Below are 285768 nucleotides of genomic sequence, written 5' to 3'. Positions count from 1 at the left end.
CATGTGATCCCCCTCGGACAGAGGAGGGCGTGGTGGCGCCGAGGGCTGAGGGACCTCACTCAGGATCCCCCCCACTGGGAAGGGGCGCAGCCGGGCTCAAATCCGGGCAGTCCGATTTCCAAGCCCAAACTCCAAAGCACTTTGCTGGGCCACTTTGTCACACTACTCCGGGTGGTGCTACTTACACAGAAATGATCCCTCTCCGTTCCCCAGCCTACTCGTGAGGACCTTGCTCAAGGTCACACAGCAAGTTAAATAGCAGAAGTGGAGTTTGAACCCAGTTCTGTCTGATTTCCGTCATGTGAGGGGGTTTGAGCCAATGTCCCGCTATCCATTAGCTCCGAACTCCAGGCACAGAGCGCTCGGGAGAGGGGAGAGGCTCAGACGGAAGAGGGAGCCAGTGCTCAAGGGGAGCTCCCAGCATTAAAGCACACTCAGCGGCAGAGGTTGGCCAAAGAACACGGTGTAGACTGCTACAGGAAGATGACCTGTTGTAGACTGGGCGTGCACGCACACACGCATGCCTCTATTTTAGGTTGACTCTACACACCTCTCCTGTACGTCTCGTCTCTGTTGTAGCTCCGTCATGAGTGGACCCTTTGTAAGGGTCCCTGTGCTTTAGAACTCAGAGGTACCACCACCCCATCCTGCAGGACTCACCGTAGGGGACCCCCCAGCTGTCAAGTAGCAATGATGTCAAGCTGCCTGCTGAGTTAGAAGGTGCCTCTCCCAGGCCCAGACAGAGCTGAGGCCCCACCTGGGAGAAGAAAGCCAGGTGGGGACAGAAGAGCAGTCTCTATGGCTTCCCGCATAGGTGCCTGGGAACATGTGCAAGAGGGCAGAGCTGAGGGCTCATTCGCATGATGGCGGACTGACCTGGGGCTCGTTTCTCAACCCTGAGTCTACCTTCCAGGCAGCCAAGTTGGATTGGGCGGGAGGAAGCAAGGGAGTAGGGCAGCTTAGTGCATGGAGTGGTGGCCAGATGGAGGGCCAGGAGGTCAGATGCACGTGATTCGGTGCCTTGGTGGCCAGGAAACGGGAGTCTCCTGTGTTGCTGGGTTGCTGCAAGCCTATAGCAGCCCGACGACACCCCCAGCCTAGCCCTTTCCTTCAGCAGGATTGTTGCGTTGCTTTGGGGGCAAGTTAACAGAGCAGGTTCCCTGAGCTGTCAGCCTGGACATAGCAGAGCCTGCTTCCGTTAATTCTGAGGATTTTTATTGATCACTGCATGTGCCTAGGTCCAAGCCAGGGCCTGCGGATTCCGTGGTGACCAGGCACACCCCATTCTTTGCTTCGTGGATTCAGAGTCTGCATTACTTGTGCTGGTGATTTCATTGCCCCAGAAGAGTGTGGGTGCTGTCGAAACCACGGGGCTCATGGCCAGACTCCCAGGCTTGGGACCCACTTGAATGTTGTGCTTGCTGTGCATTTTTGAAGGAGTCACTTCTCTAAGCTTCAGGTGTCTCCTCCGTCAAGCACAGATAATCTCCCACTCCCCACTGGAGACCCAGGGCTGTTGCACTGAGCACATGATGGTTTTTCTAAACTGGAAGGGAGATTATTACCTGGCTTGGGGGATGGAACTGATACCTTTCAACTCAGCCTCCTTCTGCCATGGAGGGGGAGTCATTTCATAGACTTGGGGTGTCCAAGTTAGAGGGAACCCTAAAGATTGCTTGCTCTGGGGTTTTCATTTTACAGTTGGGGAAGCTGAGGCTCAGGAAGGCAGTGACTTTTCCTCCACTCTCATTCAAATCCCAGCTGGTCCTTGGAGAACCAGAAAGAATGGGTGATAAGTGTGTCCTTGGACACGCCCCCTTTCTCTTGTAACCCTGGTCTCGCTTTGTGTTGGCAGGAACTAAGGGGTAACCCCAAGGTGAGTGTGCAGTGCGATGCAGAGCCAGAGATCGCCAGGTACCAAGGTCGGATTCCTGGCGCTCTCACCATGGTGGGGTCCTGGCCAAGCACCAGGCCAAGAGGTCGCCTCCATCACATTGTCTTTTTCTGTCTCCCGGCCCTCTCTCCAGGCCAAGCAGTCCTTAGCTACGCTGACCAAGGACGTCCCCAAGCGGCATTCACTCGCCATGCCCGGGGAGACGGTGCTCAACGGCAACCAGGAGTGGGTGGTGCAGGCCGACCTCCCGCTGACCGCGGCCATCCGGCAGAGCCAGCAAACTCTGTACCACTCACACCCCCCCCACCCTGCAGACCGGCAAGGTGAGTCCTGCCCCCAGCCTGGCCCCGCCCTGGCTGTGGGGGCTTCTTAGGAGCCGCTGACCTCCCCAGTGGGCGGAAGCAGCCCCCCTCTTCCCACTGTGGCTGCTTAGGGGGGTTGTGGGGCAGAGACCACAGGCTTGTGTAACTGAGAAGTCCCAGAGATGGACTTCAGGCACAGCTGGATCTAGAGGGCCGGACAGTGTCGGCGTGTGTCCACCTCTCTGTCTCAGCCCCGCCTGCCTCCCTTTGGCCTCCTCTTTAGGCCATCTCTTTCCACAAAGCAGCAAAACAGTCTCCAGCGAGTTCAGGCTTTTAAGGTCTTAAAGCGCAAAAGTCGGGAGAAAGAAAAACTATTGCTTTCTCTGTTTAGGGTAAATCCCAAAGAAGGACTCTGATGGGCTAGGCTGGGTCACATGCCCACCCCTGGACCAATGACTGTGTCTAGGGAGTGCTGCACGGATTCTCCAGCCTGGGTCTCGGGATCCTTGGCAGCGGGGACAGCAGAGCGCCTTGATTAACAGCGCCACGCGGTCACGGGATGTGTGGGAGGGCCACCGAACACGGGTTCGCTCCCGGCACTGGCAGGGGGCAGGGTGCAGCCTCCGGGCAGCGTCCGACCCACTGGCCATGCTACACGTGAGTGGCTGCCTTTGTGTGCCACGTACGTGCAGGTGCTGCCCTCACCTAGCTGGGAACCCCAGTCCCTGACTGCAGAGCCCATTCGTTGCCCATCCCTCTCCCGCACCACCCCCACCGCGGCGTTAAACCCTATGGCCGATTACTACAGCCCCGCCTGCTCACATGCTGCCTGCATACAGTAGGTCCTGAGGCAGTCTTGCTGAGCCTTAAGTGCTGCCTCCAGCCAGCACCTGCAGCCAGGAGGGCAATCTGGTGGGGGTCCTGGGGGGCTCTTCAGGACTGTGCCTTCTGAGCTCAGCCGTCCATTCCACCACTACGGATGGAGCACCTGCTCCATGCCAGGCACCGTGAGCTCTAGAGGTCACCATGGATAAGAGACCCAGCGTGCCTGCCCTCATGGAGCAGACACTGTAGGAGAGAAGACAGACAACCTGGTGTAACTGAGCTGACAAACAGAGTGGTGATAGGTGGTAGTTAGCACAGGGAGGGAAATCAACAGAAGACAGTCTTTGGTGGGGAAAAGTGTGGGGAGAGCTGATAACCGGGGGAGGCCTCTCTCAGGACAGGCTGAGAGACCTGGATGATGAGAATGTACCCGATGAGCAGCAGGACCCGCAAAGGCCGGGGCAGAAGGGAGATGGCCCACGTCAGGCACTGTCAGAAAGCCGGTGTGACCGTGAGCCGAGGCTGGTAGGTGGGCAGAGCCATGTCCCTTTGGGCCTTGAGGGTTTTTACCCCCAACATGACCAAATGCCTGGCTTTGCTGCAGTGTGAGGAACGGAGTCAGGGAAGCCTGCTGGGAGGCTGCATGGTCTTCCAGGCAAGAGACAGCAGTGGCTTTGGCTCGGGTAGTGGCAGTGGGGTTGGAGACAAGTGGACAGATTTGGGGGTAGTGTTGGCGTTGGAGAGAAGTGGATGGACTTGGGGTTGTGTTTGGGGTTGGAGAGAAGTGGTTGGATTTGGGGATTGTGTTTGGGGTTAGAAGTGGACATATCTGGGGGGGTAGTGTTGGGGTTGGAGAGAAGTGGCTGGACCTGGGGTTGGAGAGAAGTGGATGGATTTGGAGGGTTGCACTGAGGATGACTGGGTGCGGGGTGTGAGGGAAGGAGGGGAGCTGGCCGGGGCCCCCAGACTTCTCACTAAGGAAGTTGGTGTTGACTGGTGATTAGGATTGTTCCAGATCCAGGGAACATCCAGGTGATAGAAGCCTTGTGAGGACAATCACCAAGGTCCCTGGAAACTCCTGCCTCTTCTCCTTCACTGTGGTTAGGAGAGGGCCTAATTGGATCCAGAGGCCAGGGGCAGCCCTTCCCAGCAGCTGCTCTCTGGAGACGTGTGGGTCTGTGGAACGGAGGAGGGGCAGAGGGCTAGGCAGTCCCTTCCCTGTGTCCCAGCATTCTCTTCTGGATAACGGGGCGTAGGGTGGCCTGGCTGCAGGTCAGCACAGGCAGGGACGTTCTTGCCACCCCTCACTTACCAGCTGTCCCTGCTTTCCAGCGGTCAGGGTGAGCCCCTGCCACTCCCGGCAGCCCTCTGTCATCTCCGATGCGTCTGCCGCCGAAGGAGACCGGTCATCCACGCCCAGCGACATCAACTCCCCTCGACACCGGACACACTCCCTCTGCAACGTAAGGCCAGCAGCAGCAGGGCCGGGGCCAGGGGCCCCGCCTGGAAACCGCAGGGGGGCGGGGCGGAGGGGTGAAGACCTACCCGCTGTTTCCTCTCGTCCACTCAGGGAGCACTCTGGCGAAGGCATTTCCTGGTCTGTTCTTTTTGCAAGAAGAGATGGATGTGGGGCGAGAAAGAAAGGAGGCCTGTTTGCTCCTTGTGTCCGGGAGGGCAAGAAAAACCCAGAGGAAGGCAGGCCTGGGTCGGCCCAGGCTCTGCACAGCTCAGGACTACCTCTGGCGGGGTCCCTGCGTCTGGGACGGTGGGCTTCTCCCAGCTGTGACCTTCCAGAGCCCAGGGCCTTCCCAGTACTTCATTTCCCCGTAGAGCCAGCTCTCAGCCCTTCTTCCAGGAATGAGCCAGATTTTTTTTTTTTTTAATTTTCCAGGAGTTTGGGCAAATATTTCCTCTAGAGAGGCATCCCATGAATTTGTTCTGTTTTTTCACTTTGCTTATTTAATCACACACTTTTTGATGGCATGCTGGGCGCCAGCTACCAAGAGGTGCGGGTCCCTAGCCACCTAACTCTTGGTGACTGGCGGAGCCTCCAGTCGGGCTCCCAAGGAGTGAGGGCATGAAGGTGGGTCGGGCACCTGAGGATGGGAGGATGCCATGCCATGTTGAGGCTCCAACAAGAAACACTGGGGAGCGGGCTATGGAGGCCACTGTATGGTTTTGTTCTGTCCCACAGCTGATAATATGGAGGGTTCCCCTGCCGTGTAGACAGAGACACCATGGAGTTAGGTCTTCGAGTGCATGAGAAAGCTTTCTCAAAAACTCAGCTAATGTTGTATTAACCAGCATGATTGAAAATATAAAAGAAATGAGGTGAATATAGTGGGAAAGAAAGACAAAATAACTCCTACGTGCCGATGATATGATATCTACCTGGAAACTCAAGAGAATAACCTGTAAAACTATTAGAACCAATAATGACCAAGGACGTGAACGGTACTGGTTGAAAATCAGTGTATAATAATCAGTAACTTTTCTACATAGGAATAACCATAAGGGAACCGTTTTTTCCCGCCTACAATAACCATGAAAAGTAGCTAAAGACTACTAATAAAAATAGCAAAGACCGAACTTAAAATTAGTTGCCTTCGCCTGGTGACGTGGGCAACAGGGATCGCTGGCCCAGGGCCTTATCCTGCCCAGTCGGGATGCGGAGAAGGCCGCCCCAGGCCTGAAACCCACTCGAGGCTGGGATTCTTTTTCAACTTCCTTAAAGCAGTTTGTTCTTCACCAGTGCTCAGAACAGAACCCCTGTGACAGAGGCTGTCTTGAATGACAGAACCAGGGCGAGGAAGGGGGCCACTGGAGGGCCTCTGACAGCTGTCCCCCTGGTTCTCAGGGCCCACTGTTGAGCTGAACCTACAGCCGACAATGCCCTCCTTGTTAGAGAGCACGGGCTGGAGACCTAGAGGAGCCACGCACACCCCAAATGAGAAGACCTGCCCAGGGGCCAGATTTTCCCTTCTCATGGTGGGCCCAAGGGGGCTCGGACAGCCGAAATACTGCTGGAAGGTCCGTTCTGCAGAAAGGTTCTCTAAAGGCCTCTTGAATTGCATTTGGCCTAGCCTCTTGCCTGACTTGGCCTTGGCACATTTCAGCAGCTACGGGCAGCAGGTACACATGGTTATTTCCAAGATCACCTTACACAGGGCCCTGCTGCCACGACCTGGGTGCTTTCATAAGCCTGTTGTCTGCAGACAGCCATTCCACTGGGCACTGGCCTCATTCTCTTCTCCATGAATTCGGCAAAGATGGCCCTGCCCAGAGTAGACTAGACCTGTCTTAGCTGCCTGCCGGATGGGTTCTGTTTGCAATCCTTGGGATGGGACTAAAAACTAAACTACCATTCGTTCCATCCTTGCCCTCCCTCAGCCACCTTCATCCCCCATTTCAGCAGGTGGGCACACAGGTAAGCCAAGAAGAGCCTGGAAAAAGCAGAAGGTAACCCTCTGTTCTCAGGCCTTTGACCTGGCGCAGCAGGTCAGAACAGCCCAGGCTGGACTAAGGACCTGTCCATCTTACTCTCTGGCCACTAGTTTAGAGCAGAGGTCAGGACTAAGTGTGGGGAGGCTGGAGAAGATGGAGGGACTTGGGCCCAAGTGACATGCTTTGTTTTTTTCCCCTGGCTTTTTTGCCTGCAATTCTGGAAACAACCATCAGGGGCCTCCCTTGTAATGACTTGTGATCCCAATGATCGGTTTGCCCCGCAGGCAGTGCAGCCAGATTCTGGGATGTAGTGAAGGCTTTTGCACACCCACCTTTGCATGCCCCCCGAAAGGAGCACCGGACCGGGAAGAAAGAGCCCCAAATCGGAGCTGTAGAGCTGTACTATTAGTTCCATCACGGTGGATTGCCTGGAGCCTCTCTGTATCTGTAAATCAGGCCCATGAGGCGTGCCTACCCCTCCACAAAACGAGAGATGCATTGAATTGTTCGTGGAGGAAATTAGAAGCTACGTAGTCTCCCGAGTCTTCCTGTCCTGAAATTCTTTATTTTTGTGCTTTTTTTCTTTAAAATTGTATTTCTTTATGAGCAACACCAAGTATAACCAATCTCCAGTTCCAACTTGATGGACCGCTTGGAACAGGATCTTAGAAGCCTTCAGTGACTGATTTGTTGGTCAGAGGGTGTTGGGGGTGCAGAGGCCTGAGCAGGCAGCAGAGCACCCCAGGACCCCTGGTCCAGGCGGCATCTCAAACCCCAGGGGCCATTGTTGAGCTGTCTGGGCGTGTTTGCTTCAGGGGCGGGGGTGGGTTCCCCAGTACAGAGGTAAGGTGGTCCCTAAGAGATGGCTTCCTTCCGTGGAGGACCCCACTCTCCATGGGCCACCCCTGCTCCCATGTGTTGTGTTGTCCCTGCTGTTTCATTTCCCCCCTCTTTTTTGGCTACAGGGCGACAGTCCCGGCCCAGTACAGAAGAACCTGCACAACCCCATTGTACAGGTAGGTGTCCTTCCCTGGCCACTTGGGCCCTCCCATCACCCCATTGTGACCATGACTCCCCCCTGCCCCTTGCTCCCTTGGGCTCTCAGCATCTCCACTTCCATACTTGGGACACCCAAGGCAGAGAGGAGTTAAGCCACTGCCTCAGTCAGTCATGGTTTGGTGCCTGAGCCAGGCGCAGTACCTGGTTTGCCCTTCCCTGTCCTCTTTCCAACCTGTGGACCCATTAAGTGCATCACACATCTTCCATCCTACTGCCCTGGTATCTTCTGGCAGCCAAAGGCTGATGACCCAGGCCATAGGCTCTTTTGGCCCCTTGCTGCAGGAAACTGTTCTTTATTCATTTTTAACATTTCAGTACCCTGTCATCAAGAGTGAGGAGGGACCACAGGGAGGAAAACAGGAATTGAGAGTCAGAAGGGGGTCTCTGTCTAGTCCTGGGGTGCCCAGAAGCTGGTCTAGGCACTGCTCATCTGCATCAGGGTCCGCCAGGAAAGACTTTTCAAATGCAGATTCCTGGGCCTGTAACCCTGATTCTGATCCACCAGCTATGGGGTGGGGCCTGGAATTCAGATAATTCTGATGTGTTCTGGGAACCATTAGTCTGACCTTCACGTTTTGGTTGGAGAACACTACCCCGTGTCTCTGATTGTAAAGCCCCCCTGTAGACACCACCCTCAGGCCCTCAGTTATCTAGACAGGAGCCTACGCCCATCCCCACTGTTGTCTCCTCAGAGAGGCGGAAGGAGCTCCAAGAGTCCACGGCTAGTGACATAATTAGGACTAGAACCCAGGCCCTAGCCGCCCCCCCTTCCCCGCTCTACCTTCAGTGACCAGTCCTGCCTCTTATCCAGGGCCTTAAGGTCTGGGGTCCTTGCTCTTGGGCGGCACAAAGCTCAGGGTTCTCCTTCCTCATTTTCCGGGCTCCCCTGGGGTCCCCTTTTTCCCACAGGGACCTTTCCACAGGAAATTTGTACCCTTGCTGCAGGGTCCCCGCAGACAAGGGACTGAGCCAGAGCCCCGTGCGCAGAGGCGCTCCTGCAGGCCCTGGGGAAGCACCCCAGGGCTGTGGGCAAGCTGAATTTAAGTGACAGTGGCAAGTGCAGCAGCAGCTGGGGGTTACTGCGGGGCTGTGATGCCCCGGCACTGCTGTGAGCGTGGCTGTCCCCCCTGACACCCTCACGACTGCCTTGCATGGGTCCCACTGTTGTCCCGGAGAGCTTCCACAACGGGCCCAGGTCGGCTCCGCGAACGAGGGGTGGGGGAGGCAGACCCTGGCCTCTTAACGCACCGGCGGCCCCGATCCCTCACCCACCGGCTGTCCCTGTCCCCTCCACCGTCCCGCGTGCCCTGCACCCAGCTCAGGTGGCTTTGTTCTTCTCCCTCCACCCCCGCCGCCCGGCCCGACTCCTCAGTCACTAGAGGATCTTGAAGACCAAAAACGGAAAAAGAAGAAAGAGAAGATGGGATTCGGCTCCATCTCGCGCGTCTTCGCCAGAGGGAAGCAGCGGAAGTCCCTCGACCCCGGCCTCTTTGATGGTACCGCCCCTGATTATTACATAGAGGAGGACGCGGACTGGTGATACCCGCCTCCCTTCGCCTGCCGCGCGCAGGCGTGTCTGTGCGTGTGGACGTGCGTGCGAGCGCGGGGCGGGGGGTGCGGGGGCGCGGCGGGGCGTGCGTGGCGGGGCGTGTGTGTGCGCGCGCGCTCCCGCGCACGTGGGTGCTGGGCGTGGCCGAGCGCGGGCCCCGCCCCCTGCGGCGCCGCCTCTGTAATTGATGTACATACTCCAACCGTGTGTGACTCTGTCAACCCTCTGTTGTCCTCAGAGCGATACAGTTGTGTTGTTAATCTGGGTTTGTTTCTGTTTTTGTTTCTTTTCCGTGTCTTTTTTTTTCTTTTTGTTCGGTTCGTTGGGGTTTTTTTTTCCCACCTCCCCCTTTCCCCTCCCCTCCTTTTTATGAAACTTGAAAACTTGAAGGACTGCTGTGTATTTGTAAATAACAAAACTATTGTGCACTCCGTGCTTGTAAATGTCCCTTGTCCAAACTGCTACTTCTGGAGCCCGTCTGCCCAAGGATGTGGTCTGTTTTTGATTGCCGCCCCCCGCCGCTCCCCCCCTCCCCCCCGGTGTGAACGCACGGGACCAGACCCTGTCCCCCACCCCCACCGGGGCGCCAGAGTCACTTTAAGCGCAAGCCGCCCACGTGGTCAGGGTAAGGTCCGCCCCCCGCCAAGACCCGTGAGCCCGGCCAGGCCGGGCCTTGCCTCGGCTGGGGGGTGCCAGAGGTCAAACGGGCTCTTTCTAACGGCCTGCCAGTTTTTAAATTGCGTTGCCGTTTCTTTCTTTATGGGAAAAAAAAGAAAAAAAAAGAAAATTGTTCCGTTTAATTTATTTGCACAAACGCAGAAGACTTATTCTATCTAAATTATTACATAAATATTGGAATGTATATTTTTCCATGGGGTGGGCGGGAGGCGGGTGTTTCTGTTGACTTGTCTGTTCTATTATCATGCTGCTGCCAAACTGTGCAAGGTAGACTTTAGGGGTGGCCAGAACCCAGGGACCATTGGATTTCAAAGCTTGCTTTTTTTCCGTTCTTTCTTCTCTCTATCTCTTTCCCCCATTTTTCCACCCCTGCATGGAAGTGCACTCCACCTTTCTCTCCCCCCTCCCCATAGCTCCTCTCCAGGCCTTTATATATCTATTTATTTATCTTAAATAAGGAACACTGACCTCAGTGAGCGGAGGGTCACCTTCTCTTGGGTCTGTCTTTTGAGGGAGGTTGAGCACAGAGTGAGACAGCCAATCACATGACCACAGGGTATAGCCACAGGGACCCTCGGCCTGAGTCGGTGCCATGAGGGTCCTCGAGAGGCATAGGTTCTTCCTGCAGCCGTGTCTTTCTCATCCTTGGTTATTCTGCATGTCGGCCAGGCAGGTGTCACTGGGGGAGGTGCCCATCTCAAGGGGAGGGCTGTTGGGGACACAGTGCCCAGCACCAGAGCCTCTCTGCCCTCCCCATTCTGGTTGGTTCCTCCAGTCACACTCAACAGAATCTCTCAGGATCCCTCGGGCCCTGTCCTCCACCCTTGTCACAACAGCCTGAGCCTGCTCACCCTAGGAGTGAAAGGCTGGCAGGAACATCTATCTGCCTATTTGGGGAGCAGTGTCGGCCCCAGGGAGGCTTCACCAGCAAAGGAACCGTGTGCATTGTAACGCCGGGTGATGGAGATCACGTGAGCTTCTAAGCCAGAGCCTCCTAAGGCCTAAAACTAGCTTTCCCTTTTCTTTTGACCTGTGAATTCTGCCCCCCAACTCCACCTTAACTACTAACACAGCTCAATTCACCCACCCTCTGCACAATAGTAGTTGCGCTTTCTGCTAACAGTAACATTTTTCAGCTCTTAGTAAGAAAGGAGATTTGAAAGTGCTGGAGAGTCTCTCTCAGAAGGATAGGGTATTTTGTCCAAAGTCTCTAAAACAAACAAAAAAAACACCAGTAGGCTGTTCCCTTTCCTTCTGACTTGGTGGGGTGGTTGGGCAGGAGAAGGCAGGGTACCTGCCTAATAAGGTTCTTTCTGGCCTCCTTGGGCTAAGCTGTTCAACCGAGCCTGGCGGTGAGGGAGAGCGGCCAGACCTGGCATCTTTCTCTACGGAGAGAGATTTTAGAAAATACTTTTCTCCCCCATGAATTTTTTTTTTCTTTTGGTTTTTATTGTTTGCCCTTTACTTATGAACAAATAAGATTGCAACCACTCCTGGTAATGATTTAGTAGTTCCTTTTCATTTCAGTTTTTGTAAATTAGGAGATAAATCTAAGAGTTACTAAGGATGATTTATTTAAGAGAACTACGTCAAATAGCGAATGAGTAATGGGTAAGTTAGATGAAAATAACTTTTCCCATGGGAAAGGTTTCTCGAAGGCATGGATGCAAATATAAAATATTAAAAAAAATCTAAATAAAGCTTATTTTAAAATATTACTGAATTCTATGTTATTTGATTGCTTCTATCTTGCTCCGGGTGGGAGGCAGAGCCCGTGCATGACCTGCTTCCTGGAATTCCGGGGCTGGGTCCAGAGGCGCTGAGAAAGCTGGCTGAATTTTGGGCCCATGGCGGGGCTGAGGCCAGGGTGGCCTCCCAGAAACCTCTCATCTTGGCCGCCCCGACTGTAATTTGGAGGAGCTGTCCGCATCCAGGGCTGCCTGTGGTCCTAATGCACCACCTCCAAGCCTGGCCCTGCGTTGGCCAGCTCAGCAGCCCCAGTCAGCTTTCATCTGCTTCCCTCTCCCGCCCCCGGCACTCCTTCCAAAGGCCCAGAAAGTGCGCCTGTGGGTTTGGGGCATGTTACTTCCTGCAGACCTCACTGGGCCTCTGCATCGTCCCAACATCCCACCTTCCCTGGGGACAGAGAGGAGCTTAAGAAAGAAATCGAGGGAGCCACAGGGCTTTCCTGATAAAGTTTGTGTGGGCCAGGCTTTTTCGAGTCCCATGAGATCCCCCGGATGCAAAGCCTGGGCCTCCCCCCAGTGAAACTCCACTTGTGACCCAAGAAGAGGTCACCCTGCCTACCCCAATCCCTGATTGTGGCCAGCACCCTCCACCTCTGCCTCCCAACTTAAAGACAAATCGTCTCCGGCAATAAAACTGATGGCAGACTGGCCTTTTAACTCCCCTGTCATTTCTGCTGGAAGAAAGCTCAAAGCTCCGTGATCTATAGACCATGCCAAGGAGTTGTAGAGCTCAGGACTGCGAGGAAACTTAGGGACATCTACCCCTACAGTTCTCAACCCAGCCACATGTTAGAATCACCTGCAGAGCTTTTGAAAACAGTTACCAAGACCAGACCACAGCCCTGAATCAGAGCGTAGTTAAACCTTCTCTGGTGACTCTAAGGTGTAGCGAGCATTGAGAACTACGGGGCTAATCTGAGGCTGGCAAATGGCCCACGCACACATACCCCTGCTCTCCTCTACCTGGCCTCATGCAGACATCACAGTCGATTGAAGAGCCCTTCCTACCCAGCCCAAAGTGGCTCTGATGTCTTCACTTTACAAAGCCTCCGACAGCCACTGCCAATCAGTCAGAGTTGGTATACAAGGAGAAAGCCCATTTGCCAACCTGAAACTAGCCCAACCACCCCACCCCCACTGGACAGATGGGGAACACTTTGGCCCAGAGCCCAGTGACTTGGCCAAGATCCTAACTGTCGTGTAACCTTTGCAAGGACTGGGCCATACCTATTCAAATCCTCATAGCTCTACTCAAAAATCATACTACCTCCTTTATGTTCTTTGAGACCTTGCCCCAGATGGCCCAACTTCAAGTGGTACCTATTAGAAATTGAAGTAGGGATGCCCAGGGGCCGGTGTACAGACCCACAGGTTGTGCACTATACTACTCCACAAGGCGCTCCTGTGTAAATGGTGCCCTGAGTTGTACAGTGCACAACCTGCACGGCTGCACTCAGTGGCCCTTCTGTGTGTTCTCCCACCCATGCTGGCAGGCTCCAACAGATGTAACCTAGTAACATAATAACAATAATAATATCTAACATTTATTAAGCACTTACCATGGGCCACAGTCCGTGCTGAGCACTTTACATGCATTAACTCAGTTAACCCTCCAACAACCTGTATTTTTGGTGAGAAAACTCAGGTTAAGTAAATCATCCAGGGTCAAGAAGCTAGTGAACAGTAGAGCTGAACTTCAAACCTAGGGAGCCCGTAGTGCCCTGACCACCATCTGGGCAGTGAGGGGGTGGCCCCGGGCAGGGGACATCATGGAGGCCTCAGCAGGGCCAGGTTTACGCCTCAGGCACCCTTAGCCTCCGGCACAGCCTAGCACTTCCTTGCTGGTGTGACTGCATCTATTCCATCAGTTCTGTCAGCCTTTTATCTGCCGGCCCAGGAAACCCACCTCCAGGGAGGGACTCGGGAGGGCAGAGTAGAAACGAGCTGCTGGCCTGCACTAGCCGTTTGGGGCAGAGGTTTGCCTCTTCTTGCCCTGCTGTGGGGCCTCTCCCCGCACCAGAGCTGCTGGGTTCTCAGGGTCAGCTCTGCCCCCGACAGGAAGTGAGGGTCCCATCTGGGGACCCGGGAGCCGTCCCACACCAGCGCCTGGTGGGGACTCACAGTGCAGTGGGGCTGTAACCTAGGAGGTCACCAGGCAGCTCACCAACTTTCATTGTAAAATATCTGCAGGGCCTCTCACCCAAAACCTGCCTTTTCACAGAACCGGCCTCACAAACACCCACCCCCCGCCCCCCACCCAGCCCATCTGCTCTGAACAAATGGCTCTTAAGTTTTTCCAGTTCAAACCCCACTCGGTGGGGCCAAAGCTGCCATCGTCCCCCACCTCCCACCTGTTCCCATTTTCGAGTGGAAAAAGAACTAAAAGAACTTGGTGGTCATAAAGAATCAAGAGGGAATACATGTCATTAATAACCTTATCTTATAAAAGGATCCGTAATTTTATATTCTAAAAGAATGCCCTATAAACATAAAAATAACTTAGGAGTTTGGTCTTGGCTGTATGTTAGAATGGTAAGTACATCGCCAGTGAGGGGTCACTCTCCAGTAAGTCTTGCTGGCAGTAAGGGTATGAGAAGTTCATACCTGAACCATAGCCACATGGTCTCTTAAAGCCCAGTTACTGAAAAATACGCAAATGTGCCACGCTGCACTCTGAGGGCTAGGCCCACCATCCCCAACAAACAATCCGTGAGAAAATCATCCCAAGAGGATTGGTCTTTAAGAAGCGGCCACTGAAAGCCTTGCCCTCTTCTTCCCGAAAATGGCAGGACTTCCCAGTCCCCGGCCCATCCCCCGGGGGAGCCCTGCGACACAGTCAGGCTACGCGCAGAAGCCGTGCCTCTCAGTCTGAGACCCCAGGCAACACTAGCTGACTGCTGGACAGTATTAACTGAGTTTCAGGTTTTGTCTGATTGCTGTCTTAATGAATTACCAGGAAATGGCAGTTAATTGCACCCAAACAAGAGACTCTATGAAATTGCATGCCATGCTCCACCTGGAGGACCCTTGCAGCCCACCAGTGGGGCCAGGCCAGGCCTGGATAACCGCTCCAGCTCTGGCCCTGCATCTGATTTCTAGCAATTCGTTTAACCGTGAGCCTCAGCGTCCTCTCATCTATGATGTGGGTGTCATAACACTCGCCTCCACAGGCTCAGAAGTGAGAGCTGACTGTGTTTTGCAGCCTGGAAAGGACTGGCCGCATGGCTTGTGTTCCCATGGTTTGAGTGGATTTAAGTTCAAATCAGAGACAGGAAAAAACATGTGCAAGCAGCTTGAGACACATCCTGAGCCCAAACGTGACCCGATCCAAACAGGTCCCCCAGGGGTAAAATCCGGGCCTCAGGCTGTGTGAACCTGATATCACTCCAGCTGTGTACCCATTCCTCAGAGTCCAGATTCCGTCCCAGTGTGGCTCTGTGAGGGACTCCGGGCTTCTCTGCCTCGGAACTGGGAGGCTTTGACACGTGTGCCCCCGGAATCCACCAGCCGTGACAAAATCAGTTCTAGATTCCAAGTAGAAACATCCTCTGTGCTGTGGCTAACACAGAGAAATTTAGACCCCGGGAAGCAATTAGGCTGCCTAAGCCTGGGTTCTTAAGGTGAAAGCCCCCAGGTCACCCCGGGGAGGTCTATGTATACAGAGACAGGGGTCAGAACCCAGGGCCAGCCTGGCCTCGCAATGAGGCCTGCCTCCAACTCTTTGCAGATATTCACTCATATCATCCTTCCAACAGCCCTCCAAAATAAATACTGTCAGTACCTCCATTTTATAGATGAACAAATGGAGGCACGGAGAGGTGAAGTTGTTGCCCAAAGTCACACAGCTAGGAAGAGGCAGAACTGGGTTTCAACTCCAGCCATCTGGTTCCAGTCTCTGTGTTCTCAGTAATCATGCTCCGCAGTCTCTGACCAAGCTCTCGCCCCGGGGGGGGCAACTGATCAATAGGAAGCTCAGAGAACTTGAGAAAGCCTCACTAGCCAAGCCCTGTGCAGGCTAGCTCTTCGGGCCTCAGTTTTTCTACCCAGTAGAGGAAGAAATTGGACTAAGCAGTAGTTTTCAAACTGTGTTCCATGGAACACTTGGGGGTTCCTCAGAGGCCCCTCAAGAGGTTGCCATAGCTGGTGAAAGAACTAGCAGGCAAGGCTCCAGTCCTACCTTCAGCCAGAAGAAGCTCCGCTCTTATGTGTTGCTCATTGGACCTCTATGTCCATTTGAAGGATCCCATGCCAGACGAAAAAGTGAGCAAGAAGGAAAAAGGGGGGGGGGGACGTTTGAGAACCACACATAGATCAGTAGTGGGCAAACCTGACCATGCCTTGAGTTTTAAGGATACAGATTCCCTGGCTCCATCTCATAGCTACTAAATCGGGTCTGGGGGTGAGATGCTGGGATCTGTGTTTCACACAAGCTCCCCGATGTGGGCTCAGTTGGGGGAGAGGTCGCACAGGGCAGTAGCCAAGGGCAGCATCCTGGCCATGGGTCTTAGCGCAGACTTGCCATGGGGAAACTTCCCCTTAAGGGACGGTGACAAGGGAGGTTGAGGCCACCTCCCTGGGGCAGCTCCAGGGTCCCCCTGTGAGGGAGGAATGGCTGCTGGGGGCCTTTGCTAGGCCCTGCTGAGCAGAGAGCGGAGGGGTCTGGCCTGGCATATCCGCTGCCTCCCGGGCAGCCTCAGAAGCCTGCAGCAGTACCCCTGTGAGAGTCACAGAGAGGTGCCCGACTTTCCGAGAGGCACACAGCCAGGAGGTGGTGGGGACAGAAGTCAAGCCTGGGTGCAGGCCCAGTTCTGAGCGTGCTATCCACCATGTCAGACCTCGCCCGACCTGCTTCTGCCAAGCATCTGGTGGACCTGCTGGCCTTAGCCTGGGGCCAGTGGTGCCCCATGGACACCAGATGATGGGCCCTAAACTAGGAGCACGACTGCCCAAGCTGTGCTCTGGGGAGTAGTCTGGAGTGGAGCTGCTGCTGAGGGAGGGGCCCCGGCAGGGTTCTGCCCAGACCCTGCCCTCAGGCTCCTAAGGAGGCCCAGCCTTCAACCCAGAAGCCTTATCACCCCAGCCCCTCGGAGTCAAGAGCCCCTAGCCTGGCTCTGGACGTCCTGTTCCCAGCTTGGCCAAGGACTCGCTATGTGACCAGGGGCAAGTCGGTCTCTCTCTCTGGGCCTCAGACTCCCTCTAAAACGAACCAGGGCAATGGGGGCCTGTGGAGCCTTACAAGTCCCTGGTGTCCTCCCCCAGGCCACCTGCCCCACCACGCTCACTGCCCTTCACCGCAAAGCTCCAGTTTATTTCTCTTATAGACATGATCTCATTGGCACGAAGGGTTTGCAACGCCAAGGCAGTGTGACCCCCAGGGGTTAGGTCAAATCTCAGCTGCATCCTATGGGCTGCCTCAGGCCCCCTCCTGTACCCCCCCATTGTGGAAAAGCCTCTCCCCAAGGGCACCCCAGACTCCCCTGCTCACCCCTGCTCTGCACCAGAGAGAGCTGACCCAGGTCCCTTCCCTCCTCACCCTGGCAGAACAGGAAAGCCTGCAAATAGAGGGCCAGAGCCCCTCCCCAAGAGGCCAAGCACAGCCCCCGGATGAACCACAGCAAGACTACATAGAACGATGCCCCTCCCCGGGGACAGCCCTTTGCAGCTTGCAACGCTCTTTCCCGGGCAAATTAAGGTCAAGGTTAAGGGGGTAGCTTCTGGGCAAACTGTCTGGGTCCAAACCTTAGTCCTGACCATTTGCTACCTGGCAACCTTAAGCAAGTTACTGAACCTGGCAGGGTCTTGGTTTCCCGATGTGTACGGTGGGGACAGTAAGGCGCTCTCAAGGGGTGGCTGCAAGGAAGAAACGAGTTACCGCATATAAAAGGCTTAGCTTGTCATCACGAGGATGATGACAATGACAATGAGGACAGCGATCTCATCTCAGCCTCTCACCAGCCCTGTGAGAGAGGCAGAGCAGGATCCTTAGTACAGGTGTGAGGGCAGGCCCAGGCAGGTTCAGCAACTCGCCCGGGCTGCCGGGGCCAGCTCAAGGACAAGACCAGAGGATGCAGGACGTGTAGAGCTGACAGGGCTCTTGGCGGCTTCTCGCCCACTTCCCTCGTGTTACAGATGGGAAGGGACATGCCCACAGTCAAGCAGGGCATCAGTGGCTGAGCTGGTTCGGGAACCCAGGGCTCCTGACTCCCAGGCCAGTGTTCTGAGCTGCTGCAGACCACAAGATTCAGCAGGGGGAAAAAAAATCCTTGGGTCAATTGTTTTGGAAACAGTGCTGTGTCTCTAAAACCTTAGAGATCCTGAATGTAACACATTAGTTTATCAAGGCTCTGACAAGTTCTGCAGGGAAGGAAAATATCTCACTTTTTTCCACTCGCTTTCCCAAACGTAACTGACCACAGAACCATGCATCTGTACCTAGTTCCACAGAGTTCCCTCTGGGACATGTTGCAATGGGCGACTCCTCAGCCCCTGTATTCTGTGCTTAGAGGCACTAAGTCAGCAATTCTTTGGAGAGCTCTAAGCACACCACACTTCTGACATTGTTTAGCCCTGAGAAGTCCCTGAGGCTCATATAGGATTCCCAGGAGCCTTAAGAAGTGAGCCAGTAGCAAGGCGAGGTGGAGTCTGGACCTCCCTCTGTCCAAGCATCCCCTTTGCTCAGAAAGAACCCGAGTCAGTGTGTAGCCTCTGCAGAAAAGGAAGGGCCCCCGCAGACTGGCTAAGAAATGCCAGCCCCAGGATATTGATTTTGCTGCTGTCCCAGGTCCCAGGTATACACAGAGCGGCCGAGCCCGTTGCCACAGGGCCCTGGGGCAGGGACAGGAACAGGCACACCATGCTGCCAGGACATCTGGCCCCACCTGCCCTGTCATCACCAGCTCTGAGCTGCCTCATCGCTTTCCCTGGGCGCAGCCAATGGGCTCCATGCCTACATGGCACCAGCCTCCTTCCTTGGTAGGACACCGATGTCTCTGGGGGTGGCACGGAGGCTGTGGTTGGGGGCAGGCAGGCCAGGGAGGAGAGGAGAGAAGACTGCCTCTGACAGTTGTCACTGCAGGGACCAGTGCTGTTGTGACAGGGCAGGAGGCTCTCTGCCCTCCACAGGGAATGTGAGGGCTGTCTAAAAACCAAGGAGCGGAGATAACAGGCCGGGTCACCAATCGCAACTCGGGTGTGTGAACCATTGCCAGGTGCCCTCCATCTCTTCCTGTGGGTGCAGGAAACACAGATGCATTTTAGGGACAGCCTGAACCCAGCATGATCGGTCAAAAGCAAGCAACACAAGGAGGGATGTTGAGGAAAGCCCAGGCTTTGGAGCCAGATCTCTGGGTGAGATCCCAGAGCCAGCACGTAGCCATGCAACCCTAAGCCACTCGCTTAGGACCTTTGAGCCTCAGTTTTCCCCTCTATGAAATGGGAACAAAACGGCCCATCCCCTGGGGCAAAGATGAAATCGCAAGTGGAGAGAAATGTCCAGCCTCTGGCAGCTGCTCGTCTCGGTGTGGCAAGAGACTCCCACGAGAGGAAATGTGGGCCGGTGATGTGAAACACAGGCTCTGGGGCCTGGCTGTGTCCGTGTGTGCAACTGACGGACATTTCTGAGCTCCACTTTCCTCATCTGTGCGATGGGCCTGCTCACGCACAGGCTGTAAAGCACCCGGCAAGCTTAGCCATCGCGGTCACGGTCACAAGGGCTCCCTTGCAGGAAGGCTGGCATGCCTTTCACCATCTCTGTTTTAGATCAGCTCTAGCGACCGCACTGCCCAGAGTGTGGCAGGTGATGAGCGGGCCCACCTCCGTGAGCACTCTCGGGAGGCAGCACCGTGCTGCGCGTATACCCGCCTCGTTCCCACTATTTCTCAACCCCAGAGGCTCCAGGCGGGTCAGGGAAGTGGGTGCCTGGGCGCTGCAGGCTGCCCCCACCGAAGGAAGAGCGCCCTGCGGGGCTCCAGGGCTCCTAGAACTCCCGATCTTTCAAGAGAAGCCAAAAGTGTTATGGAATACACTGGAATTCTTATATTTGCAATTCTTTTTTTTTTTTTAAAGAATATTAGTGTTCTTTAGGGGTAACACATTTCAGGGCCCAAATTTGTCTCCAGGCCGCCTGCTCCGCCACCTCCGGTCTAGATTCTCCCTGTGGGCTCATCCAGCTGTATGGGTCCTTGCCTTTCCCCTCAATCAGAGTGTGGTGTGCCTGCCGGGCCGTAGGTGCCCATCTCAATTTGATACGTGTCCTCCCTCACCAGAGGGCTCTCCCGTCCTGCCCTTGCTGCAGCAGCAGACCATGCTCATTTCTGAACCCAGAGCAGGGCGCCCGGAGCCTGGGACATTTGGGGGAGTAGCAGGAGCACCAACCCTCCAAACTCTGGAGCCAGCACAGGAATCCCAAGCTCACCCGGCCCCCAGAGGCCCACATGGCCAGGGCTGCAGTCGGACGTGGGATCAGCCTGCTGGTGGCCTGAGAGCCCAGCCAGGTGACACTCCCATTTCTCCTGCCTCTCCTCTGTGGGACCCAGAGATGGAGACGGTGGTGGGGAGGTGAAGGTGCTGGTGGGCCTGACAAAGGGCGACTCCACACTCTCCCAGAAATGCCCGGAGGAGGTGTGGTCACCAGCAAGGAGACAGCTACAACCCTGCCAGCCCAGGGACGTGGCGTGGGTGTCAGGCTGAGGACCGAGGACAAGGACTGGCTTCTGCGGTGGGGAAGGGAGTGGTGAAAACTGGCAGAGGAGAGTAGGGCGTGACTTGCTGACATTTACCGAGTGGCAGGCCAGTGCAGGCCCTTGACATACGCTCGGTAAGTCATTCAACAAACACTGGCTGACCACTTCCTGTGTGCCAGGCCTAGGGCTCAGGCTGAGGACCCAGATGTAAACATGAGACCACATAAGTTATCCTGATGTAGTCCTCACCAAAATCACATGAAGTGGGGATTATTGTCCCAACCTTACAGGTGAGGAAACTGAGCTCAGACAGGAATGACAGAAAGACAGAAATAGCCCAAGGAGACACAGTAAGCGAGGGAACAGGGATAGGAATTGGGGTCCAGCAGTGCACTACACCGCTTCCAGGCAGATGCAGGCAAAGCTGCCAGAGCGGCTTGGTTCTCTCATTTCCAGAAAGACAAGACCAGCTCCAGTTTTCTCCTGGACATTTCCAGTAGGTATCTAAGTTGGAAGAATGACCCACCATGAGTCTCACCAAAGCTCTGTCTTCATTTGGAAGGACATTTAAGAAATATTGCTCATAAACATCTTTGCTCTTCCTAAATTGGCCTTGGGGCAAGAAGCAAAGTAGCTCACCGCTGGTGTGGGAAATTTCCAGGCAGCTGGGAGGCATTTTGAAGGAGCTGGGAGGTTGGTCAGTCTGCATTAACTGCTTAGGATGATCCCATAGAAGGCATTGCCTCCAGGTGGCTCGCCCTGAGCCAGAGGTCCGCAGCTCTGACTCGCGGGGGGTCCCCCTGGGCCAGCAAGCAAATGCACAGTGTCTCGAGACCATCACGATGACCACAGTCCACAGGGCTCACGGAAGCAGGCTGAGCCGAGCCAGAAAGAACCGGAAAGGTCCTGAGGCCCATAGGGGAGCCGGGAGGGTTGGTGACAGGAAGAGGCCAGGCCGAAAATCTAGTCAGGGACTCCAGGCACAGCGGGGTGCTCAAAGCCCCCAGCAACCTGGAGCTCCCTCCAAGAGCCATCCAGATGCAACTTCGTACTATCTCCACGGGGGTACCAGGAGAAGAATCATTCTCCAGCCCTCAGCTTCCACTCCAAGATCCCCTCTGCTTCACCTTCCAGACCCAGCTGGCAGTGGAAAAGCCAGCCAGAAAAACGTATGAGCAAAGAGAACTAGAAGTGAGAATACAGGCAGAGGCCGGGCCCCCGCTGGAATACTCCCCCGGCGTAAACAAAAAGAGCGAAGAGATTTCAATTGCAGATCAGACTCTAAGAAGGACTTCCCAAATGTGGGCACTCTTCAGCATGAGGACAGGTTAGCAAGGAGGAAAAAGGAAAGTTTCTGTGTCTATTTTTAAAGCATCCCGTAGTTGTCAAGGGAGAGCAGTCTGCTTGCCTTCCCTGGACCTCGTCTTCGCCTCCCTGCCCCCGAGTCTATAAACTAGTTGGAACTAGTTGCCAAGCATCTACCTGGGACATGAGTGCAGAGAGGTGGAGCCTTGCCAACTCCCGGAAATCAGTCCCCTGACTCCTGGGAAAATCCTCCGAGGGGGATGATGGTCCCTGAGGCTGAGGACAGGGGTCCTGTCGGGTCGGTTGACGCAATGAGCCCAAGCTTAGGCTGGCCCATGCCAGGCAGCAGCACCAACAATGAGGGGAAAGGGAAGCATGTGACATTTTTCTCTGAGCGCATAAAGTAGTGATGGCTGGTAAAATCCGAACTCGGTTGGACTTCTCCATGTGCTTTGCGGTGTCGTGGACTTTAAGGGACACGGGGGCATGGGAGCGCGGTCAGCTTGTTGGCTCAGGGCCTCCAAGGGCCCGCTCGGCGCTGGGGTCAGGGCGTTGTGGGTGGGTGGCGGGCCCACCGGGGTCCTGCCGTCACCCCAGCAGCTACCCCATCAGTGACTTGATGCCGTTTGAACCCTGGTTGTCCGACCCGGTGCTCCAGGGTCTGTCTTTGGCACATACCTCACAGGAGCTGGGACCGGGGCCCCAGCAAAGCATCTCTATCCAACACAGTGCTGTTACCGGGCCGGGAAACGTGACTTCCTCACATTATAATGCAGCAATTTAAAAATGAGAGTTCAGGTTTTGGCTGGAGAAGTGCTGATGGGGGCTTCCTGCCACTGCCCAAGGGCAGGGGGCTTGGACTGGCGCTGGCCGCCTGAGCAGGGCCGATCTGAGAAGAGAGAGGCCCGGGAGGAAGGGTCGGGGTGCTGGGAGCAGTCAAGCTGTGTGCTCACTGGCGTCTAGTGTATGGAGGCCAGGGAGGTCCCCGAAACATCCTAACCCTGCGCAAGACAGCTCCCACGACAAAGTATGAGCCCGTCCCAAATGTCAGTCAATAGTGCTGAGGTCCAGGGGCCCTGCCATCGGCCAAGAAAAGGGAGGGAGACCATGTGGTACGTGTGGGGGCCACAAGCGGCTTGACTAGGCCGAAAAGGAGGTGGGAAAAAAAAGATGAGCCTGAAGGGAGAGGCCTGCTCCCTCCCTCCTTATGTCCTCTCCTGCCTGCCTGCTTTTAACCAAAATCTATAGAGCGCCTTCTGTCCGGGCAGTGGTGGGCAGGATCTGGCTCGTACATGCTCACGCACCGATGCCCCGCTCCACATCCCGTGGCGTCTTGTTGGTCACTGAAATGGGCCATGGTGGGTGAATTAACACCACGGAGATAGGCAGACATGGGGCTCTTGCTAGGCATTAGAGATACCTAGGTAGGAAAAACAGGTCCCACTCCTGTCCTTATGGGGTTTACGCTCTAGTGGGACGCACACTCCCTTAATAATCCCATGACCGTTCCTTGATTTCAGCCGTGAGAACTGCAGGCAAGAACGGGACCTGGCACAATGAGAACGCTGTGAGCGCATGCGTGCGGGTTGGAGGTGTGAACACACAGGTGCTGCAGGGGGGCAGGGACCGGCCTATGCGGGAGGACTGGAGAAGGGGTCCCTGGAAGAGGCAACATTTCAATAGAGCCTGAAGGCTTCATCGGAGGTCGCCAAGCAGAGAAGCCAGCAGCTGGGATACTTCCAGGCAGAGAGCAGCAGGTGCAACAGATTCAGGATGGGGGAGGGGACCAGGAGCGCTGGGAAAGTACAAGAAGCCCAGGGGGCCGGGGAGGGGGGCATGGGACTGAGGAGAAGCCGGCAAGGGGCCGGGTCACACAGAGCCTTGTCGTGTGAGGAGCTTGGGCTTTATCCAGGAAGCCATTGATGGATGTTGAGCAGAAGAGGTCCCTGGGAAGATTCAAATTAAAATAATAACAACAAAAACAAAACTGTATTGACTGTCCCTTTCCCATAACTTGGGCTTTTAATGATGGCATTAAGCATCACCATGAACCAGGCCCAGGTGATAAAGAGAGGGATAGACTTGGCCTCTGACCTTGGAACTCGCTTTGTAACAGGGCAGATGGATGGACCCCCCCCCAGCAGAACGTGGAGAGCACAGGGTGGACAATGCACACAGCAAGAGGGACGTCCTCTCGGGGCCAAGTGGAGGAAGACAGACTCCGAGGGACCATAAATCTAAAAGAAAACACACTCTTTAATTTATCTCTGGCCTCACCAAAAGTAAGGGGAATCCCCAAGTTGCCCCCATCCAAAACTAAAAAGCTGTGAACTAAGACCAGAACAGGAGCAGTGAGTGATAACCAAGTGTGACACCTGGGGTCTGTCCTGGGGACAGACGCTGATGTCAGGACTGTGGAGAGGGAAGTAAACGCTGGGGAGTGGCCAAGTGAAGGAACAGAGCCTGTGGTCTCTCATTCTTCCAGGTCTCTCTAACAGGAATTAAGTGGTCCCTGCTACCAGGTACCATCCCCCCTCCCTCGCCGCTCCCACCCTGGCAGGTCACAGAAATCCTCTCTGGCCTTAAGCCCTAGAGATTCCCATAAGATCAAATCTGAGTTCAGCATGCATGAGAGTCCACAGAGAAATACAGCAAATTTAGACCCTCCAAGGCCTTTTCAGTTACATACTTACCAATATACCAAATATAAGCGAATATGTATGTAATGCTTAAAAAAATTTAAGATGAAGTCATAAACATGAGCAAAGAACAAGAGACTATCTGAAAAGACCAGGTGAACTTGGAAAAGAACAAAATAGAACTTTTAGAAGTATGTAGTTAGTAACATTAAAAAAATAAAACCCAGGGGCGCCTGGGTGGCTTGGTCAGTTAAGTGTCTGACTCTTGATCTCAGCTCAGACCTTGATCTCAGGGTCAAGAGTCCAAGCCCCTCCTTGAGCTCCACACTGGGCATGGAGCCTACTTAAAAAAATAAGTAAATCAAATCAAATCCAAAGATGGGTTAAACAGCAGAGTAAACTACTGAAGAGAGAATTTTAAAAATGGAAAACAGGTCTAAGGAAATTACCCAGAATGCAATGCAGAGAAATAAGTTGATGGAAAGCATGAGGGGAAATCAGAGCTTTCTGGTCTACCACAACAGCCACTAGCCGTGTGTGGCAGTGTAAACCTGTATCTGAATTCATTAAAAGTCAATAAAGCAGGGTGCCTGGGTGGCTCAGTCGGTTAAGTACCTGCCTTTGGCTCAGGTCATGATCCCAGGGTCCTGGGGTCGAGTCCCACTTCAGGCTCTCAGCTCAGTGCAGAGTCTGCTTCTCCCTCTGCCTGCCACTCCCCCTGCTTGTGTTCACTGTCTCTCTCTGACAAATAAATAAATAAAATCTTTAAAAAATAAAAAAGAATGGAGAAGAGGTCATATTTTAAGAGGTAATGTTTGAGAATATTCCAAAAATAAACCCATCGTTACAGGAAGCACAATGTATATCAGTCAGAATAAGAAGAAATCCACCTGTAGCCACATCACAATGAAACTGGAGAACACCAAAGACAAACAGGAAATCTTTTTTTTTTTAAGATTTTTTAAATTTATTTTTTAAGAGAGAGAGACAGCGAGAGAGGGAACACACGCAGGGAGAGTGGGAGAGGGAGAAGCAGGCCTCCCGCCGAGCAGGGAGCCCGATGTGGGACTCGATCCCAGGACCCTGGGATCATGACCTGAGCTGAAGGCAGACACTTAACGACTGAGCCACCCAGGCGCCCAGGCAGGAAATCTTAAAAGGAGCTAACCAAAGAACAGTTGGGCCAGCAGCTGCCTTCTCTTTAGCAAAAACGAAGACAGAAGATAGTGGAACGATGTCCTCGAGGTGCCAGGAGGAAATGCCCATCAGCCTAAAACTGTGTACCCAGCAAAGCTCTTTGAAGGACAAGGGGGAAACAGGCTTTTTTCAGATAAAAGCTGTAGGAGCTTACCACCAAAAAAAATAACCTTAATCAGAGGAACTTTTAAATCATGTTCTTCGGGAATAAGAAAAATTATCCTAGAAGTTAGGTCTGAGGCGCAAGAAGAAGTGATGAACTACGTGCTTGACGTGTGGGGAAATTACTTTAAGCAAATATCATCAAGGTAAAATAATCATGTTGACAATGTCTAAAATTGTGGGGTTTTTAAAGGACAGAATTAAAATAATCGACGCGGTAGGTTGTAAGTCAGAGAGAGTGATCGGGATGTTTCAGTAGCTCCCTATTTAGGACAGAGCATTAAGATATCGCTCAACCCTAGGTTTTGTGAAGTTAAATACATATGGTAAGTTAAAGAATGGTTCTAGAATTCAGCACCCATCAGAATCACCTGGGAGGCTTGTTAAAATACAGATTACTGGACCCACCCCTCAGAGCTTCTGCTGCAGGAACGCTGCGGTGGGCTCCTAGAATCTGCATCCCTAACCAGTTCCCAGGTGTTGCTGCTCATACCGGCCCAGGGGCCCCACTTTGAGAACCACTGAACCAAAAGCAGAGAAACCGGGTGCTTCACTTCCAAACCAACAGAAGTGGGGAAAGGCAATGAGAAAACGAACAAAACCTTCCATCTAATGGAGCTCTGTGCAGGAAAGAGATCATATGAGCCACATATGTAATTTTAGATTTTTTTGTAGACACGTTAAAAAGTAAAAACCGGTGAAATGAATTTTAATAATGTATTTGATTTAACCCAATATACCCCAAATATTGTTTCAAGATGTGATCAATATAAAAATTATTGAGATTACTTTTTCTTCTTTTTTTGGACAAAGTCTTCGAAATTCAGTGTCTATTTTATACTGTAGAGGCTTCTCAGTGTGGACGAGCCACATAACAGGTGGTCGATAGCCACGTGTGGCTTGTAGCTACCCTCCTGGACAGAGCCGGTCTAGACTGCAAGTGATAGGAGACTGCAGAGGACAGAGGCCCCCACTCAGGCCCTGAGCACCCTCTGGATGCTGAGCACTTAGAGAATCATACATCGCCTCATTCAGTCCTCAGTTAGGCCTGTGAGATTAGACATCATTATCATCCCATTTCATAGATGGTAAAAGTAAGGCTGAGAACATTCAAAACACTTCCCCAAGAGAAGCAGAAGAGCTGGCATCGAAACCCAGGTCTCTCATATTCCTATGCCAACCTCAGAACCTCACGGTTTCTGTAAAGCATTTTCTGCCAACAGACCAGAGAGTATATATTTTAGGCTCTTGGGACCAGACAATCCATCTGGTGGGGAGAAGGTAGAACCTCTTCTTCCAGAGTCAACCTCGGTCCCCCCGGTGTTCAGAAGGATCCAGACTGATGGGCCTCTTGGCGACACCTCCTCAGACTCTGCCAAGGGGCTCAGCCAGCCTCTCTAACTCACTGCCTGACTATAAATGTGAGTTATTCTCACTCGTAGGACTGAGACAGAGGGGAAATAAAAGCGAGGATTGATGGAATCCCAGACATAAAATCTGGTACCATAATGCCTGCATTTTAGAAATTGCCTTTAATTAATGGTTTATGACCCCAAAGACGCCCCCCTCTTCAGGCCTTCTGCAGTGTCGACTCAGAGCTCAGTCCTGGGTGGCAAGGGGGGGAAGGGGGCGCTGAAGGAGGTGGGGTGGTGAATGGCTGTCTTTCTTCAGAAACCAAAATGTGTGGTTTGCTCCTAGGACCCCAGCTCGTCCTCTGGCGGTGCTCGAGCCTGGGTGCCCCAAGGAATGTGAATGGAAAGCCAGCTCTCCTCACCGGCCTGAGGCCTGTGAGCTACAGAGTGACCCACACATATTCACACGCTCAGGAAGTTTGCTTTTTCTCTTTGGCCCCTTATCTGTCATTCCCTCCCCACCCTCCACTCATTCTTTCCTTCTTCCTGTTTCTCTTTGTGTCTTGGTTGTTTCTGTGGCACTATTTCCCTCCCGAAGCCCTGCTCTTTGAGTCTCTCTCTCCAACTCTCTCTCTCTCTCTCTCTCTGACTTTTGCTGCCTGTTTCCTTCCTCCTTCCCTTGCCACCTTTATAGTCTTTACTTGGGGAGGCCTAGCCAAGCGCCGCCCCGCCCCCCCCCCCCCCGGGATGGGATAGACAAGCCCACCCCTCACCTCCCAGGGAGCCCCGCCTCTCCCACCTGGACCAGGTAGGAGTCCTGCTGGGACGATGCACTTCTGCCCAGGTGGGGCACCCCTAAGCACCTGAGCTGAACTCAAGCCACGTTTCATCCCAGGAAGGCAGTGGAACTGAGGCAAGTACTGAGTGCCTACTGTATCTTCACATTCAGAATTTATACTAGTCATGAACCTGGGAGGTAGATAGTATTATTATTATACCCATTTTATAGATGGGAAAACTGTGACTTTAAGGGGTCAAGAAATTGGCCCAGAGCCAAGGTCTGTTCAACTCCAAAGCCTGTTTCCACAGGCCCAGTCCAAATGGACAACACGGGCTGTGTCTTGGAATTTCAGGTAACCAGATGTGGTGATATTCGTCTCTCATCTTCCCGGAAGCAGGTGACAGAGACAGGACTCAGCTGCAGGAACAGCACAGAGACTCTCAGCTCTTTCCAAGCCAGGGAGGACACACCCGCGTTGTGTGCCGGAGGTTCACACCTGTAGGACCCAATCAGAAAGGCTTCCCTGCAAGCCAAACCTGTCCTGGGGATTCCCTGCAAGCCAAACCTGTCCTGGGGAGCCAGGGGCCGCAGGGGGGACACTGAGGCCGGGGAGAGGCAGCTGTCTCACTAGGCAGAAACTCGGGGAGCCCCGGGGAGGGCTGCAGAGGAAGCTGCTGGTTCCACATTCCCAGGCGTCACGGCAACACGCGCTCAGACCAGTGATCTGCTCCGGAGCTCTGTACCATCTGCCATTTCTCTGGGGGCAGGGAAGAGGCCTTGCACCTACCCAGCATCCCCAGTCACGGAGTCCCCAGAGCAGCCCTGGGAAGGAGGCAGGTGGCAGGGAGGCATCATGCCAAGCTTAGGGTGTTCGAAATGGAGGCATGAGGTATCGTGGCTGCCCACCCTGAGTTAGGTCGCTCTGCCCGGTGCCCTGCTGGACCAGGGGTGGCATCCTCCTGGCCAGCAGCCGTGGGCTTCCAAGGGCTCTTGTCTGAGCAGCTAGAGGCCCCTGGCGTTGGGGAGAAAGGTTTTGGCAGAGCTGGATGCGTGTATGGTCCCCAAGCGGATACAGCTGTTTCCAAAGAGTTTATATGGCAGGGGCAGGGGAGGGGTGAAGGAACTGGGGAGAGGAGCTCTGTCACTAGGAAAAGATTTCTATGTGTCCGTTTCAAGAATAACGTACCTCAATGCAGGAAACGTGGGACACAGGCAAGTGTGCACACATTCACAAATACCCTTGCACACTCACATGTGCACACTCACGCACAAAACAATCACATACACACTCTCACACACAATTAACCCATCACCCCTTTCCAGACACAGACTTTTAACATTTATCCAACTAGTATATGTATAAATGTATAAATATACATATATACACACAATTAGAGTTCTACATCATGGAATCATGTATCATTTTAAAAAAACAGTTGGGATTACATTGTACCTGCTGTCTTGTACTGTCCTTTTTCGCTTGGCAGTAGATTATGAACACTTTCCCATGTTAAAAGTATTCTCCAATGACCCATTTCTTATTAATCACATATATTCCAATATATGAATGGGAAATCGTTCATTCAGACGAACTCCCATCACTAACTACTTGTACCGCTTCTTACTTAATTTTTCCAATTTCTGTTATAAATGTATGCATGTTTATTGTGGAACTTTGATGATACACAAAAGTATAGCAAGAGGAAATTAAGCTCATTCTTCCTGGCATCCAAGCTCAGTAACTGTAAATATCTGTGTGACTTCACACACATTGTTGTAACCACGTGCCCAATTTGATGGATAAGCGTTTTTTACATCGTTATAATTTACAACGTACAGTATTGGCAGGGTCCTTTCTAACCAGGTTTCTTTTTTAAATACTTGTCATTTCTCGTGGTATTGAGTTTGTGTGGGTGTTGACTTAACCCTGCTTTAGAGAAAGGGACTTTCCATCTCAGTCAAGTTCGCCCTGAACCTGGTCCGTTCATCGGGTGTGCCCGACCACGGATTGAAGAGTAGGGATGGGAAATGCTGGGGGATAGACATTTTCGTCTATGAGAGGCTGCTCCGGAAACAGGTTTCGGTGTGTTAAAGAAGGGAGCGGAGGCTCCGTGTATCCTAAGAAAATAAATCACCCAGCCGCCCAGAGATGACTGCCACTGTATTGATTACAATAGCGAAAAATGGGGAAGAGCCCACGCCCATCAACAGGAGGCAGGCAAGGTAAATGAGAAAGCATCCTCTGATGAATCCCGTGCTGTCAAGAGATAGCACAGATCTCTACGGAGATGGAAGGATGTCCTCCACGGTGTAAATGGGAACGGTGTATTATGAAACGGAGAGCGTTGTGTCTGCACGTGGGTCTGGGTGCGCTCGGAAGCGTGGGTCTGTGTGTGTTTGGAAGCGTGGGCGTTTGTGTATCCCAAGGAATATTTAACTAAAACTAGCAGCTGCTGTCTCTGGGTGGCGTGGGATTTGGGGCGATTTTCACTTTGTTTTATTTTCATTCTTTTCTGGATTAAGTTTTAAAAAGTCTGCTCTTTTGTCGGGGTGGGGGTGGGGGAACAGATTACTCTTGTCATGGGGGAGGGGCAGCAAAACAAAACAAAAGCCATTTTGATTTTGGAAAGAAGAAATGCACGAGGGGGAGACATCCCCGCCCTTCTCCTACCCTGGGAGTGCAGCCTGCCCAGTCCCTGGCTCCCCCCGCCCCGCCCCGCCCCGCGAACCCTCCCCATCTCCCCACCAAGTTTGTAATTGTGTGTTGCAGATTCCGACAGCCAGTGCAGCCCCACGCGGCAGAGCCTCAGCCTGTCGGAGGGCGAGGAGCAGATGGACCGGCTGCAGCAGGTGGAGCTGGTCAGGACCACCCCCATGTCCCACTGGAAGGCCGGCACCGTCCAGGCCTGGCTGGAGGTGGTCATGGCCATGCCCATGTACGTCAAGGCCTGTGCAGAGAACGTGAAGAGCGGGAAGGTAGGGCACCTCCAGGATCCCAGCGGGAATGCCCCCTCTCCCTCCTGTGAACTTTACTAACCCAGAGCTGGCCTGCTCCACCTCAGCCCCGCCCCCCCCAATCCCGGGGTGAGGAGGAGATGTATTCTAGGAGCCAGCTGTACTGGGTTCAGGCTCCAGTGTCCACAGTAAATCATCGTGTCTCCCCGACAAGGCACATAGCCCTCTGAACCTCAGCTTTTGCATCTTTAAATTGGGCCTAATCTGCCCGTACCTGACAGAAGGGGGGCAGGACTGGGCTAGAGGGCTCTACTGGCCAGGATGTGATTCCGCTCACCTCCTGGAGCAGAGCTGCTCTAAGTGCTCTGCCCGGACTGCAGAGAAGGATGGGCAGGGAGACGGGCAGGCGCTGGGGTCCAGCCTCGGGCTAGCAGACCACTGCGGGGCTCAGCCACAGCCAGCAGCAGGTCCTGGCAGCCTCGGGGGCCCACCCCACTCCCCCTTCTGGGCGCTCAGTCCTCACCTTCCTGCGGAGCAGGTGCTGCTGAGCCTGAGTGACGAGGACCTGGAGCTGGGTCTGGGTGTGTGCAGCTCCCTGCACCGACGCAAGCTCCGGCTGGCCATCGAGGACTACCGCGACGCCGAGGCGGGCAGGAGGTGGGTCGGCACACCCGGGCACCCCGCTCGGGCTGCGCCTCTGGGGAGAAGGGAGAAGAGCCCACCCCAAGACCTCCAGATCACACGGTGGGGGCGAACGGACACTGCAGGCTGAGCCAGGGATGGGGGATGGTGGGATGTGCCCAGGAATGCCACTGGCCAAGGGGGGCCAGGCGCATCCCAGTCCCACTCTGGGCCAGCCCTCCCCGTAGAAAGAGCGAGATACAGGGAATCAGTGAGGCCCCAGTGGCCCCATGGTCCCCGCAGCTGGGAGGTGGGGGGGCTCATGCACCCCCAGAACTTCTCTATCTCCGAGGGCCAGCCGAAGCAGGTCTGGGAATTCGGCCAAAATGTCTGCTCTGTCTACTTCCACCTCAACCCCAGCTCTCCCATCCCAGGGGGAGAAAGGATGGCGTAAGACAGGGAGAAGTAGAATGTGACAGAGCAGAAATGGACGTGAGGGGCTTTATTGCCATGTCTCCCCTCGAGGATTAGGGCCGGCTGGGAGGGGGCTGCGTTAGCAAGCACACCTGGGAATGGGCGGAGGCTCCTCCCTTCAGGTGTGTCCTGCTCTCATCGCACACACTTCCCCCACAAACCCCCACCTCTGTCCTACCTCCTGCCTCCCTTCTGACCTTTTGTGAGCCGGATTTGTTGGTGGGGGGAGCTCATTCACCAAGCAGCGCCAGGGAAACCGGAGCCCCCCCCCCCCCCCCGGCTTGGTCCTCAGCGTGCAGACGGGAAGAAAGAACGAGCGTAGTAAATCTGACACTTTCTGTTTCGCATAATTATCTCCTTCACTGGTTTCCCTATCATTTTCGTGCAGTTAATTAATCAAACCTGGTGGTGTGTGCTATTATTTGCAGAAGCCGCTTTATGGATTAAAAAATGAGGGGGCTAAGCCTGGGAACTCAGGTTCGTTTGGAAGCAGAAAACCCAGGGCTTCTGTGTCCTGGAGAGGGGCCCTTGGCGTGAATCCTGGGTGGCAGCAAAGACATGTGAGATCAGATCAGAAACTCGGGTAGCAACCCAAAGCAAGCAAAGCAAGAACGTGCCAGCCTTGTCAGCAAGTCAGGACCCTGAGGGACGGGGTTGGGGGTGAAGGAGTCGGGAGGACAGTGGTGGGGGAGGGGAGCGGTGGGCATGAGCTTGCTTTCTCAGAGGGCTTCCCCTCCTTAGGGTCCCACAGGCACCTCACACTCATCACCTACTCCTAACCAGTGCCTCCCCTCTCCTGAATCCTCTGCCACCCAAGCTGGAGACCCCTCCTGCCCCCTGGTCCCACTCCCAATGTGGTCAGCAAACGCTGACCATTGAACGGGGTGGGGCTGCCTGCTTCACCCCGCAAAAATGCAGGATCCCCGCCCAAGTTCGCCCAAAACATGACTGCCCCCGAGAACCTCTAGGAACCAAGATGCTGCAGCGCCTACAAGGGGATGTGAACGGATGTGAACGGAGTTTGAAAAATCCTGAGAGCTGAGGTCAGGACCGTCTCCATGGATCCTGGGTCTCGCACGTTAGACACCCCCAGGCTTCCTGCAGGAGGGAGGGTCGGATTCCCTGTGGAAATCTGGCTGTCTCTAACTTGCCATGGTCTTGCTCTCTCTGGCACTTGTAGCTTCTCCCGTTGTGAAGTGAAGGGGGTTAAATTAGAACAGCAGTTCTTGTAACTTTTGGAGACCACGGCCACTCTGAGAATCTGATAAACACTGTTGACACTTTCCCCAGAGGAGATATACAAAACATCACAACTTTGCATTCTGGGACCCTTTGACTCACTCTGGGAACTTTTAAGGGCCCATGAACTCTAGGGTAAGAACCCCAGTGAGGTCGTCTTCAAGAACACATCCTGTGTGGCTTTGGGAATGACATTGCCCTCTCTGGGCCTGGTTCCCCTTATCTCTAAAATACCGCAAAATCCACCAGCCCCATCACCAGTCGTTTTATGCACATGATTGATTTTATTTAACCGTCACAACATCAATGTGGGATAGACATTCTTACCCCCATTTTAAAGACGGAGAAAGTGAGGCCCAGAGAAATCATGGGTGCAAAGTCACGCTACAAAACACCTAACTTCAAAGTCAGTCCCCTTTCCGTTATCCTGCAACACCTCAACGTTAAAAACATCGACAACCCCTGCTACTTGTATTTACGGAACACGGAATGCACCCCCACACTCCGTGCTAAGGGTTTCATGTTCTCTTATCCCGTTCAGCCCTCACAGCTTCTGTGAGGCAAGCATGATCAGCCCCATTTTGCAGATGAGGATGCTGGGGTACAGAGACCCAAGGTCCCGGAGCTAGCTGTGACAGAGCCAGAATGGCCTCGTGTTCTCTGTGCTGAATCATGACCCAGATGATATCTAAATCCTGTGCCCAAACTCGGATTTCGGGGTCTAATCCAGCCCCAGTTTGGGACGGGGACAATGTCAACTTTTATAAAACATCTGAATTACTTTTAAAGTCATGCCGTCTTGTTCAACTTGGATGCTTACAATAGCTCAGACCAACAGCTGGGAAAGTGTTGCCAAGCCAAGGCCCCATGGGGACAACTTTAATGAAAAGAGAACCGTTTTGAAGGGCAGAAGCGCATTAATTGTCAGCATGCAGATGGATATTGCTGACTGTAAATGGCTTCCCTCAAGTAGGTTCGGCCGGTGCCCCTCCCCCACCCCATGCCACGTCTTATTGCACCATTGATTTGCCGAACTCCCTCAGAGAGGAGGGCTTCTGGTCCCCATCAGTGACAGCCCTAGCCCCAGGGCATCTGATTGAAGGGAGGGCCGGGAGCTCCCACACCTGCCTGGGGCTAGACAGCCTTGACCAGTGGCTGATGGCCCCGGGAAGGGTGACTCTGAAGTGAGGGCCTCAAGAGAGGCTGGGAGGGGGCCCACCTGGGACCTTTTCTTCTTAAAGGGAGTTTGTCTTGGGTCAGAAGTTTCCAATACAGGAGCTTCATCTTGGGCGGCCTCCTGGTGGACTGGAGTCAATGCCCCGCTAGCCCAGCCTTGATTTATCTTCAGTGCGTTTATAGAACAGAAGCTGGGGAGCCAGGTGGGGTCCTGCCCTCCAGGAGCTGGTGGTCTGGCCAGATGAGCAGCAGGGTTACAAGTGTAGGGATGGGGACTCCCGGGGGGGGTGGGCTCAGGGTGCAGAGAGGGGCTCTGACCCAGCACACGAGGGCCCTGGAAGGCTTTGGGGAGAGCGAAAGCCCAGCAGAGCCCAGTAGCAGTCAAGCAGGTGAGGAGGGAGGTGTGGGGTGGACCACGGCCGGGAGACGAGGAGGGCCTGGCCTTGGGGACAGACCCCAGCGGTCCTGGGTGGCTGAGGGGCAGGAGGAGACCGCATGAAGCTGGGAGCCCCCTCTTCCTTTCCTTGGCCCCTCTTCCGGAAAAGCATCTGCTGTGTGTTGAGCACGAGGCCGGCTCTTCAGCAAAGAACATAGTCTCTGGGCTCAGATCAATTCATTTTTGAAAGTTCCATGTGTGACTGACTAGTGCTTTGAAGGAAATACTTACAGGCAGAGCAGCAGGCTAGGGGGCAACTTTATTTATTTTTAAGATTTTATTTATTTATTTGACAGAGACACAGCGAGAGAGGGAACACAAGCAGGGGGAGTGGGAGAGGGAGAAGCAGGCTTCTCGCGGAGCAGGGAGCCCGATGCGGGGCTCGATCCCAGGACCCTGGGACCATGACCTGAGCCGAAGGCAGACGCTTAACCAATTGAGCCACCCAGGCATCCCTGTTTTCATACGTTTTTTATTTGTATGTATTATACGCTCCATAATACATTATTATATTTGTCTTTTAAACTGCCCATTATCTTTTAAGGAGATTAGCAGATGAGAAAAATATTTAGTCAGATAGTTACCATTTCTAATCATCTTTATTCTTTAAAAAAAAATTCTGATTGTGGTAAAGTATACATATTTATCATCTTAACTAGTTTTTTTGTTTGTTTTTGTTTTGAGAGAGAAAGGGTGGAGAAAGGGAAGGAGAGAGAGAGAATCTTAAGCAGGCTCCACGCCCAGTGTGGAGCCTGACACGGGGCTGGATCTCACAACCCTGAGATCATGACCTGAGCTAAAAGCTAGACTTGGACACTTAACCAACTGAGCCACCCAGGTGACCCCCCATCTTAACCGGTTTTAAGTGTACAATTCAATGGTATAAAGTAACATCCACATTGTTAATGTGGCCATCACCACCATCCACATCCAGGACTCTCTTCATCTTGTAAAACTGAAACCCTATGCTCACGATAACATAATAAAGACTAACTCCCTGTTCTCCCCTCCGTGCCCCCTCCCCAATAATGGCAACCACCCTCTACTTTCTGCCTTTATGGTTTTAACTACTCTCAGTACCTCATTTAAGTGGAATCACACAGTATTTGTCTTTTGGCGTCTGGCTTATGTCACTTAGCATCATGTCCTTAAGATTCATCCATGTTGTAGCATGTGTCAGAATGTCCTTCCTTTTTAAAGCTGGGGTGGGGCATCTTTTCATCTGTTTATTGGCCACCCATATGTCTTCTTTGGAGAAATGTCTATTCAAATCTGCCCATTTCTGAATCCAGTGGTTTTTTTATCGTGACTTCTGGAAGTTCTCCTCTTTATTCTTTCATGTGGGCCAAGTTTCCATATGGTCATTATTTTCTTGCTTCTTGAAAAAAGCCCTTCAACATTTCCTGCAGTTTATTCCTCTGATGATGAATTCTCTCAATTTTGTTTGTTGAAAAAAAGTCTTTCCTCCCTCGTTTTTAGAATAAACTTAAATTTTTTAGAGCAGTTTTAGTTTCACAGCAAAATTGAAAGGAGGGTATAGAGAGTTCCCACATCCCCCCTGCCCCCACTCCTGCACAGCCTCCCCATCATCCACATCTCCCACCGGATGGAGCATTTGTTACAGGTGAGGAACCCGCATCGATGCATCCCAATCACTCGAAGTCCATAGTTTATATGAGGGTTCACTCTTCGTGTTGTACATTCTGTGGGTTCGGACAAACATGTGATGACATGCATCCCTCATGACAGTATCATGCTGAATAATTTCACTGCCCTAAGAAATCCCCTATTCTCCGCCTGTTCATCCCTCCCTCTCCTTAACCCCTGGCAACTACTGATCTTTTGACTGTCTCCATAGCTTTGCCTTTTCCAGAATGTCATGTAACCGGAATCGTACAGTATTATGATTGGCTTCTTTCACTTAGTAAGGTGCATTTAAGTTTCTTCCACTGGAAGGTTTTAAGCAGAGGATGTACATGATCTGATTGAGGTTTTTAAAAGACCATCTGGCTACTGTGGGGAAAGTGGATGAGAAAGGGTGGGGCAGGCAGGGGGGTGCGTGGGGGAAGTAAGGAGGCAATTGCCGAAATCTATGCCGGAGGTGGTAGTAGCTTGAACCCAGAAAAGAAGAAAAAGGGACAGACACACGGACCAGAGTGACTGATAGACCTGGTGGGGGGGAGGGGAGACTGAGGGCAAATGAGGACCGGAGCCGGTGGATGGGGGGGGGTGGGGAAGAGCTGGGAGAGGGGACAGGGCATTTCATTTGGAGCCCATTAAATGTGAGATGCATGACTGGCAGGAGATGCCCAAGGGGGCAGTTAGTAAGCAGCTGGGTCTCAAAAGAGAGAAGGGAGAGATGAGAATTTGGGAGTCCTCATTTACGTTACATTTGTAATCCAGAGCCCTGGAAGTGGGTGCCACCAGGGAACAGAGAGCGTGGGGAAGAAGAAAGAAAAGAAGGGGCCGTGAGGGAACATGTGCCCATCATATGGCAGTATCCGTCCCGAGCACGGCGGTCAGTAGCTGTTCAGTGTATATTGGTGGAATGAAGGAAGGACAGCGAGGAGCCATATAGGGGCACCAGCAGGAGGGTGGTGCAGTCAGCCCTGGCCACTCTCCTGGAAGAGGGACTGGGGAGGGCTCACAGGCAGGGAGACCAGTCGGAGGGCAGAGTCCAGGGAGACACAGAGTCCAGGGAGACACAAAGTCCCGGAGTGAGCAGTGGAGAGTGGAAAGGAGGAAGGTGAGTCCGGTGGAGCTGAAAATCCCACCCAGGCCTCCAGCCTGAGTGGCTGGTGGGCAGCTCTTAGAGATGGGTGCACAGGGAAGGGGCTAGGAAGTAGGTGAAGGGTATACTATCTGGGGGCAAGGGAAGAATGCTGGTCCCGATCCCAGACCTGGGGAGGAGGGTGGTGTCACTCTGTAAGCCCATATTTCCCTATCACATCCTGATCCCTTTGTGGGGTCCCCCTACCTGGCAGCCCCACAGGTCATTTCTCAAGTCCCTCCACGGGTGGGCTACGCTGTTCTCATTCCTTCTGTGCGACTGCCACCGTGTGGCGATCAGGGGAATGACAGCCGAGGGGACCTCTTGCCAGGAGCATCCACCTCTTTATGCATTTGAGAAATATTCCTTGTGCACCTACTCTGTGTGCAGCACTGAGACAGGTGTGGGATACAGACAAATCTGAGATATAGCGGTGAGGAGAAAGGGCTTGGAATAGGCAAAACGGGGGTTTTAATTCTGATTCCGAGACATGCCACAGTGTGACTCTGGGCAAAGTCTGAGCTTCTTGGTTTGTAGAGCGAGGAGAAACGGCCCAGGCCACGGCATCGCGGGCTTCAGGGATTCTGTAGAGGAACATGCCCAGGGGACCACACCCAGGGGCAGGCTGAGGATGCTGAGGGCTCCCGGAGCTGCCGCCTCCCTCTGCACACGTCCCTGCGGTTCTGCTACCGTCTCTTTCCACTCCGTGTGTCTGAATGTGCTTTCTTCGCTTTTCCTGTTCCTTTTGTCTGCCTCTCTCTTAATCCCTCTCTGTTCTTTGGAGCTCACTCCCTGTTTCTCTGTCTGTCTCGGTCTTTCTCCTTCCACTCTGCATCCACCTCTCTCCCCATCTCTGCTTTGTCTCTCTTTTCCTCTCTGTCTCTCCACTGCATCCCTTTTCCCGTCCATCTCTGTGATGTCTTGGTCCCCCACCCTACTCCGCCCTGTTCTTTTCCCTCTGTCTTCATCTCTGCCCAACTCTGCCCCATTTCTACCCGTCTCTCTGTTTCTGCCACCTGTCCCCACCCATCCGTCTCTCTGGCCATGTCTGTCCTCACCAGCCTGTCCAAAGCCGCTGACCTGGACCATCACTGGGTGGCCAAGGCCTGGCTGAATGACATCGGGCTGTCCCAGTACTCTCAGGCCTTCCAAAACCACCTGGTTGACGGGCGAATGCTGCACTCCCTGATGAAGCGGGACCTGGAGAAGCACCTGAATGTGTCCAAGAAGTTCCACCAGGTCAGCATCCTGCTGGGGATCGAGCTGCTGTACCAAGTGAACTTCAGCAGGGAGGTGAGGACCAGGGCAGGAGATGGAGGCATCTTCCACAGCCCTTCTTTCCCCACTGGCACCCGTTGTCTGTCTTTCCAACTATCTGCCCATCCATGCATCTAACCACACACGCATCCATCCACCTGGCCATCCATCCACCTGGCCATCCACACACCCATCCACACACACATCCATCCACCTGGCCATCCATGCATCCACCCACACATGCATCCATCCCTCCCCCTGTCCCTCCCTTCTTCCAATAGCTGCTTACTGGGCATGGGTCAGGCCCTGTGTCCAATTCAGGGGAAGTGGGGAACCCTCATCTTCCAAGAGTTCACTGCTCATCAGGGAGAACCACAAAGAAGCTGGCGCCACCATACCACGGAAAGTTGGCCCAATGAGGAAGGTCCAGGATTTTATGAAAACCCAAAGGCGTAGCTTCCAGAGGGATCAGGGAGGGCTTCCCCGAGGTAGTGACAGCTGTACTGAGAACTGAGAGAGGAATTCCAGGCATCAGTCAGCAGGAGGTATGAGTGAAAAGCAACCTAACAGAGGGAACAGCACGAGCAAAGGCCCAGAGGACAGAATGTGTGGTCCTGGCATTGAATCTGAGGTAGGGGAGTGAAGGGGGAGGCAAGCTAGGTGACCAGGGACCGGGGGGGGGGAGAGTCAGAGTTTGGACTCTGAGTGCCCCCTGATTCTGAGCCCTGCCATGTCAGACAGCATGGGGGGCATCTGCTTCAGCTCCCCCAGGACCCGAAGATTCCCAAGGGCCCTACAGGGCGGCGGCAGTCCAGACGGCTTACTTTTCCTAGAGGGAAGTCAGAGCACAAGCCGCTCACAGTCAGGAGAGGCCCAGAGGAGGGAGCTGTCCAGTTCTTCAGCCCTTCTCACACACCCACTGCAGGACCCTGGGCACCGGAAACCCCAGTCTGGTGAACCCCAGAGACGTGCAGGAAGATCGTGACAGTGAAGTGTGAATGGGCATGGTCAGGGCATGTTGGAGGAACCCATAGGCCAGGGGGTCCCTGTGTCTACCACCAGCCCGGAGCCCTTTGTCTGGGAGCCAGTCCCCCCAAGGAAGGCTGGTGAAAAGGGAACAGGCTGATCCCTCTACAGGTTGCCACGAGTGATGTTTTTTTTGTTGGTTTTTTTTTTTTTTTTAAGATTTTATTTATGTATCTGACAGAGAGAGACAGAGCGAGAGAGGGAACACAAGCAGGGGGAGTGGGAGAGGGAGAAGCAGGCTCCCCGCGGAGCAGGAAGCCCGACGTGGGGCTCGATCCCAGGACCCTGGGATCATGACCTGAGCCGAAGGCAGATGCTCAACCGGCTGAGCCACCCAGGCGCCCCATCCATGAGTGATGTTTTGTAGGTGACACTCGTTGCCCTCAGGGCCTGGGTGGACCCACAGAAGACAGCCCCTCATGGAAGAGCCGCATTGTTGGGCCCCTACTCCATGTCAGGAAAGTGGGGGTCCGGGATATACAAACTAGGCAGCTGCTGGGGGTCTCACCCAGCCCTCCACCCCCAGAAGCAGGCTTCTCCCCATTTCCCAGAATGAAAGACCAAGCCCCAGATGGACAGGGCCAGAGAACCCGGGGCTCACCAGCCAGAACTCCTCCTTGTACCAGCATGCCGGGGTCCCCCCAACACCATGGATGCTCGCTCCTTGGGACCTCTGCGTGCTCCCCCACCCCCAGCTGACCCACTGTCCCCCCCCCCCCCGCCCCTCCACAAGGCCCTCCAGGAGCGCCGCGCCCGCTGCGAGACACAGAACATAGACCCCGTGGTCTGGACCAACCAGCGGGTGCTCAAATGGGTGCGGGACATTGACCTGAAGGTGAGGGGCTGGTGGGCGGGGGGTGGGCTGGGGGTGACTCACAGGCATCTGCAAATCCCATGCACGTTTGTGTGTCCATTTTGCAAGAGTCAGCGTCGTTGCCCAAGCTGGCGAGAAAGCCTGCCTCCTGTTTCTCAGGAAGACGGAGCACCCACCCCACCCTTACAACAGGACCCCCATTCATGATAACTTTCTCCTAGCAGGGGTGGAGAGGCTGGGCTGTCCTCTGAAGCAAGGCTGGGGTTGAATCCAGGCTCATCTCATTGGACAAGTTTTTATGGGCTGCCTGCCAAGATCTGGGAATACGTCAGTGACAAAATAGTCTTGGTCACTGTCCTCATGGCCCTAAAAGAGTGGGGGGATCCCCCTGAGGCTTACACTAACTGGTCTCCAGGGGAACAAGCCCTTGCTGTTGGGGGCGTGTCCCCACTTGGAGCTGAGGGCACCTCAAGCCAGCAGGGCAACTCCTCAGGACACCTCAGGACAACAGGGTGGCCCTTGCAGCCTAACAGGGCAGGACACCAGGGCAGACCTGTCAAGTAACAGGGCAGCCCCCACCACAGGCTAACCAGCCTGTGCCTTGCCTTCAGGAGTACGCGGACAACCTGACCAACAGTGGCATCCATGGTGCTGTGTTGGTGCTGGAACCCACGTTCAACGCCGAGGCCATGGCTACTGCCCTGGGCATCCCCAGCGGGAAGCACATTCTCCGGAGACACCTGGCAGAGGAGATGAGCGCCATCTTCCACCCAGCCAAGTGAGTGTGGGCTGCTGGCTGCAGCTCTGGGGCTTCAGAAGCGGGTGATCCTGACTTATCCCCCTGGCCCCCTCGCTTCCTGGATCCCACTTCTTCCCTACAACACAGTGGCCTCCTTTTATAGATCAGGAAACAGAGGCTCCAAGAAGCAAAGTGCTTTAGGCTGAAGGTCATAGTTGAAAAAGAGGTGGCCAGTCCAGGCAGGAAATGCTGTGGAGACAGAGGTTTGGAGGCAGGGATGAGCATACTAATGGTGCTTATGGTCCAGGTGAGCAGGCCATGTCAGCCTACCTACCCCAGGCTCCTCGTCTGAAAAGTAACCAGAGAAAAAGCACCTGGACAGACAAATTAGGCCCCCTCTCTGGGGATTCTCTCCTTAAATATTTGCAGTTAAGTTAAAGTCACCATTTATTAGACACTTGTTGTGGGCACTAATTTCATCCTCATGACAATACCAAGACATCGGTGTCATTATCCCTCCTTTATAGATGGAAATACTTGTTCGAAGGGGCCAAGGTACTTGCCTAAGGCCACACAGCTAGTAAGGAGCAGAGCCTAGATTTGTCCTTTGCTCTATTAATATGGCATATTACATTGATTTTTCATACGTTGGACCAACCTTGCATTCCTAGGATAAATCCCACTTTGTCCTTTTTATATGTTGCTGGACTAGGTTTGCTAGCATTTTGATGAAGATTTTTTGCATCTATATTTATAAAGGATGTTTGTAGGGGCTTTTTCTTGTGATATTTTTGTGCGGTTTTGGTATCAGAGTAATACTGGCCTCATAGGATGCGTTAGGAAGTATTCTCTCCTCTTCTGTGTTTTTGTTTTGTTTGTTTGGTTTTTTTTTTTGGAAGTTTGTGAAGGATTGGTGTTCATTATTCCTTAAACATTTGGTAGAATTTGGTAGAATTCACTGGTGAAACCACATGATCCTGGGCTTTTCTTTGTGGAAAGGTTTGGTTTTTTGTTTTGCGGGGGGGGGGGCGGTGGTTTTTTTCCTACTTCAATTTTATTTGTTATAGATCTATTCAGATTTTCTATTTCTTCTTGAATCAGTTTGAATAGTTTATATCTTTCTAGATATTTGTCTGTTTCATCTTGGTTAACTAAGTTGTTGGCATACCGTTAGTTGATTTTATAATCATTTCTCTATAATCTCACCTCTTTCTGTAGAGTTGGTAGTACTGTCTCCTCTCTCATTCCTGGTTTCAATAATTTGAGTCACTCTGTAATTCTTTATCAGTCTAGCTAAAGCTTTGTCCATTTTGTTGACAGAGCTCAGATTTGAATCTGAGGCTCTCTGAGTCCCCCAAACCACAGGAAGCCTCAGAAAGCATCTGGGCCACACCCCATGTTATACAGAAACTGAGGCTTGGGGGGTGGGGATTGTACATCTGTGGCAACAATCCAGAAGTCTTGAACTGCCTTTCCCCATTGGCAGGCTAATACCCAAGTGATTCTCAAAGTGAGGTCCACAGAGCCCTGCAGCAAAATCATTGGTGCTCTTGTAACACGCAGATCCCCTGGCCCAAATTCAGATCCACAGGACCAGTATTTACTGGGAGAGCCCAGGAATCTACATTTTTGGCATTTTGAGGTAGTTCTATGGAGACCAGAGTTTGACAAGCATACTGTTTCTTGAGCCATGACTCAACCGGTGCAGGAAAGAGGCTTTTCTCCTAAGAATTATCCACCTTCCCTGACCTCCCTTCTGGAGCCATGTGACCTGTAATGGCCTTAACATATTCTGAGCCCTAGGTAGGCAGCACTAGCTAAACATTAGCAGGCATTCATGTATCTGATTAAACCCTTGACCACCCCAGAGGTCACAGGTGCATTAAGGACTCTCTAGGATTCATGGGTGAGTACTGGGGATGTTTCTCGAAACTTCTTATGCAAAATAATGCATAAAGCAATTGGGAGAGGAACCCAGGCATGGTGAGGCGCCCAACGACGCAACTATTACCAATTATGTTTCCAAACCCACTACCAGCACCTCTGTGGCTGCCTCTCTTTCTTCCTCCACAGGGAGATGGCTGGAATGTGGGTTCAAATCCTGACTGTGCTGCTTTCCACCATATTAGGCACAAGCAGGTGATTTCAGCCCTCTCAACCTCAGTTTCTCATCTGTAATATGGGAATATGAGTCCTCCCTCCCCGGCAGCTTTGTTAACGAGATTCGGGGAGGCAAACTGTATGCAGTGCACCGGACACAGACCCCCCCGCCAACAACTGATAGTTCATGCCCCCCAACATCACACGAGCCCTGGAGTATCTCCATGACGCGCTTTCTTCTGGATTGGTTACATGGGGCCCCTCTTCCTGTCAATGTGCTCCATCTTTCTCCTTAGCATTTCAGTGGGGAAGAGCAATTCCTCTATGAACTCCGAAAGACTTTACTGTCAAGCACACGGAGTAAGAGGCCTTGTCATGTCTCCCACCTCGGTGGCTGGCAGGCTTCCCAAGCTGCAGAGTCAGGGGAGGGGATTCTCCCGGGGTGGGGGGCACGCTGAGATTTTCAGGCACCCATGACAAGGTGATGTGTTATGACATTCTGTCCACCCAACCCCTAGCAGTCTTTGAAATGTGAGCATAGAGACCAGGCACTGGGGCGGTTCAGGGGTGGTCCCATGTAAAAAGGAGCCACAGCAGGGCCTTTGGGGGCTCAATTCTGGCTCCTCCATCATTATCATCTCTGTGATTTTAGGCAAGAAATTTGCCCCCTCTGAGCCTCAGTTCCCTCAACTTGAAATGGGGATAATCACTCCTTCTCAGGGTTTCTGGAAGGGTTCAAGGACCTCAACTCCGTCCTTACAGCAAGAAAGCAGGCTATGACGACGTGTAAACTGATGGGCGTGCCTGGGTTCCAATAAAACTTTATTTGCTAAATCAGTCGGCTGGCCGGCTCCAGCCTGCAGGCTGCAATTTGCCAAATCCTAGTCTAAGAGAAGCCTTTGATGCTTTAACACAAGGAAGGGAGTAATGGGGTCACTTCAGGCAATAAGTCAATGGTGGGGGTGGGGGACACAGATTTAAATGCAGAGTGAGGGAAATTTTCCTGATGCTTCTCAAGTCATGCCAGTGAGCTCAAATGCGGGGATTCTCCCATCCAGTCTTCCTTTCCTGGTAAGGTTTGCATCACGATGGAGGGGGAAGAGCATGACCTTGGAGTCTCACAGACTTGGATTCAGATCTTGGCTCTGCTGCTTGCAGCTGGGTAATCCTGGGCAAATCGCTTAACCTCTCTGAGCTGCCCCCCCTTTGCCCCAGCTGTCATGCAGGGATGTTGGGAGGATTGCTCTCATAAAGTGCTTAGCACGGGGGCGTTACACAGGAGGTCCACAGTAAATCACAGCAGTTTTGTGGTTGTCACCCGTGTGAGTGTGCACGTCTCTGGGGGGCAGTGGCTGACTCAGTATGGATCTCTCTCCAGCTCCTCAGGCATCCGGGAGGCTGAGCGTTTCGGAACACCCCCAGGGAGGGCCTCCAGCATCACCCGGGCGGGGAAGGAGGACAACAGCGGTGGTATCAAGTACAAGGCTGGCCGGGTAAGTCACTGGGTGCCTTCACCTGTGAGTCCTGCAGCCCAGGGAAGGTCTTGTTGTCATCTGGGCCCAGGGTGGCCCCTCCCAGCTCCTCTCCTGGCCTGTGGAGGAGGACCGATGGGCCAGGTCACAGATGCAGCCAGGAGGGAGGAAGCAGCCTCCGGTTGACCTGCACGATGCTTAAGCCCCCACCCCCACCCCCACCCCCCAGTCTTAGAGTAGCATCTCAAAGTGCAGGTCTCACCTGCCCACATCAGAATCACCTGGCCAGTTGCTTAACAGGCAGATTCTGGGACCTACCTGGGTCTCGAAGCCGAGGGCCTCAGGGGTGAGGGGGAACCCTACATGCAAGCCAGCGTGCCTAGGCTCTGAGGACCACTGACTTAGCTTTTGAACTTTGGTGACCTAACCAAGAGCAGCAGATTAGCCTCCGGTCTATGAAAGTGCATGCAGTTTGCTTCTGTTCACACAGACTCAGACTGACCCAGATTCCTAAATGGAAGTGTGCAGGCACAGAGGGGAGAAGTGGATAATCCAAAAATTCTTCCGTTCATTCAGCAAACATGCTTTGGATACTGATTGGGTTTGAGGCACCATCCTGAGCATGAATGGGAATAAGCATGAATAAATTCCCACCCTTACTCTGACGGTGCACTCAGTCTAGAACATGCGGTCTCGAATGGGGTGAAAATTGGTTCTTGGGGGAGGGGCAAACTTGTCACTCTCTCTCTCTGTGAAGAACAGGTATACATATGGGACATGAACAGAAGCACGGTGTATCTGTGGTGTGAAAATTTCATGGTGGGGGTTTCATTAGGGGGAAATATCTTAAAAGGCTCCTTTTTAAGGTGGCAACATTGAACAAAAGGTTGAGGAACACTTGTCTGGAAACAAAAGCAATCAAAGAAATAAAGCAGTACAAAGCGCCATCGGGATTATTCTCATGGAGAGATGTTCAAAATAAGAGATAAATCCTTACTGAGAGCCTAGTGCATATGACCACAAGAGCTGCCCTATGCAAGCACCTCACTGTGTGCTTTACAGATCTGATTGCTACTCTTTACAACTCCTCTGGGAGAAAGGAATTGCTGTTCTCACTTGGAACCTGAGAAAATGGAGTCTCAGAGAGGGCAGGTGACTGGTCCAGGGTCACACAGCTGGGAAGTGGCAGAGCCCGGATCCAAACCCTGGTTTGCGAGTCTCCACGACACCTGCTCTTTCTGCCACACCAGGAGGTGCTAGAATATTTCTTCCTGACCTGGGAACACAGTCAGACTTCACGCCCGTGCTCAAACATCCTCAACTCTCCTCCCGCTAAGGAGGGAGATGTGAGACTTTTGAGGACCATCAGAAAGACTATGTTTTTCCTCCCCCTTAGCAACCAACCAGTTCCTTCAGTTGGGAACACGAAGCTCTCTGCTAAGGTTAGCTCACAAAATCCCCTCAGTGCTCTGGGCAGCAGAGTATGATTACTAATAGGGGCACAGAGAGGTTAGACAAGACGCTTAAGGTCACACAGCAATTAGAACGGGGGACCCCACATTCCCCAGATCCCAAACACTCAATTCCTCTTCTCTTCTCCCTACCCTTCCATCTCATTTCTCTCTTCTCAGCTGCCCCTGGGGAAGATAGGAAGGGGCTTCAGCAGCAAAGACCCCGATTTTCATGACGACTATGGCTCCCTTCAAAATGAAGACTGTGGAGACGATGATCCCCAGGGCAGGCCAGAGCAGTGCCGTCCAGAAGGCTACAATGGTCTCGAGGTCACCAATGTGTAAGGAGTGGACGCCCCACCAGACCCAGCACGGACACACCCGCCGAGGATGAGTAGCCAGATGCTACCAGCACTGTACATAGAGGCCCCGCGGGCCGAGGATGCTCCCCTGCCCCCGGGCAAAACCCCAGCAGACTACTGCAGTTTCAGATGGGGGCTCCAGGGAACAAGGAGGCACGAGCCTGCCTGACTCGAGCTGGTTGTGCACCTTCCTGCTCAGTGGAAGGACCTGTCAGCCCAGCCTCTCTGTCACCTGGGCTCCCCCTCAGAGTGACTGTCAGCCACTGAGCAGTCCAGGCGGTCCCTGGAGCCTTGAACTGAGCTGCCAAGGTGGGAGGAGGCCGGCGGTTCCCCCAAACACCGTCCCAGAAGGAGCAGGCGGGACTCCAACCAGACCACATGGTGCTGGGAGCCAGCAAAGCCTGAGGCTGACCAGTGGGCCCTTCTGGCCAGCCCGGTGGAGCTCTTGGCTCCGGCACCCAAGCTCCCCATGACTGAGAACTCCGGTTCTGACTTGGGTCACTGAATCTCTCTTGGGAGAATGCACATGGGACGGTCATTCCCTGCTACCCTAAAAGCTGTGTGTCGCATGGGGCTGGACATTTAGAAAAGCTATTTGCCTTCTCCTCCCATGAGCGGCTGCACTGGGCCGAGGCAGGTGGATGATCCAGGCAGGGGCGGGGCTTAGCAGTGACATTTCCAGGAAACGCAGATTTCCTGTCATCAGGATAAAGGATATCCTGACGATAGGAGCGGGGATGATGGACTTAGGTCAGCGACAACCAAGAGTGACAGTGGGTTTGGGATTGGAAGCAGGGAAATACTTGTCATTGTTGACCCAACAGACGTTTGTTGTGATGTCTCGGTCACCTGAAACAGGTGTCGATGTGCCCTCACTGCGGTGAATCTTGCAGAGCAAAGCCATCAAGGTGGTGGAGAGAACCCCCAGCCCTTTTCCTGACTCTGCCACTGTTCTGCTGTGTGGTTTCTTCCCAGCGGCCTCACCCCTCTGTGCCTCAACGTCTTCATCTACAAAACTCCTGGTTCCCTCCCAGGGACGCTGTGAGAATTAACACTTGCTAACGTCTATAACACACTTTGTAACCTCTCAGGAGACAGGTGGGAAGGTATGGGGACAGAAGGAAGCATCCGATTTCCCATTTACAACACAGAACTGACATCGAAATAGTCCTCTGCAGCTGTGTTCTGGTTGGGGCCACGTGCAGAAGAAGGACAAGGAGTGCCTAATGTTCAGACTCTCTCGAGCCCCCAGTAAGGCTTGACCAAAGAGAGAGAGAGAAAAGTCCACGTGCACCGTCCTGGAAAATTGTTCCAGTTGATGTGTTCAGGATTGAGTCTGTTGACCCCGGTGCTGAGTGATGATTTGGGCGGGATGAAATGCATTGGGGTTCTACGGACACTTGGGTTATCAGAGAGAATCTTTTGCTGGGACCACAACATTGAAGCCATTCGCCCAAGAGTCAGTGAGAGGTCTGAATTTCCAAGACTTGAACAGGTTTAAGTGTCAGCCTCCGAGAACCGTCAAAGCACATGTTCTTCAACCCAATGAACCGTTTCCCCTCATAGGAAAAGCCTAAACCGAGGCCTGATGAACTTGAGAAGGATTCCTCCCCGACGCTGAAGACCATGGTTTTCTTTCTGACCTTAGGATAAGCACAGATTTTCTTGCCCCTGGAAACCAAGCGCCTGGATGGTGGACAGGTGGATGGCCCCCCTTTCGTCTGACTATTTAGCCTCCTAGGGTCACATCTCCAATTCCAGGGCCTGAGGGAGAAGCTCTGGTATCTAACATGACTTTGCTGAGGTTCCAAACCCCAGGATCTTAATGACATGCAGCCACACATGGGGCCTGAAGATGCAGAGCCCACAGCCTGGAGGAGGGCTCCCCTCTAACCTGATGCCACAGGTCCCTCCCAAGCCAGCATCCAGGCTGGGTGACCTGGGACCCCAGGATCTGCCTCTTGGGAAGCAGCAAACCAGGCGGGAAATTATTCCCACAGGGTGAGGAAGGATGGCCCGGGGGGGGGGGCCACATGCAGCTCTGATTATTTAAAGCCAACATTTGTCAGAAATGAAGCTGGCACTTCCCCCCCTCATTCATTCCCACTGGGGATAAGATGGGCAAGTGGACAATTTGGAGGGTTACTGACAGGGATGGCATTGCCCCCCAAATTCGCAGCATTAGGCCAGCAGGCCTGGGGCAATGTGGACAATGTCGAAAGCACCTTTCAGTCCAAATGATACCCTAAGGCACATTCTCTCCCACCCGATGCTCCTACCCTTGGCAGCCCCCTGAGTGTTTGGAACTGGCTTTTCAACATGAGGATAGGTTGGTTGATAAATTAACAACCTCCACATAAGAGTCAGATCAGGTGAGCTTTGTCTGCTGAAAAAGATCCCAGATGTCAGCCCTGCTTCAAGGGTGGGCAAGAAGAGCAGGGGTGCAGAGGGACTTAGCGGAGAGATTCTGGTAGCGAGCTGACCAAGGCTGGCGGAGTGGCAGCCTACAGAACAGTGACCTGCCATGTCCTGTCCAAAGGGCCCGAGTTGTGGTCTTGGGCCTTAAAGGGTGATAGGACTTCCAGACCTGGGAAAGCATGAACGTGCTTCCTTGGAGAGGTGTCCTCTGCGCCCGTGGGTGCTAGCCCCTTAAGACGAGGTAGTTGGTGCCAGAGGTTGGAGAGAACCCCAGTAGGCAGAGACACCCCGTATTTCTCCAAGAAGCTGGGGGCCAGAGCCCTCAGAAGGCACCTGCCCAGCAGACTCTCGGCTTTCTGACCCCAGACCCCTCTGAAAGGCCCCTTTGTCATTAGCGGCGGCGCAAAACTTCTCTCCTAGAAACCTGTCTGTCTGTCACCAGGGCCCCAGGCTATAGGAGGCAGGAAGAAGCCACATGAAAACCCGGAGCAGATGCGGGAGAAGGGAAGGGGCCTCCGCACAACCCAGCCGGCACGGCAGGGGGGCGGGGGGGGGCCTCAGAACAGTGACCCCACATCTTGAGGTCATCGAGCAGGGCTGCATGTGGCAGAACGGGAAGATCTGGCAGGACGAGACTTCGGTGTCCGCTGTGGGGGCACCTGGAGCCCTCTGTTCCTCCAAGCCTAGCCCGCCCCACTTCCCGTCAAAACCCGTCCGTGCGGGCACCATCTCCTCCAGGCTCTGGCGGGCTCCCGGCAGTGGCCCGGCGAGGAACAGAAAGCCTGGGGACACAGCAACTTCCGAAGCCAGCATGATTACCAACAGCTGGCTGGCAAGAAGAATCTCCCAACACAGAGACAGCTTGTGGTTACAAAGGGAACAAGGTTATCCAGGAGCAGAGGTGATGTCCCTGGCCTTTCGGTTGCTAGTCACAGCCCCGTGTCTTCCCTGGAGTAAATTTTAACACTGTAACAATAAATACTACTGCACAGCGCTCTACTGATCAGGTAGCCTGTTCCTCTTATTTAATCTTGCCAACAGCCGCTTTGAGAGAGATTACTGACCCATTTCCTAGATGGGGAAACTGAGGTTGGGGAGGTGGAGGAGCTTACTCAGCTCCATATAGCTAAGAATTCCCAAGGCAGGGACTCAGACTCAGTCATCTGCCTCCCAACCCCAGGCTCATCCGACCCCGCTGTGAGCTTCCTAACCCCCTGCCATGTCGGTGATCCCACCCCCACCCCCACCTCCCAGTGTAGGATCTACCTCACCAGGTGGCATCACTCAAAGTGGAGCTCAGATGCGCCCTGTCCTGCTGGAAAAGTCTGGGGCCTGCCCTCCCGATCCGGGGACCCCGATGCTGGGAGGGAAGCATCTGACAAGTGACCCCTCCCTTAGCATCAGTTGCTTGCCCGTGTCACTCCTCTCGGGGTACTCATTTTCAGACGGCCAGAACAGATCTCCAGTGATTGTGTCAGGCTGCCGTGATGAAACATCACGGACTGGGGGCTTACACAGCAGACAGTTGTTTTTCCCAGTTCTGAAGGCTGCGCGTCCGAGATCCAGGTACCAGCTGATGCCGTTCTTGGTGAGGGCTCTTCCTGGTTCGCAGAAGCTCACCCGTGGCTGGGGAATTGATTGCAGACAGTGGTAATATGGCGGGGGGGGGGGGGCCCCCAGGGGACTTTTGAACTGAGACCTAAGTTCTGAGGAGCCAGCCCTGCCAAGACCCTGGGGGAAGAACATTCCAGGCCATCAGAACTAAGCTAGATGCTGAGGATATAGTGGGGAATGAAGTCCTGCCCAGCCTCTGCCCTTGCAGACCCTCCAGTCCGGGGGGAGGGAGGGAAGAGACACAAACCAACTACTTGAGCAAGGTGAGAGTGTAACCATGACTAGTCTTGAGAGCAGAGGTAGCTCGTAGTTGGGAGGGCTTATCACATGGGCATTTAATGTAGTCAAGAGGAGGTGAGGCCTGGAAAGAGGGGAGTTCAGCAGGTGAAGAGGAAAGGGGAAAGGATTCTAGATAGCCAGGACACCACGTGCAAAGCTCCTGTGGTAGGAGGGCCAAGAGTAAATTAGGCTGAAAAAGGGCCCACATGGCTGGGAGAAAGAAGTGAAGGGCTCATCTCCTGAGAGTGCTGGAGGGACCCGCTGGGCTCCTGCCCATCTGTGTCACCCTGATTGCAAGCAGTGCTGCCTAACTGGACATGAAGTCTCCACCTTTTGCAGATGGGTCCCTCTTTCCGTTTGCTCTAGCTTGTGGCTAAATTGGGCTCCTCGGGTCACAGAATGACACAATGGGCCCACGAGGTGGCACCAGGGCCTGTCAGGGCAGAGCTGACTTGAGGCCAACAGAGGTGTCAGGTGCCTCTTTCATGACCCCAAGTAGAAATCTGAATGTCTGTTTGAAGCCGTGCTGGCCAAAAGAGGACCTGGTAGTTCTAGCAGAGTCTCGGGGTGGAATCTCGTTGGCTCAGTGGGATGGGGTCTCCAGCCTACCAGGGGTGGGGGCAGCCCACCGGGTCCGATGTCCCGAGGGATGAGTGTCCGTGGCTCTTAGGGGACTCTGGCAGGGGGGTGCTTTAATGTGGCCCAAAGGCTTCCTCCTTCCCTGATAGAGGTCTCCTCTCCCTCGCAGTGGGGCAAGAACGGATCCCAGGGGAGAGGACCCCCTGATATTCACAGAGGGAAAGAAACTTGAGTCCCAGTACCCAGCAGCTCACAGAAGCACCAGTGACAGAGTCAAGGATTCAAGGTCGGACCCAGAGGTCAGACCTAATAACAGACAGCCTTGACCAGACACGAGCCCTGTCCTTTGCCGCAGGGTTTCTCAACCTCGGCACCATTGACGTTCGGGACATACTTTGTCAGGGGGCCTGCCCTGTGCATTGCAAGATGTTCAGCAGCATCCCTGGTCCCTACTCAGTAGATGCTGGTATCACCCCCACCATCCAGTCATGACAACTCCCACACTTTTCCCGACATCACCAAATGTCCCCTGGGGAGACAGAATCACACCCCCCCCCCCCCCCCCCCCCCGTTGAGAATCACAACTGGATGTGTTTTTGCCCTTGAATCCCCCCCAGCAACCCCTTCAAGTAGGCATGGCTTTTCTCATCTGACAGATGGGGAAACTGAGGCATGGGGCGGTTACATAGATTCCCAGGGTCCTGGACAAGTGAGTGGGAGCGGGGAGCAGACTGGCTCTTGGCAGAGTCTGGGCTCAAAACCAAGGGCCTGAGGCTGGCCAGCCACACCCAGCTGTTTTTTTTGTTTTTTTGCTTTTTTGTTTTTAAAGATTTATTTGACAGAGAGAGACCCAGAGAGAGAGGGAACATAAGCAGGAGGAGTGGGAAAGGGAGAAGCAGGCTTCCAGCGGAGCAGGGAGCCCGACACAGGGCTCGATCCCAGGACTCCGGGATCCTGACCTGAGCTGAAGGCAGACGCTTAACGGACTGAGCCACCCAGGCGCCCCCACACCCAGCTGTTTACAATAAAAAATTCCTAACGCCAAATGTTCCCAGGGCAGAAAAGCCTTCGTCTATACTAAGTACGACATTATTGGAAGCTGGATCCGCTCCCTCTGCCTGGCAGAAAATTGCTCTGTAAATTACAGCGTTGAAGGCAGCCCCTCGAGCTCCTGACTTAAAACAAGGTAATAATTTAGGGACTAGAACAGTCTGGTTGAGTGAGTTCCTATAATAGCTAATCTCACACCACACCCCCATCATGCCCATTTTATTAAAACACAAACAAAAAAAAAAAATAGGAAACAAGCATAGGTTTGGGACAGTCGCACAAGAGCTCATAGAAAATTCGTGACGGCAGCTGAGGTGCAGCCCGCCTTCCTCTTCCAACCCCGCTGGGAGTCGCAGAACGGGCCCGGGACTCTGTCCCTGCAGGCTTGGCCACAGACCCAGGCTGTGTGGTCTGAGGCCAATTCCTTTCCAGGTCTGGGCCTCCCTATCTCTACTGAGCATGCTTTCCCCTCCTCAGGCAGCCTTGGAGGATTGCTCCACCTTCTTGGGGGTGGGGCTGCTGGGGGGGGACTCCCCTTGCCCTGCCCGCCTCCACCACCTCCATCCCCACCCCCACTCCCACTCCTGCCTTCAGGGAGGTCACAGGATCCTGGCTGGACCTATTCCAGCCCTGCAGGCCCCAAGGCCGTGCAAATGGCCCCAGGAGTAGGCGCTGAGATCTGAGAGGGGAAAACCAGAATGCTTTGACCCAGCTGGTTCCAAACAGGGACTGCAAGCTTAGCTCTCACTTCCCTTTTGGATCGTGAGCCGTAAGATGTGCCCCAGAATTACAGGCTGCCGTGTCCCTGCCCCAAGAGATCGGGACCAACCCAGGGCCAGAGTACAAGACGGTTGAAGGCAGCAAGGGAGGATCATATATTCTCTGGATCAACCTGTCGCTGCCAGATCCACCCCTGCTTCCTAAGACCCTAACCCCCCGCCCCACTCAGCCCTCTTTGCTTCCCTGTGTCAGTTTGCTAGCGCAGCCGTAGCAAAGTGGCTTAAATATTGAAATTTAATGTCTCACAGATCTAGAGGCTAGAAATCCAAGATCAAGGAGCCAGCAGGGTTGGTTTCTTCTGAGGCCCCTTTCCGTGGCGTGTAGACGGCTGTCTTCCCCCGGGGCCCTCACACGGTCTTCCCTCGGCCCCTGTGTCCCCTCTTCCTCTTCTTATAAAGACACCAGTCATACTGGATTAGGACCCACCCTAATGGCTTCATTTCAACTTAATCACCTCTTTAAAGATTCTGTGTCCAAGCACAGTCCATTCTGAGGGTGAGGCTTGCAACATGTACATTTTGGGGGGACACAGTTCAGCCCATAACACTCTCCCCCATGCGCCCCCCCCCGGCCTCCTTAAGTCAACATGAATTGGGTTTCAGTCTCCTGACCGTTGAGCCTCCGTTAAGCTACACGCTATCCACCGGGCTTGACCCCAAAGTGCCCCGTCCCTTCTCCTAATCTCTATATATGCCACCTACACGTGCACACACACACACGTGTGCGTGCACACGCATGTACACATACACACGTGCGTGCACAGCCTCCCCACACACGTCAAACACTCTATCTGCACTACACAGAACAACATGGAAGGAGGAAATGATTTTTAAATCTTTTTTTTTTTTTTAACTGACCTAATCTTCCTAGCTAGAGCTGCGCCCTCCCTGGAGACTGTGACATTGCGTTTGTGGGGACGACGCTGCCCTATGTCTCCTCACTACCACACCACCGTCTGGACACCCCAAGGGATGTCACCCCTCTTTTGGTTTCCTGATGGCGTTTCAATGCCCCTCTGTTCCACGGCCAGGCAGGACCACTCCGGCTCTAGCTCACCATAGCGGTCCGTCTGGAGCCAAGAGGATGGAGCCAACGTCATCCCGACAACACTGAGCCCAGAGCACCCAGAGCACCCAGAGCAGCGCTCTGTGGGGGGCCCCACGGAGGCAGCCGGCACACAGCACCGTCCGTGGGAGAGCCGGGGACCAGTCTCTGGCCTCAAGTGATGGACAATAAGAAACACATAACATGGAAGCTGGTGTGAGGGGAAAAAGAAACACACAAGGCAAGGGGAGAAGACAGCCGGAGATGCTTGGAGGTGGGCAAGGTGCCAAAAAGGCGGTTCTTTTGCTCCTTCCCTCTCTGGAACCACCCGTGGCTCTGGTTTCGTGGCCTCTAAACTCCGTGAACTCCAGCGTCAGAGTCATCGGCAGCCTTGGACTGGCTTGTTAAAGATGCCAACCCCTCTTACAGAGTCACCCAGAGTGTGGGGGGTGTGGGGTGCAGTCTGCATTCATGGGAAAAAGCAACCTGCAGCATCACCAAGATCGATCTTCAGACCCATGCAGAATGTTCCTCTGAGGCTGGATTCCCCAAGACCACCCTGACTATTTCTGCCAAATCCACAGACCTGCCCCATAAATACAGACCTGGTGTCTCAGTCCAGCTGGCTGTGTAACAAAGTGCCCCAGGCAGGAGGGCTTACAAACAACGGAAATTCACTTCCCACAGTTCTAGAGTCTGGAAGACCAAGATCGGGAGCCAGCAGGATGGGGTCTGGGGAGGACCCTCTTCTGGGCTGCCCCCTTCTCATTGTGTCCATCATCCTGGTTGGCAGGAGGGGCGAAGGAGCTCTCCGGGGTCTCTCTTATAAGGGCACTCATCCCATCCATGACAGCTCACCCTCATGACCTTTTATCTCCACTTTACAGACACGGGAAGAAGTTTAGACATTGGCCTACGGTTACACAGTTGGGAGTAGTAACAGTAGGACTCGAACCCAGATATGAACCACTATTTTATAACCTCCCCTGACCTAGGTATTATGCTTCTAGTAATATGACCAAATATAGCATCAGCTTTTAAAAAAAAAAAAAATCCATATCCCACAGTTCTCATTTAACTTGTGGCCAGCTGAGTCAGTGGTGTTGAAGTCAAGTTGCCCTCGGGAGTTACTAGGGGAGTTGTGTTAAGAATTTGGATTCCCAAATCCTATCCCAAACCTAGTAGTTTAGAGGTAAAGCCTGGAGATCTATATTCTAAAGCTAAACTGCAGATTTTCAAGACTCAGAGTTTCTGATTTAGTAAGTGTGACATAGGGCTTGGACATTCATATTTTTTGAAACCTCCTTGGGTGAATCTATGGCACATCCAGCAGTTGGGATCATGGCCCCAGGAAAACCAAGTCCAGCATAGATGGGTCTGGAGCCATTTTAGCTCCCAGTCCCACCACCCACCACTAGATGGCGCAGACCTACGTCCCCTGCCAGCCCAACCCAGCTCTACCCAGGAAGGAGCAAACCAACCCAGACCACCCCGCGACCCCCGCGCAACAGACACAGCTTCCTGTAGGCAGGTGGCCCCTCCTTGTCTCTGCCCCTCCCTGCAGCCCAAAGAGGGTGGCTCTTGATGGGGGAAATGTCTTTTGTTTTTGTTTCCCCAACATGAGGCAAAAACACATCTTCAGTGGGACAGGCAAAATTTGGAAGCTGGGCTCAGGACAAATCGGAATACCTGTTGACCCACCCAGATTCCCTCCCAGACGGGATACCCAGATCCTGAGCGGGCACAGTGCTGGAGGTGAGCTGAGGACTGGGGCCGATGCTAACCCAGGCTCCAACAGTTTCCCTCCCTCTGAGGGACCCCAGGTGGGTGGACCCGAGAGCAGAACATTTGCTGGGAGGTAGCTGGGAGCAGCATGGTACTTTTTCCCGTTGTTCCCAGGCAGAGAAGGCTATAAACCAGCCCCACGGGACCATATCTGACTCTCCAAGAGAGTCAGATACACAGATCAGGGCATAACTTCACCTTGTCCAGCCACCTGCCTCGTCCTCACGTTCCTAGACAACACATGAGCCTTCCTCCTGGTCCCTGGGCATGCCGAAGAGGGCCTCTCACCTCCAGTGCTAGGTCACCACAGGGACGATCAGGCAGCCAGGTGTGGGGGAGGGGCGACCCTCGGCTCAAATGAAGACAAATGCGTGGAAGGACTCTGTAGTGAGCAGATCAGTGGGCCCCCGGAAACACCCACGCCCCTCATCCCCAGAACCTGGGGCCATGTTAGGTTACGTGATCAAAGGGGGATTAAGATCACTGTTGGGATTAAGGCTGCTACTAGGGTGATTTTAAAATAGGGAGGTGATCCTATTCTAGGATTGCCTGGGTGGGCCCTGTGTAATCCCAAGGAGTCTCAGAAGTGGGCGAGGCGGACAGAAGAGGAGAGTGCAGGGAGATGTAATCGTGAGGCCGGGTCCGAGAGATGCTACTGGGCTAGCTTTGCAGACTCTGGAGGCAGGGGTCGCGAGCCCCAGAGCTCCAGAGCCTCTAGGAGCTGGAAGAGACAAAGCAACGGATACTCCCCTGGAGCCTCGAGGAAGGAATGCAGCTCTGCCCACACCGGGATTTTTAGCCCAGGGAGGCCTGTGTGGGACTTCTGTCTGCAGAACTGAAAAATGGTACATCGTGTTGTGTGGGGCATTACGTTTGTGGGGTTTGTTAAGCAGCCCTGGGAAATGACGGAGCAAGGCCGTATAGCCGGCTCATCCCACTTAACCCTCTGCTCAGCCCCGGGGGAGCGGGGCGAGGGAAGTAGCCTCTGTTTTACAGAAGAGGTTCAGTGAGGTTGATTAATGTGTGGTTTCACGTTGTGGGGTAAGAGGAAAACTTGGCGTCAAACTCCGCTCTGCCAGACCCCAAAGCCGAGATCTTTCTGATGCCCCAGTGGCAGAGCCATGTGCCCCAAGCATGGCTCCCATCAGCCTCACCTCCTGGTGTTTGCGCTCTGGTGAAACCCCCTCCCCTCCAATGTGACTTGCTTCTAAGACTAGAATCCAGCAAAAAGGATGGGATGTCACTCCTAACGTCAGGTTACAACGAGATCCTCAATTCGGCCGAAGTGAGTACGGGACGTACTTCTAGATGCAACGCTCACTCATATCAGGCTTCCCTCCCTGCTAGGTCAGCCTCTGGGGAGATTCAGCACCCAGAGACCTGCCTTCAAGGTTGGCCCCACCACTTCCTACCTGCGTGACCTTGCCTAGACAATACCCCAACCTCAGTCACCTTGTCTAGAAAAGGGGCATGAGATTAGGTGTGACTTTCTCTGGGCTGTTGGGGGGATTGGATGAGACCCAGGCGAAGGAGTATCCTGAGGGGCAGAGTCCTTCCAATACTACTCTTGTCATGTAATAGTCACGGCTGGGCTCGTCATGCCCCCCGTCATGCACCATACCTCGGAAGGGAAAGTGGTTCTAGCTGGGAGGGGGCAGGTAGAGGGGGAGAAATAGTATGGGGATCTGTCTGGAATAGAAGTAAATCATGCTGTGAAGTTCACATATTCACTCATCACCTGCTTATCAAGTGTCAGCAATGAGGAAACGAATGGGACGTGGTCCCTCCCCTTGAGGGGCTTACATTCTACCGAAAGAAGACATGTGAGCAAACAAATTCCCTGAAGAGTAACAGGAGCTCTCGTGGGGAACCCGAGGCACAGAATAGGCCACAAAAGGGGTGCCCCAGCCCCCCCACTCCACCCCCTACCCCCCATCCCACAGTTCTGTGCCTTTGCCCAGAGGTGTCTACTCTTCAGAGGCCCATCCCAACATCTTCGTGGCTCCTCTTAAGAAGTGAGGCCCTGGTCATTAATGTCTATACCACACAGGACATGAGGCTGCTGAGCTGTTCAGCACAGCCCTGAGTGGGCAGCAATGACCTGTGCCCGATCGCCCCCTCAGGGTTCAGCTGAGGGGTACAGTTGGGCCATGGGCTGCAAGCTCAATTATGTACATCAACCACGGGGAATTGTCATTATCGGGACTGCCCCTCCCCCCTGCCACCTGACAGATGTGTTTTATCACACACCACCCATTTGCTGTGCTAATATTATTCTGGTTCAGGAAATAATCAGACCTGGAAGACAGAAATATGCCCCAAACATACAGATTAAGAGGGAGATGTAAATATTAGTTTTCCCATCCATAATCTTAGACAAGTAATATAGGTGAAAAGTTATTCATATAGTTATTCATATAGTTTTACAATTATTCATAGGAGTTGAACAAATACTTGTGGGCTAGCCTGGAAAACCACCTAGGCTTTAATAACATTGTTGCTATAAGAAACCAGATTTGATTCCCGGTTCGGGCACCTATCAAGACACCTTTGGAATGTAAGCAGCTGGCTGGGTACGGACTGGCCAGCTCCCATAAAGCTTTCTTGACTATTTCAATCAGGAGCATTCAGGGTGCAGTTGTCACTGGTAATGCCCTTGGGTAAATAAGGAAAGAATACTCTTTTCTCCCCCAGGCGGCCATCCCGTTAAGTCAATGCGAGGGGCAAGATCTAATTTAAAACCTTCTGGGGGAAGAAAGATACCACGAATTTCACAGGAAAATGAGACTATCAAAAACTTAAACCAGAGTCCTTCTAAAGGCGCTAGGGCAATTTTAAAGATTCATAGATTCATAAAAGAGACTTTGGATCAAGTCCCCGCTACCAAGTGGTGAAAGGGTCCTGGGAGATTTGTCCCCTCAGCCTTCAGGAGACCAGCAGGTGCACCCAGACCAGCCACCTCTAGCTAGGAGCAGCCTTATGTGTTGACCTCAGGGTACCAAGCCGTGATGGAAAGCAGGGCCCTGGTTCAGGGGTCCTCGAGCATAGGAAACACCTGGATGGATGTTTAAGATACAGATGCTCCCTAGACACACTGAGCTAACTAAGGGGTTCTTAATCCTGGAGGTGAGGCACGGTAGAAACACCTGGAGGGTCCTCTCCACCCTAATGTTAGGGTCCTACCCCCGGAGATTACTATTCAATTGGTCTGTGGTGGGGCTCATAGTTATTCTTCAAAAGGTGTTCCTAACAGGCAGCCAAGATTGAACACCACTGATTTTTTCATCCAACTTCCCACCCAATATAAGAGTTTCCCAAGACAACCTGACAGATGTATCTAGCTTAAGTTCCCAGACATCCCCACCCCCCTTCTTGCTGCTGAGACCAGAGCAAGCCCTATGTAAATGTTGGCTGCCATTTTACTACCATCATTTGTATTTGGCCATTGCTGCAAGTTCAGCTTACCTGTCCCCGAATCCCAGGGGCCAGGCCCCCTCTGGTTTGGGTAGAGCATGGGAGCTAGGCTAAGCCAATCAGAGTCATGTTTCATTCCCCTACCTGCCCCCCACCAGGTAACCTACTTCTCGGTTGGGAAATTTAAGGTGTGAGAACTAACAAGGTCATGTGTATAAAGATTTTAGCACAGTACCTGGTAAGCCCTAAATAAAGATGGTAACTGATGCCCCTTAAAAACAATGGTTAACTGTCTGTTTTCCCAATAGCTTCCTCTATGCTAGGCCTTAGCGTAAGTACTTCAATAACACTAACCCATTTAATCTTTATAATGACCTCAGGCGATCGGTAACATTATCCCACTTTTCAGGAGAGAAACCCCCAAAACCTGCTGTGTGAGATTGAATTATTAGCCATTATTCTGGAATGAGCCTCCCCGTCAGGCCTGACTGTTGTCTATTCATTCAACAAACATTTAACGGAGCACTGCTAGATGCCGGGCACTGTTTTAGGCACAGGGGATATTGCACTGAGCCAGACAGTCCCCGGGGTCCTGGAGTTTACATTTTAGTGGACAGGACACCAATAAAGAAGGGAATCAGTAGCAGAAACCAGCTCCTCCGGGCTTTTACAAAAGGGAATTTACTGGAAGTGGCCCTCAGGGCATCACTCAAAGGATGGACTTGCTCAGAGTCAGATCCAGAGGAGAAGCATCTGATTGGCCAGGCCTGGGCCACGTGCCCACCACCGTGGCTGCGGGAGGGCAGAGCTCCCAATTACCTTCCTCTCTACCAGACCTTGTCCAGAGGAGATGAGTAATTCCCCCAAAAGGACGTCAGATGGGTGGGGACAAAGGAGAGATGGATGCTAGGCAGGCAGAAAACAAGCATCTGTGACCCCAGCCCTCGACTATTTAAAGACACAGCCTTCCACCTGGACCCGGTCTCTCCTCTGAGCTGAAACCGTGTTCCCCACTTGGGACTTGGTTTCCATCAACCTAATCCTAGGTCTGTATGACTCTAGCGCTGAAAGCTACAGTAACCCCGCCATACGGGGAACCAAGCCTCTGTCGTGTGTAGGAGAAGCGGGTTGTATACCTCAGGGTCCAACCAGAGAAATAGAACCAACAGGAGACGTATGTGGAAATTTATTGCAAGGAGTTTGGCGGGCTGGCAAGTCAAGCCTGAGCTCAGTAGGGCAGGCCATGGGGAAGGGCGGGCCATGGGGAAGGGCGGGCTAACACTCTGGGGCAGGGGGCAAGGCAGCGTCCCTAAAATCCACAGGTAGGATTTATCCTTCATCATGGAAACCTCAGCTCTGCTCTTAGGGACTTTGAACTGATTAGATCAGCCCTACCCAGATTATCTAGGATAACCTACTTTCCTTAAAGTCAATCATTCCGGACTTTGATCACATCTATACAATACTTTGGCAGCAACACCTAGATTAACATTTGACGGTGTAACTGAGGGCAGAACCTGGCCAGGTTGACGCATAAAAGTGTCCATCACACAGAGGTGACCTCACTAAGCCTCCGAGAACATGGAGCATGTTTAGACAGAATAAAGGAAAATTTAATGCCCAGTTCAGTTCAAATTTCAGACAAACAATAATTTTTTAGTATACATATGGAAGAGAGCACAAGGAAGGAAGGGTGGGAGGGAGGCAAAAAATATCCTTTAAAAGCCCCTCCTGCATATAAAGACTTGAACTCAGAAGCAAGCCCAGGAAGAAATGGGGCACACAAGGACCCTTGGCCCCTCTCATTCACTAAACGGCCATGCACTTGGAGAATATTTATTGAGCACCTATTATGTGCTAGATAAAAAAGCCATAGCTAACATTCCCATAGTGAGTGTGTGTGCCAGGTTCTGCTGCGTTTTTGCTTATTAATTCATTTAATACGCACAAATCAATGGGGTAGGTATAATTCCTATTTTATAATGAGGCAACAAGGCAAAAAGATTAAGAAATGGTCCACAGGGGCGCCTGGGTGGCTCAGTCGGTTAAGCGTCTGCCTTCGGCTCAGGTCATGATCCCAGGGTCCTGGGATCGAGCCCCACATCGGGCTCCCTGCTCAGCGGGGAGCCTGCTTCTCCCTCTGCCTCTGCCTGCCTGCCTGCCTACTTGTGCTCTCTCTCTCTCTCTGTCAAATAAATAAATAAAATCTTAAAAAAAAAAAAAAAAAGAAATGGTCCACAGTCCTAGAGCAGGTAAATGGTAGACCTGGGACTTGAACCCAGGCAGATCGGTTTTAGAGCTCATGATCCTTGATTCCCTGTGTTTAAGTCAGGGTTCAAAGCAGAGGAACCAGTAGGCGATTTTATATGTATCTAAAGGGAGGGAGGGAGGGAGGGAGGGAGGGAGGGAGGGAAGGAAGGAAGGAAGGAAGGAAGGAAGGAAGGAAGGAGGGAGGGAGGAATTACCCTTTAAAAGTCTTCATGTATGATAAATACGTATATATGTACATATGGCACGGAAAGCACTTTCTGTCACCTCCCCGTCACCTCACTATCGGTCACATAAGGCCAGCCCTATTCGGTGTGGGAAGGGATGCCCAAGGTGTGAATACCAGGAGGTGGGGCTCACCCACGCCATCTCAGAGGCTCTGTCCCTCTACGTTTCGAGCTTTGTACTTGGGGAATTGACAGTCAACAAGACCAACTCATTCCCTGCCCTTCTGGTGCCTTACAGCACGAGAGATGAAACAATCAATAAGTAAACAAATAAATAAATCATTACAAACTGCAGTGTTATGAAGAAGGCAGAGAGCAGCCGGGGTGAGTCATTTCCAGCAGGGAGGGCAGGGAAGGCCTCTCCGAGGAGGGTGACATTTGAGCTATGACCTGAAAGACGAGGGAGAGGTGCCAGTCGGAGCAGGTCTGAACAGCAAGTGCAAAGGCCTGGAGGTGGAAAAGGCTCAGGGCCCCAAGGAGAAAGGTCAGCGGGGCTGGAGCGCATTCAAGGAGCGTAGCCTTACATGAGGTTTGATCATGCAGGTGTTTGTAAGTCAGCTGAGTGGTTAGAGCTTTGTCAAACACCTCCCAGAGAAAAGAGACATTCCCTGGCTGACTTTGGGGGAAGGGAACCTAGAGGAGGGATCTAGAAGAAGACCTTGTACCTGAAACTCAATGGTTCTCTTCGCAAAGCACATCTCTGCATTCAGGGCGGTCTTGTATTAGAACCAACATCAACCTGCCAGGGGGTCCGACTGGTGCTGCTTTCAAAATGTTACTGGCACACGTCTCCCCCTCCACTGTCTCCACCTGCCTAGCCAAGCCCCATCATCGGTCACTGGATCATTGTCACAGCCTGTTAGCTGGTCTCCCTGCTTCTGTCTTTATCCCCATCTATTCTCCACGTAGCAGCCAGCTCCCCCTAGAAACGTTAAGTCAGACCTTGTCACTCCTCTGGGGAAACTCTGAAGGCTCTGCATCCCACTGAGTAAAAGCCAAAGTCCTCGCCACCTGTATGGCCTCTCTGCCCCTCACCTCTCTGACCTCATCCCCCACACCCCTCCCACTTGCTCCACTCGTGTCTGCCAAACGGTTCCCCGGATACCCCAGGATCCTACCTCAGGGCCTTTGCAGCTGCCGTTCCCCGTGCCCAGAACACTCTCCCTATTCCACAGACCCCACCTCCCCGCCCAGGCATCCCTCACCTCCTTCAGGGCTCCTGAAAGTCACCTTCCCTGACCACTTTGTTCAAAACGCCAACCCTCCCCGTCCCCAAGCCTCTAGCACTTCCCATCGTCCTTCCTGCTTTGTTTCACTTACAGCACCGATCTTTATCCGACTTACTCCACTTTATGTATTTACTTATGAGTTTATTTGTCTTCTCCCCTGTGACAATGCCAAGTTATATGAGGGCTGGAGTGCTAATCTCTCCCCTCCCCTGCTGTATGCCCAGAGACTAAAACCATGCCTGGCACAGAGTAGGTGATCCATAGAGTAAATCTAGAATCAGACATCCACTAATCATGGAAGGATGATTGCTAGGAGACTAAACTTTGGGGACGACCGTTCCAGTTTGGCCAGATAGCACTGGGAAAGACCAACGAATATGGCCCCTTCCTCCTAACTTACAGAGGAGGCCACTAGAGGCCAGGATTCTTTGTGTCCCTGGTCCTGTCATTTACCACCTGTGAGGCTTTAGGCAGGTCGCTTCTCTGGGTACCAGTTTTCCTATCTGTAAAATGGGGGAAATGTACTCGGTCATCTCTGAGTTCCTATACGACATTCGAGACTTCAGCAGGCATCATCACGAGAAAAAGAGCAGAATTTTCTTCCAAGTTTCAGAAAATCTCTACGTACATTGCCAGCATGAGGTCAGATGACATTTATGAAAGGGGAAATGCTGTTGGCGAGGAGCCAACGTATTTTTACATCTTCTTCTGAACGTGGCTGCTGTGGGTATGGGACCCTCTGTCTCCTTTCTGCTTCTCAGACTCTCACGCCTGCAACCCCGACACGGCTGTGCAGGGGGAGGGGAGTGGAGGGGCAGGAAACACGCTAGTTCCCTATTCCCTGATCTTGGAGAATTTTCAAATAGAATGTCTAAAAGGCCTGAAAGCACTCCAGGGTGGATGTCTCACAGAAACGGGAACTTCTGTGCCCCCAAAAACCAGGTGCAAAAGTGTTCCTAGCTGCTTTATTCATAACAGTCCCAAGCTGGAGAGGAACTGAACACAAACATAAATTATGGGATATTCCCACGATGGAGTATTATACGGCCGTGAAGAAAAATGAAGTGCAGATGTACAAAAACCCAGACACAATATCAAATGAAAGAAGCCAGTCACAAGAGAATACATACTGTATGATTCTATTTATTTGACGTTCAAAAATATGCAACAGTAGTTGAAGGTGACAGAGGTTAGAATTGAGGACCCTGGGGAGTCTTGAGCTGGGAAAGGGTAGGAGGCAGCCTTCCTGGGTCCTGGAAATGCTCTAGATTTTGACCTGGGTGGTGACCGCACAGGTATGTACACCGAGCTGTCCACGTAAGAGTTCTGCACTTCACTAAATGTAAATTATGACTCAATAAAAATAAATAAATAAAAATCAGTAAAAGGCTGGAGCCAGAGGAGAGTTCCAGCACAGGAAGACCCCCCGCCCCCGCCACCCATCCACAGGGGATTTCCACGGGATTGGGTGGCAGTGACCACCTCCCCTGGCAGCCCGCAAAGTCATTAACTCAGAACTCAGCACGTCTGGCCACGACTTCCTCCTTCTGAGCAGCCGGGTCCCCAGAAGCTGAGAGGACACAGGGCACAGCTGCTTCTGGCCCCAGGCTGCTTACCTCCTCCACTGCCCTCCTACCTCCTTCCGGAGAGCCCTCTGAGTGCATCCCATTTCTCCATCCCTTGCCCTCCTCCCCAAACAGTGTTCCACAATCCAGGATGAGCTGGAGAGGAAATCGCAGTGGGGCACCTCCCTCCTCGCCTCAATGGCTCGATGGGTCAGTCCCGAGGCTGGTTCTCCAGTGCCAGCCGAGACACTGGAGAGTCCAGTTCAAATGGCAGCACTATGTCCTTGACACTTCAGTAAGAGGTCTGCTGAGTAACCCCCGCCTCAAGCGCAGCGACCCTGTCACCCCACCCCTCCCTGACCTGACCTAGAACAGTTTCATTTGTGTTGCGAGTTTTTCTTCAATAATAAGATCTTCCTTTTACAGAGCAACTTTGTTTGCTGCCCTTCACAGACACTGACTTGGTCAGGACTCCCACTAACCCCATTTTGCAGATGAAGAAGCTGAGGCTCCATAAGGTTAAAAGCCTCCCCCAAGGAGCTGTAGTCAGTAACTGCGGAGCCAGGATTTGAACCCAGGCAGCCCAGCTGCAGGGCCATGTGCCCCTAAGTCCTGAGCTAGGCTCCCTCCTATAGGAACAATGCTAAATACAAGTGCCAGTATTTCGAATGGTGCCCAGTGTTAGCTAAAGAGCAATGTAGGTGAAAGAAAGCGTTACGTTTCTAGCAGGAATTTATCTCAACCTCACTTAATACCCCTTTTTAAACGTTGAATTACATTGAACAAAAACCAAAACAAAACACTTCCCTCTTTCTGGCCAAACAGAGGGCCAGTTAGCTCGATGGTGCTATCCAAACCTGGTCCAGATGCTGTGCGGGTGGATGCCGCCTCGGAGAAAACCCAAGGACCTGGGGTGGGTCTGTCTTTTCTGCGGGGAGGGGGGGGCGGGGGGGGAGCAAGTTCTGCAGGGAGCTGAGCAGAAAACCCAGGACGGCTCTCTAGGCTCTGTCTTATAATTAGATTTTGGAGAAAAAAGCTTTATCCTGCTTGCAAGGCGGGCTGCTGATTTACAAATTGATAGCAGCCAGCATCTATCCTTTCCCTTAACGAGGTTTGCCAACTTTCTGACTCAACCTCTTGTTTTGTCCTTCCATTTTTATCCCTGTTCTTCTCCAGGGAGTCGATCTGTCCTGGCCGTCCCGACTCTCCTGCTGCGGTTAGAGTGGCTTGCGGTGGGGGGGGTCAATATAGTTCACTGTGCCAAGGATCGCCAACCTGTCAGTCACGGCCACCCTGCCAATCAACTGGGGGTGGGCGGGGCTTAGTAAAAGTTCGACCAGTGGCCTTTCACTTTCACCCAGGTAAGGATTCCGACTGGCCTCTGCCACGGTGGTCAGGTACCGGGGAGCTCAGGAAGCCGAAAGGGTGTAGGTGAAATAAAGCCATAGCTTTGGAGGAACCAGATGGCTAGGATGATCTACTCTGGGTTCAAGTCTCAGGTCTGCCCCTCGCTAGCTGTTGACTTTGGACAAACACTTCATCTCGGCCTTCATTTCCAATTTAGGTTGAAATGAGATAACACACGTAAAGAGCTTAGCACAGCACCTGGCGTGTAGAAAGATGATGAAGGGTGACATCTTAAATTATCTGATGCGTTTTTCATTCCCAGTTTTTGTTACTGCTTCAAGATCCTCTCCACCCCCAAAATTCAGGCAGCTGTTATCATATGCCTCCAGAAAGGGATGACACAGCAAAAAAAAAAAAAAAGAAAAGAAAAGAGAACCAAAGAGTCCTGGCTTTGGATTTTGAAAGCCTAGGAAATCAGGGGAAATAGAAAGGACTGGTGTGTTTAGACAATAGAATTGGGAGTGGGGCAGGGCGGGGAGGGAGACACAGATGCTGGACTAGCAAGGCTTCCTGCCTCTTAGGGCGGACAAAGGTTCCCAGATCAGGAGGAGGGAGTGTCTGAAAGGAAGGGAAACTGAGAATGAGGGCCCTGGGCTGTGTCCCATTGTGTTCCTTTCCCGTGTGGAGCCAGGGAGGGCAGCAAGACCCCGGACTGAATGGCCATTTGATAAATCAAGGCAGATGGGTCTGAGACAGCTCCACAGCACTTTTCTGCACCCCAACAAGGAGCAGGAGAAAAATGGGCCCCAGGGACCCAAAAGTGACACCGAAATAGGAAAGAGTGAGGTTGCCAACTCAAGCGACTATGTGGGCTAGGCAGATTTTGCAAATGAGTGAGCCAGGCCCCCTAATGGGGAATGGTGGGGACTGTGGCAAGCTGACAGTGAGCATGCTTGGTGTACTGGGCAGCCACCAGGCAGTGGGATTGCTGCCCCATCGGGATGTGTCCCCAGAATGATCTGCTCCAATTTCTAGATTTTTTTTACAAAACATGAAAATCTTTATTATTTTTTACAAAACATGAAAATATTATTTTTTACCAGACATGAAAATATTATTTTTTACAAAACATGAACATATTTTTTACAAGACACCAATATCTTGTTTTTCTTTCAAATATCTAGATGCTTATGTGAAAATTCCCATTTCAGATATTGGCAAGTGATCTTTTAAAATACGCTATGGATCAAATGAAATGTATCTGTGGAACTATATGTGAGTCAGAAGATACCAGGTAGTGACTTGTCCTGTGAGAGTTCCCTCAGGCTCAGCATGGACTTGCCGGGACCAACAGCCCAGCAACCAGTGTGGGGACAGGGATGGATGGCATCCACACCAGATGTGCCCCTAGGAGGCTTTGGCATGACACAAGGCTTCAGAATTTAGATGCAACCCCAGCAGGGGGTGAGGGGAGGGAGAAGGAAAGCATTTCTGCCACCTGGCAGAATAGGGGCTCCTAAGATAAATCTGGCTGAGTCATGGAAAAATAGTTCCATTTCCTGCCAGCTTGAGTTTGTGGTCTGAGTCTCTCACCTCCTCTAGTGATCTGGGGAATTTAACTATTTTTATGCTGCACATGTTTTAGGGAATTCTTTCTTCCCTTTTGTCCCTGGGTATTTGTTTTCCTCGGATTCAAATCTTTATTTTGAAATAATAACAGATTCGTAGGAAATTGCAAAAAAAAAAAAAATTCCTGGGGAGGTCTTGTGTGTCCCTCACCCAGTCCTTGGAGCAGTAGTGCAGCCAGGAGATTGACGTTGAAATTGACATTGGTACAACCCACAGAATTTATTTGGATTTCCGGGTCCACCTCTATTCATTTGTGTGTGAGTCTATCTGTGTGTAGGGCTGTGCAGTTCTATCATGTGTACAGGTTCATGTAACCAGCCCCTCCCCCTCAGTATCCAGAACTGTCCCGTTCCCACAAGCTCCATCATGCTGCGCAGTGGAAGCCGCACCCATGCTGGCACAACCACAACCCCTGGCAATGTTTCTTCATCTCCAAAATTTGGTGATTTCAAGAATATTCTATGAATGGAATCATACAGTATGGGACCTTTCGAGATTGGCTTTTTTAACTCAGCATGCTTCCCTTGAGAGCCATCCAGATTGCTGCATGCCTCGAGGAGCTGTTCCTTTTTATTGCTACATAGTATTCCACCACGGTGTGGATCTACCACAGTTTAACCACTCATCTATCCAAGGACATGTAGGTTGTTTCCGGTATTTGGCTATTATGAATCCTTATGTGTTTATAAAATTAGTTCAGAAAATGCCAGCCAGTGGCATCTGTGTTCTGAGTTTGGACAGGGTGCAATATTTTCCATGATCCCTCAATGATGGAAGTTTGCACAGACTTTTTCATCTGAACCCTGCAGAAGCCCTGGGAGGGAGGCAGGGCAGAAATTCAGTCAGTCAACACATTTTTATTGAGCACTTACTATGTAGTATGTACTATTCTAGATTAATTGGGGATACAGGAGTGAACAAAACAGACTCAAATCCCTTTCCTTGTTGATTATCCCCAATACTCATCGGGGAAACCTGAAGCTCAGAGAGGCTATATAATTTGCTTAAGGGCACACAGGTGGGAAGTGAGACTTGACCCCGGGACTTCTGACTTCCAGGCCACTAATTCTCTGGTTAGATTTTGCCATCTATCTTCACTGACAACAACTTCAGAGCAAAAAGCACATGCTGGGGATCCTGTATGCAGTATTCTAAGCAGTGGTTCTTAATGGGGGTGGGTGGTGAATCCCCCTTCCCCCCAGAGACGTTTGACAATGTCTGGAGTCATTTTTGGTTGTCAGAATTTGAGAGGGGTGTTGCTACTGGCATCTAGTAGGTAGAGGTTCAGGGAAGCTGCTAACCATCCTACAGTGCTCAGGGCAGCCCCCACGACAAAGACTTATCCCACCCAGATGTCTATAGTGGCAAGGTTGCAAAACTCTGGTGTAAAGCGCCCTAAATGTCACAGACAAAGACAGCAACTACCTAGACAGCACAGTGTAATATTGAACACACAATTATTTGCATGACAGGTCTGGTGAAGGCAGCACACTGTTGGTCGGGGGCTGATAGAGGGTCACTATGAAGCCGGGAGGGCTGCCTGAAAGAGGATGCAGAACATGCAGGGGTACCGTTCCTCTGTTCCATGCTCTCTTCTTCCGTTTCTCTTGAAGAACCTTATTAACCTCCTTCGTGCCGAAATGTACCAGAGAGCCGAGCTGAACATGCAAAGCCTTTTTAGGAACAGCCGGGAAGCAGGCAGGATGCTCAGTCTGCATTGTGGAGTGTACAAGAGACATAACCTCAGTTTTCAGAACTAGGCTTAATTTCAATTTCAAGTCCCCACTTTGCTGGGTAGGAGAAGATCACAATTAATCAGAGTCTCCCTACTGCTTGTTCTAAGTTGTATCTATATTTCTTTTTTTGGTGAAGGGAGCTCACAATGTGCCAAGACCTGGGCAGGGGCCAGCGGCAATCTGCTCTTCTCTGGCACCTGCTGACATGGCCTCATTTCTGTCTTCCGGATGGCAGACATGCCTTCCTCGCCTCCTGGACGCCCTCTCTTCACCCAGCTTCTCCCTCTTTCTTCTCTCAGCTTCTTCTGCCCTCCTCTTAGGCACATGGGGTACATTGGCAGGGCCAGGGAAATTGCTGCAGGGCTGTCGCCACTCCATGTGACCATCCCCTCTGGTACCACCCTGGGTGAAGGACAAACATCCTCTGAGGCTCCCCCCAGCCCACACCCACTCTCAGAGCTGCCACAGGACCATTGCCTTGGCCACGACTCACCTCTCCGGAGCCCACATCATCATAGCTGTTTCCCTCTCATCTGCCCCTCTACGTGGACCCACAGCCCAGAGACACCTGATCCTATCTGGGCCTGGGCAAGTGGTTGTTGGATCTTGCTTAGTCCCAAAACCTTTTGTTAATGACATAAACATTACGCCCAGGGCTCCCACTTTTGAAACTCAGAGCTCAGGTTCTTACAACCCCAAAGACCTGATTCTTAAAACTCAAAACATTATCTCTGCTTTTCTGGTGAATCTGGTTCACCCCGAAATAAGAAGAGCCACTGGCTGAAAGAGCAAAAAGGAAAGGGGAAGAAACCCCTTTCATCACTATCACGAAGTATTAGCTCACTCCAGCAGTGTGTGAGGAATGAATGGAAGACACTGTCGTGTTCTTCTGTGGGCCCTTCCCAGCCAGGGACAGCTGAATCTCGGTCCCCAGGCTCATCTCCCATCCTCCAAACCTGGATCGGAAGTCCCTAAGAGCATCGCAAGCCACACTAGCAGGAGAGCCAGGGTAGAGAAGGGTATGGGTGCCCGGACTACAGGCAGCCTGGGTTCCCAGCCACACGCCACCACCTACCAGCTGAGTGAGCTTGATCAAGTCACTTAACGTCTCTGGGTCTCAGTTTCCTAGGCTGTAAAAGGGGGGAATATAATACCTCCTTCCTGTGGTTATGAGGGTGATTACTGAGACAGAAATTGTAAACTATGTAGAACAGTGCCCAGCACTGAGTCAGCACTGTACGGGGGCTGGCTTGCTATGGCTGTCACTCACTTACCCTAGAAGTGAATGGGTTTCCTGGAATCCGGGTCACACAGGGCCCCAGTGCTTGCTGCTGGGGGTTTCAATGCAATCGCTTCACCGAGAGAGGGTCAGGGCATCTGTGCCTGGCCTCCGGCACTGCTGTCCGCTCAAGAGCATCAGAGGGATTCTCTTTGGATCCTTGCGTTGCCAGAAACATAAACTCATTAGACTAGTTTAAGTAAAAAAGGAAACTCACTGGAAAAACAGGAATGCTGCTCAGCACTAAAAAGGAAGGAAGGTGGACAGCAAACTGGCAGCCTCCCTGTACCTGGGGTGGTGGGGGGGGCTGCTGCAGGTGCCTACTGGGTGCACCGGCCTCTTCTTCCTATTGGCAGAGGCTCCGTCTGATTCAGGGGTCTGTGCCAACCCCAGTGACTCCTGAAAGTCTGCACCAGTCTCGAGGGCCCTTGCCAGTCATGGGTTTCGGAATGAGCATGTGACCCAGTTCTGGCAAGGGAGCTATCAAGGAAGTTTACGGGGAGCTTCTGGGAAAGGTCTCATCCTTGATGGAAAAGAGACCACGGAAGCATGACAGGGCCTGGAGCCTGAGAGAGCCATGAGTAACAAGGCTGAGCACATCAGAGGGACCCCCCCCCACCCGCTCATGAAGTCCTGTTTCCTGGGCAAGAAGTCCAGACTCGATGCTGAGGGCCCTGGGGAACCACGGCTCAGGTCTGTGTGTCACACCGCTGACCGTGCGACATGGAGAACGCATTCAAGGGGGACAGCCTGGAAGCAGGACACCAGTTAGGAAGCAGCTGGATGACCTGCAGATGGGACATAGAGGAAGGTTCTAGAGGATGGGGCACCAAAGAATCAGGGTGATAAGGAGCGAGACTTGCTGGCTCTCTGTGCTCAGGGGCCTCAAGATCAGGCACCCTAAAGTCAGGAGGTCCTCACGAGCTCCGTTCTGGACTGTCTGACTCGTCTACACAGGCCCACTTACAGTGGTAACTGAGGTAGAGACATCATTTCTGAAGCATTTTTTTGGAAATTGAATCCAAATGGTTTCATTTAAACCAATAGTCCACCTACCCAATTTCACTTTGCACTATATGAGCGCAATATCTCTGCCACCCAGACCTGATGCAACCTTCCGAAAAGCTGGGCCAGTATGTCACGGGTGAAACCTGCCTGTGAGCACATCCCTTCCCAGTGACTAATGGGATCCGCTCCAGATGAGGCACATGTTACAAGTACACGTACGTATGTAATTACTGCTGACTTTGGCAAGAGTCACACAGTGGAGACATTGCTCAGCTTCTCAAGGGTTTAGAAATGAGCCCTCCTCCGGAGTGAATGGGAGCAAGGGGTCACTGGCTCAGAATGGAGCAAAAGAGTGGCTGATGGGAGAAGACACAGGGGCAAGGGAGCGTGTGCTCCTGGGGGACAATACACAAGGCTCCTGGACTCCTTTTTTTTTTTTTTTCTTAGCACATACACACACTGCTTTTCGATTTCTAAGGGCAACCACAGTTTGGTTTCATTCCTCTCATAACATGTTCTTTTTTTAGAGAGAGAGAGAGAGAGAGAGAGAGAGAAAGTGAGTGACCACGAACAGGGGAGGGGCCGGGGATAGGGAGAGAGAGAGAACTCCAAGCAGACTCCCTGCTGAGAGCGGAGATGAACATGGGACTCAATCCTACAACTCCAAGATCACGACCTGAGCTGAAATCAAGAGTCGGACTTTCAAGTGACTGAGCCACCCAGTGCCCCCTCACATACACTTTCTATGCATAAGCAAATATATGTGTGTCTATAGCTTTAAAAAAAAATTGTGTGGCATCATAATGCCCAGTCTTTTGCCTCTCTTAATTCATGATACATCTTGGCTAGTCTTCCCTGTGTCAGCTCTATCTCCTTTTCCGTGACCACGTAGCATCCCGGCACAAGCCTACACCATGACTTAACTATCTTCTACCAGGGACATATTCAGGTTGGTAACCATTTTCCCCATTCTAAATAATCAGCAGTGAAAATCCTTGAACACACGGTCTTGAGCACCTATGTGAGTTCCACATGATGATCTGTTCCTCTAAGTAGGTTTTCAGCTTCACTTCCTTACAGATTGAGGTCTAGTCACCAAGCAGAGACAGTCTGATACTTTAAACTGTTACTTGCCCACTCAGCTGGAACAGATACAAACGTTTGCTAGGAGAAGGCTCAGAGCAGCATTCTCTCCTCTTAGAATCCAGACTTCCAGAAACGGTCAAGCTAATGTGCCAAGCGACTTGTGTTCAGATGCCCCTGGGCCATTGACAAGGCACTCGGCCACATCCTGTCTCACCTGACTCTCATGTCAGTCCGCAGAGTAGGAGTTTTTACAGAGGATTTGGAAACTGAGGATCAGACAGGACGAGACATCCACCCAGGGTCACACAGCTCGTAAGCGGCAGAGGACTCAGAAACGAGAGACAGATCTGATGAAATCCTGCCTTCTTTCTAAATCCATGGCGCAGGCTGTATCACGGAGCCTCTTAGAGAAGAGACATATGGTGGACGCTTAGCTGAAAAGGTAGGTGACGTAAACATCTGCCTACATGGCTGAGTTGGCCAGCCCCGTGGGTTTCCTAGGGCTCCTGTGACAAACTACCATAAACTTCAGGGCTTAGAACAACACAGATTCCTTAGCTTACAGTTCTAGACGTCAGAAGTCCAACCAAACGGTCTCAGGGGGCTAAGATTAAGGTGTCAGCAAAGCTGTGCTCCCTCTGGAGGGCCTAGGGGAGAATTCGCCACTGACCTGTTCCAGCTTCTAGGGGCTGCCCCCGCTGCTCGCCCTGTGGCCCCTTCCAGGAATCACATCACCCTGCCCTCTGCTTCCACCACTACAACTCTGTCTGACCCTCCTGCCTCCCTCTTAGAAGAACCCCTGTGACTATGATTCAGGATAATTGCCCCATCTCAAGGGCCTTCACTGAATCGCATCTGCCAAGTCCCTTTTACCGTGCCAGGTAACACCTTCATGGATTCTGAGGATTAGAATATGAACATCTTTTGGCAGCCATTATTTTGCCTATCCCGTGGGGTTCTTAGCATAGTGGTTACGAGCAAGCATATACGTCAGTTCAAATTCCTGGCTCTACCCCTTGTTAAAAGACGGAGGTGTGTAATTTCTCTGAGTCTCAGTTAGCCTGACCTGAAACACTGAAATAATAGAATTTTCCTTCCAAGGCCGTTGAGAAGATTAAACAATACGACGGTTGCCGAGCTCTTGAAATACAGGGCTCAGTAAATGGGAACCCTCATCCTCCCCACCGCCTGTTATGGTAATGGGTAACAGAAATTCCACCATTCGAGATTTACTTCTTTGGCTCTTTCCCCAAGGACACAGTCACATCTCAGGCCCTTGTGAGCTGACAGAGAAGTTGGCAGTTAAATGAAGTCAGGCTCCTCGATGGGACCTAGAGAACCAGGGAAGAATCAAAGAAATTTACCATGTAGAGGGAGAGGGCCGTGAAGAGTAGTATGACAAGGAGAAACACGCTTCCTCTGCCACTTTCTAGTTTTGCCTGTGGCTCCACTTTGGATGGGAGTTTCTCCAGCCTCTTCCCGGATTAGCCAGGGTGAGCCAGCCTAAAAGGAACGCTCTGAAGATGATTTGCTGAGATAGACGAGACCTGCCCAGTTAGGTTTGTGGCAGAGCAGGGTGGATCTGGAGTTGGATCCTGGCATGGAAAAGTACTGAGGTTCTTTGCCTCCAGATGGGAGCTAGAGCCGCTGTCTGAAATGATTATCCCCAGTCTGGGCCTCTCCAAAGTTGGTCTTGCAGAGTGAAATGAAAGCCAGACTCTGGGTCTTATCTGAGAGCTACGTCACTGTTTCTCATCAACCATTTGGAGACTGGAAGGTTCCCAAATTCATTGTCTAAACTTTGTGATGGAATACACACCGCTCTCCAATGTGAGCTTGTGATCACAGGTACCCGTCTACACAAACAGTTCACCCCATTCAATAAAATAATGTTACTATTTGGGGCTTTCATTTAGCCAACAGATATTTATTAAGCACCTGCAGGGGGCCAGGAGAAGTGGGCAGGACACAGAGGTCCCTATCCTCAAGGAGAGCAGGAGGCAGACTTGTAAAGAATTATGTCATTGTGCAGAATGAGACAAAAGTAACTTCTCTTCCTGAAAGACAGGAGAAGCAGGGAAACTTGCCTCAGGGGAGAGAGTATACGCAGAGTGACAAGGAATTCTTCCAAAGATGGGAGAACACAGGCTCTGGAGCCAAACAACTGGGGTCTAATTGCTGATACTTCCCAGCTGTGTGACCTTGGGCAATGATGACCTCATCTTCTGAAGCCTCAGCTTTCTCTTCTATAAAGTGGGTGTAACCAAAAAGCATCCCTGGGGTTGTTACAAGGATTAAATGGGCTAGGAAGTGAGTAGCAACCTGGTGATGGGTCCACAGTAAGGATGTGAGGAATAAGCTGTTATTGTTATATTTGCGGAGACTCATCACTGTTTCCCTAAATGTTTCCTCATCCCCAAATCACAAGTCAGCCCCAAATTTGCCTATTTGGGGACACCAGGGACCTGTTGAACTGTTACTGTTCAAGTTGAAAAGCAACAATGGGAGAAAATACCCACGTGGGACAACATAGGTATACATACCTTTGGATGATGTATACCCATGAACTTGGGAGTTTGATTACAATTCCACCAAGGTGGACTTGATTACAATTCCACCAGGGTGTCTAATTTCTGTCCCTAGGAGGCGCCTTCTGTCCTCAGCTGGATCCTCTGACACCCAGCCAGCTGCCTATTGGCCTTTCTCAGGGTTCAAAGAACTGGACAGTTGCAGGAGAAGGGGACCCCCGAACTGGCCTCTCTTGGAATTCAAAACAATCTAAGATTGGGAGAGGCGGCGGGCTATCTTCTCCCCCTAGGTTTAGAATCCTTTTTTTTTTTTTTTTTTTTTTTTTTTTTGTGTGGTCTGGCTGAGATCAGTTTGGGCGCCGGAGAGGCACGGTTCCAGGGCAAACCTCCAGGTGTGGGGGGGAGGGGGTGGGCAGAGGCAGAGCCGCCGCGGATGAGAGGCACCCTCACCAGTTCCGGTTTACCCTCCCCAGAGCCCGGCCTCAGGCAGCAGTTCTGGGGCTCTAAGCAGTTGTGGGCCATCGCCTGCAACCTGGTGGTCAGGACGACGACAGCCGGTGTTTCATTGGGAAAGTTCTCCGGAAAGCTGGGAATGAAAGCCCCCAGTAGGCGAGATTCTCTGGAGGGGGCGCCCGCATCCCGTATGCATGCAGGCGCGGGCCCCCAGAAATGGGCTCCACCCGGACCGTGCGACCGGGAACCCGCAGGGGGCGCGCAGGGGACCGGAGAGAGGGTGGGGGGTCGGGCCGAGGGCAGGAACAGACTCGCTTTTTTTTAAAAACCTGCTTCCTCCTTTCCTACCTCCACCCATCAGTCACCTCGCAAACCACCAACCCTGGGCGGTGCAGACGGGTCCCAGCGCCCCGAACACGCCCAAGGGTGAAGAGGGAGGCGGTGGCCTCCCCAGGAAGTGGGGGGGAGAGGCCGGCGCACCGGGCGACCAGGTGAGCGCCGGGCCAGGTAAAGGCGCGGCAGGTGGGTCCGCAGTGCTGTACCTGCCTACTCGCGCCTGAGTTGGGAGTGGGGTATGGGGTGGGGTGGGGTGGGGGGGGTCTCCCAGCTCTACTTAACATTTAAATAACCTGGACTCCGGTCCCGAGTCACCGTCCCCCATTCCACCCCCACATCCACCTCCGCGGCCCGGGGGTAGGGATGTCTGGGCTCTGTTCCCTTCCCCCACCCCTGTTTAGCCAACTCGGAGGGGCGGGGTCGGGGGAGGATTTGGCCCAGCGTCCCCCCACCCGCTGGCACCCCCCCCCCCCGCAATCCGACGCGAGAGAGTGGGTGCTTTCCCTCCGCGGCTCGGGCCCGCGCCCCAGTCCTGGGGGTGGCGCGGAGGGCCGGGAGGGAGGGTCGGCTGGTGGGCGGCGCCTCTCGGGGCTGGAGGCCGCTCCGGGCCGGCGCCGCCCTCTGTGTCTCGCCGTCCCTCCCTCCTGCACAACGGCGCTCCGAGGCAGAGCTTCCTGCGTCCCCATCCCGGTCCCGGAGCGGGCTCTGCGCCCTCTCCGCCACCGCCTCCCTCGATCTTAAACCCCCCGCCCCGAACCTCCGGCCCCGGGATCATATCGCCCCGAAGGAGGCAGCCCGGGGGGGACCGGGTCGTGGAGCCCCCGGTCCCCGGCCGCCCGACCGTGACCGTGCTGGACCCGCAGCCGCCCGGGTGAGTCTGCGCCGCCGCGCCTTCCGCCCCGCGGCGCCCCGCGGAGTGACTCTTGGCAGGGCCGGGGAGGGAGTCAGGGCTGGCGGGGTCTGTTTGTCCGTCTGTCCGGGAGTTTCCTGTCCCGGGTCTGCAGCCTGGAGGACTCCGAACCCGCGCTCACTGGAGCCGCGCCCCCCCCAGTGCGGGACACCCCGCCTCCACGGCATCGCGCTGACCTCGGCCCAGAGAAGGCAACCAGCCTCCGGGGCCCCCTGTTGGCGAGGACAGGTGCCATCCGCCAGGCGGGTTTCGAACTCTCGGCCTCGACCAAGAGGCACCTCCACCCATGCTTAGAGCAGAACTTCCCAGGAAGTCCCCGGAAACCATCCTGGCGCTGCCCAATTGATTCCCCCTTCCCCCATCCCTAAGTCTTTTCTGGAAACCGAGGCTTTGGGGGAATTTAGATTCGTATGTGTGCTTTACGTACCAGAGGCAAAAAACGGTGAGAAATCGGGCGTGAGCGAAGTAGGGTGAAACTCAGTTTCTTCACTGTGAAATGGGTATGATAACCTCCTGGGATGAGGTGGGGTCACTCGTGCCTGGCACATAGCAAGTACTTAAAATCCAAATCAGATCTCTTGTCTGCTTCCCAACGGGAGGCGTGTGGCCTGGGACTGCCAAGTCTAATTGAAAGGGATGGTCACTTATAGGAAGTAAGCTTTCCTAACCAAGGGGTGTGGGAAACAGGAAACCTGGATGTCCTTACGGTTCCCCAGCCCTGCCTGGGCCCTCCCTGGCCGGTAGCAGCCATGGGGCACCTGTGCACTCTCGGATGAGCTTGTGTGGCCCGGGCCAGATCCCTCCTAGCTGTGCGGGTGGTCCAGGCGCCGGGAACCCAGGCGCCGCTGGAGCGGCGCGGGCGGGGCCTGGGTGGGCGGGGCCGGAGCGGCGGGGGCGGAGTCGGAGCCAGCCCAGGCGAGCTGCCGGAGAGGGGTTACCCTCTAGAGCTGGCTTTTGGTTTTCCTTCGACGTGGTGCTCTTGGAGTATGGCTTCTCTAGTGGAGGGTCGGCTCTGGGACCTGTGAGCGGCTTTCACACTTTGGAGACTCGTCACACAAGGATCTTGACCGAAGTTGATAGGAACGAACGGAATTGGGAAGGAGCCCCTTTCCCTCCAAATGCTTCCCTCCGCAGCTTGCCAGAGGTACTGCCCAGACTGGGACAAAAGGCAGAACGGAGGAAGGGGAGGAGGCTGGTGGCGCCTCTGTTCCTCACAGGGTTCTGTCCAGTGGTTGGATGATTAGGGCTTCCTGGGCATCAAGCAGGGCCAGGCCTGCCCCAGAGATGCAGAGCCTAGGGACCTCAAGAGCTCCCAGCCTAGTGAGTAGTAAATGACAAGTGTCGTTCAGAGGTGATATTACAGTCAGGCCCCAGCCCTGGCTGGCTTTGTGACCCGCCTCCCTGAGCCTCGGGTTTCTTCATCTGTTCGATGGGAGGGATAACCTCCCAGGTGGGACCTTCATGCCTAGCAGGAAGTTCCATTACAGGGCTTAAGGGAGAACAGGAGAGAGAAAATAACTCAGGCTGAGGTGTTCCGGGAGGCCCTGCTAAGAAAAGGATGTTGGGGGAAAAAAGAAAAAGAAAAAAAGACAAGAATGTTGGACTATGCAGCAGTGTATTGGAGTCCCTCGCGGAGGGGGAGGAAGGGTGTCCGGGCAGGTGGAACAGCACAAGCAAAGGCACCGAGGTACAAAAGTACACGGGGTGTGGTGGGCCTGGGGGGTGTGCTCAGGCAGTGGCAGATGGGTTTGTGGAAGGTGGGGAAAGTAAAGGGAATTGGAGGGACTGGAATGGCGGCCGATCGTTGCACGTGGGACTTTATCATGTGGACGTCTGGGAACCATTCAACAGATGTTGACTGAGTGCCTTCCGCTGGCCAGGCACTGTTCTAGGTGCTCAGGATGGATCACTGAACAAGAAAGACAAAGACAGACGCAAGTTGCATTCAAGTTCTTTAAGCAGGGCAGTCATTTGATCTTGTTTGGTCTATGTGAGGAAGACAGTTCTGTGTGGAAGTCGGAGGAGAGTTTGGGGGGGACTGCTGGGAGAGAGGAGGCTGGTCTGCGGGCCGGGGGCAGTGGGGATGAAACGGGGGGGGCTGGAGGGGAGCCCCGCACAGGAGGCAGAGATTAACATGTGGTCTTCACACGTGACCACTGCTCAAGGGTGAGGTTTGTGGACTTGGTGTGATGCCCAAACTGCCAGCCTGTCTTCCACCAGAGGGTACCGGCAAGTGCCTGGGGCCTTGGCAGGGCCCAAGCCTCTCCAGCTGTGGCCTTCCTGCTTCCAGACTCCAAAAGGCACAAAACCTAGGAGTTTCTGTGTGAGGAATGGCAAAGCTGCAGGCAGAGCCAGCAGCCCGTCTCCTGGGCAACCTGCCTCTTTTAGGGCTCCTGTTTTCCTGGGTCACGGTTCTGGTAAATGTTCTCTCCCTCCATGCGGCTGGCAGTAAACCCCTCAGGACCCTCGGGCTAGAAGAGGGGCTTTGGCTCTGGGCTTCTCTTCTCCCCGTTCCAAACTAAGGTGGAATTCAAGGGACTGAGCAGAGTTTTCTCCCTAAGTGCTGAGAAAGTTCCAGAAGCTCAGATGTCTTCTGTCGGGGATGTGGTGAGGGGTCTGCCTCTGGCTCTTGGCTTTTGCTTTCACTTTGTTCTGAAGCTTGGACGGGTCATTCTTGCAACTGAGAGCTCTAAGGGTGTCCTCCGTGATGGAAGTCTCCCTCTGCTTGGAAGGGGACCATACTCTGTCTTTCACCAGGAGGACCCCAGAATGTCTTGGGTGGAGGGGACCACTCTCATTTGACAAAACTCAGAGAGTAGAAGTGCACATAGCAAGTCAGCAGCAGAACTGGGACTGCCGCCCACCCGCTGACCACTCTTCATTCTCCCAGGAGACTGGCCACATTCAGGTCAGAGACTTGTTTTAGACCCCAGTTTAGTACAGGTCTGGTGGTTTCTCAGGATCTCTGTCTTGCTGGCCGCTTCATAGAGTCTTGCCCCTCCCCAGCCTGGATAGGTGGCCCGGCTTGGCCTGGCAACATTTTTGTTCTCCTCCCCTTGGATTGAGCCCTTGGTGCACCGGCGGCCCCTCCTGGGAGTTCTGGCCCCCCAAAGAAACAGGTTTTCCCTGCTTTAGAGCAGACTGCCCCAACACACTGGCCAGAGGCAGCCCTGTGAGACTCTGCTGAGCTCTCCCTGACTAGCTGTGGCCTGGGACTCTTGACTTCTCCCTCGCCTTGGCCCCAACCCTTATCTCCTGAGGCTGGTTGGCCCTGCCTTCTATCCAGCGTTGTTTACTTGGGCTAAGCTGCCAACAGTCTCTTATTCTCTCTTGCCCTAGATTTATCAGACCTAGCAGCCCTTAAACCTGAATGCTGGTCCTTTTAGCTCTTAGAATTTTGGAGCCAGAGGGGACCTTAGCCGTCAGAACATCTAATCTGCTTAGTTTACAAATGGGGAAACTGAGGCCCAGGGAAGGGAAGGCGCTCGCCTGAGTTCAGAGCTAGGACTAGACCCCATTTCCTGATTTCAAGGATGGTTCTTGAAAATGAACCAAAACAATAAAACCAGAGGAGCCCTGCCTCAGAAGCCTCTTTCCCTCTACGCTCCGCACAGGCAGGTGCTTTGGAGACGTCCACAGTGACCTATCCAGGAGGAGTACATGCTGAGGGACCCGGAAGATGAGGGGTGCACATCAAGGAGTATATATCTTGACATTTTCAGGTCCTGTCTGTTCAAACTGGTATTAACGCCAGGGAGTAAGCTAGTGTTTAACGGACCTTATTCGCTGCTCTTTATAATGTACCTCTGAATGGATCGGCATTTAAAGTTGTTTTCTCCCCCAGATCACCAAGGAAGTACATGCTCACTGTAGAAAACCTGGACGGGAAAACATAGTTCAGTGTTTACGCAGATATCTTGTTTGCTTGCTTGCTCTGCTATTTAATATCCTGGTTCATTGTCATAACATGTATTTTCCCCATGTGACAACACACCGGTTCTAACCCGTCAATCTCACGCACTTCTACCCTCTGATGGCTGGAAGGTTCTCAGGAAGCCAGCTTTTTGGGGCTATGTCAGAATACTCCAGCCACCAAAAATCCTAGCACGCCATGCAAATTATTCACTGTGTGGGACTTCAGGGGGCCATGTCTCTGCACCGCCATGGTGTTTGGGAAAGGGCTATGTTTACAAAAATCTGAGGCAAAGATCCGATTCTCAGTGAGCCTCTTAGAAATGGAGGAGGTTAGCCATCTCGGTGGGATGGGTGTGATCCAAAGATTATAGGAGGGAAAGAGAAGTCTTCGTTTCCTCTGATTTTTTTTTTTTTCTGTGTTGGCTTTTAACCCAGCCAAGTGCCCCCACCCCCATGTTACCACCCTTTGCCCTGAATCTCCCCGGGATTAGGCACTGGGGTGGCAAGTGTGGGTCCCTAGGAAAATCAGGACTGTATTCGGCTTGCTTGTCTCTGAGCCCTGTCTCTTGGACAGCAAGGTGGCTGTGTCAATGGCAAGCCAGAATTTGTTGCTTACTCAGGTGATCCAGGTTGGTAACTTCACCTTTGGGACAGGGTCACCTGGTGTCACCTCTCAGACTCTAAGATCACAGCTTCTTTAATGCCATATAAATTGTCCGTGCTAGAAGTGATCTCGGAGGGTCCCTTAGGCCAATGCCTACAGACTGTGGGCAGCAACTTCGTGGGTTTTAAAATCAGTTGAGTAGTTTTCCACTGGCTTTTAAAAAGTGAAATAGAAGAAAGCAGACTAGAAAACAAAATGCATCTCCTGTCATGAGAAGCATTCTTTAGTAAAACTGTATATGGGTAGGCACTGAGTCACCAGATAAATATATTTCCATCTGCATGGTAAGAGCCTTGGGCAGCCCTTGCTCCAGTCCATTGGGTTTCTTTTTAAACTGAGGTACAGTTAACATACGATATTATACGAGTTTCAGGTAGACAACATAGTGATTTTGACATTTGTATCCGCATACAAATGCGGACATTTGTATCCGCAAAATGATCAACACAGTAAGTCTAGGTACCATCTGGCACCTGACAAAGGTATTAGAATGTTATTGACTATATTCCCCATGCTGTACATTACATCCCCATGACTTCTTTGTTTTATAATTGGAAGTTTGTACTTCTTCATCCCCTTCACCCATTTTGCCCCCACCACGCCCTCTCCCCTCTAGCGACCACGAAACTGGTCTCTATTCATGAGTCTAGGGTTTGTTTTGTTTTGTTTGTTTTGTTTTTTTAGATTCCACATATTTGTGAAATCATGTGGTATTTGTCTTTCTCTGTCTGATTTATTTCACTTTTCATAATATCCTCTAGGTCTATGCATGTTGCTGCAAATGGTAAGATTTCATTCTTTCTTATGGTAGGTAGTATTTATTTATATATATAAATATTTATATTGCGTCTTCTCTGTCCACTCATCCATTGAGGTATACTTAGGTTGTTTCCATGTCTTGGCTGTTGTAAATAACACTGCAGTGAACATAAGGGTGCATGTCTGTTTTCAAATTAGTGTTTTTGTTTTCTTTGTATCAATACCCAGTAGTGAAATTACTGGATCATAGGGTAGTTCTATTTTCAGTTTTTCTGAGGAACTTCCACACTCTTTTCCACAGTGGCTGCACCAATTTACAATCCCACCAACAGTGCAGAAGGGTTCCCTTTCTTCTACATCCTTGCCAACGCATGTTATTTCTTATCCTTTTGATGATAGCCATTCTGACAGGTGTGAGGTGATATCTCATTGTGGTTCTGATTTGCATTTCATGATGATGAGTGATGTTGAGCATCTTTTCATGTGTCTGTTGGCCATCTGGATGTCTTCTTTGGAAAAATGTCTATTCAGATCATCTGCTTATTTTTTAATCAGATTCTTTGTGGGTTTCTTTGGTTATTGAGCTGTGTGAGTTCTTTATATATTTTGCATATTTACCCCTTATCAGATATACGATTTACAAATGTCTTCTCACATTCTGTAGGTTTTCTTTGCATTTTGTTGATGGCTTATTTTGCTGTGCAGAAGCTTTTTAGTTTGACATAGTCCCAATTGTTCATTTTTTCTTTTGTTTTCCTTGCCTTTGGAGTCAGATCCAAAAAAACATCGCTAAGACCAATGTTAGGGAGCTTATCGCTTCTGTTTTCTCCTAAGAGTTTTGTGGATTCAAGTCCTACATTTAAGTCTTCAATCCACTGTGAGTTAATTTTTGTGTATGGTGTTAACGGTCCACTGCTTTTTAAACTGTGATTCTGGGAAAGTTGGAATTCTTTGGTCGGGTCCCAGAGGCATTCAAGGGTTCGAGGGGACAGAGCTGAGTAGTGGGAGGCACGGCCAGCTGGAAGGAAACTCTGTTTACAGATGTTCCAGTTGTCAGGTGTGTGAAAGACTCCTTTAAGAAAGTTCTGTGGCTTTAAAAACAATATTAAACAGCAGGCTGGAAACCAGTGCTTATCTATCCACCTCAATTCTTAGAAGAAGAAACAGAGGCCAGAAAACAGAGGGTCTGTACGGGGCACGTGGGGTCTCCAGCCACACACTCAAGGGTCTCTAAATGTAGACCTCTGACACCTCTCCAAATGATGTGCCAAAGTCAGTATCAGACGGAGCTGTTGGCCTGAAACACACATTCACCATGCAGCCTGAGTCCCCCACAGGCTACACGTTCATGTACACCAGGAATTCATGTTTATCATAAAGCCCATAACTGTCATGCTCATGGCCCAGTTTATATTGCCATGGTGCACAAAACATTAATTTGTTCAGTGTCAGCATCTAAAACTCATCACAGGATTGGTAAGTCCATTTTGGCATTTCTTCTTTTCTTAATGTCCCCCGAGCTTCACTAATGGAAGCATCCTAGAGGTGGTGGGCCCAAGGTCACCCAGCAAATCGTGGCAGATCCAGGATGGGAACTCACCATGGTAGGTGAGTTCCTTTTTTTTTTTTTTTTTTTTTTAAGATTGTGTACTCATATGATGTACAGTTCTGGATGTCTCCAGAAGGTTCTGCTATTTCTTTGATTCAGGATATAGAACCAGGTGGCTCTAATTCTTGGTGAATTTTATGTCTTTGTCATTTTTTCCTCTCCACATCTGGTCTGGGAGAGAGAAAAAGAATTTACTTACCTTACCCTTGTTCTACATTTTCCCCACACCTACTGCTGGGCGTATACAAGGATACTTCATTTCATTGTGCTTTGTAGAGACTGTGTATATTACAAAGTGAAGGTTTGTGTCAACCCTGTGTCCAGCAAGTCTCTTGGTGCTATTTTTCCAACAGTATTTGCTCACTTCCTATCTCTGTGTCACATTTTGGTAATTCTCGCAATATTTCAAACTTCTTCATTATATTATATTTTGTGTGGTGCTCTGTGATCAGCGATCACGACTTGCTGAAAGCTCAGATGATGGTTAGCATTTTTTAGCAATTACGTATTTCTCAATTAAGGTATGTACATTGTTTTTTTCAGCCGTAATGCTGTTGCACACTTAATAGACTACGGCCTAGTGTGAACATAACTTTGAATGCACTGGGAAACCAAAAAAGTCATTTGACTCATTTTATTGCAATATTCACTTTATTCCACAGTGCTCTGGAACTGAACCCACAATATCTCCGAAGTATGCCCATGCTGGTTAACGTTATAAGCATGGTTTGTTGATATTCGGTAGAGGAAGATACGATTAAAAAACAAACACTCACACTTTGGGACCCCAAATATTACGTCTTCATCAACTGCAGTTTGGACGGTAGCAATTACATAGCGGAGTTGTCCTTGGGTCATTGTGTTCAAGCAGTGACAGGTGCAGATTCTACTATGGCGGTGGGAGGCGTTATCTTTGGCTCACCACAGGCTGTGGCTTTGAACAAATGCACTGGGATGTTCTGTGGGCCGGTGGGGAACTAGAGGGCCGGCTGGATGTAAAGGCATCATTGAAGTTCAGCTGACAGGGACGGCGAAGCCCAGGAGCGGGAAGAGGAAATTTCTTTCAGACCTGGAGTGTCATGGGCAGGCTTTCAGAAAACTGAGTCTATGCTGAAATCTGAAGGGGGTGCAGAAGGTTGGCAGCAGAAGAAGTGAAGGATGGGGTGGGAAAAAGCTTTTATACAATTTCTTCTTACAAGTCATTTTGGACGTGAGACTCATTCATTCAACCGATATTTATTGAGTTTTCTTTCTACAGGCCAGGTGGTCTGGGTTTGGGGGGGACATGGTCCATAAGAGAGACATGGTCCCTGCTCTCGTAGAGCTGACACCTTATTGGGGCAGAGCGAGGAATCAATAAATTAGGACACAAATAAGTGAAGTAACCAACAATCATATACTCACAGAACTGAAATCTTTACCACTCCCTCAACTGCCTGCTAAAGATCAAGGCCAAGCTAAAACCCTTAGCTTTCAACGTTCTAAAGACTGGACTCTCCTAAATACTGGACTCTTTAGAGTACAGACTCAGTTTACCTTTCCAGACCCATTGCTGCTGCCCCACCTCTCCCCCCAACCAATGGATGAGTTGTAAGGAACCAGAACCACTTCCCACCTCCACCTCCCTCCTACACCCCCGCCCATAGCTATGAACCGTGATGGTTTTTCTCTTTCTATTCCTTCTGCTTTTCTGCCTAGACCATTCTCTGTCCCAGACAAAACTCTTAAAAAAACAAAAACACATCCAAACTCTATTTATTTTGGAATACTTTTAGATTTATAGAAAATTTGCAGAAATAATAGCTTTCCTATATCCTTCACTCAGCTTCCCCTGATGTTAGCATCTTACCTAACATGGCGTTTGCAACAAAGCTGAGAAATTCACATTATTACTCACAAAATGGCGGACTTTATTTGGATGTCACCAGGTTATTTTGTTGTTGTTTCTGCTCTGTGATCCATTCCAAGACACCACAGGGCATTCAGTTGTCCTGTCTTCTTCATCTCTCCTGGTCTATCCCAGTGTCTTAGCGTTTCCTTGAATTTTGTGACCTTGAAAGCTTTGAAGAGTACTAGTCAGTATTCTCTAGAACGCCCCTTACTTTGGGTTAATGTCATCTCATGATTAGACTGGGATTTGGGGTTCGGGGAAAGAATGCAACAGAGGTGAAGTATCCTTATCATTGCATCACATCAGGATTTGCACGATACATAGCAACATGACTCACCGATGATGCTGATCTTGATCATTTGGTTAAAAGTGGTGTCTGCAAGACTTCTCCACTGTAGAATTGCTACAGCCCCTTTTTGGAGGGGGCTTTTATAGGGTGATAGTAAAAGGTAAAATTATAAAAGAAATAACTGAAAATGATTGATAGATTAGGCTCCTAAAATTAAAAAACTTCAATACAGCAAATGATAAACTAGAGCAACATTTGCAACACATGGCAGACAAGGGGCTGTTTTCCAAATACATACCGAGCTTTTCCAGTTAGTAAGGAGAAGTCAAATGCCCTCAAGAAATGGAATAAACAAAAAACAAAACAAAAACAAAAAAGAATTGGAACTAAGAAGAGATGCTGTTGGTCAACAAGCATGTGGGGAGAAAAGAAAAAGAAAAAGAAACAACCAAGAAATGTAACAATGATACACCAATATTATCTAATTTATTGTCCCTAGTCAAGAGTCCCCATAATATCAGGGTCCACATTGGGATCACCCATTGATTTTGTTTTTCTTAAGTTTTTATTTAAATTTCAGGTAGTTAACCTAGAGTGTAACAGTAGTTTCAGGTGTACAATATAGTGATTCAGCGCTTCCATTCAACACCCATTACATTGTTGGGTGTTGTAATGTGCTCATTACAACAAGTGCACCCCTTACTCCCCTGGGCCACCCATTGATTTTAGTCTCCTTTAATCCAAGATAGTCCCCAAACCTTGTTTGGTCTTCCATGCCATTGACATTTTTGAAGAGATGGAGCCAATATCTTAATTGCTACGCTTCTCCGCTCATGACTGGATGAGTTCTAAACTTTTATGGCAAGACATTTTCATATGCACTGTGGGATAGTTGTCCTGTATCCCATCAGAAAGCACAGCAGGTCAGAGCTCAAGAAAGAAGGAGGAAGAAGGGGAGGAGGGGGCAGAGAAGGAGAAGAAATGCCCTTGGCCAATAAGCATATGGAAAAAAAACCCCAACATTCACCCCCCATCATATTAAAGAAAATGCCACTTAAAACAATACCATCTTTCACATATGAAATTTTTAATGTTTTGAACGTTTCAAACTTTTAAGTTAAAAAAAAGAAGGCTAATCTTTCACAAGCTCATGGTGGGGCCGAGGATAGTCCGAAATGCATGTCAAAGCTTTAAAAAAAAAAAAAAACACAGCAGTTTCAATACCAAGAATTTATCTAGAGGAATCACAATTGTGTAAGGAGTTAGTTTCAATACTGTTATTTTTTTTCAATAGCAATAAAATTAGAAACCAACAATGTATCTGGAGTAGGGGATTGGTTAGTTATGTAAATGATGAGTCTTCCACGTACTGGAATATTCCTCAGCCACTAAAAGTAATGGTTTAGAGGAATAATGATGCTGTGCAAAATTGTTATGGATCAACATTTTAAAAGTTAGGGCACCAAGCCACGTTGCAGTAAGATCTCATTTTTGTAAAAAAAAAAAAAAGAAAAGAAAAGAAAAAGTATGTTTGTTTACAAAACACACAAGAAAGTCTGAACACCATCATAGGTATTATCAGTAGTTAGGAATGGTGGGGTAATCGGTCATTTTCATTTCCTTTCTGCTAATCTAGATTCATTAATGTTTGCTTAATTAAGAAGCATTGTTTTTATAATAAGAGAAAAATGTTGTGTTTTTTTTTTAAATCTCCTAGGGTTGTAGTGGATCCTCCAAGGATGACTGCTAGGTAAGGTGCTTGTGAGCTGTTGAGGGCTTGCGTTGGCTCAGCCCCTAGTCCAGGTGGTTCTTTTATGATTTTAACCTTGAGCATATGGTTCTCCCTTCCCAGACTTAAAAAGCTGAGAAGGGGAGCATGGTGAAAATACCGTAGCGTACTCGCCTGCACCTGTGAAAACCTCCTGTTACAGGCTGTGTTTCTGTCCCCCGCCCAGATTCATAGGTTGAAGCCCTACTCCCCATGTGATGGGATTAGAAGGCGAGGCCTTGGGCAGTAATTAGGTTCAGATGAGGTCAGGAGAGTGAGTCTATCCTGATGGGATTCATTCCCTTAAGAGCAGAGGAGGAGAGAGAGATCACCCTGGAGAGGCCCAGGAGAGGCCCCAGGAGGACACAGCCAGAAGGCCACCATCTACAAGCCAGGAGGCAGGCCCTCCCTGGACACCAGATCTACCGGCGCCCTGACCTTGGACTTCCAGCCTCTGGAACTGGGCAGAGTCAAGGTCTGTTGATTAAGCTGCCCAGTTTGTGGCGGTTGTTTCAGCAGCCTGAGCTAAGACACCACCCTCCCAGCGCTCTCTCATTTATGTCATTATGTCACATACGTCCTTCTAAATTTACAAACAGTAAAATTCACCCTTTCTCCTGTATAGTTCTATGGTTTTGATAAACGCAGACTGTTGTGTAACCACCACCACAATCAAGAGATAGAAAAGTTTCATTAGCCCCCCAAAATTCCCATGTGCTGCCCCTTTGTTGTCAACCCCTTCCCTCCCCCTGGTCCTCAGCAACCACTGGTGTTGGCCGTCCTCAGAGTTTTCCCTTTGCCAGGATGTCATACAAATAGAATCAGACAGTATGAAACCTTTTGGAGTCTGGCTGCTTCTACTCAGCATCACACTTTGAGATTCTTCCATACTGTATTGCTCCATTGCACGGGGAAATCCGTTTATCCCTTCACCTGTTGTAGAATATGTGGATTGTTTCTAATTTCTAGTTCCGGGGCGATCATGACTAAGGTCGCTATGAACAGTCACGCGCAGGTTGGAGTATGAACACACACAATTTTCCTTTCTCTTGAGCAAACACCTAGGAGTGGATTTTTTTTTAATTATATTATGTTAATCACCATACATCGCATCATTAGTTTTTGATGTAGTGCTCCATGATTCATTGTTTGTGCATAACACCCAGTGCTCCACGCAGAGCGTGCCCTCTTTAATACCCATCACCAGGCTAACCCATCCCCCCACCCCCCCTCCCCTCTAGAACCCTCAGCTTGTTTTTCAGAGTCCATCGTCTCTCATGGTTCATCTAGGAGTGGATCTTTATATTAAGTGGCCAGACTTGAACGTGTCATGCTGAGGATCCGGGGAGGGGAGTGTGGATGGGAGGAGTATACTCTTGCTGAGCACCTACTGTGTACCACCCACAGCACCAGGAGCTTCATGCGCATGGCCTCACGTGGTCCTCAGCACAGCTGAGGAAATAACAGGCTCCAGCTACCCCTTGACCCACAGAACAGGCAATGACATACACTTCAAACCGATAAACACAGAGCTACTCTCTTTGAACTTGGAGAGGGTTTGCGGTGGCCGACTGTTGAGGCTCCACAGAGCGTCTTCCCTCCACATTCCAACTTTGTTCTAGCATTTACTATCTTCATCACCTCCAGCCAGGCTCAAAGTTGATTAGGTTGAGGGCACTCTCCCTCAACTTCCATAAGAAGGTTCTTCCCAGTTCCGACTGCCAGCACCACTCAGTGGTTCCTCTCTTCCACAGAGAGGAAGAAACATGGCTTACACAAAAAAGCATGGCGGGCGGGTATGAGAGAAGCAACCTTTTACTGACAAAAAGTAGTTACATGTGTAATCGGCTGGGGGTGCAAGTTCCGAATTTATGGATCATTGGTCCCTAGTTCTGTGGTCGGAAACCGATGAAGCCATTGAACAGTTTTGTCCCAGGCTAAGGGGAACTGTGCCTGGCTGAGCCAACAGCCATGAAGTTCACCGAGCTCTTCAGCCCTGGGTATTTCTACTGACTCATTGCCTGTGGGGAAGTGTGTTGGCAGCTTTAGAACACAGGCATGCTCTTGCCCGGGATGGAGTTACCCATTCACTGGGAACTTCTCACAGAGAGGAGGAGACAAACTTGCTTCTGACAAGAGGATTTCTGGCTGAAAAACATTCAAAAAGATTTTAGGGAAATTCCTGAGAGCCAGAGCCATATATGGTTGGTGTTGAAAGTCATGAACGTGTGGGGAAATGTCCTTCATGGGGTCAATATTCTTGATGGGGTGGAGGGTACGGAACAACCAGGCTCCCCATATCCTTGTTTTGGAGTGGCCCTGGGGGAGGAGACAGATCCTGGCTGGATGGATGGAGAGAAGGTCTGACCTTACAAGGTAGTTCCCGTGTTAGTTTAAATGCACATCACATTTTGTGTATATTAACTCATAACTCATCGATCCTCATAACAGTTCAATGACATGGGGAAACTGGGGCAGGAGTTATGCTAGCTACTGTGCAAACAGCCCCACATCTCAAGGGCCCACGACAATTAGGTCACAATGTCACCTGCTGGGTGGGGAAGGTATGGAGTCTTTGCTCCACAAGGTCCTTCAGGGACCCAGGCTTCTTCTGTCTTCAGCACTTGGTTTCCAAGGGCTTGGTGAGCTAATAACACCACCCACTAGTTGTAGAGACGGGTTTTAAGCCCTGGTAGTTTGGTTCCAGAGTCTGTATTCTTAACCACTACATCATAGTAAGAAATGATAGCACTGGCTTTTAGCTAGATTTACCTGGTACGTCACCTCAGAACTGGAGGGAGGGAGAATACGAGGCGTTCTGGAGAACATTGGCGCTTCATTGCCAAGGGCTCAAGCTCTTCTTCCTAAGCACTGAGCTGGGTAAATCTCACGGACATTTTTACCTCATCTTCTGCACATAAACATGAAAGCCTTTCCCCCCAAAAGTATGCACCTGAAATACATGTGCGTCAGCTTTGTTGCTGCCTGGCACGCGGGTCTTTCCGCCACAGACATCATCCATGCTGAGCCCACTGCCCCCCGTTGCTGCTTGTTGTAGGGAGGAGGTTTTGCTGAATTACAGCACCCTCATTAAAACGTCTTTCCCCAGTTGAAGTGTCTTCTTGTGGAAACAACCCAAATGTCCAACATAAAAGCCCGGACAATAGAGTGTGGTACATCCACACAAGGGAATGCCACACGGCCGTTAAACATGGCGGTGATGGAGACCTTGAGAGACCTCGAAAGACGATTCTAATCTCCCATCCAAGTACTAACCAGGCCCAACCCTGCTTAGTTTCCGAGATCAGACGGGATCGGGCACGTTCAGGGTGGTATGGCTGTATATAAGACAATTCTAATCTCTTAATGTAAAAAAGCAGATTATAAAAGCAGTCCGCTTTTTTCATTTTAAAAAGGATACAAAGAATTTAAGATTTTGAATATTTACCATTTCTAAAGTTCCTATAGAGAACCATGTATGACTGTATTAAAGTTACAGATTTCAAAATTTAAGTGCGGGCCCTAAGGGCTGGAGTGACTTGGGCAATTGCTGAATGTCTCCTAATGGGGAAGACAGTTGTAGGACTTTGTGAGGATTAAATGAGCTATGTGTAGAAAGTACACATGGTAGATACTCAGTACATTTTTAGATGCTGTTATTGTCATAACTGCTTTTAAAAAAAACCTTCCCATTCTCACAAGCCCACTCCAAATCCAAACGAACCATTTCCAGTAGTGGGAGGTGGGGGCTTTATTGCAACAGGCCTGGGGTTGTGGACCTGTGAGGAGGCCAGTGTGCCCCCCCGACGTCCCTCTGGCCTCCTCTGCAGGGCAGGGTAGAGCTGAGTGACTGAGCTGCTGCTTTTAAGTGTCGCCCAAGGGGGCACCTGGGTGGCTCAGTTGGTTAAGCAACTGCCTTCAGTTCAGGTCATGATCCCAGTGTCCTGGGATCAAGTTCCGCATTGGGATCCTTGCTCAGCGGGGAACCAGCTTCTCCCTCTGCATGCTGCTCCCCCTGCCTGTGCTCCCTCTCTCTCTCTCTGACAAATAAAATCTTTAAAAGAAAAAAAATGCATCGGCCAAGGGGCGCCCCGGCTGATGTCCGGTTTCTGTCTGCTGCACAGAGAAATAACACAGGTTCTGAGTCAGACTACCTGGATTCCACGTCGATTAAATAGAATTTAGGGGCACCTGGGTGGCTCAGTCGTTAGGCGTCTGCCTTCAGCTCGGGTCACGGTCCCAGGGTCCTGGGATCGAGCCCCGCGTCGGGCTCCCTGCTCCGCGGGAAGCCTGCCTCTGCCTCTCCCACTCCCCCTGCTTGTGTTCCCTCTCTCGCTGTGTCTCTCACCGTCAAATAAATGAAATAAAATCTTTAAAAAAAAATAGAGAATTTAATGCCACCACCGTAGGGTGGGGGTGAGGATGAAGTGATACTAAGCTTGCGGAACCTTAGCACAATGTCTCAGGAAATGCCAGTGCTCACAGACAGAAGGTTAGGCCTCAGAAACCCATATGACATAATTACATTAATAATACAACATATTTTACACTGATGTAGTTCCAGAATCTTTTCATCATCCTAGACAGAAATGGAGGAAGGCTTTTTAAATGCCTGTAGGAGTGGTTCTTAAATTTCGGCACGTGTTAGAAGCTGCCCCAGAATTTCTCATCCGGTAGGTTTGGAGGGTTGGGGCCCAAGAACTTGCCTTTCTAACAGGCTCCCAGTGGTGCTGATGCCTTTGGCCCGGGACCACACTTGGAAAACCACCGCCTAAGATTGCAAGGCCTGCAGGAGAGGGCGGATGATGACCTCATTCAGGCTGACCCCGGGGAGCTGGGCCCCTGCCACCAATGGACTTTGTGATAAGAATCAGATCTTACCCAGTTATGGGGGGGGGGGGGGCAGGAGTGAAGATGAAACAGGAACTGAGGGACCAGAATGTGCAGCCACCAAGGGGAGACCAGGGAGGCTGGTGGAGAGGCCCGTGGGCAGCTGTGGCCTGGTGGGTGCCCAGCCAGGTGTCCGGTGGCAGGCCTGGGGACACTGTGGGTCATCAGGACAGACTCAAACCTGCTGGGCCCTACAGGGCCTGTCCATCACTGCATCTACCTCAAGAGCCTAATGGCTGGCTACTTCTTCACTTCCAGCTTCCAGATTTCCCACAGACTCCTCTTTGGGCCAATTCTAACCTAGAGCCAATAGGAAGGATTCTGGGGAAAGCAATTCCAGCTTCACCAAACTGACACAGCATAAGCTACCGTAACAGATCAGTCAATCCCTGCCATGGAGCTGCCTCCCTGAGCCCATGAGTGCTTTGGGGGCCCCGGCTGGGGGTTCCCCAGCTCTCCCAGCAGGACCTTCTGTCTGGCACAGATGTGGCCCACCCCAGCGAGCCTTTGCTCAGAGCATCAATCAGCTGGATTCGAACCCGTTAGGGAACTTACAAAAAACAGATTCCCAGGCCCTAACCCAGGCCTCCGACAGCGGGACCCAGGAATCTAGGTTTTTCACTTGCTCTGAAGCTGATTCAGACATCCAGCCAAGTTTGGAACTCCTGACGTGTGGAGCAGAAAGGATACTGTGGGGCCAGGCAGACACGAGTTTGAATTCTGGTTCTGTAAGTATTAGCTTTGTGATCTTGGGCAAGCAGCTAACCCTTTCTGATGTGAGACTGTTGACTCATCTGTAAAATGGGCATAATGCCTGCCTTCCTCGTGGAGGGTCGTGGGGACCGAATGACAGAATGTATCACAAACTTCTGGCACGTGAATATTATGGTGCTTAATACAGTTAATAACTGTGCATAGACACATCCAGGGGTGTGTCAGATGGGCCCAGAGTCTTCTCTTTCTTCTTAGGAATCTGGGCCCTCAGCTGGCCATATTTTTACATAGATTATTTTCCTGACATCATGAAAACCAGACTTGCTTTTCCTGTGTCTCCATTCATACTCCAGGCATTGTTTCATATAAGGATCAGTTGCTTCAGTCTTGAAAAAGAAGAACAAAACTGGAGGTTTCACACTCCCAGATATCAAGAAATGCTATGGTACTAGCACAATAAGGGGCACAGAGAGCCCAGAAATACACCCACACTTTTACGTTCAATCTATGACAAAGGTAGCAAGAATGTACAATGGGAAAAAAGACGGTCCCTTCAACGAATGATGTTGGGAAAACTGGACAGCGACATGCAAAAGAATGAAACTCGACCACTTTCTCACATCATATACAAAAATAAACTCAAAAATAGATGAAGGACCGAAATGTGAGACCTGAAACCATACACATCCTAGAAGAAAGTGCAGGTAGAAATGTCTCTGAAATCGGCAGTGGCAATATTTTTCTAGATATGTCCCCTGAGGCAAGGGATAGAAAAGCAAAAATAAACTATTGGGACTACACCAAAATAAAAAGCTTCTGCACAGCAAAGAAAACCATCAACAAAGCAAAAAGACAACCTACCGGATGAGAGAAGATATTTGCCAGTGACATATCTGATAAAGGGTTAATATCTAAAATATCTAAAGAACTGATACAACTCAACACCAAAAAACCAAATAATCCAATTAAAAAATGGGCGGAAGACACAAACAGACGTGTTTCTCCAAAGAAGACCTCCAGATGGCCAACAGACGCATGAAAAAAATGCTCCATGTCACTCATCATCAGGGAAATGCAAATCAAAACCACAATGAGCTATCACCTCACACTTCTCAGAATGGCTACAGTCAAAAACACAAGAAACCACAGATTGTTGGTGAGGATGTGGAGAAAAGGAACCCTCTTGCACTGTTGGTAGGAATGCAAACTGGTGTAGCCACTGTGGAGAACAGTATGGAGTTCCTCAAAAAAATGAAGATAGAATTACCATATGATCCAGTAATTCCACTCCTGGTTATTTACCCAAAGACAATGAAAACACTAATTCAAAAAGAAAGAGCCCACATGTCCATCAATAGGTGGATGGATACAGAAGGTGTGACATAGATGTGTGCGTGCGCACGCACACACACACGCACACACACACACAATGGAATATTACTCAGCCATAAAAAAGAATGAAATCTTGCCATTTGCAACCATATGGATGGAGCTAGAGAGTGGAAGAAGTGAAATTAAGTCAGTCAGAGAAAGCCAAATACCATATGATTTCACTCAAATGTGGAATTTAAGAAACAAAACAAACAAAAAAAGAAACAAAAAACCAGGCTCTTAACCATAAAGGACGAATTGATAATTCCCAGAGGGGAGGTTGGGAGGGGGGATGAGGGAAATACATTACGGAGATTAAGGAGGGCACTTGTGATGAGCACTGAGTAATGTATAGAATTGTCAAATCACTATGTTGGACACCTGAAACTAATATAACACTATGGCTAATTATACTGGAATTTTTAAAAAAGAATAATTTCTTCAAAAAAAATATCAGTTGCTTATTTCTTCTTTAGGCAAATTTCACAAATTCCATCTTTCAACAAAAATGATTCCATCGAGACCACCCCAACCTCCAGCCTGGTTTCATCTCAAAACATTTCCTTGAATCTGGAATCTTTGTTGTTTTCTTGGAACATTTCCATAAATATCTTTCCTTCCGTGTCTGTCACTTTGACACTCAGTCAATTGCTGTGGTCTGTGTGATAGAACGAACTGCCTTTCCAAGAAAGCAAAGCTGGAAGATTTCGCAAGGTCTGCTCCTCGGTGGATGAAAGCAGTACCTCCCGGGCCAGGCTATTTGATAAAAGGAGCTTTGGCTTTGAAGTGAGCTTTTAAAGAAGCTGTTATTCCCAAAGCAAACAAAAGCAGCAATAAAGAAAACAGAAGCTTTTGCATTTCAGCTGCTAGAAGGGTGAAAAAGGAAAGGATGATTTTTAGTGGTCAGAAATCAGGGAAGGGGGGGGCCTTTGGAGAAGAGCTTTCAACATTAGGCCGAGGCTCAAGTGCACGGAGCGAACGCAACGTTCCACACCTTAGACACACCTCTGTGGGCTTCAGTGATGTGATCTCACCATTTCCTGTATCAGTCTCAACTCTGAGACTTTTTGTCTCAGAGACATCTGTAATCATTCATTGTTCGGGGCACTTTCCCCATCTCCGGAAAGGACCTGGATTAGTCAGCTCAGGCTGCTAGAACAAATACCATATACACTGGGTGGCTTAGTAACAGAAACCTATTTTCTTACAGTACTGTAGGCTGGGAGGTCCAGGATCAAGATCTAGCATGGTCAGGTTCTTGTGAGGGCTCTCTTCCTGGCCTGCAGATGGATGCCTTCTTGCTGTCTCTTCACAAGGCCTCTCCTTGGGACATAGGTGTGGAGAGAGAGAGAGAGAGAGAGTTCAAGTTCCCTAGAGTCTCTTCCTATAAGGGCACTAATCCCATCAGACCAGGGCCCCGCCCTCATGACCCCCTCAACCCCGATTACCTCCCAAAAGCCCCATCTCCAAATACCAGGACATTGAGAGTTAGGGCTTCAACACATGGATTTAAATTCAGTTCTTGCCAGTGCCCTAGCATCCTCTCAATTGTTCAGGTTAAAATCATCTGCCCCCTCACCCCACTCTCCCTCCCCAATCAAATCCATGATAAATTCATCTCCATTAGTCAACTTTGCCCTGGGCTAGGAGTGTACCCTTGTAACTGGTTCCCTGCTGCCCTTCTGCCTTGCCCATTTCCAAGGTTATTTCTGCCTCGGGGCCTTTGCACTCACTGCTGTCTCCACCCAGGACTCCTTCCGCCTTCCCATTCTGCTGTGCTGCTACCTTGTTGATCCCAGCTGAAATGTTTCCTTCTCCGAGAGGCCTTCCTCCATCACCTCACCTAAAGAACCACCTTCACCTTTATGCTGATGTTTGGTTTTCTTTTCTGAACAATTCTTAATCCATCCCTTCCAATGTTTAGAAGAGAGCCTTCATAAGAACAGGCCTTTGTCTTGCTCATTTTTGTGTCCATTCCTGTGTCTGGCATCCGGGACTGCTCAGTGAACATTTGTTGAATGAATGAAGTCAGCCGAGATTTATTGAGACTTTGCAATGCATATGGCTCTTTACCCAGTGTTAGGGGAATCCCGGAGAAATGTCAAAATGCCCAGAGGCAGCAATAAGAGGAACACAGGTATTAAGCCCTGCCTGCTTTACTTGAAATGTAGTTAGAGAAAGTAGCGTGAAAATGACACCCTCCAGACCTCTCTAAATGGCCGGGGTCAGGTGGCTTATACAAATGACCAGCACTGACAAAGCTCGAGAAGAGGAGAGCTCCTTCTCGCTGGCCTTGGGAGGAGGCTTCACAGAGACAGGGCGTGCGAGCTGGTTGTAGAAGGAGGTTAGGCCTTCACAGTCAGCTGGGGGAGGGGAGAAAGCCAACGCAGGGAGACCGGACAGCGTGCAGAGGATGGAAGGCAGACCCATGTGACTGGGGTTGTGACATCAGGACTATTTCCCTCTCTTGGACACGTCCCTGACATTGCACTGATCCTTCTCCTGGGAGAAAGCACGTTTTCCTCCACCCTGTATCGCTGGTGTCTGGTACAGGTGCCAAAGCAGGTGCTCCAGGAACACTGGCATAGGAAGTAAGCTTGAATGGGGGGGGGGGGTCCAGTTGCTCCTGTCCTGTAGGCTGTGAGGGACTCCTTTGCAGCTTTGATAGACACAGTGGCTGGAGGGTTAGCATGGCTGGGGGGCTGAGACAGCCTTAGAGAAGTGGGTTATAATAATTGTCACAGTCAGCCAGGCCTGAGAAGTAAGAGGGAGGTGGAGGGGGGCCAAAGAAAGGCTTTGGGAAGGGAGAAGAAACGAATTTGGGACCAACTGAGTCCAGAGGCAGACAGGGGTTGCAAACACATGTGTCTGAAAGGAGACAGCAGGAGGTGTGTTAAGGAGAGAGTCAGGCCAGGCATGAGGCATCAGGGAGTGGTGGGGATCATGGCCAAGTGGAAGGCAGGCCCCTTCCATAGGACACAGCTCTGAGCCAGCACCAGCTGCTTGTTACATGGGAGAATTGGGGCCAGGCTTACCAGATTTTCAAGTTTTATATATGAGATCACACCCATGCTCTCCCTATTGGCTACCACTCCATATTACATAAAATAAAGAACCCTCCACAGTCCAAAGAAGATACTTCTATGGGTCAGATACAGCCCTCAGGCTGCCGGTTTGCGACCCGGAGGTGTGTGTGTTTTGGGGGATAGAGTAAAGAGCAAAGAGAATGCCCAAGGGCATTGAGATTTCAAGACCAGGTCACCAGGGCAATAGTGAGCCATTGCACTTAATTAGGAAGTCGGAAGGAGAGGGGTGTGCGGAGTGGAAGATGTTGCAGTGAGGTGGATGCTCTTATGACCTGGGGAAGTTGTTGACTTGCAAAGGCGGTGGGTTTGAGATGGGGGGGAGGGCCTGTTTGTGCTTACCTGGGGACTAGTAAGGAAGGGGTCTCTCTGGGCCCCCTGTGATTCTTTAAGGGGTTTATTCTGGTGTTGATTTTTGTCTTTGTGTTTTATCTCCCCCCCCCCCCCCGGGGGGGCTCTTAAGATGGCCTGATCTGGCCCCTGGCAGGAGGCACATGTAAGGACACTGGGGTTAGAGACGCAGGGACGGGGTTCGAGTCCTGGTCCAGCCCCTGGCTGTCAGGGACGTTGAGCAGAGTCCCTTCAGGCCCCGCTTTGCTGGGTCTTTGTCACCCGTGTATGAGAACGCCAGCCCTGACGGGTTGCGAGGAGGCATCCACAGCCCCCTCCCCAGTGTTCGTGTCACACCCATGATGGTTGAAACCGTTGTCTTCTGGCCCTCCTCCTTCCTGCATGGCTCCCACCTTCTCTTCTGAAATGAGGCACACAGACATGATGAACCCAGGGCCCTTCCTGTTCCACTCATCCCGCCTGGGCCTCGGGAGTCCCACCGCGGAGGTCCCCTTGAAATCTGAATGCGCTCTGGCTGGAGGTGGAAGGCAGAGGGGAATCTTGCAGCTGATGCCGTCTGTTCTCCCTCCCCCAGCCACCTAACACCGCAGCACACCCTAAACAGTCCAGAAGGACCGCCTTTCACCCCTGAGGGACTCCAGCCATGGGGGGAGGGGTCCTGAAGAACAGTCATTGGCCACCTCCCTGGTCAGAGATGCCGCGGAGCATCCCGAGGCCCTGAATGCCTGTTTGGGTGTAGATTGTCTGACAAGGTGTAGATTGTCTGACAAGCCCCCCTGTGGTCATGGGGCTTACAGTCGCCAGCAGGAGGGAGGGTGACACAGGCTACAGGTTAAGTACTTACTGTGAGCCAGGCACCAGGTTAGTTGGTGTATCTGGCTTCCATGTTTTCCTGAAGCCCCCACAACAGTGCACTAAGGTGGGTTCAGTATCATGTCCACTTTACAGATGAGGAAACTGAGACCCAGTGCAGTGAGGCTGCCTGCTCCCCACCCCACCCCACTCAGGTTGCAGAGCTGGGTCTCCCTGGCTAGCAGGAGACCCCGTTATCTATCTGTACAGAGCTAAGCAAATGGGTACGTTCGGAACATCTTGGAGGACATGCATTACAGCTGAGATGGAAAGGAGGCGAACGCAGCCCGAGGGAAAGAGGCTGTCCAGCCAGACGCATGGGAGAGCCGCGTCCTCTGTCCCCGGGGCCATATGGGTTGAGGACAGCCTCTCAGTTGTCAGGAGTCACCAAATGGCATCCCCAAACCGAAAGAGGAAGCAAGATAAAGTCCTAGCGCTTTCAGTACTGACCGTGTGACGGACGCTGTGTGATGGTGTTAAATGCTCTACCCACTCGAGCTCATGACCGCCTTCCGGCATTTGTATGAGAAAAGGCCCCTACATTTTTATTAGGCCCTTTTTACAGCTGATCTGAAATAACTCGCTCAAGCTTATCCAGCCAAGAACTGGTGTAGCTGGGCGTTAAATCCAGGGCCTCCTAACTCCGGAGCCAGAACATTTAACCCTGGCCCAACAATGCCACGCTCGCTAAGGTGTCAGCACTTTGCTGAGTTGACCCACAGGCCACATGAGGCACATGTGGCCAGAGCTCCTGGGCAGAGCCAGGAGGCAGTCTTGGTGGAGGAATAAATCCATCTCTGGTCCTCCCTGGCCTCCTTCCATTCTGTGGCTCTTCCAAGCATCACCTGCCCTTCCTTCCACTCCACCTGTCTCTGCACCCTCGTGTCCAACGGACTTCCCGGGCTCTGCCTGGGTTCACACTGGGGATGAGAGCTCCAAGGCTTTTGTGAGGATTGGGACCACTTAGGGAGCTTCTGGGCCCCAGAATCTGCTTATTTAGCAAACCCTGCTCTACCTATGCCAGGTTGGGGATGTAGAAGTCCTCAGGTAGCAGTGGGTCTCAAGGTACTGTTCCCTCTGCTTCTTGACCCCCACCTGCTGCTCAGCCTACCACTTCCACCTTCTGCTATACACCTCAGCCTGTTTAATCTTTACTCCGTATTACAGGTAATACTGCTAGCATCCCCATTTTACACATGAGGGGAACGAGGCTCAGAAAGACCTGGATTTAATCATCACTGATTCTAACCACCTTTACTGCCTCTGCTAAACTGGTATGGGGGGGGGGGTCCCTGAGGGCCCCTGGTGGGGTTTAGAGGAAGGGCCATGAATGATGCATTTTCATGAGTGCATTCAATATGTAGACTGTAAGGGAAGGAGCCATGAAATTTGTCAAAGCCTTGGTACCCAGGGGCGCCTGGGTGGCTCAGTTGGTTAAGGGGCCGACCCTTGATTTTGGCTCAGATCATGAGCTCAGGGTTGTGGGATTGAGCCCCCCATGGGGCTCCCTGCTCAGTGGGGAGTCTGCTTCTCTCCTTCTCCCTGCTCATGCGCGCTCTCTCTCTCAAATAAATAAATCTTGGGAAGAAAAAAAAAAAAGCCTTGGTACCCAGAATATTCCTTGCACTATTACTATTTCCGAGGGCTTTTAAGTCCTAATATGAACAGCTGACACCATTAGAACAAACCATCCAGATTCAGTTCAGCTTTCAAAGCTAAATGTGAATCAAAATATAGAATGATCATTGGTTAGGAAAACTGATTCCTCTGTGATCCAGAGCAGGTCCTGTAGTCTCCAGGGGCCTCCCACCTGGACAGAGGGCTGAAGAGAGCATAGCAGGGAATCGTAGCCCCCCCACGGGACTGCTGTAGCTGGAGAGAGGGTTAAAATAAATTCTACCTGTGCCCCAGCCATTCCCCTCCTGGGTATTTACGGAGAGAAGTGTAAACATCTGCCCACGTTCCTGGTGGCTTTCTGCATAACAGCCTGCAGGAGGAATCAGCCCAGTTGCCCATCAGCAGGGGAACCGTGACGCCGTTGCTCAGCCAGATAAAGAATGAACCACAAAGACCAACTCTGCCGATGAAGTCAAGAAGGCAGAGAGAGCGGGTGCTGTAGGAGTCCATTGATAGAAACCTCTAGTACCGGCACAATTAACCCATTGTGGCACAAAGCAGATCAGTGGTTGTCTGGATGAGGAGGGTGAGGGCTCACTGGGTGAAGGTACACACACAAGGAACTTTCAGGGGTGATGGATCTGGGCAATGGTTACATGGGCGTATACAGTTGTCAAAACTCGTCAAATTGTGCACTAAGATCTATGCATTTTACTATATATAAATTATACTTTAAGTAAACAAATAAGTAAAGCAGCAAATGCTTCCGCCCCGGGGGCCGACAACTCTGAGTCAGCAGGTCTTGGGAGGGACTGCAGGGCATCTGCATTTCAACCAGTGGCACAGACAGTGGTGACCCCCAACCTGGGATGTTCACCCTCAGGCTCTAATCATGAAAGTCTCTTCTGGCCAAGACAGTTGAGTCTTTGAAGATGTCAAGCACTTACTACTAGTCTGTTTTTAAGCATAAAACTAACTGGGGTCAAAGTCTGGCCCTGGGGCTCTCTCCCCATAATCGGCAAGACCAGCTCTAAGACATGGACAAAGCACCCTCAGTCATCACACTGATTCTGGTCGTGTGCCAGGCATCACAGGGTCTGCTATGCTAGGAACAGAGGGCAGGACTCCACGCGGGGCTGCAGACGCCTGCCAGGTGCTGGGCATCAGGCAGAATTAGACAGGGCCTCTCTGGGTTCTGTCTCCCTGGCCACTCTCCAGATATTAATGATTTGGGCTGCATATTGAGGAACTATTTTGTTATGAACACTATGCTGGTTGTTTTGTGTTGAATTAGATAACAGGATGCCGTCACCAGGAGCCTGGGCTCAGAGGCAACCTGGGCTCAAGTCCCCACATCTCTACAGTTAGCTGTGTGTCTTTGGGCAAGTAACTTAACCCCTCTGAGCTCCTCGTCTGTAAAATGAAGAGGATGGCAATACTTCTTTCTGCATAGAGTGCCTTGAGCATGGAAAACATGTTGGAAATGTTGGCTATTATTATTATTATTACCTAATTTAACCCTAATAACCCTATGGGTTAGGAGCTATTCTTATCCCTATTTTAGAGAGCAACATCTGAGGCTCAGAGAGGCCAAGCCCCTGGCCCAAGGTCACACAGGGAGGACCTGGAATTACAGCTTGGGGCGCCTCGCCTGCATCTTGGGAATCACAGTGTGGGTTTCTCAAGCTTCTCTGTTTCCCTTCGGTTGCAAGCAAAAATCAAACTGTGACGTCCAGCTGCCTTGGTGAGACATGGTGCAGGCTGGTTTATAAATGATAAACATGTGACTGCAGCAGGCTGAAAGCAGGGTGGTGACACAGCATGGCATGTCGCTTCTGGATTCAAACTCCTACTCTCTACGTGGCTGTGTGACCTTGAGGATCTGTCCGTCTGCCTCTCTGAGCCTCCGTTTCATCATCTGTAACATGGGCACAGTCGTGCGCCCTCCTCATGGGGCTGTTGTGAGATCGGAAGGCTGGAAGAAGGCAGGGAGAGCCAGGGTCTAGATGACAGAATGCCCGGAAGGCAGGTGGGGAGTTTGGATTTTATTCTTAGGGCAGTAGGGAGCCAGGCGGGAGAGTAACGTAACTGAAGGGCACTACTGGAAGCTCGTTTGGGCGGCAACAGGGGCAAGGGCAGCAGCGGGGGAACCAGGCAAGAGGCGGATGTTGTCGTACAGGTGAGGGTGCCCGCAGTGGACATAGGTGTAGGTGTTTTGGGCTCACTGGGTGAAGGCACACACAAGGAACTTTCAGGGGTGATGGATCTTTGGGCAAGGAGAATAGATAACACTTGCCAAGGTGTTGAATAGAGATATCCTTAATAATCTCCATAAAAATGATTGTGCGTGCTTCTTTTAAAAAATCATCTAGGGCAGCGGTTCCCAGCTGAGGGCATCTTCCCCCCCACCCCCCGCCCCCACCACCACCCAGGGAACATTTGGCCATGTCTGGAGACATTTTTGTTGTCCCAGCTGGGACTGAGATGCTACTGGCCTCCAGTGGATAGAGACCAGAGATGCTACTAGATACCCTGCGATGCACCGCGCGGCTCCCGTGACAAAGAACGATCAGCCCGACATGTCAATGGTGCCGAGGTGGAAAAGCGCTGGTGTAGAAATGTCAAAAGTCAAAAGGATGTTGCCCCTTTTTCCCACCCCACCCACACCCCAAAGATGACCACCATGACAGGTTTGCTGCATAACCATCCAGGGGCTGCTCACTGCAGATATGCAGACTCCCATAAACCACCTCACCCCGCAAGGAAGACGAGGCAAGTGCTCAAAACTTGGGAGGAGGGTTTGGAGGAAGGCATCTGTTTTGCTGAATCTCTCACCCCACAATAAAGGTCACGGCCCAGCCAGAGGAGCCGGGAGGTGGGCAAGTGGCCTAAAACCTATTTCCTCTAAAAGTTGTGAAATTCCTCCTTTTCTCCGAAGAACTCTCTACAGACTGCATATCCTGATGATGCATGAAGCCTCTGTAACGGGGCTAACTTAGGAAATCTGAGAATTTCAGTGCTGGAAGGGATAATGTGCAGTCTCGCCCGACTTCCTGTTTCTCAGATGGGAAAACTGAGGCCAGAGACTTTTTTGTAAATGGGAAGATCCTTTTATAATCAATAGTCTCTTCTTATTTTATTGGGATTTTAATCTCTGATTTTTATTGTGATGTGTGGTGACAGCTATGTTTCTGATTTTATTTTCTTGGTGGCTTCCCTGTGTGGGGTTGGTTACGATGGCTGACAGAGGAGACATAATTTAGCCTTGTTGCTCCTCAGTGGCTGCGTGGAGGCTCTGGCCTGGCAGTGAGAAACACTTCATCAGTTCACAGCTGGAAAACAAAGGACAATGTATTAAATTTCCCCCAAATAAAAATTAATGGCATCTAAGGGTGTGCCCTTTACTCAAGATTCCCTCCTACTGTTTTTACTGTGACACAAAGCTTTCTACCACCCAAAGATGGCGGTAGAAGGGAGGATGCTTTTTGTCTGGGTTTTGTTTTGCTTTAATGCCCTTCCATGGTAGAAGAGAAAGGTTGTGACCCAATGTCAGGCTTCTCCAAAGATTGGGAGGGACTTTACTGGTCTGTGAATTCCCGGGTCTGGAAGCCCTGGTTTCATCTTTTTTCAGTGGCTGAACTGAGGGCGAGGCTCGGCGTCACCCTCAAATGCCCGTGGAGCGCCACAACCACGTGGTGGTCACCTTCCAGCACAGCCTCAGACTCAGAGTGCTGTAGCCTGTGGCCCCCCTCCAGCAGGCCAGTGGGGAGAGGTGAAACCTCTAGAGAGGGGCGGGGGGGTGCATTAGGATAGGTAAGGAGCCCTCCCAGGGAGCTATCCTAAAGCACCCCCTGCCCCTCACTGGCTACTGCAGACCAGAGCTTATTAGCTGTGTTCCGGATAGCTCCCCGGGAGGGCTCCTTACCTGTGTCCCAGACCCCTCAGGCTGGGCAGAAGGGCCTAAACACCAAGCTGAGGGCTTTGGTCTTTGATTCTCTGGCACTGGGGAGCCACAGAGGGTTTCTGAGCAGGAGAGTAACAGGATAAAAAAGGCTGTTCCTGGAGGATCAAAAGGGCAACGCATGCTGGATGAGTTGGATAGAAAGGAAAGACCGTGGGGCAGGAAGCTCAGGTAGGGACAGCAGAGTGTAAGGCGCTACCCAAGAGTGGTAGCAGTGGAAGCGGAAAAGGAGGAAGAAATGGACCTTCACATTGACAGGGGCTGATGGGAAGGACTAGGGAGAGCCATCACAGCTGAGCTGGCTTTCGAGCCCAGAGGAGGACAGACACTCTCCCAGCCTCAGTCGTCTGTAGAATGGGGGGAGACCAGGGGCATGGGGAGGATGAAATGAGATTGTTCATGGAGAGAGTGTGGAAATCATCCCAGGCCTGAGGGGAACTGCAGGCAGGTGCTAGGGGCCAGGAGGGTGATGGGGAGCCACGGAGGGATCTTGACTGGGGGTGGTATGATCAGAGTTGCCTTTTGGAAAGACACCCCCCACCACCACCACCACCACCACCAAAAACAGCATAGAGAGGGCAGGCTGGGAGGCAGGGAGTCCCCAGAGGAGGCCTTCGTGGTCCATATCCAGGTGAGGTTGGCCTTTACCGAGCGGGAGGTGGTGGGCCATCCTGGGGTATGGACTCTTCCCAGGGCCCCAGTTGCTTGCTGGGTCCCCTCTGTGCTCGGGCAACTGCTGCGTTGAATGTGGGGAGGCAGATGTTTGCCCAGCATCCCCGCTCCGGGGTTCTCTGTGCCCTAGTTGTGCACACAGTGCAGATGCTGGGCCCGCCCCTGGGACAGCTGCCGGACAACCAACACCTGCCATTTGACCAGAGAGACAGTAGCTGCCCAGAGTGGGAACCCAGCAGCACCGGATTCACCCTCCCTTCGAAAAAATCCAGCCCGCACCCTAGCCCTGTATCTGCACCCTCCCCCGCAATGGTCTCCCCAGCCACCCCCCCCTTGCCTTTTGGGAACCAGGTCCTCATGGCTCCTGCTCTCTACTAGCTATTTCTTCCTCCTACTACCATTTCTTCTCCTTCTTTCACCGGGGCCCCTCCATCTCTGCTCCCTGTCTGCCCTTCTCTGTTCCCTGGTGCCCACCCCCACCCCGCTGTCTGTGTCATCTCTCCTCGTATTTCTTCCTTCTCCTCTTGGGCATGCAGGAGGCTGAGGGCAGAGTGCTGGTGAGGGCTCTCTCGGTGCCCAGCACAGTGCCTGGCCCACGGGGTAGAGCCATGGCGTCCCCTTGGGCGTGTCTGCCTGCCCCCTCCTGCCCTTCCAATGTCTTCCCCTCTTTCTCTCTTTCTTCCTGCGTGTGTCTGTCGGCTGGCTGTGCATTATAACCTTGTCAGTAACGTTTTCAAGGGCAGACCTGGTTCTTCTTTCTGCCCTGTGATTCCTGCTAACAGCCTAGAGGCAATCCCAGCCTTGTGATTTATGACAGTATCTACCGGGTGGCGGGTTCGAGGGCGGTGACCCAGGGAGAGATTTGCCCCCAACTTTCAGCCCGTGGACCGCATCCTTCCTCAGTCACTGCCACGGCCCCGGGGCCTCTCTTAGTCAGCGGCCCTAACAGTCATCCTCAAAACATCCCGACCAAGGAAGGAGATCCAATAACCCTGCAGTTGGGTCTTGATTCCTGGCCCTGCATTCCGGAACGCCTACCTGTGCAGGTGCTCGAGGCCTGACCATGCAATCTGAGAGGACGTGTGAGGAGGTGTCCTAGGGGGAAGATGGTGGCCACTGCTCACTTGGTCAGCACCAGGCTTGCCTCAGAAAGGGGAGGGTTGGGGGCAACTGACCAGTGTGGTTTTGCTTTTGGGTTTTTTTTTTTTAAGTCATTATTTATTTTAATTTTCTTTTTAATTAGGCAAGAGGGTTTATATTGGTTCATGCAACTGGCATATTGGGAAGTCCAGCGGGATTCTTGGGTTCAAGTGGTGTGTTCTGGCGTCGGCTCGCTGTCCACGCTCTCATCTCCTCCGTGCTGGGCAGCCTCTCCCGCCAGATGGCCACCAGCTGCCACCAGCTGCCACCGGCTACCTCCTGTCCCTCCAGCAAACCCAGCGGGGGTTCCCCTCCCGGGCATTTCACCAACGGGGAAGAATTGAGTCTCATTGGTCCCGGCTGGGCCAGGCCCCGCCCTTTGAGAAATAGGAAGATCTGATTGGCCAGGCTTGGTCACGCCCAGACTTAGGGCCGGGAAGAGGGGGCTGGGATGCTGAGTACCAGCCTGGCCACAGGGCACCTGCGCCCTGGTCCAGGTAAGCCCTGGACAGCCTCGCTCCCCCCGCCCAGCATAGCCTGGCCTCCCAGGCCTCCCGGGACCCTCCTTGGGAGTGACTTGTGCCACAGGTTCTGTACAACTTGGCACTGCGGAGAGCACAGCAGTGCCTCATTCCAAGGGTCCCTGCAGAGACTTTTGTGATAATAATAGGTAACCCTCAGATTCCCAGTTGGGGATTTTCCAATTTGATACTGGATCTTTGTAAAGAGAGGGCCTGTGTGTGGGGCTGGCCACCTCAGTCCCCCAGCACCTGAACTTCCGCCCGGCACATGCCGTGGGTGCCCAGTTAATGTTGGGGGTGGGTGGGCAGACTGCCAGGAGACAGCAGGCAAGACAGAGGTCGGCAGGCTTGCTCCTGCCCCCCAGGACCCCCACTCTCACCGGGCAGCCTCCTCCAATGGCGCCCAGCACGTGGCTCCTGCACTGCCTGGGCCCCCTGTAGGGTAGAGACCATCTGACATAGCCCCTGGCCTGAGGGGATGGGGACACATGCTGTGGGGCTTCCAGGGGGATGATCCTGGTTCAAACATGAACAGAGCCTATGGTGTCTGAGTGCTCAAGAGCCTCAGCCCCCTTCCTCCCTCTGCAGTGGGGACGACGGAGCAGCCGGCGAGTGTTTGATGTGCAGAAGTGTCCAGCTCAGTGCCAGGAAGGAATTGCAACCCCCAACGCTGTGCTGTGGCCTGGGACATGTGACTAGCCGCCTGAAGCCCCGAGTCACAGGGGCTGGAGCCTGGGTGGCGGAGAGGCGCAAGGTCAGAACTCAGCCCTGACCCTGGGCTTCCAAGCAGGTTACTGAAGACACTGGTGTTTATCTTGGTCACTGAGCGGCCTGGGACAAACCCGAGTCCTCTCCATCTCTGTGCCATCAGCAAAGCTTGGCTGCCCACGGTGGACAAAGGAGTGCCTTGTTCGTGGAAGCAGTGTAGCCATTCAAAAAACTCATGCTTTTACAGCCTGGCTTGGGGGCAGAGGAGAGGCAGGATGTTAGAGGGACTCTGGACTCAGACCATCTGGTTCACAGCCTCATTCTGCTACTTATTAACCTGAGACTTTGGGCAGGTTACTTAGCCTCTCCAGGCCTCAGCGTCTGCATCTGCAACGTGGGGGTGATGGTAGCGGCCTCTCTGTGAAGATGAAGTGAGATAATCCAGGCGCAGGCTAAGCATCCAAGGCGTGTTAGCTGTTCTTATCATGATTTAAAGACACATGCTTTTGAAAACAAAGGGCCCTTTTGTAAAACGTGTAATCCCCCAATTTGCATCTGATGTGGGTTGTCTGTATCCAGATTCACCTGAAGCATCAAGAGCCACACGGGTAGGTTCCAAACTGGGCTTTCTCATCCTGGAGGACAGTCCCTGGAAGGCCTGTGAACCCGAGATTGGGCAAGATTGTGCCTATGGCCCTTACCGTAGGCTGGATGACAAATGTATTACTGAATAATGGCACCCTCCTCCCCACAACGATGTCCACCTAATTCCAGAGCCTGTGATTATGTTACCTTCCTTGATCAAAGGCCTTTGTGGATTCCCATTATCCAGCTGGGCGTGTCGTAGTCACAAGAGTCCTTGTAAGAGTGGGTAGGGAATGTCAGAAGGAGTTGTACTGATGGCAACAGAGGTGGGAATGAAGTCCTGGGAGACAGAGGAGGGGACCGGGAGCTAGGGAGCGCAGGCAGCCTCTGGGAGCTGAAGAAGCCAAGGAAAGAGTTTCTCTCCTGAATCTTCCAGGGGGAATGCAGTCTGGCTGACACCTTGATTTTAGAACTCCTGCCCTCCCGGACCACAAGAGGATGAACTGGAGTTGCTTTAAGCCACGAAGTTTGCGGTGATTTGTCACCACAGCAACGGGAAGCCATCAAGCCCTTCTCAGGAGAGGGTCTGTGGTCCTTTTCAGATTTCCACCTGCGTTGACAGGCGGATGATCAACAGTCACCGGTGCAGAGTATCCCAGCTGGCCTCCAGAGCACCCTACTGGGTGTTAGCACAGCCACCCTCCCTCCTCGTCGGGCCTCCCAGACCCTGTGGAGCGCATCTGACATGCAGATGTATTCCCACCGGTCATTTCTTCTCTGGAACAGACTGCAAGAAGCCCCACAGAACAACGTGTCCCATGGCTCTGGGGGTTTCTAAATCCCGGCCGGTACAGGTTCCGTGGAGTGTGCCTCCCCTAGCCCTGGGCCTCTCTCTCCAAGCTGCTGGTGCCTCTCCAAGATGTGCCTCTTAGCAGCTGCTGAAGGCCAGAGCCTGGCGCCTGACTTGGGTTTATCATTCGCGCACCCACAACAGCACCAGCTTTGCGGCAGAACCTTCCGGGTTCCCACGCATGACAACAGCCGCTGGCAGAGTCGGCCAGACCTGGCTGCTTGTGAGGGTCCAGACTGGACCCTCAGAAGCAGCATCTTCCTTGTACAGGGAAGGAAACGGACACTCACAGAGGTGCAGTGCATTGCCAGGGGCATACCGAATTAAGCAAAGCCTGGACAGACTCTAAAACCCGTGTATTTTCCACGATACCGCTGTGTCATGCCATTCCTTCATTCAGCAATGATGTGGCTCCTCCTGCATGCGCCAGGCCAGTTCTAGGACGGAGGGAAAGCAGTGAACAAAACAGACCAAAGTCCCCGCCCTGGGGAGCTCACATTCCGAAGCAGCACTGTCCCGTGGAGATAGGATGCAAGCCCCATGTGTCATTTTCAATTTCCTGTAACCAAAGTATTTTTTTTTTAAGTACAAAGAAATAGGCAAAAATCGTGATCTTTATTTAGCTTGGTATACCTGAAATATATCATTTCAACACAAAATTGATTAAAAATGTTAATGAGATGTTCTTGTGGCGTTCCTCTGTCTTTGGAATCCGATGTGTATCTTGCACTTGTACAGATCATCTCCGTGCGGCCCGGCCACATCTCAATGGCTCACTAGCCACGTGTGTCCAGCGACTCTTGGGCAGTGCCGCTGTGGCAGACCGCCAACGCCCATCCAGACAGTGACCTGGGTGCAACCGGTGTCGTGCCACCCCGTGGAGCTCCACGTCGAGGATGGCTCAGCAATGGCCCCACGTGGCTCTGCAGCTTCTTGTGGCTGGGTGGTTGTGGAATTAGGGAACCAGCATTTCTTTGCAGGGTGGTGGGTGGAGGTGCTGGGCCCCAGTTCAGGAGGTTGGATGAATCCAGCCCTTAATTTGCACCACATCATCTTCAGTAGCCATGCAGGGCCTCTCTCTTGTTTGATTATTGCTGCTATTATTTTATTCCCCTTTTCTCCCCTCCCCCCACTCCATTCTCCTTTCCTCTCCCAGCGCCCATTCCCCACGGTGGCGAATGCCCTGATTGGCCCCTGTGATTGGCAGGTGCCGCCCCTGGAGCCAGGGTTAGGGTCACACACTTGGACTGAGAGCCGGGAGGTTCTGGCAAAGGAGAATCCGGGTGCCATTCCACCAGGAATGGGAATGGCCATGGGCCGGTGGAAGAACAGAGTCCTCTGGACACCTCCAGGCTGCCTGAGGCTGACCATTGCCCCTCCCTGCCTGCCCCGCCTCCGGAACCTCTGGACCCTGTGTTCCATCCCGACTCCCAGCCTCTCTGCCCGAAGAGCCCTTCTCAGCTACTTTGTCCAGGCTGTCCTCTTCCCCCAGGTCAGGTTCAGGCTCTCGGAGAGCCCGCACTGAGTCTCTCACGCCCCTCTTTCCTGTGAAGATTCCCGCCCGGCCAGCACTCCACCGACGAGCACTTTCTCTGCACATTCTTTCTTCGGGAAGGTATCATTATTGCCATTTTACAGATGAGGACACTGAGGCTCCACAGGGTATAAGGAACAGCTAGTTGAACAGAGGAGCCACGGCTGGTACAGAGTCCTGCCTCGTACCACCATAAGTCCCCTCTCTTCCTGATCCACATGGAGCTCAGTCGCCAAGGCCTGGCTCTGGAACGTGGCACCTTTGCCTCACAGAGCTGCACCTGCCCACAGCCGGCCTCCAGGCTTCGCTCCCACCGTTGTAAGCCTCTCAGCCTGACTTTCAGACTGCCCCACCCTTTCCCTAGTCCTCCTATGGGGAGAGATGGGGTCCTCACTGACCTCCCCTAATCTCTCCGGGGCCCACTGGGAGCACGCTGTTACCCTCTTCATCAAGTTCCCCTCTTGGTCTGGTGCTTTGTACCCAATTACCACAAATTTAGTGGCACAAAATAACTCATTTATTATTTCAGTTTTTGTGGGTCAGGAGTGCAGGCACAGCTCAGCCCAGTTCTCTGCAAGGCCACAATCAGAGTATAGGCCACGGATGGGTTCTCATCCGGAGGGTCAAGTGGGGAAGGATCCACTTCCGAGCTGTTGTGGCTGATGGCAGAATTGGTGCCTACACTTGTCATTGGGACCCTACCTCAGGTCCCTGCCACATGGGTCTCTCCCCAAAATGTCCGCTCACTTTATTAAAGTCAGCAAGCAAGAGAACATCTCCTTGCAAGGTGGACATTACAGTTGTATGTAATATAGTCTCACATAATAACCGTCATCCCATCACGCCATATTTTATTGGCCAGAAGCAAACCACAGGTTCCTCCCACACTTAAGTGGAGGGGTCACACGAGGACATAAACACCAGGAGGCAGGGACCGTGGGGCCACTTTACGAGTCTGTCTGCCATACTTCCCTCTGGTTATCTTTTCTTAATGGCAGGATGGGAGACTGGAGTCAGAGAGACCTGCTGTTTGGCTTTAGGTGAGACCTCAGTTTCCTCATCTGTAAAATGGGGCAATACCATCTGACTCTCGGCGTTCATGGGATGATTAAATAAACTCTATAGGCAGAGCTTTTAGCAGTATCCTTGATATAGCTGTTAGGCTTATAAATAATAACAAATTCACTGTTACGATTCACCAGGCGTGGGCTGGTTTAGGTGACAAAAAGCCCTACATAACAATAGATTCAATAAAGTAAATATTTGTTTTCTTTCGTGTAAACAGAGTCCAGAGTTCAGCAGTCTAGGGCTGGGAGGATGGCTCAGCAATCACCAGGGTCCCGGACTCCTTCTCTCTTACTGCTCTGCCATCCTTGACCTCATGCTCCAGTATGGCTGCTGAGCTCCAGCCATCACATCTACACCACGGTCAATAGAAAGGAGGAAAGGGGGAAAAAAAAGAGAAATGTACCTTCTAAATGTCCCTTCTACAAACCCTTCCTGAATGTCCCCCTCCCCTGATACACACTTCTGCTTATGTCCCATTGTGGGGAACATAGTCCTGTGGCATGGCACAGCTCACTGCTCAAGAGGCTGGGTAATGCTCTTTACTCTGGGAAGTCTTGGAAAACAGCATCAGGAGTTTCCTTACGATGGAGGAAGGGCAGAGTGGATATTGGGAACCATGAGCTGGCAGAACAAAACCACCCTACTGAGAATACCAGGCTAGTGAGTCAACATTACCTGCTCTTCTTCCCCTCCCTCCAGCACAGGTAAGAGAAGAAAAGATCAGGTGAGCTGGGCTGGGAGGTGAGCTGTGCCCTCCAGGTAACATCTTGCTTCAGCCAGCTGGCTCTGGGGCCTCCCGAGGAGGTCATCGCCTTTTCCAGCCCTTAGCTGGGGCCTGACTGGCAGTTACAGACCAGCATGGCAGAGAGGAATGGCAGCCAAGTCGTGCCCGCTGGTGCCCCTGAGAAATCGTTTCGCACCTCAGGGGTTTCACTGGGGCTCACCTGTTGACGATGAGGCCACTTCCCGTGGTGGCCAGCACAGAATCCAAACGTCATCTGTATCTTAACCCTTCACTCCTTAACCCTATGAGGTTGACACTGCCTGATCTACTGGACAGAGGGGATTGAACCCCAACCCTTGCACGGACTGTGCCCTCCAACTTCTGTGTATTGTTGGGGGTGGTTATAGTAGCACTGTCCTCCCGGGCTACTGGAAGCAACAAGGGACATGGTGTTGGGGAGCGCGAGCGATGCTGTGGACGTCGTGAGCACTCGCAGAGGTTCATTCTCCTTTTATTTCCCTACAGAAGTGCCAGCCCCGCCACGCAAGCCTCCTCCATGGGCTGTTATTCTCCTCCTCAACTCCTGCGCGCTGCCCTGTCTTAACCTCAGTTCCAGTTTTATGATTAAACATCCCAGCGTCAATTATTTACAATATGTCCAGATGACTATCAGGGGTTGCAGGGGGCTGAGTGACTCACACGGGAGAAGTTGGTTTTTATGGAGGGGAAATAGCATGAAGGGAAACAAGGAATTCTACCACCTGACCACAGAGACTGAGGTCAGTCTCAGAAGGGCTGGAAGCATCTAGGGTGCCGCGAGGGGGCTCTCATTGGGGGTGCGGGGCACCGGGAGGCAGGGGTGGGGGGTGGAGCACTAGCTCTGCCCTCAGACATAGCCAGTTCGAAGCTTAGCTGGATGACTTCGAGCAGGCCTCTTAACTTCTCTGAACATCCATTTCCTCATCTGTGAAATGGGGATTACTCCAGAAAGTTTCTCATCAGGGATCGTGGGAATGTTCAATGTGTTAATATATGACACATTTTTTTAAATAAGTATATTAACTAAATCATAGAAATAATAAATCGTTAATATTTGTATCAAATAAGATACACTAAATTGTCTAAATACCATTAATAACAATAATAATAAATGCATGGAAAGCACCCAGCACTTGGTAAACGCTTAGGAGACCATCCACGGATGCCTACTGTGATCCCAGAACGTTAACAGCTGGGAAAAGAATTGGGTGTGACTTTCAGGGAAGCGACTTCCTGAAAACCGGAAGCAGGTGGAGCCCTGGGGGCTTCAAGTGGGAATCACAGGTAGCACGAGAAGAGAGGGCTGGACAAGCTTGAGTGGATTCCAAAAGGGTGCTTGGCAGAAGTTTTAGGAACCCCTTCTGTGGAAGCAGCATCACTGTGGCTAAAAAAGAAAATGTCCAGATATGGGCAGGATAAATGCTCTCCGACTGTGTCCTGGCCTCCACAATCAAGGGCAGCCGTGCTAAAGGCCTGGGAACAGGGAGGGCTTTGCTTCTGCAGGATCCATCTGCCCGCGGAGGTCTGCCTGTCTTCTCTCCACACCTCCAGTTTTGACTTGAAACCCCCATATAAGGACCCCAGAAAATAAACGTCTGCCAAGCTTTGTCCCAAGGACTGAGGAACTGGAGGTATATGAGCCACCGGGAAAGCGGGTGCCTTGCCAATACAGCATGAGAATGCACGCCTTTGTCAGTTTCCACCCCAGCCACGTTAGAACAAGTGCAGGCTTGCCTCCAGAGCAACCTCGGGTTAAAATGTAAACCCGATGCAGGAGGGCCAGGCTGCCCAGCCTCCCTCCAGGCTGGCCACGTGAGGAAGAGGTGCAAAATTCACCAAGGGATCCATTTGATCAGGATCCAGGAACGGGGCCCAATTAAAGGAGCTGTTGGACAAGTGAACGGTCTGAGCGCTGGCAGGTGCCAGAGGAAGGGTATGCTTGTGCAGGCGGCCTGCGTGCATTTTCTGCGGCTGCTGTAACAAATTACCCCACAGGGTGGCTGGAAACAACACCACCTGTACTCTCTTGCAGCTCCTAAGTAAGGCCAGAAGCCCTCAGTCAGTTTCATGGGCTAAAGTCAGCAGGTTTGCAGGGCCGGTTCCTTCTGGAAGCTGAGGGGACAAGTGGCTTCCTCGCCTTCTCCAGTGCCAGAGGTGGCTGCACCCCATGGCTCAGGGCCCCTCCCCTCGTGGCCACAGCCCCTGGCTTCTGACCTCACATCTCCTGCTTCCTCCTTTGAGCTTTTTCGCCTCCCTCTTCTAAGGACAGTTGTAATTAAATTGGACCACCTGGATAATCCCGGCTAATCTCCCCATCTCGGGATCCTTAATTTAATCACACCTGAAAAGTCCCTTTTGCCATATAGAGTTAACAGTCACAAATTCCAGGGATTAGAATCTGGATATTTGGGGCGGGGTGGGGGATCATTATTCGGCCTCCCATTACCTTCTCCCAAATTCTGAGAAACGCGGAGTGGGTGAGTGGCAAATAGCCCCAAGCTAAACCCCAGATTCTTCTCTGCGCTCAACTTCAATGGCCTTGAATTAGCCTCTCACACCCCCCACCCCACCCCGGGCCTCTGTAAAGATGATAGATGCTCACCTGCCTCCACAAGTCCGGAAATAACAGCTAACACGTTGGGAGCCGTTACTCTGTGCTCGTAATGCAGCCACTCATTGATTTTCCAGCCTTACTGTGCCTGGGAACAGCCCGGCAGGCTCCTGCCTCAGCACCTCCGTTCTGTGGTTCCCTCTGCCTGGAAGGTCCTTCGCCCAAATATCCACATGTTTCCCTCCCCCACCTCCTTCAAACCCCTGCTCAAATATCGCTTTCTCAGTGACTGTGTTCCCTGACCACTGCATTTCAAGTCCCCAACCCCGCACTCCCTACTCCCCGCCCCGGGGGGTGTCAGCATCACTGCTCCCAACTTGTCCTCTCCACCCAGCATTCTGCGGAGTTTTCTCCAACAGGTGGTTGTCTGTCTGTCTTGGCCATTCCTCTATCCCCAGCACTTACAGCAGGTCCCAGCACACAGTAGGTGCTCTGTTCATGTTCTGTCGAGTGACTCACTAAATGCCCGAGCCCCCCAAACTTTGAGCCCATCATGCATACCAACCCATGAGGTTGATCCGAGTCCAGCTCCCCTGACCAGTGAGGCTGCTGAAGCGGACAAAGGTGAGAGGGAGCCTCCAGGCGAGCGTGAAAGAGCTGGGCTACGGTGGGAGCACAGCCGCTGGTCCCAAGCCCACCCTGGGAACCCACTGCGTGCTGGGAGGGGTTGATGCTCGCAAATAAACCTGAGCTCCCTGATGTGAGTTCTCGCCTCCGCCCTCCTCTACTTTTTTTTTTTTTGCTGCAAAATGCCTCTTGGAGAGGAGGAACAAATGAATCGGGGCAGTGTCCAAAATGACCTTCTGCACAAGGACACAGGCTTTGTCCACATGGTGCCCAGGTTCACACAAGCCTGGCCAGCAGCCAGCACACTGACCTGAGCCGCAAAGTCGCATGAGCTCCCTGTCCCGGGAAGTTCAGCTACGACATCTCACTGGCCCCAGTCGGGGGGTACCTATAACAGGTGCCACCTGCCCTGCCTTGGTGAGTTTGGCTGAACAGCTGCTTTCCTACTACCTCGTGGATGAGGGAGTTCTGAACAAGGGGACTGCACAGAGCCACCACTTACACGCTGTGTGACCTGGGGCGAGTTTCTCAACCTCTCTGTGCCTCAGTGTATTCAGTGATAACGTGGACAGAAGAGGTGATAAGAGCACCTGCCTCATAGGATGCTTGGGTGGAACAAATGAGCTGACCCATGCCAAGGACTCAGCGTGAGCCCAGCACACTCGTGTCCGGGAAACATAGCCGATGTATCTGTTGCTGGCTGCATGCTGGGCCCGGGTGGGATGGTCAGCACCTGTGCTCAGCCCTGCTTGCCAGAGTGGGAGGCCCATCTGGTCTCATCTGGTGGCCCATCCCCAGAGCCTGGAGAGGGATCAAACTGTCAGACTCCCTTTGAATTGTTGGTGACAGGAGCTCTGGATGCTGCCCTGCATCTCATAGGCACCAGACTCCATCCTGGCAGGGGACACACAGCGATGTCACCTTTCCCAAGAAAGATTGAATGTGGCTGGAGCCTTTGAGACCGGTTCCCAGTGCCAGCCTTGCAAATAGGGTCACACGCCAGCCACTTGCTTAGAGAAAGATACCCTGTCAAGCTCCAGCAGACTTAGATACCCGGTTTGTTTTTGTTTTGTTTTTAAGATTTTATTTATTTATTTGAGAGAGAGAGTGAGCGAGCGAGAGCAGGGGGAGAAGCAGGCTGAGCTGAGCAGGGGGCCCGACACAGGACTCGATCCCAAGACCCTGAGATCATGACCTGAGCTGAAGGCAGATGATTAACCGACTGAGCCAACCAGGCGTCCCAATACCCAGTTGGTTAACTCGCTCCCTCTGTTGATGACTCCTGGAGTCATCAGAACTTGTTTGACTTCCTTAATCTCACCAACATTTAAGTGGATGAGCAAGGAGACTGGAAATGTCAGGTCTTATAAAATCCATGGAGCTCTTCTGTTGGGAGGGGGGAAGCTGCCTCTTTTCTCTGCAACAAGTGGCAGGCGTCTGGAAACTGTCCTCTCTCTCCTCTCTGCAATTTCTTGGGCTGAACCCTTCCCACAGGTCTCCTTCATCTCCTCATACCCCCAAACTCCACCCATGGTAAATGTACATACACTTCAAGGCCTGCAAAGTGGCTGCTTTTTTTTATTAAAGATTTTATTTATTTATTTGAGAGAGAGAGAGAGAGAGAGAGGGTGCAGAAGCAGGGGGGAAGGGCAGAGGGAGACGGAGAAGCAACCGCAAGCCGAAGGCAGATGCTTAACCGACTGAGCCACCCAGGTGCCCCCAGGTGCAGCTCTATCTTCCTTCCCCCACCTGCTCCAAAGCTAATGTGTTGCTCTCTCTGTAGCCTCCTGTTAAGCCCCATTTTAGCAGTACTGGTAGTTAAAAGCATGGGTTTTGGAATCAGACACACCTTATCCCTGCCTTGTACTGACTGTGTAACTTTGGATTAGTTCCTGTACCTCTCTGAACCTCGGTGTCCTTATCTATAAAACAAATATAATACCTCTCGAAGGATTGTGCATGGATGTGTGACCCCAAAGCCCCGGGCACACGATAGGAACCCAGGAATTGTTGGACTCAAATTCTCTAGAAAGCCAGTTTCACAACGGCACACCTGTTACCCCCGGTGCTTTTGTGACGAAATATCTCTGAGGATAAAGTGCAGTGCTCACCGCAGGCCTGCCCGCCCTGCCCAGGGAGGGGTGTGGTGCGAGGGAAGGAGGTGCACTGCAAAGTCAGCGGGGATTCGATTGTGAATCTTGCCTGCTGCCTAGAGCTGTGTGACCTAGGGCAAATTACATAACCTCTCTGAGACTCAGAGATAGTGGGGCTAATCATTCCTTGAAGGGTGGATGCTGCTGGTACTTCTACTACTATTCCTATAGTTACCGCTCTGCCTGGCAGATTCCTGCACATCCCTTCTTTTCTTTTACCCCCGTCAGCTTTCTCGGGCCCAGGCAGCCCTCTCTCCTCCCCTCTACCTTTATGACTCATTTGCACTCATTGCACTTCATTTTTCCTGAATGCTCAAGCTACAAAAACTTGTTCTCAAAGAATGGGAACCTGACACCTTTGACCTTGGTTGGTGGGGAGGTGGCCTGAAATGCCCAGGCAGGACTAGGGCAGCATGGTGGTGGTGGCTCAGCGCCTTTCTCCTCCCGTGCCCCCCTGCCTGGGACCGGAACTTGGTAACCAAAGTGACTAGGGGCTGAAACTTGGCCCAAGAGGCCCCCACTGTGTTCTTCCTTTGTGATGGGAATGTGGCCTGGTTCCCTGGGAATGCAGCTGGGGATCCCGTTTCCAATTATGCAGTTTGGCAGGCAGAGGTTGGGGCACAGGGAGACCTGTCAAGGAGCCTCTTTGTCCTGGGGACTGGTCAAGCTGCCAGGCACCTCGGACCGCTGAGATTCCCCTCCCCGGGAAAGGCAGCTGGGCCGGGCCAGGCGCTCCTGGAACTGCGCCTTCCAGGGCCAGGGGGCAAGCTTGATGGCCACGGAGGGGTCTAGATCAGATCCCTGCTTTCCAAATCCCCATAGAATTTCTGGGATTCAGAAATTCTGGGAACGGGCAAGGGAAGGCTTAGCTATCACTTGGGACCCTTTGCTCTGCCGCAGCGAGGACAACACTGGTTTTTTTTTTCTTTCTTTTGTTCAATTTTATTCAAAGCATTGTCTTCACATTAGATTCATAGAGACTCCAGTCCAGGTGCAGGATGGCTGCACTCGGGTCTCAACCAGGTGGAGTGCTCTAAAGTCCAGAGCTGTGACTATCCACCCCCACCCCGGACATCCCTGCTGGCTCTGGTCCGCCAAGGGTGCCAGTGGGAGGGAAGACAGGCTGCCCAAAAGGAGCAAGGCTCGGGCTCTCACCCCTGCAGACTTCTGCCTAGGAACACGAGGGAACGCTGAAACCGGAAACTCCACCATGGAGGGACCCTTGGGTGGCTCAGTCGGTGAAGCACCTGCCTTCGGCTCAGGCCATGATCCCAAAGTCCTGGGATCGAGACCCACGTTGGGCTCCTTGCTCAGCGGGGAGCCTGCTTCTCCCCCTGCTTGTGCTCTCTCTCTCTCTCTCTCTCTCTCTCATGCTGACAAATAAATAAATAATCTTAAAAAAAAAAAAAACCCTCCACCTGGGAATGTTGGTAGAGTCACCTTCTCGGGTCAGAATGGAAGTCACATTTAGCCTGGGCACCTCTCCCATGTTGCTGGCAAATCATTTGCGTACAGATACTCCGGAAAGTTGCTCAAACTAATCCTCTCCCCCTCGGTGCCAACCGTGGACTAGGAATTTCCCCAAATTGATACGGGACATTGGTTAAACTTTTTAACTTGCCAGATATTCATTCTACCAATAGTTATTAAGCACCTGTTAGGTTCCCTAACAAGAACTTTCATTCGGGGAGTTTATCCTCCACTGGGGGAGACAGGGAGCCAATAAGAAAGCGAAACAATACTATTATAGATTGTGAGGTAATGTCATCCATCCATGGGAAGGAATGTCATCAAGGAACCAAGCACGGGGCTTAAGAGTAGCTGGGTGATGGAGGGACATTTTATATAGAATGGTTAAGGAAATCCTCACTGCGGAGGTGGCATTTGAGCTGAGAGACAGAAGTAGTAAAGAAGTAGCCAGACCAAAGAGACAGATGGAAGAGTGTTTCAGGTATGGGGAACAGCAAGTACAAAGGCCCTGTGGCAGAACGTGCTTGGTGTGGGTAAAAAACAGAACAGAAGCCACTGAGGGTTGGTGAGCCAAGAGAGAAGATATGAGAAAGGCAGGAGCCAGTCCAATCTGCTGGGGCTTGAGGCCACAGCAAAGGAGTTTGGAATTTACGCAAAGAGTGGTGGAAAGGTGTTGATGGGTGTTGGAAATTCCTATTACAAAGTAATTCAGCAAATGAAAAGGGTCTCTATAAGGTATCTGTGAAGTGTAAGGAATAATGTAATAAATAAACACCCATATATTGTTTGGTTTTACCTGGTTTGGAACGTCATAGAAATGGAAACATGCTGCGTTTGCTTTTCTGTTCAACGTCACGTTTGTCACAGTGGGCCACGTTGGTGCACATAGCTGCAGATGACTTATATTCGTGGCTGTGTGGGACTCACAGAATAATGCTGTCATGGCTTATCCTTTCTCCTGGTGCATGGCCTTATTTGATTTTCTAATGTTGAACCAATCCTACATACTTGGGATAAACCCAACTTGATTGTGATGTATTGTGTATTTCTTTTTTTAATTAATTAATTTATTTAAATTTAATTAATTAACATATAGTGTATTATTAGTTTCAGAGGTAGAGTTCAGAGATTCATCAGTTGCATATAACACCCAGTGCTCATTCCATCACATGCCCTCCTTAATGCCCATCCACCCAGTTACCCCATTCCCCCCCCCAACTCCCCTCCAGCAACCCTCAGTGTGTTTCCTATGATTAAGAGTCTCTTATGGTTTGTCTCCCGCTCTGATTTCGTCTTGTTTTATTTTTCCCTCCCTTCCCCTATGCTCATGTTTTGTTTCTTAAATTCCACATATGAGTGAGATCATATGATAATTGTCTGTCTCTGAAAGACTTATTTTGCTCAGTATAAATACCCTCTAGTTCCATCCATGTTGTTGCAAATGGCAAAATTTCATTTTTTTGATGGCTGAATAATATTCCATTGTATATATAGACCACATCTTCTTTATCTATTCATCTGTCAATGGACATCTGGGCTCTTTCCATAGTTTGGCTATTGTGGACATTGCTGCTATAAACATTGGGGTGCAGGTGCCCCTTCGGATCACTACATTTGTATCTTTGGGGTAAATACCCAGTAGTGCAATTGCTGCATCGTAGGGTAGCTTTTTGAGGAACCTCCATACTGTTTTCCAGAGTGATTGCACCAGCTTGCATTCCTGCCAACAGTGTAGGAGGGTTCCCCTTTCTCTGCATCCTCGCCAACATCTGTCATTTCCTGACTTGTTAATTTTAGCCATTCTGACTGGTGTGAGGTGGTATCTCATTGTGGTTTTGATTTGTATTTCCCTGATGCTGAGTGACGTGGAGCATTTTTTCATGTGTGTCTTTCATTGTATGTCTTACTTGGAGAAACGTCTGTTCACGTCTTCTGCCAATTTCTTGATTGGATTATTTGTTCTTTCGGTGTTGAGTTTGATAAGTTCTTTATAGGTTTTGGATACTAGCCCTTTATCTGATAAGGCATCACAAATATCTTCTCCCATTCTGTCGGTTGTCTTTTGGTTTTGCTGATTGTTTCCTTTGTTGTGCAAAAGCTTTTTATCTTGATGAAGTCCCAATAGTTCATTTTTTGCTTTTGTTTCCCTTGCCTTTGGAGACGTGTCTAGCAAGAAGTTGCTTGTCACAGAGGTCACAGAGGTTGCTGTCTGTGTTCTCCTCTAGGACGTTGATGGATTCCTTTCTCACATTGTGGAATTCCATTTGCTGGTATTTTGTTTAGGATTTTTGTTTGTGTGCAGACAGATCAGATTGGCCTGTCATTTTCCTTTCTTGCCTTGTCCTTGTTTGGTTTTGGTATCAAGGTTATACACTGCTCATAAAATCATTTGGGGGAATGTTTCCTCTCCTTTTACCCTCCGGGGCACTTGTGGAAGACAGATAAAACCGCAGAAGGGTCTGGTAAGCGCAGCTACCAGACTGTCATCCTTCTGTGGTCCCACTTTTTGGTACAACTTTTCTTGCTTGTGCCTCCAGCCCGACCTATGCCCCCACCCCGCCAAGAAAAACAAAGGAAACACATTGCTCCCTCATAAGCGTCTCACATGGAAATGCTCACAGCTTACTTAGAAAGCTGTGTTTCTGGTTTTTTACAGGTGGGTCCTTAACTCAAGAGTTTAGCATGAAGAGTTGTTTTCAGGCCTGCCCTGAGCGCCCCCACGTAACAGGTAGTTGCCTCTCTTAACAGATTAACCACTCTTCTTGAAAACCCAGGTATAGGATCACTCACTTATCCTTTAGGGCCTCCCCGAACATGAGCCAGAGTCCAGCCAGAGGTGGGTCTGGCGGACCTGGGACCCCGGTCTGCCCGCCAAGGCTGCTCTGTTTTAGGGATATGTTGGAAACTATGTGGTCCAAATCCTCTAAGCACAAAATTAGCTTCTTTCCATATTTTTGAAAGGGAAAGAACACCTTACTAAATATAACATGGGTCAACAAGCCAGAAACAAGATAAACAGCCAGCAGCTGCAGCTCAGGAGCTGGGTTCCACACCCCTGGTGAACCCACCAGAGTCCTGGTCTCCAGAGGGAGGGCAGAATCGACGGACAATTTTAAGCGACCCCCCTGGACACATAACCCTGCCATGAACCCCAAACACAAGACCTTCATTTCTTTTTTTGATTCTAAAACCAACATATACACATTTGTGTGTTCCCAGTTGTTACTCTCCCAGTAAGAAAAAGAAAATAAAAATCACTCTAATCCCACAGTGCAGAAAACAACTAAAAAGACCATGGGATGCATAATCTGAGTGTTTTGAAATTTAATATAAAACATAAGTGTTTCTCAGCCTTTTTCCCCAGTATTGTTCCCTAAAGTCTTTTTAGACACTGTTTTTGTAATGCCCCCATTTTACCCCCACTCCATGAAATTTTAATACTGCAGATATCTTGTGTGTCTGTTAATGTATGGTGGAGGGCCACACACCATTGTAATATCTAAGACTATATTACACCATCCCCAAGAACCAATTTTTGCCCCCGCCCACCGTGGGTGGTCTCACTCCATTGGAAATGCAAGCTTTAAATAAAATTAAATAACAAACCTTTCTAGAAGAACTTGCTATGCGCCGGTCACATATAATTCTAGGTACTTTATGTATGTTCTCTTGTTCACTTATCATAACTCTCCTATGAGGTGAATACCAGAAAGACTCGGTCTCCTTTTACAGTTGTGGAAAGCTGAGGTACAGAAAGGTGAAGTAACTTGCCAAAGGCGCACAGCTGGGAAAGTTGGGAGAGAGGATCTGAGCCCAGGCAGCCTGGTTCCAAAGTTCACGTTGAACCACCAAACTGCTTTGCCTTGCAACAACACCTTCTGATTGTAACAAATCCAAACTACAGAAACAGGGTAACAGGTATAGTTCCCAAGCCCTCTCTATTCTCTGAAGAAATCATTGCTAAGTTTGGAATGTGTCTTGCCTGAGATTTTTACATATATGTTTGTATATATGAAAATCGTCTGTCTCTTGTTTAACATAAGGAGGATCATCCAGCCTTCCTTCCTATATATTCATGTGTACAGATGTGTATATAGAATTTTTTAAAAATTAGAATCACACTGAACATACTGGGTTGTTGTTTTTTTTAACTTTGACTTTAAAATGTATTAGCTGGCTTAAAACCATAATTTAACAAGCACGTGTACCATATTTTATTTAACCAGATGCAGATGATTGGCTATTGAAACAGTTTCTAGTTTCTCACTGCTACAAAGCTTCGATGAATATCCTTGCCTTGTACATAATTCTCAGAGCCAAAGGGTATAAGCATTTTTGAAACTTTTGATCCATCAGCGCCAAAATTTGCCGTCCGGAAAAATTGTATGAAATCGCTTATCCCAACACCATTACCCACATTGGGCATTATTGCCTGTTTTCCATCACTGACCATTTAACAGGCCCAAATGTGTGAATCCCGACATTTTCATCTCTTCTGGTGACTCTCATCTGGAGCCTGTTTGACTCATGTGACAGGTAAGGCAAAGCTTGAGTCGAGAGATCAGGGAGGGTGGGAGGTTAAAGTAGCCCCAATCACTGGTTTAGAAAACACACTCTCCACCTCCCAAGGACAAGGCCTACCTGCTGGGCACCTAGCAGGTGCTCAGTCATGGGCTTTTTCATCTCCTGCTTCCCACACAAGCCTGTGGCTGCACCTCCGCACCACTGAGCCCTCCTCCTCCTCTGGCCTTGTCTCAGATCCATTTGGCAGAACTGCTAAACCCCTAATCCTTTCCTTTGCTGGCTATGAGTGATATTTGGGAAACAAATACCCTCATGTGTTCGGTAGGCTTTTGAGCGGATCCACAGCAACTGTCTGCAGTGGAATGGGATCCCTGTTCAGTGCCCTGCATGCCTACACATCCATGTTCACACATCAGCACACATGTATTTGTGGGTATGCTCATGTGCATTAGCACAGCACAATTCGGGTGCAGACCCTATTACCTGAAGTGGGACTTGTCTCTCACAGAGACTTTCCATATACCCTCCAGCCTGAGTTAGGACACCCACCTACCGAATTCCACAGTTTCTAGACTTTCTTCCCACTTTGTCGTTATTCCCTGTAGACTTTTTCCTGCTGGCCCGGAAGCCCCACTAACCCTTAACTTGCTCACCGGTGTCCCTCCAGTGCCTAACACTGCTTAGCAGATGCGCAAGAAATATTTGTGGAGTGAAAAAAAAAAAAAGAAGAAGAAGAAGAAACAGACCTCAAGCCGATAAAGGATATTATCCCAAATATTTTTAGATTATTTTCTTAACAAAGTGGCCACTTTCAGATTGAGCCCGTTGTTTGATGAGAAAATATCTCTGCAGCATTAGATTTCAAGTGGCCTGTTTAGCCGTCCTTCTGGAAAGATTGGAAAGAATGCAGAGTTGAAAATAGGACCTTGCCCATCCAAACATCTGTCGGGCTTTACTGTTCTGCGAAGGTCACTGTCCCGGGAATAATGTACTGAGGAGCAGTTAGCCAGGAAGGGTGTCGCTGCTCGCTGGTCCTCCTGGCCCCTGAAAGTGTTCTGAGCTAAACCTTCAGGTGACTTGCTTATCTGGCTCACTCTCCCAGCCAACAAATGGTTGTGGAATCCCAGGACGGTGGGCTTGTTCCCTTGAGCACAAGGTCTCCGAGCTGCTCCGTGGGAGGAGGGTTTCTCGCCCGGCTGGGCACAGCAACTAAGATGGGGAATAGGCCGGCTTCTGCCACTTTAAGAAAAGCAAAACTCCGCGTGGCTGAAGGGAGGCGAGTCTTGCAGGAAGACTTCAGGTGGCCTCTATTCATTTCATTCAGAGATTGAGCAGACATGTTTGGAGCCCCTGCTATGTTCTGGGTACAGAGATGTGTCATGGGAAGAGAGAGACTGGCCACAGTAGTCACTGGTGGAGTCCACGGAAGGGGCAGCTGAGCAGGGGGGACCAGAGAACTGCAGAAATGCTGGAGGGGGGTGTGCAGAGAAGGGTGAGGTGAGAGATGAGGGCGAGAGGCGGTCACACACGTGACTCCAGGAGCCCAGATTTTCCGCTGCAGGAAATGGGGAGCCATGGAGGGTGGGGGGCAGCCCGTAGGCCGTGTGGACTGGGACACAGCCCCGACGGATGCCCGTCGCCCAGGCGATTTGGGTACAGCTACTGACCACGGCTCACGCACACCATCGTTCACACTCCTCGCTGGACCCCGTGCCCGCCGAGATTTCACTGCACTTCATTAAATTCCACAAAATGTTTTCAGGCCCCAGAGTGCTGACCTCTCTGGTCTCCTGCATGGAAAGGTCTGGCTTTTCCTTTTCGGGTGGGGTAGGCGGATCAGCCCTCCTTCTGCAGGCACGTAAGCCATCTGGAATGCATCAGCGGCTAGGCCTGGCCGAGCGCGCGGCGCGGTCCCGCTCCGTGACTCCTTCGAGAGTACCGGCGCTGCGTTCACAAACGTGTCGGGAATCTGAACTGAGCCTCCTCTCTCTTCTTTCTGCTTTCCTTGCAGACCTCTCGGCCGCAGCTGTCCACACAGGATGCCTCGAATTTGCTGGAAGCCATCCCTCGAGAGCGCAGCCGCTGCTTCTTTAGGGCAGCACTAGGGATTTCGTTCCGTGCGTTGAAGGGGTTTTTGTTGTTCTTGCTGCCACTGCTGGTGCGCTCATTTATTTATTTTCTTTCTTTGCACCGGGCCTCGCCCTGCTCGCACTGGCATGATGGCCCAGTCGAAGGCCAACGGCTCCCACTATGCGCTGACCGCCATCGGCCTGGGGATGCTGGTTCTCGGGGTCATCATGGCCATGTGGAACCTGGTGCCCGGGTTCAGCGCCCACGAAAAGCCGACAGCTCAGGGGAACAACAAGACAGAGATAGGCAGCGGCATTCTCAAGAGCAAGACCTTCTCCGTGGCCTACGTGCTGGTCGGGGCTGGGGTGATGCTGCTTCTGCTCTCCATCTGCCTGAGCATCCGGGACAAGAGGAAGCAGCGGCAAGGCGAGGAGATGGCCCACATCCAGCACCAGCCGGGGGTGGAGCCGCACGGCCCGGAGGAAGACAGGTGAGGACGGGCTGACCGCCCTTGGACCGGGGGATGGACACACACACACACACACACGCTCACACTCATAGGGCTCACTGATGAGACTGTTTTAATCTAGGAGGCTCTGCCTTCCCACTCTCCCCCACTAAGGCTCCGTAAAGCAGTTTATAATTTTCCAAATAGCTTTATACTTCTATCCCAGAGTTTCCCAAATCATGCGGTATGAATGGATTACAGGTGTATCAAGATTTTGACGCTGGCAGGAAAGCTGCATGGGGCCCAGGGCAGCCAGAGCCTCCAGACAGGCTGTGTGTACGTGCTTTGCGTTGAAAAGGCTGGGAACCAGTGTTCTATTTGGACACAAATGCCACAAACGCATTTAAGAGATAAGCAATAAATCGGGGAACACATGATGAAAGCTGACGTCCCTGCTAGGAAAAGAGCCCTTGCAAATGAGTGTGACAGGGGAGCATACCAGTAGGAAAAGGGACAAAGGATACAAGCAAGCATCTCGTAGGTGTTCAGATGAGAGATGTTCAACCTCATTCGTCACGAAACGCAAACAAAAAGAAGGTGTCATTATTCTTTGCCTATCTTAATGGCCAAGCCGGGCAGCCCCCCGTGTTGGAGAGTTGTAGGGAAATGGGCCACTGATGGGGGTATCGGCTGACACAGAGGAGTCTTCATGGCGAGAGGAGATGTTGAAGATGCGTGTCCCAATCTATTCTGTTCCTAAGAGTTTACCCTTGGGAGAAAAATCACGCAAGTGCAAAGGAGTCTGTGCCCTTAGGTTTATCAGAGCGTTGCTTAGAAGAGCAAAAACTGAGAAATGACCTAAATATCCACCATTCAAGCTAAATTATGGCACGCCCACTCGGCAGCATTCTGCAGAGCCACAGCTGAGCCATAGTTGCCAACACGGGACCATGTGCACCATGGTGAGAAAGGGAGGTTACAACACGGCATCTGTGGCAAGGTCCTAATTGCATCAAATGTTGCAGCTGTGGGATTAGGGAGGGGTCTGGAAAGGTATGCAACAGAGTGTTAACAGTGGTTGTCTCCAGGTGGAAGGAGATGGGACGGTTTTATTTTCTGCCTTAGGTTTTTCTGTGTTGTTTAGATTTTCTGCAACCTTGTCATCCTTCTAGCGGGAAGGGAGTTGTTTTTGGCTTGGAGAAACGAAACCTATTTTCTGATAATAAAAGATCATGCACGCACATTCTCGAAAACTTAGGAAATACAGAAAAGAACAGAGACGGAGAATCAGTCCACCCCTAATTCCCCACCCTAGCCAGGAGCACACACATACTAAGGGAAATGAGAGGTAGGCCTGGACAAACAGGGAGGGGCTGATGTTGGCCATTATCACCCTATAGGTTCAAGTGTAGAGTCCTGAACTATGGCTTATGGCACTATTCCCTATACGTGTGTAAAAAAAAAAAGAAAAAGAAAAAAAGACACCCTGACTTTCTGGTTTTCTCTTTCAACAGTCAAAAGAGATTAAGCCTGAGGATAAGACCTCTGAGCCTTATAGTGAACTTGGAAGACAAAATTACAGAATACCTTGAAATACATATAAATTTTATAGCAGAAATTCCTTCTCTACCCGGGGACAACCATTCTACTTCACACTGGCCGCTGCTTCGTGCATGTTTGTGTGGCCTTTGGCAAAAGGACCCAGCTTGGCGCCAGAACGGCCCATCCGGCATGTGGTTAAGCATGAGTCTTAAAAGCGAAGGGGGCTTCACACTTCCTTGTGTTAACACTTCCAGATCGTCCAGTGTAGTCATTGAGTGTGGCGTTCAGTTCCTGCTCTCCCACTTCCCAAATATATGACCAAGTCACATAACCTTGACATACCAGTTTCCTCATCCATAAAATGGGTATGAAAGTAGTACCTAGCTCACGGCATTGTTAGGAAGATGAAACTGGTTGATATGTGTTAAAGTACTTAGCACAGTACCTGACGCCTAGCACACAGCTGAAGTGTTAGCTTTTATTACTTTTGGCACCCACGGGTTGTTCACAAGGCTGGTGTACGTGGACCCGGTGCTGACACAGGATCTGGAGTCCATCTACTTGTGATTTTCAATATGGCGGGAGCGCGTGCTAACACTCTCCATGTTGGTGCTTATTGTCTTGCAGCCAGGAGGAGGAGGAAGAGGCCTCCTCCAGGTACTATGTCCCCAGTTACGAGGAAGTGATGAACACAAACTACTCGGAAGCGAGGGAACTGGACCAGAACCCGAGGATGAGCATCTCTCTCCCATCCTATGAGTCCTTGACGGGGCTTGACGAGACGAGCCCCACAGCTGCCAGGGCCAACGCGGAGACCAGCCCGGGGAATCCACCCGACAGGCAGAACTCCAAGTTGGCCAAACGCCTGAAGCCACTCAAAGTTCGAAGGATTAAATCCGAAAAGCTTCACCTCAAAGACTTCAGGATCAGCCTCCCGGACAAAAACATCCCTCCTCCCTCCATCGAGCCTTTGACCCCCCCACCACAGTACGACGAAGTCCAGCAGAAGGCTTCTGACGCCCGGCCACCTGACTGACGGCCCTGCTCAGGTGTGTCCCTCCGGTCGCTCACCCTCCACACCACGGACCCCCAGTGAAGCCACTTCAGCTGCAATTGAGGAGTGGAGGGGGCAGATGCATACAGATTGATGTGGATGGGGGCGAGGGCGGGGGGCGTGGGGAGTCCAGTGACTAGGGACTGACTGACGTCCACAGAACCTCATGTGGCAGTGCATTGGGAAGAGCTGCTGCCTCGGATCTCGGGGTGTGGACCCCGTCACGGTCCTCACAGGGTACGCACCTTCCCCATCATTTTTCCCCAACTCTGAGTTGTTGGCGACAACGCCTCTCTTTCCAATCAGGAGAGGATGCCTAGCAGCTGGTTTAGGTTGTGATTTTTGTTTTGCTTCCACTAGGACTATTTTGTTTCAAAAAGAAAACAAGATATGCCTTTGCTTTCTTCACCGGAGTCCTGAGCCGTGGGTAGGAGATGTGACTCAGCTTTCTAGAAAGGACGCGGGGCCATTTCAGGAACGAAGCAAAACAAGAGGCCGATCGATGATGTGGGGATGAGGCCCAGCTGGGCTCTCTCAGAGCCCCTGAAGCTGTTGGCTCTCGGGGGCCCCAAGGCCCGGTGATGCATAAGATCAGAGTCTTTACTGGTACACTTTCCTAGGGCCTTCAGGATAAGGGCGAAAAAGGAAAGCTGCGTGAGATATTTTATTCCTTCTAAAATGCCATGCAAGTGAGCTTTTTATAATAAAATATTTTATACGTAGTACATTTGGGCGCTGAATCATTGTCGCAGCTCTTCCAACACTGACTTGCTTAGGGAGAAATACCACTGATAATAATAGTTGCCGCTAATCTGCACAAACACTTCACATGTGTTACGGCATTTCATCTGGATCCTGGTATCACTGCCATTTTGCAGGTTAGCTCACAGAGGCTCTGGTTCAAGTGCCTCATGTCACATCGCTAGGAAGTAGCCGTGCTAGAGTCTGAACCCTAGCCGTCTGGCTCCAGGCCCTGAGTTCTTTAAATGCTCTACTGTGCCATTCAGTGTGAAGAGCTTTTTCAGACTTCGAATGAGGAGCTGTGCTTCCCAAGAAGGGGAAGCTACTGCTGCTGCCCCTTCGACTCACATGCCCAAAGGACCATGGTGGCTGTCTAGACAGCAGCTCCTACCGACCTAAACGTCCCCCCAGCACCCCCCTCCTGAGACCCGGCCCAGCGGGAGCCGATGGGCTGTATGCTCAGAAAGGGCGGGTGAGTGTGTCCTCATGCAGGGGCCAAAGTGCCTGCCTGTGGAACCCAGAAAAGCAGTTCAACTAATGAGGATGCCCAGGATTGCTGACTGCTGAGGCTAGGCCAGAAGAGGAACGACTGGGGTCACGGTCTTGACTGTGGAGTGGGAGTCTGGGAAGACACACCTGGGTCCAGGCGTGCCTTCCTGGTACTGGGGAGCATGAAGTGGAGTCTGCATGCCTAGGAGAAGAGTAAATTCTGAGGCCCTGGATGTTTCCGAAAAGCTTCTAAGTAGAGAAGGGTGGGCAGATAGGGAATGAATCCCTCCTGATCTCGGGATTGGCAGCAGGGTCTAAATTCCAACCTTTCTCTTTCCTTATGCAAATCCATCTATTAAAAGGGAGCTGCAAGGACCTGCTTCGTGGCTAAGACACCAGAGGCCTGGTCTGGTCACAGCCCACTACCGAGCCAGCCTGTGGCTCTGCATATATCTGGGGGCTGGATTTGTTCTTCGGTTAGTCTTTTTGCTTCCTCCTGATGGGAAGACAAACAGGAGGAAAAAGAAAAGAAGACAAGCAGCGCACCTGGATGGCTCAGTTGGTTAAGCCTCTGACTCTTGACTTCGGCTCAGGTCATGATCTCACGGTCGTGAGAGTGAGCCCGGAGTAGAGCCCTACGTTGGGCTCCACGCTCAGCAGGGAGTCGGCTGGAGATTCTCTCTCTCCCTCTGTCCCTCTACCGCCCCCTCTCTAAAATAAATAAATCTTTAAAAAAGAAAAGGAGAATAGCAAGGTTCCAAATGATAGAAAGGGCCCTCAGTCTGGGCTCTGGTAGATCATCCTGCGGGGTGTCTGCCCAGCCTAGACCCTCCTGGGGGGAGAAAGTTTTGGGGCTTGTAGTGGGCTGAATGGTAACCCCGAAAGATCTCAGGACCTAAGTTCTAGGACCTGCAGAAGTTACCTTACAAGGTAAAGGTTTTGCAGGTGTGATTAAATTAAGGGTTTTGAGATGAGGTTATCTGGGAATCACCAGGTGAACTCTAGATGCCATCCACAAGTGCACTTGCAAATGAGAGCTGGGGGACACCACACACAAAGAAGAGGAGGCAGCAGTGTGACCACGGCCGCAGAGACTGGCCTGGTACGTCTGCAAGCCAGGGACTGCCAGCAGCCCTGGAGCTGGAGGAAGCAAGGGGATTCCCCTCTAAGCATCCAAGGGCGCTGCAACCTTGACTGTGGCCCAGCTGATGCTGGTTTTGGACTTCTGGCCTCCAGAACCATGAGAAGATACCTTTCTATTATTTTAGGCTACCCAGTCTGTGGGAATTTGTTGCCTAGAACATGTAGCATATAGAGCATGGTTCACCTTTGTCTATAGGAAGGCAGAGAGAACGTCAGCTGGAAATGTTGCCTGGGGGCTGGAGACCTGAACAGTGCCTAGAGAAGCAAAAAGAAAAAAAAAAAAAATCCATCTGCAGTATTAAGTTAAAACCACCTGTCAAAGCAGGGGACCACCTTCACCTCAAAATTTCCCAAGGCACACTCATCCTGTTTGCTCCTTGGTCCAGATCTATCAGGGCCCTCTATCTTTTGACTCAAAAAAAAAAAAAAAAGTGGGGGGACAGAGGGTAAAAGCCAGAATAAAGCCTCTAGCCCTTTCCTCGCCATCATGTTTCTGTTCTTAAAGTAAACATGAAAGGACAGAAATATGGGAGAAAATTTAAGAAGCCACCCACTCGTTCTTGAGCCTAAATAGCACCAGGGCCAAGAGCAGAGAAAAATCCCACCCAGCCCTCCCACTCCACCCAAAAGGAGGAATCTCAGCGGCTATATTGGTGTCACGTGAGCGCTACTCTCTCAGGTCACAGCTGATTGGACGGGAGGTGTGTGGCCACCTGACCCAGGAGAACCAATCAGAAGCTGAGCTGGGCTAAGCCCTGCTCCCTCAGGAATTGGTCCTGTGATGGATGGAGAGGCCGTTGGATGATGGGGTCTCAGGGATTAGGGGGCAGTTTGGGCGCCATCGTGATGGGCCACAGGTGAGCAAAGCAGGGGAAGAGGCAGAAAGAGGCAGACATGAACAATGAGACCTAGGAAATAGCTGTCTCCGGATGGCTTTCTGGTCCTTGGTCCTTGTCCCTTGGGAAGCCCAGTCCAGCCCTTGGGTTCTTATAAGAGATGCTGTGTCCTCCCAGTAAATCCGATCCCTTTTGAGTTCTGATCCTAAATTTAGCCCAAGTCCTTGAAGGGAGGCACCGCCTTTGCATCATAAACAGTGTTGAGCACATAGTGGGCACTCCACCTATCCCCGATTTTTATTCTCACTTTTCTCCGACTGGCTAGAGTCCTGACGAAGGGGAGCCACAAGCAGATCATTGAGGCAAAAGGTTTCTCTCTTCCTCAGTTCCCAAGACGGCAACTCCCATCAGGGAGAGCGGGCAAGTCAGTCCGTTTTGTTTGCTCTCCAGCCTGATACCAGCTCTTCGGTACCTTTAGACCTGAGTGGCTCATACTAAGAAAGTGAATGTCAGGAGGCCACGGCTATCAGGACTTAGACACCCTCTCCCTTGTTGATTCCCAAGCTTGCTTCCCTAGACTTTGATGAGTGGAAGTGAAAAAGTCCCTGATTAAATTCACCTGGAAATCCACAAGTGAAACTCCACATTTTTACTGAGCATCTACTATGTACCACATGCTAGGGATCAGCTGCAAACAAATGGACCAAGTCTCTGCTGACACCAAGGCTATGTTCTGGGTTGAGGGGGACAGATGATGAACAAAGAAATAAATTCATAGGCTATAATGTCAGGAGATGAGAAGCCATGTGAAAAAAGATGAGGCACTAGACCATCACCTGTTTGGGTGATTGGAAAAGACTCTTGGGAAGTAACATTGGAGAAAAGTGGGGAGTGAGCCACATGGAGATCTGGGTGCCGAGAATTCTGGAAAGCCTCTCACACGCTTATGCACATTATGAATCTCCAAGCAGATGTTGCAGGATATATCATTTCCCAAACCAATTTGGTCTCACCACCTGTCTTCCCCACAAAGTCTCTTCCATGGTCAGCTTTCATGGACTACCTCATAGGGAATGGTGATTGAGCCAAACCCAGTAATAATGCAGGGAGAGAATCAGGCCCAGAGCAGACAAGAGACGTGTCCAAAGTCCTGGAGCTCATCGACCAAGCTGTCCGTTAGCTTCCTTGTTGCGTGGCATTCAGGTCAAAGATCACCAGTGAGGGCCCCAGCAAAAGATTACAATGATCACAAGATGGCCCAGAACCCGACACCTCGGGGGAGAGCCCACCTCACATGGGAGGAAGGCAGTCAGATGGATGACATGCTGATACAAACCAAACAGCCCCCAGACACAACGTGTGACAAAACAGTCTCAGCTCCTGGTGACACTGGTAAACGTTCACACAAATGCCAGAACTGGACATCTTCACCTTAGATCAGTGGTTCTCCATCAGGATTGACTTTGCTGCCCAGGGGCCATTGGGAATGTGACAGTGGTGGCGGCGGGAACGGGGGGCTGCTAAGGGCATCTAGTGGGGCCAGGAAGCTATTAAGCATCCTACAGTGCAGAGGACATTACCTACAACAAAGAGTTATTATCCTGCCCTAAATGTCAAGAGTGCCAAGGTTGACAAATCCTGCCCTAGACAAAGGAAGATCTGTTCTCTTGGGCAATGGGGACTCTGGGGCTAGAGCCTGGCCACCCAGTGTCAGCTCTATCAAAAACCCAGAAACACTCATCCTTGGAGATCAGCCTGAGTGTGATATTTATGATTTTCCTTAAAAAAAAAAACTGTCACTTTTACAAAGACCATTTTTCTATCCCTCCCCAATCCAGAACTATAAATCTAATTCTCCACAGCACGTATAAACAGATCTCTCTTCCTTTTCTCCATCCCCAGTCCCTACTCTGTGCATTAAAAACTCTCCATTGGAATTTATTAACTGTCATTTAAAGGATGTGGGAAAGATAATAGTCAGTAGTATTTACAAACGCAAAAAGATTTTAAGAAAGTTTAGATTACTCAAAAGCATACTAATGAAGGCTATATTTCAAAATAAAACAACTACAAGATAATTTGAGAAGCAAAAATTATGACCTGATCTTCTGGGATGTAAGTCTTCTCGGAAAAAATGTCAATAATACAGCAAGCTTCTCGGGGAGAAGCTGGGCTCAGTACTGTATAAAATTTGAAAGTTGCATGGAAACTTTATTTTTTTGGAAGATTTTATTTATTTATTTGTTTATTTATTATTTGATAGAGAGAGAGAGAGCACAAGCAGAGGGAGCAGCAGAGGGAGAGGGAGAAGCAGGCTCCCCGCTGAGCAGGAAGCCCGACACGGGGCTGGATCCTGGGGTCCCAGGATCATGACCTGAGCCAAAGGCAGATGCTCAAATGACTGAGCCACCCAGGTGCCCTGCATGGAGACTTTAAACCCAAGCATGTTCTTACTATTTACCCTCAGGATGTCTTATTTTAGAAAGCATCTTGGTAGTTGTGTCCAGTCAAGAAAAATTATTAGCATCTACTTTAGCGAAACACAAAAGAGGGAAAGATAATGTAACGATGCAGTAGCAATTAGACAAGCCGTAAATATGTGTTTATAAGAGAAAGTGTGTGAGTACTTGATATAAGCAAGCGAATAAATGCATCTGCCTTACCTCAAATTGAAAATTGAACCAATAAAACAAAATAAAAAGCTGCATTTTTTGTTTCTGACAAATTAGTTGTCTTTTTAAAAATCAAATTCAACATACTTGTTCACAAATTGACTTTTCAAATAGTAAAGGACATACCATTCTAGCACTTTCCAATGGTAAATTCACTTCACCACCAAGTGGGTTGTTTTAAATCAATACAAATGCAGCAGAAGAAGGGATACGGGAGAAGCCCTGAGCCATAACTTTAATGACTTTCAAAGGTAATGCTAAGTTTATGGAAAACGTCCATTCAATTGATCAAAATGACAAAGGAATGGGACCCCAAAAAAAGCTGACTGCTGTATGGGATAAAACTTGATTTTGATGTTTATTTCCTAAGTTAAAGAAAAAGAAAATCAAGGCGTAATGTTTTCCCATTGGCCTGAAAGCAATAAAAATTGTCCATTAATCTTCCCTTAAGCCAATAATAGAACAGTCTCAAGGGGCAAAATAGGAGCCAGAAATAGGAAGGGGAAATGTAGGAGAACGCCAAATGGCTAAGTTCTGTGGATATGTTAGGAACAGACTGTCCCATAATTCTATTTCGTGTATAATTGAATTCTCAGATGTGTACATTTTTATACATCCTTTCATTGAATAAACATTAGATTAAAAGGAATATGCAAGTCAGGGTTTCTCAACTCTGGCATTATTAACACTTGGGGCTGGATGACATTGAATGTGGGCTGGGGAGCGTGCTGTCCTACCCACCATAGGATGTTTAGCAGCATCCCCAGCCTCTCCCAACTAGATGACAGTAGCCTCTCCCGCGTGTGACAATCAAAAAGGTCTCCAGACATTTTCACAAGTCCCCTGAGATGCAAAATATCCCTGAGAACCAGAGCTTGAAGTCTAGTGGAAAAAGTGCAGGATGGGAAATTAGAAAAAAATATTATCACTCAGGTGGTACTTTCCATGTTTGTAAAATGCAGCTGTTGACAGTAGCCTTGGGTCACCAGACTGGGAGAGTCAAATGAGTAAACTATATGTGAAAATGCTACAAAAAGTAGAGTCTTGAGCTGGAAGGGTTCTAGAGCTCATCTGGTCCAACTTCCTTGTACAGAGAAGGAAACTAAGACAAAGATGTTTACCTAAAGACCACCCCAAGGTGATACAAACATAGATAGTTATAATTAAATATTGTGTGGATTCCACCTGGGAAAACAAAGCACACAGAGCCCATTTCAGTGGACCCCTGAGATTGCATAGTGTGATCCTCAACCCAAAGAATGGCTTCAATGGGCTGAAGCACATGTACAAATTTTTTTTTTAAGATTTATCCATTCATTTTAGAGAGAGAAGGAGAGAGAGAGCATGGGGGGAGGAGCAGAGGGAGAGAATCTCAAGCAGACTCCCCACTGAGTGCAGAGCCCTGCGCAGGGCTCAATCCCATGACCCTGAGATCATAACCTGAGCTGAAATCAAGAGTCAGATGCCCAACTGACTGAGCCACCCAGGCACCCCTACAGATTTTTGAATCAAAGATTCTTAATGATATTTTTAAAAACTCATTGGTCACTTTGGCAGTTGCTTCTTACTTTGAATACTGATACATAAAAAGAAAGAACCAATCCTTTATTCTGCCTTTCCTGAACAAACCCTATTTTATGATAAACATAAACAAATAGTCGATGAAGGAAAACCCTTCTTTCTCAAAGAATTCTAGCTAATACTTACCAAAGGAAGGAATAGCAATCAGAAAAATCACAACTTAGCAACCCCAAAGGAAATAGTGGATCTAGAGAATGATACTCAAAAAAGGCTAAAACTATTAGTTGAAAAGTTGATAAGCCCAAGTGTCCATCAATGAATGAATGGGTAAACAAAATGTGGTACCTATATACAATGGAATATTATTTAAAAAGAAGGTAATTCTGACACCTGCTACAACCCAGGTGAACCTTTAGGACATGATGCTCAGTGAAATAAGCCAGTCACAAAAACACAGATACTGTATGATTCCACTTATAAGAGGCACCTAGTCAAATTCATAGAAACAGAAAATAGATGGGTGGTTGTCAGGGGTTCAGGGGAATAGGGAGCTGTGGTTTAGTGGGTGTGAAGTTACTGTTTTACAGGCCAAAAAGGTTTTGGAGATTATTTATGCAGCAATGTGAATATACTTAACATTACTGAACTGTACCTTTAAAAATGGTTAAGATGGTACATTATATGTTATGTGCATTTTACCATAATTAAAAATAAAAATAAAAAATCACTGGGAGAAAAAAGCTGATGGGGACTTTGTAGTGGATGGCTCAGTCTATCAGCACAACTCCTATTGATCAATCTCTGGCTCATTAAAAATGGGATGAGCAGGGCACCTGGGTAGCTCAGGTGGTTAAGCATCTGCCCTCTGCTCAGGTCATGATCTCGGGGTCCTGGGATCAAGCCACACATCGGGCTCTCCACTCAGTGGGGAGTCTGCTTCTCCCTCCCACTCTACCTCTGTGCTCTCTCTCTCTCAAATTAAAAAAAAAATCTTTAAAAAAAAATGGAATGAACAGACATTTATGTGCCCACAATGTAGATGAAGGAATCACACAGTACCGCCTACAAAGTGGTCTTGGCAACAAAAGGACTTTGGATGTAATCAGGCTTCTAGATCTAATTGTTAGTTTACTGGAAACATGGGGAAGAGAGGAACAAGTCAACTGAAACCATGAGGAAGCAATCAGACACATCCAGGATGTGAATATTCTACAGGACAAAGGATTTAGTTTCTCCAGTATATCAGTGGCTGAGAAAATGGGAAGAGTGGTTGTCTTTACAGAATAAAAGGGATTTCAGAGACAATAATCAAATGTGATGTGTGGATCTTGTCTGCATCCTGTTCTAACAAACCTACTGTGAAAAGATATCTTTGAGAGAATCAGGGAAATGTGAGCATGGACTGATGTTAGATGATATTCAGGAATTATTATTAAGTATTGCTCAGTGTGATAATATGTGGGGGTGGGGGATGGCAGGTAATGTAAAGGGGGGTGGAAATCTTCCTCCCAGTTGGGAAGTATTCATGGCTGAAAAGACACAATCTGTTTTAAATTAATCCAGAAAAAAAAAATCAACAAGGAAGAAAAAAAGAAATGAGAGAAGACTGGGAAAATATTGAAGCTGGATGATGGGTACCTGAAGTTCATTGACTTGTACCCTTTCTCTACTCTTGTGTATATTTCAAAAATCCCGTAATAAAAATAGTTTTTTAATGTAAGCAGTCCCAAAGGAACATGTGAGCATACGGCACAGGTAGAGTGAGCTACAAACCACAGTGTAGGCAAATAAGTAAACACCCTCTATACCAATCTGGGATGTTAAGAGGTGCCAGAAATGGGAGGTTAAAACTTGGACCTTTGCCAAATGGGCTAGCCAAGTCTCAGATGCCCAGACTGAGCCAGCACCCTCAAAGGCAAAGGGAGGGCTTTAAATTTTTTTTTTCCGGAACTGCCAGTAAAGGGAGCCTAGGAGGCAATCTGTCTGTTTTCAGTGTGGGTCTGGAGGGAAAAATTTAATTAAGGCCACAACAATAATAAAGATGACTGTCACCCTGAGACCTTGAGGATCTGTAACCACATGCGGCTGGGGTTCAAATTTATACTCCATGTGTTCAGCGGGGAAACTCCAAGCTGAGGAAGTAAATGTAAGTGGTTACAGGTTATTAGCATCCCTGGCATCCAGCTGAAACCAACAAAAAGCCTTCCTAAAGGAAAGCAGCCCGGAATCAGACCCCGAAGGATTCCCACAGGTTAAGTTCAATCCAAAGTGAGATCAAAATCAAATCACTACACATCTGAGAAACAAGCCAGGATGAGGCAGAGTGGGCAGAAGCAAACCATAGAAGGAGACACACACACACACCCCAATCACCTCCAAGGACTTCAGACGCTGGAATTCTCAGATGCAGCTTCTAAAATCATGATGTATTAAATCTTTTTTTCAAAGGGGGATTTACACATGAGCAAGGAATGAGACTAGCAAAAACGGTAGGCATTTGTCCTCGGGAGTTTATGGGAGCACGGGGAGAGCTATCTGACCCATGTACTCTTTGGCACTTCCACTCTGGTAGGAGAAACAGATTTATTTACAGAATCAAATTATGCTAGGGGTGAAAACCCAAGTGCTCCCAGAAGCCAGAGAGGAAGGGTGAGTGGTGCAGTGGGCAGGGGGAACACAGAGAACATCTAAAGAGGGCAGTCCCTCCTCAGCCCTCACAGACTCCTGATCTGTATGCAAGAATACAGCCCAGGTTCCCATTTTCCAGGAAAAGGTATTAGTTTAATATAAATTAAAATGGTCTATACACATTGGCCACCGTGATAGATAATCTGCAGTTTTTGTCACTCAGGACCTCTCTTCTAAAACAGTATGGTGGGGGCGCCTGGGTGGCTCAGTCAGTTAAGCGTCTGCCCTCAGCTCAGGTCATGACCTTGGAGTCCCAGGATCGAGCCCCGCGTTGGGATCCCTGCTCAGCGGGGAATCTGCTTCTCCTCCTCCCTCTCACCCTGCTCGTGTTCTCTCTCTGTCTCTCTCTCTCATAAATAAATAAAATCTTAAAAAAAAAAATAAAACAGGATAGTGTTATGATTCCCCTTTGGAGGAGCTTACCTCTCCCCCTGTCTCAGCCTACTCTCACAGAAACGGTGTGGATACCATCTCTAGAGGCAGGGAGAGGCACGCAACTCAAGCCTCAGCATGTCAGAGCAGAGCAGTCTCTTGGCCTCAATAATTGGTTCAGGAATGGGCCTGTTCCCCAATCAGAGGAAATGAGAAGCAGTAAGGCCCTTTGGGCAAACCTTCAGGAAAAGACTCTCCCTCATCCCCCATGGGATTCCTGAGAAGATGCAACAGCTGGAGCTATGGCAGCCCTTTTGTGACCACGATACAGGGATTCTCTCTGAGCTTGGATCCACATGGTTAAAAGCATTGCTGAGAGCTGAAGCGAGGCCAGGGCTTGATGACATCACCTGGGCCTGAACCCAGCTATTCCCTCTAGAGTTTTCTTTTATGGTAACTAGTGACTTTGCTTCATGCTGAAACCAGTTGGAATTGGTTTCTCTTTCACTCCACAAAAGGAGGCCAAACCCTTCAGCTACTACTTAAAAGTCTTTAAGACACTATGAAAGCCAAACAAACATCTCTCAGGGCTGACGCGGGTCTCCGTTTCCAGGCTCAGCGCATGGCCTCCCCTCCTACTCTATAGGATCATACATAGCCTCTCCTACTCCCGGGCTTCTAGCCTCTGTTCCCACTGCCCCTTCCTTCCATAGAATCTTCTCTCCCTGCTCTACCACCTAGAATCCTACCCATCCCTCAAGACTCGGGTAAAACGCTTTCTTTTTTCTTGAAAGAGCCTCTCCTGAGGGCATCCCCCCAGGTCTCACCCCACAGCAGAATGTACCTCCCTCTCTCCGCCCAGGTCCCTCTGACACCCCCTTGAGCACTCGGCCCTTCTGCCAAGGAGCCTAACTACCCAACAACATTCCTGTCCCCCGTGCTTTTTTTTTTTTTTTAAAGATTTTATTTATTTATTTGAGAGAGAGAGAATGAGAGATAGCACGAGAGGGAAGAGGGTCAGAGGGAGAAGCAGACTCCCTGCTGAGCAGGGAGCCCGATGCGGGCCTCGATCCCGGAACTCCAGGATCCTGACCTGAGCCGAAGGCAGTCGCTTAACCAACTGAGCCACCCAGGCGCCCTCCCCCGTGCTTCTTGACGGTGATCCAAATTCAGACCCAGATTAGAAGGGATGATCTTTGAGACCTGAATTTCAAAAAACAATCCGTTCTCCGGAGAAGTCAGAAAACATGGTGAAAGACGAGGACCTAAGTGAGGGATCGGAAAGAAAGAGCGGTTGTTCTGGGGAAAAGAGAGGGTCTATGTTGAGTGCCGTGAGGAAGGAGGAAAAGCTGGCCATATCTGGACCGAATGAAATGATTCAGAGGAAACCGGAGAAGAAATGTCTTAGAGGGGTACGAGGTTGATCTGTTCGGGAAGAAAGATAAAAGGCATGTGATGGGAATGACCCAAAGCAGAACATAGGAGCACTGTTCAAAGGATAAAAGACTGCAGAGAGCAGCAAGATGCTGGGAAACCTCCAGAAAACAAGACAGAGGCTGACAAACGATGAGATCATCTCAAACTGGATACACCGGGAGGCTTTCTGAAAAGGCGGGGCTCATGTCGGCTTCCGCAGAAGGAAACTGAGGCTTCTAGAAGTTGCGGTTCAACAAACAGACACAGGGAAGTTCCCCACGAAGGCTGGCAGTTGTTAGGCCAGCTGGACCCAAAGTCACCATGGGTCAAACATCCAAATGGGGCAAGGTGTCAGTTTGTGAGCCCTCCGAGCAAGCGCTCTCCCTCTTCTATTTTTTTTAGTCTATTTTTATTTTTTTTAAGATTTTCTTTATTTATTTGAGACAGAGAGAGAATGAGAGATAGAGAGCACGAGAGGGAAGAGGGTCAGAGGGAGAAGCAGACTCCCCGCTGAGCAGGGAGCCTGATGTGGGACTCGATCCCGGGACTCCAGGATCATGACCTGAGCCGAAGGCAGTCGCTTAACCAACTGAGCCACCCAGGTGCCCTCTTCTCTTCTTTTTAAAAGATTTTATTTATTTATTTGACAGAGAGAGACACAGCGAGAGGGGGAACACAAGCAGGGGGAGTGGGAGAGGGAGAAGCAGGCTTCCCGCGGAGCAGGGAGCCCGAACGGGGGCTCGATCCCAGGACCCTGGGACCATGACCTGAGCTGAAGGCAGATGCTCAATGACTGAGCCACCCAGGCACCCTCCCTCTTCTCCTGAACTCTGTTCTTCCCTAGGACCAGCTGTTTCCTACTGTAATCAGATAACCAAGCCAGACTGGATCCAATCACAGCGGCTCTTAGCCTTTGCGGAGAAGAATTTGGTTAAGGCTCTGGGCCCTCTTCCCTGAAAAATGCACAGGGCTCCGATACGTCCAAGTTTCCTCCCGGTTTCAGGAGTTCACACCCTCTCTAAGGGCTATTTTGTGAACAACAGTGCCTGAACTCATTCATTTAATTTAAAAAAAAAAAAATGTAGGGGCGCCTGAGTGGCGCAGTTGGTTAAGCTTCTGACTCTTGGTTTCTCAGGGTTGTGAGATCGAGCCCCGTATCAGGCTCCATGCTCAGTATGGAGCCTGCTTGAGATTCTCTCCCTCTCCCTCCCCCCTCCCTCTCTGCCTCTCCCCCTGTGCCAGGCACACACTCCTTCATTCTCTCTCTAAAATAAATAAATTAATTAATTAATAAAATCTTTTTTAAAAAAATGTTACTGAGTGCTAACTACCTGCCAGGTGCTACTCTAGGCATCAAGGATGCTTCAGTGAGGAAGATGAGGAGCCCTGCCTCACAGAGTGTACCTTTCAGTTTATATTCTAGCCCTCAAATGATTAGGAAGTCTGGAGATGTGGCCCCGAGATTTGGTGATTCTGACCCAGGGCCAAGTTTAGGACCTCCTGTCCCGAGGAACAGGTGGAGGTTGGGGGATAGTATTGAAAAGCAGGTGATCTGGCTGGAACGCTCACACACCGCTCAAGGATTGTAGATGGTACCGGCACTTTGGAAGAATGTTTGGCAGAATCTTCTACAGCTGGGCATCTGGGTTCTCCGAGGCCCAGCCAGTCTACTCCTAGGTGCATGTATGCATGCCCCTAAGACAGATACAATGGCCCCCAATTATCGCTGGTGTTCACACCTCTGGGTAATCTCTTCCCCTTGAGCGTAGGTGGGACCTGTACCTTATTTCTGCCTAGCACAATGCTGCAAAGGTAATGGGATGTCATTTCTGTGATTTTGTTACGTAAGATGGTTAACTTCCATCTCACTAGGAGACTCCCTGCATTGACTCTCACTGGCTTTCATGAAGCAGGCCACCTTAGGGAGAAGCCCACCCGGCAAACAGCGAGTGGGGGCCTCTGGCTAACAATCCTCAAGGAACTGAATCTTTCCAACAACCACATGAACTTGAAAGTGGATCCTTCCCCATCTGAGTCTCAGATGAGACCCCTGGCCTTGGCCGACCCCTTGGTGCAGCCCGTGAGAGCCCCTGAGCAGAAATCCACCCACTCCTAACAGAGGCCGGATTCCTGACCCACGGAAACTAGGACATGATAAAGGTGTGTTGTTTTGAGCCACTATGTTTGTCGTAATTTGTTATGCAGGAACAGGTAACTACCTACCCCCGTGGAATGCGGTACAGCAGTGAGAATGAATGAGCCAGTGACATCACACAACAAGGGCAAATCCCATAAACATCACGGTGAGTGAAAGAAGCTGGGCGGAAAATGGAATCTGTACACTTCCGTTTAAACGAAGCTCAAAATCAAGCAGAACTAATCTATGATATTGGAGGTCAGGGTGGTGGGTGGGTAATGACTAGAAGGGAGCACAGGGAGGCTTCTAGGGGCTGGCAATCTGCTTCTGGATCTGGGTTCTGGTTAGGTGAATCCATGCACTTTGCGAAAATTCTTCAAGTGTACACTTATGATTGGTGCACTTTTCAGTATTTCAAAATGTGTTATTTTTTGATAAACAAGTTTGCCAAAAATGCAGCATTTTGGAGTTGAATCCCAGTCTGACCTCTTACAAGATTTGTAACCGGGCAAGTCACCTGACTCTTCCGTGCCCGCTTCTGTAAAATGGGTTAGGCTAAGACTCGAATAAAACTGTGCACGGCATAGTGGCTGGCACCTCACAAGCCTAGATATACATTAGCTGGTTTTGCTAACCACATCCATAAAGGTCCATTGTTACTCGCAAAAAAAACAAAAACAAAAACAAAAACAGCAGAGGTTTGTTTGTCCAGACGCCTGAAAGTAGAATTTATGGAGTTGCCCAAGTAGGTACCATCCCAGAGAGACCACGTGGGTTCTCAGGAAGCCCTCCAGGGGACATCACGGGAGGGAGCTCAGTCTGTCTCCGACATCCACACCCAGAAATGTCCCAGGGCAAAGGGGAAGATGATGTGCCACTGGTCAGAGGTCACATTTGCTCTGAGTTGGGACTGAGTCTTGATGCAAATCAAAGTTCTCCCCAGGGTGTCCGTGACCTGGGGCTGTCCTCCCATATCATCCAGAAACCAAAACAAACAAACCAAACGGCCACTAATAATTGCAAACACAGAGCGAGTCTGTTGTACCGGGCGCAGTTTAATAGTTTACACTTACTGGCCCCTGAGTCCTCACCATCCCGGCCTTGGATCTCCACCGGACAGGCGGCAGAAGTGAGGACAGAAGAAATCAGAAGAACACACCCACGGTGGGATCAGCACACTTAGCAGTTTGCAAACAGAAGGCACACACCCACTCCCGTGGCAAAGCCTGAGGAACCAAGGGGACTTGACTCTGGAGACCGATTTGCAAGAGAAACGAAGGCGTTGAGCCAGCAACAGAAGAATCCATTTGAGAAAAACCTTCAAACCTGCGTGTGTTCTCATGTTCTGTCAAGGGAAGTGGACCATGACAGCGGCAGAAGGCCTCAGTGAACAGTTGGTCTTTCTGCGGTTTGAATTTATTTTTGTGAGTGTGTGTGTGTGCGTGTGTGTGTGTGTGTGTGTACGTAAATAAAACCCATATTTCCTAAGCCCAGGCTTAGGAGTCTCCAGCGGGCCGGGCGGTCTGCTCTCCCCTCTGACATCCTACTCAGCAGCTTGGCTACTTCCTGCCACCGTGCTCTCTCCCTCTTGCTCTCCCTTGCGCCTGTTCCCGTTCTTTCTCTGACTCTCCCTCACCCCACAGAGGCTGGGCAAGCCTCCCTACCTTCATTTCAATTTGGAATGCAAAGGCACGAAGAGGGACAGGCCGGTCTGGGAAGGTTGCGAAGGGGGTGCAGTGGGTGCGGTCTCCCTGATCAAGGACAGCCCAGGGAAGGGGGCTGACACAGAATGAGGTCCTACAGCGGCAGAGCTCCTCACCTTCTCCCCAGGAAGGAAGCCCAGTGTCTGGGCCTCCGAGTTTGGGGGCAGGCCCCAGCTGCCCTCTCTTGGCCCAGCCCCTTCCCCGGCCCTTTTCTCTCCTTGCTTCAGGCAAGCATTCGGTTTTACATTATTCAGTCCCTTGTACGAGGACAGCTGAGAACAACGGAGCCGGACCTCGAACCCCGGGCCCTTCAGATGCCAGCACTTCTGCCGCTGAGTCACGATACAATATGGCCTTGGTAGCCACACACAGCTGAATAACACTGATTGATTATAAGCATCACCAAGGAACCCATATACTCTAGAAACCTCTATTTTTTCCTTCAAGGGCAATATTTTTAACACCCCATCATGGCTTAATTGCAAGTTACAACCCTTTCTCTCAGTCCAAGAAATCATAAAGCCATAAGTTATAGGGGTGTTTTATGTTCTGTTTTTGAAATTAAAATGGATTACATGTTATTGCGTTTCAAGGATTGTACACACCCTTTGAGATAACTGTGGCATTTTGGGGGGAGGGGAGTCCAATCAAGATTTAGCAGTTTCTGCTCGCGTGGGTCTGAATGTCAGCTTTGCTCTCAGTTTAGAATTCTTCAGAGGGATGGGCTACTGGCGACATATGACCTCTCAAAGACTATCTGGGGCCTTGGGCTGCTCCAGCTCACGGCCAGCCTGGCTTCCGCTAGGGTCTGCCTGGCAGTAAGCAAGTTTGCATCCTGCACTCATACTGGGGACAAGAATTGGGCAAAATCAAACATGGAGGTGGAGGTCCAGGTAGGGGTGGTGCTCAGGCCTCCCGTTAGCCCACTGCCTGGGCAGCTGGCAAGAGAAGTCAATGTCCTGGGATCAGGACAGATCAGCTCAGCAGCCCAAGAAGGTAGGAAGTCAGGCTGTGGGTGAGTGTTGGGGGCAGGGTCTGTCCCCCCCACACGCCATTCACTCAGGCACTGTTCTAGGTACTCATGACCCAGCAGTGAACTAAACAGAAAAAAACTCCCCGCCCTCCTGGAGGAGGGTGGGGCAAGGAGACACACGAATGAGATAAATCAAATAGGATGTTAGATGATAAGCGGTCAGATGAGAAGAAGAGGGAGAGAGCGTCGAGGTTTTTGTTTGTTTTGTTGTTCTTGTTGCTCTTCCTTGTTTATTGGGTTTGTTTTTTTTTTTAAAGAATTTGAAGTAGGGCAGTATTTGAGTAAAAATCTAAAAGAGGTGAAGGAGATCCCTGGTGGAAGTGCTTTCTAGGGAGAGGAAACATAAGTGCAAAGGCCCTGCGGCAGAAAGGCCCTGGGGAGTTGAGCCTGACCCTCCCTGTTCCTATGAAGCTATTATTACTTAGGCCCTAGTTTCTGTGGTCACTCTTCCAACTTTAGGCCCAAGGTCTTTCTGGTTGTGGGGAACTGACTGACCCCAGGCACAACCTTCCAGGCTGTGTGAGGCCCTGGAAGAGATTTCCAGGAATAGGCCCTGGGGAAGGTCTCTGCAGTTCAACTTCCCAAGACAGGGTTTTGCCAAGTTTGTAAGAAATGCACATTCCTGAACCATGCTCCTCCGCATTTGCCTGCTCAGAATCTGTGATCGGGTCTGTGCCTGGGAATCTGCATTTCTAAAAGCCTCTAGGCATGTTTGAGCATCTTCACTATGTCCATTTCCACAAGTTCTCTCCTAGATCTTGTTCTAATTGCCTAGCATAGAATCTGCCACATTCCATCTTTCTTAAATGTTTTTTGAGTTTTTCCAGAGGCACCTTGCCGGCCATTTCCTGCCGGGGAAGAGAAGCATTCTCTAGGTAGGCAGATTCGGCTGGGCTGTTCTGCTCCCAGGCAGAAGGTGACATGGGGGTGGTGGGAGATCTTTGGGATTTGCATGTTTGCATTGCCCCTCCCCCAGTCCTGCGCCCATGGTGGGGGTTTCAAGGATAGTGACCGATGCAAGTCAACTCTGGGGACTCAGGAGATGTTTGTAGAGATAAAGAACAAATGGCCGAAAAAACGTCGGTTTTGACAGGGAAGGACAGGAATCGTAGTGGGGTTGGCGGTTTGGAAGTATCCTTTCCCCAGCACATGGAAAAAAAATCCTCATTCTTTCAAAATTGTTCCTTCCACCCCATCCGTCTCCCATCCCCATGCCCACCGCACCCCCAGAAGTGGTGATCCCCCCCCCCCAGCTTACTCTATTTTCTGCAACAGAGAGGAGTAGAGATTCGGGTGGGGCAGGGGGTTCTAACCTCTAAGCTTTATCGCTTCTCGGCCTTTTGGCTAAGATCAAGTCTAACCTCTAAGCTTCTCCTGGTTCAGCTCCATCACCCTGCCACCCCGCCTCCACGCACTCAGCCTAGAGCAGAGAGTAGGAAGAAGGACTCTCGAGTCTGCTCCTTCCTCGCTGGAAATCCGCGGGCTATTTCTGTGACCTCTGAGCCTCCGTTTCCCCATATGTGAAACGGGCCCGGGGATCCCTAGCGGCAGACCCCGGGATACTTCCAGGCGCTGCAGCAGGCTGTGATCCTCTAGGGTTGTCCGGCACACCGCCCCCCGCCCCGCCCGCCCCGCCCCCGGGCGCCGCGCCGCGCAGGCCACGCCCCTCACCAGCCCGGCGGCGTTGCCATGGCAACGCGCGTACACAGGCCGGGCGGGCGCGCGAGGTGCAGGCCGCCGGCTGGAGACTCCGCGGGAGCGCGGCCAGGCGGCCTCGCCCGGGAGCGGGCCGGGCTCCTCCCGAGCCCGCCGGCCTCTCGGGAGGGGACAGAGCGTGGGCTTCTGCCTCCGGCCAGGTGAGTGCGGCACGGGAGGAGGCAGCGGGCGGAGACCTGGGGCCGGACCCGGTCGGCTCTGCGAGCTCAAGAGTTCGGAGGCGAGGTGCAGGACGCAGCCCCACCCCCAGCTGGAACTCCTCTCCGATCCAGGCTCCGGTCCCCAGGAGCACCTAAAGGAGGTGCTCCAACACCAGCCCGTCCTCCCTGAAATGCAGGCCCCCAACCCGCTTCCAGAAGTAGCCTGCGCGGGAGCTTCCGGACCCTCCTTGGCACCAAGCATACTGCTCTTAGATATCCAGTGGGGTACAACTGGGATTAGGGAGGGGTGCTTTCTGGTTCCCCTGATTTAGAGACAACACCCACCCAATGGCCAGAGGTTCCCTTACCTGACCTTCCCTTCTTTGAGGAACTTTTGCAGCTCCCAGGCCCCTGAAGACCTGTAGCCCTGAAAAGACATACTGCTTCTCTAGCCCAATTCTGAGCCATCCCAAGTGGTCAGGGGGTATGCAGGTGATTTGCTCTTTACTATGCTTGGTACTTCACAGCACTAAGAGCGAATTTCCAGAATTTAGCACATTCAAATTACTTTCTACAGTGTTTTCAGGCAGGGGAGTGACTGCACAGGGCAAGATTAAGATGGAGAGATAGTGTCCAACCCAAAAGCTCCAGGTAGAATTTAGGGTTTCCAAAAAGGATATCTAGGGTAGACACCGGGCGGGAAGATTCCTAGCCAGCTGGCTGCACAGATTTGCTTTGACGTGTCATTTACATTTTCATTCATTCAGCAACTGTTTACTGAGCATCTACTATGTGTCACCCGGCTGCAGGTGCTGGAGACGGGGTAATGAACAAAACTGTGAGGAACTGCAAAGGGTCTGAGCTTTTACCTTGCTTGCAACCTAATAAGTTAGCCTGGCCAGCTTATAGATGCTGGCAGAAGACACAGGACAAAATTTGTCAATGCCTTTGCTCCATAATGGGTACAAATACAAGGTACCCATGAAGAATTGTCTCTTAACAGAAACAATACAGTTCTGGCTCTCCGGGAACATATATCTCAGTGAAAGGAAAATAAACGGCAAACACAACTAAATAAAGGAACCAGAAAATGTCAGAGGTTGATAAGCACAAAGAAGGAAGCACAGCAGGTGGTATATGCCAATAGTGACTGAAGGGTGCCTTTAACTAGCGTGGTCAGGTGGTTGCCATACAGGGGGGACACCTGAGCAGAGAGAAGACACCAGCCTTGGGAACATGTAGGGGGAGAGCTAAAAATCAAGCATGCACACGACCCAAGTTCTGGGGTTTAATTTAGTAGCATTTCCTGTGGTTTTCCTACAGAAGAGACTTTTCTCCTGAGTTTGCATTCCAGATTAATTAGGCTTGAATGTGTTGCTTGATAACATGGTCCTCTGCCATTGAAGTGAATAACTGAAGTGATTTGACAGCTAACAGAGCACGGTTCTTTGGAAAGAGGAAATGTCTCTCCCTTTCTGTGAATGACATTGAACTTAAAATGTATTTCTCATTACAGGAAAACATATTTGTGAGGCGTAGCTCTCAGAGTTTACAAATATAAAATAAACTATCTAGCTTATTTTTATTTCTCTTACCCCCAGGTTGGGTCTCTTCTTCCTTTCAGAGGATGGAATCTGGGTGTCAAGGACTTTCTGACATGTCCCAGTTGTCAAGAGACAGTGCAACTTCCCCCACCCCTCTCTGTCCCACCCAGCAGCAGTGGACATATGGGAAATTGAGCTGCCAGCCGATTGTTACATGCAAAGGCTCAGAGCTGTCTCCCTGACACTTGGTGCTGTGTGTCCTTAACCCCTCTGAGTCTCAGTTTCCCCATCTGTAAAGTGGGACAGTACTAATACCTACCTCACAGGGCTGTTCCGAGGAGGAAAAGAGACAGTGTGTATAAAAGAATAGCACAGTGCCTGGCACTTAGGAGGGATTCGGTCATTGATGATGGAGATGTGGATGAAAAGCAGAACCAGGCCCGAGACCCTCAATGATCACAACTAGATGGTCTTTGTCTTTATCCACAGTCCAATAGCATCGCATTTCAGTGACCTTTTAGTTGAAAAGAAAAGAGAGGGACTTCGGCTCTTGGACACGGCACTGAGATGGAGGATGTCCCACTGTGTAACTGGACATACCTCAAATCAGAATTCAAGCGTCATATGAATTATCGACGTTTTGGAACCTACTGAAGTCACTGAGATTTTTATATTTTAAAAAACCAGTATAGAACTTACTTTGGAATGCATCAAACTACAAAATGGATGGATGCATGGCTAGATGGAGGGTTGTGTGATACAGCAAATAAGGCAAAATATCAATTGTAGGATCTAGGTGGTGGCTATAAAGGAATTCACCTGTGTATCTGATATTTTCAAAAAAAATGTTGGAGGAAAATATGTACAGAGTCTTGATCATATGTTCAAGCTAGAGTCTTGATAGTTTGCCTTTCAAAGTTACCCTTTTCCCCCTAATTTATGAAGAAACGGAGTGATTTACAAAGAAAGTGTCTTTTAAAGCCCATTCCCTCAATGACTAACTCTGCAGTTTCAGAAGCTCTATAGAAGGTTAAACTTCCTTGGGTTCAAGTTCGATAAGCCCAAGATTCATAATATTAATAATAATAATAATAATAGGACAAATGTGTGGTTAGTGCATAGCGGTCACCACCCCAAAAGCTTCACACACATGATTGCATTTCATCCTCACAGAACCCTTTGGGGTACAGAGTATTAACCCCATTTTACAGATGAGAAAACTGAGGCATAGAGAAAGAAGTAACTCACCCAAAGTCACAGAGCTAGTGTGCGGTGGGTTAAGAATATGGGACAGAATACCTCCTGTGTCAGATAACTAACATCGTACTGAGCTTCATGGGAGGTGGACAGGGATTATCAGCGGAATTCAGGTTTGTCGTTGGGGTGTTTCTGCTTTTGGTGGTTTGGGTACTGAGTTATGTAAAAAACGTCTTCTGTATGATGATCAGAACCAAGCTCATCTTTGCTAGATGTCACTGCTTAAAAAGATAGTCTTAAAAATCTGCAGAAATTGTGCTCAAACTGTAAAGTCCATTTATCCTCTCCAACCTCTGCTGATTTCTCCTTTAACATGACGGTGCATTTCATCCATTCTAAATGTGATGTTGAATAATCAGAAGATTGCGTGTTCCTAATAATGTTTTTTTTTCTTTCTGAAAACCTTCTATAGGGAAAGCAGAGAGTATGAAAGCTTACCTAAAGAGTGCAGAAGGCTTTTTTGTCCTGAATAAAAGTACTACTGTTGGAAGGCATGAAGACTCAGACCTTGTTTTAGAGGTAAGAACTGTTCCTGCCCACTCCCAGCATCTCACCCCCTCCACACGTCCCTGCTGTTCTGTGGACTCGAGTCTCTTTTAAAAGCACACCCTCTAGCTAACAGCCACATCCTCCCTCCATGTGCAACCCATAACTACCTGCGGAATGTACTGGGTCTCCTCAGCATGTGTAGTGAAAATGAGTATGAGATAGAGTGGGATGTGCCCTCTGCCCTTTGCTGACCATGTGTACGGATGCCCCACCCACCGTCCCCTCCCCCCAGACAAATGGGGCCATTTGGAAGGGGGCATGGAGCTCATGCTTTGCCCTTCACCTGCTCTGAGCCTGACGGCAAGGGCCACCTGAAGTACTCAGCTTGAGAAATGGCCTCTCGCCTTTTCCAGAGCTTTTGGAGACTATTGTGATGTGTATAACGTTTTGAGAATGTTGTATAAATGGAATTATACCACGTGTGACCTTTTGAGATTGTTTTTTTCTCACTCAACATAATGTCCTTGAGATCCATTTAGGTTGTTCGCCTGTTCCTTTTTATTGGGAGTAATATTTCCGTGGTGTAGATGTACCATTGTTTGTTTAACCATTCATATATTAAAGGACATTTTGATTGTTTCTAATCTGGGGTTGTTACAGATAAATCTATTTATGAACATTTGTGCACAGGTTTTTGTGTGAAAGCAAGTTTTTATTTCTCTGGGATAAATGCTCAGGAGTGTGATTGCTGGATCAGATGGGAAGTGTATGGTTTCTAAAGAAACTGCTAGACTGTTGTCCAGGGTGGCTGTACCATTTAACATTCCCACCATCAAATGTATGAGACACGGTTTCTCTGCATCTTCACCAGCAACTGGTGTTATCACTGGTTTTTAATTTTAGCTGTTCTGGTGTGTCGTGATGCCTCCCCGTGGTCTTCGTTTGCATTTCCCTAATAGCTAGTGATGTTGGACATCTTTTCATGGACTTATTGGCCTTGTGCACATCCTCTTTGGTGAAATGTCTCTTCATGTCTTTTGCCCATTTTCTAATCACATTGTTTGGTTTTTAACTATTGAGTTTTGAGAGTTTTTTAAAAAATAATTTTAGAGACATGTCCCTTTTCAGATACAGAGGCTGCAGATCATTCCTCCTTGTCGATAACTTGTCTTTTCATTCTCTTAACAGAATATTTCACAGGGCAGAAGTTTTAGATTTTGATGAAGTTCAGTTGATCATTTTTTCTTTTCATGAATCATGCTTTTCATGTCCTGTCTAAGAATATATCGCCAAGTCCTTGATCCCGAGGATTTCTCATGTTTTTTTATAAAAGTTTTATAGGTTTGTGTTTAAATCTATGCACCATTTTGAGTTCATTTCTGTATATGACATGAGATTTAGGTCAGGGTTCTTCTTTATTGCATGTGGATATGTAGTTGTCCCAGCACCATTTGTTGAAAAGATTGTCCTTTCTCCATTGAAATACTTTTGGAACTTTGTCAAAAACCATCTAGCCATACTTGTGTGGGAGTGATTTCCAAGTTTCCTATATGTTTCGTTGATCTATGTGTCTGTCCCTCTACCTGTACAACACAGTCTTGATTACTGAAGTTATGTAAGTCTTGACTCAAGTAGAGTGATTCCTTCCATTTTATCCTTCTTTAAAAAAATTTTTTTTCTTTTTACCTATTTTAGTTCTTTTGCCTTTCCACACCAATTTTAGTATAAGCCTGTCTATATATACAAAATATCTTGCTGGAATTTTGATAGGAATTGTATTTAAGCCAATATATCAGTGTGAGAAGAATTGATATCTTTAGTATGTTGTCTTCCAATCCATGAACATGGTATGTCTCTCCTTCTATTTGGGGGGTCTTCGATTTCTTTCATAAATGTTCTGTAGTTTTTAGCATACAAGCCCTGTACATGTTTGGTTAGATATGCACTTAAGTATTTAAATTTTTTTAATGATTGTAAATGGTATTATATTTTTAATTTGGTTTCCACATGTTCATTAATAGTATATAGAAATACAATTGATTTTTGTATGCTTGTGTGGTATCTTACAATCGTAACTAAACTTTCTAGAAAGTTTTTTTTGTTTTTTGTTTTGTTTTGTTTTAGAGATTTTATTCATTCATTTGACACAGAGAGAGAGCTCAGAGCACGCAGCAGGGGGAGCAGCAGAGGGGGAGGGAGAGGGAGGGAGAAGCAGCCCCCCCCCAAGGAGGGAGGCCAATGTGGGGTTTGATCCCAGGACCCTAGGATCATGATCTGAGCCACGAGCAAATGCTTAACCGACTGAGCCACCCAGGTCCTCCTTGAAAGTTTTTATAGATTTTTTGGGATTTTACACATAAACAATCATGCCATCTACAAATAAAAAGTTTATTTCTCCTTTCAGAAAAGGAGATCTTAAATACCCTTAATTTCCTTTTTCTTGGTTTAATGCACTGGCTAGAACATCCAGTACTCTGTTGAATAACAGTGATCAAAGCAGTATAAATCTTTATAATTGCTTATTCCTAATTTTCTGAGAGTGTTTATCAGAAGCTCTCAAATTTAAAAGTATCTTAGTGGACCTCCCCTTGAGGTTCTTATCCATGATGTGGTCTCCCTACAAGGAAGGACACAGAAGTCTCTGTTCAGTGCACAAAGTGGGGAAAAAGAAGAAGAATTGCAGATTCTTCTTTATCACAACAAGGGACAGGTTTTAGGTAGTTTTATTTCATGTCTGGCCAAAGTAGAAACAGAGATCTGTGTTTTGAACCCGAGTATGATATTAGAAAACTGTAGGCTTTGGAGAGAGACAGATCTGGGACTGAATCTCATTAGGCCACTGGTTGGCTGTGTGACTCCAAGCAAATTACTTGATTTCTCTGAGCTCATTTTCCCTGTCTATAAGCCACTGATCTCACAGGGTTGTGGTAAGGAATAAGTGAGAAATGCACATAAAATGGCACATGATTCTAAGTAAATGACACCATGATCATTAATATGGGCTCATAAAATGGAGATTGAGAAGAATCCTTCAAGGTGCACAGGATTAAGATGAGGAGCCACTGATATTAACAAGCTATATGGAAAAAGGAACTAATGAGGACAATTTTTATATAGACAGAAATTGAGTTGCATTCACTATATAAAAATAATTGACCACCTGCTGCTCCTCAGACTTAGTTTAAGAAGTCACCCCCGCCAGCCACAGTCACATTGATTTATGAAGCAATCGGCTGTGTTTCCAGAAGCACAAGCTCATCTTGGCTCCCTAGAGAACAGATGACACATGAATTGCCAAATGTTTTGTGAACAGACTTTTGATGGGCGCTTCTATCTTCTCTTAAACAAATCCTCTTCCCCAAGCTTAAATGGATTTGGGAGAGGAGATTTGTTTAAAAGGGGTTGTGGGGACACGGGTCCATTTTGAAAAATTGAAACCTGCGGACGTGTCAACATTTTCTAGTTTTATAAAACAAGACAAGGTGAAAATTGCTTCTCTGCTGACTTCCTTGAGCCTTTCTGATGAGAAGAATCACCCTTGATTAGCTATGGGCCACCCTGAGGAATCATTCACCAGTCAATTTATAGTTTATGTTATTTGTACCACTAGAGGTCATTTCACTAAATAAAGTTCAGAAATACATATTAATAAAAGGTAATCTTCAAAATTACCCAGAGGTTACATCTAGCAAATAAAAAAGATTGTTTTATTTACCTGAGTAAATCCTAAAGAATAGACAGTCTTACTTCTAGAGATGTATACTCATTGGCAAGGCTGACATATTGTTCTGATTGTTGATGGCATCAAATTTTGACACCATTTACTTTTTCCGATAATGGAAGGTCATTACACACTTACTGTTTTTTAAAAAATGGGAGAAAGCACGGGATAAGGAAGAAAATAAAAGTCACTTGTAATCATTTGGCTCAGGGAAACATCAATATTGATCTTTGCAGGGTTTTGCCCAGCAGACTTCTTTCTCTATCCTGTAAGGAGTTTGGTTCTCTCACAGCAAAAGGAAGCCTGTTTTCACCAGGCTAGCTTTTACGGTTGTTATCACTCATTCCTTCCACAAATATTTACCTGGAGCCTCAGCACTGAGGCAAGCCTGGGGATAAAGCAATGGTAGAATAAGTCATGGTCCCTACAGTCAGGAAGCTGCTAGGAGAGAGACACATAAGTAATAGGATCCCACAAAGACATGTATGGTTCTATTCACATTGGGGCTCTACAGGAAAGGAATATGGAGGATAAGGAAGATTTAACTAGACAAGGGGAAAGGGGAATGGCATGTGCAAAGGCACTGGGGTGGAAGAGAATATTATGAGCCCAAGGGACTGAGAGAAAACCTGTGTGTCCAGAAGAGTGGGAACGGAAAGAGCTTAAGGGATGAGTAAGCCTCCTTCAGCCACCATATCTGAAGAGTATGGGAAGACACTGAGGAATTTTAAGCAAGGGGAGAGATGTGCATTTTGAAATGACCATCCTGGCTGCCACGTGCAGACTCGCAATCAGGAGCTCTGTTCAGGGGCGCCTGGGTGGCTCAGTTGGTTAAGCGTCTGCCTTCGGCTCAGGTCGTGGTCCCAGGGGCCTGGGATCGAGCCCCGCATCGGGCTCCCTGCTCAGTGGGGAGCCTGCTTCTCCCTCTGCTCCCCATTTGTGTTCTCTATCGCTATCTCTGTCTCTCTCTCAAATAAATAAATAAATATTTTTTTAAGAGCTCTGTTCAGAATCTCCCCTCTCCCATCTTCCAGAGCTTGAAAGCCTCGGCCTTGCTCATTTAAGACATAAACCTTGTGAATTTTAATTTGTGTGATCGGATGTGGCTTGTGAACTGTAATTTTTCGAGTTAGATGTGGCTGTTATTTAAATCCCACTGAGAAAGGGGTTCAGTTCTTCCAGAATGAAGAAATACTGCAAGCCAGTGATTAGAGAACTTTCCAACCGTGTCAGAGTGCTTGTGAGACTTGAACCCCTAGACATTCTGACCCAATGGGTTCAGGGTAGGGCCCAGGAATCTTCACATTATATATGCTCCCCGGGCTCAGGTGGGGACCGGGGTCCCATGGAGATGGTTCCAGGACCTTGCTTTGAGGACCTTCCTCTTTCTTCTTGACCACACATTTTTTGGGGGGAGATGATGATGTGGGAGCCCCTGTTGGGGGGGAGGGGCACATACTATTTCAATATACTCTGTTTTGAGGGAAAGAGAAGCAAGAGTTCCACAGTGGAGAGCTGAGCCACCCTCGCCCCTCCCTGAGAACTCAACTGGGCCACACGTGAGAGGTTTCCAAATCCCCTCGAAGACGGAGCTGCAGGACAGCCCAAGTCAGCACCGCACCATGGCAGGGAGGGGGGAGATGGAGGAGAAGAAAGGACAAAAATGACAGGGGGTGAAATGCTTACACCTGCACATCTGGCCTGGGCGCTCAGTACCTACCGGCTGGTTCCTTTCCGGCTGGAAGAGCCTGGCACGTGGCAGCCCCTTCTCAGGTGGGATCTGAGAGTCGTGGAGCAAGACTGGCCTCACAGACACACCAGCCCCCATACGGCCAGAGGACTTTTGTCCCTTTGCCTGGCACCGGCCCGTTCTGGGCTGCCTCTTAGAAAAGAGCCATCAGAGTCCACGTCTTCTTGTTTATCACTATTAAACAAGGCTGCTGCCATCGTCCACTATTTACATCACTTCGCAGACGTGTGGGCACACACATCTGTACCTCTGACGGGCATCTCTGGATTGCCCACCAGAGGTTATCAGCACTGGACAGCCCTGCCCCAGCGTGCCTTGTCCACCCCCTGGATCTTCGCTCAAACCCGGCACCCATGTCGTTTTCATTTGTGTTTCTCTTATGAGCGAACCCCTGCATTTTGAGAGATGAGGTAACAGGTGGACCTGGGCTAGATAAGGATTCTTACCCTGCTCAGTCTCTGTGGGGAAAGGCACAGAAGGACACGGGCGGTCGCCGCCCCTTCCATCTGCTCTTCTTGCTCCCTGCTCACCTGGGTTGTGCTCCCATGCTCACCCCTGGCTCCTCCCCGAGCTCCGCTGCTCCGGGATTCACCCACCTGCTCTCCTGAGTCCCAGGGGAACTTTCCTCTCCCCAGTTTGAGAACTGGCAGCTGGAACTTGGGGCTGATCTCACTGGTCACTTCCTACTGCAGCAATTTTTTCATTTTTTTTTTTAAGATTTTATTTATTTGTCAGAGACAGCACACGCAGGGGGAGCATCAGGCAGAGGGAGAAGCAGACTCTCCGCTGAGCGGGGAGCCTGATGGGGGACTCGATCCCAGGATCCTGGGATCATGATGTGGGCCCAAGGCAGATGCTTAGCCCACTGAGCCACCCAGGTGCCCCCCTACTGCAGCAGTTGATGAGTCGACTTTCCCTCCAGCAGGGGGAGGGCTTCCAAGGGGGAAAAAAGTTTATAGAAAGCGGCTGATCCCATGTTGCTCGTTTTTTTTTTTTTTTTTTTTTTTATTGTGGTAAAATAGAACACAAAATGTTCCATCTTAACCGCTCTTTGGTGTACAGGTTAGTGGTGTTCAGTACATTCACCTTGTGCAGCCATTGCCGCCTCCATCCCCAGAGCTTGTCACCCTACAAACCTGCACCCACTCGACAGCCATCCCCGGTTCCCCTCCCCGAGCCCCGGGCCCCTACCCTTCCACTTTCCGTCTCTATGAATTTGACTCCTCTAGGTACCTCCTGTAAGTGGAATCATGCAGTGTTTGTCCTCTTATGACCCTTACTTCACTTAGTGTCATGTCCTCAAGGTTTGCCCGTGTTGGATATTCTGTTGTATGCATTTGGCACGCGTTGCTTACCCGCTCACCTGTCAGTGGACCCTGGGTTCTTTCCACCTTGTGGCTCCTGGAAATAATGCCGTGAACGTGGGTATACAAACATCTCTGCCAGCCCTTGCTTTCCGTTCCTTTGGATGTATACCCAGAAGTGGGCTTGCTGGATCATATGATCATTTTATCCTTAATTTTTCGAGGAACCACCATACCATTCTTCTCATCCATGTCTCCATTTTACATTCCCACCAACAGGGTACAAGGACTCCACTGTCCCCACATCCTCACCAACACTGGTTTTATCCTGGTTTTTTTTATTGTAGCCATTCTAATGGATATGAGGTGGAAGATCATAATCTCTTCAATAGCACAAATAATACAAACAGCTAGAGCGTGCATTTCTAGACTACTTACCACACCTCACGTGGCTTCATATATATTCTGTGTACTGTACGTCTATTTACAAAATTACACCCTCAAAAAAAAAAAACAAAACAAAACCCTATGGGGTAGGAACTGCTATTATCATTATTATCCTCATTTACAGAAAGGTTAAGTAACTTTCCCCAAACCACACAGCTGGTCAGGGGAGGTGGGGCTGATTTAGATTCAGGGCCATCTGACTCAAAGCTTCTAGAGAAAGAAGTTTCATTCCCTGAGTGTGAATTTAGCTTTGGGAGCATCTAAAATCTAAATATCTGAAATTCCTTGTGAGTTCACTGGAATATTAAAATAGTTCACTGAGCTAGGGAAGTTCCAGGGCGTGAAATCCAAAGTGAGGATCGTAGGTCAAACATGCAATGAATTTTCTTGTGGTCCTCATGCCCACCACGAGCTGGCGTGGCGCCATCTAGTGGGGGACTTGTGGGGGGGGGAGGGAATGTTGACCCAGGGTTTTCCACCCAAGAGGACCATTGGGGCTGTAAGTTGAGGCACCACAAGAATCCTGTCTGGGGGTCAGGAAACGCCTCTGAGAAAACCAAACTTGAGCTGACTCTTTAAAAGAGAAGCCTTCAGATTTTCCAGGCAGAGCAAGCAGGAAAGGACACCCCAGGTGTTGAAACAGCATGTGCAAAGGTCCGGAGATGTTTGGTGAATAATTTGGTCCCGGGAGAAAAGGACAAAGTGGCATGTTGGTGGCAATATATAAAACAGAAGCCAGGCTAAGCGTTTGAAGAGGAACCTCTGCGCCCCCACTCCCCCGCCTCCCGCCCTGGAAAGGGCTTTTAAAGCTGGGGAGGAACTGATGGTCTTTGTTATTTGCGTGGGAGAAGAGCAGGCAGAAAGGCCCTAGAACAGAGCAGTCAAGGACATGACCTTGGCACCAGGCAGCTGGTTCAGAGCCCGGCTCCGCCCTGGTGGGCTGTAGGGTCTCAGGCAAGCTGTGTAGCTGCTCCCCACAGCGGTCTCTGTATATGCGCCACGGGGACAGTTGCAGCGACCACATTATAAGATAATTACTGTGAAGGGCTCAGATCAGTGCCTGGTGCTGTCAATTCTGCAGTAAGTGTTGGCTGTTGTATTTGTGTTCCACTTACAACGACACAAAGGGATTATGTCACCGTGCTCTAATTCAGAAGTCAGGGTGAACGCAGCTGGTTTCTCTGCCCCAGGTCACAGGAAGCCAAAATCAAGGTGCTGGCGGGCCTGGGCTCTGACACAGAGTCTCCAAGGAGAATCCGCTGCCAGGCTGGTTCAGGTGGTTGGTGGAACTTAGCTCCTGCAGTTACGGACTGAGGTCTCCTTTGCACGCTGGCTGTCCGTGGAGTGGCTCTCAGCCCAGAGAGGCCACCCACATTCCAGGCTGGTGGTCCCCTTCATCTTCAAAGCCAGCAGCATTGGGTCAAAGCCTTTTCGTGTTTCACATCTTTCTGACCCCCAATTCTGGCTCATCTGTCCCAACTCCAGCCAGAGAAAGTCTCTGCTTGAAGGACTCATGGCATTAGACTAGTCCCACCTGGAAGATCCAGGATACTATCCCTCTTTTAAGGTCATGGATTAGTAACTTCTACATCTGTATAGTCCCTTGTGCCATGTAATGGAGTATCATACCAGGATCCAGGTTTAGGGCATAGATCTCGTTTGGGGACCATTCTACCTACTGTAGTTAATCCTACCTCTTGCCTGCACCATTGCCATGGGGAGGGTGTGGCCTTGTGGGGCTTGTTCGAGAGCATTTTGGAGGAACCAGTAAGGACGATGTCAGGAGCTGTGGAGAGAGTTGGTGGGTGAGCTGGGAAGGGTCATATGGGACGGGAGGAGGCAGGATGCAACGTGAGTTGAGTGCATCAGCATCCAGGGGCAGGCAGGCACTGGGAGGCCCAGAGATGAGCTGGGGGTTGGAAATACACATTGGAGAATTTGGGGGTGGTGGAGTGGCCCCACCTGTGGACTGAGCGAGAAGGAAAGGGAGCTGGCCCTAGACTCCTTGGAGCCATGGAATCCGGGGGCAGGTGAAGGGAGAGGAGCCCAGCATGGAGACCTAGGAGTAATCAGAGAGGTAGCAGAGCCAGCAAGCTGTGGCCAGGCCAGGGAACATATCAGTAACATATACATAACACACTGAGGGTTTACCTGGTGCCAGGCACTGTTCTGGGCACTTCCGAGTATATTAATTCATTTAATCCTCACAATGAACAACCCCATGAGGCGGGCACTATCATTTCCCCCATTTTACAGATGAGGAAGTTGAGGTCACACGGGGTGGGTCGGGGGCTGGGAACCCTGCTCAGGCAGTCTGATTTTAGGAACCAGCCTCTTCTTGAGGCTTTGCCCTTCCTCGGGGCCCTCCCAGGGAGACCAAGGTAGGCAGGTGTCACTGACAGAGGGAAGGAGAGACGCTTCCCCTGCCCTTCTCCTCCCAGACTCCCTGGCTTACCAGAGCCCAGCTATTTCCTCATTTCCTTATTCTTTTGAAAACTCCAGCTTTCACTGTTTCTGCACTCCATCTTTCTTGAGGCAGTAAGGAGGATGGGGCAGGGGAATGGGTAGCCAAGAACCAAAAGGTAAAAAGAAATAGATCACATGCACATGCACACACCCCATTTAATTTTTAAAATGTTGTCCTCCTACCTTGAAACTTCCTCCGAAGAGCACCTCCTGTCAGTCCTGTGAAGCACAGCATATGAAACCCACTTCTGCAGGGGAAGCAACCACAGAGACTTGCCCCAGGCTGCACAGCTGGACGCGGCCGAAGTGGGATTGGACTCCAGGGCTTTCTAACCCTAGAGCCTGTCCCCTTGCTCACGGTAATGAGCATCTTGGCATTTTCTATACGTGCCACAGTTCTAAGTGCTTTTATACGTGTTATCTCATTTATACGTCACCAATAACTACTAAGCTGTTCTATTGTGGTCTGTATTCACCAACGAGGAAACCGAGGCACTAAGAGAATAAGTCACGTGCCCAAGGTCCCCCAACTAGGAAGTAGGAGAGCTGGACTTTGAGCCCAGGTCCCCCACCTAGAAAGCCAGTCCAAGAAGCACCACACCGTCCTGCCTCTTCAGCCCCTTAACCGGGAGGCCACATGCCTCCCCCTGACCACAGTGCTAGCTGCCGCAGCGGGGCCATGGGTGACAGTGACAGTGGGCTGAGAGCTCAGGTGGGGAGGAACGCTCTCGAGACAGTTTGACACCAATGGCAAGGAACGGGGGACAGGGAGGGGAGGCATTCTGAGGATGGTGAACATGGTCACGGGTTAGGGGGTCACGCTGAGACTGAAGATTCAAAGAGGAGACCCTCTGTGAGCTGGGACCAGATGAGGTGGGGTAACGACAAGACCACCCTGAGCCCCTCCATGGCTGGGAGAGAAGGGGACCTGAAAGCCATATCTGACAGCTTCTCCCTGCTGGAACTCCAGGTCCTGGCAGGGGGCAGAGGGCCATCCAGAATGGGTGTGGAGTGACAGAGGTGGGTTTCATAAAAGGACTCCTACAGAGGGTGGCCAGACTTAAACCACTCCGGATGGTGCAGCGCCCAGAGCCACTAAGAGTGAGGGGCTGTTCCCACCCCCTAGACCTGAAGGGTGAGTGGGTTACACCTCCTGGAACCCCCGACAGGAGCTGTGGCTTTTGGTGGAGGGTTGCACCCAGCCCGTGGTGACCCCACAGGGAGGGAGCCAGGAGAATAAATACCGTACCTTCTCTCCTCCCTGCTTGGATCTCTGATCCCCCATTGGCCAGCCCCAACCAGAAACCAGAAGCAAGGAGCCCATTAGCCCGTTGAAGCAGCCATTTGGGCTGGCCCCCAGTCAGGCTCCACGCTGAGCATGGAGTCAGCTTGAGATTCTCTCTCCCTCTGCCTCTCTCCCCCGCCATGCATACACATGTGTGCATGCGATCTCTCTCTCTCTCTCTCTCTCGCAAATAAATAATAAAATGCATGTCCCATATTCAGTTCCACCCCACTCCTCTCTCACTATTAAATCACTGTCTACTGTGAAAACCATAAGGGATAAGTCAAGGATACAGATTTTGGTTCTGACAGTGCCGTGGGCCAGCATCTTGATGTTGGCTGAGGCACTTCATCTTAGCCATTTTTCTTAAAGATTTTATTTATTTATTTGAGAGAATGGGAGAGAGAGCACAAGTAGGGGGAGGGAGAGGGACAAGCAGACTGCACTGAGCACAGAACCCAACACGGGCCTTGATCCCATGACCCTGAGACCAAGACCTGAGCCGAAACCAAGAGTTGGACACTCAACCAACTGAGCCACCCAGGTGCTCCCATCTTAGCCATTTTTAATACTGTGGTAAAATGCACATACGTAACGTTTACCACCTGAACCATTTTTAGGTGTGCAGATTAGCAGTGTTAAGAGTGTTCACGTTGTTGTATAACCAATCAGAACTTTTTCATCTTGCAAAACTGAGACTCTATACCCATTAAACCACCAAACAGTGCCCAACTTTCCCTCCCCCCAGTCCCAGTCCCATCCTACTTTCTGTTTCTCTGAGCTTGACAACTCTAGCTACTTCATATTAGTAGAATCAGACAGTATTTGCCTATGTATGACTGGCTTATTTCACTCAGCGTGATGTCTTCAAGGTTCGTCCCATGTTGTAACATGCATCAGAATTCTCTTCCTTCTTAAGGCTGAATAATATTCCATTGTAGGTACTTGGCACATTTTCCTTATGCACTCATCTGTCAGTGGACCCTGGGTTCTTTCCTCGTTCCAGCTATTGCAAATAAAGCTGTGAACGTGGGCGTACAAATATTTCTTCAAGCGCTTGCTTTCTGTTCCTTTGGTTGTATGCTGGATCATCTGATAATTTTATTCTTAATTTTTTGAGGAACTGTCTTTCACGTCGAGCTGCACGTTTTAACACTCCCACCAGTGAACTGTGGGACAGCTCAGCAGGGTGGAGCTTATACATTCAGCCTATCTGAACAGCAGGGCTTCTGTCCCAATAGTAGCTTTTAGCAATTTTCCAAGGAGTGGAGGGTCTGGTGTGATAAGGCAGTCCCAGGAAGCACTCTCTTGGCCTAACATATGACAGGGCTCACCCCATTTTATGGAGTCATTCAAAACTTCCTGCTTGCTTTGATTTCTTAATAATGGCCTGACAGCTACTGGGGAACTGAAAGTAAATGAGGCCTGAGAAAAGAAAAACAAAATGCAACCCATAGAGTTTCTCTCTTTGATGGGTTATCAAGAGTTCACGGAGCACAGAGATCAATGAGAATGGTTATGACCACGACGTGAGTGGCATTTCCCAAAGAACTGATGTGTTTTAATATTGAAAAATGTTTCTTTTTTAGACCAGATTGAGGTTTATAGGTTATTGAGCAAATAGTACATAGGGTTCCCATATACCCACCCCCCCAAACACACACAGAGCTTCCCCTATTGTTAATATCTTGCTTTAACATGGGACATTAGTTACCACTGAGGAACCCATATTGATATATTATTAACTAAAGTCCATAGTTTACATTAGGGCTCACTCCTCGCATTGCATATTCTGTGGGTTTTGGCAAATATATAATAAGTATACGCCACTGCCGTGTCATACAGAATAGTTTCCCTGCCCCCAAATCCCTGTGCTTCCCCTATTCATGCCATCCCACATCCACCACTTTGGATGGGATGAACCCATCCAACTGGAATTCCATTTGGAATTCCGTTCATTCCAGTTCCATCCAACTGGAAACCACTGATCTTTTTACCGTCTCTATAGTTTTACTTTTCTCAGAATTTCATATAGTTGAAATTGTACACTATGTAGCCTTTTCAGACTGGCTTCTTTCACTAAGCAATGTGCATTTACATGGTTCCGCCATGTCTTTTTGTGGCTTGATAGTTCATTTCTTTTCATCACTATTATTTTATTGTACGGATGTACCACAATTTGCCTATCCATTTACCTTTTAAAGGACACCTTGGTTGCTTCCAGTTTGGGACAGTTATGAATAAGAATACTATAAACATGTATCCAAAATAAATGAGTCTTAAAACTCAACAATTAAGAAACAGACAACCCAGTTTACAAATGGGCAAAAGATATGAATATACACCTCACCAAGGAAGATATACAGATGGCAAATAAGCCCATGAAAAGATGCTAAACATCATGTAGTTTTCTTCATATAGATCTTTACATATTTTGTTAGATTTGTACCTAAGTCTGTCTGTCTGGTCTTTCTTTCTCCCCCCCTCCTTTTTTTTTTTTTTTTTTTTTGGTGCTAACATAAGTGGTGTTGTATTTTTAATTTCCAATTCCAGCTGTTCATTGCTGGTATTCAGGAAAGCAATCAACTTTTGTATATTAATTTTGTATCTTGCAACCTTCCTATAATTGCTTATTAATTCTAAGAGTGTTTTTGTTGATTCTTTGGGATTTTCTGCGTAGGCAATCATGTTATCTGCAACCAGAGACAGTTTTATTTCTTCCTTCCCAATCTATGTACCTTTTATTTCCTTTTCTTGTCTTATTGCATGTCCTGGCTAGGACACTGTACTGTGTTAAAAAGGAGTGTGAAAGGGGACATCCTTGTCTTGTTCCTGATCTTATGGAAAAGTTTCTAGTTTCTCATCATTAAGTGTGATTAGCTTTAGGGATTTTGAAGATGTTCTTTATCAGGTTGAGGAAGTTCCCCTCTATTCCTAATTTGCCAAAAGTTTTGTGTTTTTGCTTTTTAATGATGAATAGGTGTTGAATTTTGTCAAATGCTCTTTCTTCATCCAGTGATATGATCCTGTGACTTTTCTTCTCTAGCCTGTTGACGTGATAGATTACATTAATTGATTTTCAAGTGTCGACCCAGTCTTGCATACCTGCATACTTGCTTGTGGTGTACAATTCTTTGTGTACATTGTTGGATTCGATTTGCTAATACTTTGTTGAGGATTTTGCTTCTATGTTCATGAGAAATATTGGTCTGAAGTTTTCTCTTCTTGTAATATCTTTGTCTGATTTTGGTATTAGAATAATGTTTTGTCCACATAGAATGAGTTAGGGAGTGTTCCTTCTGTTTCTATTTTCTGGAAGAGGTTGTAGAAAACTGGTATCATTTTTTCCTTAAGTGTTTGTTGGAATTCACCAATGAACCCATCTGGGCCTGGTGCTTTCTGTTTTGGAAGGCTATTAATTATTGATTCAAATTCTTTAATATATATGGGCCTATTCAGATCATTTAGTTCTCCTTGTATGAGTTTTGATACATTGTATCTTTCAAGGAGGTGGTCAATTTCATCTAAGTTATCAAATTTGTGGGCATAGAATTATTTATAAGGTTACTTTATTATCCTTTTAATGTTTATGGGATCAGTAGTGATGGTCTCTCTTTCATTTCTGATTTTAGTAATTTGTACCCTCTCTCTTTTTTTCTTGGTTAGCTTCCTAGAGGCTTGCCAATTTGATCAATCTTTTCAAAGAATCGACTTTTGGGCGCCTGGGTGGCTCAGTTGGTTAAGCGACTGCCTTCGGCTCAGGTCACGATCCTGGAGTCCCGGGATCGAGTCCCGCATCGGGCTCCCTGCTCAGCAGGGACTCTGCTTCTCCCTCTGACTCTCTTCCCTCTCGTGCTCTCTATCTCTCATTCTCTCCCTCTCAAATAAATAAATAAAATCTTCAGAGAATCAACTTTTTGTTTCATTGATTTTTCTCTATTATTTTCCTGGTTTTTTTTATTTCATTCATTTCTGTCCTAATTTTTTCTTCTGCTTGTCTTAGGCTTATATTGCTCTTCATTCTCTAATTTCCTAAGGTGGAAGCTTAGATTATTGATTCTAAACTCTTTCTTCTCTAACATTTGTATTCTATGCTATAAATTTCCTTCTCAGCACTGCTTTCCTGCATCCCACAAATTCTGATAAGTTGTATTTTCATTTGCATGTACTTCCATTTCATTTAGATAATTTTTTCTTTGTCTTACAACTTCTTCCTTGACCAACATGCTGTTTAGAAGCATGTTGTTTAATCTCCAAATACTTTGGAATTTTCAACTCTCTTTGGCTATTGATTCCTAGTTTGATTCTATCATAGGCTGAGGGCATGCTTCGTATGATTTCTGTTCTTTTAAATTTGTTGAGTTATGTTTTGTGGCTCAGAGTGTGATCTATCTTGGCGAATGTTCTATGTGAGCTTGAGAACAATGTGCATTTTGTTGTTACTTGGTGAAGCAATCTATACATGTCATTTAGATGCAGTTGACTGATGGTGGTGTTCAGTTCAGCTTTATCCTTACTAATTTTCTGCCTGCTGAATCTGTCCATTACTGATACAGGGATGTTGAAGTCTCCAACTATCATAATGGATTTGTTTATTTCTCCTCAAACTTCTATCACTTTCTGCCTCACCTATTCTGATGCTCTATCTTTAGGCACATACAATTAGGATTGTTATGTCTTCTTGGAGAATTGACCCCTTTATCATCATATGTAATGCCTCTCTTTACCCCGGTAACACTTCTTCCTCTGAAGTCAGTTCCATCTGACATTAATATAGTTCCTCCTGCTTTCTTTTTGTGTTTCAATATTCTGAGTACCCAAGTGTATGATAAAAATTTGCAAAGTGGGTAGGTAAGAACACAGACATTTGAACCAGCCAAATCTGAAAACAATCCAGGCTAGCCAAGCTGGGTGACCTTGGGCAAATTTAATCATTCTGTGCCTCAGTTTCCTTATCTACAAAATAGAGAAACATCCCTTTGGATTATTGTGTAGATGAAATGGGATAATGCAGTGGAGCACTTAGCAAATTTCCTGGCATGTAATGTTGAATTAATATATTCTATTAATACAAGTTAGTATATTACTGTATAACAATATAAGCTATATAATATAAGCTATTATTATATTATCAATATAGGCTATTGGTATCATTGTATTATGGGACTTTACACTTTGTACTGTATTATGGGACTTTATACTTTTCTAAGTGCAAGTACTCTTTGTAAGAACGTCAGATGAGGCACTCCAAGAAGATAAATCTAGAAACTAATTGCAAAGTCTCAGGCCAGGGTAGAGGTCTAATAGGCACAATGTCCTGAAAAGAGAAAGACTTCATGTGTGCCCTACAGCCACAGTCCAGAGCCCCATGACCCAGGGAATGTAGTCTTTCCTCCTGGGTGCTAAACTTTGCTCACTCTTCTAACCAAAGAGAAATTACGGAGGAGACTTCTGCCCCACATTGCCAACTCACAGACACACTCTCTGGGCTGGGGTCACTTTCTTTCTGGAAATGTAGTCACACCTGGCCCCCTATTGAAAAGCAGATCATCACCGATGAGATAAATTCTGAGCAGCTTTTAAAAAGCAACAGAAATAACTAATCACATGGGAAAACCTTCATTGTACACCAAGGTTTTGTAAAACTAGTTATAAAACTGTATGTTATGTGGTGTGATCTCAATTTTGTTTGAACTTTTTAAAAAGATTGTAAGCATAAACAGAAGACTGGAAGGAAGTGAGCCACAGTATTAAAACAGTGCCTGCCTCTGGGGGATGGGAGCCTAAGTGATTATAATGTCTTCTTTGTGCTTTTCTCCAATTCTCATTTTCTGTAACATTTTAAAAATGTTATTTTCAAAATGAATAAAAAAATTAATGAACAACAATCATTAGAAACTCTCTCCTCCCTTAGCTCTAGGTACCTTATTCCACAAACTTGGTATTTTCCTTGCAGGAAAGTGGACAGTTGTCACTTGCCAACTGATCTTTCTAGTTTGTGTTTGGGGTGATTTTTGCTTTCTGTCCTGCCATTCTGGACAACCAAAAGCGTACCTATGTGGGGTCAGGGAGAGAGAGAGGGGCCAACTCCCTGGCCAGAATATGTGCTCATTCAGGGGAGCTCATTCGGGGAACTCCCCCGAGTTCCCTTTGCCTCTGTGCCACCTGATTCCCCACCTCACAACTTGGGCGCCTGCTCTGGGTCTGGAGTCAGAGAGCGCATACCCCAGCTCCACCACACACTAAGCATGTGGCCTTGGCCAGGTCACTTAACTTCTGTGACCCTGAGCATCATCATTTTTTTTTTTTTTTGAGGGAGAGAGTGTTGTGGGGGTGGGGCAGATGGAGAGGCAGAGTATCTTAAGCAGGCTCCATGCCCAGCCCAGAGCCCAAGCGTCATCATTTTTAAATGAGGGTTGTGGTGACCAGCTGGCCAGGCGAGGGACTTAGCACCTTCCGGTACCCAGTGCTCACTAGTAGATGTTGGGGCCCCAGTTACAGCTGTCTTCCTTCTGTATTTCAGTCTGCTGACATTGACAACCATCATGCACTTATTGAATATAATGAGAGCGAGGACAGCTTTGTTCTCCAGGACTTCAATTCCCGAAACGGTACCTTCGTCAACGAGTGCCACATTCAGAATGTGGCCGTGAAGCTGCTACCCGGAGACATCCTGAGATTTGGGTCTGGAGGGCTGACCTACGAACTGGTCATTGAAAATCCACCCTCGGTGAGTCCAGGCCCTTGCAGGGTAGGGGGCCAGAGGCGCCATGTCCTGTCGTCTTCCGTGCATCCAAAGGGTGGTGCTTGTCCAGAGCGTGCCACCCGGATTTCATGCTGTGCACACAAGTGACAATGACCCACCAGACCTTGCAAGGTTCACACCAATCCAGCCGGATCCTGGTGGGGGTGTGCGTCCTAGCGCCCTCTTCTGGGCATTTCCTGGAATGACGTGTAAGAGTTGCACAGGGGCGAACCCCGAACCATAGCGTTTTCCTGGAAATGCAAAGCTTGGTTAGGGCAAGAGGAAAGCAGGCGTGTGTTTTTGAAAACTCAGAAATGGATGCTTCTTTTTAGGCAGATCAGCACTCTGCAGCTTCTTCGCTTTGTGACCTCAGCCAGGGTTCTTTATATGCCCGGGTCTCAGGCTTCCGATGCTGCACGGCATTGAGAAGATATCTCTCTGTAAAGTGTGAAAGTCAGTGTCCGCCTCCGGCGGAGACTCAGCACATGGCACCTGTTATCATACCCCCGATCAGAAACATCCTTGGGATCCTGACCTAAAATATGGCCCCAGTTTAAGCAAAATGCAATACAAAACTTCCCCATTAAAGCTCAGTCCCAGGGAACACACCGTTCTCAGGGGAAGCAGTCTGGGGCCGGGGGGCGGGGGGGGGGGGGGAGCGGGGCTGGTTAGCGGCTCAGGCTTCGGTCAGAATCCCAGCTCTGCCACTCGCATACTCTCATGCGCTCCTGAGCAAGCCTCTGGACCCCCCAGAACCTCCCGTTTCTTCCTCTATAAAATGGGGCCTTGCAGGCTCACCTTGAGGGTGGAAAGAGATGATTATAATTGTAAAACTAGCATGGTGCCCGTTCACGGTGAGCACACAATTAATATCTGTCACGTGTGTCCAAGAGAGATGGCATCTTTATCTTACTCCCCGCCCCCCAAGAACGCTACATGGACTGAGGCCTCCAAAGCTTAAAATCCTTTCTGGGACAAGGCTGGGTATAAATAAATCAAATTTAGAGGATCTAGACAGACTCCTGGGGTTTTGAGCGCACAGGCGGCCCTAACTGTGCACCCCAGGAAGATGGACGGCATCCCTCAGGCTGCATGGGCCATGATGCCACATCCATCACATTTGGCTTTGAAGATGTGGGGCAGGCAGATTTTTCAGCTGCTGCTCAGCTGCCTTATCCTCCTTAGACCATTAAAGTATATTTGCTCATGGAACACACCAGGGTCCTGGGGCAGCACTGAGGGGGGCTCCTGACCCAGAAGATGTTGACCTGATCAAGAGTTCTCAACATGGATAATAAGGAGCCCTCCCCCCCACACACACCCACATCAGAACCCTGTGGGGAGCAGACCAACAATGCAGATCCCTGGGCCTCATCCAGGCCCAAGGCTCGTACTAAAGGTTGCCAGAAAAAACACAGGACACCCAGTTAAATCTGAATTTCAGAGAAACAACAAATAATCTTTTAGTATAAGTATGTCCCAAATATTGCAAGGGATCGCTTATGCTAAAAAAATTATTTAGTATTTGTCTGAAATTCAGAGTTAATTGGATACTCTATATTTCATTTATATATTTTTTTAATCTGCGTATTTATTTATGTTAAATCTGGTGACCCTACACAGCCTCCCTGGGAGTGGGGCCTGCATTGGGGTATATGCATTCTCACAGGCTCCTGGGTGATTCCGATGTACCCCCAACAGAAGGGAAGCCTAAATATGGAATCCCTTGTATAGAGCATTTACAGATTTTTTTTTTTCTGAACCAGAGAAAATGGAGTTTCAAACCCCAAGCCTGTAAATCCAAGTTTGTGAAGTTTGAGTCAATGTTTCTCAAATATGTTTGATTATAAGAATGTTTCTGGAATGTTCAACAAAATTACAGGTTCCCAGGCTCCACTGCCTGGGAAATTCTCATTTTGTGGCTTGCCAGCAGGGGAAAGGGCAACAAACAGTGTTTGCATTTTTTTCATATGAAGATATTTATGGAAATATTATTTATAGGGACACAAAAATTGAAACTTAAATATCCATCAAAAGGGGGCATTGTATGAAAAAACTACAAGGAGTTCGTTCGTATATGGGAAACTGTGCTGCTTTTTTAAGAAATAGCTTTATGGAGGGGCGCCTGGAGGGCTTAGCCAGTTAAGCGTCTGACTCTTGATCTCAGGGTCGTGAGTTCAAGCCTCACATTGGGCTCCAAGCTGGGCATAGAGCCCACTTTAAAAAAAAAAAAAAAAAGGTAAGAAACCAGCTTAATGGAGATATGATTGACGTACAATCAGCTACACATGTTTAAAGGATAAAATCTGATGGGCTTTGATTATGTAAAGTAAAATTTACATAACATAAACTTCATTCATTGTAAGCCTGCGATTCAGCCCATTTTTGTATGTTTTTTTTAAAGATTTTATTTATTTATTTGAGAGAGAGAGAGAGCACAAGCAGGGGAAGAGGGAGAGCTGAACAAGAAGCCCGATGTGGGGCTCGATCCCAGGACCCCGAGATCATGACCTGAGCAGAAGGCAGACGCCTAACCAACTGAGCTACGCAGGCGCCCCCCATTTTTGTATGTTTACGGATTTAGACATCACCACAACCTTTCAGAATATTTCCATCCATTTCTGTTACTCCCCAAAAAACCTTGGAGGGGGGCGCCTGGGTGGCTCAGTCAGTTTAACGTCGCCTTTGGCTCAGGTCATGATCCCAGGGTCCTGGGATCGAGCCCCGCATCGGGCTCCCTGCTCAGCGGGAAGCCTGCTTCTCCCTCTCCCACTCCCCCTGCTTGTGTTCTCTCTCTCGCTGTGTGTCTCTCTCTCTGTCAAATAAATAAATAAAATCTTAAAAAAAAAAAACAACCTAGGAGGTACTTAGGTTTTTTTGTTTGTTTTTAATTTTCAATTTTAAGATTGTGGCCAAATACTGAAAACATTCACCATCGTAACTGTTTTTAAGTATAGAGTTCCATGCCATTCCATTCGCATGGTTCTACGGCAGTCTCCAGAACTCTGTTCATCTTCCCAAACTGAAACTCGGTGCCCATTAAATAAAAACTCCCTCCTCCTTCTGCCCCCAGCCACCATTCTTTCTGTCTCTCTGAATTTGACCGCTCCGGGCACCTCGCGTAAGTGGACTCTAACAGTGTTTGTCCCTTTGTGACTGTCTCGCTCCACTTACGTAGTATCATGTCCTCGAGGTGCGTCCATGTTGTAGCAGGTGTCAGAATCCCCTTCCTTTTTGAGTAAGGGGATGCTTTTGAGCTGAGTAATATTCCGTCGTGGGTCTACACCACATTTCGTTGAGCCGTTGATCCATCGATGGCTGTGCCCACCTTCTGGCTGTCGTGAATAGGGATGTCATGCACACAGGTGTCTAAGTATGGAAGGGGTACTTCATTTTACGAGGTGTTTCTGATATGAGATAAGTATAAGAAACAATGATGACGACCTCAAATCTTGACTACAGAAGGAGAGGACCCTTGGTAAAAAGAGAAACCAGTGGAGTAGCAGGAGTTCCGGATATGAACGACACTGTGCTAAGCAATTTGCCTGCTCTCCCTTATTTAACACTCACAACAACCTACGAGGTGGGTTCTCTCATGATCCCCATCTTACAGACAAAGAATCCAAAACTCAGAGAAGTTAAGTGATTTCCCCAGCATCACATAGCTGGTCAATGCAGAATTCATCTCTGTCCCCACTTGTGGGGAACAGAGGGAAGAAAACCATTTAATCTAATGCTAGCCAGGGTAGTATCCCCGACTGGTTTTCAAAGAGAGCAAAGCACACTTTTGTGGGCACTTGAATATACACACATCTTTTTCATTCTTATTTCTATAAGCATTTGCGTCCCGCTTCATTCCGTCAAGTGACGGCAATCAGCTGCACAAATGTTCTGCAGGCCTGTGCCCAGGGTGCTTGTAGCAGCCTGGGCTTTTCCCAGGGAGCCACCTTTCACCGCGGGCTCTCCCTTCCTCCATCCTCCGCAAAGTGCTCTCTGCTCAGGGCATTCCTAGATTGAGAGACTTTCATGCAAGCATCCTCTGAGCTCTTAGTAATGGAGGGGTCCTCTGCAGGGCCTGAGTGAGGGTAGCCTTATGGACTGGAAGGAGGGAAGGTAGGACGGACGGAAGGCAGGCAGGGTGGTAGGAAGGAAGGAAAGAAGGAATCAAAAGGGATGGGCATGATCAGAGCTATTCTCTTCCTGACAAAGAGTTCCCAAATGAAAACATTTATTTCAGGCTTTGTGGTGACCATGCCAATCAGAAGGGATGTGACCCCCTTTTCTTGGGGATGGGGGGTGGAGGGTGGTGGGAGGTCGGGGAGCCACATGTATTAGCAGATGTCACGGTGGGGGGAGTGTGTGTCCTGGTCAGGCTGCCTCGAGCAGTCCCAGTCCTGCACTTATGCTGTGGGCTCGTGCACAAGTCACCCCACTCTCACAGCTTGGTTCCCACTGCTGTAAACTCGGGGCACTACCGGTCCCTACCGCATGAAGTTACTGTGGCACCAAGTGCGTAATGTATGTAAATCGCTTGGCCTGGCGTCCAGCCCCTCTGACAAGGTCATGGTAACTCTCAGCTTTAGAATCAAGCAAATAAGCATGTTAGCAGCGAGGATGCCTCCTCTGGGAGTTAGACAGGACAGGAAGGACCCCCAAAACCTCCCCACCCAGCAGATGGATACATGTCCATATAAATTACCTGTGGGATAACATCCAAGATGAAAAAATACCCCCAAAACCCCTCTTGGTTGACAAAATACATTGGCACCTGCCCCCAGGGATATGTCCGGGAACATGCTTTGTAAATCATAGCTCTTTTGCCAAAGTCTAATGTAGGGCCGCCATGTTGCACAACTCCAGAGTCACCATTCCCATCAGAGTCCATGTGGAGGGCGCCACCCTCCCACTCCAGCTAGGCAGGACATGAGCTGCAGGGACATTTGCAATGCCCCCCCAAAAGCAGTTAAGTAATAACAGAGGCTCTGCTTCGGCACGAGGCATGGGCAATTGAAGTCACACAGCCGGACGTGCTTGCTATACTGTGGGTTTTGTCTGTGGTTGCCTTTTGGAGTGCTTTCTGATCTCTGGGAAGGGAGGTGTGGAAACAAGCTGTCCTATTCATGGTAGTGGTATTCTGATCAAGCAGAGGGGCAAGGAAACCCACCTTGCCCAAATCTATAAATCGTGTCTTTCTCTGTTCTGAAATATGGCAAGTCTAAGGGAAATGTGCAGAAGGAAGAAAGGAAGCCAGACGCCCCAAGTGATATGTACAGTTGTTTCATGAATGGATTGACAGCCCTTGGCAGCGGTTTTCCTCGCCCCGTGCATGGCCCCATCAGCAACCACCCCAGATCGGGCTCTGGGCTACCCTTGCCCACAGGGGCCAGTGGGGGGCCCCACAATGGTAAACATGACTACCCTTCCCTTTAGCTGCTCGGCCCTGTTCCCAGTCCAGCCACACTGTCCCATGTGACCTGGATACCTCCTTCATCCTTCCTGCAACGTCATGACATCCTACCTGACACAAAGAGCACCTCTATCAGCCCTGCACCCCTTGCTGCTTGCCGCTGTGATGGGGAAGTTCTGCAGATACAGTGAAGAAAGCAAGCACTTTGGAGTTCGATAGACCCAAGTTCAAATTCCAGCTACAACTTATGTCATCTCTCTAAAGCTTTTGTTTCCAGTTTCTTCCAAGGAGATACTCATTAATCACAGGTTCCCCTTCTCCCTTCAGAATTTCTGTAGAGGTCACTGGGACCACCCTATCATTGTGTAAATGGTGCTCAAAGATTTCCTGCGACTTCCTCAAGGTTATGTATTGGTTACAGCCAGCACTGGGATTGAAAGGCTGCTCTCCTGAGTCCCTACGGGTCTAGAGGCCTTTCCTAACAGCGGGGCACCTGGAGCCCCATGGTGCTGCAAAAGCTCAGGCAGGTCCTTCACTGCAGGGCGGTCAAGGTATGTCCTGGGGGCCCCAGGCCAGCCTGTAATTGCACCTGCTGATGGGGAGGATATATCATGGCAGTAAAAACGAAATTCATCAATAGCAGAAGAAAATGCAATTGCACTTATTGGCTCCCTTATTTGCCTCCACTAACTTTTTACCTGGATATTGCTGCAGCTCCTGGGCAAATCCAGCCACGCCCTTTCTTTTTCCTCTTTGCTGCGGATGATAATGTCTGATGACTATATTCAGTGTGCACGTACTATGTACCAGGAAGTACTCTAAGCGTGGTATATGCACTATCTCATTCACTTCTCACCAACTAAGAAGTAGCTGTGACCATCCTGATTTTTCAGATGAGGCACAAAGGGAACACATTCGTCAGGGTCACACATATGGTCAGGGACAAAGAGGGAGCAGCACCTGATTCTGTGTAATGCTGAATCCCACGCTCCTAACCAGAGATTGGCAAACTACAGCCCACAGGCCAAATCCAGGCCATCACTTGTTTCTGTAAATAAAGTTTTATGGGAAACCAGCCATCCTGTTCACGTCGGTGTGGCTAAGTCTGCTGTCCTGCTATGGCGGCAGAATTAGCTGGGCAGAGCATACGGCACACAAAGCTGGAAACATCTACTGTCTGGCTCTACGGGAAACATTGACCAGCCTCTGTTTATAACCCCATGCTCCACCGACTCTCCTCTTTTACTTAATTTTCCGAAAGAAGAGCTGAAAATGGTGGTGAGGACGGGGAGAAGGAGCTAGCCCAGCTCGAGCCCTCCCGAGTTCCAGAAACTGTGCTGCTTAATTGCTTTTACTTGGTTAACTGAGGAATAAGAAAAAAAATAGGCAAGCTGAAAAAATAGATTTGAACAGTCTTTTCACCACATCTTTTTTGAAAAATCTGGAAATATGTGGTTCTAAATATACAGATACATGATATGTATGCATTTGCACATGTCATAATATAATCACATTGAGACATATCTGATAGATATCCTAGACGTTAATATATAATATACACAACAGATGCATATTATACATTTTACTGTTTCTTCAATTGGAAAGTTTTCTTTTAAAACTTGGAATGTTGTTCCTGGTATAACTTTCGAAAAGATATTTGGGATTTGTAGTCTGAAGTCCGCTGTAGCTAGAGAACTGTTTATTTTTCAGAGTTTCTCTATGTGATGTTTCACTACTCGTCTTATGGTTGGTTCCTTGGTCTTAAATCACTTCTTCTCTGGGCCACTGCTTTATTTTCACAAGTTTAAAGATAAATGTGGTGCCTGTTTACAGTCTGGTGGGTTGTATTTGAGTATATCATAACCTGCATAACACCTCTCATTCTGACGACATCCTGATACTTGTGCTGAAGTCTCAATAAGCATATTTTCCAGGAAATTTTATTGTTTGCAAGTGTCAGAAACCCAACTCAAACTAGCCTAAGTTGGGGGGTGGGGGGCGGGAGGAGCTCATGTAACTGAAAAGACCAAAAGTACCAACTTCAGGCTCAGCTGGATCCAGGTGCCCAAACAATGGTCAGGAATCTGTCTTTTTCATCTAGCTTCACAATCTCAGGCAGTCCCTTGCCTCACCTGTAGTGAGGTGGCGGCCAGCATCCCCAGCACCCTCTAAATTTAGCAGTTCCAAGAAAAGTAGAAATGTCTTAATTAGCTTGACTTGGACCACATGCCTATCCCTGAACCAGTCACTGAGGCCAGGGACAAGGAAGGCTCTGATTGCCAGGCCTGGGTCATGGTCTCTTCCCTGGAGCGGAAGGGATCAGCCCCACCAGAATTACATGGACCAAAAGTGTGGGGCGGGGGGTAGGCTGTCTGCTCCACAAAAATTAAGGTACCCATCCAGAAGATGGAGAAATGGATGCAGGGTAGGCAAAACAAACAAACAAACAAACTCCAGATGTCCGTGACATTAGGAAGTATTCCCCCTGCCTCAACTAAACCTTCCTAACAGGATTGAGAGTAGGAATTTGGGGGAAGAGGGAAGAAAATGAGAAACAATCCACTTTTCCATTGGAAAAGCCCCAAGCCGATCCCCAAGGAAGCAGAGTAGCTCGTTCCTCCCCTCTGGTGAATGGGTGTTATGAGAAGCTTATTGGTCCATCCTGGAGAAGGGTGGCATTTCCATTTCATGGCACCTTTGCATAGATTCCATGCTTGGGAAGATGTGGCTTTACCTGTCCCCAGGCTTGAGGGACCAGTGACCAAATGGACCAGAGAGCTCTTCAGAACAAACCTCTTGCAAGGCAAGCTTTGTCATCCCCAACCTGATCTCATAGGTGTGCTTTTATGAATCCTGTGGGGACCTGCTGATGTGATGAGGCGCCCTGAGGCCAAGTGTTTCTTGTCAGAGGAGATTTTCTGAGGCCAGTGGCGTGTAGGGCCTGGGCAGCACACGCCTCAGGAGGTGTCCTCAGCAAAAACTCACACAAAAGGACTCTTGAGGTCTGTGTTGTCATCAGATGTCTACCGGCCACCCAGATGACATCAGAGGGCAGGGTGGGGATGCAGAGGGAAGAGCGCAGGTGAAGCCTTAGCATCCAGGCGAAACAACCCAGCCCAGGAACCAAGAGACCGACCGTGGCTGCTTATGGTGTCCTCTGGAAGCTCACTCTATGATCACACTAGAACCACCTTGCTGCTTCTCTTTTCTTAACTTAGTGTTAAGGAAGTCTCTCAATCTGGCAAGACTGACCTGAAATAGACCTCATGTAGAGGTAGAAGAGGCTATTTGCAAAAATCTGGGTCTTTTCTCATTAGACTCTATTTCCCATTTTGTGGACTGACCAGGAAGCTAGTTAGAAGGTGAAAGGGAAAACTGGAGGCGCCTGGGTGGCTCAGTCAGTTAAGCATCTGCCTTCAGCTCAGGTCATGATCTCAGGGTCCTGGATTGAGCCTCATGTCAGGCTCCCTGCTCAGTGGGGAGTCTGCTTGTCCCTCTGCTTCCCCCCCTCCCCTGCTTTCCTTTTCTCTCTCAAATAAATAAAATCTTTAAAAAAAAAAAAGAAAGAAAGAAAGGAAAGGGAAAACTCTAGGCTAGAAGACTTACAGACAATGGAGAAATTCAATGGGCCAGATCTCCTTTTGAACCCAGCTGGTAAAAATCCAAATGAATGATTCTTATGAACCCCTCAAACAGACCGCCTTTCTGAAGCTCCAAAAATTATATATAATGTGTCAGGTCCCTGTTCCAACTGCATAATCCTGATTTCTCATATTGAAAGTCTTGGACACAAGACTTTTCTCCTTTTCTGGGGAACTTAGAATTATTACCCCACTTGGAATTAGTGCAACACCCCAGGAGCTGCTGAAGTAGGGAAGGCTGTTGGCCCTGGTGCCAAATAGTGCCCCCTGCTGGCTGTTGGCGCTAACGTCTGTGTTTTCTAGTCTATCCAGTTGAGCCTCCTTGCTGTGGTCATGGTCAGTGTGACTGTTTTCCACCTTCACCCCTTCCAGTCATTACAGTTGTGTAGCTACAAGAGTAAAGTTTAGTAAACTTTATTTAGTAAACTTCTGGGCCTGGAAGCAGTCCCAGAGAACTCTCCCATGAGTAAGCTACATTAGTAGTTGCATAAGGGTTTTGTAGGGTTTTCTCCTGGTAACTCAAAGCCTTTCTCCGCCCCCCCGCAGGAAATGACATTTTCATTTTGGAATAATTTATAGATTTACATAAAAGTTGTAATGATAGTACAGAGAGTTCTTGTATACCTCTCCCTCCATTTCCCCCATTTTAAGCATTTTACATTACCATGGTAGAGTTTTCCAAACCAAGACACCAACATTGGTCCATGATTATTAACTGAACTTCAGGCTCTATGACCTAACACAGGGCACCATGCTGCCTTTCATCACTATGTCTTCTTAACCTCCTCTGGTCTGGGACAATTTCTTGGTCTGTCTTCCATGACCTCAGTAGTCTTGAGGAGTACTGACCAGGGGTCATTCTCCAGGATACCTGATTGGATTGCATTGTGTTCATATCTGATTTGCCTGATCCTCTTCTCTTATTAGACTGGGGTTATGGTTTTCAGAAAACATGCCACAAAGGTGAAGTGTCCTTGTCACATATTAGGGGGGACCCAATACCCACATCACATCCCTGGGGATGTTAACTTCTTCACTTGGCTAAGCTGGTCTTTGCCAGGTTTCTCCACTAGAAAGTTACTACTTTTCCCCTCCCGTACTCTAGTCTTTGGAAGCAGGTCATGTGTATAACCCACCCCAAAGGAGAGGGGAGGAAGGAGCAGACAGTGGGAATCAAGCTCTACCTCCTGGAGGGGGGCCTATCTACATATACTAAATTCTTCTCTAAGGAAGATTGTCTCTCCTTCCCTGTTTACGTATTTCCTGAATCATGTATTTATATCAGTATGAACTTGTGTATATTCCATGTATACTTTGGGTTATGATCTAATACTACGTTATCTGTCTTGCTGCTCAAATAACTCCAGCCTCGGCCACTGGGAGCAATTTGAGGTTGGTTGCCATGTCCCTTGACAGGTCTCCACCCTTGGCTTTGGAGGACCTCCTTACTTTCCACTATTATAAGATGAGCCAGGCTTGTGGTGTATTTTCCCCACCCCACCTCCAGAATCAGCCAAAGGCCTCTTTACTTGTGCTCTGTCTGCCAGTTGTCCCATTCAGTTCAGCCAGCCGACACCCGCAGCACGTCCCAGGCACAGTTCAGGGTGCTGGGCACAGCCATGCTCCACTGGAAAATGTTTACCAGCCAGCTCTCTGGAAAAAGTAAAGTATGCACGTAGAGCGTAAGGCTTACTGATGGAGAGAATGTGTAACACATTCTCTACAAATAATAATAAAATATACACTGCTCTTTATCGTAAGTTGCATATAGCCAATCGACCCTCACAGAGCGCTTTCACTGACAGGCTGAATGCTCACACCCACAGCCAACTTACCTTCACGACTGACAAGAGAGTGTGTTCCCAACCTGAACGTGGGTGGATATCTTTGTTTGCATCCACGAGTAAGACAAAAGTGAAACAAGAAAGATGTATGTTGGAACTTCACGTGTTTATCAATGACCTCTTTGCTGTACCAGATAATAGTTTTTTAATACTTCCTCAAGAACTATTTCACCAATTTTACGTGCTACTCATAATTTAATGGCTCTAGACATAACATGCTTTTATATAATTTACATTGTTAACATTTTCACCAGAACCTCCTTAAGTGTAGACGGTCAGCAAAACAAAAAAGATCAAGCTCTGATTTACAGTATGTCCTGATTTCTGTGGTATAAATACTTCCATCAAGGCCAATGTCAAGCGACCAGTGAGACCTCACTGAATACAGAGATGCAGAGAGACGAGTGGTAACGCACACCTATGTAGAGTTAAATAACCTCAAGAGCATGGATAATAATAAAATATAGTAAAATAATGAGGAAGAGTGAGTTTTAACTATCTGTTACCTTTGTTTCTAATATCATTTAATTATATGTTTATGTAATTTGATTTTTATTAATGGCTGTGTCTCTCAACCAGCTCAAGAAATTCCTGGGCATTCAGCAACTGGCTCTCATGAGCTGGTAGCGGCTGGCTCCAGCACATCTCTGGTACAGAGGACATCCCCCGTCCTGCTTGCGTGGAGGCTGGTGTCCTCTGAGTCACATCCAGCGTGTGCCATATGAATAATACTTCCATAAAAGAGTTGTCAGTGTTCCTAGAAAATCCTGTTTCCAAGTACCCCTTGCAACATCATGTGGTTCTTCGCACCGTTTCTTTTTTACCTTCTTTCTTATAACTCAGAAAATCTCCTATTCCTCACTAACCGATCATTTAAGACTTTTTCGTGGGTATAGAAAGCAGGGATAAAATCATGACTTTGAATAACCTCAAAGCTCTGAGAGCATGGTGTTAGAATCAAACTGCATCACTGCTTCCTGGCTGTGGGACCTTGGGCAAGTCACTTAACCTCTCTGAGCTTCAGTTTCTTAATCCACAGCATGGGGCTAAAAATGCCTCCCCACCTCCGAGATTATCCTGGCGATCAGATGAGAACACATATGTTCAGTGCACAGCACAGTCTCCGGCACATGTGTGCCTTCTCGACATGGTGGCTCATGGCCATAGAAGTATCGGCAATTACAAACAACAGAGCTTGTGACGGCCTCTCTAAGGGCAAGGTCTATTTCACTTTCTACCCAGCTTCCAGGGCTTCCTGGCAGAATGTGCGTGTCCTGTAGGCACCCTGTATCCAAACTACCTTGATTACTTTAGAGTGTCCCATTCAGCCTGCACCTTTTACAGGGCTAAAAGCAATATTGGAAAGATAACACAAAGAACAAGTAGATAATCTGAAAAAAAATGGATTATGTTTTCTTGAGTAAATCATTGCCAGGTGTTTGTTCAAGCTGATATAAATTCAGCAGTGGGTGTGTCATGGTTAATCCAGGTGGTTGACAACCTGCTATTTTAGAGAGAGTGTGGAAGAAATCAGGAACATCACATATGCTCCCTCAAAAACAAAACAAAAAAACATGCAACATGCCATATGGTCAGAGAATGGGGGGGGGCAGAACAAGAGAAAGCATTAGCATGTATTTTTAAACTAAAGTTTCTAAAAACAGACTTGTTGATAACTGACCTTGACCCCAAGCTCTGTGTACATTCTAATGTGAGCACAGCCCAGAACCAGCTTTTTAATGTGAGTCTTTTTGTGTTTGCTTTACCCCTGCCTATTTCCTTATAGTTACCGGCAGCCATTTCTGAGAAAACCTTGACCTTGCCTATTATAGAGCAAGCAGGCAAACCAGAAAAAATCAACTTTAACCTTCCAACTAAAGCCATCCACAATCAACAAGCTTGAGAAAGAAAACAAAAAGCTTTATAGTTTTATTTTTGAACCCAGAAAGCCGATTGGAGTCTTTGCAGCAGTCACGAGTCTCTGGTTCCTCCCCGTTTAGACACCCTACGGTTAGGGCTCTGTGCTGCTCTAGCTAGCTTCATGGGGCTGAGCAGCTCAGGGCACCCAAGCCAGGGCTCAAAGCGAGCTTCCCCGCGTGCACGTCCACGTTCACAGCAGCATGGTCACGATAGTCAGAGTGGAAACAACCCAAGTGCCCTCTGACACTGAATGGATAAACAAAATGTGATGTATACAAAAAGGAAGGGGATTCTGACACCTGCTACAAGGATGAACCTTGAGGACCCGCTGCTCAGTGAAATAAGCCAGTCACCAAAAGACAAATGCTGTGTGATTCCACTTACCTGAGGTACCTAGAGAGTCAAATTCATAGAGACAGAAAGTGGAATGGTGGGTGCCAGGGGCTGGGGGGAGGGGAAAAGGGGAGGTGTTATTTCATGGGGACAGCGTTTCAGTTTTGCAAGATGGAAACTTTCTGAAGATCTGTCTTCCCAGCAATGTGAGTGGCCTTAACACTCCTGAACCCTGCACTTAAAAATGTTTAAGATGGCAAATTTTATGTTATGTGTGATTTACCAAATTAATACAGCAACAGCTTCCATCTCTCGGCGCCTGGGCCCCACTCCCTCATGGGGGGGGCTACATTCTCGAGTCTGGGAGGTCCTTCCAGATCCTGGTGTCCAGCCACGGATCCCACGGGTCCTCCGATTGGATCACATGCCCCACTACTGGACCAATCACGATGGCCAGGGGATGTGATTGGCTGCGTGTGTAGCCCCACCCACAACAAGGAGCTCGGCTATTGGGTGGGGGATTCCCCCGGAATCTCCCAAAAGACCCGAGTGGGTTCTGGCCTGAGCGCCCCGGAAGTGGAGCACTGGAGACCCCCGGTGTGTTCACTCCTGCTAGCATCCTTGCGGTTGGTTAGCGGTGAGCAGGTTACCTGAGGACCCCAGCACGAGAGGGAGTTCCCCCGCCCCTGCCAGTAACCTCTAGATTTGCTCTCCAGCAGGCTGGGGGTAAACCACACTAGAATTTACCCTTTGTCACCTTCGGCCCATTCGTTCAATAAATATTTATTAAACTGGCGGGAGAAGTTCTAGGAGTGACTGAGGCAAGAGGAGGGGAAGGGAAGGGACAGGGTGGATGGAGAAGTCAGGGCAGGAGCAGGACACCTCGGCCGCGGAGAGTGAGGACAGGAGGAAGGCACAGATGGAGAGACTAAGGTGTTGACAGTGGAGAGAAATTCGAAACTGCGCAGAAGGTAACAGATTCCCGGCACCCTGCCAAGTCCGTTCCAGAAGTAGATGTAAAGTGGGCCAGTAACATTAGGAATGCTGGGCCAGATGTCTCCAGGCAGTTGGAGCTTGGAGCTTGATTTCCCCCCGAACACTGTTCTCACCGGCTCCAAGAAAGAGTCTTCAGAGGGAACGCACAGGATCCTTGACTTGCTGGGAAAAGACTGGAGCTAAAAGCTTGGTTCAGGGGCCTGAGTGAGCCGGAGAGCCTTCCTGTTGAGTAAAATCCAACTGAAGCTCTGCAAGCTGGTGCTCATATTTTGGAAGAATCTGTTTCTCTCTGTGTGCCTCTGAACTCATATTCTCTCCAGTCTACAGAAGGAGAAATGTGAGCTAAGGGGAATAGATGTGTGGCCCTACATAGGTCCTGACAAACATTTGAACTTAGTGTGTTTTTTCTGCCAAGAGAAGGGAGTGAGGGTTGAGAGACAGCAACAGAGACAGGGGTCATCAGACCTCCATCCCAGTTCCTTCCCCACCACAACCTGAGCCTGAGTAAATTCCTTAACCTCACCAAGCCTCAGTTTGGAAAGTAGGAATCAGGAGACCTGAAGGGCTATTGTGAGGAATGGATAAGGAAAGAGCAATAAATGACAGCCTGCCCCAGTGTCATTGTTTAACCTCTAGACACAGGGAGAAGCCACCACTGAGGCATTAAACCCAGGCACAAGCCAGGTGTCAGCCCCTCTATGTGCTTGTCCGAGGTTAGATGGAGTTGGGCTTGCTTCCCGATAACAGTGGCTGCAGACATCTTCTACGGGTCAGATGCTGAAACATTCCCTTGGTAGATATTTACAGAGCATCTCCCAAGAATCAGGTGTGGTAGACATTGAGGTTCAAAGGTTAATGAGACAGTTGGGATTCCTGTCATCCCCCAGAGCTCTCGGCTTCGGAGGACAGATGGCGTAGAAGTGCCCAAGAGATGGGCAGTGTGGATGGAAAGAAAGCGGGCTGGGGGTCCTAGAAAGCTGGGTGTGAATCTCAGTGATCTGTTCACTCATTCTTTCACCCAGTATTCGAGGGCCTGCTCTGTGTGTGCCAGGCACTTATTCTAGGTGCTGAGGATACAGGGATGAGCAAGATAGATAAAAAGCCCTCTTCTTTTAGAGGTGACATTCTGCCAGCTCAGAGGTTCACCGGCAAATCTGTGATCTTGGAAAGTCAAGAGGTCTTGCTCAGCCTCAGTCTCGTGACAGAAGAGTGTTGGGTGTATTAAATAGGGCAGTGCACGTGAACCTCTTGCCAGGATGCCTGGCATGAAGGCTGCCCCCAATTAATGGTGGTACGGTAGTGTGCAATGTGACCCATGGTAGGGACCGCCATCCCAAACTTGGGGAGAGTCTGGGAGGGCTTCCTGGGGGAAGAGACTTACAAGGTGAGCCCTAGGGCAGCAATTATAGGGCTGGGACAAGAGTGGAGACCACCCCCCGGCAGATCAGAACTGCCTCTGACCCTCTTGTCTGCCCCTGCAGGTCTCCTTCCCATGGATGAGTGGTTCGGTACCTTGGCCAAGACCACAGCCACCTCGAGCCACACAGCAGTCGAAACAGTCACCCTCACCACCACAGATGCCCTTCCGCCCAGGCATCTGGCCACCACCAGTGCAGAGGAGCTGGTCCCAGGGGTTTCCCAGACCCACCATGGTCCCGCCTGCCTCCCACAAGCGGCCTGTGAGTGCTGGTGGGAAGATGTTCTCCTTTGTAGTGGATGGCACTCACAGGCCTCCCATCATCAAGCAAGGTATTCATGCGTGCTTCCCCTGGTGGCTTTGGGGATGGGCTTAGAGCCACAAGAGTGGGTCTTGATTTTTGCTTATTTTCTCCAATTCTAAAAGTAGAATGCATTTAATTGTGAGGAAATCGGGGTTAGGGTTGCCTGGGTGGTTCCGTCGGTTGAGCTCTCAGCTCAGGTCTTGATCTCAGGGTGGTGGGTTCAAGCCCCACGTGGCAAAAGTCCAGGGTGGAGCCTACTTAAAAAAAAAAAATCAGGGATAAAGAGAACGTAAGAAAATAGTTAAAGACCATTTGTCACCCTCATCACCCAATATCCCCTGTTGACTTTTTGGGGCATATCCCTTCAGACTTCGTGCTCTGCACATTGGCACCCATCAGTGTCCCTGTGGCGAGTGTGTGGATGTGGGTGTGTGTCAGTGTGTGTGTGTGCTTATATATGAATGTGTAGCAGGACTGTAAACTTACAGCTTTGACTCACATGTGCAGAAATATTGGCACCTGAAATCCCCCTTGGCCACAACAGCCTTAGGAGGTTTTTAAATATTTTATTATCATTTTACAGGTGAGAGGAGGCTGAGGCTTATGGAGGAAAATTACCTCCCAGATGTGACATAATCAATGTAGTCCAATCTAACATTTTTCGGTCACATTTAAGGCTGGTTATCTCAGTCACTGTCGCTGTCACTCACTCACAGCCCGGTCACCCTGGGGACCAGCCTTCCTGGTTTCCTTCCTTCACCTCCTTCCCCGGAGGGTCTCGTGGCATTTGGGGAGGGGACTTCCTGTCTGTCGCTGTCCTCCTGGCCTCACCAGCAGGTTTGATTTAGTCCCTGGCATGATTCCGGTTTCCTCCATGCCTGTGATGTGAAGATCCCGTTCTCTGTCCTCTGCATCCAGCCCCAGACCCCTTGGAGTTCCCCAGGTGTCTCTGTGGCTTCACATCCTCCACTGGTGTCACTCAGAACTGTTTACCTAATCACCTCCCTCAGCCATTGTTGTGAAATGTACAAACAGAGGAGTAAATGGAATGCAGTTATATCATCTTCATCATCAGAGGAACCCTTAGGTGCCATCAACAGCAAATGAAACTACTCAGCCATTTCCCCCCTGTATTTTATAAATATGAAAATTTTCAGACACAGCAAAGTAAAAAGAATTTGACAGAGAACATCCTACCTAACTGCATCATTAACATTTTGCTGTATTCGGGGCACCTGGGTGGCTCAGTCATTAAGCACCTGCCTTCGGCTCATTTCATGATCCAAGGGTCATGGGATCGAGCCCCACATTGGGCACCCTGCTCGGCGGGAAGCCTGCTTCTCCCTCTCCCGCTCCCCCTGCTTGTGTTCCCTCTTTGGCTGCCTCTATCTCTGTCAAATAAATAAATAAAATAGTTTTAAAAAACCATCTTGCTATACTCTATTGCATATCTGTCTAACCAGCCTTCTACCCATTCATTAACCCATCTTATTTTTTTGATATGTTTCAAAATAAATTGCACACATCTGTAGTCCTCCCCCTTAATATGTTAATATATGTAACAGTAACCACAGTTCAACAGTTTTTGTCTTTTTGATGTAAAATTAACATGCAACATATATAAGTTATCAATTGCTGCATAACAAATTCTCCCAAAATTTAGTGGCCTAAAGCAAACACACACACACACACACACACACACACACAAAAAAAACCCCAAACATGTATTATCTGATACAGTTTCGGTGGGTCAGGAATTTGGGAGCAGCTTAGCAGGGTGGCTCAGGGTCACTTATAAGTTGCAGGTAAGCTGTTGGCCAGGACTGCAGTCTTCTGAAGGCTTGACGGGGGCTGGAGAATCTGCTTCCAAGATGGTGCGCTCACGTGGCTGTTGGCAGGAGGCCCCACGTCCTCACCATAGGGACCTATCCAGAGAGTTGCTGGAGAATCCTCATGGAATAGCAGATGGCTCTTCCTGAGCAAGTGATCCAAGAAAGCAAGATGGAAACTAGAGCATCTCTTAGGACAAGCCTCTGAAGCTACTCTGTCATTACACAAGTCAGCTCTGTCCAGGTTGGGAGAAGACAGCCCATGGACCTGAACACCAGGAGGCAAGTGTTATTGGCAGCCCTATCTTAGAGGCTGGCTACCACAGTCTGCCTTTTGGTCCTCAAGGATTCACCCCCCGCCTCACTTGTACCACTCCCTCACCCTCTCCCAAGTTCCCCCAAAGTCTGACCCCATTCCAGCATCAGCCTAAATTCCAGAATCTAATCATCTAAATCAAGTCCAGGTACAGATGGGGTTCACTAGGTGTAGTTCCTTAAGTTCAGCTTCTCAAGTACCATTTCCAGCAATCTGAAGACCTTTGAACTAAAGAGACGGGTCATCAGTCCCTCACACACCCCACATACCCTGGTGGGACAGACATAGCATACTGCTGTGGACACGCCTTCTGTTCAAAAGGGAAAAACAAACGCACAGGAGTCCTTGGCCCAAAGCAATTCTGAAATCCAGCCAGGAAAATGTTGGAAGTTCCCTGATTAAGACTTAGACCTATTCTTGCCCAGAAATGACCCTCCATGGCTCTCGCCTCTGTCCCCTGGTTCCTTGGACCAGCCCTCTGAGTCCTCCTACCTTTTCCATGAAGGGTATCACATGTTTTCAACTGCATAGTTTTATAGTCAGCTACCTGCCTATAGATGTGTGGGGTTCATTGGCTTCTTTTGCTTTTGTGGGTCTCTGCCTTCCTCATTCCACATCGGTAGTGTTCCTTATTGGGGTTCACCCTACTAGGCAAAAGCCATGCCCACATATTCCTTTGACACAAGCCCTCCTCTGCCCTGGGCTTCTGCCAAGAGTGGGAGGGACGACACTTCTTAGAAGCCCCAGGCTTTGCCCAGATCATTCTCTGAGACACTGGCTCAGATTGTTCTGCATTCTTGACAAAGGATATTACAGTCTTACACTCAGCTTCATCTTTGGAGAATGTTTTCCTGAGAGTGCCCTGGATTTGACCTTTGCCCAGAACCTATGTCTTGCATTTCTTTTGCCATGTGGAGAGGCAGGGGATCTTCAAGGCCAATTGAGTCCCAGCTCCTTGTGGTTCAACAGTCCTTCCGTTAGCTTCTGTCCCCTCCCGCATTCACAGTAAGTGCCAGAAGGGAGTCAGGTGGTACTCTGCTTGGGCTCCATCACCCAGTTCGTTAGGAACATTTTCTACTTTCCACATCACCACAGGCAATGTGTTACAAGACTTCCTGCCACCACATCACAGGGATCCTTATAAGAAGAGAAAGACAGACAGACAGACTGACCAGGGATGCCTACACATGGAGGAAAGGCCATGTGAAGATGCAGAAAGAAAGGAGCCATCTACAAGCCACGAAGAGAGGCCTCAGGAGAAACCAACCCTGGTGGCATCTTGATCTTGGACCCCTAGCCTCCAGGCTGTAAGGAATATCATTCCATTGCTTAAGCTGCTCCAGTCTATGGTATTTCATCATGGCCGCTGAGTTGACCATTGCAAAGTCCATCCACTGTTGGAGAGGACAATCCAAGGGTGTGAATACCAGGAGATATGAACCATTGGTGCCATCTTGGAGGCTGGCCACCACACAGTGAAAGGCACGCAGTCCAAATCCTAAAGACACAATGCAGGTACACACATGCTGTCCCTGGTGAGAACTGATAATTATCTGATAAGTTCCAGGAGAGCCAGACAGTTGTTAAAATAGTGAGGCAACTTCTCTCATTTGGCAAATAGTTGTACCTTGAAACTTCTTTTTTTTTTTATTTTTTTTTTTAAGGATTTTATTTATTTATTTGAGAGAGAGAGAATGAGAGATAGCATGAGAGGGAGGAGAGTCAGAGGGAGAAGCAGACTCCCTGCTGAGCAGGGAGCCCGATGTGGGACTCGATCCCGGGACTCCAGGATCATGACCTGAGCCGAAGGCAGTCGCTTAACCAACTGAGCCACCCAGGCGCCCTGTACCTTGAAACTTCTTAAAGCACCTCTGTCTCCCACCCCTGCCACCCGCTGCCCCAGGCATCCCATCCCTCCCTCGGGGTTCTCCCCACTGGGACCGCCAAATGATCCAGCAGCTAGAGGGTTTATCTTGAACTGAGTTAAGCCAGTTTGGTCACACATGGCCCTTGGGTTCTCTTTGAAATGTAACAGGAGCCAGTAAAGACGTTTGGGGCCGGTGGGGGAAACTGCTCCAGCACCTCCCTGCCTGGGTATAAGGAAAGCGAGTCTCAGATAAATTCTACCCCCATGCAGACTTCCAGTAAACATGCCTTCAATAGCAAAGGGGTCCCAAGCCTCATTCAGCCTGTCCTGTAGGTTTGATCAAGCCCAGGCTCTCTGTCCTTTAAGGGCTCCAGCTGTCACCTGGTAGAAAGGGCTCACTCACGGCAGCCAGGACAAGGTCACGGGGGCATCTGGAGTTACTCCCAGAGATGGCATCAGATGGCAGAGATCCAAACCAAGACTGGACACAGGTCCCTCCTGGGGAGCACAAGGGAGGGGCTCCCCAGTACTTCGGCTGACCCTCAGGCAGTTCCTTCCTCCGTCTGACCACTGGGAGCCTGTTTCTAACAAAGAGCATACAAGGTCATGGGCCACCAATTTTACCAATAAAAACCCATCTCTGGCCTTCAGTTTGCTAATTAGGAAAGCCTCAGGTGTCAGAGCTGTCTCTGGACTGTGGCCTGTCCATGTAATGCCGCCCAGCCACCCCAGGCGTGGGGACTCCTGATTAGGGCAACTGACTGCCCCTAGGTTGAAAGGTAAACAAATTGCACATACAGAGCATCAAATAGACTCTGCCGAATATTGAAAAAATAAGCCACAGGCCTTGGGACAGCCACTAACGTGCCCCAGCGGCCTCCAGAACTCGGCTGGATGTTATAATCAAAGCCCGAGCCATAGAATTATTATTTTTTAAAAATCTCACTTCTCCCATATTCCTTTAAAAAAAAAAATCCAGTTGTAGATGTTGGCAGGAAAGGAGATACCAAGTAAAGAAGGAGAACAAAAGGGGGAGTGTTCCAGGCATGTGCTTTCTGATGGGGTAGCCGCCAGCCACACAGGGGCTGAGCGAAGGCGGCTCACGGGGCAGAGGGACAAAATGTTTAATTTGCATTAAGTTAAATTTCAAAACCGATACCTGATTCAGTTATTGGAAGGTTTAAAGTACGCCCAGAACATCTTGAGTATGCAAATCTGCTTCTTCCCAACAGTAAGTTTTGGTGAAGCCCAAACACAGATCAAGTCTTCCTGTTGAAAATGCAGCTTCCAAATTGAGGGGCGTTAGAAGTATAAAAGGAACCCTGGATTTCAAAGACTTGGTGCCCAAGAGAAAAAGAATGTAAAACACCTCCATCGTTTTTGGTCTTGATTACGTGTGGAAATGGTGATGTTTTAATGTACTGGGTTAAATAAAATACATTTCAGAATCAGTTTCATCTTTTTACCTTTTTAATGTGACTAGTGCTAGAGGAGTTTAAATTCTCTTATGTAGCTCCCATCAGTTTCCTGTAAGACAGCGCTGCTCAGTGACATTCCCCAGGAAGCCCTTCTCTTGCCCCTTACTCTGTTCCGCACTGGCCCTTCCCCCCACACTTAGCGGCAGCCACCTTCCAGAATTCCTGGGGAGGAAGCAGGAAGAGTACTCCACAGAGAGAGGGAGCCGCCATCTTGGTGCTTTGGGCCCCGGGCGTGCTCCCCACATGCAGAATACTGACAGAACATGGGAGGCCCATGCTCAGGGGTGGTGAGAGCACACCTGTGTCCAAGCTTTGAGGCCAGCACACCCAGCAGGACTTCTTCCCTAAGCCTTTTCTGTCCATAGCGCTGTTGGCCTCCAGCATGGACACAGAAAACCAAGTGGGTGTGTAGGTGGGTAAGTAGGGAGCTTTCTTTTCTCGACTATTTCTAGGGAGACCAACTGGTCCTGGTTTGCCTGGGTCTTTGCCAGCTTTGGTACGGAAAGTCCCCCCTCCCAGGAAGCCCCGCAGTGCCTGGCAAACCAGGACAGTTGGTCACTTTACCGGTTTCATCAGGCAGTGGCTGAAACTCCATCGAGTGAATCCCAAATCCAGTCCTTGGCAATCAACAGGAAGGGAGACAGTCCATGGGACACAGTCCATGCAAAACTGGTCCTCGTTGCCGTGTTTGTCACAGTGAACCAGCTCCTAAATTCCTCACTCACAGCCTCACTCACGTGTTCACCACCGGGGAGGACCTCCTACCTGCGGGTGTGTGTGCCGGTTCTGGAGCCAAACCGACTGGGTCAGACCTGACTGCCCCTTACCAGATGCGTGGCCTCCGTCTCTCTGCACCTGGGCTTCTCAACGTGGCTGTAATAGCACCTGCCTCACAGCGGACTTTGTGAGCCCCGGCATTGACTTACAGAAGGCACTGGTGGCCAGCAAGCCTTTCGTGAGTTATTGGTTAAGAGTGGGCCAGGCCCGGAGCTTTTCGTTCTTAGACAATACTCCTGAGCACCTTTCCCTTTCCATGAGCGCATCACAGAAGGGAGACAGGTGAGGGCTTGGCCTCTTTCCAGCTCTGTGAGCTTGGGCAGAGGTTTTCTCTCTCTGTGCCCGTTTACACATCTGTCAGATGGGATTAGCCAATTCATTTTAAGGGGCACAAACTGAGACATGGTCCCCAATCTCACAGAACTTACCCTTCAGTCAGGGAGACCGACATTAACAAAAGGATCACAGAACAACATCTATAAAATGGTAACCATAACACTCGGCAGCAGAGATGCCCAGTACCCATCGGCTCGTGACTATAAGGCCCCGACTTAGTTGGGGGATCAGGAAGGTGTCCCCGAGGGAGTGACACTCAAGCCAAGCACTGAAAGGCAAGTGACCTTCACAAAGTGCAGAGGGGAGGGAACAGGTGGAAGGGACAGTGAGTGGCAAGGGTGGGTGGTGGGTAGGACGGGTGGGAGACGTTGGGCAGCGTGGCTGAAGAGTGCGCTCCCGGAGGAACGTGGCCTGAGACCCTGTAAAAAGACCCTATAAAAAGAGGGAAGTGATGGCAGGTGTTAGCCAGGGAGGGGATGTGACCCAAGGTCCAGCTACACCAGGAGGCCTATTCCAGCCTGTTCTGGTGCAGATGCAGAGAATCTGGTGGTTGGGAGCCCAGGCCCCTTCCCTTCCATGTGCCCAGGAAACACTTTGGCTGAGGCCACTCATCCAACACGCAAGGCCACACATTCGCCAGGCACCACAGGCCTTTGACCATGTCCACTCGTGCTTCTAGGGTCCACAAACACAGTCGAGACCTGGGGGAGAAAATCTCTGGCTCTGAAATGCATAAATAAAAAATGCGGAATCAAGGGGAATAAATGATTGAGTAAATGTCCACAAATGTGACGGTGTGTACTTCATTAATTGTTAATGTTAACATTCATTAATGTTTCATAGCCTTCGAAAACAATTGGTTCAATTTCTCACTTCACAAGAAGACAAGAATGTGCAATGATTGCCCAGAAATCAGTCAGTTGGAAATTTAAAACATGCCGCTTAGAGCCAAATGATCTCAAAAACAGAAATATAGAAATCTTTTCAAAAGTTTGTACACCCCCCCAAAAAAATGTATTCAGTGTTAAATGTGAGTGGATCGTAGTGTGTTTGATGTGATACAGAGTGAGACCTCCAAACATAATGATACCAGGACTCCTGAAAGTCATGAACAACCCTTGTAATACTGTGGGGAAATAAGCAAAAAAAAAAAAAAAAAAAAATCAGGAAATCCTGAATGTCTATCAAGCGGATCCGAGTTAAATATGTTTGGCACATTTGTACGATGGACTGCAACACTACCATTAAAAAAAAATACAGCATAGGGGTGCCTGGCTGGCTCAGTCAGTGGAGCCTGCAATTCTTGATCTCAGGGTCATGGGTTTGAGCCCTAAGCTGTGTGCAGAGATTGCTTAAAAATAAAATCTTGGGGCACCTGGGTGGCTCAGTCGGTTGAGCACCTGCCTTCGGCTCAGGTCATAACCCCGGGGTCCTGGGATCCAGCCTCCCATGGGGCTCCCTGCTCAGCGGGAAGCCTGCTTCTCCCTCTGCCTCTCCCCCTGCCTCCCCCAGTTTGTGCTCGCTCTCTCTTGCTCTCGATCTTTCAAATAAATAACTAAAATCTTTTAAAAAAATAAAAATAAAATCTTAAAAAAAACAGAACACAGTATAAATAATGAAGGGGATTAAAAGGTACAAACTTCTAGTTATAGAAAAAAAAAACACACACACCATAGCATATAGCTACAAATATTGACATAGGAAGATGTTTCTGATATATTGTCAAGTGGAAAGGCAAGCCGGGGAAAAAATCTCTGCAATAGAAATCCACTTTTGTTTTTTTTAAGATATAATTGCAATAAAAATCGCTAACATTTCATGTTTAATGTTAATATAGTGCTCAGGGGTAGGAAACTTCTGTAAAGAGAAGCTTTTTCTGCAAATATTTTAGGCTCTGTGGGCTATATGGTCTCTGTCACAGCTACTCAACCCAGCCTTTGTAGCTGGAAAGCAGCCATAGACAATAGGCAAATGAATGACTGTGGATGTGTTTCAATAAAACTTTATTTACAAAAACAGTTGGGAGGCCAGATTTGTCCCTAGTGCCATAGTTTGCCAACCCCTGCTCTACTACTTCATTTAATCCTCAAAGTGTCCTTTATAACAGAGACTGTAACATGTAAGTCATATAACCAAGGCTTAGAGAGTAAATGACCTGCCCAAGGTCACCAGCTCTTACATGGAATAGCAAAAAGCCTAGAAAGGGGCACACCAAAGCGAATCAGCACGGCTAACCCTGGAGAAGAGGGAGGAGGCAGTTCTTTCCCTTTCTGATACTTCTGTAATGCCTTCTGCATCGCTTTGCCATGAACGTAGACACCGCTTTACCATTTTTAATGACAGCAGGAAAAGAATTAAGAAGGTGGTCTAAAAAGATCCTTCTAGACCTCAGGGTCACTCACAATGTCCTGTGTGCTCTCTGTTGATCTTGGCGTTAGTGTGGACCAATGCTGTGGAGCTGTCGGAACAGTCAGTGGTCGAAGGAATTTCCGGGGCAGGACCTTCCAGGGATATTTATGTGGACCAGGACCCAGCCCAGCAGGATAAGGTGAGGCGTCTACAGCAGCAAGAGAGACTGCAGAGGGATTGTCTCTTGTTCTCTGTGGTCCTTTTTTTTACTACTTCCAAGAAACCACCTTTTACTCCCGGGACATTCAACCAAAGGTTTGGTAACTGCTCATTTTATCCCAAATAACAACATCTACAAGCACAAAGTATTGAGTACCTACTGTGTGCTGGACTGTGTCCTGGGCCCTTGGCATTCAGTTAGCTCAGTAATCTTCACCATCCTCAAAATAAATGTTACCCCCCTCACTTTACAGAGGAGGGAGCCGAAGCTCAGAGAGGTTCAGTAACTGGCCCAAGGTTGCACAGCGTGAGGGGCAAAGCTGGGATTCAAAGCTAAGCCTGGTTAATTTGCAAGCTGGTGCTCCTGGCTCCCACACAGTAACTGCTTGGTCGACCATGAGCGGCAGCACAGTGGTGGGGAAAACACGTTTCCTGGCAGGAAGTAGTGAGCAATGAAGTTGACGACTGAGGGAAGACAGAGGTTTGTTGAAGAACCAGAGAGGTTTAGAATGAAATGGGAATGGGAGCCAGAGCAGGTGAATTCAAGCCATGCTGGGAAGGGTCCAGGTTGATTTCTCCCTACATAGACACAACCTGAAATTATCCTAAAAGAAGCAGTCCTGCGATACCTTACCTTCCTTAAAGACCGGGGCCTGAGCCTGCAGCAATTCCCTGAGTCTGTGAGGAGCAGAACCACGTGGGGTCCAGACTGGGAGTGGGAATCTGCGACTTCAGGTGGCAGGTGTCCCAGGACCAAACCTTGGAGAAGTACTGCAGTGAGGCGAGAAGCCAGGCTCAGACGCTGTTATCAGTTTTCTCTTGCTGTGCACAAGCCACCCCAAAACTTAGTGGCTTAAAATGGCAATTTATTGGGCACCTGGCTGACTCAGTCAGTAGAGCATGTGACTCTTGATCTCAGGGTCATGAGTTCAAGCCCCATGTGGGGTGTGAAGCCTACTCAAAAACAAAAAAACAGCAATTTATTACTTCCCAGAATCTACAGGTTGACCTGGAATGTTCTTCTGCTGGTGTCCCCTGGCTTCGCTCATGCAACTGTATAGTCAACCAGTGGCGTGGCCCAGCCAGTGGTCTCGGATGGCCTCATTCCCATGTCTGGGACCTCAGCTCAGCCAGCATGCCTGGAGTGATAGGCCTCTCTTCACACATGGTTTATCGTCTGGGGCTGCTTCACAGCATAGTGGCCCCAGGCTTCCCAGAGGGCCAGAACAGAAGCCGTATAGCCTTTTAGAAACTTGCCTGGAGATTGCTGCACATCACTTCTGCCTTATTTTATTGGTCAAAGCAAGACACAGGACCGGCCCCGACTTAGGGAATGGGGAAGTCAATTCTGCTTGATGGCAGAAGCTGCAAAGCATTTGTGGTCATTTTTCAATCCACCCCAGTTTTAAACTGGAAATAGGATGCAACCACATTTATAATTTTTTTTTCTATTTATAAGCCATTTATGCCCTGACTTTCCAGGACTCCTTCAAATGCAAGTGCCAATAAACAAATTAGCTTAAGCAAAAAAAAAAGCTTAAGCAAAAAAAAAGCATTTATTGGCTCATCTTCTTGGAAATTTAGAAGCCCACTAGCTTCAGGCATGGCCAGATACAGGAGCTTAAGTGAGATCAAAACACTCCCTACCACCAATCTCTTCCCTCTATTTCCCTCGGATTTTGGCTTTCTATAGCACACAGGCTTCCACGTGTTGGAAAAGACAAACTCAGGTACATAAGCCCATAAATTTAAAGTTTGTGCTCCAAAAGGAGGCATGATCCTCTCCCTCTGTGATAGATGCGCGAAATCTCTGAGAAAACCCTGATTGACCAGCTTGGGTCACGTGCACACGGGGAGGCGGGACAGGAAGGAGCAGGGCACATGATTGACAGTCCTACCAAGACCACATGGAAGGGGGAGAACTCTCTCAAGGAAGCGCTTGGGGTCCTCACAGAAAGGCTTAAACTCCATCTCTACAGCACACCTTACAGCCTTCTTTATACTCCAGAGCCCAGCACAGGGCCTGGCACATAGTAGCTGCTCAATAAATGTTTATTGCGCAACTAGATACTAAGCACCTGGCTGACCCTAACTGGTTGAAACAGGCATGGCTGCCCAGGAGTATGGAATCTGTTTGATGCTATCCCTTTTACTTTGCCACAAGCATTTGCAGGGATTCAAAGAAAGACCCTTGGCAGCAATTGGCAATGCCAGAGAAGCTTCCTCACGACAGGAACCCTGTCCTTCCATGGGTTGGGGAGCTGGAAGGTCTTGAGGCTGATTGGGTAAAGCTCCCCAGGAAACGAGTTGGCCTACAAATTACTCATTTACCGCCTTCCAACCAGTGGGAAATGGTTGGAAGAGCAGGGACTACTTTAAAAGCAGAAATTCTGTAGCTACGTTTGCAAATACATCTGGGGACTTGTTTTTCAGTTTTTTTGGACATTTTATTGATGACTTCTGGTGAAAAGTTTGGGGAATTTTTTTTTTCTTTTTGGTGGGGAAGCCTAACAAATTCTTTGGCTGTAGAGCTCTTTCTTTTGGAGAAATGGAGAACTGGGTTAATTATACCTGTGGGTAAAGTCAGCCAGCAATATTTTTTCCCTGACCCAAAGTTGATGAGCCCACACGAATAAATCACCAGTCTTTTTTTTTAATTTTTTTGTTATGTTAATCACCATACATTACATCATTAGTTCTTGATGTAGTGTTCCATGATTCATTGTTTGTGCATAACACCCAGTGCTCCACGCAGAATGTGCCCTCTTTAATACCCATCACCAGGCTAACCCATCCCCCCACCCCCCCTCCCCTCTAGAACCCTCAGTTTGTTTTTCAGAGTCCATCATCTCTCATGGTTCGTCTCCCCCTCCTACTTACTCCCCTTCATTCTTCCCCTCCTGCTAGCTTCTTCTTTTTCTTTTTTCTTAACATATGTTGCATTATTTGTTTCAGAAGTCCAGATCTGAGATTCAACAGTCTTGCACAATTCACAGCGCTCACCATAGCACATACCATCCCCACTGTCTATCACCCAGCCACCCCATCCCTCCCACCCCCCACCACTCCAGCAACCCTCAGTTTGTTTCCTGAGATTAAGAATTCCTCATATCAGTGAGGTCATATGATACATGTCTTTCTCTGATTGACTTATTTCACTCAGCATAACACCCTCCAGTTCCATCCACGTCGTTGCAAATGGCAAGATCTCATTCCTTTTGATGGCTGCATAATATTCCATTGTGTATATATACCACATCTTCTTTATCCGTTCATCTGTCGATGGACATCTTGGCTCTTTCCACAGTTTGGCTATTGTGGACTTTGCTGCTATAAACATTGGGGTGCACGTACCCCTTCGGATCCCTACATTTGTATCTTTGTGGTAAATACCCAGTAGTGCATAAATCACCACTCTTACCTCATTTACTTACAGACTCAGTTACCTGGAGTAAATTTTTACGTGAATAACACAAAGAGGCAGGAAGTACCAGAAGGGAGGAAAGGGAAAAGAAATATTTCAGAATGTATTGACTTTTTTAAGTTAAAGAATAGTCCTCATTAGACGCAGGATGTGGTCAAATAGAATGTCGTTTTCCTAACTACCTTTCCTGGGTCCCCACTGGGCTAGGCTGAATATTATAAACAAAAATATTATAAATAGGGTGCCTGGGTGGCTCAGTTGGTTAGGCGACTGCCTTCGGCTCAGGTCATGATCCTGGAGTCCCGGGATTGAGTCCCGCATCGGGCTCCCTGCTCGGCAGGGAGTCTGCTTCTCCCTTTGACCCTATCCCCTCTCATGTGCTCTCTCTCTCATTCTCTCTCTCAAATAAATAAATAAAATCTTTAAAAATATATATTATAAATAAACTCCCTAGCAACAAAAGTTCCCACGTGGGGTGGTTGTTCTCAACATGAAAGTATAATTTCACGGGAAAGGAACTTTTCTGTGAAGTATAAACACGTATTACAGGAGTCTATATACAAGTATATCATTTTCGCCAAACTCTTGTCTCTATGAGGTTTTCCAAGTGACGGAGATAACCTTGAAATTACGTTTTTTCCCCTCCCCACCTGTCCTCACCCTCCCCAAAGAATCACACCCCGTTTTCCCTACATTTTTAAAAATGGGCTCAGCCTTGCGCCCCGGACCCACACCTACTAAACTCCCCATCTGGCCTCCACCCAGGATGAAATCATTCTGCTGCTGGGGAAAGAAATCAGCCGTCTCTCGGATTTTGAACTTGAATCCAAATACAAAGACGCCGTGATAGCGAAGCTGCAGGATGAGGTGGCCAGCCTGAGTCAGAGGCTTTCGGAGTCCGCCTCGTCCAGGCAGAGTCGGTTCCAGGATCTGGATGAGGACATCGATGCCAAACGCAGAGAGATCCAGAGCTTGAAAAACCAGGTAGGTAGGACTCGGAGACACATTGATGGAGGCCTTAGAGTCAGGACACAGGGCGACAGCTGTCGGGGAGAGCCAGGGAAGCATGGAGGGGAGTCACCCAGATGGAAAGAAAAGGGATGGTCAGCGCAGTGCTGTGGGTATGAGCACACATCCCAGGAACTGGGGGCGTGGCAGGCTCCTAGCCCAGGAGAACCACGTTCACTTTTGTTAAGCACCTACAGGGAGCAAGCTCTGGTGTAAGTGCTATAGATGCATTGGCTCACTTAAACCACACGGTCCTCTGACATGTACCATTCTACAGAAGAGGAGACTGAGGCAGGCTTGGGGACGCCCAGGAACTTGTTCAGTTCACACAGCAAGTTAGAGGGGGCGGTGCAAGTTGAACGCAGGTCTGCCTCCTTGCAGACCCTATGCTTTCACCCCACCTACCCAGCTCCATCGCTTCAGTGACTGTCTCTCACCCCCACCCCAGGCCCAGCCAGAAAGAGCTGTAGGTAGTCAGCTGGAGAGGGGGAGAAGGGATCCCCTGTTTTCCAAACCCAATCCCGAAGGCAGTTGCTGGCTCACTTGCAGGGAACTTCCTCAAACAAAAATTCTCCATGCAGAATTTCTACATTATCCTTGAGACTAACTAGATCCAAAAAAAATTTTTCCTCAGCTACTTTAAAATTGGCTATTGATCTTGTACATAAATTACATGTCAACAAAGTTGATTTAAAACAACAACAACAACAAATTGGCCACTGATGAATTGTGGCCTCGGTGTATACTGTTGCTTAAACCTGTAGACTCCCTATGCTTGGGGCCTCTATTCTCTGTTTTCCTGTTCACTGCCTTTCCCCTCCTCTAAGCAACTCAAGGTGCGTGGCCTCGATCCGAGAAATGGTGCCCCAGGAAAGGACTCAGGTTGTGCATGGTGAACCTAGGAGATTCTACCAGGAGACCGTGAGAGCAAAGAGTGGGCCCAGCTACTTTCTAAAACACTGATAGGACCGTGTCCATTCATTTGTTCAGTCATTCATTCAAGTAAGGTTATTGGGTGCCCATCTTGGGCCATGCTCTCTTCTGGGCTCTGGGAATTCAGCAGAGAACAAGGCAGGTATGATTTTTGCCTTCTCCCTTTATGTTCCAATGAGGGAGACAGAATTAATAAGTAAACAAATATATGCTCTCATATTCAAATGAAAAAATGACTCTCTGTCGGACGTGTTTTGGGAAAAACAATGGAAGTAGTAGATCCTATAGGAATTACTACTTGACAGCTACCTTGACAGGAAACTGACTCCTTGACGGGCATCTTGTTCTTGATCTGAACCCAATTTTGCCATTGGACAGGGTAGTATCTCTTCCGGCTATTCTCCCATCTCAGAGCTTTCCTGAGTATAAGTGGCGTGTCTTGTCCAGGTCCGCGGACAAGGGTGAATAATTCCCACATAATCTTTTTTAGTCAAATATATTTGACATGAAACGTGTAATCCTCACGTATCTTTGAGCATCTGTAGGTCACAATTCGAGTCTTGTTTAAAGTGGCTAGTGATATCTGGGGGGGAAATGTTCACAAAGAAAGTATCTAGAAATACACTGATTCATCATACTGTCGCCACCCCCCACCCCTGGATCTTCACTTGTAACTGAAAGAGAGTATTTTGTAACAAGGCATATCTGAACTGGAAGCTGCCATTGGTCTGAACCCAAATCTATCCGCTCACATTGTAGTTTTTTAAATATTCTACCGCCTGCAGAACATTCAGCCAGAAGTATAAGCCACGTGGCTGGTTGATTTATTGTTCTGATTACTTTATAATCATCAGGTCCCCCTGAAAGTGTGTGCATCTGGAGGGGCTCTCAAAGGTCTTCCATCCACTACAGTATCACTGGGAAGTGCTTGCCCCTGCCTGTTCTTGAACACCTGTGCTAATTAACAGCCGAATTATTTTCTCGAAGCCATCCTCCTAACACTGTCAGCTTTCTTAAGACTCGGTGCCCATCTTATTACCCAGGATAGCAGACATGCAACTTCTTGGGATACGTGCCCATTAGAGACAGTATGGATATTTATTTGGGTGGGGAAGGAAACAGAGAGGTTTGAAGACTGTTTGGAGTTTCCTTGTAATCTGAAATCCTAAGACCCTGGTGCCTAGATTGAATTATCTTCTATCTGTCAGAAGCAGAAACACTGGCGTCTTTGGGCAGGCGGGCATATGTCTTCCCATCCCTTCTGGAAGCTTGTCTCTTTGCCCTGTGCCTCTGGTGTCATGCAAATAAACCACGAAGCTGAGAAGAGTTAGAAACACTCTTAAAAATTATCCCAAGTACCTTTTATGGGAAAGTTGCATGTCCCCCGCCGAGAACAGTAAGAGGTGAAAGAAACGTTTTCACTCAAAGTTTCAAAAGCACAAACATGCAAAAGTATAGCCTTGGGGAGGGTGGGGGACAGAGTCATCTGTGTCCCCACCCCCTTCTCCCAGATGCCCCCTTCCCAATGTCTCAGATACCCCAGGGAAAAAGTAAGTGTACCTGCCCCAGCTGTCATAGAATCTGAACAATGATGGTGCGTGAAATGAGCCAGGGAACGTGTGAAACCTTGTTCCTTCTGTTAATTCTCCCAGAGTAAGGATGACAAGGGACATTTTCAGGGACAGACACCAAGAACAAGGACCGTGAGCGCCCTCTGCTGGCAAAGGCCTCTGCGCCCGTACCCGCATTACCTGAGCGCGCCCCACCTGCCTTCGTTCTTTAAGCCACACCTCCAGCAGGGTAAGAGGCTTGACAGGCAGCTGCAGGGTTGACTCGGGGAGCTGCCGCTAACACACACCTGGGTAGTGACACCTGGGTAGTGAGGTCAGAGGACAGTCTCAGCTGCCATCTGTATGCCGTGGGCCAGGCACCATCTGGGTGCTTGTACATACACGAACTTATTAAAATACTTCTCACGTTCCTATCCGATTGGGACTGCCATCACCCCACTTAATGAAACAGTGAGACAGAATCCGGTGTCCTCCCGGTGTGTTCATCAGCCTGTAAGTGGCAGCAACAGAATCTGAAGGCCACAGTCGGGCTCCCAAGTCCACGCTGTGCTTTACAGCCTGCAGCCCGTACTCCTGTGCCTAGAGCCACCCCGCAAGGTGGGAAGAGCGGGAACCGGGCACCTGGAGACTAGCCGAATCGGGACCCCACCTCTGCCGGCCGTGTGATTCTCACGGCCGTGAGACTCGGTCGGCTCGCTTGCAACATGAGAGCGTTAATGGGAACCTTAGCCTCCTGCGATGCGGTGAGGAGCTATGGAGGTAGCATCTGGGAAGGGGCTTTGTGAGCTCTGGAGTGTTCTGAGATATAAGCCACTGTTGTTCTCACTCGAGGAAGTTAATTTTATAACATGCTTCCCTCTCACGAGCTCTGCCCTGCATCCGGTCGGTGCTGGATGATCCGGAACCAACAGCTGGTCTCCTTCTGGCCGAGAGTCCAAAGGTGGTAGGAAGGCACGTTAGGGATCAGCTGTCCCCAGGCAGCTGCACCTGAGCCATTTTGTGGACACAGAGCTAAGGCTCACGTTTTCATTCCGTATGACGTGGTGGTCACTGAAGGAACAGGCTCTCTCCTGTCCCTCCCACTAGTTAAAACTAAAAACTCGGTTTCCCCAACTCCCCACCAAAGATCAATCCAAATCTCTTGTCCAGGCGTGGACAAGCACACCTGGGCCGGCCCCCTCTGACCGTGTGCTGCCTCCTCCCACAGATCAGTGCCCTACAGAAAGGCTACAGCCAGGTGCTGTGCCAGAGCCTGTCTGAGAGGAACTCAGAGATCACATCCCTGAAGAACGAGGGCGAGAACTTGAGGAGGGACAATGCCGTCACCTCAGGTGAGCTCTCTCTGACGTGGGCCTGAGAACCGCTCCCCTCCTCCTAGTTCCCAGGCCACAGCAGACATCACCAATCAACCACCGCACCGCTGCTCACTGATCCAGGGTGCGGCCTCAGAGATCTGAGTGACTTGTGTCTGTGAGTTGCGGCCTGCCCTCAAGAGAGGGTTTTTGCCATCCAGTTCCTAGGACAGGGCCTGATAACGATTTGAGTGAAGGTTATCACTTAGCTATGTCTAGTGAGTGCCAGGCTCACCAGGGAGAACACAGGGCACCGTGTGGCTTGGATGGTTCCAGAAGCCAGCTTGCCTTCAGTGCAAGCTAGAATGTGGACAGAGCAGGGTTACCACGTTAGGGCCCTGGTGCACTTCGGCCCCGGTAGAAACATTTCCTAATTGGGCAGCAGAGGAGGTTGCACACTACAGACTTGGGGGGAGGGTGAGCACATCATCCAGAGGCCAGCTGCTTCTTACCCTGGATCCTTTCATCCATCCCACATGTTTACTGAGCACCTACTAGGTGTCCGGCCCTGCTCTAGGTGCTGGGGAGAGACAGCCCTGAGCACAATGTTTCTGTACTCCTAGGGTTCACGTGTGCAAGTGGGTGACAGACACTAAAAGTAAACAGGTAAATAAACAAGCCCGTTTCAGAGACAAGTGGGCAGTGTGGGAGCGAAGTGCTTCCAGGGCAGAAGTGAAGGGAGAATAGCTTAGTGGGCTGGAAGGGACGGGTCTTTGAAGAGGTGAAAGGGAAGGGCAGTGAGGAAGCCAGAGGGAACAGTGTTCCAGGCAGAGGGATCACAAGTGCAAAGGGCCTGAGGCTGGGGCCAGCTGGCCGCGTGGGAAGAGCTGAAGGCGGGTGTGGCTGGAGTGGGGTGAACGTGGGAGCGGGGTGAACGTGGGAGTGGGGGACGGGCAAGGTCAGAGGGGGATGCAGGGGTAGGTCACAGGGAGGAGTCTGGGTTTTATTCTAAGGGTGATGGGGAGCCACTGGGGTTTTTAGAGAGAAATTACATGCCTGAGAAGGATGGGCCATTAACAGAGAAAGAGGGGAGGGAGTGAAGCAGGTGATGAGGAGCGGGCAGTGAGTCTGGAAGGGGCATATTGCTCTCACAGTACCGGCTACACAGCAGGAAACGTGTCCATAGCTGTGAAAGCCGGGCATAGCGCTGAGCCACAGGTGAATCGCCATCTATCTCTTTACGAATCCGGGTGCCATGCACCAGGACAGCCTGACCACTGGCTTTTCATCCACCTCACTCTGCAACTTCCCACCCTTACCCCTACCACCTGCCAGGCCTGTTCATGCTCTTCCCTAATTTACAATGTCCTCAGATATTTGCTGAGCCCGTCCTGCGGGCCGGGTGCAGCTCCAGACACAGACACCCCGGGCCCTTGTCTTCCTTGCCCACACCGGCCCGTCAGATCTCATCCGTGCTCCAGGCCTGTCTCAGATACCACCTTCTTCACTCAGGGATTGGACAGACGTGCGTTAGGGTAACACTTGGGGTGGGCTGGACCCACTCACGGTGTGGTCCCCAGACCAGCGGCATCAGCCTGCCCTGGGTCCTGGTGAGAACCACAGAGTTTCAGGCCCCAGCCCAGAACCTCCTGAACGGGCATCTGACTTTGCTGAAGTCCCTGGGGTTTCGTACGCACATTCAAGCTCGAGAAACACGGGGCTGGGTTACACTGCAGCTACGGACCCTGAGGCTCAGTGGCTTATAACAGACGGGCTCATGTCTTGCCTCCACCTGGTATCCATCATGGGTTAGCAGGGGCTTTGCTCATCGTGGCCACTCAGGGACCAGGCTGACAGAGGCCATCACAGCGCCTGCTTCCACAAGGAGAGAGGTGGGAGAGACGTACAGGGGCAGATGGAAGGACAGGAACTGGGTTTGCTCTCCTGCCCGAAACAACCAAAAAAAGAAAAAATATATCTGCAATAATTATTTTCACATGACCCTGATTTGGGAGAGAGGAAACAAACCAGTGGGCCCCCACGTTGAGGGGATGGCATTGGAAAGGCCAACACAGCTCTGGGGCGCTGGGCAGCGTGCCAGAGAGGAGAGGCACACAGAGAGGTGATCTCGAGAGGGTGCCCCACCAGCCTTCAGCTGAGTGTTGAGCAGCACATGTAGGTGGGCAGGGAAAGAAAACCCAGCAGGAGCAGAGGGGACCATCTCGAAGCTCACACAGGCCAAGAATGGTTGACTTTCCCAGCCTCCAGAACGGAGCGGCATCATAATACACAGGGTATCTGGTAGAGTCAAAAAAGGTGTTGGTTCAGTCATGAGGCCCAAAGGCCACTAGACTAAAGGTTGCTCCAGGGGCACGTGTTGGGATGCCCACTGGGTGTTACACACAACTAATGAATCGTTGAACACTGCAACAAAAACTTACGATGTACTATATGCTGGCTAAATGAACATAATAAAAACAATTAAAAATAAAATAAAAATCCACATGAATATAAATAAATAAATAAATAAATAAATAAATAAATAAATAAATAAATAGTGTGTTGCTCAGTCCCGCCTCACAAAGCTAGAAGGCAAGTCCCAAAGGGATCAACCTGTTTCAAAGTAACTTAACCGTGTCCTGTGACAGAGCTCATTGTTAAAATGAAATTCTGGATCACATTGTCCTGCATCTCACATACTTTCTTTGATTGACGGCTATCAATGAAATTGGGCATAATGTTCTTCCAAGAAAAGAACCACGTGAGATAATCCAGTCCCACAGCATTTCCGTGTCCTTCTTCCCACGTGTCCTCAATCTGAGAATCCAGTAATGTATTAGTGATCTCCTGCTACCTAACCGGTTATCCCAAAAGTTCGTGGGTAAAACAACAACAACTATTTATTATGTCATCCAGCTTCTGGAGCTCAGGAATATGAGCGTGACTTGGTTCTCAGGGTCTCCCATGAGGGACAGTCAGCACATTGACTGGGGCAACTGTCACCTCATCTAAAGCCGCATCAGGAGCTGGAGGATCTGCTTCCAGAATGGCTCGTCCACGCAGCTGTTAGCCGGACGCCTCCATTCTGAACAATCTGGGCCCCTCCCCTGGCAGCTTGAGCATCCTCACAACATGGTTGTTGGCTTCCGCTGCTGAGTGAGTGATCGAACAGAGAGCGAAAGGAAAGCCGCAATATCTTTTATGACCCACCTGGGAAGTCACGGTCCATCTTTTCCACAAAATCACACTGGTTACACACGTCAGCCCTACTCATGGTGGGAAGGGGCTGTGCCAGGGCAGGAATTCCGGGAGGTTGGTATCACTGAGGCCATTTTACAAGCCAGCTACCACAAAAAATAATAGGTACCCTGTAACTAACGCGATGGGTCAGCCACTCTCCTATATTCTTTATATGTCTTTAACCCTTATAATAATTCCACAGGGTACATACAGTGAAAGATACTTAGAGGGAAAATAACTTGTCCAAGAACACCACACTACTAAGTGGTAGAAACGGGTTCCAAACTCAGGTGAGTGTGAATCCAGCCAACCTGCTCACAGCCTCCTTCTGCCATAAGATTTTTTATGGCCCCTGGTGAAAAATTCCTGGTCCTTCCCCACACCGGCCTTTGTTCCCCAGGCCCATGGCGTGGCCTCTCCTGCCAAACCTGAGCCCACAGGGGCCCCCCAAAGGCTTTTCTTCTCCCAGCAACACTCGCTGACTTCTTGTTCTCACTGAGGTCTTAAATAAACACTGTGCCACGCATTTCAGGGTCATCCCTGTCCCAGCTCCGGGAGCCTGGACACAAGCTCCTCAGCTGCAGGCGAGGACCAGGGGCAACCCAGGCTTGGAAGGGGGTCCCCCACAAGTTGGCCAACAGCTGTGGTGACAGTCATCCTTCCTGCCGCTTTGACCTCTGCGAGTCTTTATTTTTTATTTTTTTTTTACAGGGATGGTGTCATCATTGCAAAAAGAAGTGTTAACAAGGGATGAGGAGATTCAACAACTCAAACAGGAGGTGAACCAACTAAAAAGTGAGAACAAGGGAAAGGATCACCAGCTTGAAGCCCTCAGCTCCAGAGTGAGTTTTGGGATGCCATCATGATCCTCGTAGCAGGCCCCAAAAAGCAGAACAGAGTCCCATGACTCATCGCACGTACCCCAGGCCCCAGCTTTAAATGTCACTCCCATCTCTCCCGCCACCGCGAGGTGGACTGGTGCCCAAGGGCCGGTGTCCGCCAGGAGGCCCAAAACACCAAAGCCCCACCTGGAAAGACGAAAGGCAGGGGCCAGGTTCTCTGCAAGGTAAAGAGCTTTTTAAATGTAACTTTGACTCTGCAAAGGATGCCTTGAACCCTGACTTTAGAATCCTGATCCTGTAGAGGAAGGTTTCTCAGGATGCACGTGCTTTGTGTGTTTCAGTGAGTCCAGGTAAAACCCAGTAGCTGTCATCTCGGCCGGCAGCTTAGAGATTCCAGAGGCTGCCTAATCAGGTAGCTCAGTCTGCAGGGAGGGGGGACGGGGCTGGAGAGACCTCAGAGTTCCAAAGAAAAGGCACAAGAAGTAACGTCGGGTGCTTGACATGATACTTAGTTTGGAACTGAGAAAAGGCAGAGCATGAGCTTTGGGGTTGGACAGACCAGGATCCAATCCCAGAGCTTTCTTTTCTTGTAACTTATTTGGCCTCTGTCTCCACATCTGTGAAATGGGGATAACAAAACCATTTTTCTGAGAAGTGAGAGGCTGATTTCAGTTGTGCTCTTCCACCTCTGCACCTGGTCAGCTGCCTGGCCGAGCCCCGTCCATGCATTCATTTCTCCCAGGCAATTGACTCCCTAGATGCACACAGTATTACTGCTTTATGTGGGGTGCGTGAGTGTGTGCGTGCATGTTGGGGAGGGGAGAGGGTTGCAGAGCTGATGCTAAGTGGAAGAGATGTGGAAAAACAGCCCCGTTTTGACTGTTCTACTTCTTAAAGTACATTTGGATTCTTTTTCTCCCCATTTCCTCTTCCTCATTGACCTTGTATTCCTCCTCTGCTAGCCTGTGCCATCCATTAGCACATAGGGGTCCTGCCCCCAAGGGTTTGGCTCTGGGGAGCATGTGGGAGACTTATCTTTTGTTTTTCTAATTCCCTTTGTCATGCGTGTGAATTTTAGGAAAATAAAAGTAGATGATACTGAGAAGCAAAACTAGAGAGATAAGAAAGAAAATGCTACCCTAGAAATCCACACTAATATTTTAATGTATGTTCTTCCAATCTTGTTTCTATATACAATAAATAGATAAATATTTTAACATATATACACATTTTTTAAATTTTAAATACTTACTATTTTCCCATATTAATAAATAAAAGCTCATATCATCAGTCCTAAAAGCTATAGAATATTTTTCTGGACGTACACAATGTAATAAAACGGTCTGTTGTTGGACACGGTTGTTTCTTTTTTTCTTTCTTTGTTTTTTTCCTGTTGCTAACAATACTGTGAAGAACATCCCTGAACCTACAGGTTTGCTGATTTCTCTAATCATCATCCTTGAGAGACAATACTAAAGTGGGAATTTCTGGGTCAAAAGAAGGCACATCTTTCTGTTCTTAATGCGTGTTGCCAAACTGCCCTCCAGGAGGGCTGTTTCACTTACATTTCCATGGCCAGGCAGCTGTGTTTTGAGATGTAACTTGCAGAAAGCACTGAGAGCCATCCAAGTTCACTAGCGAGACCCTCCTGGTATTCCTGCAGGCTGTCTTGGCTGGTCACAGAGGAAAACACACACATCCCTCCACCCTAAGGATCCAGACTCTGCAAAGCTATGTCTGTCCCATGGTGTAGATTGCTGGTTCTTGAAGAAGAAATTTTTTTTAAAGATTTTATTTATTTATTTGACAGAGAGAGAGAGAGCACAAGCAGGGGGAGCTGCAGGCAGAGGGAGAGGGAGAAGCACGTTCCCCGAAGAGCAGGGAGCCCCATGTGGGGCTCGATCCCAGGACCGTGGGATCATGACCTGAGCCGAAGGCAGAGGCTTAACCAACTGAGCCACCCAGGTGCTCGTTGAGGAAGGATTTACATATGTTACATATGAGGAAGGATTTACATATGTTACCCCCAGAACTAAGGAGAGGGGTGACTAGGAACGGCTGCAGGGCCCGGGGCATCCCTCAGACACAAAGGGCCTCACCTCTGTGAATTTGGGGAAGCGATTGGATGAAACAACAGGAAATGCTCTTAGGGGCAAATACAGGGACCAGGGACCCACAGATAACCCCATGTGGTCTTGCTGTCCTGTCTCTCCATAGTGCTCCATGCTGAAAGAAGAGTTAAAGAAGGAAGATGCTCACAAGGAGCACCAGGAAGCCCAAGGGAAAGAGTTAAAACTCTGCAAAATTGTGAGTTGAGCCTCCTCACTGCTAACTGTCCCCAGAAAGGCTAGACTTTGACCTTCAGTGTTTTCTGGGGGGTCGGGGAGGGGTTCCTTGGACCATTAGATGGCACAAGCTGTGGGGCTTTAATGATTGTCCATTGACCTAGCCTCCTAATCCTTTGAAATGCTGCCTCTAGCCTCAAGGAAGAGGATGGCTGAAAATACCATAGAAAACACACTCTCCCAGCATTCCCCGGGCAGCGGGCAAGTTCCCCCTGGGCCTGGGTGTGGGACACACGGCCCCGGCCCCTGGACCTATGGTGCCCACACTGTCATGTTCCCCTGTCAGAGTTTATCAGAGGCATGGACACGGTTATTAACACAAAATTCTTCTTGAAGTATTTTTGCGGAAATAAGCAACGTTACACCAATTCATAAAAAGAAAAGGTATCATTTGCCTTAGATAGACGATGACTTTGGAAATAAACAACGACAAAAATATGAGCACGCAAATGAAAATGTTCATTCCCTGCACCAGCTGAATCCTCTTGCCCGACAGCAGGTGTGAGTTTCCATATGCTGGGAAGTACAGTGCCTTTGCCACAAGGAGACAGGCCTGTTCTCTGTGCCAAGAACATTGCTATTCTCTGCCTCGAAATGGGAGAAAAGAAAATTTTCATTGTTCTGTCCTTCCAAACTGTGTCCATTGTTCATCCAAGCAGCCCTTATTTAGCTTGATCTCAAGAATATACCCCAGGGGAAGAGTTCTAATGAGTTGATAGATATCTTGTACTGTTTAATCCAGGGTCCATGCTGATTTTCAAAAGAAACTAATCATTTCCCTTTACCCAATTTCCCATACATCAGTTGAAGAAACATCTACTTTGCCCCACGGATGTAGAATTTTCCCCCAAGGGAAGCAATTAAGCTAATACCGGACTAGGTTTCTGCCTTAATGAACCCAATGAAATGAGCTACAGAGATTCAGAATTTTCAGCCTAGAGGGCCACTCCCACTTCCCGGTGAGGGAAGTTGATTTCCTGTTGTTGAAACTCTTTCAGCAAATCCAAGACATGGAGAAAGAAATGAAGAAGCTCAGGGAGGACCTGAAGAAGAGTTGTACTGAACAGAACATGATCTCTAAAACGCTGCTAGAAAAGAGCAAGGTAAGGCAAGGACAGTGTGGCCCAGTGACCGCTCTGGGCCAGGCTCTCTGCACGCAACATCTCCATGAGTCTCACAACGACTCCGTGTGGTCAATACTGGTATTAACCCCACTTGACTGTTGAGAAACCGAAGCTCCCAGAGATAAAGTTCACACAGATAAAGTAGCTGTACTATTCAGAACCTGAACCCAGGTCTATCTGACTCCAGTGCTCCTGTGTGTAACTGCTAGTCTAGGCTGACTTCAACTCTTAATTGGTAAAATTTATCCAGAAGAGAATTGATCCATTAAATCAAGTTTGCCAATGACGTTGTTCAAACTTAAATGCCCTTATTGGTGTTTTTGGCTATGTGTTCTATCAGTCATTGAAGAGGTACATTTTTTAAAATTTCATAATTGTGCATTTGTGTATTGTTACTTTTAGTATTGCCAACTTTTGCTTTGTATATTTTGAGGCTGTGTTACTAGTTGCCTATAAATTTAGAATTTTAACACTTCTCACTGGAAAAAAAAAAAAAAAACCTTTGATCATCATAAAACATCCCTCTTCATCTCTAGTAGTGTTTTCCCCTTAAAGTCTACTTTGTCATTAATATAAATCTGGCAGTGGGGCACCTGGGTGGCTCAGTCGGTGTTCAACTCTTGGTTTTGGCTCAGGTCATGATCTCAGGGTCCTGGGATCAAGCCCTACGTCAGGCTCTGCGCTCAGGGCAGAGTCTGCTTCTCCCTCTCCATCTCCCTCTGCTTCTCTCTCTCTCTCTCTCTCTCTGTCTCAAATAAATAAATAAATAAATAAATAAATAAATAAAATCTTTATATATATATATATAAAACTGGTGGCCACACTGGTTTTTCTTTTGGTTAGAATTTTCATAGCATATCTTGTTCCTACTTTTTCTGTCAATCTTTGTTTTAAGTTTTAGACACATCTCTTCTAAATAGCACATCATCTTTATAAAATCCACTTTGACAATCTTTGTTTTTTAGTCCATTTATATATAAAGTGGTCGCTGGTTTATTGGGGTTTAAATCTACCTTCCTGCTCAGTATCAGCTGTACAATCTGTGTAATGCTCCCTTTTCTTCCTTTCTTGCCCTCTTTTGAGTTAGTGGTTTTCTGTCATTCCATTTTTCTATTAGCTTGGAAATTCTTTCCTCTTTTACTACTCTCTTAGTAATAGCAAGACAATAGCATTCAGCCTTGACTTACGAAAATCCAATAGTAATTGAATTTCTCACTCTTTAACTATTCTTTTAATGGTCAGCCTAATGGCTATAATCTGCATTCTTGACTTACCAAGATCCAACATTAGTTGATAATTATTCACTTCTCCTTGGTAAGGCAATGACTGTAGAACACTAACTTCGCTCATCCCCCTCCAGATTTGTATGCCACTGTTGTCATTTTCTAGATTATTCCTTTTATTTTATTTTATTTTTTATCTTATTTTATTTGTGTTTTCCTTCAGCATGGCTGTGATGATGATAAATTCTCTCAGATTTTTGCACATGCATCTTTGGAAATGAATATTTAACCTTCATTCTTAAAACACATTTTGAGTATCGAATTCTGCATTGACAATGACATTCTTCTGGCGCATTACCAGTAGCATCAGGGCCATCATTCCCTTGTTTCTCAGGTCCTGTTGTTTCTACTTAGAAGTCATTTAGAAGCCTAACTCTTGTGCCTTTGTGTAATCTGTTTTCCCTGGCCGCTTTTAAGATTTTCTTTTCTCTTCACTTTTAGCAGCTTTATTATGATTTATTTAGATGTGGATTCATTTTTATTTACCTTGTTTGGCATTCACACGGGCTTCTTGAATCCTTGGCTGGGTGTTTTGCATTAGTGTGGCACTTGAGTGACCTACCACACAGGCGGCGGGGAGCTGCTGAAGGCTTTTGAACAGGGAGCTGGTATGATTACATTGTGATCAATAATAACGGTGAAGGGCGCCTGGGTGGCTTGGTCGGCTAAACTTCTGCCTTCGGCTCAGGTCATGATCCCAGGGTCCTGGGATCGAGCCCTGCGTTGGGCTCCCTGCTCAGCGGGGAGTCTGCTTCTCCCTCTCCCTCTACCCTGACCCCCTGCTGTGAGCGCTCTCTCTCTCTCTCTCTCTCTTTCAATCAAATAAACAAATAAAATCCTGTAAAAATAATAATAATGGTGAAAACAATAGCTGTAATAGCCATAATTTCCCATGTACTAGGCATTATGCCAAACATTTAATCTTTCTCAAACATTTATCCTCTCCATTTTTCAGATGAGGGAATCAAGGCTCTTAGTCACTAGTAAGGTAACCAACCCATGGCCACACTGTCAGTAGGAGGCGAAGCCAAGACTGGAAGCCAGGCTTCTCTGGTTCCAGTCACTGGGGCATAGCCACTAGCCACACGCGACTCTTCACACTGAAATTAATCAAGATTGGGTAAAATTCAAAACTGAGTTCCTCAGTCACACCAGCCACATTTCAAGTGCTTGATGGAGCATTTCTATCACTGCAGAAAGCTCTGTCAGACCGAGCTGCCCCACAGCCTGGTAACTTGCACAGCACCATGAAGAATGTGCTGGAAGGAAGTAAACGAGAAGGAGGAGGCCACTTTACCACAGGCCAGAGGTCCCCAGTGTCCGATGGCGTGGCTCGCCAGGGTAGGGACGGAGACGTGGACTGGACGTGAGAGGGGTTGGAGCCACAGGCTTGGAGATCACCGAGCCTGAGAGACAGAGTGGGGTGGCAGCGCAGGAAGGCCCCCAGGGCTGGGGTGGGGAATGAGGGGCTGTTCATTAGATGGGGAGCCTAGCTAAAAGCAGAGTCCGGGCTGGACTTGGCTTTCCCGGTGTATGAGAAAGTCTGCTGAAATGGAAGTTCCCGGTGTATGAGAAAGTCTGCTGAAATAGAAGTCAGAGCATGTTTAGACATGTTTAGGGGGATGTACGTGGAGGAAGCTAAGGCCCAGAGAGGTTAGGGCTTTGCCAAGGTACCGTCGCTACTTAGAGGCGTGCAGAAGAAAGCTCTACAGGGCTCTTCTGGGTCTTTTATTACTTCTGTGATTCCCCGCCCCCCCCTTCAGCCCCTTAAGAAACAGCTCGTGAAGTTGTTTCAGCACGAAATCCTCACGTTCATTTAGGGGAGTTTTCTTCATTTCCCAGTGGTGCCAGAGCCCTGGCTCAACAGGTGCTTCCAAAATGTTACTGTTCAGGGAAGAACGGCTCAGCTGCAGGGTCCCATAACAACCAGCAGAGGGCAGCCTCGAGCACCTGCAAGCTCACCTCGCCTTGACTATTGACCAAGCAAGGGGGAATAAATGGGCAAGTTTCCCCCGCTGTAAACGCCTTCTTTTGCAACCTGCGATTCTTAAAAGACATTGCTTAGCAAGCCCCCAGAGCGGTTTCCACCGGTGAGGGTGCTAAAAGTGGCAATGACAAATCGTTACTATAATAAGCCTACTAACAACATCTACCAAGTACTGACCATGGGCCAGTTCCTAGCGGCATTAGAATGACGCCGCCTGCTGGACATTTCTGTCCGCCTCTACAGATTACACCACCTGATGCACGCATAGAGCCCTCAGGAGGTACTGGCACTACTCTAAACATTTGGAATCCCCGCAATAACACTATGAGGCGTACTAGGATCATCATCCCCATTTGACAGATGAGGACACTGTTCTGAGGTCACACGGCTTGCTGGGGACCTGGAGGGGATCGGAGCCTGAGCCCTGGGGGGCGCAGAGTTCGGCCCTCTCCCCTGGGGGGCAGTTCTGGGGAGCCTGCCTCCACCCTGCACTGGCCTGTGACCCCTGCCACCTGGGCTGCAACCGCCCCTGCCCCCTGGGACTCCCCCATGGCCATTAGACCTCCTAGAGGAAGTTCCCCGGAGTGCATTATGATCACAGTAGTGGCGAGCACATGCTTTCATCGTCATTTCAGGTTGAAGAGAAGCTTCAGGAGGATTCCAGAAGGAAATTGCTCCAGCTACAAGAAATGGGGAACAGAGAGAACCTCATTAAAGTCAATTTGGAAAGGGCAGTAGGTCAGGTAGGCCAGCTCCAGAGCCCCCTTTAGTGACCCACGTTCCCCATGGGTTTTCTGCACCCAAGCCGCTGGTGGGGGTGAGTGAGGAGGACATTGGCCGTGGTTGAATTCTCCCTTTTATCCGGGAGGAGAAGCCAAGTGTGGCTTCTGCATCCCAGGCAACACCTCGAACAGGCTTCTCCTGCTGGGAAGCTGCCCACACAAGCAGTTCCCTGTCTGAGACCCAAGCAGCCCATCCGGGCCCCATGCCTGCCCCAGTTAACCCGCCGGGCGGCTCCCTCTGGGGAAGAGTTTGAGCCTCTTGATTCCATGGTGCTCTTAGTACTTTCTTCCTCACATTTTTTGTCTTGACATTTAGCATGATCTCGCTTCCTCTGTTCACCAGCAGATGTCACAGTCAGTGTCCTTAAGGAAACAAAGTAAGACCCCAGAATGTCAGAGCATTCGCTTGATGGGGAAGTCCCTAGGCAGGGTGGTGAGCAGGCTCTGAGAGGCTCGTCTAGGGGTTACCATTCCTCTAATACTCTGGCTCCAGGTGGCCCAGTGACCCTTCCGCTTATGTGTGGTACAGATGTGAGGGCCAGAACATGCAAACAAGACTTCCCCAAAGGCTAAAGGAGAGCAAACGGGAAGCCAGAATGGAGGCACTGACCCTCCAGAATATGGCGCTCCAAGGGCAGCCCACCTTGGACTTCTCCCCAAGGGGCTCTCTCCTGGCAACCACAGACAGCTCCAGGGGACCCAAGAACGTTTTATGTGTATATATGTGTTTGTGCTTTTGTTTTTCTGGGAAGGAGGGTCCACCATGTCACCCACTGGATTCTCAGAAGGGTCTGTGAGCCACCAAGAAAAGTTAAGAACCACAAGCCTTAAAGGAGCCCTCTATCCCACGAGGCCCAGCTCCCAAAGCCCTTCTGAGCCTTCCCGGGGCCGCGTGACCTGGGCTTTGTGAGAGGCACACACAAGTTAAATAACAGTGCTGACCACTGGGCAGATCTTAAAGCCCCTTCAACAAATGTCACCCCCCAGTGTCATCTCTGCAGGGGGCCAGCACAGAGCAAGGGCAGAAAGCCTGCCAATCTGGGCCTCCCTTTGTGCATCTGGAGTAGCCCCTCACCCTTCCTGTGCTCTGCAGCCCCCAACACACACCTGATTTGAAGGCACGATCTGTGTCACTTGCCCAAGTACCATGGCTCTGGGGAGAAGTCTTTGGGAGGACCCTCAGAGACAGAGATTCCTCCAGGTCTAGACCCAAGAGACAGAGGATGAGCCCTGTCTCTGCCACCTTCCCATCCCACCCCCCGTATTTCCATGGCCCTGCTCCCCATCTGAGATTCTGCACCTCCCCAGGCAAGTGGCTCCAGGACTGAGCCCTAGAATGAGGAGGACCTGTCCCCGAGCAGTGCTGTAGGGTGCCTCTGGTGGTCATGGAGAGCCGTCATTCACTGGGGCCTCTCTACATAACCTCTTCCTCTTCCTGGGCTAGTTAGGACCCTCCCCTTGGCCGTGGGTCTAGAGGACGGCCTGGAATGCCTCGAGGCACCCCCCAGTCAGCTTGGGGCTGCCTGATTGCAGGGGCATCCTTGGGAGATTCATTATTCCACTGTTGGGTTCCCAGAACGCCACAGTATATAATAAACCCTGCATATTAGGACCTTTTGATTTTTAAGTTGATTCAGTGGCATTTATGGTCCCTTCAGGGCTCTGTTGTATGTATGTATGTATTTATTTATTTATTTATTATTTTTGTTTTCTGTGTGTGTTTGTTTTCTTTTTTCTTTTGTTTATTTTTTTAATTTTCAGGGCTCTGTTTTAGAGTCGATGACCACATTTTGCCAGTGAACCAAAAACCCAGGCCGTGTTGGTAAATTCTCAGAGAAAGTGGGGCTTCTTTGCCTCTCACTTCTCCTGGAACTGGACACCTTAAACTTGAACTTCCTGCGTGCCCTGATTTAATTTAACTGTGCTGTTTCATCAGCCGTAATCTGAAAACACCAGCGCCCAGGCGGCACTCAATAAAAGCCGGTTGAACCGGAGTAGAGGACCCGGGTTTGTGACAGATGTCTCTGCATACAAGCATCCGATGAATATGTATTGAGCGCCCACTCTGCCGGGCATCGTACCAGGCTCTGGAGAGACAAAGACAATAGACACCGTGTTCAGGACACGTATGGTTGGAGGCCCAGGATGGCAGAAGGGAGCACGTTGTCCTTCTCGCCGGGCATCCGGGCTGATGACACCATTTACTTCGGCTGACAGCCTCAATATTTATTTCACAGTCTGGTGCCAACTTAACAATTATCTCAGAGCGCTCCCGGCCCCAGACATCCCACTGGATAATTGGCAGCAAGTGGCTCTTCCGAGGTCACCAGACGTGTGTGCCCTGACCACGTGGGTCGGTTGGGTTGGGCAGGCAGACCTAAAAAGTAATTAAAACCCGCTGTTCTGTTCTCTTCTGTCAGCACTGCCCCTTCCAGTGAGAGGTGAAGATTTTCATGACCCACGATGACCATTAGCAGTGCGCGGACCCTCCTCACTCCTGGGCCCCCCCCCCCCCGCGCCGCAACTGCCACACCCAGGCTTGCGGGGGGGCCCCCTGCCGGCCCTGCTGACTCTGTCGCCTTCCCTTTGTGCTGTAGCTGGAGCATTTCAGAAGTCAAGTCATCAAGGCCACCTACGGACGGGTGAAGCCGTTCCTGGACAAGCCCATCACCGATCAACAGGTTTGTCTCACGTTGTCACTTCCTCCTCCAGAGACCTGGGACTCCAGACACTGGGAGCATATGCTTCTGTGTTTTGTTGGTGGTACATATTTTTCACACTGTTGCTACACCATAAAGATTTGTTTTGATTTTATGGGATTTCCTGGCTTTTAAAGTAAAAGCCAGTTAAGCTCCCTTGAAATGTTTCTGTGAAAATCAAATTAAACCACTCAGGCCTATTTCTGGTCTCCAGACACACACATTTACCCTTCGTTAGCACCTTAAAAAAGGGGGGGGGACTGCCTCTCTGTAGACGATGCATTCTCACTTCTTCCTTCCGAAGGGAAGAGATGGTAATGGGGGTGGACCTCTGGCCATAACGATTGCCTGGTCATTCTTCCGATTTTCTTTCCAAACCTCTGCATCCATGCACTGATCTGCTCTTCATGAGCCCACAGCATCAGGCTCCGTGTTACAAATCACTGCTACTATGCAGAAGAATCTAGAACAAACTCATGACAACATTACAGACCTTTGGCTCTTAGCCATCTCAGATCCTGGGAGACATGTCCTGGGGACAAGAGCCGATGTCCTCCTCCAGAGCCATCACCAAGACACATCAGGGCCTCCCTGCTCAGCTGCGGACCCAGGAGTTTGAATTATGCTCCCCACTCCCCTCCCAGAGCCACGCTGTCCTGTAAATCTCTCTTTCCTTTTTCTCACCAGCTAATAGAGAAGATTACCCAGGTCACTGAGGACAACATCAACTTTCAGCAGAAAAAATGGACGCTGCAGAAGGAGACTCAGCTCAGCAATTCCAAACAGGAGGCAATCACAGAGAACGTCGAGAAGCTGAAGGCATCTTTAGACAGCTGCCAGGTGGCCTCTCTCGGCTTTTTACAAATGCCCCCTACGTCTCTTTCTTGTGCTGCTGGTTTGGGAAATTGCCCAGCGTTCGTGGAGCAGGTCAGGCAGAAATGCTCTGCTCTCTTTTGTCCTTTTCTCTTGTCGGAGAAATCTGTTTGGGAGCAGAAAACAAAGAGCCTCAAAAAAATGCCTCCAGGTGAATTTGGTGTGGCCAAGGAAAAGAGGCCTGACACACTCCTGGTATTGATTTGGGGAGACCCCAGACCCCAGCAAAAAATAAGTCCCCTGTTACTTCCAGAGAAACCAAAGAAATATCCAGGCTCTTTATTTGCATTTTTTTTTTTCTTGGGCCAGCAGTGGAAAGGCTATTGTTTTGGGGTCTTTTTCTTTGTGCCTCTTTTGCTTTTGACTCTGGAGGAGACAGGCCCAGAAGTCTGCCTGAGCCCCCGCGGCTCCCACACTGAAATGGAGCCTTCCAGAGCAGACAGCTGCTTCTGCTTTCTCTGGAAATAAGCAGCAACTATTCGGGGAGCCCATGCAAATGCTGGCTTGTCAGCACTCTTTGAAATCAGGAAACCCCACTTGCTGACCATCTGATGCGTTGATCTCAACAGGAATTTTGATGAACAGGAGTCGCCAAACTTGGTTCCCATTGCCGCCAGGTATCCTTGGCAATTTGGCTTTGGAACTGCAGATACCTAAAAGTGGGGTCTCTTTGACCATCCAAAGTCCAAATTAGAGTGCAAAAAAACAAAAAACAAACAAACAAAAAAACAAAGCTGCCCCCAAAGGAAGGTAAATACAACGGAGCCATCCCAGTGCGTCCGGCATGTGGGCATCATCTGCCTCAGAGCAAAGGCGAGGGTGCTGCTCTTAGGTGCCATCTCTGGTCACAGGGTCTGGGCACCTCATGACCTCGTGTCTTTCCAGGCTTGCATGAAAATGTCCTGCTGTAGCAAGGACCTGAAGAAGGAGGTGGACATGCTTCAGACCCTTCAGGTGAGCCCACCTGTTTCAGGGCTCCAGAAGGTGGTGCTGGACATCCTGCGCCTGTCGCTGTCCTGGCTGGAGGAAACAGAGCATCTCCTCCAGGAAGTCGGGATCCAGTTATCCAGCTCGGACACAGGTTAATGGCACTTTTCTTTTTCCTCTCACATAGTCCCATGACTCTAAAATGTCGCGTTGAATCTTATCATGGTGGGACATCTGTTGAGGAAGGCTTCTTAGGTATGTGGCCAAGTATTCCCTTCTGCAGACTTTCTTTGAGAAGTGATTTTTTCCTTGGGGGTAAAAAAAAAAAAAAAAGTGAGACATGATCACTGAAGAAAAATGAGACGTAACACAAGCAAAAGGAAGATTAAATCAAAATTATGCTAAGTAGTTGCTCAGAAGCAACTACCAATATATATATATACATATATAATTTTTAATAGACTTTTTTTAGAGCCGTTTTAAGTTCACAGCAAAACGGAGAGGAAAGTACAGGGACTTCCCATGTACCCCCTGCCCCTCCCCCGTGCCCCGTCCCCCCCCCCCCGGTTATCAGCATCCCCCACCGCAGTGGTACATTTGTTACAGTTGGTGAACCTACACTGACACATCATTACACCCAGAGACCATGCTTCACAATTGGGCTCACTCTCAGCATTGCACATTCTGTGGGTTTGAACAAAGGTATCATGGCACGTATCTACCACTATCATATCACACAGGAGAGTCTCATTGCCCTAAAAATCCTCCGCTCTCTATCTACTCATCCCTCCCCCAACCTCCAGCTCCTGGCAACTACTGATCTTTTTACTGCCTCCATGGTTCTGCCTTTTCCCGAATGTTATGCTGTTGGAATCATACAACCTTTCAGATTGGCTGCTCTCACTTTGTAATACGCACTTATGTTCCCTCCATGTCTTTTCATGACTTGATAGCTCAGTTCTTTTTAGCACTGAATAATTGTCTGGACAGATCACTGAATAATTGTCTGGATGGTTTATTTATCCATCCACCTAGTGAAGGACATTCTTGTTGCTTCCAGGTTTGGGCAATTAGGAGTAAAGCTACTGTCATCACCCGCATGCAGGTTTTTGTGTGGGTAAAGGTTTTCAACTCCTTTGGATAAATACCAGGGGGTATGGTTGCTAGAGCATGTAGTAAGAGTAGGCTTAGTTTCTAAAGAAATCGCCAAACTATCTTCCAAAGGGCCTGCACCATTTTGCATTCCCACTGGCAATGCACGGGAGTTCCTGTTGCTCCACATCCTTTGTCAGCATTTGATGTTGTCACTCCTGTTATAGTTCAGGTGTAACTCCCACAGCATTTTCCCATGGAAATAGCTCTATGATTCTTACTCTCTCTTGCCTCAGTTTCCTTATGTGTAAAATGAGGATAATAAGGAGTACATACCCCTTGAGGTTGTTGTGAGGATTAAAATGTATTGGTATATGTAAAGTACTTAGAGTTGTATCTGGTACAGAGTAGGCACTACCTATACATTTTTTAAAAAAATTTTTTATCATGGACATTTAAGTTGTTTCCAGTTTTCCATACTTACAGATAATGCTGAAGTGAACGCTATCGAACATATACCTACTCACCTTACATTTGTCATCTTAGAGGTGGAAGGACATTGAACCACTTCCATTCAACAAAGACTTATTGCATGCCTACTAGACATCAGCACACTGGGCGCCTGGGTGGCTCAGTCGTTAAGCATCTGCCTTCAGCTCAGGTCGTGATCCCAGGGTCCTGGGATCGAGTCCCACATCGGGCTCCCAGCTCGGCGGGAAGCCTGCATCTCCCACTCCCCCTGCTTGCATTCTCTCTCTCTCTCTCTCTCTCTCTCTCTCTCTGTCTGTCGAAAAATAAAAAATTAAAAAAATAGTCATCAGCGCTGTGTGGGGCAGAGATGTAGTGGGGCCAGAAACAGGTGGAATCCTGGTCGAGAGTGTATGGGTGTTAGCTGGAAAATTCCTCTAGCTTTATGTACATTTGAAATTTGCCATACTAAAATATTGAGGGGAAAACAGGCACTATTCCTGTCCTCAAAGACCTTGTGGTCTGGGGCGGGGAGGGTGGGAACAAATTGAAAAATCACTCACACATAAAACTTTAAAGGTGACAAGTGCTACAAAGAAGACATGCAGAACTCTGACCTGGTCAGGGAGGGCAGGGCATCTGCAGGATGCACAGGAGTTATGATGCATAGGAGTTATTTGCCAAAGAGGGGAGGGGAGAAGAAGGGAGGGGAGAGAATTCTGGGCAAAAAGAGTTGCATGGCAGTGGGAGGGGAGCATGAAGAACACAAGGGACTGAAAGAAATGGGGATCAGAGGTGGGACAGGGCTGGCAGGGAAGGTCAGCAGGGGCTGTGCCGTGTGGGCTTGCAGGGCCCTCCTAAGAAACTCTGCTTTAACCTAAGAGCAGTGAGAAGCCAATGAAAGACTTTAAGAAGGGAACCGGTGGGACAGGTTTGCTTTTGGAGATAATCCTCTTGGCTGTGAGTGGAAAATGCCCATCACAGAGCGCCAGAGAACCAGTTAGGAGGCTGTCACAAGAGATGGATGGTAGCTCCAGGGCAGGAGTGGGACAGAGAAAGAGAGAAGTTTCTCAGGCATTTAAGAGGTAAATCGACAGGCTTCGGTAGTGGAATTGGATGTAGTTAGAGGGGAAGTGACAGAGAGAAAGGGGTCTACAGACCTCCGGGTTTCTGGCTTGTGTAAAAGGACAGACAGTGCTTCCTTCACTAAAATCCAGAATAAGGAACACTGCATGAAGACCAGGTTTGAAGGACGTGCCCGTGAGATATTCAAGATGAGGTGCCAAGGATGCAGCTGTCACCCTGTATGTCTAGTCTGGAAATAGACATTAGTGTGTTGTATCTCCAGAACCCGGAAAAGCGTGTGCCACATAGTGGGTGCTTAATAAATAACTATGGGAGGGATGGATGGGGGGATGGAGGGATGGGTGGGTAGATGGTGGGTGGAGGAAAGGAAGGATGGGTGGATGGGTGGTGGGTGGATGGATGGATGGACGGTTGAATGGATGGGTGGATGGGTGGTGGGTGGATGGATGGATGGACGGATGAATGGATGGGTGGATGGTGGGTGGATGGGGGGATGGATGGATGGGGGGATGGGTGGGTAGATGGTGGGTGGATGATGATTAAAGCCATAGGTGTGAGGGGCGCCTGGGTGGCTCAGTCGTTAAGCGTCTGTCTTCGGCTCAGGTCATGATCCCAGGGTCCTGGGATCGAGCCCCGCATCGGGCACCCTGCTCAGCGGGAAGCCTGCTTCTCCCTCTCCCACTCCCCCTGCTTGTGTTCCCTCTCTCGCTGTGTCTCTCTCTGTCAAATAAATAAATAAAATCTTTAAAAAAAAATTAAAAAAATAAAGCCATAGGTGTGAATGCTCTCACTTAGGAAGAAAGTATATGAGGGAGAGAGCCCAGGGCTACACCTTGAGGAACTCTGACATTTTGAAGATTGTTGCTACACCTCGCCAAGTCACCCTTCATAGAGTGACTTTGACATTCTTATAGCAATAAATGAGAATAGAGGAGTGATTTTCAACTCTGATTATTCAACATCCCTAGCCATGATTTCTCCAAAGTAGTCCTGAAGGTGGTGTAAAGTTCTTTTAAAAAGAAGGCAAAAGCAAAAACAAAAGCAAGTTTAACTTCTATAACTGCCTGCCCCTCTCCAGACCACACAGTGGCTCCCCAGTCCCAGTGTTACCGTTGTAATCTTGGCAGTCTTGAGCAAACGTGAAATCAGGTAACACATGGATCACGGTGCTTGTTGTTCTTCAAGATTAGAACTAAAACAAAGACCTAGTCATAGTGGGACCAAGTTATGTGTGCACCATCCCCTCCCCATGTCCAAGACCATTTTAGTCATTGTAGCTTATGTCCATAAATCTAGTCATACATGTTTTCATAAAGAAATGTGGATTATAGAGTTAAGTTTCAGGCCAGCGATTCCAGGAAGACTGACAAAGAGTCATTTCAGGCAACATTTCTCAGACCTGCCCTCTCAGGCACAGAGTCCCTCCTACACTAATATGCGCTATGAATCTAGAAAAATGGAATAAAGAATGCCGTGTTCCCAAAACACGTTTCTCCTTTTTTGCTGTCCTCACCTGCATCTAATATCTTTTGGAATAATGCTCTGTGGGACACCTGTGAGGAAAACACAGACCATATTCTGTAATCACAACTACTTGGTTCAGAGAAGTCAAAGAGGAAGCATGGAGGGTAATAACAGGAAGGTCAGTGAGTAGGGCCCATCCTTCATTCATTCGGCAGGAGAAGTTGATGGTAAAGGTATTTTTCTCTTCCAGTAAAAGCAGTAGTATGGCAAGGTCCCAAAAGACTAAAAGAAAGGAGTGAGCTAGAGAATTCCCTGTATTCTCTGTGGTAGGCACTACTGTATACCTCATTCCTAACACAGAACCATCTACACACAGATGGCAGCCGCCATGGTAGTGATAGTGAGGATGGTGACAGTGGTGAGGACGATGATGATGATGATGGTGAGGATGGTGGTGATGATAATGGTGATGATGATGATGATGATGGTGAGGACGATGATGATGATGATGGTGAGGATGGTGGTGATGAAGACGGTGATGGTCGTGATGCTGCTGCTGATGATGGTGAGGATGATGATGATGATGGTGAGGATGATGATGATGGTGGGGAGAATGACGATGATGGTTGGAAGGATGATGTTGGTGGGAGGATGGTGATGGTGATGGTGACAATGAGGGTGGGGAGGACGGTGGTGATGAGGATGATGATGGTGGTAGTAGAGGATAATGGTGATAAGTATGACAATCATGGTCGTGACCAAATGGTGACGGTGGTAATGGTGAGGAGGAGGAGGATGGTGGTGGTCATCATTCACTACTGAGCGCTTCTATTCTAGATGCTATTCCAAGCATTTCCATACATCATCTCAGTTCATCCTCACAACAACTCTGTGAGGCAGGTGCTGTTATCCTCATTTTAGAAATGAAGAAAATGTCTCAAAAAACACTTTTGTGAGTATTCCAGCATGATAAGGAGATTCAAGGTACTTCACATAACTGAGGCCAGCAGGGGGTCCCCAGTCATTCACCACCATCCACAAACACTCCTAAAGGCCTTCTGTGTCCCCAGTTCCCAAGAGAAGGGCTGGAACTCTGGTTTGTTTAAGCTCCTCCTGGGAGCTTATCACTGTGTTAGACGTTTTATAGGCGTTGTATATTTTTATCCTCCCATATCCCAATAAGCAAGGTAGTATTATTGTCTTTATTTTTCAGGTAAGGAAAATGAGTCTCAATGCATTAAGAAACTTGCTCAAGGTCACACAGCTGGTACCTGGTAAGGTCAGGAGTCAAACAAGTCATTGTGATCCTAATACCAGTGTTTTTTTTTCCTGTGACCCCACACTCTCTCTCTGAAGATCCAGAGAGGTACCAGGTACATGCCCAATTCCTAGAGGACAGATTCTGTCATCAACTTGGGCAGAGAAAGAGCTAAGAGTGCTCACTCCCCAAGGCGAGCTGCCTCTCTGATGAGCCTCTCTGAAGGCTCATTTGCATTCCCCAACAAAATCGTTCTGAGCATGGGCTTTGGAGACCAGCTGCCAAAGTTTGAATCTCAACCGTGCACTTATTAGTTGTGTGAGCAGGTTGCTTGACTTCTGTGCGCCCCTGTTTTCCTGTTCATAAAATGGGGCTAAGATCCCATCAGGATGTTGTAAGGATTAAACACTGAGATGCATGCACCAATCATGGAGCCTGGGCCACAGTAGTCTTAATAAACAGAAGCTGCCATGATCGCCAACCTGAAATATTTGTTGACCTAATTTGACCCAAACATGGGTCAGATAGGTATACGTGTAGGCAGTATAGCTTGATTTATTCACACTGAGGTAACTTGACCTGCAACCTCCCATCTCCATTTGGCAGCAAATGAGATTTTCTTAGCCATGAGCACTCAGTTGGGTTGCACCCAAAAGAGCCCTTCCCAGGTCTCCTTCCTAGAGTCATGACAATGGGCCGAGTGTCCCAACAGCCAAGTGGTAGATCTGGGATTCAGTTCAGATCCCTCTGATCTCCAAGCCCCTACTCTTAACTACCATACCACCTGCCTTTTCCAATACTGTCCTAAGAGGTAAAGCACACCTAACAGCTAGGTTTGTAAATCCTGAAATAAATCCCCCAGGGAATGCAGGTCGAGTAATGTAAAGGGGAACTATTTGAAGTATTGTTGGCTAGCATCCTAAGGGACCCAGAAGGTTCGTGTTGCCACTAAAGACCTGACTGGTGAAGGATTTGCTGTGTGGTCCAGCTGGGAAGATGTGAAATGTCTAAAGAGGGACCTTGAAAGTTAGTCCCCACTCCTCCTGCCCGGTTTCTCGGCTTGTTTTGATAAAGGAAAGAAAGGACTGCATTTTTTCTTGCAAGGTCGTTGTTTGTGTCTATTTCTGCAAGACTTTGTTACAAATAAAAGGCTTCCCAGCATGCACAGAAAAATCACTCTTTCTCAGACGTCCAAAATACACAGCATTTTTAAACGAAAAAAGGAGATTATAATACAATATGCATAGTGTGCTCCCATTTCTTTTTTTTTTTAAGATTTTATTTATTTAATTGACAGAGAGAGAGAGAGAGAGAGAAACACAAGCAGGGGGAGTGGGAGAGGGAGAAGCAGGCTTCCCGCCGAGCAGGGAGCCCGATGCGGGGCTCGATCCCAGGACCCTGGGACCATGACCTGAGCCGAATGCAGTCGCTTAACCAACGGAGCCACCCAGGCGCCCCAGTGTGCTCCCGTTTCTAAGTATCAGTATCCAACCAAAAGAAAAATCTGAAGAAAAAGACATGCAAGTGTCGGGAGCATTATCCAGCATGGTGGGATTACATAGGACCTTTGCTTTCATTTGGTCGTTCATCAACTATTTGTTGCAGGCCTACTGTGTGCCGGCCTGGGAAGCTAGAGCAGTGAACACTTTCCACGTCGTGGATGTCTATAATGTTTGGATTTGTATAATAGACACATAACTTTTGTAACCAGAAATATAATGAAGAATTGCTTCTCGAGAAGAGAGAAATCCCATTATGATTACAGCTCATCATCGAACCCAGACACGTGGTCATACTCTCCCTCTCACCCTTCAACATTCCTGAGTCCTTCCTCTCTCTAATCCTCTCCGAATCCTACTCATGCTTTGCTCGTTCCCCTTGGGTTCCTGGGTCACAGACTGAATCCCAAGTTAGCCCCCCCAAATCCATGTGCTCCTAAAGTTCATGCCAACATCACCCAGGCCACCTCCCCCAACGCCTGCCACCTTGATACCCTCGCAGAGCACCTCTCCTGATAAACCCTTCATATTTGCCACCCCAACCCTTATTCACAAGCCTCCAGTCACTTGAAAGAGAATGATAGACTGAGGTCTGGATTCTGATCCTACCACTTAGCCAGCTCTGTACCTCAACCTTGCTGAGTTTCTGTTGCCTCACCTACAAATGCAAACACATTTCCTTGCTGGGTTGTTTATAACGATGAGAAAGTATCACGTGTAAAACTCCTGGCATGGTGCCTGGCACACAGCAGGTACTTAATACTCGATAGCTATTATTATATTACTGCTCTACTCTTGCATGCTGGAAATTCTCTGCAAGTTGCACGGCCAGGGAGCAAGGCTCCAGGCATGAACATACTCAGCTCTCTTCCTTTCTCTCTCTCTCTCTCTCGACCATCTTTTCTCCCTTCCCTCCAAACTCCCACTGTATTCTCACTGCTTTCTCCAGATGCAGCCCTTCCCTCCCCGTGTCTCCCCTTCGCTGTCCCTTCCCAGGGAGCCTGTGCACAAGGTCCAGAATTATGGCTTCCTTCTCTGACACCTACAGCCTTTCGCTCCCCCTTATTCCTCCTCTTGCCATCCAGCACGCCTCTCAAGAGGGCAATCCTTCCCTGGAACCTGCTGCATCTTTAGCTCTCTTTCTACTACTGACACTCCCGTCCCACCTATGATCTTGAGGAAGTGTGTTACGCCCTCTGTCTTCATGGCAAGTGTCCTGCTCTATCTTTGCCTCCTTGCTTTGCCCCTGCGTGTAACTGACCCGGAGCCCTCCTACACTGACAGGCCCGCCGTCTTTCTCCAGCCTGTGTTCTCGCTGGCGCACCCGACGCTCTGGGATCTCTTCCTGGAAACACTCTCACCCCTTGGCTTTCCTGGGACTGGCGTACCCTGCCCATCTCCGGACCTTCTCCGTTTGTTTTCAGCAGCCCCTTTTACCTATTCCTGCCCCTACCCGAGTGTCTTCTCCAATGCAGTCGGTGGTCCTCCCTCTCTCGTCTCCTTTCTCATGAAGAAAGTCTCCATCCAGGTACTTCAACAACCCCCCCCCCCATGGCAGCAGTGGCCAAGGGGACACCTCCACATCCACACTGCCAGGAATGGTAGTGCAGATTCGGTGCCACATAAGGCAGCAGGTGGGACCCCTGGCCAGGGCCACGTCCACCAGGAAGAAGGCTGCACCTTCCTAATCTCACAAAGACCATGGGTGGGCCGGGCTATTCCTGCCCTCCGCCAACCACCCCTCCTGACAGTCCTTTCGGTACCTCAAATTCCACATGTCTGAAACCGAGCTTGGCGGCTCCTCCCTTCTCTCCAGGCCCCACACCACCCAACCTGTCTCTTCTGTCTGACAGCGAGGCCACCGTCCAACCCCTAGAAAGAGCTTTCTCTCTCTCCCTTTTATCCCAATTTCTCCCACCCTATTTTAGAACTTCAGCACTGAAGATCTGGACGTCCGTGGGCTCTCAGCCTCTAACCTGCAGCAAGGGATCTGGCCACTGGGAGACACCCAGCAATGTCTGAAGACATTTTGGTTGTCACAGCTGGGGTGGAAGGTGCTCCTGGCATCCTACAGTGTACAGGATGCCCCCCCCCCAACAAAGAATTGCCTAGCCCCACCTATCAGTAGAGCTTCAGTTAGGATACCCTGCTAGTCCCTTCGCCTCTAATTCATCCCAGCTATTTTTCTGAAAAATTTTTTTAAAAAGCAAAACAACAAAACACTTCATCAAGGCAGTTCATTGCTCCATCGGCAACTGAAGTCACAGTGACTCAGACGCCGGCATCACGCTGACTTGAGCCCAAGGCCTGGTTCGGCCATTGGCCAGCCTTGTGGCACTCGGCCGTCACAGGTCCCAGAGCCCAGCTGCCTCACCTGTCACACAGGGGCATGATTAGGTGATACAGTAGGGTGATGCCTTGACCGCCTGGCAGAGAGCCGGGCACACAGCACATGCTCGGCACACTTCAGAGATGTTTAAATCAAGTCTGCACTTTGTAGTGTAGCCCTGCCACAAACTGACCCAACCTTCCGCGCCCTGCCTCACACCATCCGTGCGGCCCAGTTAAGCGCGGCACCCTCACGGGATACGTGCTGCCTTTCCCCAGCTCCCCACCTGCCCCCCACCACCATGTTAGTTTCCTGTGCCTGCTCTCACAAGTACCACAAATGCAGTGTCTTATTCACATATGGTCCTGGGAGCCAAAAGCCTGAAATCAGCGAGGGTGTGTCAGCGAGGCTGGGTCCTTCTGAAGGCTCTAGGCAAGGATCCATTTCTTTGCCTTTCCAGTCTCTAGAGCTTTATTCCTCACATTCCTTGGCTTGTGGCCCCTTCCTGCATCCTCAGAGCCAGCAGTGCACCATCTTCCAGGCTCTGTTTCTCTCACGTCACCTGTCCTCTGTCTGTCTGGAGTCAGGTCCTTCCATGGGATGATACTGGGTCCACCCAATAATCCAGGCTAACCCCCCACATCTCAAGGTCCTTAACCTGATGACATCTGCAAAGTTCCCTCTGCCTCGTAAGGTAACATTCACAGGCTCCAGAGACTAGGACGTGGGTATCTTTGGCAGCCACCATGTAGCCTGGCATGCACGTCTTCTGTTCAGAAATGCCCTCCCCTCCAACTCTGAATTCTGCCTACCCGGCAGTGCCCATGCCCAGTAGCTCCTTGGCCAAGTAGCCTCCTATGATCCCTCCAGGCTAATGACCTCTCCTCCTCTGAGACTCTCACATTCCCGCACTCCGTCAACAGTCACTTACGTGCTACGTGGAGCCACTGCCTATTTCCCATCAGTTAGACCCCATGCCTCACACTGAACCTTGAGAAATAGCTTCATAGCATCAATAGCATCCCCTGCCCGCCCCCCAACACTCAGCTCATGGCTTTGCACACAGGGGACATTTAGGCAACAGGTGCTCTGTTGGTGGTTTCATTTTCTACCTTCAAAAAGAAACTGGACCCATTCAAGGCTGACCAACCATTTTAAAAACACACATTGGATGGCAACTCATGTCTTCTTGATGGGGGGGGGGCCTGTTGCCCGCATCCACCTGCGAGCAAGCTCTGTTACCACATTATTTGGAAAGCAAAGGAGGTGAATCGGATTGATACTTACCTTCTTGCTTCTCTTTTCAAGGATTGTCTTTGTACCTGGAATATCTTCTGGTATATTATAAAAAAATTACAAGCCAAACCCAGGAACTTCAGGTAATATTTTAACTTTGAAAGTTCATTTCAGCTCCTCCTTGGCGTTTATATAGCACTGTGCATTTTAACCCTGTTTTTTCTCTGTTAATTAGTCAGTCCACATTCTCCGAGATGTGACATGATATCTCCGTTTGACACAAAAAGATTCAAACAGGGTGGCTAAGATCTCCCAGGAGGGCAAGGGCAAAGACAGGATGCTTGTTGTCTTCTGTCAAAATTATCAGAAAGAGGGACGCCTGGGTGGCTCAGTTGGTTAAGCGGCTGCCTTCGGCCCAGGTCATGATCCCGGGGTCCTGCGATCGAGTCCCACATTGGGCTCCTTGCGCGGCAGGGAGCCTGCTTCTCCCCCTCTCTCCCTCTGCTTGTGCTCTCTCTGTCAAATAAATACAATCTTAAAAAAAACTATCAGAAAGACTTAAATGCCATCAGATCTTGAGAATTATGCTTGTTAAATACACAGCTACCCACAATATGGGGAGCAGGATTACCAGAAGTTACGTAATGTCCACATTTTAGAGGCAAATGACCCTTAGGGATTGTATTGATAGCTATTGTCATAACAATGCTTTGTAATAAACACCTACAAAACTTTAGTGGCATTCCACAATTACTGTTCACTGCTCACATGTCTGGGGTCAGCCACTAGGTGGGTACACCAGTCCTGGACAGGCTTGCCCAAGTGTCTGGCTGTTGGCTGGCCCTTGATTGGTCTAGGCTGGCCTCAGCTGGAGGAGCTATACTCTGCTCCACCTGTCTCTCATCCTCCAACAGGCTAGCCTGGGCATGTTCCCATGGTGATGAGGAGGTACAGGAGAAAAAGCAGCCCAGTCATGGAATGCTTTTCAATTCTCTGCTGTGTTAACATCCCATTAGCCAAAGTACGTCACATGGCTGAGTTTCAGTGTCAAAGCAGCATATGGGTGGTCCCTGCAAGGTACATGGCCAAAGACATGGTGGAGAGAGGGTGAAGAATTGGGACCACCATCATGATCCACCCCACAGACCATCTCGTCCAGCGGTCGACAGACTTTTCCTAAAGCGAAGGGCCAGATGGCCAATATTTTAGGCTCGCAGGCTATACAGCGTCTGTCACACCTACTCAACTGCTGCTGTAGAATAAAAGCAGCCAAGGACAATATGCAAATAAATGAGCATGATGGGCGTGGCTGTGTTCCAATAAAACTTTATTTATAAAGATTGGCAGTGAGCCAGATTTGGCCTGTGGACGGCACTTTGTCAACCCCTGATCTAGTCCATTCTTCTTATTTTACGGATATGAATATCGAGCCTCAGAGGCTAGGTGATTATTTCGATGGCACACAGCTAGTTGATGGAAGAATCAAGACAAAAGCTCAGACCTTCTGACCCTAGCTCACTGCTTTTTCTCTTCCACTCAGCAAATAATAACTAATAATTCTAGCTGCCGTTAACTGAGCACCTACTCTGTGCTAAGCACTGTGCTAAAAGCTTTCCATCACGCTCTCACTCAGTCCTTACTCTAAGAGGCAGATACCATTATTATCCTTATTTTCTAAATGAAGAAGCATTTTCATTCAGAGAGAAGTAGAGCTGAGATTCTTTCTAAACCGAGAGTCTGAGTTCTTACCTGCTGTACTCTACTGGTTCACTACCAGAAACTAGGCTAAGCATAGTTTTTCTGTGTTTTTAAGAAAGTTTTGTGTAAACCTTTGTACCCCCAAAGGTAAAGAACTTGTAAAAGAAAAATGTTGACATGACTCCTTTACTTAGTCCTGTTTCCCCCTCATCAGCTTCAGTTTCCTTTCCTCTCGTTTCAGATCAAGATCCACAGTTCTCAGGAAACTCAGCAGTCTTTCATGCAAGAGAAGCTGCGGGAGCATCTGGCAGAGAAGGAGAAGCTGAATGAGGACAGGCTGCAGCAAGAGGAGAGGCTGAAAGCCAGAATCAAGGGGCTCATGGAAGAGAAGGCGGTAAGGCGGTCCCTGTCATTTTCTTTACTCCTGGAAACTGATAGAATGGCCTTTTCCGAAGGCATGTACTTGGGAGAAGAAATCTCAGCAACTCCTTGTTTTATGCTATGGAAGTAAATGAATTAAATAGGTGAGTAATGTTGGAGGAATTAACATGAAGCTTGAATTCTAAAACTCAACTTGAAACAGCAAACTTATTGAAATTCCCAGAAATGGTACCTTATTAGCTCAGATACCACAGTCAATTTACCAAGTTCGAGTCATTGCCGCCGGTCCTGGTTTGTAACTGACAGACTGTCTCTAAGTGCACGCAAGACCAACTTCACATTATTTTCATCTTCTGCTCTCTCTTGATACATATCATAGGAAACAAATAGCCAAGATTGGTACTTGCTTTTCTAAAAACCAAGCCAGTTCCAAGATACTTTGCAGCAGCACCTCTCAAACTTAGAGGTGCCCAGGAAGCACCTGGGGAGGCTGTTAAAATGCAGATTCTGACTCTGGAAGGCCTGGGGCAGAAACTGGCATTCTGCATTTCCAACCAGCTCCCAGCTGGTGCTGAGAGCACAGGTCTGCAGACCACATTTTCAGCAGCAAGTCTTGGAGGAAGATTTTCCCAAAGTTACCTGATAAGCACCACCTGGACACTCGTTAAAAATACAGATTCTCAGGCCCCAGCCCAGACCCACTACATCAGAATCTCTGGAGAAGGCCAGGAAACAGCATTTAATGAACCAATTCTCATCTTTGTCGAAGAGTCGGCCCTTTTTGATATTCAGGGACTGCCATGAATTTTTTTTTTAAAGATTTTATTTATTTATTTGAGAGAGAGAATGAGAGAGAGAGAGAGAGAGAGCACATGAGAGGGGGGAGGGGCAGAGGGAGAAGCAGACTCCCTGCTGAGCGGGGAGCCCGATGTGGGACTCGATCCCGGGACTCCAGGATCATGCCCTGAGCCGAAGGCAGTTGCTTAACCAACTGAGCCACCCAGGCGCCCCCTGCCATGAATTTTTAACTACTTCATTGCCACCACCCTAGATCCGTGGCTCATGACTTAGGCTGCGCTTTTGTCACTTAGGAGATTAAAATGTCCTAATAATGCCTTACCCCTCTCCTCCCACCCCCATCCCCAGGTTCAGCTCTAATAGCAGTGAGGGTGTGGCTGGGACTCTAAGTGCTCCTGGCTGGTTCCAATATGCAGCCATGGTTGAGAACCACGGCATGCTGTCCCGGCTCCCGCCCATCTGGAGACCACAGCCCCAGATCTGCCGGACCCCCCTCCTCCCCTGAGGAGGGCTGCACCTGACACCCTCCCCACCTTTCCTCAGTCGCAGCTGCGTAACTTCTGGCTTGGACCCCCCCTCCCTGTCACACGCACCAGCTCTGCAGAACTCTCTGCCTCGTTCAGCCCCTGAGTCATGCCCAGTTATCTGAAGAAATCTCTCTCCTCCTTCTACCTCTTCTTCTGTTTGCCCCTTTCTGCTTTTTATGAAGGAAAAGACTAAAAAGGGAGCACTAAAAATTGCATGTGGTCCCCTGAAGGCAGTATTAACGATAGCCTTCCATCAGGGTGAGCCCATTTTGAAGGTCAATTTGACGTGGAAAAAGCCAGTGTCATTCAAGAGAGGAAAACAAAACCAGAAAGAACTGGAAATCTTCAAAGTCCTCACAAAGCTCTCCACCTGCTTCCTTGCTCCTCCCTGACTACCCTCTCCCTTTCCAAATGTCTTATTTTACTTTTAATTTGGGGTTGACTTTTTCCACTGTGGGTATGCAGCATTTCAGCCCCACCGTGTTCAATGCCAACTTGGGCACCAGCCTGGACCTCCCAGATGCCCATTTATAACCTCGATCCTGATGCAGACAGGATCCTGAAGCCAGCCTTGCAATTCCCCTTTAAACAGAATGAACCTTAGTGCACACCACCCCACGAGGAGAGGAAAGCACTATCAGGTACCCACCCAGACAATACCCTGCTCCCATGGTCATTATTATCCCATTGAGGGTCATCACTCCCCAGACACTTGGTAGATCAACTTAACCTGAGGGACTCAGCTGAAAGTACTGTCCGAGACTTAACAACACGGGTCCCAATTTTATTTTTATTTTTGTAAAGATTTTATTTATTTATTTGAGAAAGAGATAGAGCACAAACCGGGGGAGGGGCAGAGGGACAGAGAGAGAGAAAGAGAGAGAGAGAGAGAGAAGCAGACTCCCCGCTGAGCATGGAGCCTGACTCGGGGCTTGATCCCAGGACCCTGAGTTCATGACCTGAGCCGAAGGCAGACGTTTAACTGACTGAGCCACCCAGGAGCCCTGCGGGGGTCCCAATTTTAAATGAACCTTCCTTACACCATAAGACACCATCACCCCCACCCTTTCTAAAAATACATGTGTCAAAATTCATTAATTAAACTCCTTCTCATGAATCCTGACTCATTTGAGGACTGTTTGAATAGTAAGAATTTCTAGATTGCTTTATCAAGCTAATCCTTTTTTATTATGAACTATTAAAAACATGCACTTAACTTGTGCACACACTCATGGTTTAGATCGGGGTCAGCAAACTTTTTCCATAAAGAGCCAGAGAGTATTTATCTTCAGTTTCGCGGGCCACGCTGCTCTGTCGTGACTGCTCAGCTCTGCTGTTTGGTGCAAAGGCAGTCATAGGCAATCTACAAACAGTGAGCAAGGAAGTGTTCCAATAAAACTTGAGTTACAAAATGCAGACAGCAGGCCAGATTTGGCTGATAGGCCATGGTTAGCCAAACTCTGGCTTAGAAAACAGGCTCTCGAGTCAAATGGACCAGGACTCGAATCCCTGCTCATGTGATTTGCTAGCAGATTTGGCAGATTCCTTAGTCCCTCTGAGTCTGTTTCCTCCTCTGCAAAATAGAGATCACAGAAGAAATGACTGACCCTTCTTAAGGAACGGTGATCACGTGCCAAGTGGTCTGTGTTCAGCCTCTCACCTGCCCCTCACATTCACCCAATGCAGGAAGCACTTTTCTCGTCCCCATTGTACAGATAGGGAGACTGAGGCTTCTATCACTTCTCACCTTCCTAGGGTCATGCACCTGGAAAGGCCCAACCTGGGGCTCTGATCTGGGCCTGCCCGCTCTGGATCCCTTGCTCCTCGCTACCCACAGTCTCCCCCATGGGGTTGTTGTAGGAGTAAAGAGCTAGCCTGTGTAGTGCCTGGCACAGAGTCCAGATTCCTGTCATGGTAACTTTGTCTATTAAACAATAGTCATTGACTTTCAGGCTTTGGAGGAAAGCATTACTCAAGAGAAAAACAGAGCAAAAGAAGCATTAGAAGAAGAACAGAAGAGAATCCAAGAGCTGGAGAATCGCTTCGCCCGCCAGAAGAAGGTATGCTGCTGGGGGAGACAGAGTCAGCCTGAGCACAAATCAAGGTCACGTACCCAGGGAGGACCAACCTGGGGCTCTGAACTGAGCCTGCCCGCTCCGGATCCCTTGCTTCTGGCTGCCCAGTCTCCCCCGTGGGGTTGTGGTGAGCAGCGAAGGGCTACCAGTGTAGCTCCTGGCACAGAGTCCAGGTTCCTGCCATGGCAACTATGTCTATTAAACAGTGGCCATTGGATTGCAGGTCTGGGAGGAAAGCATTACTCAAGAGAAAAACAGAGTGAAGGAAGCATTAGAAGAAGAACAGACCAGAGTCCAAGAGCTGGAGAATCGCTTAACCCACCAGAAGGAGGTATGCAGCTGGGGGAGATAGTCGGCTCGAGCCCAAATCGGGCTCGCGGGCCATGTGGAAGTGAGCTGTCCTTGGGAGGGTTCGGCTACTCTGGGAAGCAGTGGGGCTCAAGGAGAGAGCCCTGGAGTCGTAACTTTGACAGCTAGTGGGAAAAAGTGTAAACCTGCAGACGTAGCTAGAACTTGAGAGACAAGTTGGGGCTGGTGACACAGCATCTTCTGCACGGAGATTGTGTCCCAAAGCACAGACGGGGAGGAGGTACAGGGTCCTGGGACTTCAGGGTTGTGTCAGTCCTCCCAACAACATCCTAAAATCACCCAGCCTTCAGCTCTACCATCAAGGAATTTTGTACAGACCAGGGTAGTCCAACCCAGTGGTGATGCCTTGGCCTGGCAGAAAGTTCTTCCTTTAGGTTGAGCACAAGAAAACTCTTTCTCCCAGAAGAGCATCAATCCCCCACCGGCCTCCTGGGCCCCTGCAAGACCTGTCCACCTCCTCATCCACATAATAACCTTTTAGAGGCTTAAAAATGAGACATCTGCTCCTCCCAGACCCGAATGCCCTTCTTTCTCCTGGAGCCTGGCCTTGGTCCCCTCCTCTGGCCTGCTCTGTTCTCCAGAAGGCACAGACTGGCAGCTCACTGGCTGAAAGGGGCCTGGGGACATGTTACGTTTGGCCCCCAAGTATTTTATTTTGAATTCATAACATTTACTTAAAAATCCAGATTTCCATCCTCTCCTGAAAAGTCAGAAAATCTGGCCCCATTTCCACTTGGCAGAAGTGGATGGGAGCTCAACCAAGCAGCAGGGATTTCCCACCGTCCCCAACATTCCCTGTTGCGTTCAACGCAGCCCACTTCCTTGCTGGCATCTGTCTGGCCCCTGCTGACATCTGAGTTTGCAACCCGTGCTCTGTTTCTTCCTGAAGTGCGGCGGCCAGAATCGGCCCCGGTTCTCCAGCCATGGTGGCCCAGGGCAGGACTCTGCTCCCCTGTTGAAGATTTTGCACTTGTACTGACGCTCCCAAACCAACTTTGGGGAGCGCTCTATGACATCGTCGGCGCAAGCTTGCCTTGTGGTCACCCTTGGACCTCAGGGTCTTTTTCACATACTGCTCTCATGAGCTCTGTGCACCCCGAGGCAGCACAGAGGGGTGAAGAGTGCAGGCCTTGCAACCACGTGAGAAGCAAGTGCAAATCCTGGCTGCACGACCTACAGGCCTCAGCAGCTCGCTCAGGACCCTCCTCCTTTTGGGGTGGCTGCAAGGGTCAGCAGTCATGTGCAGTGAAGCATTTGACCCAGAATTGCTGCTCGGTCAGTGTAGCTGTTAGAATTGTCACAAGCCCTTTTCTCCCTATCGACCCCCTCCCCATCCTCACTGCCCAGAGGGAAGTCCTCGCCCACCCACCGCTGCTGGAAAGACAAGGAGGCGGGCCGGGCAGAGCCCGTGTGGTCCCACCTGATCCAAGGAGGGAAGATGTTTATGTGCTGGGTGTCACCTGGGGTCACCTGTACGGCTGTGCTCGGCGGCCTGGGTAAACAGTGTCACTGAGGCCTGGCCCTGAGTTATCTCTCCAGGGGTGCTGACAAGGAACAGTCTCCCAAGGGTTCACGGGGGCCAAATGCCACCGAGAGGTCAACAGCTCAGCTCGAGGGCCCGGGGCAGGCCCTTGAATTTAGAGATGTCGAGGTCATGGGGGACTTCGGGAGAGAGATTTAAGGAAGAAGGTGTGATGGGGTCAGCCTTACTGCAGGGAGGAGCTGTGGCCCGGTCACCCCAAGCCTCTCCCAACAGAACCTCTCTGTGGTTTCTTGACGGGGAAATCTGAGATAAAAAGTCCCAGGCACAGACTTTAATCAACCTCAAACGGTTATTTGATTTTTCTTTTTATTAGGCTTTCTACCACGTTATCAGATGAATCTTTAAGGGCAACAGAATGCTAGGTTGTAATGCGAGTTTTGAGGTAACGTTAGAGGTGAACTCCCATTACCTGCCTGGGAACTTGGGAGCAGAGCAGCGGAGGGGGCCAGGGCCCGTGTGTGTCGAGGCGTGCAAGGACAATCTTCCCCTTAGTGCCCCTCTCAGCAGCAAAGGAGCTGTCGAGAGCAAAGTCGTGAGTGTAGATGCGAGATCAGATGCAGCGGAGCTGACCCTAAGTCACTGGAAAGTGCTCGGGAGTCTCTTCCACAAATTACAGGAAACCCCGACCCCCCCTCGAATGTTCAAAAGCAGTGTGCCAACTCCCATGATGCTACTGTTCTTCTGCTTTCTTTAAGGCTGCTATTGGGATTTTTTTTTTAATGACTTTTCACTACAAAATAGATAGTATTTCAGCCAGGCTCATCTGGGCAGGCTAATCTGGGACCCTAACCACGGGTTATAATGGAAACCATGTTCCAAGTTCCAGACATCTTACTGTCAAGCTGGTGCTTAGAACTCAACCCATTTGAAAGCTCGCGTGCCCTTTCTTGCAGGGACTAGAAACAGGGGCCTTGGGGGCAATTTCTATCCTTTGCTATTGGCGTTAGGCATTTACTTCCTAAATAAAATTCCTTGAGCACGAGCACCAGACCACACTTTTCCCCATACGCCCACTCCGAGCTCCACGTGTGAGGTCCACCCCCACCCCTTCTAGAAATTGGTATGTTGCGGCTCATGAGTTTAATATACTGTCCACATCTTGAAACCTGGTTCTCTTTAGGAGATTTATTTTAATAATAGGATATCCATTATTAATGAGATTCTTCTCCTTATCAGAGCGACTGCCTGGCGCAGTGATAAGAGCTCGGGCTCCAAGAAAAGACAGACCCGGCTCCCTCTGTTCACATGCTCCCTGCCAAGGGCCTCCGGATGCAGGCCATGGGTCGTCCTCCGCACAGGGCTCAAATCCTGACCTCACCTACAACAAACTGCATGACCCCTGGGCCTTCCACAACTTTCTGTTCCTCGGCTTCCTCATCTACAAACTGGGGCCACTAACTCGTCTGCTAGGGTCACCGTGATAGGGTTCACTTGTGTGTGATGTGTTGGCCGTGGGCCCCGTCAGGGATACTCACCACCCCCCAGCGTGGGAGCTGCTACCACTATTAGTAGTATGGCCAGAATGAGCAGTTTCCCCCCCGGAATGCGCAGGCAACCGAAAAGACTGGTCGTTGATTTTCAGGTTTTGGAGAGCAGCATGGCCCATGAGAAAAGGAAAGCAAAGGAAGCTTTAGAGACAGAAAGGAGAAGAGTTCAAGATCTGTAGAACCACTTGACCCAACAGAAGGAGGTACGAGGAGCAGAGAGATAAATGGGCCATAGCAGCCAAAACCCCTGTGGAAGGAGCTCCGAGGCCAGACAGGAGGCCATGGTTCTACGCCCCAGTGGAGAATATGGCAGGCCAGTGGGCAGGTGCTGGGCGACACTTCCGTGGGAAGTGGCCAATGTCGAGTACAACGCCCTAGTTGTATGACCTAGGGCAGGTCACTTAACCTCCGGGGCCTCAGTTGCCTTCTCTGTTAAAATAGGCAGGGTAACAGCCCCTGCCTGGCAGGATTAAATGAGTAAATAGGCAGAGGACTTAGACCTGCACCTTGCACATAGATGGCCCTCTACATAAGCATCCCCCGCCCAGCCACCGAAGGCAGAGAGATGCGCTCCAGGAGAGAACCCTTGGGTTGGGGTCTGGGTCAGTCCCTCAGCCAGCACCTCCCTCCTCCTAACGGAAAGGTACTTATGACACAACCCAGCACAGGCGCTGTAGAAAGACACTCGCTCCCAGCTCTGGTCTCCTGGTTTCATAGACCTTTTATAGAGACGCAAAGAGTCGTGGAGTAAGATGGCACAGACCAGTACATGACAAGCTCACATAGCAGTCCCACGAGTAAGTGCCAGAGATCCGGAGTGGATGAGAAGTGCACCCTCAGGGAGAGGGTGACAGTGGTTTGGGCAGGCCCGAGCGCCATGCCTGGGGAGCGCTGGAGACGGCCACCTCTAGCCACCTCCACCAGCCTGGGGACTGGGCCCACCAGCCGCACCGGCCTGGAGTACTCATGGAAGGCAGACCTAAGGCTGAGAGGAGGGATGTCACTCAGGTTAACCCAAACACCCCAACCACCCCCCCTCCCCGCGAGAAGTCAAAGAAGGGCTCTCAGGAGCTGGAGGCCAGGGAGAGGACTCAGTGACCTGTAGTGGCAGCTCCGTGAGCTGGGCTCCAAGGCCGCAGGGGGCATAGACATGGGCTGGCCCTCAGGGAACTCCCAGAAACAGAGTACTGACTCCATGAATTGTTCGATTCTGTTTCATTCATCCACCCACAAATGCTTCCCGAGCACCTAGCATGGGCCAGGCGCTGTTGGGCATTGGCAACACCACAGTGCAGTCCTCCCAGAGCTTCCACTCGAGGCTGAGGGACAGACACCACATAACCAGGGGCACACACGGGAGCTCCAGGGCCACAAGCCTGTGGGGAAATCAAAGGGGTGGGCTGGAGAGTGGCCACAGGCAGGGAGGGCCTCTCTGAGGAGGTGACACTTGAGTGAGACCGGGAGGGGAGAAGGAACATGAAGGGAACATCTGGGGGGGAGAAAATGCCACTGGGTAAAGTGGCCCAGCTGCAGAGGACAGGGGCCTCCCTCAGCTGGAGGGACGGGGGCAGCGGTGTGAGGAAGGAAACAAGGCTGGAACAAGATGAAAGCCAGATGAGGGGTCCGGGGAAGAAAGCCGGAGGGGGACGCAAAGGCAGGAAAGCAGGAAAGCTTGGTGGGCAAAAAGTGCCAATTCTGGTTCAAATCCCAGCGCTGCCCCAACATGCTGTTTGACCCTGGGCAAGTGTCTTGCCATCCCTGTGCCCCCATCCGTAACGTGCGTGTAGTGGCAGAACCACCCTAGACGTTTGTCGTGAGGAGTCAGTGTATTCATTATGAAGTACCTGCCCAGCTGAGGTCAGCGTCCAGGTGGGGTCGGGAGGATGGTGTGGGTCTAATGAGGTGGGGAGGCGGACAGTCCAGCAAAGACCTTGGCAGTGGGACTGTGTCAGCCCGTGCAGGGAGTGAGGTCAAACTTAGCAGCTGTGCCTAGAGTGTCCCTTATACAGATGCGCCAGGAGTGAGGTCTTGAGGCACTGGCTCCCGCCGTGGTGCGGTGGACTCTGTGCCCGACTAAGTATGGGCGTAGAAGCAGGTCTCTGCCTCTGGGGAGGGTGGGGTTTTAATCAGGACGACACGTAAGTCAAGATCCGGAAGCCAAGTGGCCGTATGATTAGGGCAGGGCACTGGTGTCCAAGCGTGCACCGCCACTCCCTGGTGGCGTGACCTCTGTACATTATCCATCCCCTTACTGCCTCGGTGACAGCCACCATGACCTCACCTGCAGAATGCAGCTCACTGGGCAGACGTTCTGGGGGTTTGCCAGTCAGATGCACGGATGCGCTCAGTGCCTGGTGCCCAGCGCTCGTGTGGCAAGCATTTCAAGAGGAGTCAGTATCATCATTATTTTCAACTGTGACACGCCAAGTGGCGCAGAATCCCATGGGGCATGCAGAAGGGGGCCGGCAGCCTCTTCCAACTGGCAGGGTGGGGGCGGGGCAATCTTAAGCAGACTTGGCAGCAGGCAAATGCCAAGCTCGTGCAGGGAGGTGAGTCAGAGCCCAGGTGGGGCTGGAGGACTGTGCAGAGCAGGGCAGGCGGGATGGCGACTGAAGACACATGCTCCGATGGCAGGACTGTTGGAAAGACCTTTTCTCCAGGGCCACACAGCCCCAAAGCCTCGTGCTACCCCCCAGCACCGTATTCCCTAGGACAATTTGCAGTCATTTTTCTTTTTGCCAAATAATGTATGTTCACGCAAGAAAACATAGAAGATACAGACCAGCGAAAAGAGGAAATGTAAATTGCCCTAATCCCAGTCCCCCAAAATAACCGGTATTTATATTTCAGTACACATCTCTTCAGGCCCTTGTCTATGCATACATGCATATATTTTTTAAAATATTCTTCTGTGAACTTTGTGTTTGTATGGGAGCATCACCGCAAGGATTCCAAGCTGCAAAGTGAGTTTTCCAAACCCCCTGCACCGTGTACCTCCTGGGGCTTGTGTAGGTGAGGCTGGTCCTCACTCCCCACCTGCACATCACCGGACCCGCGGGCTACATGTTCTCAGTTCCAAACTGTCCTGAACATCAAATTTTGGACCCAAGCCTTTGAAGGCTGGAGAGAGCCTGAAGCCACAGGTGTGTCAGGTCTGCTGGGACAGGAGGTGTCTCCCCTCCACTTTGCCTCTCCTGCCCCGCCTCCCAGGAAGCCAGGTACTGCCCAAAAGAGGGCCCACATTCCAGTTCAATTAGTGGCTCAGTGCCAAACGCCTTGACCTGAACACTCACCAGCATGTCACTTCCTGAACACATCCCCAAAATCCTGAACGATGAATAACCTTCTCTTTTATGCAGTAACTAACCGGACATGACCTTCAGGTTCTCGCTGCCGTGGTGGGCATGCCAAGACTCCCACCCCTCTCTCGCTTGAGCATTCTGTTCCCTGAGCCCTTACTCCCAAGCCCTGACTCACTGGTCTGGGCGATTACTAATCCTGGCTTCCCTCATGGTGCCCCTTCCCTTCCTTCCTCGCGTACACTCCCTCAAACCAGTTGTCCCTGACTTCCAGATTTCAGAGAGCAGCCTCGCCTACGAGAAACACAAAGCAAAAGAGGCCATAGAGAAGGAAAAGAAGAAGGTGCAAGATCTGGAGAACCACATAACCAAGCAGAAAGAGGTAAGAGTCTCAGAGAGGAGCAGACAGGGAGACGCCCAGCACAGTTAAGAGCAGGGCTCTGGAGGCAGGTGGTCTGGGTTCGAATCCCACCTCTGCCGCTTTCTGCCCACGCAAACTGAGGCAAGTGTCTTACCATCCCTGTGCCTACGTTTCCCTACTTATGAAGTCCAGATAATGCCCATAGATCAGCCCCATCGAGTGGTGAGGCTTGATTACTCACAAGTTCATAAAACACAGAGGAAAGTGTCTGGCACTCAGTGAATGCTCTGTGTGTCGGCTCCTTTTACTTTATTATTATTATTATTATTATTATTATGAGCTCATAGCTGGGATGTGGAGGGGCAGAACCAAACCCCGCACTGTCTCCCTCCTCTCCCTACTATCCTTGAACAGTGTGTGGCCTCAGCTGCCGGGGGTCACAGGAGGGATGCCTGAATTTCCATCCCCTGGACAGAAGCATCTCTGCCGGACTTGTCCCCGTGGGTACCACGACCTGCCCAGTCAAACCGCACTGACAACTGTTCCTGGGAGGAGCAGACAGGTTGTTGATGGGACCCTGTCTTAGGCACCTCCACTCTGTAGGACAGAATTCACTCCTCCTGTGTCCCAACAGTACAAGGGACACACACACACAATGGCTGATATCGAAAAAGTCAAGGCAAGGGATTCAACACACACCCTGACAATAGGGGGTTAAATTTCAATGCAGGTAAACACAATTTCAGAGGACTTTGAAGACCAGATGGGACGAAAAAGGTCTTTGCGTCTATTCACATCAATCTTAGATCATTTTCTTTAAGGCAAGATTCCCAAACATGAGCATGCATAGAATCACTTGAGGCGGGGTTGGGGGGGTGGTGTTTAAATCCCCATTTCCTGACCCTTGCCCCCAGAGGTTCGGATTCACCATCTAGGGGGTGGACTTAGCAATCTGCATCTTTAACAAGCAGCCCTATGTGGTGCTGGTGCATTTGAAACACCGCTGCCCCAGAGAGATGGGCATCAGTAAACCACATCTGCGTGACGTATCGGTCCCAGGCACGGCTTCCTAAGAGGGACCATAACCAACTGGAGCATGCCCAGAGAAGGCAGAACAGAGTCGAGGGAAATGATGCAGGGCTTGTCAGCCGAGGCTGGTGCACTGAGGGAGGGCGGGCAGATGCTGCGGGCCCACAGAGCCCCAGGGGCACAATCTGTTCACACACAGCCTTGTTTCCCCAAACGATTCACCATGGATCTTCCATAAAACACTTCAGTTCAGGGCAGGAGGAAAGGAGATATTAACATTTTTAAAGTAGATTAGTGAGGACATCAAACGATCAGGGATGAGACTAATGCCAAAAAAAAAAAAAAAAAACCCCACAAAGAAATGAAAAAAAAACGTGTATCAGTGAAATCAACAAACGGTCAGTTTTTACTCTAACAGTTACAGCAAAAGGGAAGGCTCAGGGGGCTGCACAATTCTCTGGATCAAAGTGAACCCATGGCTCGTGGATATTGAGCCATTCTCGGTACTCAACCCAGAGAGAATCTGTCCTAAGGATCATCAGATAGAGGACTCTGCTGTGCATCCAACACCCTCAACAGCCTCAGGGAAAACAACAGTGACATCAGAGGGCTAGGTCTTGTGACAGCCCTCCAGGCAGACCGGGGGCATCACACCAGACAAGGAGAAACAGGACCCCTCCCCAGGAAGTCCCCATGTACCAGGAAATAAATACCAAGCAAGGACAAGGTCAAAGAACTACCCAGACATAGAGTTGCTTATTCACATGCTGTTTTACTCGTATACACAGAAGAGCAATGGGCACAAGAGAAAGAAGGAGAGCGGGGAGAAGAAAAATAAATCCAGACCCGGGGGCACAGTCAACTTTATTGTCCTGTCCTTGAGTCAAAGAGGCTGAGCGCTTGGCAAGGAGCAAAGATGCCTGGCAGTGCGTTCTGCCCTTGGGCAGCTTCGCGGCCCATCAGAGAAACCATCAGTTTGCTGTGGATTCTCCGGGACAGCTGGAGTGTTTCGCTGCAGGTGATAGGCGGCTTCAGGGGATGCCTGCCAGCATCTCTGGTGAGCACCTTCTCTGGCCAGGGCTGCACGCGGTCTGCACTGCCCTGGAATTTCTCAACAGTCACGGTGATGTGAAGGCCCCGAAATAGAATCAGATGGAGTTCAGTGGTGATACGCAGAGAACGAAGTGGCTCCCAGGTGAGGCTTACAGGAATCGCATGACGAAAATGGATTTTTCTTGTTGTTTTTAAGTCCGTTTCCCTTCCCGATTATAAAAGGAGCAACTATTTACAGAAAATCATTCGGAAGAAGATAAAAAAACTGCCCATGATTTCCACTGAGCAGAGTTACCACTAGTGACATTTTGATGGGCTTCCTCCCAGACCATCTACACGTTGATCCTTATTACAGACATCGCAAACATCCATTTGTTACAAAGTGATTTACCCTGTTACTCTGTGGACACTGACCTGGCCGCTGTATTTTAACTGAACACATTACCAAAATGTCTCTATGGCATGAAACATTCTTCCACGACCTGCCATGGACAGCTGACCAGGGTTTGCACTGTGTTGGATGGACCCCAATTTATTGACCTGTCCCCTGTGGTTGGGCCCTGGGACTATTTCTCACTCTCCACTCAAGTAAAAAAAAACGCTTGGCTGAACAGCCCTGCATGTCAGTCCTCGTGAATGTGTGCAGTTATGTCCTTAGGATAGATTCCCAAAAGTGGAATCGCTGGGTCACAGGGTGTAAACATGTTCAGCCTCTTGATACATGTTCCCAAATAAAAGGTCCTACCAGTTTACACTGCCAGCAACAGAGCCTGCCAGCACTACATCTCATTGACTACTATTTTACATTGGATGAAATAATGTTTGTGAAAAGCCCGCCTACAGTATGATTCCAAGTCTGTGACATTCTGGAAAAGGCAGAACTATGGAGACCGAAGACCAGGGGTTGGTGGAGGGGAGGGATGACCAGATGGAGCACAAGGGATTTTCAGGGCAGTGAAATTACTCTGTACTATACTATAATGGTGGATACGTGTCATTATACATTTGTTCAAACCCGTAGAGTGTACAGCACTGAGTGAACCCTATAGCATAAACTACGGACTTTTGGTGACTGTGATATGTCAGCGCAGGTTTATCAGTTGGAACAAAGGTACCCTCTGGTGCAGGATGTTGCTGATCCCGCACAGTGGAGGGGAGAGAGCATATAAGAGAGCTCTGTATTTTCCTCTCAATTTTGCTGTGAGCCCAAAACCACTCTTCAAAAATAAAGTCAAGTAGGGGCGCCGGGGTGTCTCAGACAGTTAAGCAACTGCCCTCAGCACAAGTCATGATCCCAGGGTCCTGGGATCGAGCGGGGAGCCTGCTTCTCCCTCTGCCCCTCCCCCACCCCACTCATTCTCTCATTCTCTCTCTCTCTCTCTCTCTCTCTCTTGCTCAAATAAATAATCTCTTTTTAAAAAATAAAGTCAAGTGAATAAAGTTCGTGAAGCCCCCACCCAGGACCAGTCACAAAGCTTACATTCCGCATGGTCTGAGGAGGGGCTCCAGGAGGAGAGTAGAATTTTCGGAGTGCAGGGCTGGAAGAGTGGATCCAGGAGGAGGGACGAGGTGTGCACGGACGTGACGAGGGGAGTCCACCTTGCCGGAGCCCAGAGGGAAGAAGGGAGGCCATCCCTCCGAAGCCAGGGAGGGATGCGGAGGAGGGTGCTGAAGGCAGATCCTGTGGCAAAGGGGGGAAGGAGCTCAGTACATTTATCCTGGAAAATAGATTTAGAGAGAGACATGACAGCCCTCCTCAAATATTTAAAGGGCTATCTCATAAAAGAGAAATAAAACTTGCTCAGTGCGCTCCAGGTGACAGAACTGAGCTCAGAGACCAGAAATCACAAGGAGACAGTCTCAGCAGGAGAGACAAGCAAGCTCTGTAGTAATTGGAACCTTCCAGAGAAAGCATGGACTTTGGGCTGAAAAAGGGACAATAACAGAATAGAGTTCACCTCCTTTCTGAAAATGGGGGGCTGGGCCAGGGGGCGGCTAGGGTAAATATTCATTCCTGAATTTCTGTTAATTTGATGTTTGCTATTTGTCCAGGAAATAGACCTAAAAGTGCAAAAAGAAGATGTTTTAAATAATAAATTAAAGGACGCACTGGCCATGGTAGAAGAGACTCAGAAAACCAAGACAGCCGAGAGCCTAAGAGCAGAGAGCCTCACCATGAAATTAAATGAAACGTTAGCTGAACTGGAAACCGCCAAGACAAAAATGGTGAGTTGGTGCCTTCCGGGGACGGGAGAATCTTTCCCTCGATGAAGGATCACAGCGCTGGAAGAACTCATGATTTAGACCAGGGGCTCTCAGCCTGGGGGCTGCTGCTGCCCCAGGCTCGTTAACCCTTTCTTGTGCACAGCCGTCCTTTGCATCACGGGATGCTTAACATCACCCCGGGTCTCACCTGCTAGACACCAGTAGCAGTCTCCCTTGACATGTCAGCCCACAGTGTCTTCAGACTTCGCCAAATGTCCTTTGGGGGGCAAAATCACCCTCTATTGAGAAGCGCTGGTCTCGAATGAAAAGTGAACTGAGGCTACAATGCCCTCTCTCCAGGAGTTCTAAGATGTTGTAATACAGGGTCCTCACAGAATCAGGCTGAAGGACTGAGCAGCCCCAGACCTTAGTAATCAATGACTATTCCACAGACTTTAAGATAATGTTTTAAAATTTAGCTCAGGGGCACCTGGGTGGCTCAGTTGGTTAAGCGACTGCCTTCGGCTCAGGTCGTGATCCTGGAGTCCCGGGATCGAGTCCCGCATCGGGCTCCCTGCTCAGCAGTGAGTCTGCTTCTCCCTCGGACCCTCCCCCCTCTCATGCTCTCTCTCTCTATCTCATTCTCTCTCTCAAATAAATAAGTAAAATCTTTTAAAAATAAAATAAAATAAAATTTAGCCCGGCATTCAAGGCCCTCCACCATCAGGGCTCAATATTGCACTCATTCGTCATTCATACATTCAACCAACAGGTCTGTGGGCAAGGAGGTAATGAGGACTCATCTGGCCAAAGTTTGCAAAGTGAATTTCAGAGGGACTGGAGTTGGAGAGGCCAGCTCAGGCTTTGGCAAGGCAAATTTAGAGGAGGCATGATCGCTAAAACTCGTGTGTGTGTGTGTGTGTGTGAGAGAGAGAGAGAGAGAGAGAGAGAGCGAGCTTCAGGATCGGGGGCTGCGGCCCAAAGTGTCAGCCGGGAATAAGGAGCAGGAGTCTGATGTCATCAGGAGAGCTGAGGAAGGAGTGGTCAGAGAAGCAGGAGGGGAGCAAGGATGAGAGGCATTGAGAAGCCCCGAGAAGAGCCTCAGGAAGGGCAGGGCGGCCGAGGGAAAGGGTCCAGCTCACCTCTTGGTGATGACTGGGACTTTTTGCTTTTAAGAAATAGAAATTTGGGGCTCCTGGGTGGTTCAGTTGGTTAACGTCTGACTCTTGATCTCAGCTCAGGTCTTGATCTCAGGGTCGTGAGTTCAAGCCCCACGTTGGGCTCCATGCTGGGTGTGGAGCCTACTTTAAAAAATACAAAATAAATTTAAAAAAATACAAATTCATTCTCTTTTTCTTATAAAATTGTTCATTTGTTAATTCAGCAAATACTTATTGAGCATCTAGGTCTAGATGCTATGGCAGGGATCTAGGCACTGGCACTGTGGATACATTGGTAAATTAGGAAAAGTAAGTTTCTGCTCTCCTGGAGCTTACGTTCTAGTGGGAATGGGAAATAAAGAAACAAAATCATTCAGATGGTGATAAGTACATCACAGAAAATGAAAGCAGAAAATGGAATAGAAAGTGTCTCAGTCCGCTCCTTTAGACAGGGAGTCAAGGAAGGGCCTCTCTGAGGAGGTGACATTGGAGTTGAGACCTGAAATATGAGAAGGAGTCAGCCATGCAAGGAGCTGGGGGGAGGAGAGTACCGTGCAGAAGGAACAGCACGTGCAAAGGCCCTGAGGTGGGTCCAAGTTCCATGCCTGTGGGTGCAAAAGGGGCATATTGCTATTGTCGTCCTTGGCATCACACCCAGCTCCCAAGATCACACTAATGACGTCCCTGTTTTCCCAGCTCATCATGGAGGAGCGGATACAGCTGCAACAGCGGACAGTGAAGGCCCTCCAGGAAGAACAGGACTCACAGAAACACGGATTTGAAACAGAAATCAGGGAATATAAGGAGCAAATCAAACAGCACTCCCAGACGATCGTGAGCCTCGAAGAAAGACTCCAAAAAGTGACTGAGCATCATAAAAAAATAGAAGGAGAGATTGCAACCTTAAAGGACAACGACCCAGGTCGGTCCAAAGAGAAGCTAAGGAAATCTTAGCGTTCAGGGCAGGTTCTGATTATCCCGGGGGTCTCAGTAGGCTGATGATGGGCCAGAAAATGCTGCACCTCGCTTGAACGCTCCTTTTTTCCCTGGAGGCCCCATTTTCTTCCCGTAACACACAAAGTTAGGGGCCCTCGAGGCCCAGGTTAGGCAGAAGTCACAACAATGGGACGGGACATCCTTTGTGCCGAGCCAGTGAGCCAGCGGAGATGCACAGACTACCAGGCCTTTCAGAGCCTTCTCTCTGCCCTCAGGAGTTTGCGATTTTGTCTAATGGCCTTTCATAAACAGCTTTAAAAAGAAATCCAAAAGGGGCTGAGAAAAGAACTCAGTGTTGTGAGCACGTACTCGCCCTAAATGACCAAGGCGATGCAACGCATTGCAAAGACGCCGAGCTCTTGGAGGAGAGTTCTGGAAGTTGAGGCCTCGGGCCAGGGTTGCTCAGCCGCAGCACCCTGAGTGCCAGCAGCACCCCCGCCCCAGGGTGACTACCAGAAACGTCTGCGGACATTGCCAGATGTCCCCTGGGGGGGGGGGCAAACTAACCCCTGATTGAGAACTATGGTCCTGGTCTCCAGCCAGCTGACAAGCTGTTGGGGCTCACGTCATGCTTTCATTCACTCGACGCTCTTCATTGAGCATCTGTTAGGTTCCAAGCTTATTCTAGGCATTGGGGATTCCATATGGAATCCAGGCACGGTCCCTGCAGTTCATCAAATGACGGCCCTGAGGTGACCCAGGAGGAACAGGGCACCATGGCCCAGGTATGAGGCGGGACTCAGTTTCCCAACCCAGGTCGAGGTCAGAGGGAGCTGGGACCTGAAGGGTGACAAGAAAGTAGTCACATTTAGCTCAGAATCTGCCAGAAAGCAGACATTCCATAAGCACCTGATGAATGAATAAAGGTGTGACTGAGGGTGAGGATGGAAACCAGAAGGCGGTGGGCTGAGGAGTAAGTTTGAGGAGAGGACCCGACTTGTCTGGGAGGAAAGGCCGAACAGGGAGGCGGTGTGGCCCAGTGGTTGGGGCTCCACTCCTCACCGGCCTCGCTGACCGGCCACCGGCAAGTTCTGTCCCTCCTGTGCCCATTTCCTGCCCTGTAAATGTAGTTCATGATCCCTGCCTCAGAGAGTAGCTGGAAAGATTTCATGAGCTCGTACGTGGGGGATCCCAGCCTGTGCCACAGAACCCATGGTGGGGCTCATTAGGTGGAGAGGGCAGCAGGGTGTTAGGGGGGTGGCTAAGTTGGAAAAGACGCAGGTGTGTTTATAAGCCCAGGGGAAGGAGAGCATCAGTTGCATGTGGACGGTAATGACGCTCATGGGTCCCTCTGATTCAGTCCAGGAGGAGGTGATGCAGCGAGACCCCCCAGCAGTGCCTCCGATGGAGAGCAGTGTCAAAGATGAAGTATGTGACACCCTGATGTGAGTACCCAAGGGGTGTGTGCACACCAGGCCAGAGACACCCCTCCCCACCCCCGCTTCTGGCCATGTCATCAAAACCTGAAGAAAAGGAGTCGAGTCTGGGGTCTTCTTGCTGTCATTTGAATTTCTCGATCCTCTAGCAGGTCAGGATGGCATCATGGAAAGATCTGGGTGGATCTGTGTTCATCTCCCAACTCAACCCCTTGCAGGTGTGTGGCTCTGGGCAAGTCACGTCCCATTGCTGCATCTTAGCTTAATCACTTGTGAAATAAGCTGGTACTTGTCATAGCTCAGCCTCAGATTGAACCCAGCTGGGATCTTCTGTCCTATCTCCATATATATATATATATATATATATATATATATATATGTGTATGTATATAGCATCAAAATGAATTTTTGCTTTGAGAATTTTTAAAGAGCATGCTTCTCCCCCTTGCTGGGACTGGTATCCCTCGGACCCGCACTGAAGGAGGATCACTTTGCATTTCTCCCTGGCCCCTTGCAGGCAATGGGGACATCCTGGGGACTGAGGTGAGCTGACTTGGCCTGTCTTTGTGAGTTTCAGAGGGGATCTACTGACCGCTCAGAAGGAAATCCTGTCTCAGCAGGAGGTCATCATGAGGTTAAGGAAAAACCTCACGGAAGCCCACAACCGAATGTCAGATTTGAGAGGTTTGTATGATTGCCTGCGCCTCTTGACTTCCTGACCCACTTTGAGAAAGAAAAGAACAGGCTTAAGAGTTGGGAAGCTTAGCATTAAAAATCCTGCTGACCTGCTTTCCTGGGCGGTCACAGCATTTGAGCATTTGTACCTCGGTCAGCAAGACAGATGCCTGATCAGGGGGCCACAGGGAGCCTTCTCAGAGGGCTTCAGAACTCTGCATTGAAATGCAACTTTCCTTTTGAGAAAAATCCCCTTTTGCCTTAGAGGATTTGTCTCTGGAGGCAAAGGCTGGGAGGGAGGGCACAAACCCCAGCACCCCGCAGCTCTGGGACCTAGAGCAAGGAAGGTCCTCTCTCCTCGCCTCCCCTTCCTCCTGTGCAAAGTCACCTCCAACACACCCGTTTCCTGGAGCTGGCAGGACGTTAGGGACCTCCTACACTAGGGACCAGAGAGCACAAACCAGTCTGGCTGAATACTCCTACTTTGCTCTTTTTCTCTCCCTGCCCCAACCCCATCCTTTTATTTCTGCCTCCCCTCTTTTGCTTCTTACACACATTTTCTCCTTCCCAGCCCCAAAAGGCACAGGCAGGCGGGAGTCAGGAGACAGAACTCGGTTTGGGGAAGTCAAGGGAGGGCGAAGAGCACTCCTCTTGTCTTGTCCCCATCTCAAACCCTGTGCACCCCCAAAACCTTCAGTGGTACTTGCTCCCCCTTGAGCTGTACTGTCAATGCCCCCCGGGCATTTATGGCTGAATTTTCCAAAGAGTGATTGTTTCCGTACTGAGGTAGGAGAAAGTATAGTAGAGAGGCTAGCAGGTCCAGTTCTAAAATCCACAGACGTTGGACCTGGCTCTGGATCTGCTATTTATTTTAGTCCCCTGAGTTTCGGCAAGCACCTTTACCTCTCCAAGCCTGTTTCTGCCTCCCTGAAGTGGGGCTGTGACCAGTAACTCACCTGGAGGGTTGCTATGAAAATCTGAGGTAATGCAAGTGTCTCCGTTTGGGTTTTGCCCACAGAGGCTGACCCTGAGACCAGAATGCTCCTGCGGGTGGTGGGGTTTGAGAGGCGATCCCGGGACCAGCAGCAATGGAGGTAAGACTAGAGGCAGGAGAGGGACAAAGGCAAAGAAAGTTGTGTTGTCAGTCAGGGGCAGAGCGGGCAGCCGGAGCTGAATTCTGCAGGGGGCGAACGCTGGGGAGCAGGGTACAGCCCAGCCCCCGGGTCGCCCGCCCCAGGGGTGAGGGGAGCCGGGCTTTGAATTCCAGTCTTGGGTGGAGGCTGATGTACCTGGCAGACCCAGGAGCAGAGCAGACCCCAGAGGCCGGAGGAGGAACACGCTTGAGGCAAACAGATGCAGAAGCAGGCAGCCGAAGGTGGACCAGGGAACCCCCAGAGGCCACAGGTGCAAAGGCAGGGCCCCGACAGCTTCTGGAACGCCGGGGTCAGACAGGGCTTTGCTGTGGTTTGCTAAGATGCAGGCAGACCCCCTGGCTGTTACTAACGCGCCCCCGCCCCCAGCCCTGCCGTGAGAATTCCTGCAGCGTGGACCCGCCTCATGGTTCTTGTAGACCTGGCCGATGGGCCGTGGCCCTGGCAGAGCCCTGAGGCGGGAGACCCCCTCACCAGCTTTCCTGTCTCTCCCAGGGGAGCTTAATGAAAAGCAGAAGATGGAACTGGAGCGGAACGTGGCGCTGGTCCAGCAACAAAGCAGTGAGCTGCGAGCGCTCAAGGAAAAGATGGTGCAGCTGACCAGCCTGGTGGAAAGGAAGGACAGGGAGCTGGGGGTCCTCAAGGAGGCGCTCAGGTGTGTGAGAACCCCATGGGCTCATGGTATAGGGAGCCCAGACACACCCAAGTGCCCAGGGAGCCTCCCACGTGGAGGTCACTCGGTAAATGTTGAAGGGAGGGAAGGAGGGAGGGAGGGAGGGAGGGAGGGAGGGATGGCAGGCAGGCATGTGTTTCATTATTTCACAACCTCATCATTTAAAACAGGGTTTTGCTTAGTTCTCCGCCTCGCAAACATTCCTGCCCAGTATTCCAGAGGACAGGCCTCAGCTTAAATGCCACTTCCTCCAAGGAGCCCTCTGTCACTTACCCTCACCCAACATAGCCAAGGGCTCCTACTCTGCCCGGGGTCTCTCAGCCCCTGCACTCCATGCAACCTAACACTTCTCACACAGCCAGGCTGCTATGGCCTGTTTGACTGTCCACCTTCCCCATAAGGACCCCCATATAGACCTTGCCTGCTGTTGACTCCCCAGCATTCACACAGTGCCTGGCACGTAGGGAACTTTATAAATATTGATGGAACCAACGTATAAACTGGGGTAAAAGAAGTCAGCTTAAAATAAATGTAAAATTTCGTTGTCATTCCACAGATTAGTCTGAAAAATACATGTGAGTTTGCAGTTTCATCCACAACTTGTCCTTATTTTGACATAAGAGTAATGTTTTCTCCAAGAAAGGTTGAGTAAAATCCACATCTTGTGACTACCCTGTAGCTTCATATGCCTCCTGGCTTCTGGCCAAGACAGATTCACACAGTGGTTAAAGACACAGGCTGCCTGGACTCAAAGCCAGCCACCTTCACTTACGAGCTTCACGACCACGGGCAAATTGCTGTGTGTCTCTCTCCCTGCCTGTAAAATGAGACAAGGAGAGCCCCCAACCCATGGGGTTGTTACGCGAAATAGAAGGGTTAACACGTACAAAGTGTTAGAAACAGCAGATACTCGGTAAGTGCCCCAGTGAATGCCCCAGCAGGTGTCCCGCAGACCTAGTATGGGAAACAAAGGGGGACAGGTGTCTGCCGCCCTGGCCACGATTTTAGAAGTCCCCTGAGACTAAAGTCTCCAGAAATCTGCGGGCAGGAGACTTGAAGACCTGAAGGTTTCAGTTACCTATAAAAATGGAGTTCCTTTTTCTGTTCTGTCAGTGGCTCCAAAGGTCAGTCGTGGTTCCTGGAGCCTCAGGCTGCCAGCCATCCTGCTGTCCAGTGACTCATCTCCTCTGCCCTAGGGCCTCCCAAGAGAAACACAGAGTCCAGCTGTACAAGGAGAAGGAACGGAAGCCCAGGAACACGGCCCAGATGTGTGACATCTCAGTGCAGGTAGAACCAGTCCACACTGACATTCTCTTGAGCAGTCAAGAGGTGAGTGCCGCCCAGGCCTGGCCGCTCGGGGACAGTGCAAAAAAAAAAAGAGCCCAATGGTGCCCGTCTTTGCGTCTGAAAACATTTGCATTCTAAGTTCCAAAAGAGCTGACTTGCTTATGCGAAATGCGCACAGTAAAAAGCGGTAGTCCCTGCCCTCCTCCCGCGGCCACTGGAGGTCACGGCTGTCGGCAGTTTGGCACGTGCGCCGTCAGCCCTTTTCCTCACAGAGACTGCCCTACCCTCATACAGGCGCGACCCTGCAGTGCGCGAAGGCCAGCCTCAGCTCCAGGCCGCCCGGGTTCCATCCCGGGGTGGGACTCCTGCACCCAGAAACGCTGACCCCAGGGAGGTAATTGTATGCCGGCTCCCTTGTCTGGAAGGTAGCAGGCGTGACAGCCACCACCTCGTGGGGTTGTAGAGAAACAAACTTTGTTTATGCGCACAAGCACACACACCCTATATATGCATGTTTATTCCAGAGATCTTTTTGCAAAATAATGGCGTTAAGCCATGTATATTCTGCAACGTGTTTTTTTCCCCCACTGAACACTATATATATAAAGACCCTCTTTCCTAGTAAGTGTATAAAGAGCCATTCTGTTCTTTTAACTGGGTGCGCAGAATTCCACTGCCTCTCTCTTGTCCACCCCGAGGCCCCTGCTGATGGACACTGAGGCTGTGTCTACTGTCACACGTTGCTATAGTTAATGTCCCTGTAGGTGTGTACATAGAACAAATGCCCAGGTATGAAAATGCAGGGTCCAGAGGGCATCCCAAATTGTGCTTGATGGGGCCAGACTGTCTTCCCAAAGAGCCATTTACCATTTCTGCTGCGTGCCCGTCTCTCCGTGACTCCTCTTGGGGTGCCTGCCCAGAAGCCTTTGCATGTCTGGACGCCTCAACTGCTCGGAACACAGGGAGCGTGTCTCTGAGTGAGAAGAGCCTTCACCACGCTGCCCCCCAAGGTGGCACTCCCACTCCGCCCTGGGGCGGGGGCTGTCATGCTTCCCATTGTCTGTGGAAGGCTGACTGCGGGTGCAGCAATTCCTCGAGGCCTCGGGTTTCCTGGAGTCCAGGGACATCCTTTTCCCCTTTGCTTTATGAAACTAGACAACAGGGCATTTCAGTAATGGGCTTTGGATTTTCACTTGGAAAGAAGGCCAAGTGTGTCAGCTTGCCTTCCTGCTTTCTCAAAGATGCCATTCCCCTGCCAAACAGCAGTGAGCCAGGGCCGCACACAGCTTGACCGAAAGGGCTCGCGGCCCAGCCATCTGGACAGCACCGCCGCTGTCCGGAGCGTTTCACAGAAGGTGAAGGTGCCCGGGGAAGCGCCAGCGGTCCCGCACCCTGAGCTCTGCGGGGCGGGGAGCAAGTCTCGCTCCTGGCTCAGACCTGTCGGAATCCCGAGCTCTCAGCGCAGGACCCGGCCCATACTCGTTCGCTCGCTCAACAACCATAAGCAGACACTCAGTGCCAGGCCCGGGGCTGGGCGCAGGGGGGGAGGCCCAGGGCTCCTGTTCACACCAGACCCCCTCTGACTCTGCACAAGTTTGCTAGAACGGATTGTTGACTGGACGCCCAAGATTATTAGCTTCCCTTATGAGGCAGGATTAACTGAAGAGGATGGGGGAGGGAGGCTGCAAGATAAAAGGAAAAAAGTATTTGTTCTTTCTCGGAATGGCTTTCCAAACTCAGGCTACTTCCTGCTTTCTAAGCCAGAGTGGGTCAGAGGGCTTCAGAGTTGTATGAGAAAGAATCTCCATCTTCTTCTCTAAATAAACAAATTCCCAGAAGAGCCATGAGTAAGGGTCACATCGGGCTCGGGCATACTCTTCAGACAGAATGAAGGCTGTCACCGAGCCTCGCTGCTGGGGCTGCCCCAGCCCCAGGTCAGTAGACCCTAGCCTCCTCTCCACACTCCCGCACACGTGCGTGCACACACACACACACGACCTTCCTGGGCAAACGGACATCCTCAAAGACAGCAAGGCCAGTGTAGAATCAACCTGGGAAGAGTGGACCAGCCATGCAGCCTATAAGCAGGCTGAAGCCCATGTCAGGGTCAAGTGAGGTCCTACTAAGTCCAGCCAGGAGTGGCGCGCCGCCTTCTTTTTGCTGCTGAGCCCTGGTCCCAGCCAGAAAGCTGGAACAAGCTCCTTCCCACCCTGTTTCTTTCTTTTTTTTTTTAAAGCTACTCTTTCTTTTTTATTTATTTATTTATTTATTTGAAAGGGAGAGAATGAGAGAGAGAGAGAGAGAGCACATGAGAGGGGGGAGGGTCAGAGGGAGAAGCAGACTCCCTGCCGAGCAGGGAGCCCGATGTGGGACTCGATCCCGGGACTCCAGGATCATGACCTGAGCCGAAGGCAGTCGCTTAACCAACTGAGCCACCCAGGCGCCCCCCACCCTGCTTCTAACCTCATTTCATTCAGGCTCCGTAATTGTGGACCGTTTAGTAAGCTCGGGCACAGTGCTGGGCCCTGGGAATACCACAGTCTCCAATGGAGACAAAGACTTTGCTCTCACGGAGCCCATGTGATGCATAGAGTTCATTACTGGGCTTCAGGGGGGCCCTGAACCTCCAGAATCTGTATGCCAATTTTATAAAGATTTATTTATTCGAGAGAGAGAGAGCAGGGGGGAGGGGCAGAGGGAGATGAAGAGAGAGAATCCTCATGCGGGTTCCCCACTGAGTGCAGATCCCGATGCGGGGCACCATCGATCCCAGGACCCTGAGATCATGACCTGAGCCAAAATCGAAAGTCAGACGCTCAACCAACTGAGCCACCCAGACGCCCCTGTATGCAAATTTTTATGTGTCTGGGAATTTTCCTGAAAGATGGAACCTTGCGTTCTTCTGAATCTGAAAGGTGGGCATGACCCTTAAAAGATAGAGAAGACCTCTCGTTGTCTATGCCCTTCATAAGCCCTACGCTAGCTCTGTGCTCTGTGCCTGGTGGCTGCCATATTGGATGGTGCAAGAAGTGGAACCGTTCCTTCATCCCGGAAAGTTCTGTTGGACAGTAGAACCTCCAGAAGTCTCGGAGGAAGGTTTTCCTTTCTCCAGACCAACCATGACCCAATCTATCAAATTCCCCCTAGCAAATATTGAGGAGCCATCCCTATTTCCAGTCAAGAAGAAAGTACTATGTGTTCTTATCTAAAAATGCCCCCTCCTAGAGCAGAATTTGATGTGATTATTCTGAGACAAGACCCAAATGACAACAAATGGAAACCCAAGCTTAGAAGAATATTAGAAGAAAATATAAAACACAGAGAGGGAACATAGAGGGGGGGTTTTATTTATAGATATGCTAAGTAGGTAAGAAAGTTGGAAATCTTCCTAGATGTGACTTTATATTTGAAATGAAAAATTTAAATTCCTTCTGCGCTGAAGCCCCTTACAGTAGCTTCCAAGGTACTAAGTGACAGGGTCTCTGCTAGTCATGAGTTGTACATGTTTCTTGGACTATAAGAGAGAGATTCTGACCCCTGTTAAAGCTGTCCTCTATACCATTCTGGCCACAGGAACAATCCTTCAGTGATCTAGGGGCCAAGTGCAAAGGGTCCCGACATGAGGAAATCATTCAGCGTCAGAAAAAGGCCTTGTCTGAACTGCGTGCGCGAATTAAGGAGCTTGAGAAGGTCTGCTCATCAAGTAAGTTCCCTCCCTGCTGGTCTCCCTCTCCCGGCTCAGAGCCCTGAGCCCCAGACTCTAGAGGTCACTCTGGGCACTGACATTGGCCAGGACCACCGTCTTCTGTCTCATCACTTCATAGCCGAAAGGACATTGTCATACAAGGAAAGATGGCAGGCATGATCTCAGAGTCAAGGGCAAGCCTTGATCTTAAATAAATGGGATTTCATGAAAAACTCACTACATTGTCCTTTTTCTTATTTCGCTGTGGCCTGGTGGGAACTTTGTCATGGACTCACAGTGCAAGGATCAGCCTTGGGAACCTCCTAGGATACTCCGTTTAGAAGGGATAACGTGTTCAAGACACTGCACCTGTTGCTGGGGGTGGGGGGAGTGCTGGGCTAAGCCCCAGAAGCCAGGGTTCAAGTTCCAGCCTGGTTCCTGTGGCTGAAAGTTCACCCTCCATGTCTCGGCACTGGCTCCTGCGAGGCCCCAGCCTCCTACTAACTGTGTGTGACCTTGGACAAGCCATTTACCTGTCTAGGCCTATTTCTCACCTGCCAAGGGAGGGTGGTGGAGATCAGCACTGGCCCGCAGTAAGGTCCAGTAAACTGCAGCTGTGATTTCTTTTTAAGATTTTATTTATTTATTTGAGAGAGAGAGAGAGAGAGAATGGGCATGAACTGGGGAGGGGGGGCGAGCAGGGAGAGGGAGAAGCAGACTCCCTGCTGAGAGGGGAGCCCGACTCGGGCTCGATCCTGGGACCCTGAGATCATGACCTGAGCTGAAGTCAGATGCTTAACCAACCGAGCCACCTAGGCACCCCAGCAGCTGTGATTATTACATGCAATAACTTCTTCCTGACCCTTTCTTTTGACTCTCATTTATTTTATAGATCATAAGGACCACCTGACTGAATCCTATCTAGACTTAAAGACGGTCAGAATGGAAAAAAATGTCCAGAAATTCTTGGACGCAAAACCTGATTTGCCAACTCTCTCAAGAATAGAGATCGGAGCGGTAACCAAAGAAAGTTTCTCTCTGCGGTGACACGTGGAGAGGGTGGGCGTGAGGGCAGACACTAGCCGGGTGCCCCGGCACGGCCTCACACGTCAGTGGCTTGGGGCCAGGCCTCCCTGGGAGGCCAGCGTCTGCGCCACCAGCTCGAGGCTTTGGCGAACCGGCAGCCCCATGTCTGAACAGAGAGGTTGCTCTCCATTTGTGCCCAGCGTGTTAAATCATTGCACTGACACCGGTCCAGAACAATCTCTGGTGGGCCCTCCTTTTCACACGATGTGTTATATCCTGCAGAAAATATTCAACAGGCTAATTTTTAACATTATGCCATGAGTTTGCCTGAAGTTTGCTTTGCACGGCAAACTGAGAAGCGTGAACACATAAAGAGCAGCTGGAGGGTTGATTAAGAGGACGCAAGTTCTAGAGTCAGAGGGCCCTGTGTCCGAATGCCAGCCCCGCCATCCGTGAGACCTCGGGTGGAATCTTAGCCTTTCTGGGCCTCCTCTGCCCAGCTGCGCACTGGTGAGAACCTAGAAGTGGCTGGTTTAAGTGCTTATCCCCGCGTCTGGCTCAGAGCAAACACTTAATAAATGATAGCTGTTATGATTGCTTAATAGTATTTAGATAGTGTCACTCAAGAAACCCTTCCTCTCTTAAGGGAAATAGTTTTATTTGCTAGGATTTTCAGAAGTGATTTGACTGTTACGTTGAAGGTGCCCTGTACCCTAAATGGATGTTTGATGGGTGCCTGATTGACACCTGACAATGGACCGCTCGGGTCACGGTCAATCACGGGATCCGCTGGGCGTGGCTTACTGCCACAGCTGGATCTACACCACGCAGAGGCTTTTATTTTTTTTTATTTTTATTGTTATGTTAATCACCATACATTACATCATTAGTTTTTGATGTAGTGTTCCATGATTCATTGTTTGTGCATAACACCCAGTGCTCCACGCAGAACGTGCCCTCCTTAATACCCATCACCAGGCTAACCCATCCCCCCACCCCCCTCCCCTCCAGAACCCTCAGTTTGTTTTTCAGAGTCCATCGTCTCTCTTGGTTCGTCTCCCCCTCCGACTTACTCCCCTTCGTTCTTCCCCTCCATGCAGAGGCTTTTAGACCACGGAACAAAGTCATCCTATCTGTACCAACATTCTCCTGCACCATTTTTCTAGACATTTGCTAGGGATGTGAGTCTTCAGGAATGTGCTGGCTTTCTGGATAAGCCCTCATTCTCCGAGGTTGGAAGTGGAGAGACAGTCTCCGGGCGGGGAACTCAGCTGGCTCTCATAACCTGACCTGCTTCCCAAGATTTATCTTCACCCTAGCACTGACCCTATGCCACCACCACCACCCCAGAGCAGGAGAACCCCCAACCCTCTCGGAAGAGCTCAGTCCTCCAAGGCTGACAATAATGCAAACTAAAAGAAGAGAAGGAGCAGGAGGAAGGCTCGCTGACATCTATTAAGTGTTTGCCGTGTGCCAGGCACTGAGCTAAGCTACCATTTATCATTCAGCCTATTATCATTCAACCCTCACAGCAGCCTTCTGTTGGAGTTACTGTCATGATCCCCATTCTACAGATAAGAAAAGTTAGGACTTCAGGCGGTCAGGTACCTCACCCAAGGTCACAGCATAATGACTGATGGACCCAGGACTGTGTCTAGCTCCCTGCTAGTCTGCAGAGGACGTGGGCCTGTGTGATTAAACCTCATCCACCAGATTCTGCCTTAGGTGACCCTCCATCAGGAAAAGAAGGGGAACCCGGAGCAGGGTACAGAGGACACCGCCCAGGGCTGGAGACGCTGAGTGGTACTTCAGGCTCTGTCATCCTCAAATCCCCTCCTTCACACTCAGCGCTGTAGACGGAGAGACAAATAACTCACGCTTATCTATCACAGTCACTTTCTGAGCCTTTATGTTTTTGTAGTTGGGTTTTTTTAATCTCAGAGGCTTACAGTGGAGTGCCAGCAAATGCTATGGGCCAAGAGACGCTCGGGGTGAGCACTTAAAACCCAGTTTGCTTTTTAGGGAGGTTTATTACAGTTATTTATGGTCTTCCAGACTCCCTGATCTGTCTGGTGGCTCTTCCGTACGGTCAGTAGGGACTTTCAGCAGCCAGCTGGCTGAGAGGGTGTTACTGAGGGTACAGCTGTGAACACCACTGGGCATTGTTTTGGCAGTGGGTCTGAAGGGATGCTCGCCCAGCAGGTTCCAGCACTAGGAGAAGGTTTGGCCAAATTTGGTGTATATGTATGGTATAGTTTCTGTTGCCTAAAAATGAGATTCTTTAATAAAAGGAGGAAAGCTATTTTCTCTGCCCGCTCTGTGCCAGGTGCCATGCTGGGCACAAGAAATGGAATAGTGAGCAAAAGCAACACGACCTCTGTTTTTATGAAGCTTGTCCTCTAGACTGGGGTTTCTCAACTTGAGCAGTACTGATAATCTGGGCCAGGTAATTCCTTGTTTGGGAGGCCATCTGATGTACTGTGGGATGTTTAGCAGCATCCTTGCTCTCCACCCTCCGGATGCCAGTAGCACTCCCCACCTCCAGCTGCAACAACCAAAATGTATCCCGGCATTGACAAAGGTCCTGGGGCATGGAGGGGAGGGTGGACAAAATCACCCTTGACTGAGAACCACTGGTCCAGAGGGAAGACAGTAAGTAACCAGAGAACAAGGCAAGTGAGAGTCATGTTCTGAAGGGTGGGAGCAGAGTTGCCAGAGAGCAGTTGACAGAGGAATCAGACGGGCTGGTCAGGAACTGAAAGGAAAATCAAGTCTCTCAAGTCAATCTTCGATAACTACGGTGTTTTATCTCCAGGATGCAGACATTCACAATGGCATGCCAAGAGAGTTTTCACTTCTTTTTTATTTCAGCCTCAGAATGGCCTTGCCAACTCAGCCATCCCAGCCATGGAAAAGTCAGGGAAAATGGATGTAGCTGAGGCTTTAGATCTCAGTGAAAAGCTGGTATGTACTTACAGCACCGTCCCCTTCTGTCCAAAGCTGGGTCCCCCACAGTCATCGTTAACCACCAGGGAGTATAACTAAACATCAGCCTCACACGCATATTTACTTGTAATAATAGCTCTGCAAGACCCATCTACTCTCCCAGCATGGGTCAGACATTGCATAGTCCAATTCCTTGAAAAACTAGGTAGTTAGAATGAATGTTTATGTCTGTTGTCACTTTTCCTCCTGGTTCTCAAAAAGGCATAGCATAAAGGGATGTGGAGTAAATGAAAGTCCTACTGAAAGCCCAGTGGCACTCGCTCCCAAGCATGGGTGTGTTCTCGGCAATTGTAGACAATGAACGACACAGAATTAGATGTTGGCTTCCTCAAAGCAACCACCAGCAGCCTTGGGCCAGGCCTCTTATCTGCCAAACGCTTTCCTCGTAGTACATGGACATGAGCAAAACGCTCGGGAGTCTGATGAACATCAAGGACATGTCCGGTCACATATCCATGAAATACCTCTCTGCAAAAGAGAGAGAGAGAGTCAACCACCTCCGACAAAGGGACCTCGATCTGGTGTTTGATAAGATCACCCAACTCAAGAACCGGCTGGAGAGAAAAGAGGAGCTTTTGAGAGGATACGAAAAAGACATAGAACAGCTCAGGTACCGCCGGTGGCCCCCCAGAAAGGACCAGGTGTCTGTTCTCGCGGCTGAACCTCGGGGCAGCAGCAGACCCGGGTCCAGGGCAGGCAGAGAGACCTTGGGGGCGGGGGGCGGGGGGGGGCGATGACTAGGGCCCGACAGAGGCGAGTCTGTCCGTGAGAAAGCAGTGATTGAGGTGCTCAGTGTTCGTTCTGTCTCTCTCTCCACAAACAAGCTGCACCTTGCGTGCGTTTTGACTTAGGACTCACCATATGTACTTCCCATAGCTCACCCTATTCTAGTGGCCTCTGTTCCCCTACACCCTCCCTGGGAAATGGGGGGGGTGGGTCTGGCAGCATACCCTCCTACTACACTTAGGCACCCGATGAGCTATTTATTCTCTCCTCTATGACCTAAATCTGCTTGCCACTAAGTTAGCCGCCGACGGAAGTATTCTGAGACTCTCCCAGGTTGGGGACATGGATGAGAAAGAGGAGGGGAAAAGAGCCTGTGTCTCTCCTGTGTGCTCAGGCAGAGCAAAGTGTCCGTGCAGATGTACCAGTCGCAGGTGGCAAAGCTGGAAGACAACATCTACAAAGAGGCGGAAGAGAAGGCTCTGCTGAAGGAGGCTCTGGGGCGCACAGAGCACCAGCTGCGCCAGGAGAAGAGAATCAACAGGGCCATCCGGCAGCAGAAGGTGAGGGGTCTTGCTTGGGGCAGAACCTCAGAGGCTGCAGCCCCTTGGTCCCCTTTAGTAAACAGCAAAGTGAGGGCTTGGGGGTCCGGGCAGCACAGAACACATTTACTGATGCAAAGGGAGGTGGCAGAATAGCTTTAACATCAGACACACTTAGCTTCAGACCCTAGCTCTACCACTTACTCTGTCATCCCAGGTGGATTCCTTAACCTCTCTGAAACTCACTATCTAGCTCCTGTGTATCTTTGTAATTGTAGCTATTGTTTGCATTTGTATTGTTCTTCTAGGTGGTAGGGATACATAGATGAACAAGCCATCTGTGAATAAAGATTTGGGTTCACTAGTCTGAGTGTATTTGATGGATGGATGGATGAATGGATGTGTGGATGGATAGATTTTCAAGCGGATGGTTGGTTGGATGGATGGATGGATGATGCCTGCCTCTGGATGACGCAGCCTGAGCACCCGTTAGAGACTTTAAATCCTTAAATCAGCCTGGAGTCAGTTCTTTACCCGATTGTTGTGCACTAAGGGACGTCCTTTAAGGATCTTCAAGGACATCCATCCATCCATTCAAGGATGTCCCTGAAGATCCTTAAAGGACGTCCTTTAGTGCACAACAGAGGGGTAAAGAACTGACTCCAGGCTGATTTAAGGATTTAAAGTCTCTGTCTAATGGGTGCTCAGGCTGCGTCATCCAGAGGCAGGCACCCAGCCAGCCCAGAGCATTTGGGGAGTGCTTTCCAAGTGATGACATCTACGCTGAGTTGCAAAGGAGAATCTGAGTGTGTCCAGCAGAGGCATGGGCGGGTGTGCACCCCAGGCTCAGGCTCTGGGAACCCCAGAGGAAAGGCAGGAGGAGGAGAGACCTGCCTCCCAGCATGAACTTGGTAGTAGCATTGCCTTGAGAAACCAAGACTGGAGACTCGGACTGGTGATCCAGCCACAAGCCCCCTCCTCCTCTCACCTTGTTATCTCCTCTGTCACATGGCACAGGAGTCAGTCCCGGGTTCAAATTCCGCCCCCTTCCACTTACTAACCCTGTGGCCTCATGCAAGTCCGGTCCCCTCTCTGAGGCTTGCCTCCTCACCGGTAAATAGGAGCTGACCGCGGGTGCCCTGCAGGGTTGTTGGGAAGACTGCACAGGAGGCAGGTACTCTCCCTGTCCAAGCTCTTGCAGTGTGAACTCACGGGCCATGTGGTTTCGGGAGGCGAGGGACACCTAGAGGGACACTCTAAAGCATTGCCCAGGGCCTGGCACTCGGCAGGTGGACGCCGCTCTCCTCCATGTAGCCAGAAGCCTGCACATGTGGTGGCTCAGGCAAGCTCTGCCTCAGACGCAGCAGAGGTGTGGCTGACAGCCGGGCACGCGTGACCAGCACCCAGACGAGCGCTCCGGAAGCTCCCCAGCAGACCTGGGCCTGTCCCGTGGTCGGCAGAGGGGCTGTCCTGTCTTCTCCGCAGTTTACACCCATAACCCCTCACTCCCGCATTCATTTCCAAACCAGACTCTCCCTCATTCTTAACTCTTGCCGGAGGTAGAGCAGGTCCCAAGACTAAGAAAGATCAGGCAAACAAGGAAAATTACCATAACGGCCATCTCATGACCATCTATAGGCATGGGGCTCCCCCCGGGCTTTGCAGCACTGATTGGGGTTACTAATGCCTTGGTAGCCCAGCCTGGTAGCTATGATGACCCCCCCTTTTACAGATGAGGAAACTGAGCCTCAGAAAGTTAAGAGACTTGCCCAAGTTCACACCGTAGCTGGTAAACAGAACCTAGACCTGGCCCCGGGACCACTGACCATAGTTCCTGTGTTCTGTGCTGGCCTCGCCCCATACTTCTCCTTGTAAATGTTAGTGCTCCTGACTCAGGCTGTGTGCTTGTGCACGCATGCTTGTATGCGTACAAGTATATAGAAGTGCATGCGCGTGTGCGCTGTGTGTTTCTGTGTGTATATTTGTATGTATGTTTGTGTGTGTGTGTGTGTGTGTGTGTGTGTACGTGTTGCCTGCATAAGCTCTAAGGAGGTCAAGCCATAGAAGGCTATAGAAGGGTGCCCTCCTCCCCAACTAGGAGGCACTGGTCAGATAAGTTCTTGCAGGAACCTGCCCTCCTCCATCCTGCAAACCTTCCAGACAACAGGCTCCACCGCTTGTAGCCCTAGAAATGAAAGCAGCCACCCTGCTCTGAGGGAGCCTCAGATGCGGGGTTTCTAGCATCCATGGCTCTGAATTAAACATCACAGGCTTCAGGCAAAGGACCATCTCCTTTCATACCAGCAAAGTCAGGGAGAGCTGGGCCAGTGACAGAGCTCTGACTTTTCCTTTGATGTGCCCTCTGGAGAGCTCACCCCTCCCTCAGGTGCCCCCCCCCCACCCCGCCCTAGGACTTGGCAGGCTAGCCCCCAAAACAGAAACACCAGACCACAGAATGGGACAGCAAAGGGCCCCAAAAAGGCCATTGTCATGTGCTGGCTAAAAATGTAAGAAAACCTGAGGATTTACATAATCAGGCTCTACATGCATTATTCACGAGCTGCCTCATTCATACACAATGCAAGGGCTGTGCCAGCCTGTTGGGCACTAGACATCCTTCTGTGCAGGAGGATCTAAAATGGCCAAGTTGACCCTGCGTCTGTGTCCCCAGAAGAGTGGGACCTGGGAATGTTCAAATTCCGGGAATTCACAATTTAGGGAAAGATTATGAAAAACCACAGCCACAATCATAGTAGTGCTGACTTTACTGAACCCTTCCCGAGTGGCAGGCACCTGCTCCACACTGCACGTGCTTCATCTCTCCCATCAACCCTGCAAGGAATGCTGGCACCCGGCCGCCCATTCAGAGAGGCTGACAGAGGGCAGCGGCACCCGGCTGCGCAGCAGCAGAAACGGGACTACCCCACCCCACCCCAGGCCTGCTGCCCTCCCCGACTCCAGTCCACTTCTGCACACCTGTTGCTCTCTGCTCCTCCCTTTCTAGCCTTAATGTTTCCAGTCTCATGTATCAAAGTTCACCCATTCATAGAGAAGAAGTGGTTGAACCACTAGTTAATGAAATTACTCCCCTTGAGCTTCCCGACCAGTACCCTCCTCAAAAAAAAAAAAAAAAAAAAAAAAGATGTTTTAGTTTGAAGGTTTGAACATCTCTTCACCAGGCAGAACTTCCTGGATTCATACTTCCACACTCATACCTTTGGCTGTGACAATGAGACTGGATACAAAATGCCGGAAAAAGTTCAGTGCTGGGCATTCACAGAGAACCTTGCGGTTATCAGCTGTGAACTTAGGAAGTTCACAGCGGGGTGGGGGAGGGGGGCGCTGGCGCTCCCTCCATCCGACAGAGGGACAATGACCGTGGCCCAGGCTGTGCTCAGTCTCATCCAGTGCCCCCATCCCTAGATAAGGCAGCTGTGACTCTCAGAGTTCACAGGCGGCCTCTGGAGTCAAACAAAGAGGGTTTAAGCCCCACCTCTGGCCCCGAGTGACCCCGAGTAAAGTGGCTCATGCCTTGTATCTCAGAGTCCTGCACAACAACCACCAAAAATGATAACGGGGGGACCGTCCCGACAGGGTTAAATGACATAATGCCGACGGAGCCCGGTGCCTGGCAAGCGTGGTTACCCTGGGAGAGAGAAAGGACAACTTTTGGACGGGTGGGGCGAGGCCTGCGTTTCTTCCAGAGAGCTCCCTGCCGGCTGACACCGGCGGCCAACCCCAAGACGCTTTCTCGGACCGCCTGGAGCCAGCGGCTTTTTTGCGAAGCTCTACTTTATAGTTGGTGAATACAGCTCGGGCTACGGCCAACAAGAGCTCAGATACTTTTGTGAATGGGTTAAAGCTGTTATTTTCACTAGGAAATTTTTAAGTGCACAGAAGCTGCCATTTGGAAGCACGCACTCCCCATCCTGGCCCTTTCTTAGGGCTTCAAGCGTGAGAAAGGCTCGAGTCTGGCGGGGGAAAGCCCCTCAGTTCTCCTGCCAATCAAACCTCCAGCCAATCAAAGCCTGGCCCAGGGGCGTGGCCACAGCGTTGCCAGGTGGTGTCGGCGGGGGGCGGGGCTGGACCGTCCCGGCGCTTAATTAGCTCAGATCCCTTGTCTGGAAGGCGAGAGTCAAGGCGGCTCCTCCGTCAGTGCGTTCGCTTCAAGCAGAGCCCGGTACAAGCTCTTTCGCACCCAGAACTACTCAATACAAGCGCCCATACATCATCGATATCATCACTATCTTATTTAAATCACGATTTTCCAAAATTTTCTTGGGCCCAAGCATTCGCGAGATCCAGGTTTTCCTCAGTGCCACTTGCGGGATTTTGACCAGGACCTAGGAACCGGTCGGTGGTGTGTGGGATGGGCACGGGTGCTCGGCGCTCTGTGGCCCCCGCAAGCATGAGAAAGTAAAATGTGGTGAGGGCGCTATAGCGGGTGGAGGGAGGATGGCGACCCTCTCCGCCCTTCTTCCTCTGCCCACCAATTCCAGTGCGCCCCAGTGGCTCCCAGAAACCTCGGAGGTGTGTCCCAGAACGAAACAGGACAGGTCACACTAAACGCTCTCTTGCTCGCCTAATATTTTCACTCAGGAACGTTTAGAGGATCGCGAACAGAGAAATGCAAAAGAATCAACACCTTGCAACTGTTCCTTCAAAGAGAAAGAGAGGCAGGTATGGAGAGGTCTTCTGATGTCGCAGCCGGACACAAGATAGATACAGTAGGTTCAAAGGGTAGAACCCGGTGGGGTATAGAAGCCAGCTGGTGCCCTGCCAGGAATACCCACACACCTCCACCCCCACCCGGTTCCCTCCCCCAACCCCAGCCCCTGCCCCTCCCTTGCGTGCAGTCTGAGCAAATGAACCTAAGAGACAGGCAAGCATCCAACCCACTATCCAGAGGTAAAGCCCCGGAGGGCAGGCAAGTGTAGTTTTGGCTAAACAACCACCCTAGGCACTGAGTGATCTGGGGACTTGGAGACAGGTCCTAAGAAAAGAAGAGAGAAGTGGGAGCCCCAGGAACCCCTGCCCTAAGAGCGAAATAAGTGGGTACAAGAAGGGGAGGAAAGTAGGCACAAAATGGAGCCAGGAGTGAGGAGGAAGGTGCCAACTCTAATGACCTTCTTACCTGCCAAGGGGGAAAGCACACTTGACTGGGCTTTCTGGCAGCCAGTGGGATCTGGAAAACCCAGAGCTCACAGTGTCCAGGAGATACAATGGGTACAATGCTCGGAAGTGTTCTGAGAATAAGGACGGTACTGGATTTTCCACTAGAGAGGACACTGTGTGATATAATGAATAACATCTCTGAGAAGAACAGCGTAGTGTTGGCTGGGCCATGTCTGAGGACAGCTCTTGAGACAGGCTGGTGTCATTACAGCCCAGGGAGTTCAGGAAAGTTCAGGAAAAGCAGGTGTGCGGGGGCCAGGATCTGTGCCCTTCAGTGTTCAGCCATCCACTGATGGGATTTAATCCAAGGAAGATATTTTGGAGCAATGCTCAAACTGGGGTTCCCTGGGGCCCCTGGGTGCCATGGAAGAGTGTGACTCTCAACATTCCCCCCTACGCGCCCCCCCACACACACACAAAGACCCTGTTTCCCCAGGAAAAGTTCTCCTTTATCTGTTTTATATTCCAAGTTCCTCACGGGATTTTGCTTAAATCTGCTACGGTGGAAGGGGGGGGGTCGGGGGGAGGTGGGGGGGGAGGATGGGAGGTTGCTGGTTTAAAAAGTCCTGCTTTACAATTATCCTGGAGTTTGGTTGGTGACTGTCTTCTAAGCTTAGCTCCTCTCAACTGAGCCTGTGATAAATGTTGAGAGGCTGCAGGCCCAAGGCCTTCTCGGTGAAAAATGCCCAGAGGGCAATTCAGTTAACTACAGGCCCCTCAGCCTTCTTAGACAGTTACTGTAAGGGCACATTGGCACCCTTCTGCGGGAATGGAAGAGACAAATACCCATGCCCTCTCCAAAAGATGGCAAGCTGGGGCCTCCCTGCTCACTCCCTCCATGACTTTTGTGAATACCCAATAGAGTTGCCAGAGCTAAGGACAAGCAAAACAAAACAGGATGCCCAGTTAAATTTGAATTTCAGATAAACAACGAATAGTTATTCAGTATAAGTATGTCCCAAATATTTCATGAGACATACTTAGACTAAAAAAAAATTATTTCTTTCCACTCTAGAAGTCAAATTTCACAGGGCGTCCTGTATTTCATCTGGCAACCCCACCAACAACTCTGTACTGAGCACCAACTGGAAGCCAAGAGGGTAGGGTCTGAAGAACATGTCACAAAATGGCAGCCCAGCATTTCATTTGGCTCACGGGTTTTCTTTTTTTTGGGGGGGGGGTCTTTTTTTAAGTAACATTTCCAAATAGGGCACTTTCACAAAATACTCTGGATGTCCAGCTTCTCTGTGCAACTTGGAAGATCTGGGGCTTCTAGGCCCATAGTCCCGCAACCACCATCTTCTAGGCCCCTTAGAAAAGCACTGGGCTTGTGGGTTTGCCGCCTTCCCCACCCAGCTCACTCCACCCACTGCTTTTACTTCCCCAGCCCCTGGAGGCGGCTGGCTAGCGCCTCCCGCAGAGGCTCGGGACTCTCTGAGAGACACCCTCTTCCTGACACCACTGCACCATCACCTGCTGGAGTGTCAGTCTGTGAGGGAGGCCTAGCCCGCTCTCACTGTCATGTGCCCAGCATGCCTAGGACATGCTCTTTTTTCAGCGAACTGTCCCAAGGTGCAGGGTCTCGAGGAGACCAGGATCAGCAACAGTCATCAACCCCCAGGGGAAGGGCAAGCTCCAGATTTGCCATGATGCTGGCTCCCAAGCAGGTGCCCGCCGTCCCTGACAGGGAAGCCAGCCACTTGTGGCTTCATCATTCCCCAGGCGTTGGGATGCTGGGTAGAAACCCGCGTCTTCATCTTCTTCCATTGATCTGGGAGGCTCTGCTTCCACCCAAAGCTGATTTGTCCCCCAAGAGGACTGCAATAATCCTCCAGGGACCCTTGCTTGACAAGGCTCCTCCTCTCAGATTCCTCTGGAATCCGGAGCAGAGATCCCTAAGGAGCTCAGCAGGACAGTAGAGCAGCACCTGAAAACCAGGCCCCCTTCTGCAGAAGCACATCCTCACCGCGCCCCCCCATCCCTAGGAAAGCCCAACATTTCATCCAAATGGGTAACATCTGAAAGTGGAGGGAGAAAAAAAAATAAAAACACTTTTCTCTGATGCAAAAGGGAAAGAAGAACATAAGCTAAATGTTGTCAATATTCCTTCTGTATTCAAGAGGCGAATGTTTGTAGAGACGGTGAAGAACAAGATGCAGAATTCAAGTCCCCAGGTGAGCTAGAAGGAGAAAGAAAACAGTAGGACGTCAGCAGGAAACCCAGGTTGACAATAATACCCCCTCTGTTATGTACTGAGCATTTAGTACGTGCCAGGCACAGAGCTATGCACTCGACAGGCATTATATCTCATTCAGTCTTCACAACAACACTAGGGGTACGTATTGTTTTAATCCTCCATTAGCAGAGGAGGTGTCTGAAGTTCAGAGACTTTACGTTATTTGTCTAGAGCCGTACAGCTAAATAAGGGAGCTGGAACCCGTTGCAGATCTGGACACCCACCCAGGTGAGCCCTGCCTCTCCCCTCCTTTAGGTAACCAACCTCCAGATACTAAACCTGATACATTTCGCATGCGTTTTCTCTTGAATTACAAGGAAGCATCCTCTAGAACACTCTTTTTTAAGAGTTGGGAATCAAGACTCCGAAATTTTAAACATGTTGAAACACTGCCATTCACAATTCAGCCCTAGAACTGGAATTGACCCAACCACATTCCCACTTTGCAGAAAGTAGAGGTGAGCTCTCAGGAAGCTTGAAAGCTAAACGCGTTGCAGTGAAATGGGAAACAGGAGCCATATTCGAGTTTGATAAAAGGCCACAATAATTCCGAGGCAACAAAATTATCATTAAAAAAAACGAAGATATTCTAGGTAAGGGACATGTTGGGAAAACAGAAGCTTCTTCTCAACCCACACCCTTTTTCTAATTCTGGAAGGTGGTTACTACCCAGAGCAGGATGTGAAGAGGAAAGAGTGTCCTCTGAGACCTTCGCCAGCCTGCCAAGTGGGAATGAGTGGGAGGTTTGTCACTTATTCACCCACATACAGGGTTGAGCCAGGAGCAGGCAGGAACCGCCCTGCAGGGAGGGCTTGTCTGAGGACCACCTGGGAATGTGAGATAACAGAGGAGATGCCAGGATGGGCCCTAGATGTTGTAGGCACCTTGTGCTTCTCTGAGCTGTGGAGCTCCCCGGAATTTCAGGCCGCCTCTGGGCATCACAGAATGTGGCAGATGGTGCTCCGGCTAAGAGCAAAGCGTGAGCTTGCCATTCTCCCAAACCCCGAGCCCAAGCTTAGAGGTTTGGTGTCTAGGATCTCCTCGGTACAGAAAGGTCTTCATGGTCCTTACGAAGTGCGGCTTGGGCGTCCCCTTTCTCTACAGTGTGCCTTGAGTCCTTAGAGGGAAGGAGTCGCCGTGAGCACCGTGAAAAAAAACAGGACATGTAAAATCTGCTCTTCATTCTTGCCTTCTCATAAAGAGTCTCCATCCCTAGCAAGCCTCAGAAATGGTGCCTCCTCCCTCTTTGAGGGCCTCTGGGTTTTTGTTTTCTGTCCTTCCTAATGCCATTCAGTGATTGTATATTGATTTCTATTGCAGCTAAAAGGCATTTATAGTTGTTTGGGAGTTGTATGCTAAGGGGGAACATCTTCTAGTTAACAAGTATTTATTGGCGACCTAGTCTAGGCCACAGGCCGCCCTCCGCAGGGGGGATGGAGGGGTGGACAAAAAGGTATTGTCCTAGCAGCCCTCATTCATTCCAGGAATAGTTACTGAGAACCTACAACATCGCAGGTACTGTCCAGGCGTTGGGGTTCAATCAGGAATCCTCAGTGGGGGCAGGACCACCCCTGAGAGGGCGAAAATTATTTTTGTAATGTCTAAAGCACACACATATCTGTCATATTAAAATTTCATGGGGGTGGGAGCAACTAAGAAATGGGAGTCTGAGGAGGCTCCTTAGTGCAGGACAATAATGAGAACAAGGGGGAGCAACACAGGCTTAAATCAAAGGAGAGACACACGAAATCCCCTGCCTTTCTAGCTTCCGTTCTTGGACTTTTTTTTTTTTTCAGTAAATACAGTGATGGTTCAATAATTACCTTGTACACAATGCTTTGGGAACAAAGGTCAGTTGCCTGAGTTCAGGAGCAGATTTCACAAGGACTCACTCAGTCCGAGGGCCGGGAGAGGCCTCCCCAGGAGGAGTGACGTAAACAGCCCTGAGACTGGGTGGGAATGGAAGGGGACTTTCTGGAGCTTGCAGTCCCCTCAAGCAGCCACTCCAGTGTGTCCTGAGTTCATTTCCCCCTGGGTGTCGCCATTTAATGGCCCAGCTTCTATCCCTGACCTTTCTTTTTTTTTTTTTTTTAAGTTTTTATTTGTTTGAGAGAGAGAGAGAGAGAGAGAGAGAGAGAGCACACGAGTGGGGGGGAGGGGCAGAGGCAGAGGGAGAAGCAGACTCCCTCCTGAGCAGGGAACCCGATGCAGGACTGGGTCCCAGGACCCTGGGATCATGACCTGAGCCAAAGGCAGATGCTTAACCAACTGAGCCACCCAGGCGCCCCTATCCCCGACCTTTCATTTCAAGGGTGAGGCGTGTGGTTCCCAGACACAGAAGCCTAAGGCATGGTGCTCACCTGCGGTCCCTGTTCAGGAAGGGTGCTGGAAGACTTCCCAGCCCTTCCCCCAAACCGCTCCAGTGTCCTTCTCTTCCCCGGTCATCCCTCTGCCTTCTGCTTTCCCCAACCTTGTCACTCCAAAAGTGGAGCAAAGCTTGCTCGCTCTGAGGCGCTTGCTACCCCAAGCTCCTGGCCGACCTAGGGGTCGGCCTCTCTCTCCCTCCCTCCTCCTCTCTCTCTGTAATGACATAGAGATGCCGGGACCAGGCACCCTTTATTTTTAACCAACTCCCTGGCTCCGACCCTGATGGCCGACTTCACAACAGGTCAGGGCACTGGAATTTGGGAACCACCCACAGCCAGCAATTTTATGGAAAATCAAATAAAAAGGGATATAAAGGGAAAGCGGTTTGGGGGAGGCTTTTTTGACATTTGCTGTCTGTTTTCATTTTCACTGGGCATTCCGACCCAGATTTACTTGGTAGGCTTGTGTAGAGAAGCTAGCCCTTCTCACCCTGAAATGATTTTGGATGCAGTCTCAAATCACCTTCAAGACCCCCTGTCAGCCACTGGCACAGACCTCCTAAGTGAAAAGAGCTCAAGAGGTGGTCCTAGAAGTCCCTTCCTTTAAAATCCACCCAGAGGGGCGCCTGGGAGGCTCAGTCCGTTAAGCGTCTGCCTTGGCTTCAGGTCATGATCCCAGGGTCCTGGAATCGAGTCCCACATCGGGCTCCTTGGTCAGTAGGGAGCCTGCTTCTCCCTCTGCCTGCCGCTCCCCCTGCTTGTATTCCCTCTCTCTCCCATTCTGACAAATAAATAAAATCTTAAATAAAATAAAATAAAATCCACCCAGAATCTTCTCCTGGCCCCTGAGGAAGCCAGGATGGGTATTCTGGTCCCATTTGACAGATGAGGAAACCGAGAGTCATGCAGTAAGTGGCCAAGGTCAAACCTGACGACCCACCAGCCCTCTCCAACCCTCCCACCCCACCCCCAGGAGTATGTGACCTTGTGACTGGAGTCAAACACTTGCAGGAAGTAGGGCTGGATTTGGAGCCTGTTGGAAAGAAACATGCAAATTATGATCCCATGTATGTGCAGAAGAGTGTGAGAGGGAGATGCTTGGGTTGCAACTAAGGGAAACCTGCTCAGAAACAGGGAGGGGTGTGTTTATAGGGGGTACAGGAATCCACGTGTCATGAGAACGAAGGGCTGAAAGAGGCTCCCGCCTCTAAAGAGAACTGGTAAGTCCCAGGTCCCGGGCATCAGCTCCCTGACACACACACACACACACACACACACACACACACACACACACACACACGCTCATATACCGTATTCCTTCTCTGGGTCTCCCTGTACCGGCTCATCTCTTCTCTCTCCAGTTATCCCACTGCAAGAGATGACCTCACCACCCCGCCGTTTAAAGGACCAGCCCAGGGAGCGAGTAGCATCTCAGAGCCCATAACCCCAAATCCTGGGCGTGATCATATGCAAAGCACAGCCCGTGCCAAGTATCCAATCAACTGTGACCAGGGATAGCGTCACACTCGGGGCGGCTGGGAGACGGAGGGGCGGTGCTCGGAAAAGGCCTAGACCCTAGACGGAAGACACACACAGCTCAGTAAGAGCTTTCGAGGAGAAAGAAACTCCATCACAATGAATATGCCCAGCATAAGAAGCTCCGAGTTTCAAAAGCACAAAAATGTAAAAAGGGAAACTGTTATTTGTGTATCTGGAAGCATGTACACCACAACAGTCATAATGCTTACCTTTGGGTAGTGGGATAATTGTGGATCATTTTAGCTTCTAAAGCTAAAATACGCATCCCTCTCTCTCTCTCTCTCTCCCTCCCTTCTCCTCTCTCTCTATAATTATAAATATATAATTTTTTTACAGCAAACATTTTATTTTGAGTAAAAAAAAAAATCATTTGAGTGGAACATTTTGGGATCTTGCCACAATTATAGAGTTTGTGCGTTTGTTTTTTCTTGTTCATTGAAGGTTGGATCCAGAAAAGCCGCCCCAAAGATGGACCAAGAGAGGGAGACGCTGAAGAAAGACACATCCAGCCAATCCAGCCAGAGCCTTCTGTTTTCTAAGCCTGGTGACAGGAACTAGAAATGTCATCCCATCGGGCCTTGCGTGATCCTCCGTGAGTCACGTGGGTGACTCTTCTGTGTCAAAATACTAAGACACTTTTATAGGACTTTAAAGGTTGTTACCCTAGTATGTTGCTGCCTAGACTGGTGTTTGCACAATGCTGTATTATGGAGCATGCAGGAATAGACGTTCTTTTTAGAATTACTTACAGATGTACACATACGGAGAATGTAAGTTTCAAGCCCAGGCTCCTAGGCTTGGGGGATACAATTATGTGGCGCCACATCTGAGTTGTGACGTACCCACACATCCACCTCCGTGGAACTGCAAGAAACCCACCACTGGCAAAACCGAAGATGTATACTGGGGCCACAGGACAGAAGGGCAGCCTCGGGCCAAGGCTGAGGCCATGGTAGAGCACATTTATATCTAAGTTTATTATAATAAATTTAGCATGCCTAGTCATCTTATTGCTTCCATCATAATGACTGACGTTTATGTGGCACTCTGCAATTTTCAAAATGCTTCTCACCTAATCCTCCCCCAAACCCTGGGAAGTAAATAGTATTCTGATCCCCATTTTACAGATGAAGAAGATAAGGCCCAGAGAGGTTAAATTGCCTGTCTAAAATCATGAATCACTAAATTCAAAAGTTGGGTCCGGAACCCAGTTTCTGACTCCCATCCCATCCTGCCCATTCGGCTGCATGAGGGGTTCAGGCGCCAGCCTCCTGAGCAGGACAGACCCTAGTACCCGGTCCCGGAAGAGCACACGCTGCCCAGGTGGACACACCCCTTTATCACCGTGTTTGTAGAGACCCTCATTCTTGCTCCTGGGTCCTGCCCTCTCCCCGTCCATCGGTCCCCTTGCCTTTCTGGTGTGGCCAGGACCGCCAAACAAAATGGGAGGAAGAGCCAGAAGTCATGAATATCGTTTCTTTTTTATTTTTAAAAAGCCACAATAAAAATATTTTGCTATCTTAAAACCAAATGGATTCTTTATACTGATTAAAACTAGAAGGAGGGGCGCCTGGGTGGCTCAGTCGTTAAGGGTCTGCCTGCGGCTCAGGTCATGATCCCAGGGTCCTGGGGATCACCAGGGCGCCGCATTGGGCTCCCTGCTCAGCGGGTAATCTGTTTCTCCCTCTCCCACTCCCCCTGCTTGTGTTCTCTCTCTCACTGTGTCTCTCTCTGTCAAATAAGTAAATTTAAAAGGAAAAAAATCTTTAAAACTAGAAGGAAATAGGAAAAGTTCTTGGTGTGATATTCCATTGAAGGTACATTTTACACAGGGCTAGGATCTAATCAGTGAGAAAAGTGCGCATTACCTGACCTTAAAAACACTCTTGAAAACCCTGGAAAATATCCATAAAGAACATCATGGTATTACCAATACTGTACCATATCCCCAAAGTCCAAAACAGCAAGTTTTTCTCCAGCACCAGAAAAGATCACTTAGTTAGGCAGCCGTTCAGGTAGCTGGCTCGTGTTTGGAAGCCAAATCGTGTGCAAAAAGATGTTTTTTGTTGATCGAACATGTATATTTGCAATTGCAAAAGTCAAATACAATGCCCGTGTGACTCCACTGTATTTTACATCTTCCAAGGACGTGTCAATTTTTATCCTATCAACCTTATAACCCATGATGGCAATTTCTTCTCTCCGCTCCTCGAACTAGGTATATCATTTTGACAGGGTCTCCTCAGCCACGCCCTCTTTTCCCTGAGAATGCACCACCACCACTTTCACCAATCAAGTTTGCCCTACCTCATGCTGCTCTCTTGGCCAAACCTGATTGGCTGAGTTGTACATACCCGACCCTAACCAGACCAATCAGCTTCCTCTTCTAACTCAGTCTGGGCTAATCAGCGTCTTTGCCCTTGGCATTTGAAAGCTGGCCACTGGGATGCCACCCAGGTCCTTGATGAGAGTCTTGATGCGGTTCCAGGGCTGGGGTGGCCATTTCCCCATGTGTGCTTGGAGAATCAAAAGCCAGTCTTCAGAAAGAGAGGGTGGGGTAGATACCCAAAAAGAAAGACAAGAGACGAGGACTCCCAGAGAGACAGTGCAGCAGATACTGCAAGCCCCTTAGTCATCACCTTCCTCTACTGTATGGGCTGGCGCCCAGACGCCTTGATTGCCCCGCCTCTCCTGCAGCTAGAGCTGTGGCCATGTTTTTCAGTTTCGGCCGATGACGTGTAAGCGAAGGCCCCGGGGAGAGCTTACCTTCTGTAATAGAAAGCAAGTCTTGGAGCGTCTGGGTGGCTCAGTGCATTAAGTGTTCCACTCTTGGTTTCAGCTCAGGTCATGATCTCAAGAGTTCTGAGATCGGGACGGTGCCCGGCACAGAGTCGGCTTGGGTTCTTTCCCCCTCCCTCTCCTTCCCCCTGCTCTTCCCCCCACTCGCACTCTCAATCTCTCTCTCTCTTTCTCTCTCTCTCTCAAATAAATGAATAAGTAAAATCTTAAAAAAAAAAAAAAAAGAAGATGAAGAAGAAGAAGGCAAGTCTTCACTAGGAGAAAGTATTTTGCCCTTTATCCCTTTGCCTAGTCTCCTTTTTCGTGCCTGGAGCTCAGGCTTGGAGCTGGAGCAATCACCTTGGGGATCACCAGGCACCAAGCAAGAGGCGGAAGCCCACCTCCAAAGCCTGGCAGGTGCCTGGCAGCATCCCTGAGCTCTGAACCATGCCTGAAATGCCTCCCTCTGTACCTCTTACTGTGTAAAAATCCCTGTTTAAGCCACCGTAGCCAAGTGCACCTGTTTGTGCTATAGAACAAAGCATTCAAAACTCAGTGATGGGAAATGACAAATATTTATTATTTCTCATGATTCCATGGGTCAAGCCATGATTCCATGGCACTTGTACTGGTCTGGGCTGGCTTGACTGGGTCTGGATGGTTTAAGGTGGCCTCATTTACATGCCCAGTCATTGGTAGGCAAGTTGGGTCAAGGCAGTGGTTCTCCACCAGGGACAATTTTGCCTCCCAGGAGACACATGGCAATGTCTGGCCACAGTTTTGGCTGTCACAACTTGGGGGGTGGGGTGCTACAATCATCTAGTGGGTAGAGGCCAAGGATACTAGAGTGCACAGAACAGGCTCCCCACAACAAAAACATATGTGATCCAAAATGTCAGTAGTACCAAGAATGAGAAATCCTGGTCTAGAGAGGCCTCAGCTGGGACAGTTGTCTCTGCAAGGCATGGTTTCTCATCAAGGAGCAGGTTAGACCAAGCTCTTTCACAGGGTGGTGGGCCCAGGTTCCCAAGAGCAGCAGGAAAGAACAAGCCCCAAAGCACAAATACTTACCAAATCTTTCTGCCTGTGTTTGTTAATATCCCATCAAACAAAGCAAATCACATGGCCAGAGTCATTTTGGGAAGGACTCCAAATTTTTACAAACTACCCACAGTCAGTTTTCTGTTATTTGAAGCAGAAGGCATTCCAAGTGACACAGATTAGTTACCTTGATTCCTGAAGACTTTCTTGTTCTTAGTTTCTTTCTTTGGGAAGGCCAGTTTCAGTGCCCGCCCTTGGGTTCCACTAGGACCCTTTGTATCGCTCAAGATTCTTCGGTTGCAAATAACAGAAAGCCCCTGTGTCCCACTTCAGCAGAAAGGGAGTTTATTGAAAGGAAATGAGAAAGCTTAAAGAATCAAAGGACAAGCAAAGTTGAAGAGCCAGGATAGTCAGGAACTGGCTTTTTCTTCCCCATACATGCCCCTTTTTCGCTTCCACTGGTTTGACTTTCTGTTGTTTGCAACCAAAATGGCCTTTACTAAGACACTGCCTCTACTGGTAGTTCTGAGAAGCTGCCTGTCCCCTGGGTTGGTATCAAAGTACAACAAGGTACCTGCAGCCCCCAAAGCTTCCCAATCTTCCAATCCCCCAAGAAGCTAAGACAAACAACTTCCTTCCACCCTTGCCAATGGTAGCTTATTTGGATACTTGGATTCGTGACTTTGCAGATAAGATGCCCTTCTCTAGCAGCTTGGCAGAGCCTCCAATGCCTGCTGTTGTGAAAACCAGAGTCATGAGTGTCTGCAGAAAAAAATAGCTTCCAGATCTGCATTCCAAAGTGTGCTCCTGGTAAGTTGGAGTGGTTTCCAATTTTTGTGGGTCTTAGGAATGAAAGCAATACACTAACGATGAGCGGAAACCCAAAACCTGCTAATGCTGATGAATTCCTCTTCGAGCTGAGGCTCTCCTGAAGCAGGAGGTGGGGTGCCAGGTGAGGGCAGACTTGCCCTCTTTTCCATCAAGATGTGCTGCTTGCACCCGTGTGCTCAGTGTCCCAAGTTATTTGGGGCCAATTCATGACCTTACGTGCCTGCTTTTGTTTTTAAACCTTTTGTTACCCAGGAGCCCACCACAACGCCTCTGCCTGCATCCTGTGGCAGGAACCGTTCGAAGGCCCCCTGTTTTGAGTGTTCTCTCCTCTGTAGCATGTGGCTTTCATTCCTAAGACCCTAAGACATTAGAGGCAGAAATTTTATCTTCCGGCTGACTGTGGTCTTAGCATCATAGAAATCAGAGGTGCCTGATGAATCACTTTATGGCTGATGAGTCACTTTTTTTTTTTTAGTATAGTTGGCACATCATGTTAGACCAGTTTCAGGTGTACAACACAGTGATGTGACAAGTCTATACATTATGCTGTGTTCACTGCGAGTGCAGCCACCATCTGTCGCCATACATCACCATTACGGTATCACGACTGTATTCCCTATGCTTTCCCATGACTTATCCGTTCCATAAGTGGAAGCCTGGATCTCTCACTCCCCTTCCCCCACCTCACCAACCCCCCACCCCCTTCCCTCTGCCAATCATCAGCTTGTTCTCTGTGTTTAGAGGTCTGATTCTGCTTTTTGTTTGTTTATTCGTTTGTTTTTAGGTTTCACTACTGAGTGAAATCATATGGGTTTTTTTCTTTCTCAGTCTGCCTTATTTCACTTACCATAATACCCTCTAGATCCATCCGTGTTGTCTCAAATGGCATGATCTCAACCTTTTTATGGAAGCATAATATTCCATTGTTTATATACATACAACATCTTCCTTATCCATCCACCCACTGATGGATGCTTAGGTTGCTTCCATATCTTGGTTATTGTAAATAATGCTGCGATAAACATAGGAGCACTAATATCTTTTGGAATTAGTGTTTTCGTTTCCCTTGGGTAAATACTTAGTAGTAGATTTTTTGGATAATGTGGTATTTCTGTTTTTAATTTTTTGAGGAACCTCCATACTGTTTTCCACAGTGGCTGCACCAGTTTGCATTCCCACCAACAGCATACCAAGGTTCCTTTTCCTCCTTGCCAATTCTTATCATTTCTTGTCTTTTTTTATTTCAGCCATTCAAACAGGTGTCAAGTGATATCTCGTTTTGGTTTTGATTTACATTTCCCTGAGGATGAGTGATATATGTTATATATTTTGGATACTCACTCTTTAAATGATTTGCGAATACCTTCTCCCAATCAGTAGGTTGCTTTTCTGTTTTGTTGATTGTTTCCTTCACTGTGAAGAAGCTTTTTATTTTGATGTAGTCCCAATAATTTACTTTTGCTTCTGTTTCCCTTGCCTCAGGAGACGTATCTAGAAAGACGTTGCTATGGCCGATGTCAGAGAGATTACTGCCTGTGCTCTCTTCTAGGATTTTTATGGTTTCAGGTCTCACATTTAGTTCTTTAATTCACTTTGAGTTTATTTATGTGTAGGGTGTTAAAAGGTAGTCCAGTTTCATTCTTTTGCATGTACCTGTCCAGTTTTCCCAACACCATTTGTTGAAGAGACTGTCTTTTTCCCATTGTACATTCTTGCGTCCTTTAACATAGATTAATTGACCATTTAATCGTGGATTTATTTCTGGGCTCTCTATTCTGTTCTATTGATTTGTGTGTCTATTTTTTGTGCCAGTACCGTGCTGATTTGATTACTACAGCTTTGTAATATAGTGTGAAATCTGGGATTGTGATACCTCTAGGTTTGCTTTTCTTAAGATTGCTTCGGGTTTTTGGGGTCTTTTGTGGTTCCATAAAAATTTTAGTATTATTTGTCCTAGCTTTGTGAAAAATGCTGTTGGTATTTTGATGGGGATTTCACTGAATCGATAGATTGTTTTGGGTAACATGGACATTTTAACAATCTGTGTTCTCCTCGTCCATGAGCATGGAATATCTTTGTGTCATCTTCAATTTCTTTCTTCAGTGTTTTATAATTTTCAGAATATAAGTCTTTCACTTCTTTGGTTAAGTGTATTCCTAGGTATTTTATTATTTTTGGTGCAATTATAAATGCGTTGTTTTCTTAATTTCTCTTTCTGACTGAAAAATCACTTTTATGGTTAAACAACCAGCCTTCATTCATTCAGGCAACAAATACTGGATACCTACTATGCGCCAGGGACTAATGATACTGTGCTAGACCTCATGGCCTTGACGTTTGCTCCCCTTTCATGTTCCAATCTGCTGCTTTCCTGGGAAGGAGCTGGGATCATTAATTCACTGGGCATGTTGCACGGGAGAGCTCACCTTTGATGCTCACATCCTCTTTTTGGGCTTTCTAAGGAAGTTTAATAGTTAATAATAGCAAACTTTTTATAGTGTCCTTGCCAACCATTAAACACTCACTGTGCTAAGCACAGTCCAGACCTTATCCCAGTTCGTCCTCACAATGTGTATCACTCCTGTTTCACCCGTGAAAGCGATGAGTAGGTAAGGAACTTGCCCAAGAGTGAGAGCGTCAGAACTCAGACTTCTTACTCTTAACTGCTCTACTATAGCACTTTCCTCGAGGAAGTCCAGAAGCCAGCTGGTTATTTACGACTCAATGATAGGATCGGCAAGCTTTTCCTGTAAAGGGCCAGACAGTAAGACCCATTTTCTTATAAAAGGCCATTCACTTCAGGGACCATGGGATCTCTGTCGCCATTACTCAACTCTGCCCCATTGCAGCATGATATCTAAACAAATGAGCATGGCTGTGTCCTAATAAAACTTTATTTGCAAAAATAGTCGGTGGTGGGGCTCCTGGGTGACTCAGTAAGTTAAACATCTGGCTATTGATTTTGGTTCACGTCATGATCTCAGGGTCATGAGTTCAAGCCCTGTGTGGGGCTCTGTGCTAAGCGTGGAGTATATTTGCCCCTCTCCCTCTCCTTCTGCCCCTCCCACCTGCTCTCTCTCTCTCTCTCTCTCTCTCATAAATAAATAAATAAAATTTTCAAGAAAAAAAGTCAGTGGGCCAGATTTGCCAATATCTGTGTTAAACTCTCACCCAGACTAGATTATTAATATCTGCACGGCTATTGCTTGCCACGTGTCCCAGGAAGTCAGACTATCATCATCTCCATCACGGAGAGCATTTTGAGCTTTCACAATGCACCACGCACTACACTGAACACTTTACACAAATTTTTTCATTTAATCCTCTCAAGAGCTCTGGGAGGTGATAGTTATTGCCATTTTACAGACAATGGAAGGGAGGCCAGAAGGGTCAAGTAACTTACCCAAGGTCACCTCACTGGGATTTTCAAACCCACTTCCTAACCCCGAAACCCACACCACGTCTCACCGTTGGAACCCTGCATCTGGACAGAAAGGAGTTTTTCGCCAGTGAGGCTGGAAAGCCCGCCTTCTGCAGGACCGAACTTGAAAGAACCACATCTTCAGGACACACCCCTTCCTCCAGGCATCTGGGTTTACTGGCCCCCTCCTGAAAGAGTCACCTGCTTCCTTTAGTTAATACCTTAGATCAGGTGTCCCCGGCCTAGGTACTGTGCTCTCTCTTTGAATTGACGTTGCCTACCTCTGCACGGAGCTAACTTTACAATTTCCCTTCCCAGTTTCCCAAATCCTCGGGTGTCACACTCAGTGTTGATCGGTCCCTTCTGATTTGTTTCTTCCACCTTGTCTGCTGAGCAGAGAACTGCTAAATGACCTCCGAGCCACACTGATGCCCAAGGACCAGCAGGTCACCCGGCCCCACTCCTTATCTGATGCCGCTGACACTGTCCTCAGAGGAGTAGGGGACGGACACTCGAGAAGCCTGTTTTTTAAGAGCTCCTGTTAAGTTTTGTGTTGAGTCATGTGGGTGCAAAGAGGTGTCATTTTAGCAGCTTCTCTTTCTTGGCCGTGACCTCGAGAGCTAAAAATGGGCCACCAGATGCTCTAGAGGGGACACTGAGAAAATACCTAGTCCATCCTGAGCCCTTGGGCAGAGCAAACCATCATGCCTTCGTTCAACGATCATTTTCCCAGCAGTACCTCGGACCACGCACCACGCTGGGCACTGAAGAGCCAAAGTGGACCCAGACAGACAGGTCCCTTCCTCCAGGAAGTTGTCTCAGGAGTGGGGAGGGGGGAAAGGGTGTCAGATATTTTATGAAGAGCTTCACTGTGGGTTGTAATAAGCACTGAGTCCCAGCACTTGTAGTAAGTGAGTGCCGAAGTCCAGATGTAACAGTCATGCGCTCTCTGTCCCCCAGCATGGGGGTCCAGCAAATCTCACTCTTCAAACTAGCTCGTACTGCTCTCCCCACCGCTCCACACTGTGCCCATGACCAGATGAATTCCAGGACCAGAGCCTCATGCCCGAAATACTTGATAAATATGTCTTGATTGCCTGGATGTAGATTGATACTGCTTTCCCAGAGTAGGATGAAAGTTGAAATCAGCGGCCCATATGATTACCATCTTTGGGAGGGGTCCAGGAAGGCACTAGGCATGCGGCTTTGCTGGGGTTTAAGCCACAAGGTACACACACACACACACACACACACACACACACACACACACACTTTGAGGGTTTAAAATAGGGCTAACACTGAGGCCTGTCAGGAGTTAAACTTGGACACTGAAATGCCTAGGGATTTCACAGAAGCAGAAAACCCGCTCAGCTTTTTTTTTCCCAGCCTGCCCCGCTGGGCATATGCAACTAATCTGAAAGATGATCTTGGTTTTCAAGTAGATTGATCACATCCAAGATAACCACAGAAAGAGAGCTCTACAGATAGACAGGTTGGGTCTTAATGACCTGCAAATGAGTCTACCTACTGTTGGTGCCCGATGCCCCTGTCCTGCTTGAGCAGCCCCGGGAGCACCTGCTTCAAACGCCCCCCATCCCCACCCCACCATGTATCCTGTATACAGCTTCCAGACTATATAGGAGGCAAGAAAGCCCCTGAGACCAACCAGGCTGTGACCCCATTCCCTGCCCTCACTCCTCCAAATCACTCAAATGAGTATTTGGGCTGTCCCTGAACCTTGACCTCTGTGTATCTTTTTCAATCCATCAGGGGTTTCCTGGTGCCTTTGGAACGTTTGTGATGATTAATTAGTAAGCTGGTATTTATAAAGTGCTAAGTGAGTGCTGCAGTTTACGAGCCAACTTTATCTCTGACAGCCTCCCTAATCCCTTCCCAGCATCTCAGGCTTCAGGGACCACCCAGTTCTGCGAGGCTCTGGAATGCCCCTCATTGTCCACGCCATACAGCCCCCCAAACCCAAGAGCTCCTCCCAACACCCCCATTTCTCCCCGCTCTTCTTCAAAGTGCTGTTGTTTTTCTTAATATTACTGTGCCCCTCCCCGAAAGATAGTTACACAAGTCTATGTGGGAGGAAGAAGAGAAACATAAGTCAATGGTGACTAAGTCTGCCTCGCTCTCTTGCCACTGGAATACTGTCAGAATTGGCTCCGGCTCACCCTGCCTCTGTAAAAATCCTTTGCGGAGGGTGTGATTTTTCCTGAAGATCATTCTTTCCACATGACCAAATGCTGTAATGTGTAACCAGTCCAGATCGTTTCTTTCTGCCCAAATCCATGCTTGGGGCACAGCACCCAGGGTCATTCAGAAATGATTCCTCCTAATGAAGAGGCACAATCTGTGCTCATGGGTGTCCCCGCCTCTCCACCTCCATTTCTTTCATTTCTGAATAGGTGCATTTCCTCAAGTCCAGTGGCCTCAGAAGGAACAAGTTTAAGTAAAGTACAGCCCCCAGCATGCCTCTCAGGGTTTAGCAGAGCAACGGCTGTGCCTACAGGCAGGGCCCAGAAATGAGGCAGAGAACTGAGCATCGTGAGCTCTCATCCTGTCTAAAACCCTGAGAACCTGAGAGAAAATCACCCCAAGAGGTGTTAAAAGGGCTCACCCATGTGGGCAGCATTTCCTGAGCTCTGCCCAATATAACAGCAGCAAGGCCTGGGCGATCCACTCCCCTTCTAGAAGACACAAGAGGTGGGGTGCCTGGGTGGCTCAGTCGGTTAAGCATCTGCCTTAAGCATCTGCCTTCGGCTCAGGTCATGATCCCGGGGTCCTGGGATCGAGTCCCATGTTGGGCTCCCTGCTCAATAGGGAGACTGCTTCTCCCTCTCCCTCTACCTCTCCCCCTGCTTGTGCTCTCTCTCTCTCCCTCTCTAATAAAATAAATCTTAAAAAAAAAAAAAGATGCAATAGGTAATGAACAAGAATTCCCCAACTGCATCGTGGAGCCTGCCCAGCCTCCCGAGGGTTGTGTCCACACAAGCCAAAGGGGTAAGTAACCAGGGAGTTTGATACACACAGCCCACCCGGAAAATGCAAACCAAAATCATATCTGGTTTTCACATATATGTAAAGTTGTTTTTTAAGAAGGCAAACTCCCACGTAATCTCATCACTATTAAAAGTTTGCTCCCACATCAAGGAGATGCAAAACATATAATGAAGGCAGCCCTATTTCATGCAGACACATTATAAATCGTAGGTTGGGGCAGGTTGAGGTTCACCAGATCTTTAAAAGGAATCAGCTGCTTTGTGAGGAAGGCTAAGAATCTGGCAGCCCAGAGCATCTGCAGACAGAATTTTTTTAAAGATTTTATTTATTTATTTGAGAGAGAGTGAGTGAGCTCGCTCGCAAGCAGGGCGAGGGACAAGCAGACTCCACGCTCAGGGTGGAGCTAGATGCAGGGCTCAATCCCACGACCCTGAGAGATCATGACCTGAGCTGAAATCAAGAGTGGGGAGCTAACCAACTGAGCCACCCAGGTGCCCCTGAAGACAGAATTTTTTTTAAAGTTTCAATCTACACCCCATCCCTAATCTTTTGCATTCAATAAAAAACGGACGATTTTACTTCTACTGGGTCCTTCAAGGCCACACATGGGTGATATAGAAACTTGCCTTTTGCAAGTAGCTGAAGCAAACTGGCCGAGACCAACAGAAACTTGATTCTGAGCTTTAAAAAAACAAAATCATGTCATTTAAGCCGAGCATCTTTATTAGACTCAAAAACAACTTAATGAAAACATATTTTCTGAACCCTAAAGTGTTTTTCTTAATTTTGTTATTTTTTAAATACCTTTTAAATTAACTTAGCAATATTCTTGAACTGTGGCAAACGGACAAATACCAATGAGGATCCCATTCTACGAAAATCAGTCTGTTGCAGCTTGCTGGCTTTACATTCTCAAGTGCTCTCTGCCTCCAGACCAAGGGTTTTTAAGCCCTGCATCCATCTTTTCTCTGCAAGAATTGGTGAGAGCAGTTTCTGCATAAGGATCCTCAGCATTGTCCTAACGTTTTAGAGAGTAAGCACAAAGCACAGTCCTCCTTCTAGGTTAGAGATTCAAACTTCGGTGAGCAGAACTCCCCTGGGTGCTTGTTAAAATGCAGGTTTCCGAAGCCCGTGCAGAGATCGGTCTGGACTGGGGCCTGGGAATCTGTATTATTAACCAGCTCTCCCTTCCTCCCCAGTGGTTGATATTGGAGGGCCACAGCGTTGCAGTTTTAAGGTGACGCACCAGACCACAGAGAGAAATCCTCTCAGGCCTCTTCCTGAAGCCGCATCCCATGGAGCCTTGGAGAGGATCTCTCTCCTCTGGGGCCCTCACCGAAATGGCAGCATCAAAAGCTCCCTGCCAGTTCCCCTACAACGGAGTCTCAGGGGACAGCCGTGGCCCAGCAGCTATTCTGCCAAGTCATCCATGTGATGCGCTGGCCCAGGGGTGAGGACCAGCCCCTTCCCCGCTTTAGCTCTCTCCCTGTCTCCGAGAACCAGAACCGAGACCGTTCGGGGCTGAGGCCCGGCCCCATCTCCCTCGCAACTGCTGGTCCAGCCCTTTCGAAAAGCTGTTGCGGCTCCAGCCGCAGTTGGATCTAAACGGAGGGTCCCCGCTCACCGGATCTACCTTCATACCCCTGCAACCCTCATTGACAACGCCGGTGGTTAACATCGAGTCGTCTCCATGGCAACCGACAGGGTGTCACAGACTCGGGATTACGACTTCTCCGCGTGGGGATTCCAGACAA

The 285768-nt window shown here is 49.8% G+C and overlaps 3 protein-coding genes and 3 long non-coding RNA genes across 12 annotated transcripts in view; 4 read left to right on the top strand and 2 right to left on the bottom strand.

Moving 5' to 3' along the window:
* Positions 1-49929, top strand: part of KAZN (kazrin, periplakin interacting protein) — a 1113689-nt gene extending 1063760 nt beyond the window's left edge. For 3 of the 4 annotated variants that reach the window (XM_073903322.1, XM_073903321.1, XM_073903323.1), the window contains 11 exons: positions 2028-2217; positions 4354-4484; positions 7431-7481; positions 8897-9020; positions 30387-30592; positions 31110-31228; positions 38349-38580; positions 40304-40405; positions 40996-41162; positions 44602-44716; positions 46327-49929. In XM_073903322.1, coding sequence (XP_073759423.1) covers positions 2028-2217; positions 4354-4484; positions 7431-7481; positions 8897-9020; positions 30387-30592; positions 31110-31228; positions 38349-38580; positions 40304-40405; positions 40996-41162; positions 44602-44716; positions 46327-46491 — 1602 coding nt within the window. In that variant the 3' untranslated portion in view covers positions 46492-49929. Of the gene's footprint in view, positions 1-2027; positions 2218-4353; positions 4485-7430; positions 7482-8896; positions 11470-30386; positions 30593-31109; positions 31229-38348; positions 38581-40303; positions 40406-40995; positions 41163-44601; positions 44717-46326 lie in introns of those variants that run through there. The other variant, XM_025856336.2, reaches the window with a different exon arrangement.
* Positions 49930-67212: 17283 nt separating this feature from the next.
* On the bottom strand, positions 67213-74926 carry LOC112812347 (uncharacterized). Its single transcript, XR_012381365.1, has 3 exons — positions 74210-74926; positions 70747-70910; positions 67213-69448 (listed from the first exon to the last, which is right to left on the bottom strand). It is a non-coding gene; the product is annotated as an uncharacterized lncRNA (long non-coding RNA).
* On the top strand, positions 72589-74201 carry LOC141374456 (uncharacterized). Its single transcript, XR_012381364.1, has 3 exons — positions 72589-72708; positions 73100-73287; positions 74100-74201. It is a non-coding gene; the product is annotated as an uncharacterized lncRNA (long non-coding RNA).
* A 1257-nt stretch (positions 74927-76183) lies between the features above and the next one.
* TMEM51 (transmembrane protein 51) lies at positions 76184-129811 on the top strand. 3 transcript variants are annotated; one of them, XM_025856950.2, is made up of 3 exons: positions 76184-76317; positions 125984-126532; positions 128660-129811. In XM_025856950.2, exons 2-3 carry the CDS (start codon positions 126189-126191, stop codon positions 129066-129068), a joined length of 753 nt encoding a protein of 250 aa, XP_025712735.1. In that variant the 5' UTR covers positions 76184-76317; positions 125984-126188; the 3' UTR covers positions 129069-129811. The 3 variants fall into 3 exon arrangements, with proteins under 3 accessions (XP_025712735.1, XP_025712733.1, XP_073759425.1); XM_025856948.2 differs by lacking the exon at positions 76184-76317 and adding an exon at positions 76774-77033; XM_073903324.1 differs by lacking the exon at positions 76184-76317 and adding an exon at positions 78017-78216.
* Positions 129812-129917: 106 nt separating this feature from the next.
* FHAD1 (forkhead associated phosphopeptide binding domain 1) lies at positions 129918-274120 on the top strand. Of its 2 annotated transcripts, XM_073903319.1 has the most exons (34): positions 129918-132316; positions 143170-143267; positions 150907-151013; positions 168480-168686; positions 184324-184591; positions 193605-193714; positions 197924-198142; positions 201878-202001; positions 205914-206044; positions 208262-208351; positions 209388-209492; positions 213419-213526; positions 216163-216246; positions 216952-217104; positions 218023-218218; positions 228569-228639; positions 230436-230588; positions 233853-233960; positions 234199-234306; positions 240948-241055; positions 245169-245342; positions 247178-247403; positions 248778-248862; positions 249431-249537; positions 251175-251334; positions 252549-252681; positions 256213-256342; positions 257217-257341; positions 260222-260314; positions 260746-260966; positions 261477-261642; positions 266221-266301; positions 268917-268970; positions 273379-274120. In XM_073903319.1, exons 2-34 carry the CDS (start codon positions 143216-143218, stop codon positions 273493-273495), a joined length of 4374 nt encoding a protein of 1457 aa, XP_073759420.1. In that variant the 5' UTR covers positions 129918-132316; positions 143170-143215; the 3' UTR covers positions 273496-274120. The 2 variants fall into 2 exon arrangements, with proteins under 2 accessions (XP_073759420.1, XP_073759421.1); XM_073903320.1 differs by lacking the exon at positions 240948-241055.
* Positions 267812-272913, bottom strand: LOC141374457 (uncharacterized). The gene is made up of 3 exons (XR_012381366.1): positions 272709-272913; positions 269793-270149; positions 267812-268975 (listed from the first exon to the last, which is right to left on the bottom strand). It is a non-coding gene; the product is annotated as an uncharacterized lncRNA (long non-coding RNA).
* Positions 274121-285768: the final 11648 nt, after the last annotated feature.

The sequence above is a fragment of the Callorhinus ursinus genome, unplaced genomic scaffold (assembly GCF_003265705.2).
Source record: "Callorhinus ursinus isolate GAN/ISIS: 27379988/994484 unplaced genomic scaffold, GSC_fseal_2.0 scaffold18, whole genome shotgun sequence".
NCBI lineage: Eukaryota > Metazoa > Chordata > Mammalia > Carnivora > Otariidae > Callorhinus > Callorhinus ursinus.
This window is presented reverse-complemented; position numbering and strand designations above follow the sequence as displayed.

Coding starts and splice junctions, on each gene's coding strand:
- FHAD1 (XM_073903319.1), top strand. CDS start 143,216: ATGAATGAGCCAGTGACATCACACAACAAGGGCAAATCCCATAAACAT. Junction 209,493..213,418: donor CGCTGCTAGAAAAGAGCAAG/GTAAGGCAAGGA, acceptor TCGTCATTTCAG/GTTGAAGAGAAGCTTCAGGA. Junction 247,404..248,777: donor CTTAAAGGACAACGACCCAG/GTCGGTCCAAAG, acceptor CCTCTGATTCAG/TCCAGGAGGAGGTGATGCAG.
- TMEM51 (XM_025856950.2), top strand. CDS start 126,189: ATGATGGCCCAGTCGAAGGCCAACGGCTCCCACTATGCGCTGACCGCC. Junction 126,533..128,659: donor CACGGCCCGGAGGAAGACAG/GTGAGGACGGGC, acceptor ATTGTCTTGCAG/CCAGGAGGAGGAGGAAGAGG.